Below are 280,612 nucleotides of genomic sequence, written 5' to 3' on the forward strand. Positions count from 1 at the left end.
TCTGTCCTTTTGAAGGCCTTTCCCTGGGGCTCGGACCCCCACATTCGATGAGCTCCAGTTGTGATTCGTGCCTGGAAGCTGCCACCTGACTGAGGCCCTGGGCCTGGGGAGGCCTCAGCATGAAAGGTCAAGCCAACTAATCCTGCCTGTCAGGCTCCAAGCTGCTAAAATTAAAACCGCCAAGTGGCTTTTTCTCTCTGCTGGTGACTCGCAGCTTGCCAGCACGACAGGCTTGGGGAGAAGTGGGGGCAGGAGAAGGGGGTCCATCTTGTGCTTTGTATGCACTTCACAGAGGGTCTCAGGCTGTTTTGTTCTCCTCTGTCTGGGCTAATGGACAGCCCCGTTGTGGCACCAGGAAAACCCAGCTCAGGACTTCCTGGGGCAGTGAGTGAGGTCCTTGTTGAGCAGCTTCTGCTTTGCTGCAGTTCCTGGGAGAGCTGCATGGGGGCCCACACTTCCCACCACCTTCCTGTCCTTTGGGGAGGCTGAGGGACAGCAAGCTCTGCACCCCACAGCACTGGGCCAGGGGGACAAGGTTGGCCTGGGCTCTTTTGCAGCTTAGAGCTAGGGCTAGCCCTGCTGTTTATCCTGAGCTGGCCCTTGGTGTCTGAACCCTGTCCAGCTTGCCTGGGCTGCTTTGCTGTAGGCCTGCAGGGGTTAATGGAACCTCAGAAGCCAGACCTATTCACGGGTCTCCCCAAGCAGGCCCTAAAGGTCCCTTGACTGAAAGGGAGAGGGGAGATCTTTCCTCTTTGTCCTTAGCTGACAGAACGGGGGCAGGGCCTGGGGCCTGGCAACCCTCTTTGACCTTGGCTTCACCTCATTGCTTCCCCCACAAGCTTGGTTTCCCTGGTGGGCTCATTGGGCGGTTAATTAGCTCTTTGAAGCTCTGGAAGAGGCAAAGTGGCGCTATGTGGGTTTTAGAAATAAAATCAATAAATGACTTAACCACAGCCCAGCTATCTCCTCCGTCTCTTTCCCCTGGGGCCAGCTCCATTCCTGTGCTCACTCCCTCTCTGCTCCCTGCCATCAGCTTTTGTTAAGGTTTTGGTGAGTAACAAAGTGGCTGACTGAGGCATCAGTCTCAGGCCTTTCTCCAAGGCAGCACACACCTGCCTTTGCGGTGGAACCAGAGGTGAAGAGGCCTTTCCCAGCCGCCTTGGACCCCTGGGGGAGGGCAGAGCCCTCCACTTGACCCTGTTCCTGTTCTGCTGCAGCAGCAGTGTCTTCCCCACCCCCTCAGAGCTGGGTTGGTGGAAGGAATGTCCATTGGGAAAGGTCACTGTTAGGGCTCTGTTACTGAGACCCCGCCAAGTGCTCTGGAGAAACCCAAGATTGGTCCCAGGAAGGAGACAGGATTTCTGGTTGGAAATCTAGTCGGACATAAACAACCTTTGAGTTAGTTCATGTATCTGTTCAGAAACCATTGGATATAAACAACATAGAGTTAGTTCAGTCTGGGAAAGTGTGCTTTCAGGGTTCTTTAAATCTCTAAAGGGAACTTCCTGGTCCAGTGGCTAAGACTATGTGCCCAGTGAAGGGATCTTGGGTTCGATCCCTGGTCGGGGAAATAAGATCTGACATACTGCAGCTGGAAATCCTGCATGCACCCGCTGCAACTAAAGATCTTGAGTGCAGCAACATAAGACCCGGCACAGGCTAAATAAGTAAAGGAAGTATTAAGGCTTCCCTGGTGGCTCAGTGCTGAAAGAATCTGCCTGCCAATGCAGGAGACACAGGTTTGATCCCTGATCTGGAAAGATCCCACAACTAAGGAGCAACTAAGCCTGTGCGCCACAACTACTGAGCCTGCACTCAAGAGCCTGGGAGCCCTGGCTACTGAAGCCCAAGCCCCCTAGAGCCCATGCTCCACAACAAGAGAAGCCACCTCAATGAGAAGCCTGCACACGGCAGGTAGAGGGTAGCCCCTGCTCGCTGCAACTAGAGAAGCCCGCACAGCAACGAAGACCAGGCACAGCCTAAATAAATAAAATTATATATATATAATATGTATGGATGTGAGAGTTGGACCATAAAGAAAGCTGACTACCAAAGAATTGATGCTTTTGAACTGTTGTGTTGGAGAAGACTCTTGAAATCCCCTCAGACTGCAAGGAGATCAAACCAGTCAATCCTAAAGGAAATCAGTCCTGAATATTCATTGAAAGGACTGATGCTAAAGCTGAAGCTCCAATACTTTGGCCACCTGATGTGAAGTACTGACTCACTGGAAAAGACCCTGATGCTGGGAAAGATGAAGGCAGGAGGAGAAGGAGACGACAGAGGACGAGATGGTTGGATGGCATCACCAACCTGATGGACATGAGTTGAACAAGCTCCAGGAGTTGGTGATGGACAGGGAAGCCTGGCGTGCTGCAGTCCATGGGGTCGCAAAGAGTCGGACATGACTGAGCAACTGAACTGATACTTAAACTTATACACCCAACACCAATGGGGAGTGAAACGGGGGGAAGGACTTGGGGAAGCCAGTAGGTCAGTTTCAGTCTTCAAGTTTCCATCCTGCTGGGCTGGAGGATGCGAAATAAAGAAGGGTCTCCTGGGGTGGCGTTACCCTGGAAAAGACTGGAAAGTTCCAGTGGGTGCCATTGACACAACAAAAGCCAAAAGAGTCCAGGAGAAAGATAGCTGGAGAAACCAGCTCAAAGTATTGCATTTGTTTCCCAACAGAAACAGGTTGTGTCCCAGTTCAGCCAGTTCCTTGAGTGCAGGGGCAGGGTGAGAACCAAGTTGATGAGCAGGGGGAGGGGTGTGGATTGAGTTGACTTGGGGAGCAGAATAAGATAGGAATGTGCTCTGTTGGGAGCAGGTTCTTAGCAGCAGGAAAGTTAGGGGTCAGTGCAAAGGTTTGCGTGGCCAAAGCATGGGGCCACAGTTGGGGCATGAGGTGACAACACGGACAACTGGTGCCAAAATGCCTCTGAGCTCTCTTCGGCACTCCACGAGGAAGGCAGGACAGGTGGCCCGAGATGCTGGCCAAGCTTGCTGCTTGGTGGAGAGAGGCAGGAACCTCCCCTGAGGCACAGCCCAGAAGGAAAGGCTGAGGATGGGAACTGTTACACACTGAGAGCCACCAGGCATTGTTTTGAAATGCAAGGTGTAGAATACTTTTAAAATGCAAAAGAGAAAGTTTTCTATGTTCACACGACCTTGGTGTAGTTGTGTCTTGGTGTCCTCTTCCTGGTCTTTTTTTCTTTGAAGCACACACTAAAGAAGACCAGCCCAGATGCTATCTGGGAGCAGGGGCAGAGCAGGGCTTGGCCTTCGAAAGGCTAGGAGTTTGGCCTCTACACTAAGCTGGTATTTCCAGAGCTGGATCTGTTGTGGCTCAGAAAGCTCTCAGAAACAGCTGGGCCGTCCTTGAGACAGACTCTGTAGCATCCTGCAGCTGGCCAGGCCTCTGATGTGCTTCCTTGGCCCTCAGACCAGAACACCCAGGCTCCTCTTCCCCAGGTCCACCACTCTAAGAGGCCCAGCCTCCTTTGATATAGCACCAGGCCCTGGGCTCCTTTTGCTCAAAGAATAAAGCAGGGGACTTCCCTGGTGGTCCAGTGGCTAAAACTCTGCATTTCCAGTGCAGGGGCCCAGGTTCCACCCCTGGCCAGAGAACTAGATCCCACATGCCGCAACTAAGACTTGGCGCAGCTGAAAAACAGGAACAAAGCAGGATCTATGACCAACCTAGACAGCATATGAAAAAGCAGAGACATTACTTTGCCAACAAAGGTCCATCTAGTCAAGGCTATGATTTTTCTAGTAGTCATGTATGAATGTGAGAGTTGGACTGTAAAGAAAGCTGAGCGCCGAAGAATTGATGCTTTTGAACTGTGGTGTTGGAGAAGACTCTTGCGAGTCCCTTGGACTGCAGGGAGATCAAACCGGTCAATCCTAAAGGAACTTTAGGAACCGCATGGCCCCAGGTGGGAGAAATGAATGGGAGAAGGCCTTTACTCACCTGCGGCATGGGGAGACTTGATACCATTGTGTATGTGTGTGTGTCTGTCTGTCTGTGTGTCTGTGTCTGTGTGTCTTGTGTCTGTGTCTGTGTGTGGGCTGCTTCAGTTCTCCTACCCTTGTGGGCCACAGGACTACAATTCCCAGGGACCCCTGCTCCAGGCTGGTGGCCCCTAGCCAAAGCTGGCCTGTAATCTGACCATCCCTCTTGAAAGGTCACTTCAGAGCTCCTTGAGGGACAGCAACAGGGGGAGCTCAGAGTGGCTGGACTTCGGTGGGGGATGGGGTGGGGGCAGTGGCCCTGCCTCAGGCGACCTCTCCCATACCACCTCTCCTGGAACCGAGAGTCCCGGTCCCCCTTTTCTCAGATGCCCAGTGTCCTCCGCTAGCTTCACCTTTTCTGTCCGGGGCACCCTGATGCTCTGCGCAGGTGGCCTTCAGCCACAACATATGTCCTCCCCACCAAAGGGCAGGGCCACCATAGAAGCTTGACCAGAGAGCATCCCACCCGTGGTGTGCAGCCTATTGTGTGAAAGTCGAGAACCGAAGCCAAGCTGCTCTGCTGGAGGCTGGGCCTCCTGACACCTGTCCTCCTTGACAGCCTCCTTGGCCTCTCCAAGGAGCCCTGATTGAGGGCCCACAGTCGGGCCCCATCCTTCATCCATAACCCGAATTCAGGGCAGCCTCAGCCAAAGTCACAGCCCAGCCACTCCGGTCAAGTCTCAGGCCTCTCAAGCCAGCACTCTGCCTGCTGCATCTTGACTCTGACCCTGCACAAGGCAGGCCCGGGGACAGAAGACAGCAGACCCCAGGGCCAGTGCGCGAGGCCTGGAGGAAGTGGGTCAGTGCAGGGCTGCGAAGGAGCCAGGCCGGCCCTGGCCCTGCCCTGCCCCTCCTCTCCTCCGCTCACCCCAAAATAGCTCCCTGAGGAGCCGGGCCAAGACCCTCCCATCGAGGGAGGGGGTGGGGCAAGCTGCCCGGAGCCAGGCTTTAAAGCACCAGCCGGCTGGGGATCTCCACTCCCTGGTTGGAGGCACGGCTCAGGCCGCCCGTCTGCACAGTCAGTCCGGCCCACCCTCCCGCAGCCATGTCCCGGCCCCTGACAGACCAGGAGAAGAGAAAACAGATCAGCGTGCGTGGCCTGGCCGGTGTGGAGAATGTGACTGAGCTGAAGAAGAACTTCAACCGGCACCTACACTTCACCCTCGTGAAAGACCGCAATGTGGCCACCCCCCGAGACTACTACTTCGCGCTGGCCTACACGGTGCGCGACCACCTCGTGGGCCGCTGGATCCGCACGCAGCAGCACTACTACGAGAAGGACCCCAAGGTGCTGCTGGGGGCACCCCGGGTTGGGGGGAGTGGGCTGGGGGCCCTGCCTGGAGGCTGGGAGATCTGGACCAAGTGACAGGCCCTTCCTGGGGTCAGGACTTCCTGCAGCAAAAGAAAGGGTGCCTCTGGGTTCCTGAGGTTGGACGATCCAGGGCTGCCAGGTGCAATGGATGCTGGGACCCATTCTCCCAGGGGGAGAAACCTGGAGTGGGGGGCAGGTCAGGGGACCTCGGGTCAGGTAGGCTGGTTGCAAAGGCTCAGCACTCAGTCAGAGAATGGAGAGGCTGCCGGGAGTGGGCAGGAAGACCCCGTGGCCTGGGCTGGATCCTAAGCGGAAGGACATCCTACCGAACGCATGTGTGGTGTGCTGGTGTGCCGGGTGGGGCACAGCTGGGGTGGCAAGATCAAGTGTCTGTTGGGGTCACTGGTAAATGTCAGCAACCTGACACTGTTGGACAGGAGTGGGGGAGGGGCTGGGAGGGGACCCAGGAAACCAGGAGACCGGGCACCATCAGCATCCTGGATACTGGAGTCTCTCCACCCCCCTTCTTGGGACTGAGGCTTGAGGGCCAAGGGGAGCTGGGCACTGCAAGGAAGGGAGACGGCCGACTCTAGCCCTGAGTCATTGTGTGACCTTGAGCCAATGACTTCTCTCTCTGGGCTTGGCCTCCCCTTTTCGGGAGCACTTGGTGGTGCTTCCCTGTGTCCTGACTTCCTGATGGGCTCTTGGCAGGACTGTGTGCAAAGGAAGGGGTTCCCAGCTCTCCTAAGCACCTTAGCCCCCTGAGGTGAATATGGCCCCATTTTCCAGATGAAGAAACTGAGGCTCAGAGAAGCAAAGTGATTTGTCCAAAGTCAGAAGAAATGCTGGGACCAGTATCTTACCTGCTGGGTCCCAAAGCCTGAGAAGGCGGGAAAACTGGAGGCAGGGCTGGAACCCGCTGGGGCCTAGGAGTGGGGCAGGAGGTATGAGAGGTGCAGGCCCAGCCAGCCTGGCTAAATGTCAGGAGGGCAGCCTTGACCCTCCCTCCCCTCCCCCTCCCCATCTGTTTCTCTGGACAGAGGATCTACTATCTGTCTCTGGAATTCTACATGGGCCGGACGCTGCAAAACACCATGGTGAACCTGGCGTTGGAGAACGCCTGTGACGAGGCCACCTATCAGGTGTGTAGGGGTGGGCAAGCCTTCAGGATTGGGGGATTGACCTGCTGGCCCTTGGCCCTGACTTCTGTTATACCCTCCCACCTCTAGCTGGGCCTGGACATGGAGGAGCTGGAGGAAATCGAGGAGGACGCAGGGCTGGGCAACGGGGGCCTGGGCCGGCTGGCGGGTAAGTGAGCGGCGTGCCAGGGGACTGGGCAGAAGTGTTCCTTTGTGTTGGGTCTCTGACATCCACCTCTGTGCACACCTCTAGCCTGCTTTCTGGACTCAATGGCAACACTGGGCCTGGCTGCCTACGGCTATGGGATTCGCTACGAGTTTGGGATTTTTAACCAGAAGATCTCTGGGGGTTGGCAGGTGAGTGACCTTGGGCCCTGACCTTGTGGTTATGATGGAGAAGATGGCTAGTTATTCATTTATCTGCACATGGATCCTGAAGCAGCCCCAGCCTGGGTGGAGAGCATCCTTGCCCTTTCGCCCTGGCCCCAAGCCAGCTGTCAGCTCCTGGTATAGGAGGTTCACGGCTGTAGAATGTCTCAGACTCATACACACGCTGAGCCCCCTTGGATCTTCCACCAGACTGGGGGCCCACCTATCCAGAGCCAGTCATTCACACCCTCCCTGTACAGGACACACCAGGGCTGCAGGCTCCTGCTAAACCCACCACCTGCTGTGGTGTGAGCCTGGCTCTGACTCTGCCTTCCTTTCTCCCCTGACCTGCTTGCGGTTCAGATGGAGGAGGCTGACGACTGGCTTCGCTACGGCAACCCCTGGGAGAAGGCCCGCCCAGAGTTCATGCTGCCGGTGCACTTCTATGGCCGAGTGGAACACACCAGTCAGGGGGCCAAGTGGGTGGACACACAGGTGAGGGGGAAGCCAGGGAGCAGGGGGAAGATCTAGTGAGGCAGAGGAGTGGAGGTTCTGGAGGAAACAGGGAGAGGCAAAGAAAGAGCCTGGAAGCTACTGGACTGAGTGCTATTTTATAACGGAGGCCACTGAGCTCAGAGGAGTTAAGTGACTTACTTGAGGTCACACAGCTGGAACCCAGAGAGGCTGGAGACAGGGTCACAGGGGAGCCAGACCACGTGAAGAGCTGGGAGGAGGAGAGACACTGCCCTGCTCTACCACTGCTCCTCGCCTGACCTGCCTCCTCTCCACCCAGAATGATCACAGAGTCTTGGCTCCCCTGCATATCTGAGCTGGGGGCTTGATGGGAAATAAACCAACAGCCCAAAAAGGGGGACAGGAGAGAAAACTAAAGTCTAGGAAGGGCAACTGACATGTTCAAGGTCATAGAGCAGGTCGGTGGGAGCCTACAGCTAAACCAAGTGTCCAAACCCCAGCTCTGCAACCAGTCCTTTTGCTGTGGCTGCAGCTCACCAGCCTTCAGATGGCTGCACTGCAACCTCGAGGCTTTCAGAACCGGGAGTTTGTTCCTCTGGCATCCACGCTGAGGTCTGGCAGGGCTCTGGCTGTCCTCCTAGCTGTATGCTCTTGGGCCAGTCCCTTCCCTCTCTGAGCTGCAGCATTTGCTCCGCTCCAGTCAGGGGCTACTTAATGCTGGGGAGGGAGGTGTGGGTGCAGCCCTCTCTCTGTGATAGCTGGCAGTTATTGGCAGCAATTATTGATGTTTGCGGGCTTCTCCAGTGGCTCAGCGGTAAAGACTGCTTGCAATGCAGGAGGACAGGTTCGATCCCTGGGTTGGGAAGATCCCCTAGAGGAGAGCATGGCAACCCACTCCAGTATTCTTGCCTGGAGAATCCCATGGACAGAGGAGCCTGGCAGGCAACAGTCCATAGGGTTGCAAAAAGTTGGACACAACTGAGAGACTTAGCATTCAGCATGCATGCACATTGATGTTTGCTAATTGTGGGAGGTGAGGCCAGCATTAGTCACTGCTAATTAGCCCTGTGGTTAACCTTTGGATGGACTTGACCTCTATGACCCCCTCAACCAGGCCCCATGATCCCCCAGTCCTTCCAGGAGTCCAGTGTGTCCTCTAGGTTGTGCTAAGGCCAGGTGGCCAGCACACCCCCACCATGGCAGAGTGGCCACCAACAGAGGCCCACCTTGGTCTCTCCGAGCTCATCCCTGCCTCCTCCTGGAATCCTCACAACAGCCCAGCAAGGAGGGCCGGCGGGGGTGTGAGGAGGCACCAGGATGTCCTCTCTTTATGGCTGAGGCCCAGAGAGGTTGGTGGGGTTGCTTGTGGTCAACCAGCATTGGGACTAGAACCCGGGGTTGGGGGTTGGCAGAGCACAGGGACAAAGCATGGAGTTCCGGCTCTCAGGGCCTCTTAGACACAGCAGATGCCCACCTGTTAACAACAGGCTCGGTGTCCCACAGGTGGTGTTGGCCATGCCTTATGACACGCCCGTGCCTGGCTACCGCAACAACGTTGTCAATACCATGCGCCTGTGGTCTGCCAAAGCCCCCAATGACTTCAACCTCAAGGACTGTGAGTTCAGCTGGAGTCAGCAGCCCCCTCCCACTGCGGCCCCCCTCGACCCAAGCCTGACCCCGTTCCCACTTTTGTTCCTTAGTCAATGTCGGTGGCTACATCCAGGCTGTGCTGGACCGCAACCTGGCTGAGAACATCTCGCGGGTCCTATACCCCAACGACAACGTATGTTACCCCCTGGGCTGGGGACAGGAAGCCAGAGTGTATGGGAGAGGACAGGAGGGGGAGTGACACCTGCTGGTGCCCTAGTCACACTCAGGGCATTTTGCTGGCCCCTGAGTGTCCTGTGCTCCCCCCCAGTTCTTTAAGTGTGAGGATGCTTGGATCCGGGGGTGGTGGGGGCGCTTTGGAGGAGCTCTTTCCTGGAGACACCCACAATACTCCTGGTCCTTGTAGCCCTCCCTCCTGACCCAACTGCATTGCTGCTTCTTGGAGGGAGAAAGACTCCTGGGTCCCTGACGTGGAGCAGTTCAGGGCTCAGAAATCTCGGGGCGGGCGGGAGTCTCTCCTGGCCACGCCCACAGCAGTTGTAGACCACGCCCACCACCTTGACTCCGCCCCACCTCGCACTGTCCCCAGTTCTTTGAGGGGAAGGAGCTGCGGCTAAAGCAGGAGTACTTCGTAGTGGCTGCCACGCTCCAGGACATCATCCGCCGCTTCAAGTCCTCCAAGTTTGGCTGCCTCGACCCCGTGCGCACCAACTTCGATGCCTTCCCGGATAAGGTACCAGGCCCCAGGGAGGGTCAGTCTCTACACCTCCTGTGAGTGGTACCTTCCCTCCCACCTCCAGCCTGAGCTTACAACACCCATTTTATAGATGAGGAAGTGGAGGCTGGGGGTGGGTGTGAGGGTTATCTGCTTGAGAATCCTCAGTATAATCCGCTCTCCTCTTCCTTCTGATCCGCAACTACCCCCTTGAGGGCCTGCACCTAGAACCACAAGGGGCCCTGGGCAGGGTGTGCTCTGGGCAAAGGACAGTGGCCATAGCCTTGGGCCCAGATTGACTTCAACCGCCCTCCACCCCCACCTCCAGGTGGCCATCCAGCTCAATGACACCCACCCCTCCTTGGCCATCCCTGAGCTGATGAGGATTCTGGTGGACCAGGAGCGACTGGAGTGGGAAAAGGTGGGTTTTGGGGCCCCTTCCCGACTCCTGCCTCACTCTCTCCATCTCAGGGTTCCCTTCCCACTCTGGGGAGGGGATAGATGTGGGTGGAGCCCCCACTGAATAGACAGTGGTGTGAGGCCCAGAGGTGGGTGTCCTAGAACCTGGCCTGGCAGTGGGAGGGCTGGGGCCTTGGCTGCACAGTGTGTAAGCCCCGGGGGTCCTGCCTCCCCATCCCACCTGTCAGGCATGGGAAGTGACTATGAAGACTTGTGCCTACACCAACCACACGGTGCTGCCCGAGGCCCTGGAGCGCTGGCCTGTGCACCTCATAGAGACCCTACTGCCGCGGCACCTCCAGATCATCTATGAGATCAACCAGCGCTTCCTTAACGTGAGTGGAGAAGGCCTGGGGTGGAGGGTGGGGGTGTGGAGGGCCTGGGGAAGGCTATGGGCGGAGATCTGGGGGTAGGGGCTGGGGACCGGTGTTCTGGGTCCCCGTCCTAGCTCTGGTCTCTCCCGATACAGCGGGTGGCGGCCGCGTTCCCAGGGGATGTAGACAGACTGCGGCGCATGTCACTGGTGGAGGAGGGCGCGGTGAAGCGCATCAACATGGCACACCTGTGCATCGCTGGGTCTCATGCCGTCAATGGCGTGGCTCGCATTCACTCGGATATCCTCAAGAAGACCATGTGAGACCCGGTCTCCAGACCCCGCCCCTCCCGCTGGGCCCCGCCCCTCCCGCTGGGCCCCGCCCACTGCCTGGTACTGGCCACTCAGAGCCTCCCTCTGCTGGCCCCTTCCACAGGTAGCACGGCTCTTACAAGGATCATAGGCTTGCTAGCCAGTCCTGTCCCGTTCTGGGATGTCCCCTCTTACACACAGCACCCCCCTTCACCTCCAGGACGCTTTCATCAAGAAATCAGGGTAGGGGCCCCAGGGAGAAGACTCTCATTCCACAGGGGTGATTGATGATTTTCCGACCCTATCCTGTAGCTTCAAGGACTTCTACGAGCTGGAGCCTTATAAGTTCCAGAATAAGACCAATGGGATCACCCCTCGGCGCTGGTTGGTTATGTGTAACCCTGGGCTGGCAGAGGTCATTGCTGAGGTGAGGAGTCATGTATGGCCAGTAGGGTCAACACAGTCATTGCAGGGCGCAGCCGGGGGTGGTTGTGTATGTGGTTCACTGTGGGCACCCAGCTGAGGGCTGAAATCCATCTGGCACCGCGTTCCCAAGCCTTGCATGTGTCTGGAGGAGAGGAACCATCTTTTTTATGTGAGCTAATGGAGGCCCTGGCTGTGAAGGTCAACCTGAAGAAGCTCACAGCCTAATGGAGGATTATCAGCAGGTCATATCCTAAGTAAGACCAGAAAGGGGCAGAGATTACAGGCCCTCGAAGTCACTGCCTGTCAGAGGAAAAGGCCAGGATGAGGGTCTGTGGGGGTCAGATGGGCATCAGCCATCCGAGCTCAAGGTCAGGAAGGGAGGAAAGACGTGCATACATGCCCTCCCCCCCAGCTGGGAGGCTGCAGAAGAAGGCACTGTCTGCAGTGGATTGTGCTTGTTTGACCTCGAAAAGGACCCCTTTGTGAAGGAGGATGGGGGAGGGCCATGGGCCTAACTGAGTGCCATCTGCCTACAGCGCATTGGAGAGGAGTACATCGCAGACCTGGATCAGCTGCGCAAACTGCTCTCCTACGTGGACGATGAATCCTTTATCCGGGATGTGGCCAAAGTGAAGCAGGTGAGGAGCAGCACTGCAACCTGGGACAGATACCTGTGCTGGGGCCAGAGTGGAGAGTGCTGGAGGGGCTGGACATCTGGGTCAGGAATGGCCCATGGAGCTCGTCTCTCCTGCAACCTCAGGCCATTGGTAGAAATTGCCTGGAATCAGTCCATGGTGGGAAGGCATCATCTGACCTCACTGAAAGAGTGCTGACATTGCTTAGCAATGTCTGCCCTGATGCAGGAGTGGATGAAGGTGGCATCTTTCTATCCTCACCTTCCTGGGAAGGAAATGAGACTGTAGGATTTCCTGAGGCTGAGGCCTGTTGGTGAGCTCTTCCCCCTCTCCTGCCTTCAGGAAAACAAGTTAAAGTTCTCTGCATACCTGGAGAAGGAATACAAAGTCCACATCAACCCCAGCTCGCTCTTTGATATCCAGGTGAAGCGGATTCACGAATATAAACGCCAGCTCCTCAACTGCCTCCATGTCATCACGTTGTACAACCGTGAGTGGCAGGCTTCCCTCTAGCTCCTGTTCCTGCCTCTGTGTACCTCCCAGAATACTGCATACTTCTCCATCAACATCTCCTTTGGACTCACGGAAACTCTTGGGACACAGAATTATCCCCATTTCACAGATGGGCAAACCGAGGCTCAGAGAGGGGGGACATGACAGATATCAGGTCACCTTGCTAAGTCTTGCTAAGTCACTTCAGTTGTGTCTGACTCTGTGTGACCCCATGGACAGCAGCTCACCAGGCTCCGCCGTCCCTAGGATTCTCCAGGCAAGAATACTGGAGTGGGTTGCCATTTCCTTCTCCAGTGCATGAAAGGAAAAAGCGAAAGTGAAGTCGCTCAGTCGTGTCCGACTCTTAGCGACCCCATGGACTGTAGCCTACCAGGCTCCTCCATCCATGGGATTTTCCAGGCAAGAGTACTGGAGTGGGGTGCCATTGCCTTCTCCGATCAGGTCACCAAGCCAGCCCAAGTCAGGCCTACTATCGCCCACCCCAGTCCTGGCTAGCTGGATGCCATCAGGTGCTACAGCCCAGAGGGAAAATCTGGCCCACTCATGGATCCCTCTGTTTCTCCGCAGGTATCAAAAAGGACCCCAATAAGTTTTTTGTGCCTCGGACTGTGATGATTGGAGGGAAGGTGAGAGGCCGAGCCCAGATCATGGCTGTGGTCCTTTGATATCCAGGTTGAGGTCAGCTTGGTTGGGTTGCAGGATGGGGGTAGGAGGCTAGGCTGTGGAGCTGACCCCAAACTGTGCCCCGACAGGCCGCCCCTGGGTACCATATGGCCAAGATGATCATCAAACTCATCACAGCCATTGGGGATGTGGTCAACCATGACCCAGTGGTGGGAGACCGCCTCCGCGTGATCTTCCTGGAGAACTACCGGGTCTCGCTGGCTGAGAAAGGTAGGGTGCCGCCAGTGGGGACCCCAGCGCAGCTCTGATGAGTTCAGTCCCTGGAAGAGATATTAATCTTCTCTTCCTGGGGTACTGGTACTTTAAAGAAGAATCTGGAGAGGACAATACTCAAATCATGAGGATGTTCCCTTAATGGTGGAATGTCACACAGTATGGGATGAAATCATAGGGGAGAGGGGCCTCGGTCGTGCCCTTCAAATCACACAGTGGAGCTGGGGGGTGGGAGGAGTCCAGGTTAGACCCCAGATGTTCAAGAATCAACAAGAGGTGGGGGGGGTCACTGAGAAGGAGACAGTTGGTGAAGACTGGAGGGCTGGAGGGAGGGGACTCTGAATCTGGCCAGGCCTGGGGCCAGACTAACTTCAGAGCCTCTAGCTGACATGGGGACTCTTCCTGGAGATGAGCGTGTCCCCTGCTGCCACCCCGCAGTGATCCCGGCCGCTGACCTCTCCGAGCAGATCTCTACTGCGGGCACTGAAGCCTCGGGCACTGGCAACATGAAGTTCATGCTCAATGGGGCTCTGACCATTGGCACCATGGATGGGGCCAACGTGGAGATGGCAGAAGAGGCGGGAGAGGAGAACTTCTTCATCTTCGGCATGCGGGTGGAGGACGTGGAAAGGCTTGATCAGAAAGGGTATGGGCTGCAGAGTTCACAGTCTGTGGGCAGGAGGCACCAAGGTAGGACTGCTGGAGGGTAGAGCTGGGAGCAAGAGGCATCACTGGAAAGGCTGGTCTGGGATGCGCAAGGTCTTTTTCTTTTTTTTAATTTATTTGGCTGCCTTGGGTCTTAGTTGCAGCACGTGGGATCTTGGTTGCGTCATATCATGTGGGATCTTTTGTTGCAGCGCACGAACTCTCTAGACTCTCTAGTTGTGTTTCGAGGTCTTGGTTGCTCCGAGGCTTGTGGGATCTTAATTTCCCAACCAGGGATCAAACCGATTCCTTGCCATTGCAGGGTGGATTCTTAACCTCTGGACCACCAGGGAAGTCCCTGTACAAGGTCTTAGTTATGGCCGTCACAAGTCTAGAAAACTTTTGAGGTAGCATAACAAATAAGATGAATGAAATGAGAAAAACAAGAAGTAACACAGAGCTGAAGGAAAAGGAAGAGAAAATAATATCCACCCAAAGAGATAATAGCATTTCTGGAATTGGGAGTAAAATGAAATTCTCAGCTCCCTGGCAGCCATGGCAAAAAGGGAAACATGAGTATAGTAGTTACACCTGGGTTTGTGGTCAGAAATGCAGATCTTCAGAGACGACTTCCTGGCATTACATTTTTAACATTTTAGTTTAAAATGTGATTCTTTTCTTAGCATAGAAACAGTCCATGCTTATTAATTGGAAAAATACAAAGCTACAGAGAAGAAAACAACTGTCTTTCATAATCTCATCCCCCAGATTTAAAGCCACAGTTCTCTTTTTCTTCATGTATTTATATATGTGTGTATATATATATGTAGTTTTTTAAAAATTTAATTAACTTTTTTGGCTGCACTATGCTCCATGTGGGATCTTAGTTCCCTGACCAAGGGTAGAACCAGTGTCCCCTGCATTGGGAACATGGAATCAACCACTGGATCACCAGGGAAGTCCCTATGTAGTTTTTAAAAGTTGGAAATAATATATGTACAATACTGAATCCTGTTGTCTTAACATTGGTGAAGCATTTTCTATGTCATTAAATAGTCTTTCAAATATTTTAAATGTTTGTATAGCATTCCATCCTATGGAAATGCCATACTTATTTAACTAATTTCATACAGTTGGACATGAAGGTTGATTTTCCTCATTTATTAGTATAAATGTCCCTTTGATGACCAATCTTTTACACTGATATCCACATCTCTCATTATTTCCTTATGATAATTATTATGCTTGCTATGTTCTAAGTCGCTTCAGTCACATCCGACTCTTTGTGACCCTATAGACTGTAGCCCATCAGGTTCCTGTGTTCATGGAATTCTCTAGGCAAGAATACTGGAGTGAGTTGCCATGCCCTTCTCCAGGGGATCTTCCTCACTCAGGGATCAAACCCTGTCCCCTGTGCCTCCCTCATTACACACAGATTCTTAACTGCTGAGTCACTGGGGAAGCCCAAGATAATTATTAGAAGGGGATATTTCTGAGTCAAAAAGTATGCATTCTTAAAGCTCCTGATACACATTGTCAAATTGTTTCCCAGAAAGTTGGTACCAGTTTACACTCAGCTTACAAGAGCGGGCACTAAATATTGAGAGGAATTTCTCCTGTGGGGCTTGACTAGAAAGTTCAGACTTGGTCCTTTGGACAGGAGGGAAATGTGAAATGTTTTGAGCAAAGTCTAACATGTTCAGAACTAGACTCCAAACAGACACTTTTGGCTGCAGGAAGGAGGCTCGACTGGAGGGAGGAATGTCCAGTTGCGGGACCAGTGTGGGGCTGGCACCAGATGGCAGGGGGAGTCCCCTACAGCAGGCCAGTCCTGGGGATGGGAGTTAGGGACACTGTTGAGGAGGAGGCCATGGTTTCTGGTTGGAAGAGGAGAAGGAAGGAGATGAAACTGGTCTGGAGAGATGTGAACCTGGGTGGCTCGGGGAGTGATTGTGCTACCCCAGGAAGTCATTGGGTAGGAAGTAGTTCCTACCCCAGGGGAGGAAAGTTGGTGCCAGGACAGCGATGAGCTTGGCTGGACAGTCTGAATTTAAGGATGTTCCTCAGGATGTACCTGTTGGCTCCTCCTGGAGCCTGAAAGTGAGGCCAGGGATGGACTCAGGATGGTGGGGAAGAAAAGCCATTTATGGAGGAAACAGACCTGCTGGGAGACAGTGGTGGTGTGTGGGAAGAAGAGTGGAAGGACTTCCGGAGCGAGTGCGGCAGCTGTAGGGAGGACAGTAGCAGGCTGAACCTGAGTTTTCACCCTGGGGCTTGGAACTTTTCAGATATTTGCTGGAGGAGGAGCCAGGAACACCTTTCCAGGGTGCTGACTGTGGCTCTTTCCCACAGGTACAATGCCCAGGAGTATTATGACCGGATTCCTGAGCTTCGGCACATCATTGACCAGCTGAGCAGTGGCTTCTTCTCCCCCAAACAGCCTGACCTATTCAAGGACATTGTCAACATGCTCATGCACCATGACCGGTGAGCTGGCGGGCCAGGGACCCGTGCACGTGGGGCTGCGGGGCTGAATAGGGCTCAGGAGCGGTGGAGAGGCTGGACAGGGCTTCAGGGCAGTTGGGGCCAGATTCGTTTGGAAGCAGCATAACTGTCTGGGTCTCCAGAAATCCAATAGGACAGTATGGGCTTGGCCCTCGACCCCAGGAGACTTCCCGCTTCTCCATTCCCCTCCAGGTTTAAAGTCTTTGCGGATTATGAAGAGTATGTTAAATGCCAGGAGAGAGTCAGTGCCCTGTACAAGGTGAGGGGTCCTGGGCCAGGGGTTGGCAGGGCTTTGGTGGCCCTAGTTGGGATGAGGTGGAAGGTGGGGATCCCACAGGCAGAGCAAACCCAGAGCTTCCTTGTGGCCTGTAGAACCCGAGAGAGTGGACGCGGATGGTGATCCGGAACATAGCTACCTCTGGCAAGTTCTCCAGTGACCGCACCATTGCCCAGTACGCCAGGGAGATCTGGGGCGTGGAGCCGACCCGCCAGCGCATGCCAGCCCCGGATGAGAAGATCTGAGCCTCTAGAACAGACCCAAACCTGCCCCTGAGTCTGTTTGCAGTCGCTTGGGCCAGCTCCAGCTCCTCGTCCAGAGGGTGGGGTACTGGAGTTAGATCTCTAAGCCTCTTTTTGGAACCCCCATTTCCCATCAGCCTCGAGCTCCCAGTGTTCAGCGTGACAAAGGACACTGCTCGCATCCTGTCCTCGGGCTCCCCAGCCCCTCCTGTTTACTGGTCTGACCAACCGCACCCATTCCCCAATAAATTGATTCTCCTGGGGAGCCTCCTTACTCCCCTCTCTGCTGGGAAATATTTTTAGCGCTGGGCGGCACAGCAGCTGCGCAGTCACCGTGCCTTAGCCCAGCCGCGGCAGGTGCATCCCCTCAAAAGAGGGGCGGCCTGTGGGGGTGGGGCCCGGGACTCTCCTGCCGGCTTCCAGGCGTCACCCTGGACGCCTCTCTTCCCAGTGCTGTGTCCATACTAGGTCAGCGGCCCGCGAGGCTGGCCAGGGGCGTGGCGTCCGCCCGGGTGGGGCCCACCCGGGACGCGAGCTGGGCCTTAAGCTGAGGCCTCCGGCAACGCTGAAGGAAGATCCACGCTGTCGGGGGCGGGGCTCGAAAGGGGGAGGAGTCCCCCAGTGGTTGGCGCCTTCTTGACTCCGCCCTTAGCCCCGCCCCACTGCGGCGTTTACGGGTCTCTAAGCAGGTGGCTACGCTAGGTCCAAAGTAAGGGGAGTGTTCGGGCGGGGGACCCTCACGGGCCGTTCTAGACTGCGCCAACGTTGCCCCTCCTCACTTGGGGAAACTAAGGACCCGAAAGGGCCTGTTTCTAGGTCCCATATTACCAAGATTGAGTTGTGGGGGAGGTCCCGCCTCCCCAGCCCGGTAGCAGGGAGGGGCAAGTCCCAGAGATTTGTTTGAGGCCGGTGGTTTCACAGTGAGTGTGTTTGAACCTGAACGGCCGGAAATGGTTACCGGCTCCCCTCGGCCCGGCTTGGGGACCCTAACCGCCTGCGGCTACCCCTCCCATGTGCTTCTCTGGAGCCAGACCTCCGGGCTCCAGTCTTCTAGCTGCAAGAACCCACCGTCGCTTGCAGCTGCCCCTTTTCATCTGGCCCCATGGGGAGCCAGGTTTCCGGAGCCCCAGCCCCTCCTGTGTGAACTGGAGCTCCCCCCAACATCCCCAGACCCCGAGGCCCCTTCTCCGGATAGCCGCGTTTTCATTCTTCCCCACAAACCCCTCTCTCTCAAATGCTCCCACCTTGTCCTAGCCCCTCCCCCAGGTTATCACCACGACCCGCTGCGCCCACGCCCCCATCTCTGCCAGGCCCCCCGCTGCCAGCAGGAAGACGCCCGGCCCCGGGCCGGGTGAGCCCCGTGGGAACGGTTTGTCTCGAAAACAGGAACCCGGGCCGGGGGCTGGGCGGGGCGCCCCTTCCCCACCGCAGTCCGCTTCCTGCCCCTCCCGGCTTCCTCTGCCCAACACCAGGCAGGGCGGGGGGCATGGAGGTGTCTGGGGTGGGGAGAGAGGACCCTTGGTTTAGTTTCCCCCTCCGCGTCCCGCGCGGCCTGACCTCCGCTCTCCCACCTTTGGCGCGGCTCGTGGCGCAGCCCCCCCCCGCCGGCGGCCCTGGGCTCCGGGGCGGCGCGGCAGGGGAGGGGTTAAGCTGCCGCAGGGACCGCCGCGTGCGGGGCGAGAGGGAGCCCCCAATGGGGGAGGCGCAGCCGGCGGTGCGGAGCCCGGCACAGGGGTGGGGAGGAGAGGGGAGGGGGCGGCGGCGGCGCGGGGGCGGGGCGGCGGGGAGCCGGGCCGCGGCGCGGAGAGCGGGCGGGAGCCACAGCGGCAGCGAGGTCGGCGGGCGGGAGCGCACGGAGGTGGCGCCTGCCGGGCCGGGTGCGGGCTCCTTGCCGCGGGGTCCCAAGTGTGAGTGAGCGAGCGCCGGCGGGGCGCAGCGCAGAGGAGGCCCGGCCCCTAGGGGCCCCGAGGGCGGCGCAGACGGGCTGGGGGCGGCGGGTGGGTTGGTCGGTGGGGAATCTGTAGCCCTGGTCGGGGGTGGGAGGGACCTACTGAGAGATCCAAAGCCCCCTGGACAACCGCGGGAGGGGGCGGCGTCCGCGGCGCACCCGGGTCTTCCTAGCCACGTCTCAGCGGGACCTTCCTCGGCGAACCCCCATTTGACAGATGAGAAAACCGAGGCTCCGAGAGGCCGAATAACTCTCAAGGTCACATAGGGAGGAAGCGGCCGAGCCGGGCGGGATGCCTCTGGGTGGCTCCTAGGAAAAGTCTACCAGAGAACTCCATAGAGAAGCCCCCCCGCTCCCCACCCCCTTTCCGGGGGAGTATTGTATGCGCGGGGGACCTTGTGTGAGGCAAGGCTTTGCCAGTGTCCGGGGGTGAGGGCTGTCAGGTCGTTGGGGCCGCAGGGCCGGCCCTGGATCGCAGATGAAGGGGGCGGGGGTTGGAGTGGGCGTGTGTGCGCACCCACCGGGCGTGTGCATGTGTGGGAGAGTGTACATGCGTGTAGGTGCACTGTCTTGCGTGTGCGCACACGTGTGCGGATGTCAGCGCTGCCGTGGCTTCGGAACTCCAGGCTGGTCTGTCTAGTGAGCAGCACGGCCGGAAGCCGGCCCCTTCAACGGGTTTGCTTTCTGGGGTAGAGGACTGGGTAAGTGTGCCCGCGGGTTCCTTCGTTCAGGTGTGCGGGGGTGTGGGGTGCCATTGGGTGAGTGAGAGAGAGGATGGGAGGTAATTGCCTGAGGCCCGGCTCTTTGGGAGCCTCAGGCATTCTTGCACCCCCATGTGGGTCCCTGGCCTGGGGTGTGGAGTGAGTGTGTCTCTGCCTGGGTGCGTAAATCCCCGCCAGTGACTGGAGTTGCTGGTGGAGTCCAACAGGGGCACTCCACCCTCCACGGCGCTAGCGCCCCCTTCTGGGCACCCCACTCTGCCCGAGTGTGGACGGCCTGTGTGTGCCCCCAGTTCGACTGTGCAGTACGGGGGCCCTGCGTCAGAGGCTGGGGGTGAAGAGGGCCTGCGGGACGGCTGAGCCGGGACCCTTGGGGCCTTCACGGAGGAGGTGGCTCGGGAGGGCACGGTTCCCAGGCCCAGGCTTCCCGCTGACGCCTCCGGGCCGCAGGGGGCTCCCCTCCTCCGCCCCTCTTCCCCCAGCCCTCATCCCCGCTCCCAGGAATGTTCTTCTCCACCCCAGCCCGCCTCCCCGAGGGCAGGCCCCTGGGGGCTGCCGCAGCCCCGCCTCCTCTTCCCGGGAGCCCGGGAGGGGGCGACGCGGGCAGGACGCCTGGGTTCCTCCTCCCTTCTCATCCCAGGGAGAAATTCCTCTGAGGTCCCCTCAGGCTCTGGGTTCCCAAAATAACCCTGCGGGGGAAGGGAGGCTGTGGAGGGAGGGAAGCGGGAGGGGGCGCACAACTGAGCTGCGGGGTGCTGCTGCAGGTGCCTCTGGGGAGAGGACGTGAGGAGAAGAGAGGGCCTACAGAGAGGACGACTGGGACGTCGACCATCCCCGGGGAGTCCCTCGGCCCTCCTGCGGCTCCCAGGGTGGGCCGGAAGCTTCTTGGCCAGTTCATTTCCCAACTGGTGGGTTGCACCATCCCGGGCCAGACCGTTTAACCCCGGGGCGTGGCCGCGTGGGGAACGACTCCGCCCCTGCCCAGCAGGGGGCGTGCCCGCCCCGCCCCGTTTCTGCCCTCGGGGCCGCTCCGCTGGCCCGCGCCTCCGCCGACTCTGGCTCTGCCTCGCTCTCTCGGGACAGGGGTCCGGTCCGAGCCCCGTGGGAGGCTCCCGGAGCGCAGCTCGGCCGAGCCTGCCCGCACCGGCGGCCATGGCGGGCACCCTGGACCTGGACAAGGGCTGCACGGTGGAGGAGCTGCTCCGTGGTTGCATCGAAGCCTTTGGTGAGTGGCACGGGAGGACACACCCAGCCTGAGCCGGGACCCCTGCCTCCCTGGGCAGATCTCGGCTCTGGACCCACCCAGCCTGCATCCTGCAGCCTCTTTAGCGTAAATCTCCCCTTCATCGCAGAGTGGAGAGGTCCACATGCTGCAGAAAGAGAAAATGTTTCCCTTCCCTAGCATGCCGGCTTTGGAGGGAGGGATGGCGGGGTCCCCGGACTCTAACACTTAAGGAGAATTATCTGTCTCCCCGGGGGATCCGGAGGAACTCGCTATCTCGGCCTGGGAGCTGTTTCCGGCTGATGTGGTGGGGTGGTGAAGGGGTGCCCCTTCTCTGAGCACTCAGGAAATGACCTCTGGATTCTTGACCCAGGGGAACCCAGGCTCCTTCCGCCCCAGCTGGTTCCCCTCCGGACTCAGGCCCGACTCAGACTGCTCCTATCCCCCGTTCCTCAGATCCTGCCTTTATCCCCCTTCCACCCCACTTTTTCTTTATAATCCGCCTCCTGGTTTTGGAGCCCTGGGAAATCAGGAGGCGGCCGGGAGCCACATCCAGCAGGCTGCAGGGTAGGGACCTGTAGGGACCACAGCCGCGGGACGAAGGGTCAACCCGCTTCTCTTTGGCCCCTCGGAGTTAGATGACTCCGGGAAGGTGCGGGACCCGCAGCTGGTGCGCATGTTCCTTATGATGCACCCCTGGTACATCCCTTCCTCTCAGCTGGCGGCCAAACTGCTCCACATATATCCTTCGCCGGCTTCGCCAAGGGCCCTGCAGTCTGAGTCCGTAAGCGAGCCCCGCTGCCCAGCCTGGGCAGAGGATGGGCCTGGCTGCTAGACGTGGGCCGCCCCCACATCATAGGATTCAGGAGGGGCCCAGGTTCCAGCTGGGCCCAAAGCCCCGCCCCTTCCCTCCCCTTAGAACTAAGGCCCCGCCCCCTCTCCCTAACCTCGGCCTTGCTGTCTCTTCCCCACAGCCTAGGACCGGTCCCTGTTCCCATCCCAGGTCCCGCCTCTTGCTTCTCTTCCAGAACCCAGGTCCTGCTCCCAGCCTGACCCCCATTCTACACAGGTGCCCTCCCAAAGCTCACAGCTCACCTCTGCCTTCGGCCCCTTTCCAGAGCTTGGGCCCTGCCCCACCACAGACACCATCTCCCAGATTTCTTCTAGAACCAGGCCCTGCCCTCCGCCTCCCCGGGGAGCTCGGGTCCCATCCCCTGCCTCCTTTTCTAGAGTAAGCCTCCATCCTTGTTTTCCTTAACTCTCCTTCACCTACCAACAATCCCGGAAGGACAACTCCAGCTCGCTGCAGGTGAAAACATGCCATCTGGTCAGGTGAGTCTTCCTCCTGGGGCTCTGGCCCCTCCTCTGCTCCCTTCCCTTAGGCTTCTGACTGGCCTGAAGGAGTAGAAATAGCATGTTCTGGGAGCTGGTCATGTGGGTTTGAGCCTGGGTTCTGTCCACGGTGGGGGTGCTGCAGCAGGCTTGCCCCTTCCTGGCTCTGCCGTCCCCGTTTCTGATCTGCCCAGTGTGGGTGGGGAAGGAAAGAGCTGGGTGAGGGGGATCACAGTTTGAGGCCCTCTGTCCCTGTTTGGGGGAACGACCATCCTAGGGGAGGTGGGGGAAGGGCTGCCCCTGGGTGACTCTGAACCTCCACCAGGTACTGGATCTCAGCATTCCCAGCAGAGTTTGACTTGAATCCCGAGCTTGCTGAGCAGATCAAGGAGCTGAAGGCTCTACTAGACCAAGAAGGGAATCGCCGGCACAGCAGCCTCATCGACATTGAGAACGTGTGCGTGGGGTGGGGGGTGCTAGCAGGACTGGGGAGGGGCGCTCAGCATCCAGCACCATTTGCGCTTAATAAATGTTCGTTGATCGCGGTGGTGTGAGGGTCGTGTTACTCTTGCTGAAAAACTTCCCGTGGCTCCCCCTGTCTTCTTCAGAATGTCTGGGCTGGGAATTGAGGCCTTTCATAGTCTCAGGACAGCTGGGCATTCCCGCTGCATCTTCCACAGCCCCCCCGCCCCCACCAGGCGCCTCCTCCTGCAGCCGCCAGGGTCCCCTCACCCTTCCACAGCCCCTGCAGCCATTCCCACCATGGCACTTTGTTCATGTCCCCTGGCCGCCTCCTCTATGTTATCAAGACAAATGTGGAGTGTCTGTGGGCTCTTCCAGGGCCGAATTTGTTGTTGCCTCCTCTGTTCTTCAGTGACACTTTGGGCAGATCCCTGGCGCGAAGACCCCCACACTCGTGCCACGCTCTATTGAGTTTGTTCCTGTGTCTGTCTCCCCCAGTAGACTGAGCTCCTCACGGGCAGGAACTGTCTCTTGCTCATCTCTGTAACCCCAGCGCCTGGCACAGTGCGTGGCACAGAGTTAGGTCTTCCATAAATCTGTGTGGAGGGCATGACGACGGGGGGAGATGGCAGGAGTTTTTCGCTAGGACGGGGGACATGGATGTCCTACCTGGTGTCTCTCAGTGAACTTGAGTGGCATGAGTGTAGGGCAACGAGGGGTGGGGCATCTCTGGCAAAGGACTCACTGTCCCTGGCCCGCCCCCCAGCCCCACCTACAAGTGGAAGCGGCAAGTGACCCAGCGGAACCCTGTGGAACAGAAGAAGCGCAAGATGTCCCTGCTGTTTGACCACCTAGAGCCCTCGGAGCTGGCAGCACATCTCACCTACTTGGAATATTGCTCCTTCTGCAAGATCCTGGTGCGGGGGCTTTCAGTCAGGAGTCGGGTGTGGGCTGGGGAGGGGGTGCCAGGAAGGACGGGGTCGGAGGGCGGGATCTGGGGCTAGAGGGTAACTACCAAAGGGCAGCTGGAGGGGGAGGAGCAGCCATCGGTGGTGGTGGGGCACTGGGTGCTGAAGCCCCTGTGCCCCCAGTTCCAGGACTATCACAGTTTTGTGACTCACGGCTGCACAGTGGACAACCCCATCCTGGAGCGATTCATCTCCCTCTTCAACAGTGTCTCGCAGTGGGTGCAGCTGATGATTCTCAGCAAGCCCACAGCTCCGCAGCGGGCGGTGGTCATCACACACTTCGTCCACGTGGCAGAGGTGCCCACCCCTCCCCCGCCCCCAACTCCCCCAATCGCCCCATAGGGCTGAGTCCCTCCTTTCCCCCTAACTCACTGCCAGATCTTCTCCAGAAAAGCTGGGCCAAATTCTGGGCCCACTCAGTGACTCACTGCCTCCTCTCTCCCCATTTATCCCCCAGGAACTCCTGCAGCTGCAGAATTTCAACACGCTGATGGCAGTGGTTGGGGGCCTGAGCCACAGTTCCATCTCCCGCCTCAAGGAGACCCACAGCCACGTGAGCCCGGAGACCATCAAGGTGCCTGAGACCCGGGGGTCAGGGGGACAGCCTTCCCAGGGCTGGCCTCGTGAGAACTCCCAGCCCAGCTGGGGACTGGTCATTCCCTCTTCATCTGATAAATGAGGAAACTGAGGCTGGGGGTTCAACCCTTTCCCAGGCTGCACAATGAAAGGTGGCAGAGAGGAGGCTCATGGGTGTGCCGAACTTCAAAACTCATCCTTTTCTCTTCTCCTACTTATTTTATTTTATTGGCCATGCTGTGCAGCATGTGGGATCTTACTTCCCTGACCCAGGATTGATCCTGTGCCTCCTGAAGTGGAAGCCTGGAGTCTTAATCACTGGACCACTTGGGAAGTTCCTATTTTATTTTAAAAAATACATATCTGGTGCCATATGTATAGACAAGTCTATAAAACACATGTACGGATTCCTCTCCAGGGGGTCTTCCCAACCCGGGGATCAAAGCTGAGCCACAAGGAGAGCCCAAGAATACTGAAGTGGGTAGCCTATCCCTTCTCCAGGGGATTTCCCTGATCCAGGAATCGAGCCGGGGTTTCCTGCATTACAGGCAGATTCTTTACCAACTAAGCTATCAGGGAAGCCCTCACAGTTTAAAAAGATTAGGAAGAAGACAGGTCAGGAAGTAGAACATTGCCAGCCCCTGAAGCTCCCAGCCCTTAGAGGTAACCTCCTTCCTCATCAGAGGTAACCAATGTCATGACCTTCCTAAGGATGATGACCTCCTTTTCTTTTAAAAAATATTTACTTATTTGTTTATTTTGGCAACACAGCACGACCTGTGGGATCTTAGTTCCCCAACTCGTGCTCCCTGCAGTGGAAGGGCAAAGTCATAACCACTGGACCAGCAGGGAATTCCCAACTTTCCTTTTCTTGATGGCTTTACAACTTGTGTATGCATCTCAAAACCATGTGTGTGTTTTGTTGTCTGTTTTTGAACTTATAAATGAAATCGTGTTGTGTATGTTTTTATTTCTTGGTTCTTTCATTCTTACGTTCTGCTTTGCGCAGCAATTGTTCATTCGTTTCCACTGCCGTATATTTTCGTCCACTCGATTTGTGTATCTCCTGTACTGTTGAACATTTGAGGTCTTTCCAGTTTGGGCTGTTAGGAATGACACTGCTAAGTACATTCTCGGAAATCTTTGTCCTGCGCTGCTCCGTCTCTGTGAGCCTCAGTTTCCTGTATTAAATGTTGCTAATCTGTGCCTAGGACTGCTGGAGAGGTGTGTTACTTGGTGGTGGGCGCCCCTTTGGACTCATGACCTATGAATTCTGATTGCCAGGGGCTAAGGGAGTCAGCCTTGGGGGACAGTGAGGGAGGCTTTTGACCTTTCACCCATCTCTGACTCTGACTGCTCAGGCTCTCCCATGTTTCCAGGGCTGGGCAGGGAAAGGAGAGTTGAGTCTGTGATATGCTGTGTATGTGATGTGTGTGTGTATGTGACTCTCTGCCCTTTGCCCCCCAGCTCTGGGAAGGTCTGACAGAACTAGTGACGGCCACTGGCAACTATGGCAACTACCGGCGCCGGCTAGCGGCCTGCGTGGGTTTCCGCTTCCCCATCCTGGGTGTTCACCTCAAGGACCTGGTAGCCCTGCAACTGGCACTGCCGGATTGGCTGGATCCCGCCCGGACCCGACTCAATGGGGCCAAGATGAAGCAGCTCTTCAGTATCCTGGAGGAGCTGGCCATGGTGACCAGCCTTCGGCCCCCAGTGAAAGCCAACCCTGACTTGCTGAGCCTGCTGACGGTGAGGGGCTGGGCCCCTGGTCCCATGGGCTTGGCCTTGGGTTCTCACTTCTGGTCGAGGAGCCGAGACCCAGCCTGGGCCCCCAGGTTGGGATGACCTTGGAGGGGGGTTCCAAGCTCTGGATGGGGTTGTGGACCCCTGAGGCTGGCATGAGGGCTTGAGGCTGGGCCTGAGCCCTGGGTTGAGTTCCTAGCAGTGGGTTACTTTCAAGGTTTGGGGTTAAACTCTGGATTCCGGGTAGAGGGGTGGCTTTTATTTTATTTTGTTTTTACTTTTTGGCTGCCCCACACATCTTGCGGGATCTTAGTTCCCTGCCCAGGGAGTGAACCCGCACTCTCAGCAGAGAAAATGTGGAGTCTTAACCACTGGACCACCAGGGAATTCTGCAGGGGTGGCTCTTAAACAAGGTCCTGAGCTCTGAAGTTCTAGGTTTGGTCTTGGACTTGAGCTCTGGGGTAGGAGTTGGGTTCTAGTCCACATCTGGACTGGGCTCTAATCATTGGGCCGGAGCTTAGGTTTGATGGTTTGGTATGAAGTCTTAACCTGTTTCTAGGCTCTGGGCTGGACTGGGGAATTGAAATCTGAGCTGGAATCTGGTTGCTGGGTTGGGTGCTGTGTTGAGAGAGGGGATTTCGGAGCTCTCAGCTGTGTTGTGACCTGAATTCCTGGCTGAGATCTTAGCAGCGAGTTGTCTTCAAGGTCTGGGGCCAAGCTCTGGGTTCTGGGCTGTGTGCTGGGCTGGTGTGTGGTTGCTGGGGTGTGTTCTAAGCTGGCCTTGGTCCTCAGTCTAGCTTCTGGGCCAGGCTCAGGGCTGGGCTGTGACCCTCAGGTAGACCTGGGGGTCTGGGTTCTGGGCATTGGGCTCCTGAGAGCAGCACAGGCCGGTGGGTGTGATCAGACTGGTGTGTCCCAGGTGTCTTTGAATTAGTCTTTTGTTCTTTCCCCAGGTGTCTTTGGATCAATATCAGACGGAGGATGAGCTCTATCAGCTGTCCCTGCAGCGGGAACCACGCTCCAAGTCCTCGGTGAGGGCGGGAGCCACTGCATACCCACTTAGCCCATCCTCTTCCTCCCTCACCTTGGCCCTCCCAGGCTTAGAGGCTACCTCACCCATCCTGCTTGTTGGGCAGGCTTCCTTGTCCCCAGAGCTTACCCCCTCTCTCCTCCACTGGGCCCTGGGCTCCCTCACCTCTGTCCCTCGCTCAGCCTTGACCATTTCCACAGCCAACCAGCCCCACCACCTGCACGCCACCTCCCCGGCCCCCGGTGCTGGAGGAGTGGACCTCGGCTGCCAAACCCAAGCTGGATCAGGCGATCATGGTGGAGCACATTGAGAAGATGGTGGAGGTGAGACTCCGTGGCCACCAGCTCTGGAGCACGTGGGGCGGGGGTGACAGGTCCGTAGTGGTCAGTCAAGGTTGGTTTGACCAGGGCACTGCCCTGGGAGCCACCACCAGCTCTGGGCTCAAGGGACAGAAGGCACAGGTGCAGCTGATGGGTGGGGTTGGGACGGGGGGATGGAGAAGGGAGGTGGTGGGGGAGAGAGACAGCTGCCCGCCTCTTAGATGCCTGGGCTTCCTAACTGGGACTGGGAGTGTGGGCAGGATGGGGCCAAGGCCCCTTTTACCCTCCCCGCCCCCTACATGACCCTCTGTGTACTTCAGTCTGTGTTCCGGAACTTTGACGTCGATGGGGACGGCCACATCTCACAGGAGGAGTTCCAGATCATCCGTGGGAATTTTCCTTATCTCAGCGCCTTTGGGGACCTCGACCAGAACCAGTGAGAGGCCTGGGGGCAGGGGAAGAGGGAAGGCAGGTTCATTTCCCCTTGGGTTTTAGCTTCCTCCTGAGAAGGATGAGGCCACTGAACCAGACAATCTTGGCAGGGGAAGCCACCCATGTGGGGAGGGGCTCTTATTTTCTGGGAGGCTGCCAGCTGCGGAGGCTCAGGGTTACCTTGCTTATTCAGACCAATGAGCCGGAGGGTGGGGGGCATCTCCACCTGAATCTTGCAAAGACTGTGGCCTCCTGGGGACTCTTGCTACATAAATGCCACTTTATTTGTGGGGCTCACAGCTGAGAAAAAGTGTGGGCAAGCTGAACTCCTGGGTAGCATGTCTTAATGAATAGATAAGAAAGGCCTGTAACTCGCAGCACCCACTTACTTATCACCAATTCACATGCCGACAATTTGGACAAACAGCTGGTTGTCTGAAGTAGGTTATATGTGTCCCCCTGAAACCGTGTTCACACCCCTGTTTTGCTGAGCAGACAAAATTCCAGTCAAAATTTATAGTCGATCCCAAGTTGACTTTTTAATGTTATCCAGCTTTCAAAAAGCTGTGCTTTTTTTCATATTATAAAAATCCATGGTTAAAAAAAAATCCAGGTAGTAAAATAGATTTATAGTGAATGAAGTGTATAAGGTAAGAAGTGAAAATTTCCTTCCTTCTTTCCCACTTGAGAGGTTGTCAGTAGTAACTATGTTAGCAGCATTACCAGTGTGGCAATGCCTGTATCTTTCCAATCTTTTCCATGCATGGTGCAAATTGATAAGAGAATTTGTTTGTGTCTGTTTCACAGGCAAACCCGATTGTGATATAAATCTAGTTCTACCAGTAGCATGCATTATAGTTACTTTGTTTCTCCTCCCAGAGTTGAGAACAATAGTTGAAGACAGTTTTCTCTGAGTTGAAAACTATTCCCTATCACCTCCCTGGGTGGGGTGGATTTTTTTCCAGGCCATGCTTTTTAGGGTGGGTGCAGCCCTTGCAGGGGCTTCCCTGGTGACTCAGAATCTGCCCGCAATGCAAGAGACCTGGGTTCTATCCTGGGTTGGGAAGATCCCCTGGAGAAGGGCATGGCAACCTACTCCAGTATTCTTGCCTGGAGACGCCCCATAGATAGAGGAGCCTGGTGGGCTACAGTCCCTGGGGTCACAAAGAGTCAGACACAACTGAGCAACTAAGCACAGCACAGCCCTTGGAGACGTTCAAGTCCCCAGCTTCATGCAGGCATCTCAGCCTTAACTTCCTACCTCCTGCAGGTCCCAGGCAGGTATCAAAACCCAGCACCTGGCTCCTGGGGCAGCTGTACCATCAGGTCCCAACTCACTGCCTCAGTTTGAAGATCTCTGTTTCTGGAATTTGGGAGTTTCCATTTCTTGCAAACTCACCTGTGCATTTAAAACAATTTTTGATATATTTAAACCAGCATCTAGGTTTTTGTGGCAGTAGGGTTCTCAGGGTTTTTTTGTTTGTTTTTGTTTTTAAATCACTGTCTTGACAGAACCGCACGCTTTGTGTTTTTTATTTTTTTACCTTTGTTTTCCACTTAAACCCTCATCATGGACATCTTTCCAGGCCGATTCAGGCAGAACTACCTCATTCTTTAGAACAGCTGCAGGGTATTACACTGGGTGGCAGGACCATCATCTGCCTCCCCATTCTCCTGCTGATGGACATGTAGACTGTTCCCAGTTTTTCGCTATTAATATCCGCTATGCTGCTGTGAACATTGTACTGATGCGCTCGCCACTATTTCTGTAGGAGAAATTCCTAGAAGTGGGATAATTGGATCAAAAGATATGCACATTCTAAATTAGGAGAGAGACTGCCAAAGTGACCTCAGGCAAGGTTGTGCCAGCTTGCACCCCCATCAGCAGTGAACGAGAGCCCATTTCTCAACTTCCTTGCCAACAGTGGATGCTATAATAAGCTTTATAATTTTGCCAGTCTAACTGGCAAATGGTGTCTTGGTTATATTTGCATTTCTTTAATATTAGTGGGGGTAGGAGATCTTCCTATGTTTATTGGCCACTTCTATTTCTTCTGTTAATTGCCTGTTCATGTTCTTTGTCCATTATTCCACTGGGTTTGTGAGTCTTTCTCATTGATTTCTCTGTTAATGGATATTAACCCTTGGTGTTGAATATGTTTGCAAAATATTTTTTCTCAGTCTGTCATTTATGTTGTCCTTTTCCATATAAAATTTTTAAAAAATGTGTGCTCAATATGTCAGTCTTTTCCTTTATGGCTTCTCGGATTTGTGTTATGTGTAGAAGGGCTATTATCCCCTCCAGATAACAAAATTCTTCTCTTAGACTTGTTCAGATACTTTGAGAATTTTATTTTTTTACATTAGTGTCTTCAATTTAGCGGGAATTCAGTTTTCATGCACAGTATGAGATAGGAGCCTAAGTTTATATTTTTCAGATGGTCAGTTGTCCCAATGTGCCATTGATTTGAAGGACCACCTGGACCACCCAAATACAATGGGCAGGAGTTTCTGATAAGGGCCACCTCTGACGGAAATAGCTCCCAGTGGCCCGGCACCTATTAGCCTTTACAGACACTGTTGTCAATGCTTCGTATGCCCTATCTCATTCAACTCTTACCCAAACCCCTGTGAGATGTAGGAACTATCATCGTCCTCATTTATAGAAGAGGAAATCGAGGCACAGGGAAGAAGTCACACAGAGAAGTAGAGCCCAAAGTAGAACTGAGTTCTGTCTATCTCCAGAGCACAGTGCTTACTCTTTCCCTAAAATAACTGAATAGATGAAGAGGGCTCTGTGGGAAGCCCCAGATTACCCGTCTGGCAGGATTCTGCAGGAGTGAGACAGGTGCAGCTTTTTCCAATCTTACCTGGTCCCCAAACACATCAGAGAGCTCCTGACTCTCAGGAGCTCCCAACTGGTGTTCCATGGAGCTCACTTTGGAAAACAGAAGCTGATAAGGCCAAGGGAAAGTGCAGAGCAATTTTAGTTTACTCACCAGCTCTGTGAAGTGGGTAGGCAGGAATTATGACCCCCATTTTTCCAGGGAGGAAACCCAGGGCAAGTGACTTGCCCAAGACCACACAACTAGTTAGAAGCTGCTGCTACATATGCCGGACTCCGGGTCTGGTGTCCAACATCTCTTTCCCGCACGGAAGGTCAAAAGTCAGGAGTACCGTGATGACCTTTAATTTGGTAGGGCTTTTCCCAGTAGGCTAGGTTAAGCTGGTAGTAGGTGGTCCCAGGGAGGCCCCCCGGAGCTGAGGCCCTCCCCCGACTTCCCCCGGACAGGGACGGCTGCATCAGCAAGGAGGAGATGGTCTCCTACTTTCTGCGCTCCAGCTCTATGCTGGGCGGCCGCATGGGCTTCGTACACAACTTCCACGAGAGCAACTCTTTGCGCCCGGTCGCCTGCCGCCACTGCAAGGCCCTGGTGAGCCCCCGCCCAAGCCACACCGCAACAGAACAGGCCTGGTTCCATTCCCGCCCCGCCCTCCCTTCTGGCCCCGCCCCCCCGCCGGAGCCTTCTCAGCCCAGGCTAGCCTTAATTCCACCTGCCTCTCTTGACGGTCTGAACCAAACCCTGAGGGGCCTAAGCCTCCAGAAAGGGTCAGTTCCAGTCCCTGTCCATAGAAAGGAAGAAGAGTCATGCCCTCTAAACCGCTCCCCCTACCACGCCCCCTCCTCTATTTCAGATCCTGGGCATCTACAAGCAGGGTCTCAAATGCCGAGGTGAGATGGAGTTGCAGGGCTACTGGGCTGTTTTGGGGGAAAGAGTTACTATCTGGATGGAGAGTCTTATTTTGGTGGGGCAATTGTCAAGGAGTAAAGTACCTTAGGGCCAGAGAGGCATGCTGATTGATGTGGAGGGGGTAGCCTTTAGCTTGGTTTTGATTGGGACTTCCCTGGTGGTCCAGGGTTTAAGACTGCTTCCACTGCAGGGGGCCCAGATTCCATTCCTGATCAGGAAAGTAAGATCTCACATGCCTTGCAGCTTGGCCAAAAAACAAACAAACAAAAAACCCCAGGGTTTTTATTTTGGTGAGGCAGCTGCCCAGAAATCAGGAGCTTTGAAGAGGGCACAGGCTGACAAGTAGGATGAAGAAAGTGTTTGGAAAGGAAGCTCTTGTTTTGGTGGGGCAGCTGTTCAGGAGCAAAGGGACCTGGGGAGAAGTGCAGGCCTGCAGAATGGGATGAGGAGTGGTCTGACCAGTGGATCTGGCTGGGCTGCCCATCTGCCTCCCCAGCCTGTGGTGTGAACTGCCACAAGCAGTGCAAGGATCGCCTGTCAGTTGAGTGCCGGCGCCGGGCCCAGAGTATGAGTCTGGAGGGGTCTGCACCCTCTCCCTCACCCACACATACCCACCATCGCGCCTTCAGCTTCTCCCTGCCCCGCCCTGGCAGACGAGGCTCCCGGCCTCCAGGTAAGAGAGGGGTCCCTTTCTGTACTGGCCTGTGGAGGGAGGGAGAGAGGGAGGCAGGCCCATGGTGGCAAAGTATGGAAACTTTTCCAGGATGGAAACCATTCCAGAGTTTGTAATTGTCTTATTTGGTGTGTGTGTGTTGGGGGGGTGTGATAGAGGAGGGCTGGACAGATAAGGGTGCCAGGAGGTGACCAGGGAGACCTCAGTACTTTGAGGCTGATGAGGACAGAGACTCATAAATAAAAACAGAGTAAAAGCAAAAGAGACTTCAAGGTTCCATTTGCATTCTTATTTTGTTAGGGGGGTTGACAATGGCTTGGAGAAGGAATTTTGTAAACCGTTTGTCTGTATTTCCCTTTTTGGCTGTTTTGGAGGCTATTCTGAGAAAAGTCCATTGCCCCCAAATCTCCCAGCAGCTCTCTTGGAGTCATTGGTGGTTATAGGTCAGCTTTCTGAATGACAGTTCCTCAAATGATTATTTTGCTGAGAACACTCTGAACAACCATGTTAAACTGGGATGTAAGGTAGTTGACCACAACCGTTCAAATTGGCATATGTCTTCAAAAATAGAGTCAGGCACAGGGCATAAGTTCTCAAAAATAGAAAAGAGAAAACCATTTGCTTCAAGCCTTCCAGAAGTGCTGGGGTCTAAAATGTGAGACACACACAAAATTGATGTTTAAGCAAACTGCACCGATAAATCTGTGGCTGCGAAAAAGCTGTGGCAAACTGAAAACTTAGAAAAAGAGCCTCAAAAATTGGGGTTGTTTAGTCATTCAGTGAATTGATTTCCAGTGGATGGTTCTGCTTCTGGGATGGGGCAGGGTGCCTTTGATGAGGGGGGAAGGGCTGCTCAGGGCACAGAGGCCCGGGAGTTGGTCCTGCAACCTCACTCCTTGCAGAGATCCGAGAGGAGGAGGTTCAGACGGTGGAGGACGGCGTGTTTGACATCCACTTGTAATTGATGGTAAGCCCCCCTGTAGACTGCCCACTCAGAGCCTCCCCACTCAGAGCTGGGGCATGTGTGGGGGAAGAGGAGGGGTGCTCTGTCCAAATGACCCAGGCTAGGCAGACTCCAACATTTTTGGGGGGCGAGGAGGATCTCCCTTACAACCTCTGCTTTTCTCTTCCCAGCTGTGACTGGATCAAGCACTCATGCCTGCTTTGGAGAAAAGACCTGGACCAGAGCAGGGAGCCTGGGGTGCCGAGGCAGCAGGCTGGGGCTGGGGGGAGGGGCATGAGGGTAGCATGTGGCTGAGGGCAGGGCCAGGACTGGTGTCCCTAAGATTGTACAGACTCTTGTGAATATTTGTATTTTCCAGATGGAATAAAAAGGCCCATGTAATTAACCTGGACCATCAGTGCCTAGAATCCTCGTGGGGGGTAGGGGTCTGTAAATCACAGGGACTAGAACTGTGGAGTCTGAAACCCTGTAGTAAGAGAATCTTGGGAGATCTGGAATCTCATGTGCTGGAATCTCGGAGGGACTAGAATTCTGGAGGATAAAGCCTTAGAACCAGGAAACGTCAGAACAGGGAGTTTGGGGACTATCTAGAATCTCGAGGAGTCCAGAATCTTGGGGCGCTAGGACTTGAAAGTAGAATTGCTGAGCCTGGTGGGCATGTAGAGCCATAGCCTTCAGTTTGAAGCTGAAAGTCCCTTGCTTGACAACTGGCATTGCTTGAATACTTCCAGCAATGGGGAGCTCACTACAGAGAATCATGAGAGGGACAGGGCCGCCCCGAGTGCTGGCTGTGAGGGAAGGGGGCAGGTGGGTCTGCACTCCTTGGGCTTGCACCCTCCTGGCCTGATGCTGCCAGCCAGAAGGACAGTGACTTCAAGAGGAAATGCATATTGATCCTGCTCTCAGCCTCTGGCTGCCTCTCCTAACCCAGCTCTTCCCTCCCGAGTCTGCAGCATGATGGAGGTTTGCGGGGGTTACCATTGCCTGAGGGAGGCTAAGGCTACTTCGAAGGCTGGTCTCGGTGAGAAGGTGCGGCTAGGGGGTCTTCCAAAGGTCCTAAAGCTGGATCAGGCTGCCCCTGGGGTCAGGAGACTCTAGACAGCCATCTGAGAGTGGGGGCTACCTCCCCTGGCCCCCTCCTCCAAGCTGAGGCTTGTCCTACAGCAACTGCAGGGTGTCCTAGGGGTGGAGGCACCTAGCTGCCTCAGGCAATATCTGAGGACCTGCCAATGGCCTCAGCCCCCTCCCTCAAAGTTCCTTGATCCCAAGCCCATTTTGCCTTTGAGACCCCACCCCCCTGGCCTGTTCCTCACCTGGGGTAGCTCCTCCTCCCACCCTGTTACTTCTCTGCTGCAGCTCGGCCACCTGTTGGGTACTCCCCGCCAACCCCGCACTGCCCCTCCTTCCGTCCTCAGCCCCCTCCCGCCCTTCCCCCTCTTGAGGCTGTAATATCCGTTTCACGATTTGGGGGCTGAGTTGCTATAACAACAGACGGCGATTGTGCTGTGAAGAGCAGCTCGCTCCCTGCGCAGCCTCCCGCGCTGCCTCCATCCTGCAGCCTGGTCGGCGCCCCTCCCTGCTGCCCCCCAGCCCCAGCTGGCCTCTTCCCGGTGTGTGTGTATGCATATGGGTGCCCAGGTCACCTCCAGCCGGGATAGTGTGACGTGTGACTGCCTTTTCATGGTTGTCCGTGTGAATTTGGCGGACGAGCTTCCCATTGTGTGAGTGTGTGCATGTGTGTACACGGGCATGCACGCTGTTTGCTGCATTCCCCTCCACCGTGTGTCCTCACTGGACTGCGCGTGGGAGAAGGGCCACATTGGGTGGGTGCCTACTGGGGGGAGGGGTCTGGATGCGGTGGGCCCCAACTACATCCAGCAGTCTGAACCTTGGACCTGGGTGGGGAGAGACATCTTTGTAGCTGGGGGAGGGGCAGGGAGGTATAGCAGCTGCCAGGTGACCTTTCCTGCCCTTGGTGGAGAAAAGTGGCCCAGGGAGCTGAGGGTGGGGGGTCCTCTGTGACCAGAGACAAGTGCTCACTCTTACATCTCCCCCCACCCCTTCACACACCCTTCCATAAAGGTTTGAGAGATAGTCTTTGTGAGTCACTGCACCTGTTTGCCCATCTATGCCCTGGTGTCCCATGTCACAAGTCTCTGTGTGTGTTATGTGTGGGGTGTGTGTGTGTATGTTTGTGTGTGCACATAGGCTGCAGGGAAAGGGTCAATGAGGGGATGGGCAAGGCAGTGGGTTCTGGGGTCAAAGAGGCAATTTCACATCCACTGGCCCTGACTCAGCAGTTCCCATTCTCTGGCTCAGCTAGAGGGCTTGGTGGGGGCCATCCTGAGGGTATGGCCAAGGTCAGAGGAGGCCCCACAAGTCTGGAACCTGGCTCAGGGATTTCTCTTCCCAAGCCCTAGGGTCCCATGGCCTGGGTCCCCCTCTCAGCCGCTCACAGGCTGGGGAGGGAGATCTCTCTTGGGGGTGGGTGGGTCCCCATACATCTACTTAGGAATTGATCACTCTGTGCAAAGTGCCTCAGGGGCCAGGATGACCTCGCGGGCAGGTCCTCTGTGTACACCTGTTCCCCTAGGCATGCACTTGCCTCAGGCCCCTGTGTGCACAAGTTTGTGTATGTTCTTGAGCAAGCATGCGTTTCCTGTGGGTGTTGTACCATGGGGGGGCATTTTTGTAGGTGTCCCTGTATGTCCCTTTGGGAATGCCCATACACACATGGATAGGTGTGCATGGCCATGAGTACGCCTCCGAATGCCCATGCTTGCATTAGTTGTCGAATGTAAGTGTTCTTACGTGTAGCCTCTGGCTAAGGAAGTGCCGCCTACCACTGGCTGTGCAGATCACAGACCCTGCAACAGAAATCAGGGTCATGGAGTGAGCTGGCAGAATGGTCATTCACACACGCACACATGTTCTGCCTCATTCAGAAACCCAGTGTCCAACTTTGTGATACACATGCTGGGTGCCGGGGTCCACCTTGGGCTGGCTAAGTGAATGAGGGTCCCCTTTCTTCCACATTCATACCCATGCAGTGATGCTGACGCCCTCACGGGGAAAACCTTCACTCCAGCACCACATTCACTCTGAAACTTCTGGTTTCAGAGTTCTGGTTGAAGGGAGCTCCTGCCAGCTTCCCTTCAGTGTTCCAGGCTGTGTGCATCCACGGCCCTACCCCTCAACCTGCTACTAGTCCAGAGCTCCAGGCAGGACTAGGAATCAGGCTTCAAACTCTGGGATTCCCATGAGGCAGGGCTGGGAAACCCCAAGCCCCTAGATCTACCCCGCCCCCAACTCTGCCTTTCCCTCCCCCACCGCGCCTCTGTCCCTTTCCCAGGAAAAACCTTCCCTCCTTAGTTCTAGGGGCAGCCAGGGGGCCCTTGGGGAGTGGGAGGCAGAAGCCAGGCATGGGCTGGGAAAGGCACCTTACAGGCGCGGGCGGGGTCCCACTTCCCTAGTCTCCGGGCAACCCGGGCCCGACACTAGGCGTGGCCAGCAGAGGGCGCTGCGGCCCAGGCCCCGCGCAGGTCCTGCTCCCTCGGTGCCCGAAGTCTGGACCCACGGCCTCTCCTTCGGCTCGCCCCAGCCCCGGACGCTGCCACGCGGTCCAGCAGGCCGGGGGTTGCGGGACCCCAGGGTGAGAGGCTAGGGCGACTGGGTTTCCGGAAAAGTAATTGGGGCTGGTTTCGGATGTCTGCTCGGTTTCGGGGCCCAGACGCCAGGGCTAAGGACCTCGAGAAGCGGGAAAGAACTCGGATGCCCTGAGACTGGAACGCCTGGGTCCCTCGCGGGGGAGGGAGGTGGGCCTGTGGAGCAGCGGCGGGCACCGGCGGCCTCTGAGCCTTCGCATTGGCTGCGCCGCTCGTCCGTTAGCGCGGCGTGATCCAATGCACGCGCCCGGGGGGCGGGCACTGGTGGTGATGCTGCCGTCAGTCGGTGTTGCAGGGATGCGGCGGCGGGAGCAGCCGCCCTGACTCGCGGAGCATCCTCCTCTGAGCGGCACCGCGGCGGGGCGGGTGGACCGGCAGGCGGGCGGGGACGTGGCGGGGAGCGAGAGAGGTGCGAGGCGGCCGACGCTGCTGGCCCTGGTTCTGCCAACCGCCGGAGACGGGGCGGCCCCGGGGTTCTGATCCCCACCCTCCTCCTGGCGCCCCCAGAACCAGGTACGGGGTGGGGGTGGGGGCTGCGGCGGAGACGGGCGGGGGGCGGGAGCCGATGGGGGAGGGGAACGATTGGAGGGGCGAGGGAGGCAGGAAGGATGGATTGGGGGGCGGGGGCGCTGCCGCGCTGAGAGGGCTGGCTGGGTGACAGCGAGGCGGCTAAGCGGCTGGGGGGGTTGGGGATAGGAGGCTCCCTGTGGAAGGGGCACTGGCCCAGTCACTGAAGAAGGAATGGGGCGAGAAGGAGGTGCATCCGGACGGCTTGTGAGGGAGGCTCTGAAGGGGGGTATGCTAGCCCCAAGGGCTGGAAGCAGTGCTCGTCCAGGAGGAATAGGGAGCTGTTGTGCTCTGAAGGGTCTGCAGGGGAGAGATCAGCGAGGAACTGGGCTTCCTGGGGAAAAGAGAGGGGGCTGGAGAGGGGAAAGGAGAGAAGTGGAAAGGCAGGGAGCACAGGGCCAGGCCAACAGCTCCATACTGGGGGGCACCATGGAGGACCAGGCTTTCCTGGGGGATGGGAGCCAAGGGGAGAGGAGGTTATTGGGAGTGACCATAGGGGAAGGGGCCAAGGTGCTCCAGGCAGAGATGGATATGTGCTGGTGGAGAGCCGGGGAAGATAGGGGGCCTGAGGGATAGGAGCGGAAGCTTGCGGGGGAAGGTTGGGGGTGATGAGAGAGGGAGACTGGGAAATCAGTAGGAGGGGGCTGTGCTGGGGTGGGAACGTGCTGGGGGTGGCAACAGGGTTATGGGCAGAGAGTGCTGCAGGGAGAGGAAGCTTCAGGGCCCTGGGCTTGCTCCCCACCCCCAAAGAGGAGGGGACCATTCCTCACGTCCCAGCCTCTTCCCCAGTCAAGGAGCCATCTCTCTGCCCTGGGTTCTTTGGGCTGGGATGTGAACCCTTGAAGCCTTGATGGGCCCTTGGAGGCAAAACTGGCTTTGAGGGGCTGTTGTCTTCTCTACTCTCCACCCCCACCTGAGTCCTGGGTGAAGGAATTCGGTGCCTCTTTGAACCAGCAAGGGCTGGGAGGGGACTCTTTCTTGGTGCCTGGAGGTGGAGGGGGAAGCTGTCCAGACCGGGAGTGATGAAATCTGTCTTAGGATGTGGGTCTCAGGTCTCCAGTCCTCTTGACTGCCTGGAGGCTTCCAAACACTTCTGGTTTTATCTGTGCTGGGGGGTGGGGTCATTCATTTCTGCCCCTCCCTCTTGTCCACCTTGTCAGTGTCTAGGTATTCCTTTTGGGGCAGCGTAGACTCCTGGGCCTTGCATTCTCTATCTTCTGCCAGAGAAGTAGAAAGAGAGAAGGAGGAGAGAGGAGGAAAGAGAGGAGGGAGGTCGGCTGATCTGTTCACCATAAGGCCGTCTGTTTTGTGGGGCTTTGGCCACTCAGGTCCCTAACTCCTCCTGCTTCCAGGAATGCTGGAATCCAAGGCTAGGCTGGATCTTTCTAGGGGCCGAGGGAGAAGGGTCTGGCTGTGGAGGTTCCTTCATTCCTGCTAGAGGAGGTGTTTTCAGATCCATCGTGGCCTCAGATCTACAGGGGTGGGCAGGACTGACCAGCAGGCAGAGGCCAGGTGGGCGGTCACAGCGTGGCTGGGGAGTTCTCTCCAGGAGCCCTGGCCTCTGTTGGCTTCTCAACCTGGGCTGAGTCCGCACTCTGGGTTTCTCAGAGGAGGGGGCTGGGTTCTAGAGGGGACGGCGGAGATCTCTTTCCCCTCCAGGCCTCCAGTCTCTATCCAGCTACCCGCTCCTGCCCGCCCTTGCCAGTGACACAGACAACTTGACACTGATACGTATGCTCGGTGACACCCACCCAGACACACACCTACACAGGCACACACACCTGCGTACACAATACACCTCCTAGAAGCACACCGCCTACACTCCCCACCCAGAGAGACAGCCACCTCGCTGCCTGCCTCAGAGACCTCCCCTGGGGTGCCCTGCTCTCCTGTGACACCCTCGGGGCCCCCCCGTGCCCCCAGAGCCTCAGTGCTGCACTGTCAGCTCTCACCTTCAGATGCGCGCAGCCCCTCTCCGTCCAACCAGGCACCACCCAAGATTCGTACAGCCGTCTCAGGTGCACCTGTACTCTTCCAACAGACCTTCACTCCCTGAGACACACCCTCTCCTCACAGAGGAGCCCCTGCATCATTAAGCACCACGTTCTCTTCTGGGTCCTAAGCACTTTGCCCCAGGCTTTCATGCGCGTGACCACAGCCCCTCAGGTCTGACCCGGTGCTCAGCCACACCTGTCTTCCTCAGAACCTTCCCCTTTCTAGGCCCCCCACCCCCAGCACTACTCCTCACGCGTGGGGCCCTAACCCCGCCTGGTGCCAAACTATCCATTCTCAGCCCCCATGGGGACACCGCACCTGACGGTACAAGCCCGCTCCACCTACCCTGCCGCTCCATCTGCTCTGGTGGCCCCTGGCCTGGGCCTGTCCACAGCAGCAGGGCTGCAGCCCTCAGAGACTCATTCAGCAAACAGTCTGGCATGTGCACAGCACCTTGCCCATCCTTGATCCTTCCAGAGCCCTCTCTGCTGCCGCCACAGTGGGGTGGGGTCAGAGAGAGGCCACCTGGGCTTAGCTCTGCCCCTCCATGAGCCTCAGTTTCCTCATCTGTAAAATGGGGGGGTCCCCACCTACCTCGTGGAGTTCTTTCGAGGAGTGGGCCGGATGATCATGATGACAATAATAATAACAATGACTGTATTCACAGGCATTCTTTGTTTTATTGCACTTCACAGATAATTATGTTTTTTGCAAAGTGAAGGTTTGTGGCAACCCTTCATTGTCAGATGATGGTTAGCGTATTTTAGCAATAAAGTATTTTAAAGTGAAGGTACGTACATTGCTTTTTTTAGACACAATGCTGTCACACATGGGACTACAGGATCATAGGCTACCGGACAGTGTGGCTGGGAAACAAAAAATTCATGTGACTTCCTTTATTGCAGTATTCACTTTATTGTGGTGGCCTGGAATTGAGCCCGTGGTATCTCCAAGGTTTTGGAGTGGGTACTCTGTTCCTGCCATGAGCCTGGCTCTGTGTTAAGCACTCTGTGAACTTTGCCTGATGTGTTTGTCCTGCCCCCAGTAAACGGCAGCTATTTCCCTGTTCATCACGACCTTCCATGTGCGCACATACACCTGTCATGGGTACCGTTAGGAACGTTCCCAGGCACCTCCTGCTTATTCACAAGGCCACCCCTGGAAACCATCTGTCCCCTCTGAATTGCTGGGATGTACCCACCCGGGGCATCATCCCTCAGCTGTGCACAGCATGGGGTAGGCACGGGGGTGAGCTCACCTCTTTCACCGCCTACCTCAAACACCCTCGCTCTGGCCCCGAGTGCGTCAAGTCATTCATTTGCACCTCAGTCCCCAGCCCACCCATCTCCTCAGCTCCACACACCTGGCAACTGCCTCATCATGCATGTTGTGAGCTGCCACTCTGGTGCCCAGACCCTTTTAGGCTTCTCTCCATGTACAGGAACACCTGCTCAGGGGAACCCTCGCGCACACCCACCCACTCCCAGCTGTGCTGCTCTGGGACCTCCGCTAGTCTCCAGACGCATTCATCTCTTTCTCACCTTCCTAGGTAGGAAGAAGTGCCCGGCAGTGTGGAGGAGGGTCCAGGGGGCAAAATCCTAGTCCCAGCTCTGCCCTGACAAGCTGTGTGACCTTGTGGAGCCTGCCTTCCATCAGTGCCCTAGCACCCACTACCCACAGGTGGACTCTGCACCCTTGAGCCAGTGGAGACGGGAGCTGGGAGGTGGGGGTAGGGGTAACTCAACTGCTCTCAGGATCTCCACCCTCTCTTCCCCTGCAGAATCCTGTCCCATAGAGACGGCCACTCAGAGGCCCCTTCTCTTCTCTGAGTGTCAGTTTCCCCATTTGCAAAAGGGGGCAGTTATAAGGTCTGCCTTGCTTACTTCTCTCATCCCGCTATGGTGAAAATCAAAGGAAACAAGAAACACATGGAGTTTCGCACACTGTGAAATGCTGAGATGAGGAGTTTTTAAAGTGATTATTAATACAACACATACTTCTCCACGTTAGTCTCTACTAGGCACTGTTTCAAGTGCTTTACATCTATCAATTCACTTTTGAAAACACTATTAATATCTCTGTTTTACACATAAGGAAACTGAGGCCCAGAGAAGCTAAGCAACTTGTCCGAGGTCACACAACTAGAAAGGAGTAGAGCTGGAATGAACCCGGGCTCCTGAGTCAGCACCTCTAATCCCTGTACTTTCTCCGTTTTGCTTTTGCCCCCTGCCAAGACGTGTCTGAACATGGACTTGGCCTGAGGTCTTCTCTTGTCACTTCTAGGTCATCAGGGCTGGAAGGAGGGAGCAGGAAGAGGGGGTGGGACTTATTCTTTGCTTACTGATCCTGCCTGAGGTTTTAGGGAGGAGGGAGGACCCTCCAAAAACACCTTCTGCCACTGAAAGGGCCCTCAGAGCTTGAGCTGTCTGATGCCCCCTCCCCTGAGATTCAGGAGCCCCCTGCTGAACATCTCTGAGCAGTAGTCATCCTTCCTCAGCTCACACACCTCCACAGATGGGGAACTCACCCCTCCCCCTGACCGGAGGCAGCCTGCTCCACTGTTGGCTGCTCTAGATTGCCGGCAAGTTTCTCTTTAGCTTGAGCCAAAAATTCCCTCCCCATAACACACACTCTCCCACCTGTCCACAGGCTGCCTTCTGGGGCCACCAGAATGTGTGTAAACCCAGCTCTTCCTCCCTGATGCCTGGGGGAGGCCCCTGCTGTCACACTCCCAGCTGGCGCGTGAGAGAGCTGGCTTGAGGAGAGTAGAGCCAGAGAGAGGCTGGCGTTCCCATGGCTGGAGGTGTGTGTGTGTGTGCGCGCGTGCATGTGTGTGTGTGTGATGTAGACATCAGAGAGGGGGCCGAGTGGATGCTAGGAGAAGACCTCTAGACAAGGTCTCTGCCGGAGTGGATATGGACAATCTAACCCTGAAATTCACATCCATTCGTTCAGTTTGTGCTGGTGGTGTGGGGCGGAGGACTTTGGTCAGACTGGAAGGCCCAGAACTGGAATAGTGGGTACATGGGAAGCATCTAGAATGGAAGTCCAGTGACCTTGATTTTATTCTTGCTCTTCTCCATGGCCCTAGGGCTGTTGTTGCTCCTCTCTGGGACTTGAGGGATGAACTCTACGAGCTCTGTGGTCTGTGTCTTTCGGCACCCCCCGGACAGACTCAGAGTCTGGGTTGTCTGAAGAGGGCAGGGCCCCAGCGAAGGTCAGGTCAGAGAAGGGTGAGCTCTCTGAGCCTGACACCGCCCTGTGGCCTGTGGCCAGTACAGGGTAGAAGAAAGGCCACAGGTGTTGGAGCCAGCTGACCCCTCACCTGCTCTTGAGCTTGGGGAGATGAATCCATCATTTGAAGCTCAGGGTCCCTGTTTGTAAGCCTGGGGTGACAAACTACCTTCTAGCATGGGAGAATATATAAGACAACGCTGTGGTGGTCCAGCCTGGAACCTGATGCGCAGTGGAAAGCCCCAGAATCACAGCCCAGATGCCACACTGGCATTGGTCTGGTCGTGGGAAGATGAGGAGGAGGCTGCCAGGGCCCAGAAGGAATCTGTGGGACAGGATTCTGTGGAGCTGAGAGTGGGCTGAGGTCCTGAGAGCCGCTGAGTCACCCCACCCCCACTCCGTCTAGCTCCCATCACCACTGACTCAAGGCTGCAGAGTCCACCCGTGGGTAGGGGGTGCTAGGGAGCTGACTGGGGGGCAGAATCCCTGATGGCAGGGGAGAGGTCTGTTTCCTGGAGGAGCAGTGGCCCTGGGCCAGCAGTGGCTGGCGGTGTACGCTACGCTGATGTCACTCGGCAGGCAGGATATCCCAAGGCTGCTCTGGCCAGTGTCTCTGCGCTGGCAGTGGGCACTGGAGACGCATCGATCTTGGGGAGCAGAGCCTGGATACTGCGGGTGCCAGGGGGCTTCCACTGCAAGGCATGAGGGTGGGGGAGGGGCCATGCTCAACTCCAGGGACCCTTTACTTGATGTAGCTGTGCAAGGCCCTGGCCCTGGCCCTGGTCCTGGCTGCATGCCAGGAGTTGAGGAAAGACCGAGCATCCTAGGCTAGCAGGAAGCCCCTGTGTCCGGGGAGGAAGGGTGGGCTGGAGGCAGAAGCTTGGTCCTGGACTGGAGGAGGCTAAAGGGAGGGGACAGGGGTGGTGAAGAGCAGCAGGTTTCCTGGGTACTCTAGGGTGGGGTGGGGTGGGAAGGACTCAGGTGTCCGCTTAGCTCACGCTTCTCTTGGGGTTATCTTTGCCTCGCAAGTCTGAAGCTGCCCCAGTGGTCTCTGGAGAGAGGACACAGGAAGGGCGGGGGCTTCCTCCCTGCCAACCCTGCAGCCCCTGTGCCCCGGCGCTGAGCCAGGCTGGCCTGTGCTGCAGAGCTGCGGGCTGTGGGGAGAATGAGTAATGAGCCTTGAGGGTCCGCAGGCCCGGCCCCTGCCCCGGCCCCTCCCGGGGGCACCGCAGAAGCCCAGGCTCTGCCCCCACAGCCGCTCCTGGGCACCTGCCTGCCCACAGCACCCCCTCCCTTGCCACACTCTTCCTCCACATCTGGGCACACAAAGACTCGCAGAGTCATCTCCTGGACTCTTACCCACTTTGCCACCGCCACGTCCATCCCCCAAACAGGTAACATTCCTCTGATTTTTAGGACCCAGGCGGCCGCCTTCCAGCCTCTGGAGGCCTCCTCCGCCATCCTTCACTTTCTGTCCTCCGCCAACTTCCTGAACTAGGGAGACCCTGCCCCTAGGCCTTGTCAGCAGGGACCCCTCTGCCGCTCTGCAGGGGGTGGGGGATTTGAGTAGACGGAGGCACTGGGTTGGGGGCGGGGCCGGGAAACGAATCCCCTCCCTTTTCCCCGCGGCCGAGGGGTGACTGGACAGCAGCACGAAATTCTATTCCTTCTGCCAGCAGAAATCGATAGCTAATTAATTCCCTCCCCAAAATAGTGCCCGGAAGTGGGGGTGGGGGCTGGGAGAGAGGCCAGGCCAGACTGAGACCCTGTTGCGGGGGGAGGGCGAGAGGATGCCATTCTCTGGCGTCTGGAGCTGCGCCTCTGCTGGGGGGTCTCTGGCTGCTCCTTCTGAAGAAGAGGGGTTTTGGTCTTTCCCTCCCCCAAGGCTGAGTGTCCCTGCCCTGGGCTGGGGTGAGGGTGCGCGCGTGTGTGTGTGTTGGGGGGGGCTGGGTAAGGGCGTCAATCAGGCTGGGAGCAGGTGCTGCATTTAATTTGATTGGCTAATTAGCCCGCGCATGTTAATTATCTCTATTACCCAATGAGGAGAGGCAGTGGCAAAGCTATATATAACCAGCGACAGTGTTTGGAGAGAGAGGGGGTTGCCTGCCTGGACCGCCTCCCTTCTTGCCTGGGAAGGGGCAGCCCTTGGAGGGGGGCTGGGGCAGGACTCTTGAGACCCTCTTGGAGCCTGTAGGGTTGGGGAGGGGGGAGTCAGAAGGAGCCAGATGGAAGGACCTGAGAGCTGGATTTGAGGGTCTCTTGGAGGTGGCTCCTCAAACTCTACTGCCAGCCTCCTGAGGCCTTCTCTGCCCCATCTTCTTTTTGCATACATATCACTCCAACCATCCTGTCCCCCAACTCTCTGCTCACCCTTCACCTGGCTTTTTAGGGGGCCTTAGCTTTCTCTCTCCCTTCATACCCCTAGCTTCCTCCCAGTGGAGGGAGGAAACACATCCATCCAACCTTCTCTCTTTCCAAGGATCCGTCTTCTCTTCTTCTGGCTCACACCTCTCTGAACCACACCTGTGGCTGTCCTGCCCTTTGTCATGCTGGAGTCAGAGGCACATGGATCTAAGTCCCAGTTCCCCACTGACTGGCTGTGCGACCTTGGGCAAGTCCCTAGACTTTAATATGTGGGATTCCCCAGTGGTTAATGGGAATAATGGGACTTTTCAGACTGTTAAGTAAAATGACATTTGTAAAACTGCTCAGCATCCAGGGCACTGATAAATGCTGTTGGAATTTGGAGTTTAATTTTCTGTATCTTCTTGCTCTTTTTTCTTCTCATCAGACCTTCTCTCTCATCCATTATTCTTCTCTTTCATGCGATTTCTCTTATTCCTCTCCCCCCACCCCTTCAGTCTTTCCCTGTCTCTTCCTAAACTCTGGCCTTTCTCTGCTTCTCTCTCAGGCTTCACCCCCACCTCTTTCCCTTCCTCCCTCCCCAAAATAAAATCAATGCAATATTCAGGAGGGTTGTTGGATATAAATAATTACGACTTGGAGTTTAACGAGATGCAAATTCCCCTCCCTGGCGTGGGGTATAAATTGCTCTCTGACAGCCAGTTACAAGGGTAATCATTTCAGAAAGGCAATTTTATGCAAATGAGGCTGCCTGCCTCCTGGTGGCTCCCCTAGCCCTGGATGGGTAGGAGGCTGGAACCCAGGGGTGAAGTGAAGGCCCAAGTATCGGCCTAGGTCCCAGGCTGAAGACTGGGAACTGGAGCTTGAGGGTGACAGACATTTAGGTTCAGGAAGGACCTGGGCTGGTGAGCAAGGGTTGGGGCCCAGAAAGGGGATGGGTGAGTGTGGTTTTGGGGGAATTGTAGACAGAGAATCAGGTGCCTGTGTCCTTGCATGGATGGAGAGGGCTTGGGGCCTAGAAGTCTGGGTCCTGGCTGGCTTCTCTTCCTTGCCTCCTTCCCAGCCAGGTTACCCAGGGATACCATCGACGAATTGGCATTTAATTAATCCCAATGAATTATTTAGCAACTTCATTATCCAGCATCAAGAACTGATGAGAGAGAGCCCATAGCAGGTGGTGGGACCATGCACAGAGGTTGGGTGGCTCAAAGAGGAAGGGGCTGTGGTCAGCAGCTGGAGGAGTCTCTAGGCCTCACCCACAGGAGCTGGCCCTGGTCCTGATGAGAGGCGAGGGTGAGGGCATATGGACCGGGCTCCTCCCGGACTCTAAGGTGTCACCTCCCTACCTGTCTATAGCTTAAACCCTAGATGATGTCCCTAGAGGGTGTTATCTCTGCCCTTTCTCCCCTCCCCCCACCCCAAGTGCTGGGTCCTGAGTATTCCCATCCTAGTGGCGAGACCCTCTCCAGGTCAAGGTGGCTCCTCCAGTTCTAAAGGGAAACAGTTAAGTTCTTGCGAGTGTGAATGGGGAGCCAGACACCAACGACGCCTCCCTTCCTCCGAGCTTCTCAGTAACCCTTTCCTCTCCGTTTCCCCACAGGCCTCCCTCCCCCATCTTCCGTCAGAGCCCGCAACGGGGGAGGGGCGCCTCTGCTGCCGCCCGGGGAAAGCCGGCATCTGGGCCTCTGCGCGCCTCGCCCCGCTGCCGGGCCCATGGGACTGTGAGCCGGCGAGGGAGCCCCGCTCGGCGCGGGGGGCGCCCGGCCCCCTCCCTGCCCCATGCGCCCGCGGCTCTGAAGCCTGAGCGGGGCCGGGGGCCGGGCGGGGCCGGGGCCGCCGGAGGCATGGCGCCCGGGAACCGGTGGCGGCCGTCGTCGCTGCCGCTGCTGCTGCTGCTGACGCTCGCGGCAGGTGCGGGTGGCCTGGAGTTCGGCGGCGGCCCCGGGCAGTGGGCGCGCTATGCGCGCTGGGCCGGTGCGGCGAGCAGCGGCGAGCTCAGCTTCAGCCTGCGCACCAACGCCACGCGCGCGCTGCTGCTCTACTTGGACGACGGCGGCGACTGCGACTTCCTGGAGCTACTGCTGGTGGACGGGCGCCTGCGGTTGCGCTTCACGCTCTCGTGCGCCGAGCCTGCCACACTGCAGCTGGACACGCCGGTGGCCGACGACCGCTGGCACATGGTGCTGCTGACCCGCGACGCGCGCCGCACCGCCCTGGCGGTGGACGGCGAGGCCCGCGCCGCCGAGGTGCGCTCGAAGCGGCGCGAGATGCAGGTGGCCAGCGACCTGTTCGTGGGAGGCATCCCACCCGACGTGCGACTCTCGGCGCTCACGCTCAGCACCGTCAAGTATGAGCCGCCCTTCCGCGGCCTCCTGGCCAACCTGAAGCTGGGCGAGCGGCCCCCCGCCCTGCTGGGCAGCCAGGGCCTGCGCGGCGCCGCCGCCGACCCCCTGTGCGCCCCCGCGCGCAACCCCTGTGCCAACGGCGGCCTCTGCACTGTGCTGGCCCCCGGCGAGGTGGGCTGCGACTGCAGCCACACGGGCTTCGGCGGCAAGTTCTGCAGCGAAGGTGAGCCGGGGGGAGCCGCCGCTGGGCGCCTGGGCGCGGAAGTGAGGGGCGGGAGGGTTGCCCAGGACTGGGGCCTGTGGGGGGCACCTGCGGTCCGCGGGCTCCGGCACAAGAGCGAGTGTGTGTACCAGCACACGAGTTGTGAGGGGCGTGTGAGGACCCCTGTCTCAAGGAGAGGGCTTGCATGGTCAGCCAGGGAGCAGGACAAGCGGCGGGGTGCCCCAGGTGGGCGTGACCGGCCGGCAGGTCCGGTGTGGGCGTGGCCTGTGTGGGCGCGGCCTCGTGAGCCCATCCGGGGCGCCTCTCCCTATCCCCAGGGAGGGTTCCGTGGCGACCTGTAGGACTGTGTAGTGAGAGCCAACTAGCGAGAAGATGAAGGTCAGGCCCTTGAGGGCGTGTGGGTCGGGTGGGTGACCGACTGTGAGGCGCCCGCGAGGGCCGGTGGAAGAGTTCTGTGTGGGCGGGGCCTATGAGCAGCAGTGGGTGGGGCCTTGTGGGCGGGGACGGTGGGGGGCCCCCCCTTGTGGGGGGCGGCCCTGTGAGAGAGTCCTGAGGGCTGTGTGGAGCTTGTAACCTCTTGGAGGTGGGTAGGGCTGTGAGAGTGAGAGTGAGGGGGCCGGGGCCTTCGAGCTCTGTGGGGAGGGCCGCGGCGGGCGGGGCCTAGGAGGTGGGGGCGTGGTCGGCCGGGGTGGGCGGGGCCACAGCCTGAGGGTCCGCGCGCGGGCGGGAAGCCCGGCCTGAGAGGCTCCGACTGGATCCGCGCCTGACGGCCCGGGCGGGAGACCGTGGGGCACCGGGAGGAGAGCCCAAGGGGCGTGCGAGGGTGGGTGGTGATTGTGAGGCTGCGACTGTACGCGCCAGGAGGGCGGGAAGCGAGTGTTTTCAGAGTGAATGAAGCTCGAGGGAGAGGGTGGCTGAGGCCTCTCAGGGTTGGTGACTAGAGTCGCCGGTTTTGATGAGGGGGGAAAAAAATGGCTGGTCGTCTCTCCCGGGTGAGAGACTGCGAGCGGAGGCTGGTTTTGAACATCGGAGCCCTCGGAAGCGTGGGGTTTGAAAGGGAGACTGGGGGGCTGGAGAGGACTGGTGAGGACTCTGGAACTGGGTATGAAATCAGGACTTGAAGGGGAGGTTAAAGGAAGGAGAGGTTCGAGATGCAAGAGGCCTTGATGAGCAAGGTGGGGGGACAAGTTTGAGTGTGGCTGCTCCAGGCCTGGGATGGGGTGAGGTTTTAGGGGAGTAGGCGAGGGAAGGATTTTGAGGCCCCTGTTGTACTTTGGTCTGGCTGGGGAGTGGGGGAGAGGTTCCCCATCAGTTTGGAGCCCGGGCATAGGTACCTCCTTCCTTCCTGGTGTGTGGCAACCGTTTGGAGTGGAGCTGTACAGTCCTTTCCTTCAGTCCCCCGGGAGCTGTTGGCTGCTTAGCAGCTGTGGGTGTGTCTGCCCTCAAGAGGTAGGGTCTTTGAGGAGTGTGTGCGCCCACAGACTAGTGTGGCCCTGGGACTGCTTTGTGGGTAGTGTCCTCCTGGCCAGGACCTGGGGACAGCCACAGGAATAGCCACGTTTGCAGGTGAAGTCCTGTACTTTGCCCAGTATTTTGACTGTGTATCTGCAGTTGTGGTAGAGGAATACATAAGGGAGGTTTTCAGTGGCTCTTGGGAGTTATTTGTACAAGGTGGTGGGATGTATCTTCAGGAACTGTGTGTATTAAGTCAATCTGGCACCTTCTCGCCTTTTCTCCAAGGAATGCAGGTGCTCCCTAAACTGTGAAATTGTGTGTCTGTGTGTGTTTGCTTGCATGCAGAGGTGTGGGAGTCTGGTGGTGTGAATATCATGTGTGAATGGTCTGTTGGCAAATAAAGTCCCGTGCCTGGTAGAGTGAGTAGTATATGAGTGTAAGGGCATGGCTGCATGTGTAGGTATCCATGTCCGTCTATTTTCATGGGAGACCTCAGTAAGACACTGGACTTTATGAGGAATCTTTCATGACCTTTAACTTGATTCTCTGGTCCCTATGATCTCTCCCCTCCAAGCCTTCTTAAGAAAATAGCATGAACCATGCTATTTTTTAAAAAATTATTTTTTAGAGATTATTTTTTTTGGCTGCACCATGCAGCAGCATGTGGGATCTTCATTCCCCAACCAGGGATTGAACCTGAGCCTGCTGCAGCAGAAGCTCAGAGTCTTAGCCACTGCACTGCCAGGGAAGTCCCTGAACCACACCCTTCTGACTTGATGGAAGGGAAATTTGAGCTACAGAGAAGCCACTGGTCCATGATCTCACTGTGGCAGAATTGGCCTGGGTGTATGAAAATTGCAGCCAGAGTCCTTGTATTCATTCCCTAAAAGGATTCATCAGCCAGAGGCTCCCAGTGAGCCATACAAGATGTGTGCTTTGGAATGTGCATTGTGTGGTTGTGTGTCTGAGATATGTTTGGGTAACTGTGTGATGGGGTGGTTGTAGCATGTGTATATATGTTGGATGTGTGTCAGTTAAATGTTTGTGTCAGCTCTGTTGGAGCTGGGAGAGGCAGCTGCATATCTAACCCATTTTGTATGTGTGTGTGTGTGTGTGTGTGTGTGTGTGTGTGTGCATGCGAGATATCCATTGAGGGAGTTGTGCTTTGTCTGAGGTAAAAAGGTAGAGATATTCATCTCGGAATTCCCTGCACCTAGTGTGATATTTGGCACTTAGTGGGTGTTTGATAAACATCTCTTTGATGACTGAATAGATATTAACAAGTATTTGATAGAATAAAGGCTTGGGGAAGGCTGTATGTGTATGTGGAACTATGTATGTGTGTATTTTCAGATATGTGTTGTGGGCCTGGTGGTTATCAACTCTGATAAACTCTGATTACATTTAGCGATGACAGGCACAGTGACAGCTCTACTGCTTTTCCTTCCACCCATGACCTCATTCCCTCCCTTTACATTTGTTCCTTATTTCCTGGGTAGGTTTTGTAATATCCTGTGCTCATTACACTTCTTCTAGTACATCCTCATCCAGCCAAGGAGGAAAGGAATGAGCTGCTCCCCCTTGGGTATTGGGTTTGGGGTTGGAAGATTTTAAGGGGAACAGGTCTGGCTCCTGATCAGGGCCAGAGTCTTCAATCCTCCCTGGAAATTACATTACTTCATTCTTATCTGCTTTGAGTGATCCCCAACTTTTTCCGAGATTGAAGACATTTTTAAAAGTCAGTAATTCACAGTACCCCTTCCAAATAGTGGTTATTTTTATATCTGTTTATTGTGAAAATAGATGACTCAAAGCTACTATGAATTCAGGAAAGATTTTACATGGCTTTGATGTTATATTTGCCATTGCGGTTAATCAAATATACATTAGGAAAAATAGTTTTAGCTTTATATGTAAGGCATACCAATCTGCCTTCAGCTAGTTGGTGAATCCTTTGGACACCTCCCACCCCCTGACCCTCCTGCCTTCCTGGGTCTGAGCCTGCCCATTGACTGAGAACTTCCATGCTAGGAAATCTGCTTCTTTTCTCTGGGGTTCTGGCCACAGGTGATTGAAGACAGGGCTAAGTATGAGTCACTGAGTGTGTGTATTCCTGCTGACTGTTTGCCAAAGTGGGAATCAAGTAGACTGGGATTTTGCATTGATTTTCATGGGAATTCCTCCTCATGTCATTCATGTGTGGGGAGAAAGAGCTGAAAAGTGATCAAGGAAGAAGAATGTGCCAGTATGTGTGGAATACCTCGAGTGGAGTGGGGGCGCAGAGGCATATGATGGCATGGCGTGTCAGGTGTGTGGTGTGTACCTCACTTGGGAGAGAAATGAAACCAGTGGTGATGCATATGTTAACAGGAACATAGATGCATGGGTCTCATGTGTATTTGGTAGTGAAAGTGAAAGTGAAGTCGCTCAGTTGTGTCCAACTCTTTGTGACCCCATGGACTGTAGCCTACAGTCTCCTCCATCCATGAGATTTTCTAGGCAAGAATACTGGAGTGGGTTGCCATTTCCTTCTCCAGGAGATCTTCCCGACCCAGGGATTGAACCCGGGTCTCCTGCATTGTAGGCAGATGCTTTACCGTCTGAGCCACCAGGGAAGTATTTGGTAGGTTTGTTGGCAATTTAATTCAGCAGGTTGTTGTCAAGCCCTCCTTTTGTGACAAACTTTGTGTTAGGGGCTGTAGGTGAGTCAGACGTGGAGAAGACACTGCTCTGGGAGTTGCCTGCTTAACTGAGGAACCAGATGAAAAGCAGGCCAGTGTGTGGTTAAGAGCATAGATTCTGTAGTCGGGCTGTCTGGGCAGTGACCTTGGACTTAAGTTCTCTCTGCCTGGTTTCCTTATCTGTAAAATGGGACAGTAATACTACCTATCTTACAGAATTGTTATGGGAATTAAATAAGCTAATTCATATAAAGTGCTTAGAATAGCGCCTGGCACGTAGAAAGTGCTCGAGAAATAACAGCAAGCAAACAGCATGCTATATGCAGCAAGATGCAGTGAGGCAGTGTAGCTTAGTAACAGTGAAGCTCTGTCTCCTGAGGGTCAGATCTGGGTCTAAATCTGACTTTTCTACTCACTGGGCCTGTGAATCACATGAATACCTAACCTTCAGACTGGTTTTTCCTGACCTGCAAAATGGGAACAAGCATGGTTATCTCACAAGTTTGTTGTGGGAATTAAATGAGTATCTGGTATGTAATTAGTGGTGTAAAGTGAAGTGAAAGACACACAGTTGTGTCCGACTCTTCATGATTCCATGGACTGTAGCCTGCCCAGCCCCTCTGTCCATGGGATTCTCCAGGCAAGAGTACTGGAGTGGGTTGCCATTTCCTTCTCTGGGGGCTCTTCCCAACCCAGGGATTGAACCTGGGTCTCCTGCATTGCAGGCAGATTCTTTACCAGCTGAGCCACCAGGGAAGCCTAGTGGTATAAATGACAGTATTATTATAAGCAGAGTACTCTTGGGATTTTGAAGAAGGAGAGAGTTTACAAGTTGTGTGTGATACATGCTCAGTCTGACTCTTTGCAACCCCATGGGGTATAGCCCACCAGGCTCCTCTGTCCATGGAACTTTCCAGGCAAGAAATACTGGAGTGGGTTTTCATTTCCTTCTCCAGTGAATCTTCCCGGCCCAGAGATAGAACCCACATCTCTTGGGTCTCCTACACTGGCAGTCGGATTCTTTACCATTTGCACCACCTGGGAAGCCAAGTTGGGGGATTAGTAATAAAAGGCATACTATTTAAAACTGGTCTTGAATGTTGATCAGTAAACAGTTTGGGGAGGTCCCGTCAAGCAAAGGAGCTGGTAAGAACAAAGGTGTGGAAGAGGGAAGCTCACATCATGGCCATACAGGGGCACCAAAGAGTGAAGGGAAGACAGTGAGATCTAAAGCAGGAGAAGCAGCTTGAGGCCAGGTCTTGGGGTTGTTTTTTGTTTGTTTGTTTTCCCCCACCTCATAGCTTGCAGGATCTTAGGTCTCTGACCAGGAGTCAAACTCAGGCCCTCCCAGCAATGAAAGCACTGAGTCCTAACCACTGAACCACCAGGAAATTCCCCAGGTCTTAGAGTTTTGACTTAAATCATTCAACTAACGTGTATTGGATGCTGTGTATAGAGTATCGGTAAATGGAGCCACAAAATAATTTTGAGCAGGTGTGTGAATAAGAATGGTGTTTTGGAAGCTGGGAGCGAAGGGTAGAATGCAGTATGGAAGGCAGAACCATGCGGTGGAGGAATCAGTGGGAGAAAGTTCAGGAAAGAGACACTGAGGCCCTGAACCTCAGCTGTCTTGGGGAGCAGTGAGGAAGGGTGGTGGCGGCTGAGGTGGCAGCAGCAGCAATGCGGCTGAGAGCCGTGGCGGAGACTGAAGCGGTAGGACTCTGCTTTTCCCACGTGGAGGGGCAGAGGTGGTGAGGTTTCAGGTTTGCTTGGTTAGAAGAATGATGGTGGGGTGACAGGGGAGGGGAAATTGGGAGAGGGAGCAGGTTTGAGCCATAGATCACAGCCCTGTCTTGCCGTTCCTGGACAGAGGTGTCCAGGCAGTCGGAAATGTGAGACCAGAGTTTTGAGTTGAAGGTGGGGCTGCAGGTGGAGACCTGGGAGCTGCGTGTGTGGAGAGAGTATTGGAAACTTTGGGGTCAGATGAAGTGGCCAAGGAGGAGGTGAAGAGATGTCAGGGGGCTCATCTGGGAGGAGGAGCGAAAGCAGCGGCTGCAGACACTGGGAGAGAGCAGTTAGAACAGAAAGGGAATCGGATCACACAGTCAAGGGAGGAGAGAGCAGGGCCTCACAGCCAGTGGGCTTCTGCTGGGTATGTTGAAGGCATGACCACCCCGTGAGGTTAAGAGCTGGGATCTGAACCTGAGCTGACTCCGGGGGCTCCCACCTTCTCCACGCTGCCTCTGAAAAGAAGAGGCGGTCAGTCAGCTGTGTCATGGATGACCTGCGTTTGGTTTATTGGATGATCTGCGTTTGGTTTATTGGAGGTGCTTCGGGACGGCGTTTCATCCGAAACCAGTAACGACCCCGGATTCCTTGGGCTACAGCCTCTTCTTTCAGCCAGTGTGTGATGAGGGTGTTCCCCATCTTTTCAGCCAGCTGTTCTACCACTGAGCGAGGGCAGTAGAAATCGATCGGTAAATTCTCAGCCTTCCGGAGCCCTCGGGGAGGAACTCATCCTGAAAAGGGGAGCATTATCCCATTAAAATACGAAAGTCACCACCATTTACAACATTTCAGATGGAAATCTTTAAAAAATCTTTTGCACACCTCCCTGCCTGTCTAAGCACATTTGGAAGGTGATTTAGCCTTTTCTGGATGACTCAGGCTGTCGTGATTCCCCTCAGGTATCGCACCGGACTGTCACTCAGTGCTTCCTTTGTTGAGGTATGTCCCTGCCTGAAATGATGCCAGATTGCTGTACTTCTGTGTTCTTATGTTGGCTTTTTCTAGTTTTTCCACCTCCGCCCTTTGGAGGAGTTGTCAGGTAGCACCCCGCCCCCCACCACCACCGTGAACTTGGAAATCGGCATTCCCAGCATGTTAGAATTATGTGTCACTAACAGAGAGCAGATTCTGGGTTGGGTGTGAGAGGCTCCCTTATGAGAAAATAACAGTTTTTAATGTATAACTGTTATCATGTCGGTTGTGGCTGCTCAGCACTGTTTCTTTTCTTCGGTTCTGGTCTTCATCACTGTCCTTGATAATGAATCTGCCGGAATCCTGAATTCATGTTAGTCAAGACAATACCATTTATGCCCTCTGGGGAGGCAGTCAAGACCTGCGTGTATGAAAGTTGAGTAAATGAGGTCACATATGTGGAATCACTCTGTCAGCTCTAGCATGTAATACCTGTGGTCCTGACAGCTTCTGCTGTTGGAGACAGCTCCAGGCAGAAAGCGATGGACAGCTGAGAGAGCTGGGTGGGGAGTGACTGCTGGAAGATCTCAGAGATGAGGTAGATGTTCCCAAGGAGAGCCTCCTAGGGTGGAATGGTTAAGAGCATGGGCTGCTGGGCTTAATCTTGGGTTTGCTAACTGCTGGCTATATGAACCTGGACAAGTTGCTGAATCTCATTGTTTTTCAATGTCCTACTCTGTGAAATGGAGGTCATGTGTTGTGAGGACTAAATAAGTGAATACATGGAAATATGATGTCACTGACTCAATGGACTTGAGTTTGAGCAAACTCCAGGATATGGTGAAGGACAGGGAAGCCTGACATGCTGCAGTCCATGGGGTCACAAAGAGTCAGACACAACTTAGCGACTGAACAACAACAAATGGAAACCCTTAGGTCTTCCCTGGTGGCTCAGATGGTAAAGAATTTGCCTGTAATTCGGGAGACCAGGGTTCAGTCCCTGGCTCTGGAAGATCCCCTGGAGAAGGGAATGGCTACCTACTGTGGTATTCTTGCCTGGAAAATTCCATCAACAGAGGACCCTGGCGGGCTACAGTCCATGGAGTTGCAAAGAGTTGAACATGACTGATCGATTAAAACTTTCACTTTACGATGTGCCAGGCACTATTCTAAGTGATCAATAAATGCTACTATGATTATTAACCCTCGTGGTCAGAGAAGGCTTCAAGGAGGAGGTAGAACTTGGCTAGATCTTGGAGGATGGCTGAGTGAGATTTGTGGAGGTAAAGGAAAGGCTAGGGTTTTACCACCAGGAAAATGGCCTACGTACAGAGTCTAGAGGATGTGAGTTGAGTGTATCAGATCAAGATGGTTGTGCTTTATTATTATTTTTTTAAGCTACCTATTTCTTTGGCTGTGCTGGGTCTTAGTTGCAGCATGCAGGATCTAGTTCCCTGACTAGGGATGGAACCCAGGCATTGGAAGTGCAGCATCTTAGCCGCTGGCTGGGCCACCAGGGAAGTCCCTGGTTGTGTTTTATGGGAAGTAAGATTGGAACTGCAGATTAAAATCAGCTTCTAGAAATCTTGACTTGCAGGCCCAGAATGCAGCCCATCAGAATTTTTAAAGCCAGACTGATTTGGTTCAGATTTTGATTCTGCCCCTCTGCCCAGCAGTGTGGCCTTGGGCAAGTTTCTTCCAGTTTCCAAGCCTTGGTCTCCCTATCTCTCTGAGGGAGTAATAGTATCTATTGATGAAGTATTAACAGTAGGGAAATGGTGCACAGAAAGAATCAGGCTCACTCAAAGTGCTGGGTAAGTGAGGAGTGTTCACTTTTAACTTTTTATTCATTCAACAAACACAGGCCTGCCTTTTTCTGAGCCAGGAACTGTGTGAGCAGCTGGATACACAGAGATGAATGAGACATTGTCCTTGCTCTTGGAGATCTCACAGTCCAGCCAGGAAGCAGACATGGAAACACAATCACAATAGAGATCCGATAAGTGAAATAACAACCCAAGGTACATCTTGAGAACTGGCACAAAACAGGGATAGCTAGGAGATCAGCTCAGAACACAGACCCGCATAGACTGACCTAGTCTGAAAGCAGGAGTCGACTTCTCAGGCAGCCGAGGGAATAGTATGTATAGACACATGGCATGTTAGGGAAATGTGGAGAAATGGGATGTGGCTGGAGCCTGGATTGTTGCAAGGAGGGGAGGTTGGAGGGAGGCATGGTAAAACCTCAAATGGACTTTCTCAAGAAAATTGGACTGGGACTTCCCTGGTGGTCCAGTGGCTAAGACTCTGCCCTCCCATCATGGGTAGCTGGGGTTTGATCGCTGGTCAGGGAGCTAGATCCCGCACGCCACAACTAAGAGCTTGTGTGACGCAACTAAAGATCCTGCACTCTGCCACAAAGATTCTGCACACTGCAACAAAATTCTTGTGTGCTGCAACTGAGACCAAGCACAGCCTCCCAAAAAACAGCCCAAAGAAAAACAAAAAAAGACTGGACTTAGACTTCCCTGGTGGTCCAGAGGTTAAGAATCCGCCTTGTAATGCAGGGGATGCAGATTCAATCCCTGGTCCAGGAAGATCCCACATGCGGTGGAGTGACTAAGACCATCGGCCACAACTACTGAGCCTGAGCGCCTGGAGCCCATGCTCCACAACAAGAGAAACCACTGCAGTGAGAAGCCTGCTCACTGCAACAAAGAGTAGCCCTCCCTGCAATGAAGAGTAGCCCCTGCCATGACTAGGGAAAGCCTGGGCGCAGCAACGAAGACCCGGTGCAGCCAAAAATAAATAAAATTAAAAAAAAAAAAAAAGATTGGACTTGACCTTGTAGGTCCTGGGAAGCCTTGAAGAGTTCTAAGCAGGGTCATGACTTGGTTGGACCACTTTGGTGGTGCTTGGACTGTGAATTACAGGTAAGAAGACTGCCGTAGGGGGAGATCCTTTAAAAGTGTTCTGATAAGAGGGTCTGAGGAGGTGTGGCCTTAGACTGTGCTGATGGTGATCGAGGGATGGAAGAGTTTCAAGGAGTTGAGCTGAGCTTTTAGAGTTTTAGAAGCTGGAATTGATAGGACCTGGTGATTGGTATAGGGAAAAAAAAGATCAAGGCTGCTTTCTGGGTGCCTGATCTGATCAGGGAAGGCTGGCAGGAGGAGAGGGCCGTCGTGGACAGGAGGACACTCAGCCCGTGAGCCACTCGGGTCACACCTCTCTGAAGGCAGGTCAGGAGCAAGGAAGAGGTTTGTACCTGAGCCTCTGAGAAGTTCTGCCCGTGTGTGTGTGTGTGTGTGTGTGTGCATGTGTATTGATCACGATGGTACTTAGTCAGGTGTATCTGGTACATGTACCAAGAGAGCCAGGCTGGGTTTGGACAGGGGGGACCAACCAGCGGGGGACCAACCAGCAGGAGACTAAGGCAGGAACCTGGGTCAGGGGTGAGTGTGGGGGCTCTGATGACCAAGGAGTGCAGTGGGCAAAGGCAGAGGTGATTTTGTGCTCCTGGGCAAGTGTCCTTTCCCGTGCAAAGGAGGGAGGTAACATACCGAGCTTGTGATAGTTACCCGGAAGCTGGTGTGCGATGGCACACAATGTGTGACTGACTCATGGCATCTCTGGAGCCTGGCAGAGTGTGGGGCATATACTCCATAAGAAGTGTTGGTTGAGGCACTTCCCTGGCAGTCCAGTGGTTAAGACCCTGTGCTTCCAGTGCAGGGAACATGGGTTCAATCCCTGGTCTGGAAACTAGGATCTCACATGCCACTCAGTGCAGCCGAAAAATAAAATTAAAAAAAGAGAAGTGTTTGTTGAAAGCAGTGCCTTTGCTGAAGGCAGGGAAACAGGCACTTTGTTGCAGAGGGTGGAAATGTTGAGCGTGGCTTGAGCGGGGCTGGATGTCAGGAATTGAGTGATTGCTGAGTGCACGGCTGGGGGTGCAGGACTGGCCCGCAGGGAAAAAGCCAGGGCTGCAAATACAGGTTTGGGGGTCCCTTAGCCATGAAAGTGAGTTCTGATGGAGGAGGGCGGGAGAAGAGAGAGGAGTGTGGAGGGCGCAGGGCTGAGCCTGGAGGGACCCATGATGGCAGGTGAGGGGCACAGGTGAATCAGCAGAAAGCGAAGTGCAGCCAAGAAGGAGAGGCCAGTGAGTCCCCAGGTGCCTTGCCAGGAAGCCAGGAGACAGGGGACTCGTGCAGGCAGCAAACTCTACTTGGTCGTTGACCTTCCTGAGTGTAGCATGACCCACATTTGTGGCAGGTGGGAATAGGGTTTGCAATCCCCGCCATGTTGGATTATCCAGAAACACTGAGCCTGCTTGTTTGTGCAGGAGCTGGAGAGATAAGTGTGGCTGACCGGCCAGGGCCCCAGCACATGGGGGCCGAAGTGAGCCCAGACACAGGGCTGCTCACAAGAGCCCAAGGGTTTTCCTGGGGGACCCCTCCTAGCCAGCTCCCCTCCCCGCCATAAATGTTATGTGATTCAGTTTATTTAAGCAAGTCATTGTATACATGGCTGTTGGGGGATGCGGCTGCCGGGTAAAAGAAGCTCTGGGTTGTAGAGAAGTGTGTGTGTAACACATGTAGATACATACGGGCTTGTGTGTGTGGGTTTAGAAAATGGGAGATAATAGATCATAGACAAAAAAGGGAGCTGTGTTCCTCACGGGGGGTGGGGTGGGGTGGGTCTCCAGCCCCTGGAGGGAGTGGGGGGGGGTGTACTGTGTGCAGCTCATATTATGTATTAGATCACTGCGCGGGTATTGATTCTGCATGGAGCCTGTGTGTGTACTGTGGGGGCGGGTATAAGATGTGACAAATGACAGTGTGTGCTTCTGGAGTTTACCTAACCCCCTGAGAGTGGATGAGACAATAACACAAAGTGAGGTTGGAGGTAGGAGATGGTGTGTGCACATGGGCGTGAGTGTGTCCTGAATAGCTGTTTGCCTATGCACGTGTGTATCCTGGGGTCCACTTACACGTGTGTGTGTGTGTGTGTGTGTGTGTGAGCCCAGCCTTCTTGAGCTTAGTTGAAGGAATCACCTCTCAGCTCCCTCCCTTCCTTCATTCTCTCTTGCCCTACATGGTGAGCCCCAGGGACAGGTTCAGGCAGGCCCCTAAGCGGTGAGGGCTGACTGCCCAAAGACTGTGGCATGACAGAGGGGTGGGCTCAGTCTGGCCCCCCGAATTTTGACCCCCTTCTACCACTGAAGTAGCCCATCCAGCCTGGGGGCACTTTGCCTCACCTAGCTGTTGAAAAGTCGTTTATCCCAGGATCACAGAACCAGAGCCAGAAGAGGCCTCAGAGGAGCTCTAGTCCACCCATCTCCACCCTGGAGAGGTGCTGGGGACTCAGAGAGGCTGAGTGACTGGGATGGGAGTCACGCAGCACTTTGAGACAGAAGCTGTGTACTAACTCCCCAACCCCAAGGGTGGTGATGGCAAGCACGGTTGGGTCTGAGTGTACAAAGGCCTCAGGTGTGAGTTGTGTGAGAGATTATACATGTCTCTGCATCACTAAGTGCCTATATGTGTCAGTGTGTCAGTGAGGGTGAGCCCTGCGTGAGCGTGTCCCCATCTGTCTCTGAGATGTGGTGGCGTGCAGGGAGAAGCATGCCAGGGGAGGCTGGGCGCCTGACTGCCGCTCCTGGCCTGGCCTGGCCTCTGATTCTCCATGTGACCTTGAACGGTCGCCTCCTTGTCCTGGGCCTCAGTTTCCTGAAATGTGACTTAGGCTCAGGTCCCCTTGGGCTGTGTGACCCTATGTGTGAGGTGCTGACTCAGGGAACAGCTTGGTCTCTGTCTCATTCCCCAGGGCTCTTCCAGGTTGAGTGACTTGTGTCCAGGCCTGGGCAGGCTAGAAGACCTTGAACCCACCTCCCATCACTCCGCTTGGAGCCCTGTCCTTGGTACCCTCGTTAACAGCCCTCTTTTTCTCTCTCTCTTTGCCTCCCCCTTCCTGAACCTCGCTGGCCTATAGAGGAGCACCCCATGGAAGGTGAGTGATGCCTCTCGGTCGCTGGGAGTGGTGGGTCAATTGCTGGGGGTCCTGGCGCTTCCCTCCCCTGCCCATGTGTGGGGGGCCCCAGGGTAGGATGTCTGGTTGTCCTCTTAGCTGCCTCGGCCCCGCCTCTCACCCGTTCCCTCTTTCTGGTTTGCTGGGGAGAAGTGCCTGGCAGCGCCAGTCCTTCCACTGCCTGTCCTTAGCACTTCTGCCCACCGGCCTGTCTTCCTCCCTGGGAGGAGACCAGACTGGGAGTGGAGCTGGAGGGGTGGGGCTGAAGATTCACAAGTGTCCAGAAATGACTGAGAAGATATGTTTTTGCTCAGCCCAGGGGAGGAAACGTAGAAGGGCCATACTGCCAGGGCCTGGGGGTGGTGCTCAGGTAGAATTCGCTCCAGGGTCTGAAGCGTGCAAGCCAGGGGTGGGGGGTCGGGGCCCTGGTCAAGGGGTGTGGTCTGGGTGGCTGTTTCTCCTCTTTGACACGCTTGCAGTCCCCTGTCTCCCGGGCTGGCATGAGTAGGTAGGGTTGTCTGCTTCTTCCTTCAGCCCAGGCCCAGGAAAGGGCACAGAGCGTGCCTCTCTTCAGGGTCTCTGTCCATTCTTTCCCTGTCTTCTGCTTCATTTGCCTTTTCTCTCTCCCTGGTTTTTGTCTCTGCCTCTCTTTTTCTCCAAGGCTCTGTTCCTGGACTTCTTTCTTTGTTTCTGTCCTTCCCCAGGCTCCCTCTGGGTTCCTGTCATTCTCTGAACCTTCTCCTCTCACTGTGCTTTTCCATGTTTCTTTTCCTTCTTCGAGGTGGACCAGATCAGGGAAAAAAGACTGGGTTGGATGGTCCAGGCTTGAAGGCAGGGCCGCAGTGGAGCTCACGTGGCCCCCACAGGAGGGCAGGCAGTGGGCTGAGAGGGAGAGAGGATCCCGGTCACCAAACCTGTCCCATACTTTCTTCCTGGAGCAGTGGGAGTGGGAAGCATGTGGGCCACCCAGGCTGGGAGCTCCCTGGGCCCACGCTGTCCTGGATGCAGGAGTTTGGGGCAGAAAGAAGGCGAGGGGGGCTTGGCTGAGTGTGGGGCTGGAATCCACTTTCCCTCGTGGTGTCCACGTTTGGCTCGTCTCTCTCCCCGATGTCCCTTCTCCTTGAGTGTCCTCAGGTCCCCCGATCCCTGTAGGCAGGCACCCACGTGCGCATGCGTGTGTGTATGTGAACCTGCGTGCACACGTGTTTATGCAGCTCGGTAATGTCTGTGTGCACATCTGTACATGTACACTTGTATATGCGTCTGAGTGTGTGTGGAGCTTTGTGCCCCTCCAGCATCCTGTCTTCTGTGGCCCATGTCTCTGGAGCCTCTGTAGAAGTGTCTGCATCTGTGTCTGCATCTGTCCTGTCTGGGTCTGCCTTTCCATGTGTCAGTGTTTACCTCTGTGTGTGTGTGTGTGTGTGTGTGAGAGAGAGAGTCTGCGTGGACGTAGCCTTCTGAGGGCTGGAGATAAGATTTAGTGCTGATGTGACTTTTACTTGCTCTTGATGTCATGTCTCCTCCGGAACAAAGGGAAAGATAGAAGAGGAAGAGGGGGAAAGGGTGGAGGGGAGAGCCTGGTGGGAGGGGGCAGACAGAGCAGAGGAAGGAGAGGGGGTAAGTAGAGGCGGGAGGAGGAAGGACGCAGCGCAGGGAGGGGCAGAAAGGGGAGAAGCAGGCAGGGAACAGCCAGGCCACGAGAAGAAGCCAGAGGGCTGGTAGGGGAGGAGCAGTGCCTGGAGCTGAAGGGGAGAAAATAGAGAACAGTTCTCCAAACGAGTAGACTAGCGGGACAAGAGAGAAGCTGGGTTGTGGGGACAGTGGGGACTGAGCCCACTCAGCCATCCCTCGGGGACACCATGGTGGCCTGCTGGTCTGGATGAGGCCTTGCATGTGCCTGCATGTCAGTGGTTGGGCAGGGGTGTGTGTCTGTGGCTCTGTGTATGCATTATGTGTGTGTGTGTATGTGTGTGTGTATACACATGCAGGGATGTGATGCCTCTGCGTGTCTCTGATGTGGCTGCTTGTGTGTCTTCCAATCTTTTCCCCCGTAGCCCTCTTTCTTCTTTCGATGCTGGTCCTCCCTGGGGTTCTGGTAGGAGAGTGAGGGGGTGCTACTGAGAGTGGGGCAGTAGGTCTGGCAGGTGCTGGCTTCATGGGGGTGGACTGGGGGGCTCCTCGGTGGCACTATACTCTGGACTCTGCGGGTCCCCCTTCAGATTTCTGAGTCCTCCGTGCCTTCACTCCCTTTTCCGGTCCTTTGACACTGTGGCTCAGGCCTAGCTTTCTCTCAGGAACCCAGCCATCCTGCTCCCCAGGCTCCTGTCAAGTATCTCCTTTTGAGGATCCTGGTAACCCTGCCTCCTTTAGCTCTAGCCTTTTGTAGCAGGGAGAGGAGATCCAGAAGCAGCCAGACAAAGTGGCCTGGGAAAGGACCCCTTAGTAATGCCATCCGTCACTGCCAGCTCTTCTTCAGGGGCAGGTGGAGGAGCTGATGCCACAGGTGGAAGCAGGGATGGGTGTAAGGAGGAGGGTCAGGGCCTCGGGAGAGCAGAGAATTCAGGCCCGGCAGGGAGGCAGGCTTTAGGGAGGGCACCCTTGGGCCAGGCTGGCCTGAGCTGTGGGTAGACGGAGAGATGACGGGGCAGGCAACCGGCCTCCCCTTCCCCAAGATGGCTGGTGCTGTCACGCCTGAGGGAGCTGAGCAGCTGGTTGCCGTGGTGACAGAGGAGAGTGCCGCATGCTAATGAGGCTGGCGGGGAGCCAGGCAGTGCAAGGGTCTGCCAGGCGGAGAAGCCGCTGCCCCCAGCAGTGGTGCGGGCCTGTGGGGGCAGAAGTGGGGTTCACAGGGCACTCGGCTCTTGGGGCTGGAAGACCTGGATGAGGGGTTAGGGCCCCGGGTCTGGGTCCTGCATGTAGGGGGTTTGGAGGAAGATGGTAGTTTTGGGGGAAACAGTTGGTAGGGGCATTCAGAGCAAGGAATGAGACTCGGTCCAAATACTTGGGTTCCCTCCAGTTTTGTGGATGAAACCTGTGTCTCCCCAAGAGCTCTTCTGTCTGGAGGCAGCCCTCAGCAGCGGTGCTCCCCTTCCCCAGCTGGCCTCAGACCCAGAGGTGGGGAAAGACCCATGCCACCTGAGACTAGAAGGGGACAGCAGGAACCATTTGCCCATCTTCCGCAGGGTCCAGGCCCTCGGCCCTCGGCCCTCGGCCGTGCCCTTCTGGCCTTTTTGCTGTCTTTCTTTTTGGAACCCAGGCGTCCTGACCCTCAGCCTTGCCCCAGAGACAGCTGGGGTGCTTTCCCCTATCTTCTGTCCTGGTCCTGCCTTTCTGCCTCCAAGGCCCACATCTCATGATCACAGCCCCTGGGGTGGTTTCCAGGGGTGATGTGGTGCTGCAGGGCTGTTCCTCCCCCACTCTCTTGGCCAGACCCCACGGGTGCAGGGGTGAGAAGGTGAGGGCAGAGGTTGGTGGGGCTGGCTGGCTGCCTGGGGAGCCCCGGGGTCTCAGCTCAGCTGTGGGGCCTGGTGCTGCTAGCCTCTCTGGAGGGGAGTTTCCCTTGATTGGTGCCTTTCAGGGACTGGGGTACTGGTAGAGTGGGCCAGTGTCTCTCCCCTCGAGGCCGAGGGGGCCCTCAAATCAGAGCTGACAAGGCTCTCTCAAGGGACCAAGGCAACTGTGAAAAAAATTCCAACCAATCTTGCTCTCAGTCTTGGATGTAGGGCTGGTGTTTTCCATTTCCAAAATTCAGCTTTCGGGTCACCTCAGAGGGGACCTGGCCGGAGAAAGAGATTCCGTAGAATAGGTTTTTGGTTTTTTCATAAAATAGTTTTGAATGAGGTGTGTTGACCTCTCAGGGAGCTCCCTCCTGGGGTCTTGGCTATCCTCTTTTGTCTCTGCTGTCCAAGAGTGCTGGCCTAGCCTCCCAGGCCTCCCCATGGAAGGTCCCAGACCCCCATTCTTTTATTTATTTAATTTTTTTGGCCACACCCCAGGGCATGTTGGATTTTAGTTCCCTGACTACCCAGGGACCCCTGCAGCAGAAGTGTGGCAAGACCCCCTTGATCCAGCATCCCCGTAGATTCTGCTTCCTCCTACCTGCTGCTGCTCTTTGTCCTCCTGAGCCCAGTGTTCTCGCAGAGCCCAGGTGTGCAAGGTGCCTGCTACCCATTCCGAGGCTGTGGGGGGTGCGGTTTGGGGGATGGAGCCTGGGTAGAGGCTTTTCCACAGCCCCCTTTGGTGGGAGAGGCCGTCCAGGCCCAGGCTCCTCACGTTCCAGTCCTCCTGTCTCTGCCAGGCTCGGGGATGGGGTGGAGGGTGGAGATCCCGCTTGCCAGCTCAATCCCATGCTAACAGGACACTCTCTCTCTCTCCAGGTGGCTTTGATTTTTGTGTCGTGTTTTATTTTCTCCTTCATCCGAATCGTTTTTCTCGTTGACTGTTTTTTTTTCTCTCCGTCTCCCGGAAGAAAAAAAAAAAGAAAAAAAGAAAAAGGAAAAAGCAGCCCTCCCAGCCTCATGCTTCTCCTCCTTTTCCTTTTTTTTTTCCGGCAAGAAGAAAAAAAAAGAAACCAAACTCTCCTCTCCCCGTGCAGTAGCTCCCTGCCCCCTCCTCCCTCTGGTTCTGCCTGTCCCCCTCCCCCTCTCCAGCGCCCCCTTCTCTCTCTCTCCCCCTCTTGTGCCCCTCACCTTCTGTTTCAGCATCGGGGCCCCTCCCTCAGCTCTGGGCTGGGGGCTTTCCCCGATGTCTGTCACAAGTTAAAAGGATTTTTAAATTGTGGCAGCAAAAGCTTTTTTTCTCCCCTCTCTCTGGCTGATTTTGATGACTTGTGTTTTCTTTGTTTCTTTCCCCTTTTCTTTCTTTTTTTCTTCTTTTTTTTCTCCTCTCTTTCTTTCTCTCCTTCCCCTTTCCAAGGTCCGGCTCACCTGACGTTAAACAGCGAAGGTATGGTTTGAAGTTCTGGTTTGGTTTGGATTGGATGGCCCCCAACCTGCGCCTGGATTTTTCTGGCCCTGCCCCCTCCCCACCCCCTTCCCCTTCCTCCACCTGCCCTGCCTCCTTCCTGCCTTCCTACCCCCTTCCTCTGCCATATCTTTATTTTACTGGGTGCTGGGGCGGGGAGTGGGGGGCTGGTCCCGGTGTGTGCTCTCCCCTCCCCTAACTCCCCCGACTCACTCCATCCGCCCTCATCCCACCTTGGTTTCTGACATCAAGAGATGTTTGAACTCCTGCCGTTGTCTCCAGTCACCTTCTTTGCGTTTTCCTGATAGTGTATCTTGCTTTTTTTTTTTTTCTTTCTCATGGTGGTGTTTTATTTCCTTCCACTCATTCTGATCATTCTTTCTCTTCTGTGGACCCAAATACAAAGAGAAAAGCATGGGCTGGAGGAACAGGATTTTAGGCAGCCTCATTCCCCTCACCCTGCTGCTGTGGGATGCCCCCTTTCCACAGCTCCCCCCTGCTGCCCCACTCTGGCCCATACACCCTTGCCCAGTGACTTGAGGTTGTCTCCTGACCCTGTTTGACAGATGAGGACATTTAAGCCCAGAGAGATGAAGTGACTTGCTAGTGATTACACAGCCTTTAATTGGTGGTACCATTGGGACTGCTCAGCTATTTTTAGCCTCCCTTCGACCAAGTCCTTACCGTCTTTAAAAGCCCTGGTGTTCAACAAACCTGGAGACAGAGCCCAGGAGTCCTGACCACGATCCCCCAGCTCTGACCTTCCTGTCACTGACTCCCTCCCAGACCTTCAGGCACTGCTCCCCTGCCCAGGGTGGTCCTCTGTCGGGGCTCACCTTCCTGAGAGATGGGGTGATGGTCTTAGCCTGTAGGCAGGAGAGGCCTACAGGATGCAGGCTGGGCTGTGGGGAGAGACTGAGATCTGGAACGGGATTGATTTAGGCCTGGGGCGGTAGAGACCTGGAATTCGTGCAGGGATGTGAAGTTATGACAAGAAATGTGTGGAAGGAGGAAGTCCTGAGTGGGTAGCCAGGGTCTGGCTGATTGATTCACATCCTTCTTGCCTCTCAGTGCCTGGTTCTGGAGATGCCAGCTATGGCTTACCATTGTCATAGATGAAGGCCTGAAGGATCCCTAAAGCCCCCACCCCCACCCCCCACCCCACCCCCGAAAGGCCACAGTTCAGGCATTATTCTAGCTTTAGTTCTGGGGATTTGGGTTGGAGTCAGGGCCCTGACAGGGACTTTTAAATTCCATCCTTGAGTTCCCCTCAAGAACCGTCTCCTAGGTCTGGTGGTAGCTGTGGTTTCTGGGAGTCACTGGTTGGGGTGGGCGAAGAGCTCAGGGCAGCCTGGGGCCCAGATGTGGGGATGCGTGCCTGCAGGGACTTTGGAGAGGAGGCCTGGGGTTGGTGGACTGGGCAGCGGGGAGTGAGATGTCCTCCCTGAGAAAGGCCTTCCTGCTCCCACGGTGAGCTCGGCCTGGTAGGATCTGCTGGTGTGCACAGCCCTGCTGAGGGCACTATGCAAGGACCAGGAGCAAACAGAGTGTGGCCCCACCTCTGGGAAGCCCCTCAGTCTAACTAGCCAAGAAGTGGGCGAAGGCAACCTTGAGAGCACACACTATAGTAAATGAACAGGTATAGAGGGAGAACCAGGCTTGCCTTGAGGATGGTCAGAGAACAGAAGAGGGGTTTGGTGTGGGGACTGAGGTGGTTTTGGAAGAGGGGGTGCTGTGTCAAGCTATTGTACGAGTAGAAGAGCTGGAACCTGGCCCAGCAGGTCGGGGTCGAGAGTGGCCGTGGACGTTCAGGGCCCCCAGGACCAGAGGGCTGTCCTGTTGGCAGGCTGTCGGGCAGAAGGGGCTCCTCAACCAGCAGTGAGGCCTCTGCTCCTCCATCCCAATCTCCCCAGCCCTGGGCAAGGGGTGGAACCAGTGGCTGTGAGTCTGATGGGGTTTGTGGGGCTGGTGGTTCTTGGTTTGTCAACCAGCTCCTTCCCCAGAGGCCCTGAAGCAAATGAGCATCCAGAGCACACCCCCACCCCCACCGTACCTCCAGGCAGGCGCTCTGCCCTAGAAAGGGCCCTCTATCACCTCAAGGCTGGGGTGGGACTGCCTGGCTAGCCCCCTGTGCCTGACTCCCCAATTCTGCTTCTCCAGTAGGGTCCTTACTGTTCTCCGAGGGGGGGGCCGGGAGAGGAGGAGCCGGCGATGTGCACCAGCCGTCAAAAGGTCAGTGACCCCACGGTCCCCAGAGAGCCCAGCCTTTACCACCCCCGCAGGCCAACTTCACTTCCTGGAGGGCAGCAGAGTCAACAGAGGCCTCACGCCTTCTCCCGGCTCTGAGGTCCACCCGGCACCCGCAGTACCTGCCCTGGTGTGAAGGGCCACCGAGCTCCATCTGTTTCCCAAAGCCCTGTTGTCCTGATGACCTATTTCTAGAACACAGATGTCTTCTTGTGGCAGTTGTTTAGGCCAAAGAACAGATGCCTTGAGAGTACCTGTTTCCCTGGGAGAGTGGCTGGGTGGCAGGTTTGACATCCCATTTAACTGTCAAATTCTGACGGCATGCTGGGTGTCAGCCCAGGGGGATTCTGGTGAAGACATTGGCATTTTTAATAGGTATGTAACACAGGCATCACTTCAGTGAGCCTTCATGCCCCCCTGCCCCCAACTGTGGAAGGGCTTGTGGCCCTTGGTTTACAGATGAGGACACTGACCTCACCAATGCCTCTGAGGCCAGCCTGGGGCCCTTTATCCTGTCTCAGGGTTGTAGGTTTCAAGCTCCCGATTTTTCCTGCACTAAGGCTATCTCTTAAGAGAATCTCTCCCTAAGAAGTTTGCAGGGCAGGGAAGCAACCCCTCAAGGAGCTCCAGTGGGTGCCAAGCCCTAGGGCTATCAAGTCCTGTTCTTTAGGACGTGCTGTTCTGTTGGCCTGGATTTCTGCCATCTCTGACCTCTTCCCCAGCCATTTGGTATCTCTTTCAGCTGACTCTTGAAAAAGCAGCTAGGCCACCAGCACTGGAAGTCTCCCCCAAGCTCCCTTGGAAAACCCCAGACTCTGAGCAGCGCTCCCTTTGTCTGCGCATTCATTATGTCACTCGCCACACGGCATCGTAACTGTCACTTTACATGGTTGCCCCCCCCCCTCAACCGAGCTCCCTGAGGACAGTGATTGGGTATTTTCGTTCATATACCCCTGGTACTTTCCACGGCTCCTGGCACATATGTAGGCGTGTGCTCAGCAGATTTATTTTAAATGGGTGAATGGGCTCTGTTCTCAAGGGGCTCATTGACGTTCTAACAAATAACTACAATACAGTGTTGGTACATGCAAAGTATAGGCAAAGTGTAGACTTTGTGCAGAGAAGTTAATTTATTCATTGATGGAGAGAGAGAGAGGCAGCACATACACACACAGAACGTTACATCCCCAGAAACGTGAGTCATTTATTTGTGGAATGGTTTACAGTTTAGGAAGCCTCACCCCCTCCAGTCTCTAGATGCCCACAGCAACCTGGGAGGTAGGCAGATGATCAGCTCCTTTGTTCTGAGGAGGAAGCTGGGCCTTAGAGATGCTGCCTCTTGGCCAAGGTCACAAAACTGGTGCAAGAGCCAGCATTAGTGCCCAGGTCTTCTTTTTCACATCATACTTCCTCTCAAGGGAGCAGTACAAGATGTTACTAGGCAGTAAGTGCCAAATGAGCAGAACAGACAGCTGTAGTGCTTGAGAGCAGGGAGGGGCTAAGGGGGCTGGAAACCTTCCCAGAGGAGGGCTTTGAGCAGGGCCTGAAAAGGAGGCGACTGCTCTGCCCCTCACGGCCTTTAGAGGTCCAGGACCACAACAACTGGTCTCTAGCCACATCCAGCTTGACTGGGGACACTGGTGGGGCTCCACTTCCCCGACCCTGGGAGACAAACGAGTGTCAGCAGTGACCCCTTCCCTGTGCCGGGACGGTTAGGAGCTGTAATGTTCAAGTGCTACTGGGAGTTGTTGTAGTTCCGGGGCGTCCATACGGCGGGATGGGAGCGAGCGCCCCCTGCTGTTTCAGGTCCAGCTCGTTTCAGATCCGCTTCCTGCTCTTGGGAGTTCAGTGGGCAGGGCTACCCCGACATCCTTACCTGACAGTCCACCTCCCCATCCCCACCAATCCCAAGAGGTCCTTCTGCTTCCTCCCCACTCCAGGACTGTCTCTGTCTGTCCCTCTCACCGTTCTTGGGTTTTCTGGTTCACATTTACTCATCTCTTCTCCGTCGCTCTCCTCCAATTCTTCCAGGTTCCCTCTGGCTGCTCCGAGCCTCTTCCCATCACTGGCCTGCTGGGTCTCTGGCGGTGGCAGGCAGTGGAGGACAGGTTTACTCTGGCTCCTCTCCCAGGAGACCAGAGCGGAGCCTGGAAGAGTCGAGGAATGGCCTCGTTTCTCCACTTTGCCTTGGCAGCTGGGGTCCGGCTCTAGGCCCGCCTCTCTCCTTTTCACCAGGCTCTTTTGTTCTGTTCCAATCACTTTTCCACGTGGTTGCCTTATTCTTTCCTTTCTTTCTGTTTGAATCTCCTTTTAATATTTTCTTTGACTGCAGTGAAGGTGAGAGAGTAGGAGGGGAGGCCGGGCTTTCGGGAGAGACTAGGACGTGGAGCAAACTCAAGGTCAAACACGTTCCCTTTTCTGGTCCTTGAGCCCCCCGGCTCTGCCAGTGCCTGGGCAGCAGGCCTGGTTGCTATGGAAACAGCAAGGCCTTGGCTTCCTTTCCCTAGAGGTCTCTGTCCCCCTTTCCTTGCTGGCCCTCTTCCATCACCCTTACCTGTCCCCTCCCGGTTAGCGCTTGTCTTTATCCAGATTGCTTCCCCATCACCTCTTGCTCCCTCCCAACTCTGTGCTGTCTCCATGGTCCATCTTTCTCCTTCTCTACGTGGCCTGCCTCCACATCGTCATTCTTCCCTACTTTCCCTTCTTGTCTCTCCTTGACTCCTCCTCTTTGTTTTCTGGCCCTGTCTGCTGGAGCCCTCAGGTGGGCAGAGTGGGGCTTCCAGCTGTCCCGATGTGGCCCATGCCCCACCAGCCTCGCTGCCCCACAGCCTCAGGAAACCGGGCCTCGCCAGCTGCAGCGAGTGCTGTGCCAGGCTCTGGGGCAGCAGCTGGTGCCTTGGCATCCAGAGGCAGTGAGGACTGAGTCTGCGGGCAGCCTGCCCGGAGGGAGAGCAGGGCTGTTGTGCAGGGAGGGACATCTGCAGGAGGCACACCCGGAGAGCCCCGGCTTTCACATGCCGTGCTGATAATGGTGCCTGGCATACTTTGGGCAGGTGCCTTCTGAGGGCCGAATGCCCTGCTTCTTCCTGGGCCTGGGGGCCTGTACTGAGAACCTCCACCCTCCATGAAGGCCCTCAACCGGCTGTCTTGTTCATCCCCACCCTCCCTGCAAGATGGGTGGGCCCAGCTGGGAGGAGAAGCAAGTCACTGTCAGAGTCCAGGTCCTCTGTGCTCCCTTGACTCCATGGCCCATTTTATTCCCTCAATGGAAGTGGGCTCTGGCTTGTGAAGGTATAGGGTTGGGACCCCACCTTCTCTCCACTAAGCCATTGTCACTCATTTGTAGAAAGCTAAATGCCTCTAAGGCTCTTCCAGTTGTTTTCACTTCTGTTTAAAGAGTGCCAGTGAAAGGAGCCCTGTGCTGGGTGTATACACACACACATACATACACACACACACACACACACACACACGAGCGCCAGGCCTGCCCGTTTGTCTTGCCTCCAGTCATCTCCTGGCACCCAGGGGCCCTACACCTGCCCTCTACCCTCAGAGGCTCTCAATCTAGGACCTGTCAGCACTGTCCTCTCAGGTTGGACTAGGAAGTTGGCGGGGATGGGGACAGTCAACACGGTGGCCTCCTGTGTAAGCCCCGCCCCTGCTCCCTGGCGCATCTCGTCACCTTCATCGCCCTCCCGTGCGTCTTCCCCCTGCCCTCCACCCCATTCTCTCCATTTGCTCAGTGCTGTGAAGCAGGCCTACTAGCCCCATCCCATTAGGTCAGGCTTGAGACTGTTCCCAGGCAGTGAGAACGGCCATCACCGGAAAAGAGGCAGGAGGGGGAGGTGGGCTGCACTCAGGAGACCCTTGGTGCCCCACCACAGGGGGGCACTCTAGGAAGACTTCAGGTGCAGCCTCTTGTTTCTCTTCCACATCTTTCTGTTAAGGGGAGTGGCTGGGGGAGGGCTGGTGGGGGAGGAGACGGTGAGACTGCCTGCTTCTGTCTGCTTCGCCTGGCCCTGTGGCAGCTTAATTGTCAGCTGTCAGTGTGAGAGCCACTTAGCAGCCTCCTGCTTTGGAGATAGGCGTGGAGGAAGCTGCTTCTGACAGCAAAGATGGCGGGGTCCGGAGAGGAGGGGGCCAGCAGGGGGAGGGGAGAGAGCCTACAGCTTGCAGTTGGGATCAGAGGCTCCGGGTGCCCCGGACCTACGCCCGGTGGCTGGAGGGGAAGAGGGAGGTCTGGAGTGCCCACGCCGCTCAGCCCTCTTCCGTTTCCCCACGGTGGCGTCCAGGCAAGGAAGAGTTTGTGGCGACCTTCAAAGGCAATGAGTTCTTCTGCTACGACCTGTCACACAACCCGATCCAGAGCAGCACGGACGAGATCACGCTGGCCTTCCGCACCCTGCAGCGCAACGGGCTGATGCTGCACACGGGCAAGTCGGCCGACTACGTCAACCTGTCTCTCAAATCTGGGGCTGTCTGGCTTGTCATCAACCTGGGCTCGGGAGCCTTTGAAGCCCTGGTGGAACCCGTCAACGGCAAGTTCAACGACAACACCTGGCACGATGTCCGGGTCACTCGAAACCTGCGCCAGGTAGGGGGAGCAGGAAGAAGGCCAGGGACCAGCAGCGTCTGGGGCAGGGTGGGAGTGGGGAGTGAGGCCACCGGGATGCAGGGCCAGGCATCAGGCTGGGTGGCAGGGTGTGGTTCTGAAGGATGTTTAGGCTTTGGGTGGGCTGGCAGGGGCCAGGAGTGTGGCCGCAGTGGGCAGGCTGCAAGGACCAGGATCCACGTTAGGGAGGAGGCTGTGGAGCTGTCCAGGGCCAGAGCCCAGGGGAAGGGAAGGGCTGGGCTAGGATTGGTGCTGGTGACTTGGTGCTGGGGTTTCAAGGGCTGGGGCCGAAAAATCAGGCGAACTCGCAGCAGGGTGATTCAGGACATGGAGTGAGATAGAACCTGAATGACGGGCCCTGGGGGTGCTCTGGGATGGGGAGACTCTGGCCAGACCCTGGAGGGGCTGGTGTCCAGTTAGGGCAGAAAGTCTAGGACACGTGGGGTGGGGTGTGGCCTGCCCTTAGGCTGGGCCTTTGGGGCTGGGCTCAGAGCAGGGTCGGGGCCGCAGGTGTGAGCAGGGAACCGGCTGGAGAGGTGCTTGGTCCTGCCTCTCCTCTGGTGGAACCCCAATTCTCTTCTGTCCCGTCCTGTTCCTCCAAAGGGGCGCAGGCTCTCCCAGGGGTTCTTGACTGTCTTGCCATGGCTCCCAGGCCCGCCCTTACAGGAGCTCAGGAGACTCTTGGGGCAGCCCTTGCAGTCAGGACAGGGCTCTTCTCCTCAGTGTCCCCAGACGCACCCCCACCCTGGAGGAGTGCTGATGCTTCTGGGCATCGACTCTGTCCTCAGTAGCTCTTGCCTCTCACAAGGCGCAGTGAGCCTGCAGCAGGCGAAGCACTCTCTCTGGCCAGGCTCCTGCTTGACAGCAGCCCCCACAGCTTGTTTCCAGCCCTGAGAAGTTCCTGCCTCAAGCGCAGTCCAAACCAGAGCCTTTTTCTAAAGCAGACGAGGCTGCTGTGCATCCTTAATTGCTCCTGTCTCCACCTCTGGATTCCTTGCCCTGCTCACTTGGTGCCTGGGGCCCGGGTGCCAGGCTTCTGCTGGTCCCTTTCTCTGGGTCCACCGTTTTCTCTCGTGGCTGGTGGCAGGGACGCTTTCCCAGCTCCACTCCAGCTGGCTAAGTGCAACCAGGAACATAGAGCCCCTGAGCCCTGGGAGGCACCGTCTGGGCTGGTTTGGAGCTCTTCTCTCACTCGGTAACTTCTCTGTGTTTCCTGGTTCCGGCTGCACTTCTTGGTGGATGAACTTCTGTTGTCTCTCCTCTTCACCATCATTGGCAACTTCCTTCTCCTCCTCTCCTTCCTCCCACTGAAGGCTCCTGGGGGACGGGGGCCATCAGACCTCACACTGTTCTTACCTGCTCCTCTTCAACCCACTGAGTCATGATCTAATGGGGCATCCCCCTCAACGGTGACTTCCTCTTGCTGTTGGGACACCGTGACTAATCTACCTGCTCTTTCGGAGCCGCTGCTCCCTGTTGTAGTCGGGCTCCCACTCAGGCACCTGTTCTCAGTGCTCTCCAAGCTCTGAAGAGCGGCATCATCCCCTGACCCGGCTGGAGGGCTGTCCTGTGTTGTCACCCTGTTTACTGCAGGGCTGGGCAGAGTTGCCTTCTTGCTGCTGTTCCCTCCCCAGGACCAGTGCTGTCACCTGGTGCTGCCTTTGGAGACACGCTCCAAGCCCAGAGTCCCTATCCATGTGTCCTTTGGCCAAAGCATTGTCCATCTATACAGAATGTGTGCTCAGTCGCTCAGTCATGTCTCACTCTTTTGTGGCCCCATGGACTGTAGTCCACCTGGCTTTTCTGTCCATGGGATTTTCTAGGCAAGAATACTCGAATGGGTTGCCATTTCCTTCTCCAGGAGATCTTCCCAACCCAGGGATTGAACCCCAGTCTCCTGTGTCTCCTGCATTGGCTGGCAGATTCTTTAGCACTGCGCCACCTGAGTAGTCCTATACAGGGTACTGAGGGGAAAAAGACATAGTCCCACCCTCCCAGCCCTTCGGCTCTTGAGGAGACAGGATGAGTCTGCTTAAAGTGATCAGAGCAAATCCACACAAGCGCCAGCTAAGCTGCAGGAATCTTAAATGTTCTAGGAATTCAAGAGACACAGACAAGTGGGAGAGGTCTGTGACCAGGGAAGGTGGGAAAGCCACCTAAAAGTGGTGAGGCCTGGCCTCTGCAGCACCAGGATGGACAGGGATTCACAGTAGCCTCCTCCGGGTGCTCACAGAGTTCTGAGTCTGAGCTGGTGATGGATGCAGACCACTTCCCCTGGCTGACTCTTCCAGATGGCTCAGAGCAGAGTCCAGAGTCAGGTCATATTGACCCAAACACAAGCCTTTGGGGCTCAGGGGGTATCTGCTTCAAGACTTTGATTGAGAGGTCTTTTTAGAAAGACTTTCTGGAGCGATGTATTTGACTCAAGTTCACATCCTTAAGTGTGAGCTGCAGCCCTTTTTGGGTCATTGTGACCATCAGGGGGATGGCTGTGCTCTGGATTCATTGCCAAGTCCATCCTCCCCAGGCCTTTGGAGTGCCTGGTTCTCAACTGAGGGAGGGGGTGCCCCTAGGAGGTTCTGGCAATGTCTGGAAGCATTTTGGGTGTGACAGCCTGGGGAGGGTGCTACTGGCATTTACTGGGTAGAGGCCAAGATACTGCTAAACATCTCCCAATGCACAGGACAGCCCCCCAGCAAAGAACGATCTGGCCCCAAGTGCTGGTGGTGCTGAGGAGAAGAAACGGTGCAGAGACAAGGGCCTCGTGGCATTCTGGGATTGGAAAGATCCTTTTGTGATTTGAGGGGTAACGTAGGGTCAGGAGTGGCCAGGAGCAAGGACAGGGGTAATGTGAGAAATGACATCTGCCCCAGCCTCTGGGAGGGCCCAGGGGTCCACGTAGTTTTCCCCAAGTGATTAGAATGACAGGGGGACCGCCACCTGGGGAGAGCCTGGCCCAGAACTTACATGGACGGGGTCTCCCTTCCTCCTCTTGGTTCATCAGCTTTGGGTATTGGTCTAGAGGCCGGCTGGCTCCTAAGACTGGAAGGAGGCAGAATTTCTCCCCACCTCCCCCAAACCAGATAGTGACCCCTGGAATCATCCAGAACCTCCTAGAACAGTGCAGTCAGGGCCAAAGGAAGCCTGGCTGAGACTACACCCTGCTTTTGTTCTGCTTGCCCTGTGAATCCAGGCTTGAGGTCTCTATGCCCAGTGGTGTCTCCTGGGTAATCTTGGCAAGAATGATTCCATCTGAGGATTCCCTGAGGCCTCTTTTTTTTTGGTTACGCTGGGTCTTTGCCAGCTTCTTTAGCTGTGTAGGGCAAGTTCTAGAGCGCATGGTGCTCGGGCTTAGTTGCAGCATGTAGGATCTAGTTCTCCGACCAAGGATCAAATCTGGGCCCCTTGCGTTGGGAGCGTGGCGTGTTATCCACTGGACTACCAGGAAAGTCCCTGAGGCCTATTTTTAATCTTGGGCACACTCTCCTCCCACACCAGTGTGCCTCCCCCACCACACATGCCAAGGACCAATCCATTTCATCTCTGCCCAGCTAACCAGCACCAGCTCTGGAGACAAGCTGGCCCTTGAAGTATCATGTGGAGCTCCCTCCCACCCAGCTTCTATGAGGCTGCGCCTCGTATGGAGGCCCCCTGGACCCCAAGGAGGGAGTCCTCCAAGGATGGGGTCCGGCAGGCGCTTAGGACTCCCTCCCCCGCCTTACGGCTCAGCCTCCGGGTCTCTCAGCCTGTCACACACTCTGCCTCAGGGCCTAACTGTGCTGCTGGGCACACCCCGTCTACACCGGCTTCCTGAGCTGCCTGCTTCGTTCCCATAGTGCTCCCTGAGGACACCACCATTCACCCTCCTTTCCACGGGTGAAACCCTAGAGCTGGGGTTTGCATTGGACTAACTGGGTTCAAGTCACTGAGTGACTTGAGGCAAGTTATATAACCTGTGTGAGATGAGAGGGGCCTTTGAGGAGTGACTGAGGTGAGCCCCGGGCTTGGCACCACGTGAGCGTCGTGGGCTCGCTGCCGCCTTTACTGTTAGTGGTGGGGTTTTCCAGGCCATCTCACCACCTTTGTAAGGCTTTTGTTGAGCCACCCCCACCGCCATCCCCGCCCCTGCCCCGTCAGTCTCCCTTTTTGCTGTATTCTGGTCCTGTCACCACACTCTATCTGTGTGGTTAATTTGTGCTCATCTCTTTTCTCTATTTCTAGGTGGTGAGCTCCTTGAGTGCTTTTTTTTATGTCTGCGTCAGGTCTTAGTTGAGGCGCATGGACTCTCTAGTTCTGGCGTGTGGTCCCAGTAGTTGCCGCGCGGGCTTAGTTGCTCCTAGGCATGTGGGATCCCAGTTCCCCGACCAGTGATCCAACCTGTGTCCCCTGCACTGCAAGGCAGAGTCTTAACCACTGGACCACCAGGGAAGTTCCCCTTGAGGGCTTAATACCAGAAACTGAGTGTTTGTATTTGTTTTTCTAGTGGTTTTGCTGGTTCCTTTGGGCTCTTCCTTGAAGCCAGTTGGTGAGGTTTTGGACAGATTAGCAGATCTAATTATTTCATATGAGCCCGGAACTACTGTTGTCCTCTGGGAAAAACTCCTTCCTTTATGCTCCCGCCCCCTCCTTGGAGTTTCATCAGGACCTGTCTCTTTCTTACAGCACTGCTTAGATTGCACCCTCACATCTCTCGTTCATCAGCCCCCAAGTTCAAGGGTCTCATTTCTTTTTTGTATCTCACCTAACTTTTCTAACAATCCTGTGAAGTGGGAGATACTTCCATTCACCAATGAGGAAAAAGTAAGTTGAAGAGCTGGCCCAAGGCTATCCTGTGGGAGTGGGAGGGTGAGAGTCTGTTTGATTCCACTCCTCTGCCTCCCGGGAAGGCCTGGCTGTCGTCCTTGGTGTGCAACGCTAAAGGGCCTGTCATTTGCCTTGTGGTCCTGCCATTCTCGGATGTTCCCGTGTCTTGAACCATCTAAATGCTCTGCTGTCTCTTGAAAAAGTGGGCCCATCTTATCCGAGCCCTCTTTTCTTTGTTCCGAGTTTTTCTTGCTCCAGAGAGATTGCCTTCATCCAGATTGTTGTGATTTGTGTGTATAAACCCCTTCTTGGCTTTCTTGAGGGGCTGGAGCTACACTGAGACTTCAAGGTAGAGATGGGGCAAGGTTTTGTCCAAAGGCCCTTGGTCATGGTAAGTTACACTTGCTGTCATCACTGACCTCTCCCTCTGTGATTGATGTCCTCCTCCCTCATCACGCATGGTCCTCCATGTGCTCCTGTCCTCCAGGGGCCCTCCAGCTTGCTTCTGTGGCTGGGGCAAAGCCTTCCTTGCCCAGTTGTTAGTCTGAATCCCCAGCTCTCCAGATCCCAGCATTTGGAAAGATGTGGGCTGCTGCATCATGGGCGCAAGCTGGGTTCTGGTGGAGCCTCCACGCTAGTGTCTGGCCACAGTTGCCCGCTTGGGCATGATCACCGAGTTCTGGATCTGCACTCTGTAGATCTAGAGGGGTCCTGTCTCATCCACTGCAATGTCCCTGTTTATAAGAGGAAGCCTGGATCTCTTGACACATCAGTGGGAGGCCCAGGCTTTGAACGCACAGCTCTTCCCTCTCAGTCTTGTTTCTTAATTCACTCTTATATTTGTTAAAAATGAAGTTGTCCATGAAAGTCGAAAACTGGTTTTTCCTTATTTTAGTTTCTACAGCCAGTTCTAATTTCAAAAGAGTGGTAGTTGGACTTTTACCTGCAATGCCTCTTTTTCCCCTGTCTTGTTTAACTAGTGCAGTGATATCAATGAACTTGCACCTTTTTTGGTGCCATGGCTTTAGCTGTCATGAAGCTAATGTTTCCTTGCCCTGAGTAGTTGGCCTGTTCATTTCCCAACAGTCCTACTGGCCAATAGGACCGGTCTTTGTACCATGTGTTATCCCAGGGTCCAGTCTCTGCACCTGCAATTAGACTCTTGTCTTCTGCTAGGTAAAATGCTTCTGCATCACTAATAATTAATATTGGTCACTCAGCACTTCTAGCTGCTAAATATTGAATTCTGTTATTTTTAATTATACAAGGCACTTATTAATTGTCTTACTGAATTAGTCCTGTGCCCACTTGTTATAACAGCTCTCTAACTAATGGGTCTGTCCCCAGAAGACCTTTCCTTCTCACAGTCACACTCTTGGGCTTGCATCTTAGTATTTGATGGACATCAAACAGTAATGTCCCAACATCTCTGTCACACTAGGTGAAGCTGCCTCAGCCCCACTGACATCTCCTCATCAAAGGGAAATCTTGAAGGTGGTTCTTGCTGCCGTCTTTGACCATGAGGAGAGGAAATGAACATAGAGCTGCATGGGGGTGGGGCTTCTAGAGTCTGGGGTAAAAGAAACGGGCTGCTAGTTTAGAGAGGAGGGAGAGATTTTAGAGGGAGGTGGGTCTTTGTGTTCCTTCTTATGTTGTGGTATGTGGGGGGAGTGGATTTCTGGTGCTGGCTATGGGGAGTAGAGACTTGGGGGTCTGTGGGTGTGGGGAAGGAGGGTGGGCTGCTGGGAAGGCCTGACTGATTGCAGACTTGCACGAGTGATGGTGGAGGGGGGAGAGTACTTCATTCTGGGAGAAACAGCTGCCCAAAGGGGCATAAGAAAATAGGGTGGGATGATTGAAGAACCAAGGGAAATTTGGGGAAGTGTGGGCTCTGAAAAGTCAAATTAGGATTAATTTAGGAGCTCTGGGTGGGAGAGTGGGTGAGGGGAGGAGGGTTTGGGATGAGGTATGATGTGAGAGTGAGCCCTCTGCCAGCCCATGGAGGGCAACGTTTCCTTTTCCCTATTCTAGTGGTGACTTGCCCTTCCTTTCTGAAGGAAGAGAAACAGGAAAAAATATAAAGATCGCTCTTCCCCATACCATGACTCCCTGGGTCTATTTGCTATCTTCCATCCCCAGGAAAAGCAGACACCCATATTCCCTCCTATACTCCTTGGGAACCCCTTCCCTTTTGCTCCAAGTGAAATTGCCTCTCATTTAAGCCAGTCCTGGGATTCTCTGGGGGCCTTGACCATTCTTCTCCCAGTCTGACAGCCAACTGGCCCATCACCAACCAGTTAACCCATTAACTCAACATGGTCACTGGTCAGCCAGTTGGCCAGCACCAGCTTGCTCTTTAGCCAGTTCTCTGGAAAGCCATCTGGTCGACCAGTTAGCCAACAAACCCCTGCGTTCATTACCTGAGTCAATAGCCCATACCTTTCTCATACCCCTATTCCCCTTCCTGCCTTTCCCTCAACTCCCTAACATTTCAGCCCATAGGACTTACTAATACTGCATAATTGGGTCTGCTTCTTAATCCCCTGCCTTCCCTCTCTCACCCTCTGTTGGAAAACCCCGTTGCCAACTCTGTGTGTGTTACTAACACGCTTATAACCCCGGGGGGACCAAGGGATGGGCAGGGACAGGTGGGGCAAGGTATGAGTGGAAAAACCGAACTAACCTTTCTGTCTCATCTGCGGAATGTCACCATCTTTTAAGTCTTTGCTTTCCTGGTCTAGTTCTTTTGTTGTTTCCTTCTCTACTAACCAAGGTCTTTAACTGTTCCCCTTCTCTGCAGCCGGCTCTTCCGGGAGGGGATGGAGGGGAGAGGACTCCAGGGGTGGGGTGGGGGGGGATTGAGAGAAGGGATTTAATTTCTGTGTGTATTTTATTTCTCCCTCCCATTATAATTTAATTTTCTTTAAACAAAACACTTCAGCTGAACTTAGGGTGGGAGGGTCTGAACAGACAACCAAATATATATGGATATATATTTTTCCTCCTTCCTTGAGTTTCACAGTTGGTCATTTTCTTTTTCTTTTCTTTCGTTCTGTTCTTTTGTTGTTGTCTTTGTTTTTTTTTTTTTAACCCCCCCACCCCCTCCCCCATATCTCCGGTGAAGCACGCAGGCATTGGACACGCTATGGTAAACAAACTGCATTATCTGGTAGATATCACTCTAATTGTCTTACCGTTTGGTTTGCCGTGGGTTTTTTTAACTGTTCGATTCTCCCTCTTTTGTTTCCTTTTCCCGTTTGGTTTTGGTTGTTTTGCTCTTCCAATTGTTTTCTGCGTCCTGGAAAATCTCTAGATTTTGCTTCTCTCTTTTTGAGTTTTCCTCTTTCCCTTTTCTTGCCTTTTTTGGTCCAAACGCAAATCCAAAAGACAAATGGAAATCAAGGAATTTGGCCTGTCCCTGCCCTAACCTCCTCCCCTAATTTCTGAATTCAGATTCCTGGCCAGAGAGACCTGGGGCAGACCCCATGTTCATCGGCTCTGGTTAGACCAGCCCCGATGCCAGGCTGCTTATTTCTCTTGCTTTCTTTTGTTCCTTTTCTCCCCTGCCCCACCCCTTGTTTCTTTTCTCTGATTTAGTTTCTTTCTTGGTCTCCTGAAAATCCATGGAAAACACCATCCCATGACGTGCTACGCTCTGCTCACTGTCAGCTCCTGGACAGGCCCCTCGAGCTGGGGGAGGGGGCTGGGGGTGAGGCCTCTGGGCGCATGGGCTCCACAGGTCACAGGTGGAGAGAGGGCCTTGGGGGATGCAAAGCTCCTTCACATCACCATTCACGCCAATTGAGGGGCTGCCCCAGGCTGGTTGCCCGAGAAGGGACAGCATCTCCTGCCTCACTTCCCAGCCTCGAGGGGTCTTGGTTCTGGCTACCCCACATCTTGCATGGCATGAATGATCTTTTCCCCCTACCAGGGACAGCGTCCAGTTTCCCCACCACTCTGGTGCTCTGACTAACACTGTGTCTCACACTGTCTTTCTTCCCCTCCATCTCCTGTCCCCTCTCTGCGCAACCCCCCACCCGCTGCCTGTCCTGCATGGCCTCTGACCGGGGTTGGTTCACTTCCCCATCGAGGGGGTGAGAGGAGGAGGCCCAGCGGGGTGAAGTCGGGGTACTTGTTGCTGAGCTCCTCTGTTTGGGTTGCGCTCAGGCCTGGTGAGTGTCGGTGTGGGTGTCTATGTAAACGCAGCTGGTGTGTGTTGGTGTGTGGGTGCGACTGTGTGTAAATGTTGGTGTGACATTTAGGGGGTGTTGGTGGGAGACCGTATTGTGTGTTAGAGACTCTGCTGGTGATTCTACAAGTGTAAACGCTGGTATGAGCTGGGGGCTGTGTGACTGTGTGTTTTTGAGCTGGTGAGGGCTCTTAGGAGGCGGGTTGTGGGGCTGGGACGGTTGGGAGCAGGGAAGGAGCTGAGGCTGGCCCTTTGCTCCTCGCCTTGCCCATGCGTGTGTGCCTGCAGGCCCTGCTGTGCCCTCCCCTGGGATTCCCTCCTGCCTGCCTGGTCCTGGCTCTGCAGCAGCAGGCAGTTAGTCATCGTCTATTAATAATGCAGAGTGATTGAGCGCCAGGCTGGGGACCCTGCTGATGGACGTGTCTGCTCCCATGGGGCCCACACTGCTTGGGGCAGCTGCCTGGCCTGCCCAGCCTCCCAGGCCCACAGAATTGCCTGACTGGAGAGGAGGCAGCTTGGGAGCTGGGGCTCCCTATCTGAGAGGTTCCCCATCTTCCCCAGGAAGACGAAGCCTGGAGAACACGTCTGGCCTGTCCTGATACTCTGGCAGGTCTGTGCTTCCCTGCACCCACAGACCTGTGGTGGTCCTGCCCTTTGTTCTGTCCCCGAGCTAGTGCCCAGGCCATGGTCGTCCCAGCCCTCCCCAGTCCGAGGCCTCCTTTGGCCATTCTGTCATCCTGGTGTTCAGATGGAGCTGTGTGGTGGTCCCAGGACTGCTCTTCCACAGGCCCTTTTCTTCAGCTGCTGCTTCTAGAAGTTTGCCCTTGCTTACCTCTCAGACCAGGCCACTGAGTACCTGTCAGGAACTGGGCGTTTGAAATTCTTTCTTTATTATTAATGAATTTTTTGGCTGTACTATGTGCAGCATTCAAGATCTACTTAGTTCCCTGACCAGGAATCAAACCTATGCCCCCTGTAGTGAAAGCGTGGAGTCTTAACCACTAGACCGCCAGGGAAGTCCCTGGAACTCTTTCTTTACAGAGCTTCACTGGACAGCCAACCTGTGACTTTGAGGACAGAAGGGAGGCAAAATAAAGGCAACCCCTAGGGTATACCATCTGAGAATTAGGGCCCAGAAGACTTCCCCTTCCTTCCAGTCTCAGTTCAGTTAAAAACTGTGAATTGGGGCTAAAGCTGTTTCTCATCTGCCAAACCGCTGACATTCCTCGCTTGCCTTTCAGGGAGTCAGTGTGAGGATCAAGAAGGGTAGTGGAAGTGAAAGCGTCTGTACTCTGTAAAGGAAATTATAATTTTATTAAGCTTTATAAAATGTTAACTGATTATCTCTGTGTTTCCAGGGCAGGGATATTTTGTGCAGAAGCAATTCCCTTCCCATAGCAAACCCTGGAGAATATAGTATCTCTGGCCCCATTGGAGATCCTATTACCATCCTTTCTTGGGATTCAGTCCTAAAATAACTACGTGAAACCCCAGAATGCCCCAGGAACTAGGCCTGAGGAGGAGGAGGAAAGATGGGATGACTTGGTTAAGTTGGTCAAAAGGCAGACAACCTTGTCTGATTTCAGTCCTGGCAGGGAAAGTCCCTGTGAAATTCTAAGTCTCTGAAGCCCACGCCTCCTAGTGTGAGCGTCCCTGCTTGACAACCAGAGCTGGTGCCTGTCGGTGGCCTGAGTCACCTCATAAACCCTCAGACACTTGTCCCAGGGATCAGCTCTTTCAGCCAGGAGTGGCATCAGAGAACCAGGCACCCAAAGAGACAGCGTTCAACCTGCTCTGATTTCCCAGGCATTCCTCAGCTGGGCTCTGGTTGGTTTTGCATTTGTTTTTACTAACTCCTTTGTATGGACTCTCTTTGTTATTTGAGCATTTCTCCTTGGGGGAGAGAGTGGACCTAGGTCAAAAAGGCCAACCAGTGAAGAGGTTTGGGTTAGATGTGGTCAGGCTGAAGGGAGTGTTCTCTGCACCTGACACTGGAGACTTTGTTTCTTCCAAGTAGCTCTCACTTTTTGAATGTCACTTAAAATTGACAAATGCCTAGATTGCATACAGCAGACAGAGATTATTCCCAGTTAACATATGGGGGAAATTGAGGCCTGAGAGGGCCTGAGGCAATGTGACAAGTAGTGGAACAGTGCTTTCACTTTGTTGATCTCATTTGATCCTCACAGGAAGCCTGGGAGAAGCAGGAGTCAGGGAAGTTGTTAAACCCCTTTTACAGATGAGAGTCAGGGAGGCGAAATGAGGATTGTTCTGGAAGATGGTAAAGACCAAATGAGAACTCAGGATTTCTGACCTGAAGTGTATGTTACAACACCATTGAGTCCAGTCATGGCTTCACCCGCTTCGGCTGTCCTCCCCTCCTCATGCCCTACTCCCACCCTCTGCAGTCCTCAGGGCAGGCCAGGACTGTCATCCTAAGCTAATTGGCCTTACTCATCTTTGGATCATGAGCCTTTTGAGAGTTTGGTAACAGCAGTGGACTCTCACTGGAAAAAAAACCCAAAACACCCACTGAAGTGATTTGCATACAATGCCAAGGGATTTCATGACTCCCCAGAGCCCATCTAACTGCTTACAAGTTAAAAAAAATCTGCCCTTGATCTTATTCTCCCCCTAATAATCCCCCTCCCAGGAAGGTTAGTGACCCTTAATCATAGGAGGGAGCTGGGATAGGCTTGGGGTGATGTCAGAGGGCCATTCCCCTCTTTCCAGTCTTTCCTCTGGGGCCGTGATGGGCATGGAGTGCCTGAGGCAGGACATTTGTGGCCAGGACCTGGTTTCATGCTAGCAGCCTGCCTAAGGTGGGAGACCGGCAGAGCAGAACAGAAGGGAGGTGGGACCAGCAGGCAGTGTTGAGAACCCACCAAGGTCATAGGCTGCCCTTTGTAGCCACCTCTGGCCACCCTCCCCGTCCCTGGGGAATTGAGCAGAGGCTGGGTGTGGGGCTCCTTCCCCTCTTCCTTGACTGGTCATGGCTCTTCCGGGCCAGAGCTCATTCATCTTGTTCTACTCAGCTCCACTCAGGGCCCGGTCTGTCTGTGTTGCATGGATTAATGTGGGTTGCGTGCAGTCTCTGCTGTGTCTTGGGGTGCTAGCCGTGGTCCTGTTGACAAAAAGACTGCTGCTTGGAAATGAGGCTATTGGGATTCCCTCCCACCGCCTTCAGTAAGATGTAGTGTGTGAGCAGGTGTGCCTGGGGTCAGTGATCTGTGGTGAATGGGTGGTGGGAGTGAGTGTCTGGGTCGCCCTCTGGGGAGGAAGGTCTGAGTCTAACATCCCTTCCCTTTCTTTCTCAACCTGTACATGTCTCTGTCCTAATGGCGGCTCCTCTCCCCTCCTCTGTTGGAAGGAAGCTTCTCCTTCTGCACCCCTGCAGCTCTTTTGCCTCCATCTGGGCTCTTCCCTATGCCCCCTGGCCCTGCACGCCTTCCCCCAACCCCGGCTGCCTTTCTCTCGCCTGTCCTGCTGGGCTGGGACCCCCACCTGGACCCTCTAACCCGCATGTGTCCAAGCTTCCATGGCTGTTATGTGTCGCATGTCCCCCCTCTGCCCTCTTCCCTTGCTGGCCCCACCCCTTCCAGAAGCTGTGCGGGGGGGTTGGGGGGCAGGGGCATCGTGAACCCCTGGGGTGGAGGGGGACTGGGGGAATTATCCCCCTGTTTCCTGCTTTTACTAACGAACCTGCCATTTTTGTGTCTGGACTTTGATTTGTCTGAGGAAACAGTCGGGTTTTACTAATCTCACTCATCTACCTCCTTGCCTTCCCCAGAGACCTTCCATCCCCTCCGATCCTCGGCTTCCTTTCTCCCTGATGCCCGTCACCCCCTTTCTCTCTCTTCTTCCCTCACCCCTCTTCCTCCATGCACCTCCTTATGTTACCCTGCCTCCTGCTGCCCTCTCCCCACCCTGTGGGCCAGGGAGGCTCTAAAACACCAGGACAGATACACAAGGGGTTAAGGCAGCCCTTTTCCCGTAGGGGGCACCACGTGGCAGAGATTCCTATAAAGCAAGGTGGGCAAGGTCAGATTTGTACCCACTAGGCAGAGGAGTTGAGGAGGGCCCCCCAAGTCATGTCCTTCTAACTCTAGGGCGAAGGCAGGTGAGTTGGCTGAATGGATGAGCAGAAGAGAGCCCATAGGATGAGGAAGATGCCAGTAGCTCGTGCCTTGGCTTCTGGGGCTGGGGAGGGAGGACAGCTGAGTGGCTTAGGCTGCTGGAGTGAGGAAGAGCCTCTTCCTGGGGAGCTACTGGGGTTGGGAGGGCCCCCCAGTCCCCGCACAGGAACAGGGGCGTCCCATCCCAGCAGTCTCAGAGGACTGTTATTCAGTCTAGGCTCTCTCCCGAGGCACCGGGTTCACACATGGTACACAGGCAGTGAGAACCGTGTGGCCCTGATTGTCAGGCCACTTGATGTTCACCTGAATGATGGCTATGTGTCCCCTGGACTGGACTGGGGTTAGCAGGGTCACAGGGACACATCAGGCCAGGGGCCCAGCCTTCAGGAGCTGACTCTCAGTTGGGTTTCTAGACGTAGACTCAGGAACTACTAGTGGCCCGATTCCTGGTCTCTCAGTGTGGCCCTGGGAGTGGAGGGCAGGCTGGAGGCCTCTTCCCCCTGCCACCTCTCCCTGTCTCACTTCCAGCCCTGCATCCCAGTCCCCTCTGCCTTTCTCCAGCCACCTCCTGCCAGTTCTAATCTTGTCTGCATGTTTTTGTGACTAATACTTTGACCCTTTCCCTTTCCACCCAGATCTCCACTTCCTAGCCTCGGGTGGGATGGAGGGAAGAAGCAATAAACAATAATGACCAGCCCTCACCTCAAAACAAGACTCAAATTCTTCAAAGTGCCCACTTCCACAAAGACACGTCCTTACCTCTGTCCTTGAACCCAGTCCCCCCAGCACAAGGTTTGATGGTTCCCAGGAGGGAGCCCCTTCAGCTGCCCCACCACACACACTGTGAGGCTCCAGCCCAGCATGAGGGGGACTCGAGGGTCCTGTGAGGGACGGTCCCCTTGGCCCTGTTCCGCTCATGTCCCTCAAGTGTTCCTAATACCCACTCCCCATCCCCACAACAGTGGAACCCCGGAAACTGGTCACTGGAAGATGGCTGGTGGCATGTGCGTAAGGACTGGTGTGGGAAGGACATTGTGGGCTGTGATCAGAAGGCCCCAATCTCCAGACTTTGCCTAGAAAGGGGGTGCTGAGGCACATTTGGGAAATGGGAAGCGGGAGGAGCTATAGCCTGCAGAAGCATGGTGTTGGGTTCACTGTGAGCCAGCTTCCTGATGGCCCCCATAGGAGCCTGACTGTCCTAATCCACCGCCTTCTGAGAGTGGGGGCTTGTGGTCCCCCTGCCCTTCACTCTGCACCACAACCTGGCTGGGTGTGGGTGCTCCTCTGGCTAGACTTTTCAGGGCTCGGGTGCTTGGAATATCACCGGGGAGCAGGGACTCATGGAGTTCCCTGCGCTTGTCACTGCCCCCACTCCAAGGTCACTTTTGCCTTCCCCAGGCCACTACTGAGCCCCTTTCACCTCCTTGGAACACCAGGTATGCCCCCATCCCCACCTGTCTTGTTTTGTTTCCTGAGTTTTCAGCCCAGGGACAAAGTAACAGGAGGTTAGGCTGTCTCCCTCTGTTCCCTGGCCTGGCCCTGACTCCATAGAGTAATTGGGGCGATGAATGAATCAGGCAGAGTGATGAATAGGCCAGCAGCTGCCCCCTCCTTGGGGGACAAGAGAGTGACCCCGAAACAGAGGGACCCGGATAGCAAAACAGACCCAGCAAGGGGGTTGGGGCCAGTTAGGAGGCAGTGATGGGAATCAGCCCTCAAGGGCGCTGTGTGTCTCCTGAGAAGTGCCAAGGCTCCCCAGCAGCATCTGGGTTCCTGTTCCTCACACCCTTGCCATCTTCCAACCTCCCCACGGGCTAAGACTGAAAGGACTCCGCCATGCCCTGGAGGGAGAGCTGCAGAAGCCACCAGGACCCCAGGAGAACTGGTGCTCTCTGCCTCTTTTATGAGAGATGCTCTGAAATCACATGTGCGTCCAGAGACCCTTCAAGAGGAGAGAAGCATCGGTGCCATTTGTATCCTGGGGGCCCCCACTCCCATCCATCTGTCCATCCAGGGCCACTTCCAGGAGCCACTTCCTGCTGCTGTGCACCGTGAACTCCTCGCGCACCCTTCAGGCCTCTGTCTGCCGAGCTGGGCCATGGGGCCGGCCTCAGCCCACCCTGAAACCATCAAATCTTGTGCTGCCTCCTTTTCCCCTCTCCCCACCCCCACTGTTCCTCCTCCGAGACAAGCAGACATAAAAATGGAGAGTCCCTCTCCCCACTGCCCCCCGGCCCCTCCCTTGCCCTGCCCGTGGCTCTTCCCAGGGAGTTGATGCCAGTTGTCTCCTTGTCTCTCCCCCTCCCTCCCTGGGCTGGGCAGGTGACCATCTCGGTGGACGGGATCCTGACCACCACAGGCTACACGCAGGAGGACTACACTATGCTGGGCTCTGACGACTTCTTCTACATTGGGGGCAGCCCCAACACGGCCGACCTGCCGGGCTCGCCTGTCAGCAACAACTTCATGGGCTGCCTCAAGGACGTGAGTAGGGCCAGGAGAGGCGGGGGGGACCCCAGAAACCCCAGTGTGACCAGCAAGCTGCCTGGGGCCTCTGTGCCTTCCGCTCTGTGGTGGGAGACCGACTCTTTTCAAAACCTGAGGCCCGTTGACCCTGGCAAGAGGCTTCTCCTCTCTTGTTTCCTTGAGCCCTGAAGGCCCCCTTCTTCTCAGAGGCCCCTCAAGGCAGCTGTGTACAGAAGAGAGAGTGGTGGGCATGAAAACTAAAGACCAGTGTTTCAGGCCCACTCACCAGCTCTGTGACCTTGGCTGGGTCCCTTGACCTGTCTGACTCTTAGTTTTCTCATCTGTAAAATGTGTATTTGGTACTTTCTTCTCAAGGCAGCTGTGAGGGATAGATGAGAATGTCAATGTCAACCAAGTGTTCCTGGCGATTGTCCTGCAGTTATTATGAACTGCAGTTCAGCAGCGCTGAGGGCTGCCATGCTCCTGCTGGGCAGGGAGACAGGACAGAGAAATAAGTGCCGTGAGGGAAGCACTGCCCACAGCCTCTGGGCATGCAGTTCTAGAACAGTGGTCAGGGGCCCAGGCCTGGGTGGCAGGGCCCTGAGCTGTCAGGCAGGAGTGGGCAGGACCTAAACTGCTTGTGTTCTTCATCCTGGGACCCCCCACCGCCCACCGCCCTCTGCAGGTGGTCTATAAGAACAACGACTTCAAGCTGGAACTCTCCCGCCTGGCGAAGGAAGGAGACCCCAAGATGAAGCTGCAGGGGGACCTGTCATTTCGCTGTGAGGATGTGGCTGCCCTGGACCCCGTGACCTTTGAGAGCCCTGAGGCCTTTGTGGCACTGCCCCGCTGGAGCGCCAAGCGCACCGGCTCCATCTCTCTGGACTTCCGCACCACGGAGCCCAACGGGCTGTTGCTCTTCAGCCAGGGCCGGCGGGCCGGGGCGGGGCCTGGCAGCCCCAGCACTGCCCAGCGGGCTGACTACTTTGCCATGGAGCTGTTGGATGGCTACCTCTACCTTCTGCTGGACATGGGCTCAGGGGGCATCAAGCTGCGGGCGTCCAGCCGCAAGGTCAACGACGGCGAGTGGTGCCACGTGGACTTCCAGAGGGATGGGCGCAAAGGTCAGAGGCCTCTGGATCTTCCCCTTTCCCCTGGCCACCCTTCTCTGGGCTTCCCTGATAGCTCAGTTGGTAAAGAATCCGCCTGCAACCCAGGAGACTCCGGTTCGATTCCTGAGTCGGGAAGATCTGCTGGAAAAGGAATAGGCTGCCCACTCCAGTATTATGGCCTGGAGATTTCCATGGACTATATAGTCCATGGGGTCGCAAAGAGTCGGACACAACTGAGTGACTTTCCCTTCACTTCACCGCTCTCCACCCATGCTGACAGTCCAATCTGCTGTTCTCCTCCCCTCCCCTTCCTCCGGCCCTCCCAACCCCTCCCTTGTCCCTGTTGCCGTGGTGCCTTGGTAGAAAGAACGAGGAAGAGTCTCTTCCTGGGGAACTTTGGGGCCTGGAGGGCCCTCCCCCACAACAGGAGCAGGGTTGTCCCATTCCAGCAGTCTCTGACAACTTAGGTTCTGTCCATCAAATGCTCCCAAAGCACTGGGTTTACACACAGGACACAAGTAGTGAGAGCTGTGTGGCCAATGATGGTGATGTGTCCCCTGGATGGTGCTGGGATTAGAAGGGTCACAGGGACACATCAGGCCAGGAGTCTCAGTCAGACCTGCGTGCACACCTCACACTCCCACTTCCTGCATGTGTGATGTTAGGCCAGCACTCAATGCCTTGCAGCTTCAGTTTCCTTTTCTATAAAAGGGAACATTAAACTGGGTTCATCAAGAAGGGAAATCAAGGAAAAATCTATAAAAGCATTCGCTCAGTGCCTAACACAGTGGTTATCCCATTCTCCTTAAACAACAACAACAACAAAAGCCTTCCCGACTTTGCCTCCCTTCTATCTAGATCCTTTCACCTTTCTTTATTAACTCAAATATTTAGTGAGTACCTATGGACGCTAGGTGCTGTCCAGGGTGCTGTAATGAGGCAGCGGTGCGCTAGAACCTTGGCTGTCCTGGATCACATGTTCCAGTGAGGAGGCCCAGTAAACACCACACTCTGCCTGGTGAGGGGTCTTACACAATAAAGCATCAGGGTGGAGGGTGCTGGGGCCAGGCAGGCACTGTTCTTGAATCTTCTGCTCCTTCTAGCCACCCCTCCTCCACTCTTCCTTTTCAGCCTTCCTTTTCCATCCTCTTGTTTTCTTTCTAATTCTCTTCTTTACTCTTCTCCATCTTGTTGGACAGGGGAGAGAGAACTGACACAAATAAGAACTGACACATTATCCAATTTAAGCCCTTATCAACGTCAGCTAAATTTTCATGCTCCCCCGGCTGTCACTGACTGGGCCTTCATCTCGGGGTGGAGCGACCGTCCCCACAAACACACAGGGAGGAAGGGGGCTGCCATGGCTCCTGGAGGCATCAGCCTCTCATGGGCCTGCTGTTGCTTCTCAGAGAAATGTCGCCTTCCCCAGGCTTTGCAGTAAATGAGTTCATCCCCTGGTTTTGTGTCATGATGGTACCAGGGAGCCTTCACAGAACACAGATTGCCTCCCAGGGTTTCCACGCAGGGGATCTGTGACTCTCTAGGTTGGAAATCTGCTCAGGCCTTGTAGAGAACCCCAGGGCCCTCTGCTCTTCTCTGTCTTCAGGCAGTGCTTTCCTTAGGCTTGCTCAATCGCCAGACCCCATACACCAGGCCTGGCTGGCCTGTGAGTCACTTCGGCCATTTCTCATGGCCCAGCAGACTTGGGGCCGTGACTCCAACAAAGCTCTCTTTGACTTTTCCCATGTTTTAAAATTTTCTTGTGGTAATTTATATACAACATAAAATTTACCATTTTAATCATGCTTAAGTGCACAGTTCAGTGGTGTTAAGGGCATTCATTGTTGTGCAGCCAGCACCATCATCAATATAGAGAATGTTTTCATATTTCCAATAGAAAATTTGTCCCCATAAATACTAACTTCCTGTCCCCCAGCCCCTGTAAACCACCATCCTACTTCCTATGAACTGCCTACTCTAAGGACCTCCTATACCTGGATCACGTGATATTTGTCTTTTTATGTCTGGTTTATGGTAGGCTGCAGTCCATGGGGTCGCTAAGAGTAAGACACAACTGAGCGACTTCACTTTCACTTTTCACTTTCATGCATTGGAGAAGGAAATGGCAACCCACTCCAGTGTTCTTGCCTGGAGAATCCCAGGGACGGCAAAGCCTGCTGGGCTGCCATCTATGGGGTCGCACAGAGTCGGACACGACTGAGGTGACTTAGCAGCAGTATGTCATTTAGCATAGTGTCCTCTCATTTCATCCACATTTGTAGTATGTGTTAGCTCCGTGTGTCAGGCTTCATTTTTCATGACTGAATAATATGCCATTGTATGAACAGACCACCTTTTGTTTGTCCATCCATCTGTCCTTGAACACTTGGATTGTTGTTCCCTTTCCATGTTTTAGAATGACCTTGAACACAAGATCTGTATTCACTTTAGTTTCCTTTTTAAAATTTTTTATTGAAGTATAGTTGCTGTACAATGTTGCATTAGTTTCTTCTGTACAGCAATGTGAATCAGCCATATGTATATATATACCCCCTCTTTCTTGGGTTTTCTTCTCATTTAGGTCACCACAGAGCACCGAGTAGAGTTTTCCCTGTGCTGTACAGTATGTTCTAATTAGTTACCTATTTTATACACATAGTGTATATATGTCAGCCCTGGCCTCCCAATTCATCCCTCCCCTTTCCCTCCCTTGGTGTCCACTACTGGGCATATACCCGGAGAAAACCATATTTTCCAAAAGATACATGATCCGCAATGTTCATTGCAGCACTGTTTATTAATACAATAACTAGGGTATGGAAGCACCCTAGACGTCCATCAGCAGCGGAATGGATACAGGAGATGTGGTGCACTGTAGTTGGCTGACTCTCTGTTATATACTCTTCCCCCGCCATGGCCTTCCTTCCACCTTCTGTTCATTTGTGGAGAGCCCACTTGGGTGGTGTCCTTGCCCAAGAGACCCCATAGTGGGTGGGTGGAGCAAGCATTTGGGGATCTTGCTGCAGATAGAATTGTAGGTGATCAGGGCCATGTTTGGGGGGCTGGGAGGGGGAGTGGGGATCTGATGCCTTATCAGGGAGGACAAGCCAGGGACCCCAGTGTTAAAATGGGGCACAAGGGGAGGGCCTCTGGTGCAGGGGAGGGTTTGCACCGAGGAGAACGAGCTCTGGATGAAGAGCCAGGTGTGTCGAGGAGGCCCTGATCCTGTTCCTGCAGACCCATGCTTGGTGCCCCCACCCCCAGTCTCTGTCTATTCAGGCCTCGCGTGGTCAAACCATCCTTACCTCTCTTTAACCCTATCGAGATAGGCAGCCTTTTTATTTTTATTTTTTAAAGAATTCTTCCAAACTGGAGAAAAGAGAGAGGAAGGAGAACGTCAGAATAAAAATTACAAACAGAATAAAGCTTCTAATTTATAGGTTTTGGTTTCTTAAGTTCTCAGGAAAGGCTTTGAAGCTCCTACCTGATCCCAGATCTTTTTTTCTAAGATAACCAGCCCCTTCCTCCAAAGAACTCTTACAGCCCAGAAGCTCCGTGCCTGGTTTCCCTTTCCCGGCTTCCCTCCTGTCTCAGAGGCTTCAGGAACTGATCGGCCTGCCCGTCTGCTCCACCAACCACACAGGGGCTCCAGGTCGAGGGGTGGGGAACACAGGCTCTGGAGTCCTGCCACCTGGGTGGTACTTCGACTCTGGTCCTTAACTGTGGTGGCCTTTGGGCAGCTTCCCTAGTCTCTCTAATCCTCATCTGCCATTTCCAAGTGGGATTGTAAAGGATCAATTCCTTAGGGTTACCATGAGATTTAAGTGATATAATATATGTGAAGTGCTACCATAGGGTCTCAAGAGTCGGACACGACTGAAGCAACTTAGCACGCATGCATACAAGTGCCTGGTATGGTATGCGTGCTAAGTCGCTTCAGTTGTGTCTGACTCTTTGTGACCCCATGGACTGTAGCCCAGCCTCCTCTATCCATGGGGAACCTCCAGGCAAGAATACTGGAGTGGGTTGCCATGCCCTCCTCCAGGAGATCTTCCTGACCTTGGGCTCAAACCCGCGACTCCTGCATTGATAGGAGGGTTCTTTACCACTAGCACCACCTGGGAAGCCCCAGTGCCTGGTATACAGTCATAAAAGCCCAATAAATGTTGGGGGGGGAATCTCTTTGGATTCAAGTCTTTCAGCCTCCTTGCGGGGTCTCTGCCTTTGACTCCTGATCTGAGGGGCTGGCTGGGGGAAGGACATGTCAATGATCCAGCCCTTTGGGGGCATGTCCACTTCTGGTACATCCTCTGAGGACTTGCTCAGGTGGGAAGAAGGCGTCTGGACTGACGCCCACCGCACACTGCAGCTGGGCTCCGGTGGCTCACATGGGTTCCTGAACTTGGGGCCTTCATCAAGCAATGTATGCAGCCCAGGGCTGCCGGGGTGCGAGGGCAGGGCATCCCTTTTTCTCCTGGGTCGTCTCTCGGTCCTTTCTTCTCCATTGAGGCCCACAGTCTCCCTCCATCCCATATGCAGGCTCCATCTCGGTGAATAGCCGCAGCACGCCGTTCTTGGCCACCGGAGAGAGTGAGATCCTGGACCTGGAGAGCGAGCTGTACCTGGGCGGTCTCCCTGAAGGCGGGCGAGTGGACCTGCCCCTGCCCCCGGAGGTGTGGACGGCGGCGCTGCGGGCTGGCTACGTGGGCTGCGTGAGGGACCTCTTCATAGACGGGCGGAGCCGAGACCTCCGGGGCCTGGCCGAGGCGCAGGGGGCTGTGGGCGTGGCCCCCTTCTGCTCCCGGGAGACGCTGAAGCAGTGTGCCTCTGCCCCCTGCCGCAACGGGGGCGCCTGCCGGGAGGGCTGGAACCGCTTTGTCTGTGACTGCATCGGGACCGGCTTCCTGGGGCGGGTCTGTGAGAGAGGTGAGGCTGGTCTGCACGCCTGTGTCCCTGCCCATCCCTGTGCCCCATCGAGGACCATCCCTGGGCCTGCCAGCTCTGTATTGATTCTCTTGGTCTTCTCTCTTCCTTCTATGGCCCCTGACTGTCCCCCCCGCCCTTCTCCTTCCCCCACTGCTGGGGCAGAGGCTACGGTCCTGAGCTACGACGGCTCCATGTACATGAAGATCATGCTGCCGAATGCCATGCACACGGAGGCGGAGGACGTGTCCCTGCGCTTCATGTCCCAGCGGGCTTATGGGCTCATGATGGCCACCACCTCCAGGGAGTCCGCGGACACCCTGCGCCTGGAGCTGGACGGGGGCCAAATGAAGCTCACTGTCAACCTCGGTAACCACTCTGCCCGTGCCCCGGCCCCTTCCCCGACCCTGCCTCTCACCCACATCCCCTCTGTCTGGAGAAGCTTGGTGGTGGCGCCAGTGAGAGATGGGCGGTGGGAGGTGCCAACCCGAGTCTGAGTCCCGCCCCGCCTCCCCACCCCCCGCAAGAACTTCCTCCCAGAGAGGACGCATAGTGTAGGTAGATGGTTCGCGCTCCGCAGAACCTTGGGGAGGGGACCCGACTGAGTCTGGGGTGTGATAGTCACCCTCCCAGAGCACTCCTGGGACTTGGAGGCGTTTGTTCCTCGCACACACGTAAGGAGGTAGTTCATGCCTAGTTCTTGGCTCATCCGCTTGCTCATACCTTGGTTCATTCATTCGCGAAGCGCTTGCAGACGCCTACTGGTGTTCAGCCCGGCTCCCTGCCTCAGCAGATCCAGAGACAGAAGGACCCGGCCCCGACACAGCCGCCCTCGTCTGCTCTGAGTTTAAAGGGCCATGTCTGTGTGTGTGCGTGTGCAAGCGTGTGTGCATGTAGGTGCACAAGGGGACCCATCGGGACATGTCATCTTCCTCGTGTCTGCTTTCACGTGAGTCCCCATAGCTGGCCGGATTTTATAGACTGGGAATGCCATATACTGACCTATCCAGCATCACAAAGCTAGTGATGGTCGGGGAGGAGCCCGGACTCAAACCCAGGCCATTTGTCAAGGTGCAGTGCTTCCTTTTTGTTTCTAACAGAGGTGGGGGGTGGAGGAGTATCAGGACCCTTGTCACCTGATGGCTTGATGCCTCTGCCCCGCCCAGAGCAGGCCTGGCTCCACTTCACCTGGCAGTCGCTGGGGCATCCATGTGGGCAGGACCACGAGGCGTGTCGGACTCTCTGTGGCTTCAGCAGGTTCAAAAGGAAAACAGCAAGGCCACTCATTTGGCTGTCATTTATGGGCCACTTCTTAGTGCCGGTGTGTTCTGAACCTGAGGTGACAGTAGTGACCCCAGGACCCCAAGGCGAGGTCCCAGCATCATGGAGCTCTCAGTCAGGGCAACCGTGGAAGCTAGAGGTCCTAAGCTGCCCAGGCTGGGTCACATTTGTCCCTTTCAGACTAGCCTCTGGGCATATGGAGGTGGAGCACCCAAGGGCCTGTCACGTGGGAAGATTCAGGCCTCTGGGGTGGCTTGCTGTGTCCTGGATCTAGAGGAGAAGTTAAGCTCCTCTGAGCAGATTAGAATCCTCAGCTGGGGAGAACACAAGCTCTGAGCTTAAAATATTCACCTGGAGTCTCATCCTAACATTGGTCTCCAGGGTGTTTGGGGGACAGACTGTAGCCTTTTGGGGACCCGTTCCCTCGCTCACAAATTTACACTGTGTCCTTTCCCCTTTGGGCCATCTGGCCTTTGTGCTCCTAGGACAAAGAGTGAGGCGGGGGCCTTGGAGGTGGGGAACTTTAGGGTTCCCTGAAGCTCTGTTTCTAACCACGATTACAGCCTACAGAGTGGGGTGGTGGGTGGCAGGGGAAAGCAGGATGGGAGACACCCTTTGCCAGCATCCCACAGGCCTGTACAGAGTCCCCTGGCACCCCTGAGAGGGTCATAGGAGGAAGACACCAGCCCAGGACACCGTGAGTGGCCCTGTGCTTCTCAGACTGCCCAGGTCTGTGTACCCAGGGTCTGTGTACCCAGGGTCAGGTACCCTCTGCCCTGGAACATGTGTGTTCCCTGTGTGGTGAACATGCTGCTCTGTACTTGGTGGGGACTCTGCAGGGGACATCTGGGGCTTCTATTTGCAGGGAAGGCAGATGCTGCTTCTTCCACTGTCTTAGTTTCCCTGCGAAGAAGCATGGGTCCCTTGAGATGAGATAGGAGGCAGCAGCCTTGGCCAGGACAGTGCACTCTGGTGGGCCCTGGGGACATTTCACCCTCAGGCCCTCTCTCCTTCTCATGGACATGCTTTTCTGTCTGTGCCACATACATTCTTAGAAGTTAAGGGACAAGGTGGACAGCAGGACAGTCCTCCCACCCACCTCTCACTCCCTGCTGTGCCGACCTCCATCCACAGAGATGCTGTCTCTAGCGGCTCATGATGAGCTGTGACCAAATGCTTGGTACAGTCACATCTGTCCACAAATACCAAGTGATGTGCATACAGGGAGGTGTGTGGCTATTGTGTGAACCACACAGACACACAGGTGGTCCACACCCTGCCATCAAGCCTGAGGCTATGATGGGAAGAATACTGGGCTGGGGACCAGAAGATCTGGGTTCTAGTCCTGGTCTCCTTGACTGCTGGGTAAGTCATATTCTCCTCTCTAAGCCTCTGTTTGTTTGTCTGTAAAATGGGGATAAGAATCCTCACTCTACCTCCTTTCTGTGGTGGTTTTGAGGCTTAAGTAGAAGTGTGGAAGTGACAACATTATATGATGCAAGGCACACACACAGAGACTGACTCAGCCAAGGGAAGAGAAATCATACTGGGATTAGGGACCTAAGCTTAGAACCAGGCCTGGGACTCGCCTCCATATCCCTTGACCCCTTCTGGCCCCACCTCAGTAGCCCCACCCCGATCCTCAGCCTGCTTGCTACCCTGAGGGCCTGGCAGGCTTGATCTGTGGCCTCGTGGTCTCATCTCATCGGAAGGAAAGCCAGGCTCCCGCAGGCAGCTTGTCAGGTGCTCACTGGATTAACGCAGACTCAGTCCCAAAGAGAGTGGTGCTGGTAACCACGTGGTGGGAGGAGGCGCTTAAAGCCAGTCTCAGGTGCCTGGGTGTTTGCTGGGCTGGAGGAGGGCCAAGAGGGCCTGAGGCTGCTGCCCCTGTCCAGGCAGAGAGCCTCAGAAGCCGATCGTGCCTCCTGCCCTGGCTCCACCGTGTCTGCCGACCCTGAGCCAGTTCCTGGAGCTCTGCTGTCTACAGGCCCTGAACAGGGTGGTTGGTCTCTGTTTCCAGAGTCTCTGATTCGTCACCCTGTTCCAGTGTGATCTGGGTTCCTGGGTTCCTTTTACCTTCGGCGTGGCCTCTGAGGCCAGCGCCCAGCATGGCCTGCCTCTTGTCACCCCCCTGGGGTTGCCTTTCCCTGATGTGTGCCTGTCAGCCATCCCAGTTGCCAGTGAGGCTGACACGAAGGGTAAATTGTAACTGAAGAATCTCCAAGCTGGAGGGGCCCTTAGAAGTCACCTCCTTCAGCCCAGCCCCGTGTGTGCATCCTCCGTGCCTCCCCCTACCAACGGGAGGCTCTCCACCTATGTTCAGATGACTTCTGTGTCAAGAGCACCCCACCTCTGAGATGGCCGTTCTCACCACTAAGTCCTTCTTCCCTGGTAGCAACATCCTCTTCTGAAATCCGCACTTGTGAACTTAGTTCTGCTGTCTTCAGCTGTACACAGCAAGTCTGACTCTCGCTCATGTTGTAAGCCAGGCTCAATGCATATTACATTCCAAAGCCCTTTAATCTCTGAGACCATGGGATGGTGCCTTGTTCCCGCAGGGTGGTACCTTGTTTCCATGGGGCTCTTTTAAGAGGCTCTTGAGCTCTTTCTGAGGCTGAGCTGCTGGGCAGATGGCTCTGAACGAGGGCTGTGCCCAGTGCACGCTGCCACTCTGCAGTGTCACCTCAAGATTCCAGCCAATGGGCTCCCAAGGCTCCTTGCAAGGAGCTCCGGCCCCCTCTCCCCCACCTCCAATTCACAGGGTGTGGATGGGGGAGCAGGTGGGATGCAGAAAGCGGAGCCTGGCTTCTTTTCTGGAGTTCCTTTCCATGCAGATGACTTTTTCCCACCTGTCTTATCACACATTCATACCATCACCCTGGTCTCCAGGCCCAGCCAGGGCCTTGGTGGGTCTGTGAACACCGACCACTTCTGTCCATTTGCTGAGCCTGCGCAGGTTTCTAGTTATCAGGGTAGCAGTTAAATCTCCCTGAGCTGTGCTCTGGGAGGCGCGGCCACCAGAGGGCGGTCTCTCCCACTTAACCGCAGTTGCTGGCTTTCCTCTGGGATGGTGCTGGCTGCCTCCTGGGTGCTCATCTTCAAGGGGAGTTTGCTCCCCTCCAATCCCACTGGAGGGGCGTTCCTGGGGGTGGGGTCACTTCAAGGGTGGGCCTGGAGCTAACACCTCTTCTCTGGACAGACGGAACCCCCTTCCTGGAGCCCCCATGCTCGGGAGGGGCAGAATTATGCTCCTCCCTAGGCCTTTTCTCCAAAAGGGGATCAGCCTGCCCTTCCAGCTCACTTTTTTCTTTTTTGGACCCTTCATTGGTGAAGACTCTGCTGGCCCTGAGAGAGCCCCCGTGACCTGAGTCCAGGCCTGGCACCCCGCCCTCACCCGGACATCCTCCCCTCCCCTCTCTGTCCACTTCCCCCTTTTTTCCTCTTTTCTCTCTGTACCCTCTCCACCTCCTTCCTCTCCCTGTGACTTGCCCCAGATCTGCCCCTTGACCTCCTTCTGCCCCTCCCTTGGTGCCAGGCTGTGGCTTCGGGTCCCGGCTGCTCCCCCCACTCTTCTGCTGCGGTTGACGACGCGTGTGGGGCTCAGCCGTACTGCCCGCGGAGCCCATGCCCCCAGAGCCACGGGGGAATCTACCTCCACTGCAGGAACCTTCAGGGGCTTAGGGGGATGCCAGTTGACCCCACCCCACTTTGCCTCCTGGGCCTTGGGGTTGTGGGCAGAGCCTGTTCAGGAGGAGACAGAGGATGGCAGGACACACTGCTGTTAAGAGAGGCCTGGAAAGTGCCCCTCCCTGAGGGGGAGGGCTGGCCCATTGGACACTTGGCTCTTGTTTCCAGGTCAGGGTTGCTTTGTTGAAGCCCCTCAGCTCACAGGGAGGGAAGCTGGGGCTGGGAGAGAAGAGAATTGCCCACAGTCACTTGATGAGATTAGGACCCAGCATTTCTGCCTCCTGCCCCCTGCTGTCTGGGTCTGATGGAGCCGGACAGGCGTCCAAAGACCCCATCACAGGACTCTAGTGCTGTGTCCTCGTGAGGCTGGTGGACTCACGTCTTGTGGGTAATGCATCCCACCAGGGGCATGGCCAGAGGCCCCAGGGCTCCGGGCTGCAGGTCCGTGTAGACAAGTGTGCTTTCTGAGAACCCAGGGTCCTCCGAGCCTGGACTTGGAGGACAACAGTGCTGGGGCTGGGGAGGGGCAGGAGGCTTTGCTGAGGGTGCCTGCTTGTCCCTGAAGACCTCAGAAGTCATACTGGGAGGGGGGCCTCAGTGTCCTCCTGTGTGAACCTCTGGCCCTTCCCTAGGAAAAGGGAATAATACTAGTTCCTGTTCAGGGTGAAAAGAACTCTGGTCCCCAGGGACAGCCTGGTACCCTCCAGGTTAGGAAGGGTAGCAAGAAGGTTCCTGTAGGGGTGGTGCTAGCCCCCTGGGGCTTTGGGAGGTGTATGGCCTCGGGAAGGGGGCCCTGGGGCAGACCCCTCCATTTAGCTCAGAGCCCAAGGGACACGGGAATGGTGTGTGACAGCCTGGGCTCTGAGCGGGGAGTTGTCCCAGAGCAGGGGGAGCAGGGGCTCTGGCCTTCCCCACCTGTCTCCCTCTCAGAGATGGGGAGATGTGGGGTTGGTCAAGCCCTCAGCCCCCCAGTGATCCCCTGTACGACTGGGATTCCCAAGGTGCCCATCTCCCTCAGACGTGAGAGGCCCGGGCTTCTCCATGAAGGGAGATGTCAGCCTTCCTGACATTACCCGGTTGCCCTGCCTCCCAGTTTGGGGGAAGAAGTGGGAGGGGGCCGACTGAGGAAGGGGAGAAGGCACCTGAGCACGCGTGGTCCCCGGAAAGTGGCCCTGGGGGGAACCCCTGCCTGCAGACACCCCTCCCTGTGAAGGATGTAAAAAAAAAAAAAAAAACTTGTTCTGCCTTTTTGTCTCCCCTCCCCCTCTGCCCGCCCCATGGCCCCCCCAGACTGCCTGCGCGTCGGCTGCGCACCCAGTAAGTGGCTTCCCTCTTCTTCTGCAGAACCCTCGGGGGCCTGGGATTCTGGACACTGGGGTTGGGGAAGGGTGCGGGGCAGGGGAGGAGACGGCGTCATCGCCGGCTTGTGTGCGGGGCTTGGGTAGTGAGTGTGGAGCGGGTGGGGCTGGTGTGCTTGTGGAGGGCAGAACGAGCCAAACGAAGCTGAAGCAGGGGGAGTCGGTGGAGGTCTGGGGTCAGCATGTTCACTGAGACTAGGAATAGGAAGGGCCAGAAACTTCAGTCTCCTCAAATCCTCTGGAGGGTAGGGCAAAGGCTTGGGGTGGCACCTACCTCAGGAAGGCAGGAAGGAGCCGAAGAGGGGCTGGGCTATCCCGCTGTATCTCCAGAGGTGGCCACAAGGGGGAGGTCGAGGCACGCGGGAGAGAAGATGAGGGCTGGAGGTGAGTGGGTGGTGAGCCTGGAAGTTCAGCCCTCCACAGCCCCTGTTTGGGGGGCGGGGAGCGGGGGTGAGATTCTGCCCAACGGGGGCGCTCTCGGACGTAACAGTGAGGGAGGCTCTCAGCAGGGGTGAGATGGAGAGCGGGTGGGGACATTTCTGAGCTCCCAGTGTGCCTGGATTTAACCCGTCTCTGAGTGTGTTTCTGCCTGGTGTGCCCTGAGGTCACGTAAGAGAGCCCAGGGACGCGGCAGCCACAGGCAGAAAGAGTGGGTTCAGCTCGGCTCTGTGTGTAGTTGACAGTGTGCGCATGCGTGGTGAGCCCTGCCCTGCTGGCGAGAGCACTGGGGTGGGGGGCCCAGGAGGAACTTTGGGGGGTGCCGCAAATGGCCTGCAGCACTGTTCTAAAACTAAACGTTTTTAGTCTTGGAAGCGGTTCATCCAGGTCTTGAATAGATGGCCGTAATTCCTGAAAAAGACATTCCACTCTCTGGCCACGCTGGCTGTACTGTGTATGTGATTGTATGTCCGGGTGTGTGGAATTAACCAGGCATGTGCAGAAAAGTCACACTGGGTCCCTCTAGATCAGGGATCCCCAACCTCTGTGCCACGGACCGGTGCCTCCTGTCAGATCCATGGTGGCATTAGATTAGAAATAAAGTGCCCAATTAATGTAATGCACTTGAATCATCCCCAAATCATCCTCCACCCCTCCTGGTCTGGGGAGAGATTGTCTTCGACGAAGCCGGTTCCTGGTGCCCAAATGTTGAGGACCACTGCTCTAGATGGGGGAGCTGTGTGCGTGTGGAGTGCTCATGGGCAGCCGTGAGGCTGTGGGTGCATGGTAAGGCTCTTGAAAGTTTGAGGCCTGTGTCTATAGGCTGAGAATTCAGATGCTGGCTACACACTGACACTGAAGGTCCTGCGGAGAGGCGGGCTGAGTATGTGGGCTGTAGGTGTGAGTCTCCAGGTGCAGGGCCTTAGGGCACAACTCCAAAGGCACCGCACCATTCACTCACACCACGTTCTTTTCCAATGCCACCCTGGGAAGTTGCACCAACTGTGACGATACCTAGTGTGTCTGCGTTTATGACTGGGTGTGTGAAGGCTCTGTATGTGCGTGAGTGTGTGGGGGGCTGTACCTGTGTGCGTGGGTGTGTGCAGGGGTGAGGCTGTGTGCCTGGGATGGTACTTGAAGCAGCCACAGGAGGGCAGCAGAAGGTGCCAGGTTGACTCCCCCCTCGGTGCCACAGGTAAAGGCCCCGAGACGCTCTTTGCGGGGCACAAGCTCAATGACAACGAGTGGCACACAGTGAGGGTGGTGCGACGGGGCAAGAGCCTGCAGCTGTCGGTGGACAACGTGACCGTGGAGGGTAGGTGGTCTGCAGCCCTGCTCTTGGTGACCCCTGCCTGGGTGCCATTTCTCCCTCAGGGGAGGCATGTCGGGCTCCTGGACCCCAGGGGCCGTTTCGACTCCCTGAAGGCAGCATTGCCCTGCAAGCCTGTTGGCCCAAAGAGTCCCACAGCTCCCCCAGACCCAGGAGCTGTGTGTGCTGCCAGCGCCGACCTGTGGGGGGTTTGCTGATGTCCTTCCCATGCGGCCCTTGAGTGGAGGGGAGGCTCCTGGGGACCCAAGACCCAGCCCCGGGAATGATCCTACAGTCTGGGCCCCAAAGCCATGTCCCCATCTCTGTCTCCTGTGCTGAGCAGGACAGATGGCAGGGGCCCACACGCGGCTGGAGTTCCACAACATTGAGACGGGCATCATGACGGAGCGGCGCTTCATCTCCGTGGTGCCCTCCAACTTCATCGGGCACCTGAGTGGGCTGGTGTTCAACGGCCAGCCCTACATGGACCAGTGCAAGGACGGGGACATCACCTACTGTGAGCTCAATGCTCGCTTTGGCCTGCGTGCTATCGTGGCCGATCCTGTCACCTTCAAGAGTCGCAGCAGCTACCTGGCGCTCGCCACACTCCAAGCTTATGCCTCCATGCACCTCTTCTTCCAGTTCAAGACCACAGCCCCCGACGGGCTCCTCCTGTTCAACTCAGGCAATGGCAATGACTTCATCGTCATCGAGCTGGTCAAGGGGTGAGGTGCTGGGCTCTGCACCACTGTCAAGGACGTGGTCCCCTCGTCCCCACCATGACCAAAAGGCAGCTCCCTCAGCCGCTGCCTGAGATGTCCAGTCCCCGCAGACCACAGGTCAAGATTCAGGTGCCCCTGCCACTGGCCAAGATGGAGAAGCAGCACCCTCTCTTCCACCCTGGTCACCCCTCAATTACTTCCTTGCCAGGGGTTTCTCAGTCATATCTGTGCTCCATTTACTGTCCTGGCTCAGGCTATCTGGCCCTTCTGCAGGCAGAAGACAGGGCTGGGTCCCTGTGACCTCTCTGGCCTAAGAGGCCCCTACCCTAGAGCAACTCTGTCCCTGCCCAGAGGACCCTACTGCCCCCACAAAGCTCTCCTTCCACCAGCTTCTCTTCGAAGCCTGTCCCAGGAGCCAGGTCCTCTGTGGCCCTCCTCCTGACATCCCCCACGATGGGACCTCACACCCTCTCCGCCCCTTCCTCCTACAGCTTCCAACCCCACTCCCACCCCGCAGCTGTAGCTCCTCCTTACCCTGTCTTCCCAGCCCCCACCCTGACCCAGTGTCTCCTCCCTACTGTGGGGCAGGTACATCCACTACGTGTTTGACCTGGGGAATGGCCCGTCCTTGATGAAGGGGAACTCAGACAAACCAGTCAATGACAACCAGTGGCACAACGTGGTGGTGTCCAGGGACCCGGGCAACGTGCACACGCTCAAGATTGACTCCCGCACTGTCACGCAGCACTCCAATGGCGCCCGAAACCTCGATCTCAAAGGTGGGGCCTGGGGCCTCTGGAGGAGGCCTGGCCCTAGCCCAGATACCCCCTCGACCCCGGCAAGATCACCCCTGGCCTGGGATGCTTTTTCACTTGCGTGATTCTGTCCTGCCCCTGCCCACGGTTTCCCTCACTCTTTCCCATTTTCCATTGTGTCCAGCCTGACATCTTCCTGTCAAAGTTCTGCTCAGCTCCCCTGTGAGGCTGCCCTCTCAACACTGAAAGCCTGCCTGCAGGATGTGTCTCACAGGGAGTTTGGTGGCCTCACCCTAGAGCTAGGAGTAGGCAGCCAGGCCTTCTGAAGACCTCTTGGCCCTCCAGGGTTGAGAAGTCTGCCGTGCTGGGGGCCAGAGAGAGAACAGAGTCCCTGCTGGGCTGGGAGGAGAGCTGTGATGAGGGGAGGAAGGAGTAACAGTCTCTGGGTCCCCACATGCTGCCCTAGTCATATTCCTTGGGCACTGGCAGGACTAGGTCTGGGCACTGGTTTGGACCAAGGCCTCCCTCGTGGGCTCAGCATCATACAGGGGTCCTCCATTCCCCAGGGCTTCTTCAGTAGTTAGTGGGGTCATCACTGCCTGCCCCTAGAATAGAGGTGGGTCAGAGAGGAGAGGAGAAGAGGATGAGTTTAGAGACCTGGGGAATTGGAACAACAGGAGTGAGGATGAGGCCTGTGGCTTCTCCAGAGCCCACTGGGGCGATGTGAGCCACCGTCACATGCCCAAAGCAGCCCCCAGTCCCTCAGGGACCCCTGGTGTCACTGTGACTCAGACTGTCCGAGCGTGGGGAGGGTTCCTAGAGACTCTGGAATCTACCCTCCTCTCGAGGCAGCAATGGAAGCTCCAAGAAGCTATGTGGTTTGCTTGAGGTCACAGAGTGAGTGGGCCATGGAGTTGGAACCAGAAGCTTGGTCAGATCCTGTGCCAGTGCTCAGACACTCAGCTGTGTACAACTCTTGGCGACCCTTTGGATTGTAGCCCTCCAGGCTCCTCTGTCCATGGAGTTTTTCAAACAAGAATACTGGAGTGGATTGCCATTTCCTCCTCCAGGGGATCTTCCCCATCCAGGGATCGAACCTGCATCTTGTGGGTCTCCTGGGCAGACAGATTCTTTACCGCTGAGCCATGGAAGAAGCCCCTAGAATGGATGGCATAGTGCTGCCAATTCTCCATGCTACCAGAAGGGGGGGATGTGTCTCAAGTAATTCGCAGTGGCAGCAAACCCAGGGGTGGTCTGGGCTGGTCTTGGTTTGCACTGAGTTCCTGGCAGGGGCAGCAGAGTTGACCCATCGTGTTTTGCTGGAGCTCCGCCGTGGGCCAGCCAGGACTTCTGGAGAGTTAAGGTCCCTGCAGCCAGGCAGTGATGTGGAGGACCAGTATCCCTGAGGAGGACTTCTTGCTGGTGTCACCCAGAATCCCCAGTCTAAGCCCTAGCTGTTGGAAGGTGCCGGGCTTAGAACCCCCAGCAGAAAACCCAGAGTTGGGAGAGCCTGGCAGAGGCCTGGAGGAGTTCTGGGGATAGGAGATTTCGGAAGGGAGGGAGTGAGGGTGGAAGGGACCGGGCTGCACAGCTATGAAAGGCCCTGATTACAGGCCGGAACTGGCATCAGATGTGTGGGAGAGAGTACGGAGCAGGTTCCTCCAGCTGCTTCCCTCTCCCCTCCCCAGGCATCTGGGCTTCTCTGGGAGGGGAGCAGACAGATGGCGAAGTGGAGAAGGAAGAAGGAAGGGTGGGGGTGGGCATCTGCCCCTCAGAGAGGAAGCTGGAGTCCAGATGAGACTGTGTGGGGCTGCGGGACCCAACACTGGAGGCCAATATCCTGGGAGGGACCTGGGGATCTGGGGACCGGGATCCAAGCTCTGACCCCTCTCCCTTTGCAGGGGAGCTGTACATTGGTGGTCTGAGCAAGAACATGTTCAACAATCTGCCCAAGCTGGTGGCCTCTCGGGATGGCTTTCAGGGCTGCCTGGCCTCGGTGGACCTCAACGGGCGCCTCCCTGACCTCATCGCCGACGCCCTGCACCGCATCGGGCAGGTGGAGAGGGGCTGTGACGGTGAGTGTGGGCATGGGAGTTAGATGTAACCCTGCAGGGTGCAGGGGGACAGCTATAGAGGCAGACCGGGGGGTCTTCCTCTCAGGCCTCGATGGAGCCTGCCACCGCCACACTAGGACAGGGTATGGGGAGAGTCAGAGGTCACTTGCCCTCCCTGCTGCCTCCTGCCCCGACCCCTTATCACAGTTCCAGGCCAAGAGCAGCTGTCTTTGAGCTCCCCTACTCCCACCCCCATGAGTTCTTGGCCCTTCCTGCCTGGCAGAACTGAGGGAGGACTTCTGGCCTGGTCCCAAAGCTTCCATACCTCCTGGGGCGGGAGGGGGCTTGGCTGAGCTGGGGGTGTTCCCTCCTCCTGCCTCTTCCAGGCCCCAGCACCACCTGCACCGAAGAGTCTTGTGCCAACCAGGGCGTCTGCTTGCAGCAGTGGGACGGCTTCACCTGCGACTGCACCATGACCTCCTACGGAGGCCCCGTCTGCAATGACCGTGAGTGCAGGACTGGGAGGGCTGGGGGTGCTGGCGGGGGGGGGGGGCGGAAGGAGGGAGGGTCTCTCAGAGCCATGCTGCTTGCTTCCTTCTCATCCCTTCTTGTCATGAGTGAGACGAAGGGGAGCTACTGGCTGCTGTCGCCTCCTGGAGTCCCCTCTCAGGCCTTTGCAAGACTCCTGATGCCTGCGTGTCTGGGGTGATGGTTGCTAGACAGCATCTCCTCTTCCTTCTGAGCTGGTGGGACACTGCTCCCCTCACCCCTCACCAAAGACATGTCAGCTTCTGTCACTGTCCCAACGCTGGCCATGGTCTCACGTGTCGTAGGCCCTGTCGCACAGGGCCGGTGGGGTGGTTGCTGACCTGTACCCCCTTGACCCTGATGTCCTTGAAGTGTTCAGTGGAAGCCCATTATTTCCTGCCTAGAATAGGCCTACATCCCAGCAGACAGGCTCAGGAGACTCCCGGGAGGCCAGGCCTCTGGACAGCTGGCTTCCCTGGAGGCAAGCCATGGTGTAGTGCCCCGTTTCCCACCCTGCTGCAGGGTGTCCCTTGGATCCACAAGGATACTCCCTCGTGTCCTCGCCTGGTTCTTCTCCTCCCTGCCTGGGCATCTGCTGCCAACTTGCATATTGTTTGAGGTCCCTTCCCAGAGAGGGCGGCTTCAGCAGTGGTTTCCAGTCCCTCGTGGTTGGTGGCCGGCAGCTGGTTAGAGCTAGGCTGAGGGAGGGCAGTGGGGCAGGAATAGGGGAGAGATGACCTCCTGCTTGAACGGGGGTGGGCTGGGCAGCATGTGGCCTCTTTAGGTGTCACCTGTATGGTCTTCCTTGGGGGTAGCTGGGCTGAGAGACCAGGGACATGACGCACCAGCTGCATGAAAAAAGACACACACATGCCACACACACTATAAATGGCTTCTTCATTTTGCAAACATGGACACTGAGGCCTGGAGGAGTCGGTGGATTTCCAGAGTGAATAGCAGATCTGGACTGAGAACAGGGGTCAGTGCCTTTGCCTCCGTGCCACACTGTGGAGCCTTAGTCATCCGAGCAGAGTCCTGAGTTTCTCAAGGGATGTATAACCGACTGGTTTCTGGTTTTGGGCTCTTAGGCGGGTCTTGGTTTTTCCTTCTTCTTTGTAAGAATGCCCCCTCCATCTCCGTGAGTGCTTTCCTGGTGTTCTGAGGCAGGGCCATCCCTGGGTACCTCCACATCCTGCCGGGTCCTACAGGATTCTTCCTGTCCAGCCTGCCACTCACTGTACCTGCCAAAGCCTGCAGACGCCGGCCAGCTCAGGGGTGCTTCAGTCCAGCTGTCGGGGAATAAGGATGGGGCTGGGGCCAGGCCTCTTCCTCTCCAGCTCATTCTCTCTTTGCGCAGGCGATCTGGGGATGGTGGTAACTTTGCTGTTTAATAGTAACTATCCCTACTGACTGTTTCGTGTTTCACGGCTTACAAAGTCCTTTTCACTTGTCCTCAGAGAAGACAGTAAGATGGAGACCAGCCGTCTGATTTAGCTGCTGAGGACACCGAGGCCTCAGTAACAGGCACATCCTTGCCCTTAATCACAGGGCGCTAGGGGCGGGGTGCAGCTGGAACCTAGGTGTTCTTAAGGTTTAGTCCTGGGGTGGTGGTGGTGGAGGTGGAGGCGGTGCCCACGGATGGTGGGCATTCCTTGCCATGGTCGCAGGGGGTCAGGATGGAGAAGAGCGCTGCCTGTCGTCACTACTGCACTCCCACGTGATGGAGCCTTTTGGGAGGGAGCGTAGAGACGGATGTGGGTTTAGGAAGTCAAGCCACTGTTCAGCAGGGGTGGGAAGAGAGCTCGGAACCACTTCCCCGGGTTCCAGGCAGGTGGGAGGCAGGGAGAGTTGGGGCTGGGGAACAGGGGCCTCTTGGGAAGTATGACTGTCCCCAAGCACTGGTCTGTGTGTCTGGTGGCAGAGCCTGAGCAGAGCCTTGGAGGTAAAGACAAGGTGGGTGCAATCTGGGAGCCTCTGAACACTGGCCCTGGGGGTACCTCTGAGATCTCAACCCCTTTTCTCTTGAAGTTGTGCCTCCTCCTTATTCTCCAGTCTTGGCTGTTTGATGCTCGTGCTGTCTCTATGATGGGTCTTCTTGGGGCTCCACTGATGCACAAGGTCAAATAGGAACCTGGCCCAGATGCCTGTCTGCTTCACCCCAAGTGTGATGGCCCTGAAGGCACCCTGAGCATCAAGGGCCCTTGTGCCTGAAGAGACGGGGGGCAGGTGGGGATGGCCCAGGCATCCTCAGAGGGTTGGGCCTGGGGTGTGGAGCTGTCTGATGATGAAGATACTGGGATGAGGACGAGTCCGACCTTCAGGACAGCCTTACCTACGTGTGGCCTCAGTTTCTCCATCTGGGACATGGGGATTCCACCTGGGGGTGAAGGCACCATTGTGAGGCTCAGGAGTCTGCCCTGGGAAGGCAGGAGATCAGAGGGAGAGAAGTCATAGTCAGGGTGAGAGAGAGGAAAGCGGAGAGAAAATAAAAAAGAGAATACGAAAAGAGAGAGGAAGGAAGCTGGACGGAGGCCTGCTTCCTGGCAGGGCCTGAAGCCCCAGGGCTGAGGTCTGGACAGTGCTTCCCCGGGCAGCTCCAGCTCCGCCTCCCAGAGCCTGTCCCCGGGCTCTCCCAGGCAGTGGGTTCTTCCCCATCTCTGCCCCTGTCTGTTTCTCATCTCTCTAGTTGCTCTGCTGGTCTCCACAGCCTCTATTGATCTCCTGCACACCTCTGTCTCTCCCTTCTTTTTTACCCTCTCTCTCCCCACCTCGCTCGCCAGTGTCACCCCCTCCGGCTCTCTCCACTTCCCACTCACTAGTATTGATTGGCCTCTAGGCGGTTTCCCTTCCTTTCCTCTCGCCACCGGCTCCTCCCTCCCTCCCTCCGGGACCATACATTTTCTGCCTGCTCAGAGCTCTGTCAGTCTCTATCCCAGAGCCAGGGCCAAGAGCGGGCACAGGAAGAGCGGGCAGGAAGCCGTGCTCCCCGGCCTGCAAACTCTCCTCCCTCACGGGACCACACACCACCTGGACACTTCTTTCTGGGTGCCTCTGAGGACCCCTTTTTTTCCCTCTGAAAGGCTGGGGACCAAATGGGGCATTAGGATCTAACAAGTTGGGGAAGGTGGCAGCTGTGGCAGAGGAGCTGTCCTGGGTCCTGACTGCATCCAGGAGCTGGGCGCAGCTCTTTCGGGGCGCCTGGTGACAGGTTTTGCTCCAAAACGGAATGCTGAATAATAAGCAGGAGCCAACCCCTTCCCTGCCCCCCCTCCCCTTTCACAGCCCCTTCCTTTTGCCCTTTCTTCGCCACCTCTCCTTGTCTGCCTCCTTCCAGGTCCACTCCCTCCCTCCCTCTCTTCCTCCTTATCTACTCTCTGCCTCCCCCCCACCTCACCCCCCAGCAAAGCCTCATCCAAGCAGAACTCAGGTTGATGTCAATGCAGAGGTGGCATCCAGACGAAGGGATGAAAGCCTCCTTGCTCTTACTTCCCAGAAGTGCCCCAAAGTCTCAGGGGCAGGTCTCAGTGGAGCAGAAGGAGAAATGGCTAGAAGACAGAGATGAGAGTAATAAACGGCACTCTCCTAGAAGGAGAAATGGCTTCCTCAGCAGGACATAAGTGGCTCCTTCTCTGCCTCCCTCCCCACTCAAGAGGGGGAGGTTGACGTTCGGGGGAGGGGCAGAGGAAGTGGACAGGAAGGATTGGAGGTGTCCAGGAGGGTTGCCGCGGGGAGGGAAGCACCCTTCTGTGTGTGCGGTATGTCTTAACTCTTGAGCACCTTTGAGGCTCCGGGTACATTGTTTGTATGCATATGGGTGACCCTGTTCTTGGAGGGTGACCTGGAGGGAGGTGTCCGTGTGTACGCTGGCTGTTCATTCATTGCCTGTGACCAAACATGTATGTGTGTGAGCAGGTGTACACAGTCGGTTGAGTGTGAGTTCGTGTGCCGGGTGTCTGTGAGCACATGTATGCAATGTCTGTGTCTGAGCCTGTGTGCGTGCGCGCGCACTGGTGCCTGTATGGGCACGTGGGTGTCTCCATACCCGAGCCCGTCCACATCCTAGCGTGCACGTGTGTTCCGAGGGGTGCGTACAGAGGTGGCGGTAGCCACATTTCTGCGCCCTGGACCAGCGAGCACTATTGGGGCTCGTCCGGGCGGGGGGTTCGGAGTGGCGGGAGGAGGTGGAAGACAGCGGCCTCTCCGGCCAGCCTCAGTTCTGTTCAATTATTCAGCAGGGCCCCTTTTCCGGAGGGGGGAGGGAGGGGGCGCGCACCCGGGCGTGGGGGAGGGGTGGGGCGCGCGCAGAGGAGAGGCGAGCGCCGAGCCGGCTAGCCAGGTGCCGCGCGGCGGAGCTGCCCAGCGCCGCCCGCAGATCGGGAGCCGCTCGGGTCCCTCCGCCCTGTACCCTCCTCCGCCCGCGCTCCCCCTCCCCTCCCCTCTCCACCCCTCCTTCCCTCCCTCCTCTCTCCCTCCCTTCCAGCCCTCTCAGCCTCTGCAGCAACACTCCGCTGCCTCCATCTCTCCGCCGGAATCTCGCAGGCTCGCGCCTTCCCTCCGCTCAGCCCCGCTCCCCTCCTCTCCTCTCCTCTCCCCTCCTCTCCCCTCGTTCCCCCCTCACCCGGATTTGCTTTCCTTCCCCCTTCTCCCGCCCCCCGCCCCGGCCGCTCCCTCCTTTACCCCCGGCCTCCGTCGGGCGGCAGCGGCAGCCGCGGCGCGGCGGGCCCTAGTCTCCATCGGTCTCCTGCTTCTCTCCTCCAGTCCCCCCTCCCCGGCTCGGTTTTTCCGCAGGATTTCCCCGCTATCTCCTCCCTGCTTGGCCGCCGCGCCTCCCCTATCTCTCCACCCGGCACCATGCCCCCTCCCCCGGGCGCTCCCCCGGGTTTCTGACGGCCCTCTGCGCCGCTCCGACCCCGCCAGGATGCGGGGGGACCCTTAGCTCTCCTCGCGATGGACCCAGGCGTCCTGGACCTTGGCGTTGCCGCTCCGCGGACCCCGGATTCCCCGGCGGGATCCAGTTGATTTCATTGGCTTCGGACCGAGGCTTGGGCTCTGATTTTCCTTCTCTTCACCCCACTACCCCCCTCCCGGGGCTCGGAGCCGGAGGGGGGCTTCGCGGGGCTACTCGGCCCCGCGTCCCCGCCCCCGGCCATGGGGCTGTGAGGGGGCCGCCCCCGGGCCGAAATGCCCCCCGGGGGGAGCGGGCTGGGGGGGTGCCCGCGCCGCCCCCCCGCCCTGGCCGGGCCCCTGCCGCCGCCGCCGCCGCCACCTCTGCTGCCGCTACTGCTGCTGCTGCTGCTGCTGCTGTTGGGGGCGGCCGAGGGGGCCCGGGTCTCCTCCAGCCTCAGCACCACCCACCACGTCCACCACTTCCACAGCAAGCACGGCACCGTGCCCATCGCCATCAACCGCATGCCCTTCCTTACCCGCGGCGGGCACGGTAAGTGGCGCTGCCGATACCAGCCGGCCGGCCGGCCCCCGGGGCCTCCCTTGCGCGCGGCCCTGGCCCCTGCGGGCCGCACCCCAGCCGGTGCGCGCCGAGGCCCGGCCCCTCGGCTCTGCGGGCCCGCGCCCCCTCACCTCCCATCTTGGGCTCCACAAGCACCTCAGCCCCACCCCCTCCTCTCCATCAGCATCCCCTCACCCGTCCGTTTATCACTCTCATCTCTGTCTTCACTTTCATTGCTTGCCTCACCTTCACCTCCGAATCCCTGTCTCCAGGGTGTTATCACCCTTCTGTGTAGGCCCCCTCAGCCACTCTCTATCCGGCCATTCATCCTCTCTGCCCTGCTCTCCCTTCCCCGTTTCTCTTCCTCTTCACCTCCTCCATCCCTGCCCCTTATCATTCCTCCATCTGGCTTCCCTCCACCTCAGCCACTGTCACCTTCCTGGCCCAGCATCTTCTTGCCCATTATCAGTCCCCCACCAACCTCTCACCTCTGTCCCATCTATCACCTCTCCTCAGACGTGTGCCATCACTGCCTCTTTCACCTCCTTGTATCTGGCGATTTCACCTCTGTTCCTCCAGCCACCGTCCCATCTTTCCCCCATTCCTGTCCTTCCACCGCCTCCCAAGCAATCAGCTGGCTCCACTGTCCCATCCTTTCCCAGCCTCATTCCCTTCATCTCTGGTTTTTCCTCTCCATATCTCTTCATTTCTGCCATACCTCCACCTCTGATCCTCAGCATCTCCCACCTCCCACTGTTTGAATTTCTGTTCCCCACCCCAGTCTCCCCATCACCTCTCCAGTCAGTCCTCTACCACTTTACACTATCACCTCTTATCTCAGTGTCTTCCCCCTGCCATAACCTTCCGTGTAAAAATTGACTTCTCCTTCCCTCTCAGACCCCATCACCTTTCGTTTCTGACCTCTAGCATTTCTAGTTTCTGCCTTTTTTCACTTCCCAGCCCAGTCCCTCCATCACTTCATACCTTAGACCCCTGAGATTCACTGCATGCCCCTCTTCCCATCTCTGTACCTGCTGCCTTCCATCTCTGTCTTCCGTATTCTCTGTGCCCCCAACACTTCCCATTACTGCGTCCCCATAACTTCCATCCCAGGCCTCCTGGGTCTCTCCCTCTTCACATTATATCTCCATGTCAGGTCCCATCATTTCCCATCTCGTCTCTCCTTCACATTTCATCTCAAAGCTCCTGTTACCAGCTGTCCCAGAGATCCCATCACCTCCCATTTTAGTCCACTTCCTTCTCTGTTCTCCACATCACCTCTCATCTCTGTACCTTGCCGTCAGTTTCCACAGGGTACCACCATCACCTCCATTTCCATACCTCTCTCACCTCCCATATGGTACAGCTCATCATCTCCCACCTCCGTACCTCCATTGCTTCCCATCCATATACTTCATCACCTTCCATCTTTGGTCCCCATCTCAGCCCTCCAACACTTGCCTTTCTGTACCTCAATGACTTCTCATTCCTATACTCTCATCACCTCCCATGCCTGTCCTTCCATCACTTTCCTGCTCAGTGCCTCTGTTGCCTTCCATCTTGGTACTCTTGACATCTCCATGCCATCACTGTGCTTCACCAGTTCGCCCTCTGTACCTTGTTGTCTCTAATTTCTGTATGTCCTTCACTTCTATTTCTGCCCATCCATCCCCTCTCATTTTTTTAACTCCCTTTTTGTCCCTTCCTCATCTTTCATGACCGTACCTTCACTTCCCATCTGTGCCCTCATGGTCCCCATTTCTGTACTCATCTCTGCCTCCTCATCACTGTTCTTCACCTGTCCTTTCTTGCTTCCCAATCGTTGTTCCCCCATACCACTTTCAAGCTTTCCGCCTCTTTTCTATCCCCCTTCCTCTTTCTTTCTCAGACTATCTTTATCTTTTTCATGCCTCTGCTTTCTCTTCATCCAGTTCCCAGGAGTGGCCTCATCCAACATTCTTTCTCATTCCCTTCTTCTTGCCCAGAAGTGTTCCTGGCTAACCTCTGTCCCAGCTGGGGTCATCTCCACGCCACGCTCTCCAGGCTCTTCTCCTTTAACTCCCCCTTTTCTCACCATGAGCAATCTGGCCCTCCTTGCCTTTCTCCATCCTCCTCATTGTCCCCTCCAGCTCTATTGAGGCTCAGTCCCCAGAGAGACCCAGATGGGACATGGCCTTTCTGATCAACAAGGAGAGGCCTAAAGGGATGAGAGAAGAAAGGCCATCAGGGAAGATCTCTGTGGGATGAAGAGGAGAGGAGGTCAAAGAGGCAGGGGATGGAGAGGGGCTGGCCCAGGGGAGCTGAGCAGATTGGAACTGAAGTGCCAGAGGAAGGCTCAGTGAAGGAGCTGGTGTGAGGGTGCAAAGAGCTGGGGAGGGAAGGGAGAGACAATGGAGGAAAGAACTTGGGGGTGTTGGGGGTGGGATCCTATGGAATGCTGGCATTGGGATGGCCTCAGAGACAGCCACTCCCTTGTGTGGAGGAAACAGCCCTAAGAGGGCCATGGGCTGCCCAGGGCCCCATGGAAGCAGAGGAGCTGGAGGGCACTGCAGGGCAGTGAGGGAAGGTGATGAGGAAACTGGGTGGAGGAGCCCATGAAGGGTCAGGCGAGTGAGAGGAAGGAGGAGGGTCCGAGGGCACAAAGAAGAGGAGGAAGAGGCCAGCGGTCATGGCTGAAGCCCACCTCTGCGCACCTCCGCTGTGAGGGGAGGCCCAAGGGCTGGCTTCTGTTGGGACCCAGGCTTGGCAAGAGGCAGAGCCAGCTTGGGAGACCCATGCAGGCCAGAGGACACCTTTCCTTTCTGGGCTTCCCCAGGGTGAGGAGCTGCTCTTTCTGCACCTGCATCTCCACTTCCCTCCTCGTGGGCTCTTCCTGCCTTTCTCCTTGCTTCCTTCCCTCCTTCCCTTCACGCTTTCCTCCATTTCCCTTCCCATCCCCAACCCCTCCTGTTACATAATACCCCTACCGACCTGCCAGACACTCGGGCACCTGGTGTCAGTCTGGGCTGGGGGGGACCAGAACACCTGGGTCCTAAAAATGGCCCGGGGCGGGGATGACACTTCTGATCCTTGACCCTGATTCTGCTTTCAGAACCCTCGGCAAGCCTCGCCACCCCTGACCTTCACTTCCTGTCCCCTCTGAGGCCAGGAATAGAGGGGTCAATCCCAGTTGTTTCTGAGTCAGGAGCCTCCAGGGGTCCTGTATTCATCACTCCAGCTTATAAAGGGGCCTAGCATTTATTTTGATTCTGGATATGGGTGTGTTCACTTGGATGTCTGACTGAATGTTTTATGGCCAAGAATGAGCTTAAGAATTGAGGAGATATTGTTCTGGAATCAAGAGAGAGCTGAGCCCAGGGCTCTGGATCTGGGGATGTATCCCACCCTGGGGAGGGTAGTGAGGGTCTGTATACAAAGAGCTGGTGTGGGCTGTGGGCACTCAGGACTGCAGCCTTTCTGGATTGTGGAAGATGTTTTATCCTCTCGTGATTCTAGATCTACCAGAAGGTTTCTGTCATGGCTTCTGATGCGGCAGACAGAGGGTCTGCACATGTAGTTTTAACCACGGGGGCAACACTGCCCGGGTGGCTTTTCACATGGGATGATTATTTTGTTTGGGTCTGGATTAGCTAACCATTATTAATGGTTGGTTGGTATTTTTTCCCTCTAGAATGCAGGTGTGTGGGAATTGTACAGAAGATTCTTGATCATTTAGTGTTTTACTGGACCAGTGAATTTCTGGGTCCAGGAGGCATAGAGGGGACCATGTTGGGTGTGGGCAGAAGGTTCCAGGCCTGGGCCTTTGGGTGGTGGCCGCTGAGGCCTGTGCATTCTGTCTCTGGCCAGAGGCAGTCTTGCCTTGGGCTTCAGGGGTGTTCCCCACCCTGCCACCCCACAATGTTATCTACCCACAATGTTATCTGTCATGTAGCTCAGCAGCGTTTGCCTGGGGAGGTCACGAACAGTGGGTCTGGACCACCTGAGGGCAACATAACAGGCCTTGGCCTAGGCCCTCTTCTTCTCCGGAGCCCTTTCTGGAACCCGTCAGCGGTTCTAGCTGTGGTTCGGTGTCCTGGGCTCCATGTGCCTTCCCCCGCGACCCGGGGTGGGGTGTCCGGTGGCCGAGGCCTAGGACTGCTGGCAGGGAGAGAGGCGGGAGGCGGCGCCTCTGGAGCGCGGCGGGGAGGGAAGGGGAGGGACCGGGTGGAGCCCCGCCCCCCGCCCGCGTCCGCCCGACCCCGAGCCTGCTGCTCTGAGGGCGGGAGCCAGGGGGCCGGGGAGAGAGATGACTCCCCGGGGTAATCACTGCCGCCCCAGACCAATAAACCATTCATCCTTCACCTCTTCTGCCCAAGAATTGTCTCTGCATCCTATCCCCCACCGTGTAATAAACGCCCTTAGGCTTTTTACAGTCCCACCCCACGTAATGAACTGGCGGCAGTGGGAGCCGCGGGGTAGTGAATCCCGGGGGAGGCCCGGCCGAGCGGGGGCGCGGGTTGGGGACTGGGGTTGGCGGGCGGCCCGTGAGACATGGGCCTCAGGGGCGGGGAGGCGTGTGCCGGTCCTGTCCTGCGCGGTGCCAGCCGCTGCCCTCGCCGCCTGCCAGTCTTTGTGCGCTTACCGCCATGTTTCCCGGGTGTCTCCTGTCGGAGTCGGCCTCTCCACACTGGGTCTTTGTGTGCAGCTGGCTGCGGCGTGGCCTGTGTGTGGGTGTGGGGTCTATGGGTGCGTCACTGGGGACGCGTCGGCCACCGGGCCCGGGGTTGTGGGCACCCGCCCGACCTCTGATCCTTTCTGCCTCACTGCTCTATGGGGCATGGAGGTTGGGGCAGACTCGCTTCTCACCTCCTCTCCGGGCTCAGGGTGATGTGCTGTCTGGGTTCCCGGAATGGGAAAGTGAGGAGAAAGGTTCTCCTTTTCCCCGAGACCTGGGGGGTTTGGGAGGCTCCAGGTAGATGGAGTTTCCTTTGTTGGTGGAGGGACCAAGAAACCCAGTAAGCACCTCCTGCATCTGACTGGGAGGTCCTGGAACCAGGGGTGAAGAGGCCCATAGTCCAGGAGGCAGGGAGGGGTGTGCGTGCAGAAGGGTCAGCATCTCAGCTCCCCTGGCCCTCTTCACCCCCCAAATTTGGACCTGCAGCTTGTGAGTGAGCAGAGGGGGAAGGGAGGACCCTGGGTATTATGGTTACCATGGAAACAGCCGATTTTCCAGAGTGCTGCAGTGTTGGGAGTGGAGAGAAGGTTGCCGGCTGAGGCCTACCCTGCTCTTCGCCCTCACGCCCTGCCCTGTCCAGGCAGTGACTGCCAGAGGGTGGGGGTGTGGCTCATGCCCCCATCGGATTCTCCGCCCTGATCTTGGGGCCACATCTTGAGATTTCAGATCTCACCAGGGAGGCCCTCAGGGAGGAAGGATATCTGAGCTGGGAGCGGGCAGGGCCCAGCTCCCTCTGTCTGCTGGGGGAGCTTTCCTGCAACTTTGGTGTGGCAGATGTCAGTTAACTGACACCCAGGGGCTTCCTTCCCACTGGCCTTGGCCCCTGGGAGTCATCTTTACCCTCCGGCCCTGCCTGTGGAGATGGAAGGCACTGATGACACGTGCTCAGGGTGACAGCTCCTGCCCCCCACCCCCCACCCCCGCCCCCAGCCCCCTGCTGGCCTCTCTGGGACCAGACCACACACAGCCTTCCCTTGTCTCCTTGGCTCCTCCTGGGCCTGCCGAAGGTGCCTCCCTCCAAGGCACTCAGGGGTCCCCTCTCCTTCTGGAGGCCTAGGAGCTTCCTAGGATAGACACCCCTGATCCCATATTGCCCAAATTGCAACAGGGCTCCTAGTCCCTCAGGTGAGAGACCCCAAGGTGTGTGAGAGGGGCGGCCTTAGTGTTACCCACTGGGCTGCCATCTTGGCAGAGCACGCTTGCTCCGGAAATACCTCAGACCCTCCCTGACCTGGGACTTTCTAGCCCATCCAGGGCTCTCCCACCCCACAGCCACGCTTTTCTCCCGGTCTACTCCAGGCTTTTCCCCTCAGGCCCATCTGCCTCTCTTTTCTCTCTGGATAAGTCCTCCCCTGAACCCCTCTCCCCCGAGAAGTGCTTGGAGAAGAGTTGTTAGTGGCTAATTATTTAATTAAGCATTTTATGAATCTCATCTGCTCCATTTATGTTCTAAAGAATGCAAGATTGTTGTCTTCCCTTCTCTGAAGGCCCCAGAGCACTAGTCCTCTAGGCCTCCCAGACAGAGTTCCCGTCCCAGCAACTGAGTGACCGGCCCCCCACCCCCACCCCGGCCATCAGTCTGCCCCCACCCCCCCACCCCCACGGAGCCCAGGCAGCCGCAGGAGGCAATGTGGCGACTAATGGGGTTTATTTTGGGGCTGAGATCCTTAGGGACCTCACACCCCGCCCCCGGCAGCCGGATGGCAAAGAGGAGACAAGGGGGAGAGAGGGTGGGGTGGGGGAGGGGTGGGAGAGGGTTCCCTTCACCATCTCTGGCTCCCACTCTCCTGCTTTCTCTCACCTACACCCCTCTCTGTCCCTCTCTGTCCATCTGTCTCTCTGCCTCCTTCCTCCTCTGGCTGTCAATCTCTCCCCCCCACCCCACCCCCTTGTCTGTCTCTTCTTTTCTGGGCAGGGCTCCAGGACCCCCTGTTTTGGCACCCAGGCAGCCCCCTAGTTGGGAGTGGAAGCAGGGAGTCCAGGCAAACTGGGACTAGGCTTTGCAGGGGCTTGGGAGGGGGTGGGGGGCAGGTGTTGGAGGGGAGCCAGCCTGCAGGCTATGAGTCAGAGCCGAACACAGCCCCTGCTTCTCCTCCCGCCATTGCCTGGGGCTCCTTTTGCCTTGGTGCCTGCTCAGCTCAGCCTGCAGAAGCACACACCTCACACCTGTCACCTGGGCCGGGCCTGGGAGCAGTCGAGCGGGGCCCTCTGGGTCCTGCCTGCCCCTGATGATCATCTCTGTCCCCTTGCAGTGTCTCCCCAGGCCCTCTCTCTCTGTGTCAGTCTCTCGATTACCTCTGTTTTGCTGTAATTAAAACTGGAATTCTTGATGAGGGAGCTACATCTGTCTGTGCACAGGCACAGGCTCCCAGCCGGGCACCCGCCTGCCAACTGTTCCCTAGGACGGCAGGGCCTGGTGGCCGCTGTGGGTCTCACAGCTGAAACCCTGTACCCTAAACCCGTTATCTCAGGGCTCTGGCCACAGCCTCAAGGACCTGCTAACCTCGCCCTCCTGATGTCTTATCTCCCTCTCCCTTTCCTTCTCTCTGCAGCCGGAACCACGTACATCTTTGGGAAGGGGGGAGCACTCATCACCTACACGTGGCCCCCCAATGACCGGCCGAGCACGAGGATGGACCGCCTGGCCGTGGGCTTCAGCACGCACCAGCGGAGCGCCGTGCTGGTGCGGGTCGACAGCGCCTCGGGCCTCGGGGACTACCTGCAGCTGCACATCGTAAGAAGTGGGGCCACCACCCCTGACCCCCCAGCCTTCCTACCCTAGGTCCACTCAGTCCCTCCTGCCGTGGGACCAGCACCCTAAATCTTTCCCTCCCGTGGAGCCCCCAGAATCTCTGTTCCCTGATCCCTGGGTTTCTTCCCTGTGGTTCTGCTCCTGGGACCCCCCTCTCCTGCCAGTTATTCACTGAGTCTCCCCAGCTCCGAGCTCTGAGACCATCTGTGTCTCTGACCTTCCTGAATGTAGTCAGGGGCCCCCTCCGGGCTTCCAGGCCATTCTCCTGCAGCCTTTGGGGATGCCCTCGCCTCATGACTGCCCTGGGCTGCTGCCCACTCACTCCTCCACCAGCTCGGCCACCTACTCTGTCCCGTACTTTGTCCTGCTCCTCCTTCGGCCTCCCCACCCCGGGACAGCCCACCCTTTCTTCTTCACCTTGCCTTTTGATCCTGTCCGTCTCTGCCCTGCCCTTGGATGTTGTTCCCATGACCTTTGCCCTCGCAGCAGCCACCTTGCCCGACCTCATGGGCAGAGCTACAGCCTTTCTGGCCACAGCCCTGCACATTCCTCCCTGACCTCTTGGCCCAACCCCACATCTCCACCCTGACCTCCCAGCCCTGCTTTTCTGCTTTTCTCTGTGCGGCTCCCCTCCTTGCCCTCTGCTCCCTCCCATTGCCTCCCCCAGGCCGCCTCTCCTCACAGTTTCCATCCTAACTCTAGTCGTGAAGCTGCCCCCTTTCCTCCCCATCTCTGGTCCTGCCGCACACCCTTCCCTACAAGCTCTAGGTGGCTCTGCTCCATTTCTGCTCTAAGCTTCTCCCTGCTTCTCCCCACTGTCTTAACCCCTGGGCCTTTGACCTGTCTCCATTTCCACCTGTGCAGCCCCTTACAGCCACCTCCCTTCCCTGCCCGCACCCCATGCGCTGACCCTGGCTGGGACCCTGAGCTGGGAGGGTTGAACAGGCTGGCTAGGCTCTGTGTGCTGGAGGGATCTGCGTGGGGGACTCTGAGCTTCAAGGGAGCGAGAGGGCAAGGGGAGCGGCTTCTTTGGGCTCTGGCCCTTCCTTATAGGACAGCTTTTTAGGCTCCCCGGGCTGCATACCCTCCCCCGACACGGACAGGAGGAAGTGAAGGAATGAGGCCTGAGGGGAGATGGCCTGTGTGCAGAGTGGGGCTGGAGGAGAAGTGGCAGCTGATGGGCACCGGGCGGGGGAGGCCAGGCAGCTAAGCGGGCAGGAAAGGGGTGCAGAGGGAGGTGTGGCGGAGAAGGCTGGAAGCTCCGTGAGCGGGTGTCTCCGCCCGCGTGAGAGGCAGTGTGATGGTGCGATGACTGAGTGTGACAGTGTGGGGCCGGTGCGTGTTGATCATGTCAGGAGCGTTCGGGGGAACCATGGGGGACAGTCTCGTGGCCTCTGATTGGGCGTGTCGCTCTATATTTGTATTCCTTGGCCGTGTGGTGTTTGCTGCCGGTTCAGTCTCCTGACCCTGCGTGACAGGTATGACTGCTTCTGAGTCCTTCACTGTGGGTGAGGGCGGCCGCTCTCTGATCATGTAGTCATGAGAGACTGTGTGCCGTTTGGAGCAGATGCCTGGGTTTGAGTCCCCACTCCGCTACGTCCTTGCCCTGTCTTTGTGCAGTCACCTCATCTCCTGTGCCTCAGTGTCCTCCTCTGAGTAGTGGCATGGGCAGAAGACAGGGAGCTGCTGAGGGGGGTGAGGGTTTGAGATGATGAACATAAAGCTCTTAGGACATTGCCCAGCCCCTAGGAAGCATTGTGTCTGGTAATAGCCTGATCGCCCGTGAGTGTCCCCCCGGATGAGTTGATCTGCAGGTGGTCTATGTCTGCCTCATTGATGACTTCTGTCTCTGTGCCTGTGGGTTTAGGTGACAGGGAACCCCCAGTGCTGAGGAGAAGGGTCAGAGGGACAGGGAGCGGGGAGGAGTCTCCTTTTCCCCCTCTCAGCAGTGACCCTGGAGAAGGCAATAATGGCACCCCACTCCAGTACTCTTTTGCCTTGAAAATCCCATGGACGGAGGAGCCTGGCAGGCTTCAGTCCATAGGGTCACTGAGTCGGACACGACTGAGTGACTTCACTTTCACTTTTCACTTTCATGCTTTAGAGAAGGAAATGGCAACCCATTCCAGTGTTCTTGCCTGGAGAATTCCAGGGACGGGGGAGCCTGGTGGGCTGCCGTCTATGGGGTTGCGCAGAGTCAGACACGACTGAAGCGACTTAGCAGCAGGAGCAGCAGCAGCAGCAGCAGCAGCAGCAGTCACCCACAGCCTTCGCCGGGTGCTCAGTTACAGAGGCCTGGTGCTGTAGAGGGCGGGGTGGGGCGGAGTGGGGCTGGCCCTGGGATGGGGAGCCTGGCAAGGGTGGGGGGCCCTGGAGGAGGTGTGGGAGCCATGTGCGGGGTGAGCCGGGCACTCGACAGGCTCGAGCCCCCTGGGGCGGCCCCCAAGCCCCTTCCTCCCCTGGTGACACATCAGCTCCCACCACAGCGTCATTAGCAGCTCTCAGAGAGTGGGGAGGCGGCAGCAAAATAAGAGAAAAGCAATTTGACGTTTCTAATAAAGCGTCGCTCCACTTTGCCAAATTAATTTTGACTCCCATAATTATTTGCTGTAGGAGCGGCCTCGTTCTTCCCGCCGCCGCCTAATGAGGTAATTGGGGAATTAGGAATTAATGACTTTAACAGAAGTGACAACTGACTTCACGTCGGGAGCAGCTCTGAGAGCTGCCTCTCCCCCCCGGAGTGCACAGCTCTGGGCTCGGCTGCCTCCTAGGAAACGGGGATGTCCTGCCTTCCAGCTGCCCTGGATGGCTTCTGCCTGCCCGGCTCTCAGACCACTTCTGCTTTTTGACTGCCATCACCACCCAGCTGAGCCTCGTGGGGAGAAACCCTCAGAAGCACCCAAGGGGCTGGCGCTGTTGGATTACTCACAGTAGTACTGAGGTCTGTTCCCCTCACGTGAGGAGCAGACCATCACCCCTTCTCCCTGGATGTCATCAGTCTGTGGGTGGTGGGTGGGTGCAGCTGCTAGTACTCTTTGTTAGGCAAGTCCAGCCTCAGTTTCCCTGCTTTGCTGCATCTTTGAAGAGGCACTGCCTGTGTGTATGGCTCTGTGTGTGTGTGTGGCTTTCCCAGGCTCTAGGAGGGGGAGAAATGGACCCACAGTGGGGAAGGGATAGGGCCCGGGTCTTCAAGTAGACCACAGGTGACACCCTGCTCCCCAGCTCTCCCTGCAAACCCCATGCCTGCCTCTTCAGAGCCACCTCGCCCCTCTTTCAGTGCCGCTGAGCCTCTTGACCTTGTTGGAGGCAGGAGGTGGCCGCTGAATGGCTCCTCATGCCCAGGCTGGACTGGAACCGTCTTTTGGGAAGACTCCAGGAGTGAAGTGTGTTCTGGGAGGATCTGGGTCCCCCTGACTGTGAGGGTATCTGTGCGAGTGTCTGTCCTGTGTGGAGGAGGGTGTGGGAACTCAGGAGGCTGAACTCGGGGTACTGCTAGGAAGCGCAGGGGAATGGAATAGGGGCTCAGGTTTAGGGCCCAGAGGGCCTTGCGCTGGCTTATTTAGATGCCTTTGGTCTTGAAGGAAGGTTGGTCTCAATAGCCTCTCAGACCACCCCCAGCTCCAACACTCCCCCCAGACTGGTGGGGCAAAATGGAAGAGGGCACTGGCTTTGGAGTCAGTCTAACTGGGGTTCAAACCTGGGGTTCCTTTCTTATGAGCCATGGAACTTGGGGATATTGTTTACCCTCCCGGGGTCTCAGTTTCCTCCTCAGTGGAACGTGGATGCTGTACATTCCTGAGGGTTGCCGTGGGGGTGAAGAGAGCACATGTGTACAGTACCCACAGAGGGCGTGGCACCATTGAGGGCTTCAGTGAGGCTCTGGCACCATGGACAGAACTCTTCCTGGACTGGCTCCTGGGCAGCCTGTGCGGGTTTCCCACGAGGCCCTCTCTGAGGCCTGGGGCTGGGAGAGTTGCTCAGACCGACTCTCTGCTCCCCTTCTCCAGACTCAGTCCCTGTCTTTCCTCTTCCCATCTGTTTCCACCTGCCTGCGGCATCCTCTACCCTTACACCCGCATCTCACCTTTCCTTAATAAGCCCAACATGGTTTGTCTCCTGGATCTCTTTCTATACCCAACACCCTCCAAAACACGCAGTCCAGACCCCCTACCTCTGCCCCCTTGACTGTAGAGGGGCTGCCCCCACACTCAGGTCTGACCTACATGGACTGATGCCCTGGTGACAAAGCCCCCAGGGACTTGTCCAGTGCTGAGCATCCAGGGAAGGACAGGCTGGAGCTTAGAAGTGTGTGTGTGTGGGGGGAAGCCAGACCCTCCTGAGGCACCAGGCTGGCTTCTGTGGACTCCCCTGTTGGTCATGCCTTAGGTCATGCCCTCGGTGCTCCCACTGGTCCTGGCTTGCTCTTGATCATCCCTGTCTGGGGCCTGCAGACCCAGTGGCCCTTGCATGGAGTAGGTGCCCCATAAACATTTGTGAACATTTTGACTGAACCTAAAAGCAAGAGGCAAGTGTGGTCAGTTGAAGTGCTCCAGGTCTATGCTCTGCACCCCACAGTGGCTTCTCCAACCTCTCTGAACCTCAGTTGCTCCCTCGCTGGCAAATGGGGGAGGGGGCAAGCCAACCTCCTTGGGTAGGTGAAAGGGTCCAGTAAAGACATGGCTGGGAAAGGTGTTTTGTAAAGCTGTTAAATGCAGCAAAGCTGGACCGGTGGTGGTCACAGGTGGAGTTCTAGCGGGAGTGCATGGTCATTCCCTCCTGACCCCTGATCTCTGCCTCCCTGTCCCCAGGACCAGGGCACCGTCGGGGTGATCTTTAACGTGGGCACGGACGACATTACCATCGACGAGCCCAACGCCATCGTGAGCGACGGCAAATACCACGTGGTGCGCTTCACTAGAAGTGGCGGCAACGCCACCTTGCAGGTGGACAGCTGGCCGGTCAACGAGCGGTACCCGGCAGGTAGGCGGCGGGGCGCAGAGGTTTGGCGGGAGGGGTGGGGCAGGGCGGCCAGGGCTGCCTCTGACAGGATCGCTGCCTGCACCAGGGGCGGGGCTAAGTGGCGAGGCTTCCCGTTGCCGGAAAGGTGTGGCTTGTAGGGGCGGGACCAAGGTGGGGCGGGGCTCAAAGGAAAAACTGGGATTTGAAGGGTAGGGGCGGGACTGTGGGAGAAGGTCAGCTCTCGGGATGGAACAGCTGAGCCAGGAAGGATGCAAGGGCAGGGTCCTTGGGGTCCTTGGGGGTGGGGGAGGAGAGAAGCGAAGGAAGGTAGAGGTAAGGAGAGTCTGATGTAGCTGAGGGAAGGATGAGCTGAGAAAAGAGGGACAGGTGGAAATGGGGCGGCAGATGCAGAAACCAAAGAGAGAAGATTCAGAAGTAACCCAAAACGGATCTTGGCAAGGAAGTAGGGCTGTTCCCAAGGATAGAACCAAGGCAAGAACCAAGGTCTTTACAAAGAGCAAGTCGAAGGTTCATATTAGGTGAACTAGATAAAGAGAAGTAACCATGGAGACCTAGAGAAAAGGAACCCCAGTGTCTCAAAGAGTAAGGGACATGGTGAAAGGGAGAGAGCGACAAGTGACAACAAGAGCGAAAAATAGGTCAAGTGCCTTCAACAAGGCTTCATCAACAGCCTACTGGTCTTAGGTGCTGTGCTAAGCCCCGAGGACAGAGGGCACACACAGCCCCTGCTTGCAGGGAGCTGACAGTCATGGGGGTGGGGGCGGGGCACAGGGATGCAAACAGACCCGATTCAACAGTGTGACAGCTGTGATGACCGAGGACCCACCAAAGTCTGAGGAGCACAGGGGAAGGACAGGAATGAGGACCTGAAAGATACGAGGAGGCAGAGACTCTGTGAGAATCTGAGGGAGGCAGAGAAAGAGCCTCAGAGTGAGAGGAAACGAGGGAGGAGCGATGGAGAGATATGGAAATAGTCACTGAGACAGAAGCAGAAACGGAGGCAGCTCCCGGAGTGGTGCAGGGAGATAAATGCAGCCGCTGTCTCGCAGATGCAGCCAGCAAGAGAAGAGGTGGCCAGAGCCTGGGGAGGGAGACGAAGAGAACCCTGGTGCGGGAGACGACAGGGAGGGGAAGTGGAGGTACTGCAGGAGAACCGCAGACACACCAAGATGAGGAGACACAGGCTGAGTGACACTGCAGAGTCGCGTGCACGGGGGCGACTGAGGAGCAGAGAGAGCACCTGCAGGCTCAGCCCCTCTCCTCGGCCAAAGTGATGCCCAGAGAAGCTGCCCCATGCTGGCTGAGGGGGCGGAAGGACATGAGAGGTTCAAGTGTGCAAGCCCCCACAGGCCCACTTACACTGGCATGAAAAGGCTCATATGGGCTTACGGCTCACCGACATGTGGGCTTGTACCCAGACACTCTCAGGCAGCCCCCGGAGACAGGACCCCAAAGCCCCCTGATAAACACAGAGACTGACACACACGCAGGCCAGCCCCAGGCACACAGACAATGGCAAATATTCACGTGGTTAGACAGACACAGGGGGACGAAAGCCCTACAGAGGGATGTCAGCTTACACCAAGGCCTGGGGATGTGTGGGGCAACTCAGGCACATAAACACTCCCATGCCAAGTGCCACAGACATGCCGGCACTGACAGGTCAGGCTGTGGGCCTCAGACTTCGCTCTTTCTTAGACACACACACCAGGGCAACCTTTGCAGCAGTGAAGACACCAGCCTGCACTGGACTGGGCTGGACTCGGGGAGCATGAAGCTTTAGTCAAGCCAGAGCTCCTCCCCTTGGATCCCAGCAGGGCAGATGCAAGATTAGAAGAGTCATACCTGTCCTCCTCTGCTCAGGATCCCTGGCTGGGGCTGGGGAGACTGTGGGGTGCCTCCTTGATTGCCAAGCAGAGCAACCTGAGGGCCTAGTGCCCTGCGAGGGCAGATCACCTACGAAAGCCGTGTCACCCTGAGCAACACCAGCAGGCCAGAGTAGAGTGTGCATGGCCCAGACTCTCAGGAAGCACAGACACGCAGCCCAGGGACCCCAAGTCGTCCGGACCTGGCTTTTCAGCCTGCATCTGCTACTGACAAGCTGGGTGATCTTGAACAAGTCATCTAGTGCCTCTGCATCTCAGTTTCTACCTCTGAAAGTTGGGGATCACATCTGCATCATAGCCATACTGTGAGAGTTCCGTGAGGTGACCTAAGGAAAGTGCTAGAATGGCATGGCATAGCAGAGGTGCTGTGTAAATGCAACTCTTGTTAGAATTGTTGTGTGTGCCAGTGAGGCAGACATACATTCTTCCATCCCTCTCAGGACACACATACGGACAAATACATGACCACACAGACACAGACACATACATACACAACTATCCGGTGGGAGTAGGTGCCTGGATGCCTCCTACCCTCCTGCCTCTGCTCGAGTGCTCCCTCTCCCTCCCCTCCCCTGCTTGTCTCCCGTCTGGCTGCTGCTCTCCTCCTCCAGCCTCTTCTGGGGCCCCTCCCAGCCCCATCCCCAGTGCTGTGCTGCCTCTAACAGAACACAGGACACTTCTGGTCACTTGCCAGCTGCAGCCTGGTGGGGGCTCCCCCTGGGCAAGGGCTGGACCTTCGTCTTTGCATCTCCAGTACCCAGCACCAGGAATAGAGAAGACACTCAGGAGATGTTTGTTGAGTGACTAAACGAGTGGATGATCCATTTTTGTCTAAAACACAAGTGACCCGACTCTGTGGATTCACAGTCTGTGGAATCTTCAGGAGGGCAGAGTCTCACTGCCTCGTAAGCATCAAAAGGAGGCGCCATCCCTGCTGGAGTGAACACACTGTGGGAGGTTCATGGGAGGTGTACACAGGCAGGCCCAGGCCCAGGTTTCGCTGGGCAGGTAATGCGGTTGTGCAGTGAGGCATGAGAAGGAAAATGCCCCCAGAGTGCATGTTACTGAATATCGTGTCAGTGGTTTCAATGGGTAGAGTGGCCAGGTGCCCAAAGGAAATAACTTCCATTTCCACAGCTACAGTTTGGGGTCACCCACAGTCTTGGGGGAGAGCTCACAGAACACACAGACACACAGACACAGACAGACAAACACACACACACACACACACACACCCTCCTTCCTCCCTGTGAGCAGAGAGAACAGTTGTGTATGGATGGACAGCCAGGACTGAGAGGAGGAAGGCTCACGTTGGGGCTGGGATGGGTCCCCAGGGCTGGAACGGAGCAGGAGTCCGAGGGTCTTGGAGTGAAAATGAGAGAGAGGGGGATGAGAGCAAGGTGCCGCCAGGTGGAAGAGTGGGCGCCTGCAGGGAGCCGGGGGATGGGCCAGGGTGACAGAGGAGCTGAGATGCAAGGGTTGGGCAGGGCAGTTGGGGGACATCCAGCTGCCACACTCGGGCACTGTGACTAGGGTGAGAAGCCTGGAAGTGTCTTCAGTGAGAGCGGTGGGGGCTTGGTGGGGGTCTTTAGTGAGAGCGGTGGGGACTTGGCAGGGGAAGTGCAGGTGGAAACCAGTGGTGGGTTGGGGTGGGGTGTGGGGTGGGAGGTGAGGGGAAGCTGGGAGATGATCACAGAAAGTAAAGGGAACCGAGGGGACTTCGAGAAGTGTTTTAAATCTCACTGTTAAATGTGTGTGCTGGACCACCCCCTAAATGCCGCATAAACCCCCGCTTAACCCATCCCTCCCACTTCTAAACCGCCCTCTAAATGCAGTAACCAGCTGGGTCGCTCAGGCCTTCCACCCCTAACTTAAACCTACTAAATGCCCCTCCCGGCCCCTCTACCCAACTCTGGGATGGGGAAGGAAGCGGGTAGACAGATAAACCTGTTTAACCTCTGACCTTTGAACTTCCAGCTGCTTCTTCTTCCAGTCCCCTTTCCTTTTCTTCCTTGTCCCCTCTTTGTCTTCGGGTGGCTCCTGCCCCCAGAGTGGGGCTGGCTCTGCCTGGGAGCCTAGGGAGGGGGACTGGAGGGCGGACAAGGGACCGGCTCTTCTTCTCCCGCCTTGGGTGGACCTGCCCTCTCTCCGTGGGATGTGGCCGCTTACTCTGAGTCTCCTGAGAAATGCATAATTACTTTTCTAACTCCTTTGGACTTCGCCGCCTGAGAAACCTACTGTCTTTCTAAACTTTTCCAAGGAAACTTTGATAACGAGCGCCTGGCGATTGCTAGACAGAGAATCCCCTACCGGCTTGGTCGAGTAGTTGATGAGTGGCTGCTCGACAAAGGTAATTAACCAGAATTAATTAATTAATTAATTAACTTTAAAAACACTATCTTAAAGGTGCAGAGCTCTCTCTTTCCCCATCCGAGCCTTCCCCATCGCCCACCCCCTAGTGAAAGGACGATTGTCCGGCCAGGGTGTTCCCTTCCTCTCTGGGGTCAAGGGTCCATGGCTTCTAGAGGGGTGGTTGGGGCAGGGGTGGGGCTTTTCCTAGAAGTGGGAGAGCTCGGTCTCTTCCTAAACCTGTGATGGGACTCGGGTCATCAAGGAGATGCTGAACCCCTCCAGGAAGGCAGGTACAGTGCTGGTGGGGAGGGGGCTGCCCTGTTGGCTCAGAGGTTTAGTCGAGGGCCAGCTGAGGACCACAGCACGCTGGGCAGCAGACAGCTTCAGGAAGCAGAGGGGGCAGTCCTAGGATCTCAAGGAGGGATAGGAAGACCTCACAGGGCTCATCTGAGGAGAAAAGGGAGGAGTGGGGGGGCTTCAAATCCTACTGGAAAGATCCTTCAAGAGCGTCTGTGAGGCCACTGTCTCTGGAAGGAGCCCACCTGGGTCCAGAAGGTCTCAGATGCAGTGGAGGTTGAAGGGAGGCTAGGAGGTGGGGGAAAGGTGGCATCCCAGGAGGATTTCTGTGCCCACTGAGCTGATGAGGAAGACAGAACAGCTGGCTAAGAGGCGCTGCTGGGTGTGAGGGAGGAGGGAGAAGGCCACTTGTCACCAAGGGAAGTTGGGGCCAAGGGCAAAGCCATCCCATTCCCTTTGGAGAGGGGGCGAGCTCTGTACCTCTAAGGCTAAACTCTAGGGGGGAAGTAGCACTGTTAAACCTCCACCTAACCAGCTGATAACTGTGCTTTTAAATGTCCACTGGGGCCTGCCCCAACTAAAACCCCCAATGTCACTTCCAGCCCCCCACATGGCCAGCGGGGACTAAACATGCTGATAACCAGATGTGATAAATCCGTAGCAGGACAAAAAGTTAAAGGGACTGTAACAGACATCGCTAAAACCTACAGCCCTCAGCCACACTGGGCTGCTCTCTCCAGCGGGGTGAACTTTAACCCTTTGAGGAGTTCATGGTGGGTGGGGCCCCAGGGGCCTAGTTGGCTCACCTGTGTAGTTCCTCCCCATTACCCACCTCCCTCTCCCGGAATCAGAGAGGCCAAGGGAGCAGCTTGGGCTGAGGCTGGGACAACTTGTGACCCCAAGGGTAGGGGAAGCCGGACAGGGCAGGGAGAAGGGCCTAGGGAGCGGGACTTGTGGTCCAGTTGAAGGAAGAACTCCTGCCGGTGGTTTGGAACCCCAGTCCTGCTTTGCTCCTGCAGGGTTGCACCTTCTCTTTAGGCCTCTGGTTCCTCTTCTAGAAAGTGCAGGACTGGGCCACGTTCTCTAGTATTTCCCAGAGCGTGGCATGGCCTTGGTCAAGGCATCAGTTCCCTCCTCAGGGAGACAAGGACAGTGATCCCTGCTCAGCCTGCCTCACATGGGGTGCTGTGAGAATGAGATGAAATGAGGAGCAGGAAGGTATTGGAGAACCAAAGCTGGGCATTCTTGGAGAGATTACTTTACTGTCAGCACCTAGCATGTGGTAGGTTCTCAATATATATTTATTGAGTGAATCCATTTTCTCAGTTCCAAAATGTATCCTGTGAAGCATAAGTCCCATGAGATGCTTCACGATAAAGAGATTTGTGGTTAAAAGAAAGAAGAAGAAGAAAGAGAGAGAGAGATTTGTGGTAAAATGAGCTTGAGAAATTGGAATCCTGTTTCTTCCTTTTGGAGAGGTGTATGAACATGCATTTTAATAAAGGCTCTGAGAAGTCCTGCAAGAGAGAAACCTCTTGTTTAATTATGAAATGTTTGTTTTCCAAACTCATTTGACCACTATGAACCTTCTCCCCTTTGTTTTTCTCCTAATTCTCACATGTGGGTGTAAACTGGACACAGTGATCCTCAAGGCCTCTCTAGGTCCCATGTCTAGCTGCCACTCACTAGTTCTCAGCTTCTGTGGGCTCCGGCTGCCCCCTCTGGAAGATGATGGCCCTGCTCCAGGGCTGAGGGAGGTACTGGGCAGAGGGAGGGCTGGAGGAGGAGGAGAGGCTGAGCAGAGGGCCTAAGCAAACACACCCGTGGCCGGTCATTGGCCGGAGGCCAGACAGATGGCTGGGGGCCCCAGAGGTCTCGGTGTCCCGGGGAACCCGTGTTCCTAGCAAGAGTGTGGGTTTCACAAGTTGGACTGTCCTCAGCCCAGGTTTCAGGGCAGGGCTAATAGGCACCTAACTCTAAACCAGATCTTTAACGAGGCACTAACCAGAGGCTAACAAGGGCTAAGCCAGGCCTTAAATCCCCAGCGCCAGCAGCTGAAGGTCCAGGGGAGCAGGGGGCAACTTAGTACTTCCTCTGCCCGCCTCCCCCCACAAAATAAGCAACATCAAAACCAAAGTTAAATCTAAACTTAAACATAAATATCTTTTCTAAAAACCAAACCAAAGCAACAAACTCAGAGGGTTAAACTGACCCCCAGATCCACTAAAACCAAACAGAACAGCCAAAGCCCACCCAGGTGGGAATTCTGAGGTGTAACTGCTGAGTGAGGAGCGAGGTTGGAGCTGGAGTGGTTTTTTTGGCTGTCAGTGAGCGAAGCAAGGTCCCTTTAACATTTTCCATCTCTGTGCTTGCACACCCTGGCGGGGAGGAGGGACTCTGCTCTCCAGGGCGTGATCCCCAGGTAGTGGCTGAGCCTTGAGGGGAGAGGGAGGCCTGGCCAGAGGTCCAAGGGCCGGGTGGTGGCTGGGAGGGCACAGTGCGGTCCATGTGGCTGCTCCTAGCCTCACGCATGCTGGCCCTCCTCCCATGCACTGTCCACCCGGGCCTCACCTCCATCCCTGCCCTGACACGCACTGACCACGTGGCCTGGCAGTCGTCTCCTCCGTTTCTGCCTTTTTGTCTCCTCTGTCTGCTGCTTCTGAGGGCTCCGTGGCTTGGGGCTGGACACGGGGTGTGGGAAGTTGGAGGGGAGCAGAGAGGGAAGATGGGGATCCAATTGAAGGGAAAGAAGGGGGCGATGCCCCCATAGCAAGAGAGGAGGGGGGATGGGAAGGCCAGAGGCATGAGCATGGCGGGGAGAGGGGAGCTGGGCCCCCTCTCCTGGTCCATGTGTGCCCTGGGGCCCCTTCCACTCCAGGGTCCCTGCTGGCTGGACCGGGCTAGTGGCTGACGAGGACTTTCCCTTTGGTGTCTGCCCCGTCCTCGTTTCTCCCTCCCCACCCAATCCCTACTTGCTGGTTTCCCCCTCCACCCCTTTCCCTGCCTTGGATACCCCCCCTTCTCCCTCTCCCTTTCTGGTCTCCCCCTACTGCCTGTCCCCTCTCTGTCTGTCACCCCTGCCCCTCCCTACCCCCCCAGGCCGCCAGCTGACCATCTTCAACAGCCAGGCTGCCATCAAGATCGGGGGCCGGGATCAGGGCCGCCCCTTCCAGGGCCAGGTGTCCGGCCTCTACTACAATGGGCTCAAGGTGCTGGCGCTGGCCGCCGAGAGCGACCCCAATGTGCGGACCGAGGGCCACCTGCGCCTGGTGGGGGAGGGGCCGTCCGTGCTGCTCAGCGCGGAGACCACGGCCACCACCCTGCTGGCCGACATGGCCACCACCATCATGGAGACCACCACCACCATGGCCACTACCACCACCCGCCGGGGCCGCTCCCCCACGCTGAGGGACAGCACCACCCAGGTGAGGACCCCTTCAGCGGGTGGACGAGGGATGGGGATTCAGATGGTGGTAGGGCTGATGCCTGCCTTGCAACCCCAGCACCCGGGAAGCTCTGAGGGGATGGTGGTTTAGATGGAGGCGGCAAGGTCTCCTTTTTTGAAGCGCTTGTCACCCTGGGAACCAGGGATGTCGTAGATCCCCACTCTTTCTAGGAGGACCATTTCCAGAGTCGAGGGGAAGTTGGGTACCCTAGCCAGACCAGGGAAGACCACCCCCCACCTATGAGAGAGGCGCTGCTATAGGAGGAGAGCAGAGCTGGGAAGGAAGGCTTCCTGGAGGAGGCATTCCAGGCCTCTGCTTGATGCTTCTACCTGGAGAGACGAGTGAAGCCCCAGAGAGACCAAACTGGGCTGCGGGATGGAATGATCCTTGCTACCTGCCTAGTAGTGAAGGCCATACTCGGTGTTGTGTGGGCATTGAGGGGGAGACAGAGGGAGCCAGGATGACACCGCTCTGGGCAGGGCACAGAGGCGACAGCGCTGGAGGGGTCAGCGGCTCACCTGGAGGTGGCAGCCCTTCTCCAGAGGCTGGTAGAGGCCGAAGCAGCCTCTCTCTGATTGCTGGTGTCCTTGCGGTGGGACTGCCAGCCCTCTCCCATCACAAGCCCTCTCCGTGTGACCTTGAGTAGATGCCACCGTGTAGCAGGCCTCAGTGTCCTCCGTGCCTGTGGGTCAGAGCCAGGCAGGTGCAGACAGTCCCCTGGTGCTTTACCTCCCTCCCCCCGGCCTGCCCCACCTGCTTAGATGCTCTCCTCAGGTCAGGTTTGAGTTTATCTCCTTTTCTACCCAGGGGAGCACCCAAGGGGGCTGTATCTGAGAATGAGGCTCTGCTGGGACAGGAGAGGCCTGACTTTCCTAGTGGCCAAAGCTGATTGAGCATATGTGACTCACCAAGGCAGCCCCGGGTACAGCTGAGTTTTCTAGCTATTGCTGTCGGTCACTGATGGCCTGAGGGTGGGGGCTCACACTTGGCACACTGGACCTTGCTTAGGGACCCTGCTCCCTCTGCCCAAGCCACTCCTGTTCCCCATCGCCCATGGCTGTGGGCCTCTGGGCCTGGTGGGACCTCTGTTGTCCTGGGTGAGGGAGGGGCTGGGTCAGTCACGGGAACAGGTCCTACCTCCCCCATCAGCCTGCAGTTTCTGTAAATGAGGGCTCTCTGAGCTCCCATCCCCTCATCCCTGCTAGTCTGTGTGGTAGGGGCCTGGATCTGGCTGACAGCCTTGTCCAGGCAAGAGAGAGTCAAGCCTGACCCCCCTTCCCTTCTGCCTTTAGAGCCAAGAAAATTGAGGGGACCCAAACGCCAGGCCTTGCTCCAAGGAGCGGGGAGCCCTGGGAAAAAGGCGTGGCTCTAGCTAAGGTTGGGCACTGGCCATGCCCAGTGCCTGATGGCAAGAAGGGCATCCAGTCTCAGTGTGAGGTGATGGGCAGACCATCTAGGCAGGAGAGAGGGGTGGGGCTCTAGGAGTCACAGCTGTATAGTGGAGCCTGCAGGCCAGCAGAGAAGCAGAAGTAATCTTCCAGTCCCCACCTTGCCCTTCGGTGAGGGCTGCAGAGTCCTGAAACAGGGGGTGGGGAAGAAGCGGGATGTGACCGGTTCACCCCTTACCTGGCCCAGACTCCTCCCATCCTTGGCCTTCGACCTGGCCTTCTCCCTCCACCCGAAATCTCTAATTCCCTTCCTGCTTGGAGTCTGGGTTTCCCTCCTTGGGTTTCTTCCCTATCACCCCCTGTGTATCCCTCCTCCCCTTACACTCACTCATCTTGGGGATTCTCTTTCTTTGCAATCAGGAGGAAAGAAAATGCTGACAAAGTCGACTCCTGTTGTCATGGCAACCACAGCCCTAATTATTGTGTGCAGCCCCGTTCCTGGGCTCCAGGAAGGGGGTTGGAAGAGAGATGAGGATGGTGAGGTGGTGAGGCTGGAACCGAGAAACCCCCAGGTCCTGCTCTGCCCATGCCAGCCTCCAGAGGCACCCGTGCCTCACCTCCCTGCTGCCCCTGGACCCCCTTGCTCTGGTCTTGCAGTCACAGGTCCAGCTTGAGTCCCCCCGGCTTCCCAGAAATAAAAGGCACAACACGTGCTGTTTCATTGATTCCCAGGAGCACAGGAGCTGCTGCAGGGCAGGGCTGCTCAGTCTTGCTTTGCATGGGGAGGTGGAGGCCCCTGGGTCACCCAGCAAGCTATGAGAGAGCTGGGGTGTGGACCAGGGTGTGTGTCTCTGCCCAGGGCCCATCCCCCACCCTGGTCCACAACTCAGGAGGTGGCCATGGGGCCTTCTGACCCGCCCTGGAATCCTCCTTTTTCCCTCTACCCTCCTCTCGCCCCCCAGAACACAGATGACCTCCTGGTGGCCTCGGCCGAGTGCCCAAGCGATGATGAGGACCTGGAGGAGTGTGAGCCCAGTACTGGTGAGTGCCTTTCCCCCCTCCCCTGCCCCGGGCCCACTGCGACGCTGAGGGGAGGGGGGCGACTGTCCCTGCCCCCAGCCTAAGCCCGGCCAGAGGCCTGCTGCCAGGCCTTAACTTTTCCTGATAGCTTCCTCTCCCTTCCTGCCATTGCCACCAGGCCCCATGAGTGCCTCCTGGTGAGGCAGTCTTTGGCCTTTTGGTGCCCCAGCCCTCAGAGGTAGTGTAGTGAGGTCCTTAGCTTGAGGTCCTAAGTTGAGGGCCAAGGGATGCCAGGAGGGAAAGAGGGAGAATTTACCCTAGAAAGATGTGTAACAGGTCCCATGAGTCCTTATGGTGTGTTGGGGGATGGAGTATGGGGATGTGGAATGCAGGCCTAGGAACTACAATTCCCATCAGCTCTTGGGTTCAGAACTGCAATTCCCATCAGTCCTTGAGGCCTAGTGTTCTCTTGGTCACTAGAAGAGGAGGTCTCTGCTGGCTCCTGAGCCCTCCTCACTCCCAGTCTCAGGGAGGTGGCCAGACAATCCCGGGGCTCCCTGGCCAAGTGGGGGCAGTTAGGTGGGAGGTGCCCCAGCCAGGCATAAGGTCCCCAGCGAGATTGGGCCTGGGGAGCTGCTCTGGGAGGAGAGCAGAGCTGGGAGGGAAGGCTTCCTGGAGGAGGCATTCCAGGCCTCTGCTTGATGCTTCTAGCTGTAGAGAAGGGTGCAGCCCCACAGAGAGAGACCAGATTGGCAAAGCAGGGGTGGGCCTTGGGTGCCAACTGAGAAGTATTGGGTGTGTAGCGGCACAGTGGGTGCACGTGAGCAGGTGGGTGGCAGCTGGGAGGAGCTGAGGTCCTCGTATGTGAGGCTGGCAGCGGGAATGGAAGGAGACTGAATGTGGCCACATTTCCCTATAAGAGCACGTGGGCCTTGGTGGTGGCCTGGATGAGCCCCCGGGAGCCTCATCTCTTGGTTGGGTTTTGCAGAGACTTCTACCCATTACTTTGCAATGTGTGATGGCTGGGCTGTTGGTACTGGAAGCTGGAGGTTGGGGCAGGTACTTGCAGGGTCGGGGTCAGGGAGGGTGAAGGGGTCAGCTAAAATGGGCAGTATGACCTGGGCAGAGCCTGTGAATCTGGCCTGAGGGTGAGCCTGGGGGATCTGCCAGCCACAGAAGAGCCACTCAAGCTGAGGGTGGGCTGCAGTGGGCATGGAAGGAGACTGAATGTGGCCATTCAATGGAAGGAGTGTGGGCAGAGCCAAAAGACCCTGGAGCCTTGGGGCAGAGACCAAGGGTGAGGGATTTCTGGGGTGCAGGCTGCCAGGCCCAGAGGCTGATGCCTGACCGCCCTGTGCCCCCCAGTAGGCTAGAGTGAGTGGTTTGTTCTGGCAGTCTTGGGCCCTGAGGGACTTGAGGGAGCCTCTGGTTACTGGGCTGGAAAGGCCTTCACACCCACAGCCAGGACAGTGCTTTCTGGACAGATGCCCTCCACTATGGGAAGCTCTTCTTTGGGGGGCTCCCCCGTCTCCCTGGAGATCTTGGCTCAGGGATGCACCCTCACATCCACCGTTGCTTTGGGAGGCTATGGGACTCTGGCACCTTTGACATAGCACCCTCCTCGCACCCTGCTTTTCCCCAGACTAGTCACTGAAGGGGTTTCCTGCAGGTGGACACAGAACTTCCAGCTCAGGCCTGCAGGAGGGGCTGTGCTGCAGGGCCCCATGGGAGCCCCGGGATGGGACTCTGGGGCCAAAGGCTGTGTGGTCATGAGAAAAATGCACTGCTTGGCCCCACTGCACGTGTTTGCACACTTGAGGATGTGAACTGCCGGGGTGAGTGGAGAAGTCTCTGCTTTCCCCGGGCCCTGCAGATGGCTGTCCTACAGCGACAGACAGGGCCACCCCGGGGCCATGCACTGTCCACTGAGGCTCGGGCCTCCCAACCCCACCCAGGATCTCAGGAGCTTGGCTGTGACACTGAGTGTGTGTGCAGGTGGCCGGGTGCTTTTAGGCTGTGTTGGGACCAGGGATTGAGGCAGAGCTGAAGTGGGCAGGTCAGTTGCCCTCCCTCCATCAAAGGGTCAAGTCTGTGAGGGGACCATGGAGAGCAGAGGAGGAATGGAGGCTGGGGGATGGGGAGAGGCTGGTGGGCCAGCCTTTAAGAATAAGAGGGCGGGAAGGCAGAGGGCATGCTGAGCCTCCAGAAAAAACCCATGGAACCCACCTTGAGATGTGCATTGCACATGTTTGTACCCCCACATTCACGCTGCTCTGAAATGCTTAAATTGGGAGGCTAGACAAGGGCCAAGATGACTCCAAGGTCCCTAGACCATGACACCTCCCACCTGGAGGGGGAGGGGCTCAGGCCAGAACCCCTCTTGTGCCCCCAGTGCAGGGAGGCTTTTTCTTCAGCAGACACCAGCCCTCCTCGGTCTCCAAAGTCAGTGTCAGAGATGGAGGCAGTCTGGCTAGAGACAGCAGCTACCTAGGGGCTGGCCCCAGGCTCTTTGCACCTCTCTCACCTGCCAGATCCTCCTCCCTGGGGTCCAGGTGTGAAGCCTCAGGTCATCCCTGACATGTTTTTCACCTATTGACTTGGGCCCTTCCACGGAACCCAGACCCCACTCTCCCTCCCCAGGCTCCCCAGCTTGGAGAACCCATCATCTGACAGTCACTTTAGTGAGGGTGCTGCCCAGCCGAAGAAGGGCGTTGTGTTGATGGATGCAGTGTTCAGATTCTTTCTAGTGGGAGTGTCTTTAGGGAGCCATGTCCTGCATAGAAGGCACTGTGACCCACCACCCCTGCTGTCTTAGCCGGCCTGACCCACACCCTGTGTTATGGGCCTGGCCTGTAGGGATCTCACCCTTTGACACCCACAGAGGGACCAAGCTACATGCACACATGTGTCTGATCAGAGGCACGTCCACATCCTGGCACACACATTTATAGACCTACTGGCAAGCTCATTCATGTCCACTTCCACAGGTCCACATATGTTCAAACCTAAAGGGCACACGCCATTTGTGCCCAGGCCAAAAGAGGCACACATGTGCTTAGATCTAAAGAGACATGCTTGTATTCAGAGCCCCAGAAGTCTGGCACACACAGACAACCCCCCACACATGTGCACAGTTTTACAGAAGTACACACATATGCTCAGAGCCCCACTCCTGCATGTGTGTGCTTAGGGCTCCACACCTAGATGCGGGCTCACAGGTGTCTGCCTGCTCAGACCCACAGCTTTCACACTCACCCAACTGCATGAGGGTGCCATGCAGCATGTCTTTAACCCACCAAGGCAGGCTTGGGTGCTCAGAGCTGCACATCCATGCACTCACAGCCCCACTAAGCATGCATGTGCACATCTATTGAGGGGTAGACCAGATGTTCAGAATCCACGCACGTGCTCAGAAGCACTTGCATATTTTAGATGCTCATGAGACACATTTGCCTGTGTGCTCAGATCCTTAAGGCCCACACGTATGCAAATCTGAGACTCTCAGAATTCCACATCCACACTCAGCTCATAGAGGCACACACACATATACAAATCCACCTGTATCATAGACATGCTCACACATGTGCTCAGGTCACAGAATCCTCCGTGTGAGCTCTGACTTGCAGATGTTCACAGATGAGTGTGTGCATGTTCCTAGCAGGCATACACAACACGTGCACAAACTTTCTGAGGTGCAGGCGCATGTGTGTACACACAGGCATGTGAATTCAGGGAGGTCCATGTCTGCCCAAGGCTCACAGAGGTGCATGAGTGTCACAGCTCCACACACGCACACACTTGGGCTCAGACCTACTGTCACTTCCACATCTGTTCACAATCACTAAGATGCACACATCCTCAAAGGCATGTCCTCGTGTACTGAGTGTGTGCTCATATGAGACCCCTGAATGTGTGTGTGTGTGCACATCCTCAGGCAGGCTGTGTGTGTACAGACCCGGGGTCTACGCACAGACACACGTTTCTTCAGCCCCACAGACCTGTAGCCCTCCCCCACAACCCGAGAGAGCAGCTCCTCAAGGCCCATCTCAGCTCATTCTCACCTGAGGGCCCCTGAGCTCGGACACACACATGTGCTCAGACCCCTCAAGGCATGCATACGCGTACTCAGTCCCACAGTGGTGTACACACACGTGCACACACACACAGAGTCAGGTCAACACTGACCCACGTGGGCGCTCACAGCTGCTCATACACTTACTCATACACTCAGAGATACACACACAGCTACACATAGAAGGACACCTACATATCCGTGGACCACCTGGCCAATCACACATTTTCAGACGTAGTACAATGCCTGCCTCCCTGGTCACCAGGTGAGCACACAGACTACAGGGACCCGCACATACACGTGCACTCGGCTTCACATAAAGCCCCATGCTCAGACCCAGAGAAGCCGCCTCATGCACGTAGCCCACATGTGTGCATCCCTTCCAAGGCTCTGCTCCCGTGCACACGTACACAGGGCCTCAGAGGCATACACACGCTTAATTCCACAGGCACTGACCCATTTGCTCAGACCCACCATCTAGCTCAGAATCAGAGGCACAGATGTGTTCAGATTCTCGCGTGTCTTAAGATAACACCAGCTGTTATAACAAACAAGCTCTCAACACCATGGTTTAACACATAGAAATTGACTTCTCCTTCACGTAAACACTGTTCCTGATGGGTGAGCAGCTCTTTTCCAAGCGCTGATTCAGAGTTGATCTCTGTCCACCTTGAAGATGCACTGCGACTTCCCTAGTTGCAGTGGAAGGGGATGAATGGGGAGGGACATAAGGGGAGGGTTTATGGGCCAGGCCTGGGAGGGAGAGGGGCACGTGGGCCCTGCTGATGCTGCCCTCCAGAGCACCATCCCGTGGCACAGCCTAGCTTCCAGGCAAGCTGGGAGGCATGGCCCTGCCGTGCTCACAGGACGAAGCAAAAACAGATTTGGTGACCAGCTAGCCATTTGTCTGCCACAGTCTGGGCTTTGGGTCACAAACGATCCACTCCACTCTCTCCCACCCACTGAGCACACCCACCCCTCCCAAGGGAGACACACAAAGCCCCTCTTCCCGCACCCTGATTAGAACAGTCTTCTCAGAGGGGAGGATGTCTGCAAGATGGACCCTCTCCGTAGTGTCCAGACTTAGCTCCTGGGTACCCATATGTGGTCTGGATACCCATTAACTAAAAGGATAATTGATCTCATTGCCGACACACCCAGAACACCAGAAACCACCACCACCATCAAACCCTGCATCCAAAGGGAAGGATGGAGGGCGCACAGCAGCTTGTAGTTCCTAGTATTGGGGAGATCCAGCCAGCAGGCAGCTCGAGGCTCTGCCCTCAGTGGTGGGGACGTTTCCTCCTGAAACTGTGCTCTGCTGTCTGGAGCAACTTTCCTCCCCTTTGTCTGGAGCCTTGGTGCTGCCCTCTGGTAGGTCCCTCCCAGTCCTTTATCCTTCATGGCCATCTCTGGGTGGGTGTTGGGAAAGCATCCTCCTTGGAGGCCCCACAGCCTAGACAGCCCACTTCTTGTGCATATTTGGGGGTCCAAAGGTTGTCTTGAGGCTCAAACAGTCAACGGACCCACACTCAGACTTCTCTCCTAGGCATCATTCTCAAGCCTGTTTATTTCCTTATTTCTCTGTCTTCTCTCTTAATTTAGCGGTGACCATCTTGAGGGTGTTGGGAACAATCGGTGGTGAACCACATCCTTAGTCTGATCCTAGAAGCCAGGCTGAACCCTGTTATTCAGGCGGAAGTGTCACTGGGCCACTGTCCCTGAAAGCCGTCTCCAGTCTTCTCTCTTAAGATTTGGGGTTGGGGGGGTAGCTGCTCTTCTGACATTTGCAGGCCCCATATTCTGGGCTCTCTCTGGTCCCTTCATCTCTGTTGCAAACACACCAGTTCTTGTCTAACGTTGTCTCTTTTTTGTAACACATTACTAAATGCAGGAGGTGAAAGCCGGCCCTGCCATCCTGACTTTCTGAGCACTTTCCCTTAGTGCCTCAGCCTCAGCAGGTGCAGGCGGGTCCTAATCCAAGATGCCGGCTATCCTGCGGCTGCGTTACGTGGTCCTGCATCTTTCCAGCCTCCAAATCTATTTCCTTGGATTGTTTCCTGAGGGCCACAGGTTTCTGTTAATATGACACCCACTTGGGGCTGTGTCTGTACTAGTGAAGGTAATGTGTGTTTCGTAACAGATAACCCCCAAATCTGAGTGGGTCCTTCAAGGGAAGTTTCTCACTCAGAGAAGCCCTACCTGGGTGACCAGCAGGAGTGCTCAGGGAACCCAGGGTCCTCCAATCTGTGGCTCCTCCATTTCAACACGAGGTTGGCAAGGTCACTGGAAGGAGGAGAAAGAGTGCAGAGGCTCGCACTCTGGAGCTTTTATGGGCCAGTACTGGCACTGCCCACTGCTCCCTCCTATGGCCACACCTAGTTGCAAGGGATGTTGGGAAGGGTAGTCTCACTGCCCGAGGGAGGGAGGTGGTCACAGAGGCACACCGCATGTGCTCAGACCCACGGTGGCATGCTTGCATCTTCTCAGGGACACATTCATGCATTCACATGGACACACATGAGCTCAGACCACCACTCACAAACCACATACAGAGCACAGACTCACTCACATGGTCGCACATCTGCTGAGACTCACTGCCATGTGGGCTCATGTGCCCATATCCATCAAGGTTCATGTTTGTGTGCACATGCACACACATGCTTAGAGACACGTGCCCAGGTACACAGAAACAGACCCTCAAAGGGGTGGGTGCACGTGCATGCACACAGGATGCGCCTCACCGTCTCGGACCTTGACTCCACCTTGGCCCTTGTTTGCCCTTGCTGAGCAGGGATTTTGGGTGGGGAGGGGCGGCACCCTTCAGGCCACTGCACACAGTTGCACAGATTGTTCTCTGCTGGAACAGGTGAGTAAGGGCTGAAATCTCGCCAGTGCTCTGCTTGCCAAGCCGTGTGTCCTGGACCCTGGAGCGGGGCTGTGTCCACCAGCAAGACAGGATGCCTTTTTTTGCACAAAGATACAATCTGCCAAACCGTGCACCTGCAGGGCTGTGGCCACAATGAAGGGCTGCCATTTTTCTAGTCCACATTAAATGCTGGACTAGTGGGCCTCTTACCATCACAGCCTGGACAGGGCATCCAGGGTTGGCGGGTGAGGCCTCAGGCAGCTGATTGCTTCATCTCTCTCAGCCTCAGTTCTAGATGCTTCTTTGGGGGTGGGAAGATCTTGCTTGGGTGGGAATGGGGTTCCTGGCTAGATTTCCAGTAAAGGGCCTTCTGTGCCCTAAAAGCAGAAAGGGTCCAGCTTGCCAGGCCAGCAGCCCCCAGAGGCAGGGTTTGCTGGGGGAGGAGGGTGCTTGGGAGTGGCTTGTGGTCTCCTTGGCCAGAATGGAATTCCCTTTAGCAAGGGGACTGCCATGCACTGAAATTCAGTTGAGGAGCAGAGGGTATCTATGATAAATGCCCCTGTGAATATTCCTCCAATGCTGCATTTGCCTGAAGTGGAGGAGGGGAGAGAGGCGGTCTAGGGCCCTTATCAGACCCCTGGGGCACCCCCTCCCAGTGTGCACCCTTGGAGTCGAACTGGACCCAGGATTCCAGGTACCATGAGTCTTCCTGAGTCCACACCCAAGATGCCCAGTGGGAAGGGCAACCTGGGGAGCCCCTAGCTGGACTTCTGCAGTGAGGAGTCTCTGAGGGTTCTTCCTCTCCTCCAGGCCCCACTAACTCCTCACTGGGGCAAGCTTGCCTGACCCTTTCTGGACTGATGAATGACCCCAGAAAAACACGGTACCGTATTTTGAGTGTGACTTGACTACCACAGAACCCAGGCTTAAGTGGGTGCTGGAGAAGGAAGGCAGTGTGGGGTTGCAATAGTGTGTTGTCTTGTGGAAAGGGTAGGGGTTGTGGGACCCAGGGGGGGACGTGGTGTCGGGGACGGAGGCTTGTGTTCAGGGCCATGAGAAGGGGGCATCAAGGGGCAGGTGTGGCAGTGTGGGGGATGTGGGTGAAGGCAGGACACCCTCGGGAGATACCCTCAAGGCCTTGGACCCAGGGGAAAGCCCCAGAGGAGCTGAGGATGCAGGACCACAACCCGGAGATGGAGGCAAGAAGTGGCTGAGGTTGAAGGGGAGGGGCAAGAGGTCAATGTGACCAGGCCTGGGAGGGGTTGGAGGCAGGGATGAGGGAAGTGGGGTACTTCACAAGGGGACCCTGGAATCTTGTGTGCCCCAAGGACTTAAAGAACCAGTGAATTACAGCAAATGGTTGTGGGGTGGGGAACTCAGGATGGGCAGGACTTGTCTGTGATCCAAGGCCTGAGGCTCCCGAATACCCTCGTCTAGTGGGGTGGGGGTGAGAAAGAGGGTAGACAGCCAGATCTGCGCCCTGACTGGCCTGATCAGCACCCTCTGGGCTGTAATGTGTCTCCAGCATGGGTCTCTCGGTCCCATGTCGTGGGCCTGACATTCTGCTGGAGCCCCAGCTATAGGTAGCTTGTCAAGGAGAAGCCTGTCTAGGACAAGCCTTGATCTTAAAAAGTCTTCAGGAACAACTGGTGGCCCAGTCTAAGACGGAAGATAGAGGAGACTGTGGGTGAGTGCTGGGCCCATGGAGCAGCTCCTGCCAGGCTGAACTCTCAGAAGTGCCTGCTGCCTGGGGGCGGGGGGTGGCTGGGGAGGAAAGATATTCAGAAGCCAGCTGCTCTGGCCCATGAGAGGGGCTCCCAGCCCTTTTGCTCAGACACCTGGCTTGGCCTGGATCAGAGGAAATGCCTGATGAAATTTCCTCTCCTTCCCTGGTCAAAACACAGTGAGCCCCTGCTCTGTGCCAGGCCCAATGCTGGATACTCAGGAGAGACAGATGGGCCTTGGGCCTTCCTGGCAGTGAGTCCAAACCTGTGCCTCCAGGACAGAGTAGGGACATGGTGTCAGAGGCATCCAGGGCAGAGAGGAACATCTGGAGGTCTGCCTGGAAGAGGAGGTTGGATTCAAGGATGAGTGAGATATCAGCAGGGGGAAGGTGCTCTGAACAGAAGGCAACAGGTCAGGAAGAGGGCAGGTGGTGTGGGCCCACAGTGAGTACCCCAGATGTGTTCAGGGTTCATGCAGGGAAGGGAACCTTGTCATAATCTCACCCAGATGCCACTATTTGAGGGGCTACCAGGCTGCTCCTCAGACCTAACTGCTGAGTTTGCCCCTGACCCAGGGACCAGGTTGCTGGGCTATCCTTGGTGGGTGTAGGGTTCAGGTAGGGATGGGGGACCAACTATGTTCATCCCTAGGCTGGGAGCCAGGCCTTGGCCTCACTCTGGGCCTGGAGCCCCACACCCTAATGTTATAAATGAGGAAACTGAAGCCCAGAAAATGGAAGAAACTTACCCACAGTCACACAGGAATTCATGATAGAACAGGTCTTGGTCTCCCAGGTTAAAATCGCAGCCAAGAGGTGAGCAGCCTAGCAGATTCCTGCAGGCATGGGTAGGGCGAGTCAAGCCTTCTGGGGTTCCTTGTGAGACATGACCCTTCCCTGGCCTCCGAGAGCCACAGAAGGGACTGGATAGTCCATTCATTCAAGTAGCCTGACACTGATGCCTGGAAGACCCTGGAAGTCCTGCCCACTCCAGGCCTCAGCATTCTCCTCCATGACAAGCTGGTATTGGACAGTCCCAGCCCCACAGAACATGCTGCTCTATTTTTGGCTCAGTTTTCCAGTGTGGCTGAATCTGTGGAAGGCCAGGTGCTCAGAGGCCTCACAATCTGGGGTGCAGGTGAGCTCCTGCCCAGGGGGAGGTTAGATCCTGGTGGGTAGAGCAGCCTGAGGAGCTTGGCGAGGCTGTGAGTTCAATAGCAAGATCTTGGCTGAGCTGGCTACTGCGACCAAGGATGGCTCTGCCAGATTGCTGGAGCTTGTGATCCGGAGGATCAACAGAGGTGTTTGAACAGCAGGGCAGAGACCAGAGAACTTTGGGTGGGTGGAGGAGGAGAAGAGGTGCCAAGACATGGTGGTGGCACATGGCCGGCCTGGTTGCATGGGACAGAGGGATCTGCCAATGGAGTCCTGAGAAGCTTCCCATAGACGGGAGATGGGAGGCTTGTAGTGTGATCTGTGTAGATCAAATGCTGGAGAGAGATCAGAGATAAGCACTCAGATGGGGGTCATGGCTTGAGCTAAGCTGGAAGGAGTACTAGAGGAGAAACCTACCACCCTCATCAGACCCAAAGCTGCCTCTCCAAGAGGAGGGAGTGCTTTCACCAGCCCCCTAGACCCAGGGCTCAGCTCCCTTCTGCCCCAGACCAGTGGGTTGCAGTGTTTTGGTTTGAGAGGGGTTGTCCAGGGGGCTGATGGGCGTTGTAGTTGTTGACCCAGGGGCTGATGGGAATTGTGGTCCACACCCCTGTAAGGGCCAATGAGATTTGTAGTTCTCACTCTTTGGGGCTGATGGGAATTGCAGTTTCTGCCCAGGGGACCCCAGCTATCAGACCTAGGCTCCCACCCCCAGAGGCCCTTCCCAGTAGTTCTCCTGGGCCCTATATTAGCAAGTACATCCTTCCCAGATGGCTGTGTATGTATTTTCTTTTCTTTTTTTGCTTTCTTCTTCTTTCCGTTGTTTTATTATTGTTTTAACAATAATAAGAAGGCCAGAGGCAGTCAAGCCCTGGCCAGGTCCTGGCGGCCCATGGGGGTTCTGGGGAGGGGGAGGGGGGAAGTCAGTGGGGGTCAGAGGTGGAGGGTGAAGAAAAAGAAAGCTGGGGATTTAGGTTAGCTCAAGAATCATGTGTTCCTACCCAGTTCCTTCACTCACTCCCTGTCTCTCCTCACCTCCCTAACTCCACATGGCTTCTCACTACCACTCCCAAAGTCCTGTGGGTAGGACCTCCTCCAGTGTGTCTGTGACTCCCTGCCACTCCTCATCCCTTCCCACGTTCAATTTCTCCTCTCCCGGTGGCCAACTTGCAATTAGACTTCAAAGCCCCTTCCCACGACCATCCGCTCCCAAGTCCTCTAACCTCTGAGGCGATTCCTACACCGCTGCCTGTCATGTACCTCCTCCCAAGCCCTCCTTCCCTCGGCTCCCTCCCTCCCCCACACGCTGACACCTAGTTATGGTAACAGTTCCTCAATGCCAGCCTTCACTGTGCACATTTCAGTTTTGTGTTTAATGAGGGGGAGAGGGCACAAGTGAGGGAGGAGAATACTCTGGAGGAAGCAAGTTGTTCAGGGAGAGAAGAGTGAGGGAGGGAGATACCGAACAGATAGACAGGAAACGTTGTACGGAAAAGTTGTTTTTTCTTATTTTTTCCGGGAGAACCCGCTTACACAGCTCTGTTTGTAATTTTTTTCTTCATGCTAAAATCACACGGCCTATTTGTTGATGTAAGTTGCCTGAATTCCGTGGTATGCTATCTTCTTTTTTAAAAACAAAAGCAAAAAAAAAAAAAAAAAGCAAAAAAAGAGAAAAACCTAGAAAAAAACCCTAAAAGATATTGTTGTTAGGTTTGTTTAAATGCTGCTCTTGTATCTGTTTTTAAAGCCTTAAACCAGTAGAGTTTTTTTGTTTTATTTTTTCCATTTCTTTTCTATTTCCTTTCCTTTCTGTTCCTTTTGGTTTCTTAAGACAAACAAAAAACCAAAACCCAGAGAGCCACAGAGCCCGGGCGTGGGGTGCCCAGAGCATCCGAGCCGCTGCCCGCTTAAAGCGCAGGGCTCCGGCCGGCTGGCGGTCGGGCCCAGCCCGCTCTAGTCTCCGCCAAAGCCAATTGGAACCGATTTGGGTGTGTGAGGCTGTTATTTCTCTCTCTGTGCCGGCCGCCTGCGCCCCGGCCCTCGCTGACGCCCTGTCTTTTCTCTTCTCTCTCTTGTTCTAGGAGGAGAGTTAATATTGCCCATAATCACGGAGGACTCCTTAGACCCCCCTCCCGTGGCCACCCGATCCCCCTTCGTGCCCCCACCCCCCACCTTCTACCCCTTCCTCACGGGCGTGGGTGCCACCCAAGACACCTTGCCCCCGCCCGCGGCCCGCCGCCCGCCCGCCGGGGGCCCCTGCCAGGCCGAGCAGGACGACAGCGACTGCGAGGAGCCTATCGAGGCCTCGGGCTTTGCCTCCGGGGAGGTCTTTGACTCCAGCCTCCCCCCCACGGACGACGAGGACTTTTACACCACCTTTCCCCTGGTCACGGACCGCACTACCCTCCTTTCCCCCCGCAAGCCCGCTCCCCGGCCCAACCTCAGGACAGATGGGGCGACGGGCGCCCCTGGGGTGCTGCTCGCCCCCTCCGCCCCGGCCCCCAACTTGCCAGCGGGCAAAATGAACCACCGAGACCCGCTGCAGCCCCTGCTGGAAAACCCACCCCTGGGGCCCGGGGCCCCCACGTCCTTCGAGCCGCGGAGGCCCCCTCCCCTGCGCCCCGGCGTGACCTCCGCTCCTGGCTTCCCCCATCTGCCCACAGCCAACCCCACCGGGCCTGGGGAGCGGGGCCCGCCAGGCGCGGTGGAGGTGATCCGGGAGTCCAGCAGCACCACGGGCATGGTGGTGGGCATCGTGGCGGCCGCGGCGCTCTGCATCCTCATCCTCCTCTATGCCATGTACAAGTACCGCAACCGCGACGAGGGCTCCTACCAGGTGGACCAGAGCCGGAACTACATCAGTAACTCGGCCCAGAGCAACGGAGCGGTGGTGAAAGAGAAGGCCCCGGCCGCCCCCAAGACGCCCAGCAAGGCCAAGAAGAACAAAGACAAGGAGTATTACGTCTGAGCCCCCGGCACCGCGCCCCACTGCCAGCTGCCCCTCCCGGGAGAGCCCGGGAGGAAGGTGCGGCCCTCTCCCTGCCGGGGCCCTAGGGACCCACTCCCTGGCTGCCTCAGACTTCTCTCACGAAGAGGAAACGCAAAAAAAAAAAAAAAAAAGAAAGAAAAAGGAAAGGAAAACCCCGTGCTCGTCCCCTTCCTCCTGCCGGCTGTCCGGCGCGGAGTTATCGTCCGTCCTGGGGCTGTCTGTCCCTCTCAGCTCTGCGCCCGCCGGGCAGGGCACGTGCTCACAGCCCTGGGTTGATTTATTTTTTTAAGGGGGGTAGTTTTATTTTGGTGGGGTTGGGTGGGAAGGAAGGCTGGGGGTTTTGTACAGTGTCCGCTATTCGTCCTGTTCATTTCCCTCCATTTTTCTTCTTGCTCCCTCTGTTCCTCCTGCCTTCCTTCTTTCCCCAAGCCCTTCAGTCCCCACCCCAGGCTTGCTGTGTCTCTCCGTCCCCACCCTCCTTCCTCACTTCTCCTTTGTGTGTGTCTGGTTTCTCCCTTCCTTTCCTCCCTTTGGGTTTCCAGAGTCGGTGGGAGAAGGGCGGGAGGGTGGGCGGAGCGGCCCAGAGAGGGGCGGAGCGGGGCGGGGCCTGGGCGGCCTCAAGAGCTTTGGCTCCGCCCACCAGGGGGAGGGGCCTGCCTGGTGCCCTCCAGGGAAGAGGCTCGGGCCTGGGAAGGCCTGCTCTGTTGTGTGCTGCCGGGCGACGTGCATTGATGGGGAAGCTGCTGGAGGAGCAGGGTGGGGGGCGGGTGGGAGGGGAAAGGCAAATGCAGATATATATTGAAGACAAATAATCTAGATATCGCGAGCAGCAGCCTGTGGCACCCGTTGGGCGCGGGCAGCAGGGAAGAGGGGGAGCCAGGCATAGCCCGCGGACTGCTGGGGTCACTTCTCTGCCCACAGGCTCCCTGCTCCCCCAGTTTTTTTCTCTCTTTGTTAACAAATGTGTCTGAGTCTTGGAAAACACCCCAACCCCGGAAATGTGTGGGAAAAGAAAACAAAAACTTTCCAAATCCAACGGTCCTGTGCAGTTTGTTCGGGTCGGGTGCTGTTGGGACGCTGGTCCCAGCTCTGGGCTGGGATCTGGGCCCAGACTGGAGCCCATGAGAGCTAGTAAATAGCGCCCAAAGGTTTGGGTTGAGCATGACTTTGAGCTCCTTGAGGTGGCTTGTCTTTGTCTCACCTTCATGTCCCAGCAGGTTGGAGACAGAGGCAGGGAACAGCCCCCAGGCCTGTGAGCGATGACTGGTCTCTGGCCCCATTGGCCATGGCCCTCAGCTTCTCTCAATGCCTGTGTGTGTGCTTAGTCGTGTCTGACTCTGCAACCCCATGGACTGTAGCCCACCAGGCTCCTCTGTCCATGGGATTCTCCAGGCAAGAATACTGGAGTGGGTTGCCATTTCCTACTCCAGGGGATCTTCCCAACGCAGCGATCAAACCTGAGTCTCTTGTGTCTCCTACACTGGCAGGCAGGCTCTGGGGGCGGACAAATCCCCAGAGGTGGGAGCATCTTTTGCCCTCTAGTGGCTAGAAAGGGCCTGCATTCTGGTGGTGGCTGCGTGTGCATGGGGGCTGGGGGGGGGGGTGCAGCCTTGACACAGCCCTCAGAGGAGGTAATGTTATTCGTGAGTGGGAAGAGCTTCAGCTGCTAGTCCAAGGTCTCAAGGTGGGTCAGTGTCTGAGTCCAAATTTTCCCCCAGTTCCGCCTAAATCCAGGATCTCTGCCCCTTTTACATCTCTAGAGTTTGGACCTTGCCCCCCACTGGCTGATGGTGGGCAGCCCCTGGGGCTGCAGGTGGGAGAAGGGTCCATATACCTCAGGCCAGCTGTTTGCTTCTTCATGGGGACATGAAATGGGCCCACGGTCCCAGACATGCGCAGATGGGTCTGTATTTGTTCATCCTTTTGGTCGAAAGGAGCAGAGAGACTCTCGAGGTGGAGGTTGTACATGAGGGCCTCGCGCATCCTCAGGAGAGCAGAGTGTGGGTGAGTCTGCATCTCCCAGGGGGCCACGGCGGATTACCAGGCCGTTGGACACAGGACTCAGCCACGTTCCGTCACTCAGGTCTCCTCTGCTTTCTGCTTGGTGGGTCTTGCCCCCCACCCTGCTGCTCCAGGCTCTGCCTTCTCAAACTCTTGGCTCATTGTCACCCTTCATCGCCCTATTGTGCTTCCTGAGCTTCCACCCCTGGCCAGTGCATTCTTGCAACAGTTTCTTAAGACTGGTCCTTGTTTAGGCCTGGACACCTCCCAGGGTCCTTGGGCTCAATGCCCACCAGAACCCCATCCAGGTCCACCTCATCTCCCCCCACATCCCTCTATTCTGGGATGAAGCTTTTGTGGTGGGACCCTTCCCCTCATGGGGTGTGCCCCAGTGGCCCTTGAGAGTCCTCCCTCCACCCCAAGTCCTAACGGGTGGGAGAGCGAGTCCTCCCCCAGCCGCCCCAGGGAGTGGATTTCCATGGACTTGACCTCTCCTCTCTTTCCTGAACCAGTCACCAGGAGGGAGGGTTGGGCCTCACTTTTCTCCTACCGCTCACAGTCTTGGAGGGCAGCCTCACTGAGGTCAGCTGTCACCCTCTGCGTGAGGCCTGACGGAGGGCAGGCTTGTCAGGACATCTTGTCCCTGTGCTGGTGATGGCCTTGTCCCAGGGTCTTCTGCTGCTGCTCTCCTTGTCCAAGAAATGGAGACTTATCTCAGGGTCTCGTGCGCCCATCACCAAAGACAGGAGGCAGGAGTTCCTTGGTGTCAAGAGGGCACATCCTTCCTCCAGAAATTTCTAGAGCAGCCTTGAATATCAGAGTAGGAGGTCAGAAAGAAGGACAGTGCAGGACTTGGAAGATGGACTCCCATCTGACTCACTGCCATGTGGCCATGTGACTGTGTTTTGCTCTCTGTGTGAGGAAGCTAAGAGCCCTGCTGCCCAAGGACTCGGTAGTAAGAGGAAAGAATCCTGGCCTCTGCCACTCACTCAGTGTGCTTGTCTGTAAGAGAGACGAGTCCCCTTGGTCTTAACTCCTTCATCCTGTGCATCTGATGTTGAACTTACTGCCTGGGCCTGACCTGGGCTCCTGGTGTCTGGCTGGGCTGGCAGTGACCCCCAGGAGAGTCTGAACAGTATGGGGATGGGTGAAATTCTGGGTACCCTGCTCCTGGACACTGGTACTTGCAGGGATGTGTCAGGAGATTCTAGGGGGTGGGAGGGGAGAATGAAAGGGGAAGGAGACTGAGGGGGTGGCTGTGGGCTCTTCTTTCCCACACCCGCTTCCCTTGGCTCTACCCCAGCAAGGTGCCTAGCAGCTGCTAGGTCAGGAGCTCCCTGTGATGGGTATCAAGAGGGAGGGTGCATCTCAGTTGAAGGACTGCCACTCGGGTGGCGGTGCCCAGCTGATTGCAGGCCTGTGGTTGCTGCTGAGGAAGGTCCCTTTGCCCTTGGCAGGGCACTCACTCCGCCATGGTGATGACACTTTCTCCCTCATTGCCCCAGAGGGCCAGGGCCCTGGGCCTCCCAGCATCCGGGTCCTGCTAAGTGAGGCTTCCCAAGTGGCGCTAGTGGTGAAGACCTTGCCTGTCAGTGCAGGACATGTAAGAGATGCAGGTTTGATCCCTGGGTCCGGAAGCTCCCCTGGAGGAGGAAATGGCAACCCACTCCAGTATTCTTGCCTGGAGAATCCCATGGACAGAGGAGCCTGGTGGGCTACAGGTCATGGGATCGCAGAGTCAGACACAACTGAAGTGGCTGAGCACGCACACACGAGTTAAGTGAGGAGTGCCATGTGGGAACTAGGTGGGCCCCCCTGGGTCCTGGCAGGCTGAGACCACCTGGGAGGACCAGGAGCAAAGCCATTCTGAATATTGGCAGACAGATGACTCCAAGCACTTGGTGAGCTGAAGGACACCCCTAGGGAGAGAAGGAGTCATCTTCCACCAGCCCTGGGGTCTGCCTTCTGGAAACTTCTGGCCACCCTGGGGCCCTAGGAATGCTAAGCAAGGGGAAGTAAGGCAGTGGGGGCTCAGTTGGGCAGCAGGTGGACAAGACAGAAAGTCCAGGGCAGGTGGCACAGCCTCATCTTTGGGTATCTTTACCAATGCGATCCCCGCCCCATCCCCTTTGTTCTGGAGTCTTCACTGGAGGCAGATAGCTAAAGGTCATGACCTTCTAGAGGCCCAGGCAGAGAAGACCAAGCTGGGGAGTGAGCCCATCTCCTGGGGCCAGGGAGCTGCTTCCTGATCTCCCAATAGCCTTCTGATGTGTGTGCCCACGTGTGCGTGTGTACACATCACTGATGTGTGTGTGTGTGTGTGTGTGTGTGTAGAGGTGTGTGTGTAGAGGTGTGTGGCCCTCTGCTGAGGCAACTGGAAGCAGAGACACAGGCGGACCAGAGACCACCTGAGCACAGGTCGGGGGTGGCTCAGCAGATGGCGTGGCTGCTGGAGACCTGCTGGGCACCCACGTGTGTGAGCTGGGCCAGGAGAGCTCAGGGGTCATCCCTTTCCATCTGAGCCCTTGAGCCTGGTTTTTCTGTAAGTGGTGCCAGTGCGGGGGTTCTGGATAGTTCTCAGATGGTGTCCGTGCCCTCCAAAAGATTCACCGGGCGCCCAGATTGTGAGGCCTGAGCGCAGGCTGGAGGGTAGTGGCCAGAGCTGGCTCCAGAGACCCTCGGACCTAGGCTCGACTGCTGACTCTGTTCCCATTTAGCTCGGTGTCACGGCAGTCAGTTTCTGTGAGCCTTGGTTTTCCCACATGTAAGATGGGGCCACATCTACCTCAAAGGCTTTAGGAAAAGATGCAACAAGATGATGCCTTGAGGCGTCCAGCCCGGCGCCTGGCCCACAACAGAGGCTGGAAAACGCAGCCCCTTGGCTGGCACTCAGGGCAGGAAAGCTGGCCTGGGAAAGGGTGGCCCCAGCGAGGAGTTCCCACTCTCCCTTCCAGGCAGACCCTGGGGGTGCATCACAGAGCCGGAGAGGGGCAGTTGTTCATTCTTTTATTCGCTGTCTCATCTCCCTCGCACCACTGCCCCTCTGCTCTGGGGGAGCTGGGGACATGGGGACACCCCACTCTCTGGGAACTCACAGGCTGGTAGGCTGGGGGACAGGCGTGTGGCCACAGCCATGGGGACAATTTCACTAAAGCCCTGCATTGGCCCCTGGGTCTGGGAGGAGGCTGGGGTTGTTGTCAGGGAGAGAAGGTGGCAGAGGCTATCCAGACAGAAGACGTGGCCGCGCGGCTGGAGTGGGGAGGGCGTGGGAGGGGCTGGAGCCATCTTTCTGATGAAGCTGAGGACCTGAGACTTCACTGTTGCTCTTGCAGAGCCCCTAGGGTGCAGTGAAAAGCTGGGGAGGTTGTGAGAGGGTGGCGGTCAGCCTCCGAGCTCAGGGGCAGTGAGCGGTGAGGAAGCACGTGGTTGACTGCAGGCCCTGCTCCTCTCTGGGGCCTTGAGGGAGGGGCGGATGACGGTGCACCGGGCAGACTCCTGCCAGTCACACCATCCTTTGCCCTTTCTGTATTGGAGACGGCTCCTCAGACAATGAGAGGCCAGGCTCGGCTGGAGGGGCAGCCCCCAGGCCCTCCGGAAAGGAAGGCCTTTGCTCTCCTTCTGCCGAGAAGTCACCCCATCGCAGGCTTCCCAGGAGGCCTAAAACCCTGTGGATTTCAGGACAGGACGTCCCTGGACGCGTGTTGCCTTCCTTATCACTCTGTTCAGGAAAGACACAGAGGGGTTGTGTCTCATGGGTGCAAGTTATTCCTGACCTGGGTCTATCCTGAGGACTCAGGAGATACAGCTGCCCTGCTCTTGGGCACGTGATGGGTGATGGATGGGCAGTGACACCCCTGATAGGCATCTAGGGGCTTTAGTAGTAGTCTGGGGCCCATGAGAATGTCCAGGACGGCTGTCACACCCTCAGCGCTCCACCTCACAAAACTCTGCCCCCTTGACCTCTCTCAAGGTGGGGCTGGGGGTAGGTGGGCCACTCAGGTCTCAAATGGTGGAATGAAGGGCAGGGGACCAAGTCCACACTGTCAGCTGGGAGACCTAGCCCTGGGTCTCTAGTCTCCCAAAGAGGTGCTGTGTGACTCCAGGCCAATCCTGTCCCTCTCTGGGCCTCTGCTTCTCCCTTTGTCTGGCGATGGGGGTGAGTGGCCAGGCCCGCCCTGTTCTGGGGCTTCTGGGAGGGCAGAGGGGATGGCCGGGGCTGCATCCACTCACTGGCTCTGCAGGTCTTGGATGGTGTCGGGCAGCGGCAGGTTCTGGGTCTCGGGCAGCAGCAGCGCAGCCAGGCCGCTCAGCACAGGTACCATCCCGTACACCAGCAGGGGCAGGGAGGCGTCATAGACACCCAGCAGCTGGACCGGAGGCCCCAGGATGGCTCCTGCTCGGATGGCCATCTGGCACAGCCCCCCTGCGGTCATCCTACTGGCATAGATGCACCTGTGAGGGGTCGTACTGCCTGCCTACGGCTTTGACCTCTCACTCCGACCAGGCCCTCTCAGCCCCAAGAGGCACCGTGGGTCAGGCTGGGCTGGGATGCACCTGGGCATCCGAGGTCACAAGGTCACGTGAAAGAGAAATTCGAGGCTCGAACATCCGGTTTGGGGGAGGCCACGCCCACCGCACCCTCCCAGCTGGGAAGTCCCCCCTCTGTGGGCCTCACCTAAGTACAGTGGGGAAGAGCTCAGCGATGTGGATGGTGAAGCAGGTTAAGGCAGCCCCCACTCCCCCGAGCCCCAACACAGCGAAGGCTGAGCGCAGGGCCTCCATCTCTGTGGATAGAGATGGGGTTGGCAGGCTTGTTGGCGGGGGTCCCGGGCTCTCCCCATGACCTTCCAAATGTCTGCTTGTCACCTCCACCTGGGTGTCCCCAGATCCCACACACACACTGTGTCCTAAGTGACCACATTCCCTGTCCCCCAACCCCCCTGCCTGGTCTGCTCCCACCCAGACTCCCAGATCCAGACCCTGGAAGTCCTCCTCCACCCCCTCCATTTCTCTGCCCTCCCCAACACTGCCCCCTCTTCAATCCCAGCAATCCATCAGAGTTATTATTCTCTCTCCACAATTTTTCATGATGCTGTCCAGTGCGGGCCGCCACCATCTCGTCCAGACGGCCCAGCAGCCTCATTCCTAATTGGGCCCTACTCTAGTCCAGTCCCCTCTTGATGGGGGAAAAAGAGGTCTCTTTTCGTGGCTTAAGCTGTCCCAGGTAGGGGCCTCTGGCCGCAGGTAGGGGCCTCTGGCCGCAGCCACGTGCACTCAGGCCCCCCTGCTCACCCTGGGGCACCAGTGTGTTGGCCAGAGCCAACAGAGCCCCGCCAGCACCAGGAAAACAGCCTGTGTTGGCCAACGGCCCAGGCGGCCCAGCAGCAGCAGGGTGCCGACCTTGGCTGGGATTTCTGCAATCCCAGTAAGGGCCTGGAGCAGGAAGATGTTGCTGCCTAGGGCCTGCAGGTCCAGGATCACGCCATAGAAGGTGAAACCAATGGCAAACCTGAGGGTGGGGATGCGCAGGTGAATTCAGGCTGGGGATCGGGCAGCTGGTTTGTTCTCCGACCTGCTTCCACCCTCTCCTGCTGGCTCTGTACCCATTGGTGGGGTGGTCTCTATGGACTACATTTCCCAGGTTCCCTTGCCAATGCCACTTCTCTTGAGCTTTGGCCAATGGGAGGCACTGGTGAGAGACTGGAGGCGGGACTGGAGCAAAGCTGAAGTATTGCTCCCTCCTCCTCTCTGGGTACTTTGTCAGGCAGTGGCTGCGTCCCCTCCACGGCTCCAGCTTCCACTGACCAGCCCCTTTCTCTGTGGTCCTGGTGGGTTCAGTCTTTGCCAGGTGGTCCTGGCTCCTGGGCTCTGATAACCCCTCTCCCTCCTCTCTGGTCCTTCCAAACTAGGGTGCGTGTGTGCATGCTAAGTTTCTTCAGTCGTGTCTGACTCTTGTGACCCTATGGACTGTAGCCCACCAGGCTCCTCTGTCCATGGCATTCGCCAGGCAAGAATACTGGAGTGGGTTGCCATGCCCTCCTCTGGGGGATCTTCCCAACCCAGGGATAGAACCTGGGTCTCTTACGTCTCCTCATTGGCAAGTGGGTTCTTTACCACTAGTGCCACCTGGGAAGCCCCAGGGTAGATGTGCCTTTCTGCCGCTGAATTCTCCAACTGCCTCCTCTGCCTGCTGGGCTCTGCAGTTCTCCCAGCAACTTTGCTATGTATCCTCCTTACTAATCTCTCCTGTTGACCCGTCCCAGCCTGAGTCCTCCTGGCCCCGGGCAGTTTCCTGTGGGAGCCTGACCGAGGGAGTCAGTGCTGCAGGCCTGGTCTTAGAGGCCCTCTCAGCCAGTGGGGCCAATAGAAGAGTCAGCAGAGCCAGTGGTTGCCGGCAGAGCCCTGACTCCAGGCTCCCTGGCTGCTGGTGGCCCGAGGATCGGCCAGAGGCGGAGGTTGGGGCTGGGTGGGGTAGGGGTCTTCAAGCTCACAGTAGAGGGGCATCTACCTGCACAGTGTGAAGACACAGGTCCAGAGGCCCAGTCCGGGGGTGCGGAGCAGAGCGACCAGGCTGCCCGGAGTCTGGCTCACACTCAGCTCTTCCTGCATGGCTGAGCGCAAGACCTGGATGGAGGGTGGGGAGGGTTGTCAGCATGCGGTCACTGGCCTGGCCCTCCTCCCTACGACCCCCATCCTGGGGGCCTGGGGCCCTCCGTCCATCTCCCAGGGACCCTGTTCAGGGACGGGAGAGGGTCTGAGGGTCGAGCCCTGGGGGAAGGCCCAGCCTCGCCTCACCTCGACGGTCAGTGTGTCCGCCACTGCCCTCTTCCCATTGACGGCGGCTACCTTCTGCAGCTCCCGCAGGCCCTGCTCCAGCCTGCCCGTAATGAGGAGCCATCGTGCTGACTCTGCCAGCCACCTGGGGTGGGGTAGAGGGAGGAGAGCAGGAGGAGGTCTCTGTCTGCGCCCCCCAGGGCCTGGCCTGCATGAGCCTCTCTGCCCCTCTGTATCTTTCTGCCAAAGGGGTGGCTTCACTGGCAGCCCCTGGCCCCAGGCTCAGGGTGGCTGAAGTCGGGGGGTGAGGGGCGGGCGGCGAGCAGCAAAGGGCACTGGCTGTGGAGGCCAAGTCCTTTCTGCCTCCTCCCTCCTCCCTCTCTTGGGCTGGGGTTGGGGGTCCCTGTCCTTCCTTCCTGCCTCCCTCCTGACCCCAAGGCCCTTTCCCTGGCCTCACCTGGGAGCCAGGGCTGGGAGGGCCTGTGTGCAGTGAGCACACCCCTGATGGCTCCAGGACCACCGTCCTGCAGGCCCACCAGGGCCCCCCGCTGTCCAGCCCTCCTGAATGTCACAGGGCCTCCTGCCCGCCTTTCACCCCCAGGGCCACACCTTTCTGCCTGATCTGGCCCCTCCCCTGGAACCCCTTCGTGCAAACATCCTCACACCCATGGTGGGGCTTAGGCCCCCTCGGCCTGTACCTGTTAGTCACCAGTGCCCATCGCCTCCAGTGCCCCTTGCAGGTGACCAGCCAACGGCCCTTGCCTCACTTTTGGCCCATTCGCCCATGCCAGGCGACAGTCACCACCTCCTGGGTGCCAGTCAGCCCCACGCCTCCCAGCACCCCCTCGCTGTGACAAGACCCAACCCCTAACACTAACCTGTCTCCCAGCCCCTCAACATCAAGCCCAGACCCCCTGCACCATCCAGGACTCGGACCCCTTTCCGCGCCCACCACCCCGCACTGGGTCCTGCCGCTGGACACAGGTGCCCCAGCCAGAAACACTCCCCCCACAGCAGGCAGGGCCCTGAGGTCCTTGGGGGTTTGCAGAGCCAGAGAGGGGGACTCAAGCGCACATCAGAGGTAGAGTTGACAAGACCCCATGACCCGCAGGACTAGGTGTGTGGGAGCCATGAAGGAGAGGGAGGTGTCAGGGCGACTCTGACTCCAGTACCTGTGGGTGGGGGCTGCTGTCAACGTTGGGGAGGCCCCGGGGAGGAGCGAGTATAAGGAGATGTTACGTTTGTGATGCTGAGACAGGAGTGATGGGAATGTCACCCGGGTGGCTGGAGGCCGCGGAGAGGCAGGCCGGGGAGCAGGTGGGGGCCTGCAGCATTTGGGGAGGGAGCGCCGTGGGGACAGGAGAGGTCCCGGGAGAGGACAGCGGGTCCCTTTTGTGGGCTGCAGGGCCCGAACGACAGGTGGCCGGGCGAGGGCGGCGGGGTCATTGGCGTGGGTTGGCATGTGCAGATGCGTCTCTCGACGAGAAATTGGGTTGGAAGAGAAGCAGAGAAGCTGGTGGGAGCTGAGGGGCCGTGGGGTCCCCTCCTCAGGTGAGCCCCCTAGACTGAGTGGTGTGTGATACTATGATGTATGGGATTTCTGTCCTGCTCATTGCTCTCACCCGGGCACAGCCAGGGCCCCGCCCCTGCTGGTGCTCACTGGCCATTTTTTGGAGTGATGAAGTAGGGAGTCACAAACGCATGTGTGCCCATAGCCCCTGCGTGGGCCTGTCTGCCAGGGCAAGCGGGGCTCGGCCTCGCAGGCCAGCATCAGCACCAGGCCCTGGAGTCTGCCTCACTGACCTCTGCCCTTCACTCTCGTGATAATGGGGGCCAACCCCGAAGGCCGCTGGCCGGGTACAGGTACCTTTGCTCAGAGCTGCTGTGTGAGATGTGATTGCCTCCTGCTCTGAGGAATGACTGTGTTCTCTGAGTGGTGTGTGTGTGTGTGTGTGTGTGTGTGTGTGTGTTGTAGCTTTGCATCCCATCCCCCCAGACCTGGCCTAGTGCTGCCAGGCCTGGTATAAAGGAGGGGCTCAGAACACATGCCTGGAGGCACACATGCCAAGGCAGGCAAGGACCGGAGAGGGGAAGGGCTGAGAGGTGATGGGAAGGAAGGGGCAGGAGACCCCTGGGAGGAGCAGGGGAAGGAGAGGCCCTGGGGTGGGGGTGGGGGTGTGTGGGGAGCTGGGGCCGTGCCAGGCTCCTGTGGCTCCCCTCTGGCTTTCTGCATCCCAGGCCTCTGTGCCCAGGGTGGAGGGTGGGTCTCCTGCAGGGAGGGAGCTGGGCGGCACCCACCAGGAGTACAGAAAGCAGAAGAAGTAGGGAACGGAGACAGCCAGCTGCAGCAGCGTCCAGTTGCGCACGCCGTAGGCCACCACGGCCAGGAAGACCTGGCCAAAGCTGTAGCCCAGGGAGTTCAGAGTCATCACCAAGACTCGGGCTTGTGCTGACGTCCACTCTGCCACTGCAAGGAGACCAAGTGGGTTGGCCTGGGAGCCCGCACAAGCCTCCCCTGCTCAGCCAGGGTCGGGGACCTACGGAACATGATGGTGTTCAGCATGGTGCCCACCACGGCGAAGGCCACCAGGAAGCGGAAGAGGCAGTACACGGAGAAGGTGGGGGCGAAGGCGGTCGCCGTGCCTGCCACGGCCACCTGAAGGTAGTTCCAGGTCAGCACCCGCCGACGCCCAAACCTGCGGTACACACGTGGGGAGGATGGCCGGGTCCATGGGGTGCCACGGTGCTGGCCATGGGGGTCTGGACCGCTGGAGCCCACCCTCTGCTTGCCCACTGAGCGACTCCCAGGTCCAGACCCACATTCTGCATCCTCGGAGGGAGGGCTTGTGAGCACAGGGAGCACCCCCTGAGGCACTGGGCAGGGGGTGAGCTCCCCATCATCAGGGGCAGCCAAGCAGCAGCTGGTCAGCCAAGCAGCAACCTGTGGCTGAGCAGGCTTTAGCAGTGAATGTTTGATGAGAACAATGGCCCTTCACGGCCCCAGAGGGAAGTCTGTGAAGCTGAGGCCCAGAGAGGGACTGAGCTTGCTCAGCGGCACAGCTGGAGGGTCTCAGGAGAAGGACCCACATCAAATGGAGTTTTCTCCCCAGACCCACCATTTCAGGGCCAGTCAGAGCCTGGGGTCTCGGGGTGCAGGGGCAGTGAGGGGACTGAGGACCTCACCTGTCAGAGACTTGGCCGTTCACAGCTGCTCCCACCAGGTTCCCGGCCAGGTAGATGGACTGCGCCATGGGCTTCAAGGCCTGAGCGTCACACACCAGGTCCCACTGGTGGGAGAGGAGGGGGACGGGGATCTGAGCTCAGGAGGCTGGGAGGGGGCGGCGGGGCTAGATGGGAAGGCCCAGGGAGCTGGGGCTGGGTGTCCGGCCCGGTGACCTTGGGGGTCGTCACCCCTTGCCTAAGCCCCTCCTTGGCTCCCTGTTGCTCCAGGTCTGGGGTCAAGCCCTCTCTGGGCTCATCCGCCTCCTCGCCGGGCGCCTCTGCAGCAGCTACCCGTGCTGGCACCTCCTCCCAGCTTTCAAAGGCCACTTCCCCCTGTTCCATAGAGTCCCCTTCCCACTTGCTGGGTGGGCCGCCTTTCCTGTCTCCCGCATCCGCTGGAGGCTGCCTCTGGGAACCCAGTGACTCTTTGCAGAGTGCCCCTGAGGCTCCTGCAAGCTGGTTCCTGCCACCAACCCCGGTAGGGCGATGTGGCCAAGGAGGAACTGGAAGCTGCCTGTGAATGTGGAGGCCAGTGGTGGTGGGACTCCCCCCTGCCGCCCCCCGGGACTGGGCCATTTTGAATCCAGCCCACTGTGATCTGTGATTTTGGCCTCTAGGGTGTCAGGACTTGGGGAGGGTCTGAGGGGAGGCCCCTACCTTGGTCACGATGGTGGAGGTAAAGGTGCTGCGGTCGTAGACCCAGCCGTCCACACACGGCTCCGTGGTCATCTCACTCCAGTTGGTGGCCGTGGCGTTGGGGTCCAGGAGCTGCCACTGTGGGTAGCGGAAGCGGCGACACTGGTGGGGCCCACGGTTGGGGCCTGGTGGGATGGAGACGGCCAGCAGGGCCTGGGGTCTGGGGCCTCGGGGACATTGGCCTGGGCTGTGCTGTTGTCCAGGAGGGACACCCAGCAGCGGTGGCTGGGCACTGCGCCTGAGAAGTTCTCCAGTACGTTCTGAGGGGTGAACCACGTGTTGGGGACCAGCAGGGCCACCACCTGCAGAACCTGGAACTGGCCCTGGCTGCCCACTCAGTCCAGGAGTTCAGAAAAAGCCATGGGGCCTGCTTGCAGGTGCCAGTGGAGGTGCCTACCTCACAGAGTCTTGCCCAGGGCAAAGGGACCGACACGGGGGGCCTGCCTCCTCTGCAGCATCTCCTGCTGCACCGGCTGGGCTGCCCAGGGCATGGCAGTGGTGCCCACCGTGCAGATGTAGCCTGGGGGTCTCTGGGCGCCGTCACTCAGGGTGGCTCTGGCTGGGACCTGAGTCTATGAGGTGTGACCCTGAAGCCACCAGCACCTCCTCAGAGACGCAGCTGCCCCTGGACCTTTGGGAGAAGCTGAGTTGGGGAAGTGGGGAAAGCGGAGGCTGAAGTCACCCAGGCTGGGGTCACTGTGACCAGGTGATGAAGAGGGCTTAGTAATCACTTCCTCAGGTAAAGTTTAACCCAGCTCTGAGGGAGGGACAGATTCAGAGATCCCACAGCTCCCACCCTGCGTGGGCTGGGCGGCCTCGGCTCTGCCCTTCTGTACCCCTGCCGGCTCATGCCTGCCTGTGCCAGGGGCACTGGGGGCTGACCCAGGAGAGGCGCTGCCCGGGGTCCTCTCAACCTGGGGGCTGGCGTGAGGCTGGAGCAACATCTGTGCTCTGTGGGGACTCTGTGTGTGTGTGTGTGTGTGTGTGTGTGTGTAGCCCAAGTCACCAGCAGGCGTCCAAATCCCATGCGTCCCAGCCAGCGTGGCCCAGCCCCCCGCCCACAGCCCCTCCCTTCCACGTGTCTGCTGTCATTAATGACCCCCCCTTTGCTGTCACCCTCTCCTGAGTCTTTCAGTGTCTCCAGGCACCCCATGGGTTCCTCAAGTTCAGTGTCACCCCAAGATCTCTGCCCCCTCCCCAAATCCACTCCTAGATCCCTAGTCTTGTTTCACATCTCCCACACCCCACCTGTCAACCCCTCCAGTGGCCGAGCCCTGCTAACTTCTCCTCCTCCACCTCTGTGTCTCTACAGCTGTCCCCTCCCTGGTCTCCCTGCCCTTGTCCCTTCAGCCCATCCCCCAAGCTACAAAACCCTCCTGTCGAATCCTGCTTAAAAGCCAGGGGGCCCCCCTCAGCAGCGCAGCAGGAGCTGGCCAACCTCCCTCAGCCGAGGTAGGGTGGGGAGCGGTGCACGCTGGGTGGGGGACTCAAGAAAGACTGGACCCGAGCCAGGAGAGACCTCCCTGGTTGCAAGGGGGTTGATTGTCCAGGTTAAAGCCAGAGGCCACATTCCCAGGTGGTGATAGTGATAAAGAACCTACCTGCCAGTGCAGGAGATATAAGAGACGCAGGTTCAATCCCTAGGTCGGGAAGATCCCCTGGAGGAGAGCACAGCAATCCACTCCAGTATTCTTGCCTGGAGAATCCCAGGGACAGAGGAGCCTGGCAGGCTGTGGCCCATAGTGTCACCAAGAGTCAGACACGACTGAAGTGACTTAGCATGATTGCATGCATACATGAGTACACAGATGCATGTGCCTGTGTGTGTACATGAGTGCACGGGTGTGTGTGCACATCTATGTACGAGTGTATTCAAGTGCGTGTGTGACGTCTGGCAGGTAGATGGTGGGCAATGGAGCAGCGACGGTGACCCAGCCTTTTGTTCTCACGTGCTTTGGGTGTGAGGCCACCCCTCCCCTGCTCACGAGTTCTTTTTGTCTTGCCCACTCTTCCCTCTGCTCATTCATGTAGCTTGCAGGTACAACCTTTTCACCTCCCTGGCCTCTGTGCCCCAACGCACCCACTCCCACGAGCACCTTGTATTGGCTCAATGGGCTCCTGCCATTGCTCAGGCAGTGCCTAACCTGAAATGCAGTCTCCTAGCTCACCCTGGGCCATATCCTGCATGTACCATAAGAGCCTCTTCCTCCAGGGAGCTCTCCTTGCTTACTCCTGCCTCCCCCTGGAGCTCCGAGTTGGCAGTGGAGCCCCATCTTCGCACCATCCTGCACTTTCTGTTATTGTCCAGCTGGCCTCACTTCCATCTGGTTCATGTTGGGCAGAAACCCTTCTTTAGAGCATTCTTGGAACCCAGGTTTGGACAGCAAACAAAGGTTCCATGAAGACATGTTTCAGTTGGTTTTAAAAATAACTTCTTTCCCCACCCCCCATAATAAAATTAATGTATGCACCTTCCAAAAAATTCAGAAAATATTGAAAGGTAAGAAGAAAACAAAGATCACTCCTAAAGTCACCAACCATGATCACCACTGGTAACACTTGGGTGTAAATACTTCCACACACTATTTTAGTCAATGTGAGTTTGATCCCTGAGTTGGGAAGATCCCCTGGAGCAGGAAGTGGCAATCCACTCCAGTATTCTTGCCTGGAAAATTCCATGGACAGAGGAGCCTGGCGGGCTACAGTCCATGGGGTCACAAAGAGTCAGACAGGACTGAGCAACTGAGTACAGCGCAGCACAGCACATTCTGCTTCAGGAGCCTGGAATGTAAACTAAGCTTAACATCTTTTGTAAAATCCAAGAGAAAAGCCTCTGCCTTTTACCTAGTGATTCTAGCTTAGCTACACATATTGTGGTTATGATCATGTTTTCCATTTTAGTGCATTTTCTTCTTTACTACATTTTCCCTTTAAATCTGTTTCCTTGTTCCTGTTTTCCATGGACTCCATTGCCTTTTCTTGTTCTGTTTTTCTTCTGTTGGGTTTGGCAGGAGTTCATTTTACTTCCATTAGCTTTCTATTTGAACACACAAACTAGGAGCTACTTTATATCATCTCCTCTCTTCAAACCTCCCACCCCCTCTTCTGTCCTCTCAATAGATGTCTTTTCTCCTTATTTCCTAAGAAAACAGAAGCCATCGGAAGCCAACAACCTGATTCTCTCACCAGCCCACCTGCCTCAGTGCCCCCACAGTCTGCCTTCCCTCCTGCCACCATAAATGCCCTAAGTGCCCCCTTTCACCACGGCCAGTCCCTCCCTGTGAGCCCCCTTGCCCACCTCTCCACCTGTTCCCCTTCCTCCTTGGCACCTATCTTTCCCTCCCTGCTGGACAATTTCCATCAATGTACGAATATGTTCCTTTTTTTCCAAACCTCAGAAAGGCCCCCTCCCTTTCAACCTCTCATCTCTCTTCAATTGCCACCCTCTTTTTCTGTATCTGTCCACGGTACAATTCCACGAAAGGCTTGTCAACATGCAGTTCTTGTTTCTCTCTTCCCGTTCTTTTATGGATTCACTCCCATTGAGTGTTTGCCCTGACACCCCACGATCTCCAACGATGTCCCTGCAGCAAGTTCAATGACATTTTCAGTCTTCATCGTACTTTGAGCATCAACGCTCCTGAGCCTTCTCCTTTCCTACAACCCTTTCTCCCGGGGCCCCAGGGTTCACCTGCATCTGGCTCTCCTTCCCCTGCCCCGCTTCTCTGTCTCTCTGGCTGATTCCTTGTTTTCTCCCCACACTCTTACCCCTGAGGCCACAGGGCTCAGTCCTTGGTCCTCTCCTCTGTCTCTCTCCTCTATCATCGGGACAGTTCACCTCTTCAAAAACCTCTTCTTGGAATGCTAGACTGTAGGGCTTCCCATGTGGCTCAGATGATAACGAATCTGCCAGCAATGCAGGAGACCCGTGTTCAATCCCTGGGTCAGGAAGATCCCCTGGAAAAGAGAATGGCAACCCACTCCAGTATTCTGGCCTGGAGAATTCCATGGAGAGAGGAGCCTGGCAGGCTACAGTCCATGAGGTCGCAAAGAGTAACACGACTGAGCAACTCATACTTTCACATTTTCAAGCATGGGGGCCTGTTGAAATATCCTAGGCCCCAGTTGGAGCCACTTCTCCCTGGGGTGCCATGCCAACAAATGAAAGCTTAGATAACATTTGTGTCCCTGTAAATGCTCTCCTTGACCGGAAACGCAGTGTATACAAGCCAACCCTGGGCTCTGTACTATTGCCTTGCTGCTTCTCATTCCAAACAAGGCTGACTATATGGTCTCAGCCAGTCCGATATTTTCTTCTTTTCTCATCCTATTTTTTATTCTTTATCTTATTAGGCTTCTTGTCTTCCCCCTTCCCTATTTTGCAGTTCTCAAAATGGAGATGATCAATGTTACAAAGGGTTTTTTTTTTCCCAATTTTCATCTTATTCACAGTTTTTAAAAAATTTTATTGGAGTATAGCTCATTTACAACGTTGTGTTAGTTTCAGGTGTACAGCATAGTGATTCAGCTTCATATATATAATATATATATATTTTTTACAGATTATTTTCCCTTACAGAATATTGAGTAGAGTTCCCTGTGCTGTGTAGTAGATCCTTGTTGGCTATCTGTTTTATATGTACTAGTGTGTATGTTAACCCTAAGCTTCTAATTTATCTCTGGTCCCTCCCACATTTCTTCTTAGGTCACCGTAAGTCTGTTTTCGAAATCTATGAGTCTTATCCATTTTGTACATAAGTTTATTTATATGATTTTTAAAAAATTAGATTCCACGTATGAGTGATATCATACGTTATTTGTCTTTCTCTGTCTGACACTTCATTTAGTGTGATAATCTCTAGGTCCATCCATGAAGTGGTAAACTTTGTGTATCACCTCGGTTATCTTCTTTAATTATTTTCTAGCAGACCTAATAAACGTCTCACACGTACCAAGGCCAAAGTTGAGTTCCCTTTCAACATACTTCTCTGTGGCTTTCCCCTCTCAGCTATTAGAGACTCCACTTTTCCTGTTGCTCAGGACAAAACCCTGGAAGTCATCCCTGTCACACCGCGTATGCCATTTGCCAAGATGGCCTGTTGTCTTGACCTTCAAGCCATGCCCGGGCCATGCCCTCTTCTCGCCTCCTCCACTGCTCCCTCTGTGTCCCAAGCCACTGCCCTGTTTCTCTGGATTATGGCAGGGTCCTCCTCGCTGGCCTCCCTGCCTCCGTCTTTGAGGCTCTGCCATCCACTCTCCACAGGCTCATAGAGGGATTCTGTTTTACTTTGTTGATGAAAAAATTAATCAGTAGTCAATCTAAGAAAGAAATGGAAATTTTTATTGGAGGATCAAACTGAGGGTTATAACCTAAGAGACAGTCTCGCAGAGGCTGAGAGTTCTCCTGCATTGCAGGAGGGTTCTTTACTGTCTGAGCCACCAGAAAATCTTCTGTTTTATGATTTTGGTTTTGGCCCCAAGGCTTGTAGGATCTTAGCTCCCTGACCAGAGATCGAACCCGCACTGCATTGGAAACCAAAGTCCTAACTACTGGACAGTCCCAACTTAGCTCTTTTAAAAAATATTTATTTGGCTGCGATGGGTCTTAGTTGCAGCACACAGGATCTTCAGTCTTCATTGCGGCTGTAGGATCTAGTTCCTTGAAAGTGAAGTCGCTCAGTCATGCCTGACTCTTTGCAACCCCATGGACTGTACCTGCCAGGCTCCTCCATCCATGGGATTTTCCAGGCAAGATTACTGGAGTGGGTTGCCATTACCTTCTGCAGGGGATCTTCCCAACCCAGGGATCGAACCCAGGTCTCCTGCTTTGCAGGCAGACTCTTTACCATCTGAGCCACAAGGGGGTTGACGAGGGATGACTAGTTCCTTGACCAGGGATGAACCCGGGCCCTTTGCATTGGGACTATGGCGTCTTAGCCGCTGGGCCAGCAGGGACGTCCCCTTTAGTACTTTTCTAAATGTGAGAATGTGCAAGAATTTGAATTCATAAAAAATTTCTACTGAAAGTAGCTAATTATCAGAATGCTTTTTCTGCAAGTTTTCCAGAGCATACAGTACCTCATCTTGATCTTTGGCCTCAAATATTTTTTAGGACTATTGTATGTCAGAGACTATAGTGGCTAATGACTTGATTCTTATAGAACTGGATGGTAGGCAACATTCTTTATTTTACAATCCCTTCCCTTTTGATCTTAATTCCAATCAAGGCTTAGGAGGTGTTTTGTGACCAAAGAAAGGCAATGCCAAAGAATGCTCAAACTACTGCACAATTGCACTCATCTCACATGCTAATAAAGTAATGCTCAAAATTCTCCAAGCCAGGCTTCAGTAATACATGAACCGTGAACTTCCAGATGTTCAAGCTGGTTTTAGAAAAGGCAGAGGGACCGGAGGTCAAATTGCCAACATCCATTGGATCATCGAAAAAGCAAGAGAGTTCCAGAAAAACATCTATTTCTGCTTTATTGACTATGCCAAAGCCTTTGACTGTGTGGATCACAATAAACTGTGGAAAATTCTGAAAGAGATGGTAATACCAGACCATCTGACCTGTCTCTTGAGAAACCTGTATGCCGGTCAGGAAGCAACAGTTAGAACTGGACATGGAACAACAGACTGGTTCCAAATAGGAAAAGGAGCACGTCAAGGCTGTATATTGTCACCCTGCTTATTTAACTTTTATGCAAAGTACATCATGAGAAACGCTGGGCCGGAAGAAACACAAGCTGGAATCAAGATTGCTGGGAGAAATATCAATAACCTCAGATATGCAGATGACACCACCCTTATGGCAGAAAGTGAAGAAGAACTAAAGAGCCGCTTGATGAAAGTGAAAGAGGAGAGTGAAAAAGTTGGCTTAAAGCTCAACGTTCAGAAAACTAAGATCATGGCATCTGGTCCCATCACTTCATGGGAAATAGATGGGGAAACAGTGGAAACAGTGTCAGACTTTATTTTTTGGGGCTCTAAAATCACTGCAGATGGTGATTGCAGCCATGAAATTAAAAGACGCTTACTCCTTGGAAGGAAGGTTATGGCCAACCTAGATAGCATATTTAAAAGCAGAGACATTACTTTGCCAACAAAAGTCTGTCTAGTCAAGGCTATGGTTTTTCCAGTGGTCATGTACAGATGTGAGAGTTGGACGGTGAAGAAAGCTGAGCGCCGCAGAATTGATGCTTTTGAACTGTGGTGTTGGAGAAGACTCTTGAGAGTCCCTTGGACTGCAAGGAGATCCAATCAATCCATCCTAAAAGAGATCAATCCTGGGTGTTCACTGGAAGGACTGATGTTGAAGCTGAAACTCCAATACTTTGGCCACCTCATACGAAGAGTTGACTCATTGGAAAAGACCCTAATGCTGGGTAGGATTGGGGGTGGGAGGAGAAGGGGACAACAGAGGATGAGATGGTTGGATGGCATCACTGACTCGATGGACATGGGTTTGGGTAGACTCTGGGAGTTGGTGATGGACAGAGAGGCCTGGCGTGCTGCAATTCATGGGGTCTCAAAGAGTCAGACACGACTGAGCGACTGAACTGAACTGAACTGTGACCAATTTGTCCAACCACGCTAGGAATTCTCATTTCAGGGTCAGGCAAGGATTTTGTTGATCGGCCACTCACTGTGCTGTTCCTGGGTTAGGCCCTGTTGGTGCATGCGTGCTCAGTCGTGTCCAGCTCTTTACAACCCCATGGACCAGCCAGGCTCCTCTGTCCATGGGATTCTCCAGGCAAGAATACTAGAGTGGGTTGCCATTCTCTTCTCCAGGGGATCTTCCTGACCCCAGGACTAAAGCCCCACCTCCTGTATCTCCCACTGAGCCACCTGGGAAGCCCTAGGCCCTGTTAACAGTAGCCCAAAGCCTCTGGGCTGCCTGTCTTACTAGTTTCTTATGGTTCAGGGAATGGTTCTGCCTGGTTGCTTTTCCCATGTTTAATTACACGATCATTCATCTTATAAAACTGGATATTTTATATATTGTTTCCAGGCCTCTGCACTGGGTGCTGTGTGTGTTCCGTCGTGTCTGACTCTTTGTGACCCCATGGACTATAGCCCACTAGTCTCCTCTGTCTGTGGGATTTCCCAGGTGCTGCAGCCAGCACAGCAGGTAGGGATCGAAAGTGGTCAACGCACGGTTTGGGAAAAAGAAACTAGAGACAGAATGAAAGTTTTAAAGATGGGACTGGGGGACTCAAGACCTCTTGGATCAAGAGCCCTGTTCCTCAGAGCCACATCACTTTTATTTAGCGTCTTGGCGAGCAGGAAGTATCTGCTGTGCTACGATGAAGTCAGCCTCCTGTGTCCCTGGTCACATCTCCCGTTTCACTGATTACTTTAAACTATCTTTGCTATTTTCTTGTACGAGGGCTCTTACCTGGCTGGAGGTCACAGACCCGCATGTGCCTTGGGAAAGCATCTTAGTGTGAGCACAAGCAGTGTTCTGAACCTGCGCTGACCCCATGTTCCAAGGTCCACACTACGTTTTTCCTTAGCTTAGCAGGGCATGACAGCCCCAACTGATCAACCTGATGTACTTTTATTTGGGTTATACGGTACTGCTATATTTTGCTTTTATTCTTTTCCCATGGTGATTTTCTCATGGCTTAGCCAGAGCAACAGGCGGCTGACTATTAACCCCTGTATATCTCCGTTTTTGTTTTTGTAGCAGAAGATATGTTGATCTTGCAACATCTTTCTTCGTTAGTTCTCGGAGGGCTTTTTGCATGCATCTGAGGACTAAAGAGAAGATTATAGTGAAACAGCAAAACATAGCTAGTGTTCCAATGAGACCACCTCTGATACCTTTGATCCACTCGAGAGGACTCCATGCCAGGAATGTTCAGATTGGTTATATTCCTGGGGGGTTACACAGAAAGTAGTAATGTTCCAGTCACACTTTAATGTATTTGTAATTTAAGATTTTGTACTTCTTCTCCTAAGAGTAGCACTGCATTTTCTAAATCCACCAACCTGTTGTTAATCTCCTCATCTATATGAGATTGGGCTCCCCAAGCGGAACTGGCATTTTTATGCCATTCCTACACAAAAGTGGTGGTTTGTACCATCTGATAGCAAGCTATTTCTGTCACTGGTGCTGTGGTGGTGATGGCAATAATGCCCATTATGGTGGCAATAAGGAGCCCAGTTTTCCACAGTTTATTGTGATCCACAAAGTCAAAGGCCTTGGCATAGTCAATAAAGCAGAAGTAGATGTTTTTCTGGAACTCTCTCGATTTTTTGATGATCCACCGGATGTTGGCAATTTGATCTTTGGTTCCTCTGCCTTTTCTCAACCCAGCTTGAACATCTGGAAGTTCACGTTTCATGTACTGCTGAAGCCTGGCTTGGAGAATTTTGAGCATTACTTTGCTAGTGTGTTAGATGAGTGCAATTGTGCAGTAGTTTGAGCATTCTTTGGCATTGCTTTTCTTAGGGATTGGAATGAAAACTGACCACTGCTGAGTTTTTCACATTTGCTGGCATATTGAATGCAGCACTTTCACAGCATCATCTTTTAGGATTTGAAACAGCTCAACTAGAATTCCATCACCTCCACTAGCTTTGTTCATAGTGATGCTTCCTAAGGCCTACCTGACTTTGCATTCCAGGATGTCTGGTTCTAGGTGAGTGATCACACCACCGTGATTATCTGGGTCATTAAGATCTTTTTTGTATAGTTCTTCTGTGTATTCTTGCCATGTCTTCTTAATCTCTTCTGCTTCTGTTAGGTCCATACCATTTCTGTCCTTTATTGTGCCCATGTTTGCGTGAAATATTCCCTTGGTATCTCTAATTTTCTTGAAGAGATCTCTAGTCTTTCCCATTCTATTGTTTTCCTCTACTTTGCATTGATCACTGAGGAAGGCTTTCTTATCTCTCCTTGCTGTTCTTTGGAATTCTGCATTCAAACGGGTTTATTTTTCCTTTTCTCCTTTGCCTTTCGCTTCTCTTCTATTCACAGCTATTTGTAAGGCCTCCTCAGACAACCATTTTGCCTTTTTGCATTTCTTTTTCTTGGGGATGGTCTCAATCACTGCCTCCTGTACAATATCATGAACCTCCGTCCATTGTTCTTCAGGCACTCTGTCTATCAGATCTAAACCCTTGAATCTATTTGTTACTTCCACTGTAAAATCGTAAGGGATTTGATTTAGATCATAGCTGAATGGTCTAGTGGTTTTACCTACTTTCTTCAATTTAAGTCTTAATTTGGGAATAAAGAGTTCATGATCTGAGCCACAGTCAGCTCCTGGTCTTGTTTTTGCTGACTGTATAGAGCTTCTCCATCTTTGGCTGCAAAGAATAGAATCAATCTGATTTCGGTATTGACCATCTGGTGATGTCCATGTGTGATTTTCAACAAACTGTGGAAAATTCTTAAAGAAATGGGAATACCAGACCACCTGACCTGCCTCCTGAGAAATCTGTATGCAGGTCTAGAAGCAACAGTTAGAACTGGACATGGAACAACAGACTGGTTCCAAATCGGGAAAGGAGTACATCAAGGTTATATATTGTCACCCTGCTTATTTAACTTACATGCAGAGTACATCATGGGAAATGCTGGGCTGGATGAACACAAGCTGGAATCAAGATTGCTGGGAGAAATATCAATAACCTCAGATATGCAGATGACACCACCCTTATGGCAGAAAGTGAAGAAGAACTAAAGAGCCTCTTGATGAAAGTGAAAGAGGAGAGTGAAAAAGTTGGCTGAAAGCTGAACATTCAGAAAACCAAGATCATGGCATCTGGTCCCATCACTTCATGGGAAATAGATGGGGAAACAATGGAAACAGTTGGAGACTTTATTTTTGGGGGCTCTAAAATCACTGCAGATGGTGACTGTAGCCATGAAATTAAAAGACACTTGCTCCTTGGAAAAAAAGTTATGATCAACCTAGATAGCATATTAAAAAGCAGAGACATTACTTTGCCAACAAAGGTCCGTCTAATCAAAGCTATGGTTTTTCCAGTAGTCATGTAAGGATGTGAGAGTTGAACTATAAAGAAAGCTGAGCCCCAAAGAATTGATGCTTTTGAATTGTGGTGTTGGAGAAGACTCTTGAGGGTCCCTTGGACAGCAAGGAGATCCAATCAGTCCATTCTAAAGGAAATCTGTCCTGAATATTCATTGGAAGGACTGATGCTAAAGTTGAAACTCCAATACTTTGGCCACCTCATGCGAAAAACTGACTCATTGGAAAAGACTCTGATGCTGGGACAGACTGAAGGCAGGAGGAGAAGGGGACAACAGAGGATGAGATGGTTGGATGGCATCACCAACTCAATGGAGATGAGTTTGAGCAGACTCTAGGAGTTGGTGATGGACAGGGAGGCCTGGCGTGCTGCAGTCCATGGGGTCACAAAGAGTCAGACATGACTGAGCGACTGAACTGAACAGAAGGAGCCCAATAAAATGTTTGGATAGTTTCAGAATAGTATTTAGTACTGTGAGCAAAGTATGCATGTCAGGGGAGAGTTCCCAAGGCCTATTTTGAGATACTTGCAGCCAAAATCCTAAACATTTATGCAAAATCACATAGGAATGATTAGAGTTAAATAATGAACTGTTCAAGCAGGTATACAGTTTGCAATCCTGGCAGGTCAGGTTCCTTTCTGTCTGATTAATAGTTTTAATGCCAATCATAATCACATATGGCTCCGTAACACAACCTTGAGTGTAGTGTCCAATTTGTTGATGTATTGAATGACAAAGTATAATTCATGGAGTAAGAATAATTTCCATCTCAAATTTGATGTTTTTTCAGGCTTTGGCCAACTTCCATATTTTGTTTGAGCCCTACCTAATTTGAGCTGTGGTTGTGGTGGAGGCATGCCACTGTCATGCCAGATAATGGGATATTCTGAATGTGTAGTAATATTAGTGTAATTGTAGACAGACACATGCCAATGCAACTTCTTATAAGGATTGCAGAATGAGTTATGGTGTGAGCAGTTAGAGACTGCATACCCCTTAGGGGACCAGTTCCAGACAATTCCGTAGGAACCATTAAGTAAGATCATCCCTTCAATCCCACGACAATTATCCCAGTGTATTTGATCTTGTCAGTTGGCCCATATGTGTCTGCTGTCACACAAGGGTCTATCTGGCTTAGTTAGATTATTTTGACCAGTCTCTTGATATCCAAAGCTCAATCCAGAAAGTAAATGCAGTTGAGCCTTAGTGTGATTTCTGTTCAAAGAATTTACAGAAAGCCAAGCCTGCATTGATAGATTAAGACAGCCTTGGTCAGCACTTAGGCAAACAGGCCAAATGTCAAAACCCCAAGTACTATTAAAGGGGGTCCCCTCTTCCTTTTTATGAATGGACAAACGCTTTGTCTTCTGGACCAGGGATCCAGGAGGAGTCATTACCATAAACAGGGATAGATCCTTCACCCTAATTAATAGGCCTTAGCAATGGGGGATTAAGTACATAGGCCCAATAGGTATAATTTTTTGCTTCTGTCAAAGCCAGGGGTATACTCACTGCGATGGTTATCAAGGCAAACATAACCATGATTGGGTTGCCTGGAATCACTGGTTTTTTCTGCTTGGTTTTACTCTACGAGCTGGAATCCACACAGGTTCTAGACCTTCTTTTGGGGAGATACAAGCAAACCCTCTTCCCCATGTAATTAACTTCCCCAGTGACCAAGCGTTTGTTAGTGGATCTTGCCACTGAATCACAGGCTTAGGTGTATTTGTGGATGCAGCCTGAAAATGTTGCTCAGCTGCAGTTTCCATAGTTTGTGCTGAAATATTGAAAAAAATTGAGAGTAAATAAAAAAGCTTTATTCAATATTATTTGTTGTCCTATGGCATCTCCCCTTTTTCGTTTTTGTATCATATGCTTAAGTGATTGATTAGCCCCCTCCACTATGGCCTGTCCTTGTGGATTATAGGGAATGTCAGTAGAATGTTTGCTAGACCAAATTTTAAGAAATTGTTGGAATGCTCTACTGGTATAAGCAGGGCTGTTATCAGTTTTTATAGTTTTTGGCATTTTTATAACAGCAAAAAACAAGCATATAAATGTGTTTGTATGTGTTTTGTAGTCTCACCGGATTGAGTAGTGGTCTATATATACTGAGAGAATGTATCAATAGTCACATGTATATAAGAAAGTTTACCAAAGGAAGATATATGAGTTATATCCATTGTAACTATGGCTTTCATATGGAACTGTATTCCCATCATTATATCAGTGGCTCAGTCACACCCTTGATAATGTAAGGGACAACACTTTTTGAAATAGGCAAAATAGAAAACAATATAGTTAACAGTAATAGTAAAATCATAAGTAAGAACTTAAGTCAAGAACTTTCATTAGGTATAGCCCAGTGACATCTTTAAGTCACTGACTTAGTTTGTTAAATGACTATAGCTTGCTGTTAATTTCCTGGCTGTAGATCCTGGAGCATCTAATCTTTATTTCGACTGGTTGCTGAGATCAGCTTTAGAAACAAACTTAGAGTGTCTTTTTTAATGAAGGACCTTTTTAATTTAACTTAATGAATGTCCTTTTAGCAATGTAACATAACGACAAGGAACTATCTAAGTGAGTCTTAGTAAACACAGACCTTAATGAACAAAACTAGAACTTAATATTTAGTGAAACATATTAGATGTCATAGGCCTGACATCATTTGGGTGGATATTTTTTTTAGAGCTCCCAGTATACTCTGAGAGTTTTGTATATGTCTGGAGACAGTCCTTTTTTACCTTGGTGAGGCTGTTTAGAACACAAATATCTCCAGTTTTAGGGGAGATGAGGCAGAGAGAAAGAAAAATGTGTTAATTTTACCCACAGGCTTAAATCATTAAATTATTTTAAGCCATCAATGACTTGAGGAGATCTTTTTTTATATCTGAAAACAAAGATTAGAAGCCAGTAATATGTCAGACAAAAAGTAGTGAAAATTGTAGTCATATTTAGCAGTCTGTTCAATCTCATGTAACCAATCCCTTTGTTCCACGGTCCTTGTCTGATGACAAAGGACATCGGTGAATGTGATAGTTTCCCAGAAGCTCATGAAGTTTTTGCCAGTGTCTGTATGACCTGTCCAGCAAAGTGGGAGCCCTGATCACTGGAGATTGCAGAAAGTGCATTTTAACCATTTTTTCCATTGTGAGATATTAATCCTGCAGCTAGGAAAGGCTTTATCCCATCAAATAAACGTGAGGTTTGTCAGGCAGCCAGGAAAAGCCAAGCGGCCATCTTGGACTTCCCATAGCCCTGACTGGTTTATAGCCATTGTTTATCCGTTTTAAATTTCCTGGTGAGGGGTTAATTTTGTAGAAGCAGAATGAGCTTTGTCTATGTGTGCCATAGTTTCCATAGATCATTGTGAAATAACACTCGTTTATTTTATCAAACTAACAAAAGATTTTAAAAGCAAGTATGAATCATTAAAGACAAAGAAATTTACATAGTCTGTTATCAAAAACTGTATTCCAAGAAAACTTTTTTTTGGATAGGAAGAGAAAACCAAATTTCAGATTGATACCAGCTTATATTCATTGTGAAACAATAACTATTTACTTAGTCAAAGTAACAATAAGACTTCAAAGGCAGTTTAATGTCTTAAGAAACTTATACCATGCACAACACTCTTTTTTCACTTGTCATTAACCTTTTCTTACATTTTCTGTAGTCATCACTTCATTTATCTATTTAGAGAATAGCCACCTAGAAGTATAGATTTACTTTCTTTTTTTTAATAGACTGTGATTTTATTTTTCATATCTTTTTATTATTATTAAAAACATAAATCTTATTTTCCTTAAACAACCATGAACTGTCTTGAATATTAGCATTTTCTAGGTTGGTGAACATAAAAACCAGTTTTAATTTTTTTAAAACATTTGCTTTTTTTTCTTTTTTAATAGAGAACATCTCAGGATGACACCAAACATATTTATTAATAGTCTAAAATCTCTTTAGTTTCTCTGTAAGAGGAAGTTAGTGTTTAGTAATTAATGTTTCAAAATCTTATTTTATTTAGAAATGACCTAGCTGTTTAATAAACTTTTATCATTTAGTTTAGTACAACTCTAGAAATTTAAGTTACCCCAATCCTCAGAGATTATTTTAAATAGACATTTCTAAAATATAATTATTTTTAATAGAGTTTATCTAAAAGTTTTCATCTCATTTATGTATATTTATATATATAAAGAGTTACTTTCTTTGTTGGCAAATTCAGTTTACCTTAAACCTAGGCACAATAAAAAGTATTACACAGTGTTGATGACTTAAGACATGTCTTAATTAGATTAGCAAACATTAATGTTAGATATTTAATATTGAGTATTTTTCAGTTCACATGAACCTGAATTTAAATAAAGCTCATTTATAAATTAACCTCATATTATCCAAAAACAAAGACACACACTGAGATACAGATAAATTTAGACAGACAGAGATCTCATAGTTTTCCGCTTGAAATTTAAAATGTCTCTTTGCCCCTTCTTTTTTTTTTTTTTCTTGGTTTGAATTCTACCAATTTGTTCAGGGCTGGAGTCCCAGATAGAGTGGGCTGTGTATCCCAAGGACATCCCAAGAGTTAACTTCAGGTTTTTTTCCCAGGCGTGTTTTTGTTTCTCAGGTAGAATTGGAGCTCCAAAAAAGTACTTTAACAAGCCAACTTTTTCTTAATTGTACATGCAAGAAGAACTGGTTTTGCGACTTCAAAAAAGATTTTATTTTAACCGGTTTTCTCTGGAGCCTAAAGAATATCATGGCCATTCAGGGTCAAAAATGTCATCTCTCTTTTTTGTAGTCATAGTTTTATAGCTAAAAATTAAACCAGGGAATGTTCAAATTGGTTCTGATGACAGGGGTAGCCTGACTGATAAGATGTTGTCCCAGCAGAGATTGCCTCTCTGGGGAGGTGAGGTCTTCTTTTAAAGTAAAGAAAGCCTGGTCTTCCATCAGCACTTGATCTTGAGTTCTCCCCCAATTCCCACTGCCTATCAATTGATTTAAAGAGATGGGGATCTGCCTGGCTTGGTCATGAGCCACCATAATCAAATGGGAACCCTCAGCTGGTCTCTGAACTATTCCCAAGGTAAAAGGAGAAAGTGTTAGTCGCTCAGTCGTGTCCAACTCTTTGTGACCCCATGGACTGCAGCCTGCCAGGCTCCTCTGTCCATGGGATTTTCCAGGTAAGAATACTGGAGTGGATTGCTATTTCATTCTCCAAGGGATCTTCCCAACACAGGGATTGAACCCGGGTTTCCTGCATTGCAGGCAGAATCTTTGCTGTCTGAGCCACTAGGGAAGCTTACTCCATAATTCTGAACAGCTTGCTTAAGTTCGTTTAGTATTTTGAAGGGAATCTGTTTGTGTACAGCCTCAATACACCCCATCAGGATTATTAGGATCTGTCCCAGGAGCTATCCGTTCATGTATTGTCACTGGAAATGCCATAGTCATAGCCTCCAAATCACCCTCCTGTCGAGTCTGACAAATACCTTTCTGGAGGGGTGACAGAACTGCTGTCTGTTGTAAGGAAGGAAAAGCTTGAGCCTCTCCAGCAGTTAAGACAGGAGGGGAATGATGACCCTATATGTGAGACAGCAAAAGAGACACAGATGTAAAGAACAGACTTTTGGACTCCGTGGGAGAAGGCAAGGGTGGGATGATTTGAGAGAATAGCATTGAAACATGTATATTACCATATGCGAAATAGATCGCCAGTCCAGGTTCAATGCATGAGACAGGGCTGGTGCACTGGGATGACCCTGAGGGATGGGATGGGGAGGGATGTGGGAGGGGGGTTCAGGCTGGGGGACACATGTACACCCATGGCTGATTCATGTCAATGTATGGCAAAAACTACTACAATATTGTAAAGTAATTAGCCTCCAATTAAAATTAAAAAAATTAACTAAAAAAAAAAAAAGACAGGAGAGGGAAGAAGAGGAGGTAAAGGAAGTTTGTTTTCCTGAAAAAAAGATGCAGAAGGAACTGCAGCTTTAAGAGCCTCCTGCATGTTTTGTTCTACCCCCTTGGGTTCTGCATCAGAGGGTCCTCCCTCTGATGGGGTTTCATTTCACAATCATCTTCACTCCCTTCTGAGCTTTCCGGGGTCTGAAGATTTTATCAGTGTCCAAATTGACCAGAGAGATACAGGCAAGGGCACTCCCTTGCAAAGAGGTTTTTCTAATTTACTACCTACTTTCTCCCATGTTCCTAAATCTAAAGTACCAAGAGAAGGGAACCACAAGCAACGTTTCTCAATGGTTTGTAAAAGCTCCAATAGCCGGCCCTCACTTGCTTTTGTTCCCCCTGATTTCAAAAGCTGCCTTTAAGAGGCATATATACGGCCGGTATCATTCCGAGATTTCTGAATTTCCCCTATTTAACCCCGGTTTCAGTGCCTGAGAGAGTATTACTTACCACAAAGGGGGATTTTCAGAGGCCTCACCCCACTCATCTCCAGGACCGTGTGCTGTTATTTCAGCTTCAGTTTTGCTCTTGGTGATCCTTCACTTTTGAGCCCCACGTTGGGTGCCACTTGCTGCGGCCAGCACACCAGGTAGGGATCGAAAGTGGTCGACGCACAGTTTGGGAAAAAGTAGAGACAGAATGAAAGTTTTAAAGATGGCACTGGGGGACTCAAGACCTCCTGGATCAAGAGCCCTGTTCCTCAGAGCCACATCACTTTTATTTAGCGTCTTGGCGAGCAGGAAGTATCTGCTGTGCTACGATGAAGTCAGCCTCCTGTGTCCCTGGTCACATCTCCCGTTTCATTGATTACTTTAAACTATCTTTGTTATTTTCTTGTACGAGGGCTCTCACCTGGCTGGAGGTCACAGACCCGCACGTGCCTTGGGAAAGCATCTTAGTGTGAGCACAAGCAGTGTTCTGAACCTGCGCTGACCCGGTGTTCCAAGGTCCACACTACGTTTTTCCTTAGCTTAGCAGGGCATGACAGCCCCAACTGATCAACCTGATGTACTTTTATTTGGGTTATGCTGTATTGCTATAGTTTGCTTTTATTCTTTTCCCATGGTGATTTTCTCATGGCTTAGCCAGAGCAACAGGCGACTGACTATTAACCCCTGCACCCAGACAAGAATACTGGAGTCGGTTGCCATTTCCTTCTCCAGGGGATCTTCCTGAGCCAGGGACAGAACCCACGTCTCCTGCATTAGCAGACGAATTCTTTACCATTAGAGCCACATGGGAAGCCCATCAGCACTAATTTTATCAGAGGCTCAGTTACACATTTGGTAATGCAAGAAATCTTATAATATAGGCAGAATATGAGTAATACAGCCAGTAACCTTAACAAGGTTGTAAGTAAGAATTTAAGCCAAGAACTTTCATCAGGTGGACCCCAGTGTACCTCCCCAGGACGTCTGACCAGTCTGTTCTGGGCCATACAAGGTGAGTGGTGGGTCATCGTGACTTCTTACAGAGTTGAAAAGGAACGTTGTCTTCTACGGAGTTACATGGCTGGTGCCAAAGGAGAAAAATGGATCTTTATGGTTGAGCAGTTACGTCTGCTGTTGGGGAGGTCTGGTTAACGCATAACGTGGATGCACGATGCACACCAGAGGGGAAGGAGGAAGCCAAAGGGCAGAGAAAAAGTTTTATGTTGATATTTTTCTTGTCTTGCCTTAAGATGTCAATTTTTATTTTGTCGACTTCCATCAGACTGGGTCACTTCCATGCTTCCTCAGCGCTCACAGAGTGAAAGCCAAGGTCCCATCACTTTCAGCCTCTGCCGCCTCTGTAGGCTCCTCTCCCATCCTTGCTGCTTCCACACCAGCCCCGTCGGCCTCCCCTTGTTGCTCCACAGCTCTGTCTCAGGGCCTTTGCATTTGCTGTTCCTTCTCCTAGGAGCCCTCTTCTCCCAGAGACCCACATGGCTCACTTAGTCCAGGTCTTTGTGAGGAAGTCTCATTCTCTTGGGACTTCCCTGGTGGTACAGTGGGTGACAGTCCACCTGCCAGTGCAGGGGACTCGAATTCAGTCACTGGTCCGGGAAGATTCCACATGCCGCAGAGCAACTAAGCCCTTACACTACAACTACTGAAGCCCAAGCACTCTAGGGCCCCCATGCGGCAACTACTGAGCTCACGTGGTACAACTACTGAAGCCTGTGCTCCATGAGAGAAGCCCCTGCAATGAGAAGCGTATGCACTGCAATGAAGAGTAGCCTCCACTCAACACAACTAGAGAAAGCCTGTGCACTGCAGTGAAGGCCCAGCACAACCAAAAATAAATAAAAAGTATTATTCTCACTGAGGCCCTCCCTGGCCCCTCTATTTAAATGTTAACTGCCTTCACCTTTACACTCCCCAGTTCCTTTTCCTGAAAAGAGAGAAGTTCCTGCTTCTCTTCTTTCCATTGCATTCCCCATCATCCAACACCTTTCTTTGTCTTCCACTCATAGATTTCCTTGTTATCTGTCTTCCCACCACTAGAATGTAAGTTCAGCGGGGACCTGGTCAATTTCACTCACTGCTTATTCAGGTCACCCAGAGTAGTGCCTGGCAAGTGGGAGGTATTCATTAAGTATGGATTGACTGAATGAATAAATCAGAAAATACTTACTGTGCATGCTGTAAACACACTCCAGAATTCATCAGAATCAGCCTCCTCCTGGTGGGGGGTATTCCTCTCCAGCAGCCATCTCACTTTCTCTTTTATTGAATGCATTCGGCTCTTCAGCCCTTCAGCAGAGACTCTGATTTTCCAAATCACCGGAATTTAAATTTCAGAATTTATACTTTTCATTTCAAAATTACTAGTTGGTCCTTCCTACAAAGGCCTGTTCTTGTTTCCTAACTTCCACTTCTTGTTTCATGGGTGGCATCATTTCCTTGCTCTCTTGGAGCATGTGTGCCTTAGTCTTACTATTGTGGAGATTCATTCATTCACTGGGCAGATTTTACCAAGTGCTAATTATGCACCAACCACTGCTTTTGGCAGTGGAGACAAAGCAGGGAACAAACAAGCTAAGTCCTTGCCTTTGTGGTCTGTGGAGGCCATGATGGTAGGGGAGGGGAAGCAAACCAAGAAATAGATGAGTATAATCAAGTGATGAGTAGTGATCATGCCATGGTGAGAAACAAGGTGGCGTAAGGGATGAGACCGAGAGGGCTTCTTTAGACACGGCAGTCAGGGAAGACTTGGGATATATAGGTTCGGTTGGGGTTGGGTGTGGTTGCTGAGAGGGGAGGCAAGGATGACCCTGTGATCTGGTGGATGAATGAGGGGCAATGTACTGAGATGTAAAACACTGAGGTGAGGAAGTTTGTTGTTGTTGAGTTGCTAAGTCATGTCCAGCTCTTTGAGATCCCATGGACGGCAGCACACCAAAATCCTCTGTCCTCCACTATCTCCCAGAGTTTTCTGAAACTCATGTCCATGGAGTTGGTGATGCTATCTAACCATCTCATCCTCTGCCACCCACTTTCCCTTTTGCCTTCAGTCTTTCCCAGCATCAGGGTCTTTCCCAGTGAGTCGGCTCTTTGCATCAGGTGGCCGAAGTCTTAGAGCTTCAACAAGTGTGAGGGGCCGTCAGTCATTTGGTTTTGGGTGTGGTGAGATTGAGCTGTGTATTGGCGGAGGCGTATGGAGTGAGTTGGTCTTTGGGGATCAGTAGGGCTGAAAGGCATTGCAAGTCCAGGACAGGCTGAGCTCGCCTAGGGAGCGACCTTTCACAGCAGGGAGAAGAGGTCTGAGGCTGAGCCCTTGGTCTCCAGTTTTTAGAGGCCAGGAAGACGAGGCTCCCGTGAAAGGGAGTCTAGATCATGACTGTGGGGCTGAGCAGTGGCTGGAGAGAAGGTCAAGGAGAAGAGAGGTTGGGCAATTGGGGTAAAGGGACAAGGAAAGGTCTTGTTGCTGAAAGGCTTGCGGTCTTCTCTCCAGAGGCAAGTCCTGGTGAATATCGGGGGAAAGGACCAATGAGATTGCGTACTTTCCAAAAATGGGCACAGACAAGCTGTTCATCAACACATTCTATTTTGTGGACCTGGGGAGGCACTGTGGACCTTTCTGGCCAGATGGCACAGCAGGTCTTTTGTGATTCTTCCCAGCCCCTCCATGTCCTGCGGCGACAGCAGCTGCCTCTGGTCCCAGGCCAGGCGGGAGAAAGGCTGGTAGGAGTGCTTACTGTCAGTGACTCAGCAGTCTCCGGCGGCGTCCGGGCAGGCGGCTTGAGGAGGCGGCAGCCACAGCCAACCGGGTTTGCTCATGCCTCCGGGGTCCCCTGAACTCGGGACATAGTATGAGGCAGCCCCTGAGCTCCGCTGTGCTCCCCTCCTCCCTCATCTGCTTTGAGACGAGATGACTGGGAGAGCAGTCTGGGTTGGTCCCTCTGAAGGTATCTGCCAGCCTCTGGCTCATCGCCCTTACTCAAAGCCACTGATGACTTCCGAGAGCTTCAGGAACAAGGCCAAGCCAGCCAGAGCCCTCCTGCCCCAGCCCGTCTTCAGGGCCTTCCCTTTGCTACTTCCTTCTATCAGGGGAGTGTAGTCTCCTCGCTTCTGTCTCATCTCAACAAAAATTTGAAGCGACGGACATTAAAGCCCTCCACGTGTCACAGCTCTCAGACAGACTGTGTTTTACATCTTAGATCAGTGTTACAGCTCCGTGTTACAGCTCAATTTTATTTAGAAAATAGCAGGAAAATACACCCTCGAGGTGTGAGGGCATGCTGACCCAAAGACGCAAAGAGGAGAGAGAGCCCCGGCCCTTTGGCTCCTCTTTTTATACGTTTTTTTCCTCCTCCTGGGCCTGCCCTATGTAAACTGGGCTAGCCAGGAGTGCTGTTTGTCCCACCTGAGGTCCTTCCTCCGGTCCTCGGACCTTCCTTTGTTCTATTTTCATGGGCCACTTCCCTTCCTTGTCTTTTAGCCACTGCCATTCTGGACTCCTGTTTCCTATTCTAACTACCTAACACTTCATGTGGCCTGTCTTTCCTCGTGGGCCATTTCTTCTGAGGACCGTTGTCACCATCCCACCAGTCCAAACCCACCCCTCCCACTATGCTTCTGCCTCCTGTCCCTGCCCACCTCCACCACACCTCCGCCCATGAGAGGAGCCTCAAGCTCTTCTCTCAGTTGGGTGATGGGCTGCAGGCGTCCCAAGGGCTGAGCCTGTGTCATCATGTATCCCATGGTGCCCAGAGCCGGACCCAGCATGCAGACCAGGGCCCAGGCAGGACATGGGGGTGCCATGCAGTCTTCATGGTCTCAGTCTGAATTGGAGCTCTCAGGGCTTTTTCCCCCTCATCTGTAAATAGAGCATCATAACCCCTACTTTGCAAGGTGTTTTTTCAGGACAAGAAGTCATGATTCTCACCTTCCCCAGTCACCCAGAGGGTCCAAGTAAGAATAATTCCTTACTTGTTCCCAACACACGTGATGCCTGAGTTCCAACTCCTTCTCCAGAACCACTGAAGAGCTGGTCTCCTAGGTGTTAAGTTTTTCCAAATTGCTCTCCCGGGCAGTTCTGAAAGTCTCAGTGACCACCTTCCTGGAAAAACGCACTGGCCCCCACTCTTCATTGCTACCAAATGTGCCCCAAATGTGGCCACAGGCTCAACTCGGAATTCCCCTAGAACAGCTGAGAGATGCCTCAAGGCTTAATGAAGATGATGAGGGTGATGGTGGTGAGGCTGGTGATGGTGTTGGTTATGGTGAGGGTGATGATGGTGATGAAGATGATACCTAATGGTCATTGATGCTTCCCCTCCCACCAGCTTTATGGAAATGTATCTGACAGATTACATTGTGTAAGTTTAAGGTGTACAGTTTGATTTGATACATCTGTAAATTGCAAAATGATGACCACGGTATATTAGCTACCACCTCCATCCCATCACATAATTACCATTTCTTTTTTGTGTTGAGAAAGTTTAAGACCTACTCTTTTAGCAACATTCACATATATGATACAGTGTTTTTAGCTATATCACTGTGCTGTACCTTAGATCCGCAAACTTGTTAATCTTATAACTGGAAGTCTGTACACATTTAACCAACATCTCCCATTTCTCCTATGCCCCCAGCCCCTGGTAACCACCATTCTACTCTGCTTCTCCAAGTTTGTCTTTTTTGGATTCCACATATAAGTGATATTCTGAGTCTTTTTTAAAAAAATAATTTTATTTATTCATTTTGCCCGTGCTGGGTCCTCGTGCAGAATTTTCTGTAGTTACGCTTAGCGGGGGCTACTCTGCAGTTGTGGTGTGAGAGCTTTTGATCGTGGTGGCTTCTCTTGTTGTGGAGCACGTGCTCTAGGGTGCTTGGGTTTCAGTAGCTGTGGTGCAGGAGCTCTGTAGTTGCAGTTCCCAGGCTCCAAAAAAAGCATAGTCTCAATAGCTGTGGTGCACGGGATTAGCTGCCCTGTGGCATGTGGGGTCTTCCGGGATCAGGGATCGAACCCTTTTCTTCTGCATTGGCAGGCATATTCTTTATCACTAAGCCACCAGGGGAGTCCTCTATTGAGTCTTTATATATGTTAACCAAATCTTGAGTCCACTTCCTGTAATAATTCCTTTAATCCTTTTGACAACCCTTCTAATTAGATACATGCTGCTTATACCTATTTTTGCAGATGTGGAAACTGAAGCTCAGGGAGGTGAGTCTAGGTCATGCAGCTACACTGTGGCAGAATCAGGACTCTAGTCCATGTTGGCCCAGCTCCAGTGTTTACGTTTATCAACCCCTGAAATAGGCTGAAGGCTTTTGGGTAGCAAAGGAGGACTCCAGGGAGCGTCCCTGCCTAAGCACCCTTGCCTCTCTCCCTGGATTCCTGCTCCATCAGGTTTGAAGCTTCTTGCCTCACATCCTCTTATCCTTGAGCCCAAGGACCCCTTCCCCTAGCTCAGAACCTCCGTAGAAGGAGCCCCAAGTCAATCGCTCTCACAGCCCTTCAGCGCCCAGGAAAGAGATCCATTTACTTCCCAATGCTGCCAGCTCACCCTCTCTCCTTCTGGACCAGATTCTAGCTTTCCCTGTGTGTAGCCAAAAGACTCCATAAAAGGTTTCACCAGACAGAAAAGCAGCCTCCCTGCCAAGCTAACTTGTGGAGTCACCTGTTCCCACCTCTGGGGCACTGCATGTGGCACCTGCCTTGTACCCAGTGGGCCCTCATCCACAGAACCCCTGCTTCCTCTCCCTGGCATCCCCCCAGAGCAGTCATGGGCATTGGCTGCATTGAAATGCATTTTATTCTGGCTTCAAGGCTGCTGACCCCTGGGAGCAGGCAAGGCCGGGCCACCTGCGTGTACCCACCGCCTACACTGAGGCTGAGCAGTGGCGAGGGGGGCAGTCCCGGGTGGCGGGCTCAGCACCATCTCGGACAGGTGGCTGAGGTTTGGGGGTAAGCGTATCATGGCTTTAATTGGCCCCCTTGTGCAGGCTGCCAAACCCTGGCCACAGCCTGCTTTGTTTCGGCCTCCCAGGGGCCCCCAGGCCCTGGTTCCTCTAGCCCATTGAACAAATCGGCTCTAAGTAGGTCAAGGAGAGCGCTGGGCAGCCACGGCTCCCGTTCCTTCCCTTTCATGTGCCTGGCGGCTCCTGCAAGCCTGGTCTGCCTGCACCAAAGGGACTGCACTCTCCTTGCTGCGTCAAAAAGATATTTCATGTTAAAATTCAACGGAGAGATGTTAACCAGCCGTCAGAATAAGGCTCGTCAGAAGGCGAGCTGCTCAAACAGGCTGAACTTTGCCCCGCTCTGCGGAGGGTCTCACCCACAGCTGGCAGCGACCACCTGGCACATTTTAACAAGGCTGGATGCAAACGCTGCCCCCTCCCCCAGTGCCTGCACCCTCTCCCTGGAACCTGTGCCATGGGGCCCCTGTTCTGGGGGTCCGGACCCTGTGGCTGGCCCCCCTGATTCTTGGCCTTTAGGATTTCAGCATCTTTACTAAGTCATATGCTGGTTTAGCTGCCTGGTCTTCTGGCAGAGCGCTGTCTCTTTTTGATTTTGTGAGTTGCAGCCTATTGTTAAGAGGAGTAATTTTAGGTGGATGCATGGAAAAGCTAGGGAGGGCGGAGTGTAAAGGGAAAGCATGACGTGGATTTTGGCAGAATCCCTCTCATTTCACCGGAAAACGCAGCAGCAGGATTTGGCCAGCAGTGTGCAAACAGCCCGTGTGATCAGAAGCTTTCCTTTCCACTTCTGTGGTTGAGACATGCATGGCCTGGGTTCACAGAACCCAGTGCCAGCCACAGTTTAACACACCCACAAACTCTTCCCAAATGAGAGGCCCTGTGGCTCGAAGGTTACTCATACAGACTCAGGAGAGGCTGTCTGGATTTGAATCCCTGCACTGCCCCATCTGTGTGGCTTTAGGAAGGACATTAAGCCTCAGTTTCCTCCTCTGCAAAATGGGGACAATACTAGTTCTAATCTCATAAAACTCTAGTGAGGGCTGTGTGTGTGTGTGTGTGTGTGTGCTCAGTCATGTCTGACTGCAACCCCGTGGACTATAGCCCACCAGGCTCTTCTGTCCACAGGATTTCCCACGTAAGAATCCTGGAGTGGGTTGCCATTTCCTTCTTCAGGGGATCTTCTTGACCCAGTTATTGAACCTGCGTCTCCTGCATTGGTAGGCAGATTCTTTACCACTGCATCACCTGGGAAGCCCCTTGCGAGGACTAAATAATTTTATTAATAAAATGATGATTTTATTAATCATCATCATTTTTTTTGACCATAACGACTGTGGGAGACACAGAGGAGCCCCCAGACCTACTTGAGAAAGTCCAGGGTCAGGTCAGGCAAGGATAGATGTTGTCTGAAGGACAAGCACCCGACTGTACACCCCGGAGTGAGGCTGGTGCAAATCCGAGTCAAAGTGCGATTCATCTTTTCACAGATGGTTGATGGTGCTTGGCAGTTTTAATGAAGAACTCTTATTTTTCGAGGAAGAACACCTGTAATACAGATATCAGGGGGACTGGGCCTTTGGGCTGTCTCCCCATCCATGCGATTTGAGCAAAGTGTAGGAGTGTTTTGCGGGGAGGGTACAGAGGGGTGGCTTCCAGGCTTCTGATTACTTCCCATCCTGCTGGAGTCTCAGCTACAGGCTTGTGATTTCCTGTGGTTCTGTCCTGGCTGAATCTGCATCTGGAAACTGAACATAAGCGCCTAGGCTTTATTTACACAAACACACACACATATGCATCATTTGCCTAAGTCCTAGAGGCTTAAGGAGACAAAACAGCCATGAGAATATCCTGCCTGGATGGAACTGGACAGTCTTGCTTGCTGGATGCCTCTGGCCTCTGGGTTCACCAGGCAGCCTCCGTCCTACCCTACCTCCTTCACTCTCTCCTGTCCCAGGATCATTCCGGCCTCTCTTTTGCTGTGGTTTCTCTTGCAAAGACTGGTGGTGTGTTCAGGTCTCACTTTGGCCCAGGTGACCTCGCCAAGGGAGTTTCCTAAGCCAAGACAGTGGTGCCCCTGAGAAGTCAGTTCTCAGCGGTGAGGACTCTACGTGCCCCATCTAACTGTGCTCCACTAGCACCTCCTCGGGGACCTAGGTGGACACGAAGCCTCACCAGGCCCCCTGCCACGCAGCAAGCCTGAAGGGTCGAACATGGCTCCTGTGGGTCCCCTGCTCCCACCCCACCCTCTGTGCCAGGCCCAGGACCCCAGCGCAGCATCACCAGGCCTCGGGTTGAGACTGACACTGTCCCCAGCTTGCATGAGATCAGGGGGAGGGGTGCACTGGGGCCGTGGGGGCTGTGTCCCTCCTCTGTCCCACTCTCTTGGCTTCATTCTTGCTGTAGACCTGACTCCTCCACACAGGGGCTGCCATCTCCCCAGGATGTCAATTCTTGCTGCTCCTGCCCAGAGAGTGTCTGCTTTTCGTTCTCCATTTTCCTTAGAAATGTCAGGGGAGAGAGGGGTGTGGCCAGGTAGCGAGGTCGAACATCTGTGTGTGGAGGAGGGGGTGGGAAAGGGAGTGTCTGTGGCTGGGTGGGAGGCCCCCACTCCAACCTGTGGGGGTGCTCAGGGCTATCCCCACAGACCCCAGGAAGGGTCGAGCTTTTGGCAGGTGGAGACAAATGGATCGGAAATACCACCGGACAGGGGGACGCTCTATTAGGCCCCCTCACTCTCTTCTCTCCCATTCATTCATTCATTCATTCATTTGCTCCTTCTGTCATTCACTCACCCAGCAAACTATTATTGGGAAGATATCTGGAGCCGGGCCCTGGAGCAAGGTTCTGGGGACGTGATGCGAACAAGGCAGAAGCACTCCAGCCTGCCGGAGTGCTTCTCAACAGGCCTCCCAACCACCAATTCCATGGAAACAGATCAAAGCGTGATGAAGGAAATCAAGAGGGCGTGGGGGCAATAAGAAGGAGTGGGAGGGACCCCCAGCTGGTGGTCAGGATGGCCTGGCCTAGGAGGGATGAGCCTTGTGTCCAGGCTGTGACGGAGCTGAGCGTCAAGGCTGGTGAGGCTGGTGGGAGAGTGGCTTGGCTCCTCCAGACACGTTTAGCCCAAATGTTGTGTTTTAAACAATGGAGCCGACATTGAACATTTTGCAGATTTTACATAAAAATTGTGGCCTCTGACTGATTGACACCCCTGGGCTCACAAGCTCCAGTCATTGGGCCTGGGTGGCCACTGCCTCCACCCCCTTGGGGTCTCCTCAGATGTGTGAGTTCACCCTCCCCTTGGGGAAGAGACATCACCTGTCTCAGTAAAATGCCACCAGGGAGTCATTCAGACCCAGTCTCCTGGGCAATTCCTCTTTCAAATTCCACTCCTAACCTCTCAGCAAATCCAAAGGACCCTTCTTACAAATCAACCCCCTGTCAACTTCTCCCTGCGGGGTACCGGGTACCCATGGCACCCATCCAAGCCAGTCACCTCCTGCCCAACATCGGACATCACAGCCCTGAATGGGTCTCCCTACCCCAGTCCCCCGCCTGGTCATCCATTCCACGCTCCCAGCCAGAGCATCTTTCCAAATCAGGTCAGATCCCATCAGCCTTCCACTCAAAACCTTGCATGGCCCCTTACTACCCAGAGTAACTGGAAAGTTTTCAGTCTTTCACCATTAAGTATGATGTGTTAGTCTCTCAGTAGTGTCCGACTCTTTGCAATCCCATGGACTGTAGTGCGCCAGCCTCCTCTGTCCATGGAGTTCTCCAGGTAAGAACACTGGAGTGGGTTGCCATGCCCTTCTCCAGGGAATCTTCCCGACCCAGGGATGGAACCCCAGTCTCATGCATTGCAGGAAAGCTATCTGCTACAGTCCATGGGGTTGCAAAGAGTAGGACACAACTGAGTGACTTTCACTTTTGTCTCAATAGATAATAGAGTATCCATTAGACAAAACTTAACATTCATTCCTGATAAACAACATTCAGCAAACTAGGAATACAAGGGAACGTCCTCAACCTGATAAAGGGCATCTATGAAAAACCTAGAGGTAGCATCATACTTAGGGCTTCCCTGATGGCTCAGTCCAGGGATTGAACCCAGGTCTCCCACGTTGCAGGAGTATTCTTTACCAGTTGAGCTACTGGGGAAGTCCTTTATTGAGATGATCATATGGTTTTTCTTCTATAGTTTGTTAACCTTGATTTTTTAATGTTAAACCAATATATTGCTGGATTCAATTTTTAAAATATTTATTATGAATTTTTATGTCTACGTTTAAAGAGACATTGACTAATGTTTTTATATTCTTATAATGTCTTTTTCTGATTTTGATATCAGGTCAATGTTGGACTCATAGAATTAGTTGGGAAGTTTTATAATTTTCAGTTTTATGGAAGCTTTTGTGTAGAACTGATACTATTTCCTGCTTAAATGTTTGGCAAAGTTAACCAGCAGAGCCATCTAGGCTTGGACTTTTCTCTTTGGGAAGGTTTCAATTTCTTTAATAGTAACAGGACTAATGATGCTATCTATTTTTTCTTGAGTGAGCGCTAGTGGTTTGTATTCTTCAAGACACCTGTTAATTTTATCTGTGGTCAAATTTATTGGTAACATATTCCTCATAATAAGCCTTTATCATTTTAATATCTGTAGGTTTTTTAGTGATGTTTCCTCTTTCATTCTTGATGATAACAAAACACCAGCTTCAGGTTTCAATGATTTTCTTGATCATTTTCTATTTCTCTGATTTCTGCTGTATATTATTCCCTCTTTTTCAGTTACTTTAGGTTTAATTCGTTCTTCTTCTAGTTTCTTAAGCTGAGGTATTTGATTTGAGACTTTCTTCCTTTCTAATGTAAGTACTTGATGATATAAATATTCCTCTAATCACTGCTTTAGCTTCATCCCACAAATTCTGATACATCATTTAAAACTTTTTTTCATCCAGCTCAAAATATTTTCTAACTTCCTTTGAGATTTCTTCTTTGACCCGTGGGTTACTTAGAAGTGGGTTTTTCAGTTTGAATGAGTTTTCTAGATGTCTCTGCCACTGATTTCTAGTTTAATTCCATGATGATCTGGGAACCCACTTTGTGTGATTTGACTCTTATTTTATTTTTTGTTTTATTTTTTTAATTAGTTTATTTTCTATTTTTTAACTTTACAATATTGTATTTGTTTTGCCATACATTGACATGATTTGACTCCTTTAAAATGTATTACATGCAGAGTAAGGCTGGGGATCCACAGGGGCCTGTTGGCAGGGGAAGTACATTCTTTATTACGAGCCACCAGAGGGATTTAAGCAGACAGGGAATTTGATCTGACTCAGGTCTGATGTGCATCAGCTGTGAAAGAGGGGAAATGGGATGCCTGGGATGGGGAACCTGGGGCCTGAGGTTTCTCTGAGTTGTCCCAGAAGAGTGGGCAGTCATCTAAAGGGTCTGGATCTCCAGGGAGAGGTGGGACTTTATAACAGTGCTGTAGATATCAGAGCATGGAGAGGTGCAGCTGAGGACGAGGATCCTGGTGTTTTGAAAAGAGCCCTGGACTGGAGTCAAGCCGGGGTTCAGCTATGTGACTCTGGGCATGTCACTCTGCCTCTCTGGGCTTTAGTTTCCTCACCTCTAAAAGAGGTGATCAGCCTCAATGATCTCACTGTTTTAACAGCCTGAGCTGTTGCTTGTATAGGGAGGGTCTGCGTAAATGAGGACATGGTGACTCCTCAAGACGGACACACAGAAGCGTGGCCCTGCAGCATAAGACCTACAACTAAGGCCTGATAGTCTGTGTTACCTTGACATCTGGTGGAACCTGGAGGGATTTAAGGGCTTAACTCAGGTCCCACTCTGCTCCTGCAGGTAAGGTCCCCCCGCCAGCAACACTTACAGGGGTTGGGGAGAGGCCAGCACAGCTCCTGTTACCCCTCAGCAGTGGACATCTTGCCAATCTGGGGAATGACTCAAACAAGGCAGTCCCACGCTCCTGTGGAACCAGGCGTTCCCCCCAACCCTGCCCCCAGCCTTCAGTAAGTCTCTCTGTCCCTGCGTGCAACCCATGTGACCCTGTGTGGTACGTACCCAGTGTCGACCTCCCAGGGCTGTGAGTGTGTGTGAATAATAAACTGTGTCCCTCCATCTGTCAGTGTTAGGCTGGCCCTTCCCTATAATGATGGGACCAAAGGGCAGGAGGCCTCCCTCACCAGCGGGGTTAACAGGAGGTGATTGAACAGCCGCTTGCTCAGAGTGAAGCCAGCCTCTCTTAGGGTAAGTGGCTGGGCCTGGGAGGCCTGGGCTGGGTTTCAGCCCCCTGTGCCTGCTCTTCTGGTGCCCAGGGCAGGGCATACCTGGACACCTATACCTGCCTCCTCTTCCGGTGCCCGGGGGCAGGGCACACCGGAATGCCTGTTCCTAACAGCTCCAGTAGCAGCTTCTGTCTGTTGGATCCTGGTCTGTGCTAAGATCCACTAACCTTGGGGAGGCAGGTTCCCTGAGCCCCATTTAACTGATGTGGCCATGTGAGTAGCAAAGGAAAAGCTGGAACCCGGGTCAGTCTGGATCCTGCCCTACGATCTACTCTGGAAGCTGGGAGGTGAGGAACCCGCAGCACCAGGTTCTGAGACGTGAGAAGAAGGGGGTGGCTGAGTGAGGGTGTGATGAACCTGGTGGGGAAGGGAGAGGATCCATCGTGTTAACAAAGAGGACCTGGGACGTCCAGGCCGGGCGTGTCCGTCTGCCGGGGGCTCCTGCAGGGCTGAGGTGGCTGGGAAGTCTGGCGGGGCTAGGGGAGCGGAAGTAAGGGGTGATACTGCTTTCAGCCTCAGCAGACAGCCGTGCTGCTCGCTCAGCCATGCCCAACCCTCGAGGCTGCCCAAATCGCTTCTGCTCTCTGATCACAGTTCCCTCCAGAGGGGATCTTTGGCCCACGGGACTCCTGCAGGCTGAATTTCTAGAACCAGCTGCTTTCTGTAACGACCACCTTTTGCTGGCCGCCCCTGGCTGCTGCTGACCTCCTAGAATAACAAAAAGGGAGAGGGGTGGTGTGTGGTGATGGCTCCAGGTCTTCGGCTTGGAGGGCAGAAATGGGGGTCAAGTCTTACAGCAATGTAAGCTCTGCGAGATTAGGGTTTTATTTACAGCTGTTGCCCAAAGCATGGGACAGTGCAGTAGAAACGCAGTAGATACACAACAAAAATGAATCAAGTGAAAGAATAAATTAGGTCTTAGCTTCTCTGCCTCTTGACTGGGTGTCCTTAGGCAAATTGCATAGCCTCTCTGTGTCCCCATTTCCTTGATAGTGAAATTGGATAGAACAGCACCTTGTAGGCTTGTTGCATGGATCAAATCAGGTGCTGTATTAAAACAATAAGGGCTCACTAAGCCCCTGCTGTTATTATTACTACTGTCATGATCTTGGCTCCTGTTCACTGAGGGCTCCCCACGAATCCCATTGCCCCAGACACAGCAGCCACACTTACTGAGCATGAGCTGCAGGCTTTCATATAATTACCCACTTAAACCCAAATACAACTCTTCGAGTACATTGTTTTGGGTTTGTTTTTTTTTTTTAAACACCCATTTTACCAAGGACGAAGTGGAAACCGAGAGGTGATTCTGGCTATGAAAGGAAGTTGAGGAACGTCCCTTCATTCCTATTCTCGGCACCTGATAGTCTGTCTGGGCCTGGGCTTCTTTGCAGGAATCCTTGAGGAGAGTTGAGGTTCTCTTTCTCTCCTGTGTCAGTTTGATAGGAGAGGGATGGTACTTGCCCAAGTAGCCAGGGATTCCGTCTTGGGCAGTCTGGTTGCAGAGCTGGGCTCTGGACCACTACATTTTCCTGCCTAAGGTACAATCACCTTCGACCTGTGAGGCCTCGAATAAATCACTTCCTCTCTCTGAGTCTCTTGTAAACAAGAAGAGCAGTAGTATCTTCCTGACAGGGTTGTTGTCAAGATTAAACAGTTTCAGAAACACACTGCCTTCAGTGTGACATCGGGGAACTGGACAAGCTCGAGCTGCGGAAGTCGCCATGCCCACCCGGCCCTGTTCCTGCCCCTCTGGCTAGAACGTCTCCTGACCCTTGAACTCTCCTGTCCCTGGGCTGGGGTGGACCGGCCGCGCATCTGAGCCCCGCCCAGCTGCATGACTCCCAGGGTAGCTGAGGGTCACTCACTGAGGCGTGCTGACCCCCCTGATGCTGAGGGTCGATCCTGGATGGTGTCAGGGAGTGGAAGTCCCTGGGTCTCTGGGAGGAAGAGGACGATGAGGCCGGGAGCGATGGGGATGACACCGTAGGAGAGCAGGGGCATCAGGGACAGGACCTGGCGGGTCATCCTGATCAGGGGGCCCATCACAGATCCCAGCTGAGCTGCTGAGTGCAGGAAGCCTCCTGCTATTATCCTGTGAGCGGAGGGGAGGGCCGGGACCCTTGTCACAGCTGCTGTTTTGGTGGGGGCCGGGGGGAGGTTTTACTAGAGGAGGGGCAGTTTGGCTGGGCCAGGGAATGTCAGGGGAGGGAACACTGGGCTGAAGGAGTCACCGTCCTCGAGGTCTCATCTAACACCACCTCCTCCATGGAGCCCACCTGGATTTTCCCATCCAGTGGGGGTTTGTGCTTTCTGGAAACATCCGGAGTCCTTCACAGGAACTCTCTAAGGCCCTTGCCATTCTCCCTGGTCTTGGGTAATTTGGAGGCTTGTCTCAGGGGTCCTGCTAGGCTGCTGAGCTCCCAGTTCAGGCTTCCCATAAAGTATCAACAGTATCAATAAATGTGATTTCTATGGGCTTTTCATAAAGTATCAGCAATATCAATAAATGTGATTTCTGTAGGCTTCCCATAAAGTATCAACAATATCAATAAATGTGGTTTCTATAGGCTTTTCATAAAGTATCAACAGTATCAATAAATGTGATTTCTATGGGCTTTTCATAAAGTATCAACAATATCAATAAATGTGATTTCTATAGGCTTTCCATAAAGTATCAACAATATTTAAAAAAAAAAAGAGTGAACAGGTGAGTGAGTAAGCGAGTAAGCACCTTGAGTAAGGCTGGGCCAGGCCTGTGGGGGCTGAGGTCCACCCCTGCTCTTCAACTGAATAAGTCCTTGGCCACCCTGAACCTCAGCTTACCCAACTTCCAATGTGGGTGTTGTCTAACCACCTGGGGCTCCTTGGGGACAGGGAAGGGACAGCGGGAGGCAACCCCCCGGGCTCTTATAAGATTTCACCTGAGCAGTGGGCTGGGTTCCCCCACAAGGCTTCCTTGAGCTGAGAGCAGGTAGGTCCCAGGCAGTGTGCCCCAGGGCCACGCTGCCCTGGGCCAGGGGTGGGGGTGGGGGTGGTGGCCAGGAGATGTGGCTCAAGACCTCACGGTGGGGGGTGGGCAGGGAATGTGGCACAAGATGTCACGGTGCGGAGTGGGCGGGGGGCGGGGTGCAGGGCCAGAACTCAGCCAGGTCTGTGGTGGGTGAGCCTGGGTGCGTGGCACTTGAGGGGGAGCCGCAACAGGGCTCCTGGGGCCCTGAGGGTGCCTCTTCCCTTGAAAAAGAGGGTCAGGCTGGACCCAGGCCCACAGCAGCGCCCCTGGGCCACCCAGCAACCCAGAAGCTTGCCCGCAGTGCTTCAGCCTGCCCGTGGGGACCCTGCTTCTGCGGGGAGCTTCAGCGGGAAGCCGAGTTGAGGTCACGCTCCCTTGGTGGGCCTGGGCCCAGCTCCCCTTCCCGTAAGTCGTCCTTGTAGGAAGAGTCTTAGAAACTGTCAAGAGCGTGTCTCGGAAGCTTTTCTTGGGGTGTGGGTCTCCCTCAGAGTTTGGGCTCACAACTGGGCCTCCATCCTTACACTAACCCCCCCTCCTTCCTGGCTTGGCGGCCACTGGGGGACACCTGTCCCTAGCCCTCCCCGTCACCCACCTTGAACAGTAAATCGAGACCCAAAGAGGGTTTCTGGAGCCTCACAGCACCTGTGGGAAAGGAGCGAGCCGGGCATCCTCCCCACCTCCCCAGAGCTCTGTGAAGCGTGTCTGGCTTCTCTAACACGAGGAAACACCCCTCTCCTCCTCACCTGGGGCCCCGCTCAGCCTCCCAGACCCGTTCCCCCACTGCAGACTTGGCCTCCAGCTTCAAGTCCGGTCCAGGCCTGGCTCCGTCCCTCGCCACTGCGGGATCTCGGGCACCGGGCTTCACCTCTCTGAACCCCAGCGTCACAGAGAAATGGGTGGGGGGTGGGTGGAGCTGTGGCAGTCAGGGTCTTGGGCGGAGCCGGGGTGGATGGGGAGGAGGCCGGCAGCCCCTGGGTCTCTCAGTCCTCCTGCCCCCGCTGCCCTGCCCGCACCTTGCAGGACCAGCACGTTGGCCAAGATGGCGAGGCCAGCCCCGGCCAGGGAGCCGGGCAGGGTCGTGCAGCGGCCAAAGAACCTGAGCAGGAAGGAGGTGATGGCCTGGGCCAGGAGGTCCAGAGCTCTGAAGAGGACCTGGAGGAGGAAGATGTCACTCCCCAGGTTCTGCAGGTCGAGGACTATCCCGTAGTATGAGATGGTGAGGAAGAAGCTGTGGAGGGCGTCCAGAGTCAGGTCCCTGCCCCAGAAGGAGCAGGCACCCCTGGGGGGTGTCTAGAGTCCATGTCCCACGAAGGAGCGGGCACCCCTGGGGGGCGTCCAGAGTCAGGTCCCTGTCCCGTGGAGGAGCAGGCATGCCTGGGCAGGGATCCAGAGTCAGGTCCCTGCCCCGTGGAGGAGGGCTCACCCTGGGAGCATCTGCCTACCTGGGGTCTGTGCCAGAAGGAACCGTCAGCCCAGCCCCTGGGCAGCCTGCAGGATCATCTCCCCGTGGTCAGGCTGTCCCAGGAACAGGTGGGGAGGACAGTAGCCCATCCATTCCAAGTGTGGGCCTTGGTGTCAGCCATGGTGGGCTGGGCGTCGCCTCTCAACCTCCTTGTCCACAAATCAAGCAGCAGGAAGACGTGACCCTCTCTGGGCAGACGGGGCAGTGGGTCAAGCTGGCCTGTCCCTTTGTCAGGCTCTAGTGGGTTTCCCTGGTGGCTCAAACGTTAAAGAATCTGCCTGTAATGCCGGAGACCTGGGTTTCATCCCTGGGTCGGGAAGAACCCCTGGAGAAGGGAATGGCAACCCACTCCGGTATTCTGGCCTGGACAATGCCCATGGACAGAGGAGCCTGGTGGGCTACAGTCCATGGAGTCACAAAGGGTCGGACACGACTGAGCGACTAACACACACACAGTGCCCTCTGGCTCTGTCTCCTGTTTCCAGTCGAGGCCAGGAACCTGCTCTACTGGCCGGGAACTTGGGCAAGTCTCTGCCCCTCACTGGCTGCCACTTTCTTTGTCTCGAAACATGGGGTTAATAACAGAAAGGGGTTTCAGTGGAAGACGCTAGGCTGTCCCCTTCAGGATAGACAATCTTATTTTCACAGCCCTTGGGAGTGCCACGCCCCAGCCGGGCAGAGCATCCCGTGGCTGGTCTACGCCGGCCAGAGGGACGACTCGGAAGGGTTGCCCCAGCTCCCAGGTCCCCAGGCTGCGGCCCAGCTGTGACAGCACCTGTCTCCTGTCCCTGCTGCTTCTTGCCCTCCCTGCCCTCACTCCCCTCCACAGGAGGTGACCCCTGGAGCTCTCTCCATGAACTTCATGCTCCCAGACCTCCATCTCAGAGTTTGCCACCCAGAGGGTGTCCCCTGCCACGGCTCCTGAGTAGTTGAACTTCGTTGTTGTTTAGTTGCCAAGTTATGTCCAACTCTCTGCCAGGCTCCTCTGTCCATGGGATTCTCCAGGCAAGAATCCTGCAATGGGCTGCCTTCTCCAGAGGATCTTCCCGGTCCAGGGATGGAACCCATATCTCCTGCATTGGCAGGTGGATTCTTTACTGCTGAGCCACCCCAGCAGCTGAATTTCTGCCCCTTGGAGATTGAATCTGGCTCCACAAGTGGCCACGCAGGTAAATGATTCTTGACTACTTTTCCAATCCACCCCACCCCCTGCTTCACCTGGGCAGTCCCCAGCCCTCCCCTTCAGCAGCGCTGATTGCTGCCCCCAGGAGGCTTCATTCAGGTGCCACCAGGCTAACAGCTGCAGAAAAAAGCTGCAATTCCTGCAGAAACAAGGTGCTTCCTGAAGTTTGTGAACCTGACTCAGAGAAAAGCTGGGCTGACTTGCGGGCATGAGCACCTAGAGTTTTACCCAGTAATAACTGGGTTAACAATCAAAGCCAAGAAAACCCAGGAGGGTGGCCGCCTCACAGTCTGATTTGAATAACAAAGGGTGCAGGGTAGCCCTTGGGAGAACTGAGGAAGCCTTGATGGTTTTTGAGAGAATGGCCCTGGACACTCACTGGCCCCCGGGCACTCCTTCTAATTTATTATCAGAAAAAGAAAAGCAAAAAATAGAGAGACATTTGATGCATTCTTTGCTCTAAGATGTAGCACATATTTGCCATTATAACCTATATGTGCTAAAATATAGCATAAAATCAATGTTTTCCTAATTTTGAGTTTTATTTCCAGGTCGAGTCCCAATCAAACCTGACCCTCACTTTTTGATCCACTCTTCAGGAAGTCGCTTAAACCGACTTTATCTTAAGGAGTCTTTGCCTGGTCCCAGGTGGAAAAGGCCCTGATGCTGGGGAAGATTGAGGGCAGGAGGAGAAGGGGGCGCCAAAGGATGAGCTGGTTGGATGGCATCATTGACTTAATGGACGTGGGTTTGAGCAAACTCCGAGAGATGGTGAAGGACAGGGAAGCCTGGCGTGCTGCAGTCCATGGGGTCACAAAGAGTCGGACTCGGCTGAGTGCCTGAGCAACACTAACAACAACGAAGGCAGCCCTGGGTGACAGGGCCTCCTTGGGTGGGGGGTCCACGTTCACTGTGGGGTGGGCGGGGCTAGCAGGGGGCTCAGCCACGGTTCAGATGCCCACTCTGTCATCTCGGGCACGTGTCTTTCCTCTCCTGGCCCCTTTTTCCCATCTGTAAAGTGGGATATAAATGAACTAGTCTCACGGGATGGCTCAGAGGGGGCCGTGTGTGGCGGGAACGTGGTCCCTTCCACACCCCAGGAGTCCAGCTGTCAGGGTGAGTCTGGTGCTGATTTTCTAGCTCCTGCTGGTCCCTTGGCTCTGGGGACATCATGGCTCTGCCCCTGCCCTGGGCTTCGGCCTGATCCGGTCCCCTGCCCAGGACCATATCCCAGCCCTGCTGTCTGGCTGACTTTCTGCACAAGCTGGCGTCCTGACCGCATCTGTATGTACTCCATCTCCCCCACCTGTCAGGCTCCTGCCCCCTGGGGGAGCTGGCTGTCTCGGCCAGGAATGTACCCCATGAGGCTGTAGGGGCTGTTTTCCCCCTGAATACCGCGCCCCCCCCAGCCCTGTCACCGGGAGGGGTACACGGGACGGCATGCTTCACCATCAACAGGTTGCGGGTTCTCCAGTGGAGCACGGGCAGGCAGAACAGGTCCAGCACTGGCTGGCGGGACTTCGCAGAGGCCACCTTCTCTGCATGCTGGACCTCAGAACCTCCGGGGGCAACGGGGCAGTGAATGCTGGGGCCATGGCCCTGCCCCACTCCCATGCCGGGAATGGTGGGCAGAGGGATGGGGAGAGCCTGGCCTTGGCCCCTGGAGATGGAGAGCCCTGGGGGTGGGGTGGGGCTGAGGGCAGAAAGGCTTCTCTCTGGCCGGGCCTGAGCTCTCTTCTGCAGACCCAGTTCCCCTCTCGGAGCCAAGGTGGAGTCTTGGGTCCCGTCTCTGGCTGCTAAGCTGAAGGCTGTAGGGAGCCCTTGGTAATTACCCCAGGAGGCCCCACCATCCCTCTTCATTCCTCTTGGCTGGCATCAGGGCACAGCCGCCCCATTCACACTGGCTCCTTACTGCATCCCAAGTGCCCATCCAGTCTCCACTTGCACTCTGGGCCCTGCCTGCCCCCTGCTCAGCTCAGTCCTGGCCAGTTCTAGCTCACCTCCTCCTGGAAGCCTTTTCTGATCCTTCTGCCCTCAGGGAACTCTGAGTCCTCTAGTCTGTCTGCACATCCTCCCACACCTACTTCCTTGAAATAGCTACCTTCAGGCAAGCACATCCCATTTCTCCAAATACGTTGAAGAGCCTTATGAGGTAAGTGAGCAGTATATGTGGGTTAAGGTGGTGATGAGGGTGTGTGATTGTTGTTGGTGATGGTTGTATTGTTGCTAATTGTGGCTGTGTTGTTGATGGTGGCTGTGGTGGAGTTGGGACTAGTGATGAAGGTGATGGTGGCAGCTGTGGTGGTGTGGATATTGATGGTGATGTCAATGATGATGTTGGTGGTGCGGATGATAATAAAGATGAAGTTGACTGTGATGGTACTGCTGGTGGAGGTGATGATGGTGGTGGTGATAGTGATCGTGGGTGTGTGGAGAGTGTAATGGTGTTGATATTAGTTGTGTTATTATTGGTGGTGGTGGTGGGGACAGTGATGGTGGTGGTGATGGTGATGGTGGGGGGATAGTTGTGATGGTGGGAATATCGATGATGGTGAGGATAGTGATCATGGTGGGGACAGTGATGGTAGGTTTGATGGTGATGATTACGGTGATAATGATGATGCCAGATAGAGATCACGAAGGTGATGATAGCAATATTGATGACGGTGTTTTGATGTTATGAGTCTGTTGATGGAGGTGGTGCTGGAGCGGATAGGGGTGATGTTAGTGAATAATTTAGATAAAACATCAGTAGATATCCTTTCCTGGGTCATATCTCACACCCTGGGTCACAAACAACAGCATCTCACGTCTATGGTCAGTGTCTTTTGGGCTTCCTTGTGGCTGTTTATCTTGGCCACCTTTTTGAGTTCCTGAAGCGCCTGATCTGGTTTGCCTACAATAATCAGCCATCAGGCGGATTCTGGCAGCCACCTGTTAAAGAAGCAGGTGCTTGACTGGGTCTTTGCTTTCTTTGCTCAGACTGGTGGCCAGGTCCCCAGGTCAGGTGGGGGGGGGTGGGCAGCAGACCCTCTGGCTACAACAGGAGTGGGGAGAAGGCAGCTGCTTCTTCCTCTGCCCTGCTAATGCCAGGCTGGGAAGTCCCTGATGGTCACAGAATAAGGATGAGTCCCGACGCCTGGCCACCCTCTCCACCAGCCCCCACTCCCTGCCACCCCATCTGGCTTCCCTGCTGCCAGGAGCCTGCCTGCCCAAGCCCCAGATTCAGCCAGTGCACAGGTTGCCTGGACATGGGGTGATTCTAGGGCCGTTTCTGTGACATGCTGAATTAAAAAAAAAAAAAATACAAACCACATGTAAAACATCCCCAGCCAGAAGTGAGTGGTTTTATAAAAGTAGTCAGCTTCTTTCCAGCCTTAGGGGCAGATGGACAGGAAGAAGCACCTCCCTGCTGAAAGGGTCCAGAGTTCTCCTGGCCCAAGGAGCTCAGCTGGGTTCAAGAAGAATTTCTGGAGGCAGTTTGTCATGGTCAGAAGAACCAGGCGGCCTGGGATACAAATCCTGCCTCTGGCACAAAACAACGGTGTGGCCTTGGGCCAGTCACTGAACCTCTGTGGGCCTCAGTCCCTCATCTGAACGTGGCAGTAATAACATCTTCCTTCCTCATTAGAAGAAGTGCTGATGGACCTCCATCACGGTCCAGTGGTTAAGACTCTGCTTTTCCACTGCAGGGGATGCGGGTTCAATCTTCAGTCCAGGAACTAATATCCTCCCCCAGCCAAATAAAAACAAACAAATAAAATGGTTTAAATGACACATTAAAAAAAGAAGTGCTGGTGTTACAAAGAGCACCTGGGATGCACCCAATCAGTGTGACCAGGGTGGCTCAATCAGTGTAACTATGGAATGGTCCTCCTCCTTTTTTCCTGGTCCTGTTGATACAATAAATCTCCACATTGTCAGTGACTTCTGGTCTGTTTTATTTTCCGATGAATCCCCAGGGCCTAAAGCCAAGTCTAGCACAGAGCAGGAGCACAATAAACATTTGAGAATGAGTGAATGCGTCCTTATCCTTCTCTACCTGCCCACAGCAGACCAGCTCGGCTCTGGCCCATGGGCACAAGAGAACTTATGAGGACAGGAATTTGTGTTTATTTCCCTGCATCTCTTCCTCTAGTCCCCACCCGAGCAGGTATTTTCAAACCTCAGGGATTTTCGAAGCATCAAAAATAGTAATGATATCTTTCCGTAACCGATGCCTGACTTGGATGCCCACAAGCTAGGCAAGTGATGTGAAGCAGTGAGGCTGGTGGGTGTAGGGGAGCTGGTGCCAATGTGAGTGAAGGATGGCGCCCTCAGCCTTGGGCCAGTGGGGTGGGCTGGAGGGAACCTCTGACCCCTGGCTGAAATGCCCACCCCAGAACTCTGAGCCCCCACGACATCTCTCCCCAGTGGGGTCTGCTCACATCACTCTCTTCCATGGTCTCAGCATCTTGGGAGCCATGGCCAGCCAGAGAGGTAGGGGTGAGGGCGCCCTCTTGGATCCCCCTCCCGTTTCTCCCCAAGGGAAAAGGCCCCACACTGTACTGACCAGGATATTGGGAAGATGACAAAGAAAGGCACTGACATGGCCAGCTGGAGGGTTCGCCAGTCCCGCAGGGCGAAGGCCAGGCCGCCCACGGCCATCTGGCCGATGCTGTGGGTGGACCCCAGGATCGTCATGGTGATGGCCCTCATGCCGGTTGTGGTCCACTCCGCCACTGAAAGGCAGTGCAGACACGCAGGTGAGGGCCCCTCTTCCCCACCGCACCCCATCCCCCCACCGTGGCTGGGGCCGGTGATCGAGGGACTCACTGAGCGTCGCGGAGGTCAGGAGGATGCCAGACAACCCCAGAGCGCTCAGATAGCGGAGGCCACAAGTAGACGGGGAAGCTGGGGGCAGCGATGGTGCTGATGCTGGCCACGGCCACCAGCAGGCAGTTCCAGCTCAGAACTGGCTTCCGCCCGAACCTGTTTTGGGGAGACAAGCATGGTGGGTACCTGGAGAGGGGCCCTGGGTATTTGGGCACAGAGGCAAGGGCTTGCTGCCGGAAGGCTGAAGGGGCTCCTGCTGGAGCCTCCCCCAGGTGCAGGCAGGCAGCACCTCCTCAGATCTCCGGGGACCACATTCAGAGTGCATTTGTTATAAAAATGGCAGATGTCTTGGTCTCCAGGGGGCGGGGCAGCCTCGTGGTCCAGAATAGACTTTGGCATCGGATGCCTGGGTCTGAGCCCAGCTCCGCCCTTCCCAGGTGACCTTGGGTACCTAGCTCAGTGTCTGTGGCCCACGGTTTCTCTGTCTGTAGAATGCAGGCATTCATGATGAGATGCTGAACAAGGGGGCAGCATCGCAGGCGGCTCAGGGCCCACGGCCTTGGGCGAGCCTGGCGACACAGCGGACCCCACAGGCTCCTGGTGCCGCTGCCGCCCCGAGGTCAGGTCAGCCCGAACCCCTGCGGGCACTGAGCTGAAGCCTGTGTCAGTCAGGGGCCTTCCCTGATGGCTCAGCGGTAAAGAACTCGCCTGCCAAGGCCGGAGACACAGGTTTGATCCCTGCGTCGGGAAGATCCCTTGGAGGAGGAAATGGCAACCCACTCCAGGATTCTTGCCTGGAGAATCTCATGGACAGAGGAGCCTGGCGGGCTACCATCCATGGGGTCACAAGAGTCGGATATGACTGAAGTGACTGAGCATGCACGCCCATGTCGGTCAGACTGGAGAGATGTGGACCAACCTCGGCCTCGCCTGTCTGGGCAGCGCCCAGAAGCAGGGACACGTGCCCCACATCCTGGGGTGAGACCAGGAGCTGGCGCTGACCCCAGGCTCACCAGGCAGCCGCAGACCAGACGGATTGCGATGTGGCTCCCGGTGTGGGCGGCCCCCGGGGAAGGAGCGGCGGCTGCCGGGTGCCTGGCCCTCTGAGAGTGCCAACTGGAGCACCTCCTTCTCTGGTGCTTGGGCTCCCTGCCATGCTCAGGATAACATAAGGCCCACGAAGAGCCGCCACTGTGCCAGCCCGGCCTGGGCTCTGCGGGTGATTAACTCACTCCATCATCACAGCCCCATGGGCAGGTAGCAGGGTCCCCACTGACAGGAGGAAACCAAGGCACAGAGAAACAACACACCCACCTTCTAAGAAGCTGGGGCTCAGGAGCCCCAGAGCCCGAGCTGCCGGGCAGAGCGGGGACGCCATTCGTGCCTTCAGCATATTATGGGCAGTACGCTGTGTGCTGGGCACTGAGGATATGGCCCCAAGGCCCCTGCCTCCTTGGAGCTGCGGTCTCGTGGGGACACACACAGTCAACGAGCTAACAAGAGCCGGGCACTGGCAGAGAGAGCCAGGAGCTGTGAGCGGAGAGCCGCCAGGGCTGTGGGACCTGTGGGCCTGAAGCTGGGAAGGCCTCTGCAAGGAGCGGCCTGGAGCTGAGTGAGGCCTGCACGCTGGGCACAAAGGGGCCGTGGGCGGAAACCTCTAGGCGAGGTGAGGCTGCCCGCTGCGGTGGGTCCTGTGGGCTGGGCAGGAGCAGGGCTGCTCCAGGAGGGGCTGGTGAGGCCACCGGGGAGAAGCCAAGGGCTGAGCTGGGGTGGCGGGGTGGGTGGGGACTGTCCTCGGTGTGGGGGCCCAGGGGACCTCGGGCTGGGCAGTGACAAGATCCACACACAAGCCTTTGCCGAGTCACTCTGAGGGCTGCGGCGGAACGGAAGGCCCAGTGGAGGCAGGAGACCCCAGAGGAGGCTGTGGCCGGCCCAGGTCAGAGAGGGTGGTGGTTTGGGCAAGGGGGCGGCGTGCAAGACAGGGCCCTGGGCTGGGGTCTGTGCTTTGGAGAAGGAGCCCGGTCAGTGTGGAGGCTGAGGGAGGGAGCATGGGGCTGGCTCCTAGGGGCGCTGTTCTCCAGGATGGAGTCTGGTGGGCAGGGCTTGGGCTGGGTGGGGGTGGGGGTTCAGGGATTCAGCGGGGGCCGTGGTAACTGTGAGGTGCATCCAAGTGGAAACTCCAGGTAGGCAGTTGGGTTTACAAGCTGAGGGGGTGCAACATGGGCGTTTTCAGCCCTGGCAAGTGGTGCCCGGTGCAGGACCTGAACACAGACTGAGGAAGGTTCCCAGAGAGGGTCCTGGATGCTCCACCTCAGGAGGGGCCTGGAGGAGAGGGGAGGGGTCACTGAGGGAGGAGTGAGAGGGATGGTTCTCTTTTATTACACTTCACGTTGTTGTTGATTAGTCGCTCAGTCGTATCCAACTCTTTTGCAACCCCATGGACTGTAGCCCCCCAGGCTCTTCTGTCCATGGGATCTTCCAGGCAAGAATCCTGGAGTGGGTTGCCGTTTCCTGCTCCTAGGGATCTTCCTGACCCAGGGACCGAACCTGTGTCTCCTGCCTTGGCAGGCGGATTCTTTACCACTGAGCCACCAGGGAAGCCCTGGTTAAAATAAAGAGGGGTCTGTCTCTCTCCAGAAAGCCACCAGCTCCCCGAGGGGAGGGGCTGTGCAGTGCTTGGCACACAGTACGTGCTCAGTAAAGTTTGGTGCAATAGCCGAAGAGGAGAGTGAATGTTCAGGGTGATTTCTCAGCTCAGCCCAGCATCAAGGTTCAGACGATGGGTTCTCAGCCCCCTGGGAACTTGGGACTCAGACCCCAGGTTGGGGAGACTCTCTCCTAAGGAGCACAAATGTCCACTGCATATTTCCTTACCTCTGTCCTCACAATGCTCATTCTGTTTTGAAGGAGCTGGAGGGGAGGAGAGGAGATACTCACCAGTGGGAGAGGAAGCCGCAGACAATGCACCCCACCATGGCCCCAGCCATGTAGATGGACTGGCCTAGGGGCTTCAGGCCCTGGTGGTCACACACCAAGTCCCACTGAAAGAGAAGGAGGGTGTGTCAGCCTGGCTCAAGGGGTGTAGAATAGTGGGGTCAGCGTGGCAGAGGAAGGTCCAGAAACCCCGGAGGGGATCTGGCCTCCCCCAGTGGGGTCCCCAGAATCCTAGATCCAGGCAACCATGGTGGAAGGGGTGTGTGGGCAGCGGGCCTCAATCCCCCCCGCCATCCCCCTGCTTATGATCAGCAGGGCAGGACACGTGGGACAGGTTCTGGGTCTAACAGCGGGACAGGCCACTCCTAGTGGACAGTGGTGGGCGGTGGCTAAACCACAAGGCTCAAATTCTGAGTCAGCTGATGACTGACCAGCTGGTGACCCCAGGTGTATTCCTGCACCTGGCTGAGCCTGTCTCCTCCAGGAACGGGGCTGTATGGCTGCCTCTCTTACAGGATGGTGAAGAAGAGCACAGAGGCTGAGCATGTGTTACTGTGAATTTTTCCTGCCATCTGCTGGGGGCCAGGCAGCCATTGCCTGAACATCGCCCGCCACCTCCCAGCCCCAAGTCAGCCCTTCCCTTCACCAAGGCCTGCCTGCCTCGCCCATGGCTCCGCCTCTGTTTCCACCTCTGCTGTCTGAACCACTGCAGGAAGAGCGCTCCCCCCCACCCTCAAACACATACACACACTGCAGGGCATTCTCCACCCTGCAAAGTCACCTCTTGAAAATGCAAATCAGATCACAGCGCTTCCTTGTTCCAAAGCCTCCGGTGACTTTTCTTTGCACTTAAGGAAAACCCAGGCTCCTTCCACATGCACCCCGTCCATCTCCTGACCCCTTACCCTCTGGGCCGGGTACTGCTCTCCCAATACCCAGACACGCTCCCACCTCTGTCCTGACCCAGCTCTGCCCCAACCTTCATGTGATTGATTCCTTTGCTTATAATCCAAGCGTCATCTGAGATGTCACCTCTTCCCTGCCTGCTCTCCTTTCCCTACTTGCGGGAGCCGCTTTCTCCCTTGTGCTCACTGATGACACAGGCGCCTTGAGCCTCAAGGCAGGACAGAAAGTGAGGGAGACATTCCGGCACCTGGCTTCCTGGGTTGAATTAGAGTGCACTTTAGCTGTGTGTCCTGGGGAAAGTTACTTAACCTCTGTGGGCTTCTGTTTTGTCACTTATTAAATGGGGTCAATCATAAGACCCACCTCAAGAGATTGCTGTGAAATGATGACGACAGGGAAAGCGTCGGAGCAGTGGCTGCCACTTTAAGGGCACGAGGTGTGGACTCACTCTACTGTTATTCCTCGCTTAAAGGCTGACCGATTCTGAATTCTGCAGAATGTAATCTCCCCGAAGTCTCCTGTAACCCAGGCCCCGGATGGGAATCCTGGCCATCCCAAGCCATCAGTAATTAAGTGTTGAGGGAGTGCATATCATTTAACAGCACTGATGGAGGTGCTCTAATCCTCTCAGTCATTGGGAGGCTGGGAAGTGGGAAGAAGTCGGGGGTTTGGTGGTGGGGGGACCCTCACCTCAGTCACAATGGTGGAGGTGAAGGCACTGCGGTCGTAGACCCAGCCGTTCACGCACGGCTCCGTGTCAGCTTCGCTCCAGTTGGTGGCCATGGCGTTGGGGTCCAGGAGCTGCCACTGTGGGTGGCAGAAGCGGAGACACTAGTGGGGCTCACAGTTGGGGCCTGGCGGAATGGTGATGGCCAGGAGGGCCTGGGGGCTGAGGTTGGCAGGGGCCTCGGAGCCGTTGTCCAGCAGGTGAGCCCAGCAGCGGTGGCCTGGGACGGCGGCTGAAAAGTTCTCCACAACTAACTGGAAGGGCACCCAGAACAGAGAAGAGGAAGAAGGTGAGGATCTGGAGGGCCTGGAAGAGGCCCACGCCCCCGGCCTGCTCCAAGAGCTCAATGAATGCCATGGACAGAGCTGCGGCCCTCTGGGCGAGTCTCCTGGGAATCAGGGAGCTGGTGAGCACCCGGCCTGCTGCCCAGAACCACAGGCAGGTGCAGGATCGCCAGGCCTTCTACCTCCGCTCGCTGCTCAGCGCCACGGGGGCAGGCTAGCTGTCCAGCAACCGGTCCAGTGTGTCCTAAGATGCCCGAGAGACTTTGAAGAAACCCCTCCTCCTCCCCCTATGTCTAGGAATGACTGCTCGGATGCCCCTCTGGTCTGGAGCAAAACTCACTGGGGCATCTGGGGCATCCAACACCTAGAGTGAAAGGTCAAGAAAATTAACAAAAAATGAGTCAGTGCTGTGATGTTACTGAATTACAGCTGCGGAAGAAACCTCAACCAGACTGTGGCTTCATTGCCCGGGGTTAAAGTTCAATCCCAGCGAGGAATTCCAGGGGAGAAAGGTGGGCTCAGCTACTCAGACAGGCTTAGGCGTCTCCCCACAGGCCATGTGACGTCATCCCTCAGTCTAACTTGTTTTTCACTTGCTCTGGTTCTTCATTGCTTTGTGCGGGCTTTCTCTAGCTGCAGCGAGTGGGGGCTACTCTTCACTGTGGTGCGTGGGCTTCAGTACTTGCAGTATACGGGTTCAGTAGTTGTGGCGTGTGGGCTCTCAGGCTAACGGGCTTCGGTTGCTGCGACGCACAGTCTTAGCGGAATCTTCCCAGGCCAGGGATCGAACCTGTGTCCCCGGCACTGGCAGGCAGATTCCTAGCCACTGTACCACCAGGAAAGTCCCTGGCATCCTTCAGTCTGAACTTTCAGAACTCTCTGCATGTGTCCCTTTGAATCAGGAAACTGTTGGCTGAACTTTCACCCATCCTGGACCATTTCAGTTCATTTTGCTAAAGCACAGAGCGCAGATTGAGCAGCACCGCCCCCTCCACCACCAGCTGGGGTCCAACGCCCTGAGGTTTCAGGGAGGCTGGGGGAGGTGGGGGGGGTGGGTGTACAGAGGACCCAGGCCTGGGCTCTTTCTCTCCCTACCATGCGCCTCCTACCAGACCGCCAGGGAGACCAGCTCGCAGACGCACTATTTCGGGAAGTTTCTATTTAGAGGTTCCAGGCTGCCTTTATTAGATTGTAAGCTCCCTCAGGGTGGAAACCATGGCTACCATTTCCTGGCATCCCTGAGAAAGCCCTCATGGGCCTTGGAGCTGAGCAGGTGTGCAGACTGGGGAAGTGAGTAAAGTCAAGCCTCCTGGACCTCTTGTCTGATGCCAGCCTGGGTGTGAGGAGGTGGGGAGGCCCCGCCCCAGCGCCCCACCCTGTGTTGTGCCTCCTAGTAACAGCTGCTCCTGGCACCTAGGGCTAGCTGTGTGCTCAGCTCTATGCTGACCACGCTGCCTGCAGGCTCTCATTCATGCCTCATAGCAGCCCAGGAGAGAAGCAGTGCTGATTCCCCCAGACAAGGAAACTGAGGCTCAGAGAGGGCAGGCAGCTTGCCCAAGATCACACAGCATAGTCAGGATTCGAACCAGACACCGCAACCCATGCTCTCTCTGATGCCCCTGGCCAGCTGCTGGTTGGCCTCTAGCCTGTCATGGATCAAATGCTGGCTAAAGGCTGGAATTCAGAATTTGGGTCAGAATTAGGGCCAGTCACTCCCAGGACGTGAGAAGAATTGGCTGAGTCAGTTCTGGAGAGCAGTCTGAAGCTTGCTGGAAGTGTGGGTGGGTGAGGTGTGGGTGGGCGTCTGGACCTTAAACTTCCCAGAAGCTCCCCAGAGGGCTTGGGGAGCTCAGCCAAGATGGCGCCCAGCCAGCATGCTGGGAGTCAGGGCTCTGGGCCTGGATTTCAAAGTCTGGGCCGCTGCCTCTCCGGCAGGAACTCATTACGAATTTTAAAATAGCAAGTGGAGAGATGTGGGGAGAGAGGCAGCCCAAACTAAAGCTCAGAAGGCCAGGAGAGAGGGGCTGATTGGGAGCGGCCCCCTCTAGAACTACCCCAGACTGAATCTGAATTTTGCATGAAAGAACTATGCTTCATGCTTGGATTTGTGCAAACACCATCCTCACAGGGGAAGGCTGTGACCTTGAGCAGTGACCTCCCCTCTCTAGCCCCCCATTTTCTGAGCCAGGAAAGGAAATGTTGTCCAGTTGGTACTTCCAACCTTAGCAGGGATCAGAAACCACAGGAGTGCTGGTGAAAATGCAGATTCCCAGTGAGCCCAGGGATCTTCATTTAAAAACACGCCCCCAGGGGCTTCCCTGGTGGTCTGCCTGCTGGTGACACAGGTTCCATCCGTGGTCCGGAAGCCGAGAAGCAATGAAGCCTGTGCACGACTGCCACTGAAGCCCATGCCCTAGAGCCCGAGCTCTGCAACAGGAGAAGCCACCGCAGTGGGAAGCCCGGGCACCACAATTGGAGAGCAGCCCCTGCTCGCCGCAACTCGAGAAAGCCCGCTCACAGCAACAAAGACCCTGTGCAGCCAAAAATAATAAATGAATTAATTAAAAAGTATATATAGCCACCCTAGCCTTCTTTCAAAAAAAAAAAAAGCCCCCAGGTGACTCCACTGCACTTGGACCCAGGCTCACTCGGACAGTGGCTGGGCAGAGGTTGGACCCAGGCTCGCTCGGACAGTGGCTGGGCAGAGGTGGCTGCTGAAATCCCAGGGTCTGCGAGAGAATTCTTTTCTCCTTCTACCTTCTCCCTGCATGTGGTTTAAAAAATGTTCTCTTCCTCCCTGCCCTTTGCCTGTCATGGACGCCCCTAGGCTTTGCTTACAACAGAAGGTCAAACCTCCTGGATTTGCCAGAAGGCTCCCGGAATCTCCAACTGACTTTCCACTTCCAGGCCAAGGAATTTTTAATTTGTCTTTTCTGTTTTTCTGGGGCTGCTGGGGGCAGGGCTGGGTGCGGCAGCGGCGCCACCTGGTGGTCACACCCGGGACTGCGGCATGCCCAGCTTCACCCTCATTCTCACCTAGGTTCCCATCCCCCAGGAGTTCCTGAGCCCAGGTGAGACGAGCGTGGCTTTGGATGCAAGCAGCCTCAGACTGTACCCGCCAAGCCCTCCAGAGCGTCTCATTAAATTAATCCATGTAAAGTGAACCCCTGGGTCTCGTAGAACCAGAATTGCCCTTAGGGTTGACTTTTCTAGCCAAGAGCTCCGTCAGTTAAAGTCAAGGCCAAACCTGGCTGCCAAATGACCTTAGACAACTCACTTCCCTTCCCTGAGCTCCAGGTTCTCCGAATTTCTAAGGTGGAGGCCTTGTGCTTCTAGTGAGATTAGATGAGTTTGTGAGTGTCCTGATGGTGGGTATTAGCCATCACCATCATCACCAGCACCACACTTGATCCCTTCTTCTTCCTTTTCTTCTTTTCCAGTTGAAATCACAGCATTCAAATCAAGCTGGGCTCCCTGGATTTGGCCCCTCCCTGCACTCCTGGAAGAACATGGGATAGGGAGGTGAGGATCTTTCCTGGGCTCACATAGGGCAGGGGTAGGGCCTTGTCACAGACAAAAGGGGGAACAGGATGAAAGCCCCTTCTCTGACATTCTGACTCCAACACTCCCACTTCCCCAAGGAACTCACTCAAATGCTTTTGTCTAAGTTTTCAGAAATGCATCAACATTAATAATCAGCTGTCTTTGGGAAGCTGTATGTGAACACGGCAAACGACTCAATGGTCCAGAAGTTCACAAAATGATAAAAGTCCTTCCCCCGCCCCCCCAACCTCACGTGCCCAGGAAGCAGAAAGTCAGCCACCAGCAATGTATATTCTTCCAGAAAGAAAATTTTTAGAGCATCTTCAGATATATGCATCAAGTTTTTAAACTGTTGAATAGATAGTCAAGCTGAAACTTCACAACTCCAACTGGGACTTGAACCCATGGGTCAGGACTCAGACTCAGCCAAGACTCAGACCGGGACTTGAACCCACTGTCTTTTATTGAGATCGAACCCCTGGCATCAGGACTTAATGAAGCTCATCTCAGAAACAACTGGGCAAGAGAAAAAGTGATAGGTAAGATGCTGGATTTATTTAGAGAGATACACACTCCACAGACAGAATGTGATCCATCTCCAAAGGCAAAAGTGGCCCCAGGGCTGGCGTCATCTTGTAAAGTCACAGCAGCTATGGGAGAAACACACTGCACAGACAGTGTTGGCCATCTCAGAAGATGAGAGGCCCCCAAATATGAGGTGCTTAGTTTTTATTGGCTGGGTAATTTCATAGGCTAATGAGTAGGAGAATTGTTCCAACTATTTTGGGGAAGGGACAGAGACTTCCAGGAATCTGGGCCACTGCCCACTTTTGGGCCTTTTGTGGTTAGCCTTGGAACTGTCACGGCACCTGTGGGTATGCCATTCAGCATATGCTAATATATTACAATGAGTGCATGCGTGCTCAGTCATTTCAGTCGTGTCCGACTCTCTGTGACCCTATGGACCATGGCCCTTCAGGCTCCTCTGTCCATGGGATTCTCCAGGCAAGAATACTGGAGTGGGTTGCCATTTCCTTCTCCAGTGATAAAGTATGAAGTGAGTGAAGAGAGTGAAGTGAAGTCACTCAGTCGTGTCCGACTCTTTGTGACCCCATGGACTGTAGCCTACCAGGCTCTTCTGTCCATGGGATTTTCCAGGCAAGAGTACTGGAGTGCATAATAAGGCTCAAAGTCCACTAGAAGTCAAGTCTTCCAGCATCTTGGATCTGTTGGTTCTAACAAGGTTTTGTTCTCATCCGCTATGTCATTCTTTTAAAGGTTGTCCCCTGCCTCCTTCCCTCCCGTTTGACATTCACATAGTTCAAAATAGAAAATGTAAAAAAAGATAAACAATTAAAAGGCTCTCTCTCCCATCTCCCTCCTTCCATAGAGTTCCCACTTGCCACCCCCCACCCTCCAGTAACCATTTTTAGTTTCCCATGAATCCTGTCAGATTTTCTTCCTAAAACATAAGCAAGGGCAACTGTGCATTCTTATTTTGTTCCCTTTTTGCACAAGGTAATTCTGTACTTTGTGTTTATATCCCCACCATGGTATCCCTTATGCATCTGAGAATATCCTGCTTCATTTTCACAGTTGCATATATGCAGAGTACATCATGAGAAACGCTGGGCTGCAAGAAGCACAAACTGGAATCAAGATTGCTGGGAAAAATATCAATAACCTCAGATATGCAGATGACACCACCCTTATGGCAGAAAGTGAAGAGGAACTAAAGAGCCTCTTGATGAAAGTGAAAGAGGAGAGTCAAAAAGTTGGCTTAAAGCTCAACATTCAGAAAACTAAGATCGTGGCATCTGGTCCCATCACTTCATGGGAAATAGATGGGGAAACAGTGGAAACAGTGGCTGACTTTATTTTGGGGGACTCTAAAATCACTGCAGATGGTGATTGCAGCCATGAAATTAAAAGATGCTTACTCCTTGGAAGGGAAGTTATCACCAACCTAGACAGCATATTTAAAAGCAGAGACATTACTTTGCCAACAAAGGTCCGTCTAGTCAAGGCTATGGTTTTTCCAATAGTCACGTATGGATGTGAGAGTTGGACGGTGAAGAAAGCTGAGCGCTGAAGAATTGATGCCTTTGAACTGTGGTGTTGGAGAAGACTCTTCAGAGTCCCTTGGATTGCAAGGAGATCCAACCAATCCATCTTAAAGGAGATCAGTCCTGGATGTCCATTGGAAGGACTGATGCTGAAGCTGAAACTCCAATACTTTGGCCACCGGATGCGAAGAGCTGACTCACTGGAAAAGCCCCTAATGCTCGGAAGGACTAGGGGCAGGAGGAGAAGGGGACGACGGAGGATGAGATGGCTGGATGGTATCACTGACTTGATGGACATGGGTTTGGGTAGACTTTGGGAGCTGGTGATGGACAGGGAGGCCTGGCGTGCTGCAGTCCCTGGGGTCGCAAAGAGTCAGATGCAACTGAGCGACTGAACTGAAATGATGATAAAAGTTAAGACTATTTTTCCCAGTTTCTTTGGACTTTGTCACCATGCTATTATTGATCTTTCTGCATGGGAAGTTTTTTCTGTAATTGAATTTTCAATCTTTTCTTTTTTGACTTTTGGATTTTCATGTCATAACCAGAAAGGCCTCTTCTACTCCATAGTGATGAAGGAATTTTTTTCATGGTTTGCCTTCTTAAACCAAGGATTGTTGAGTTTGTCACAACAACCTATGGAGTTGACAGTATGACTTCTTGTTAAATCAACAAATATGATGAAAAATGTTAATAAATTTCATGAATTATATGAATGAGTTTTCCAAAGAATGCTGAACTGTCCTTTCATTCCAGAAGTGAACCTACTGAGACAAAGGCTATTATTCCTTCAATATGTAACTAGATTCTGCTTGTTAATGTTTCAGAGTTTTCCACGAATCTTCACATGTGAGATTGGACTGTGGTCCCCTCCCTCCCTCCTTCCTTTCCTTCTTTCTTTTCTTCTTTCCTTTCTACAATCTTTGTTAGGTTTTGGTATCAACGTGATATGCCATTAAAAATATTTTGGTCATTTTCTCTCGCCCTTGATGAGAGTGAAGGAGGAAAGTGAAAGAGCCAGCTTAAGACTAAATATTTAAAAAAAAACTAACATCGTGGCATCCACCCTCATTACTGCATGGCAAATAGAAGGGGAAAAGGTGGAAGTAGTGACAGATTTCCTCTTCTTGGGCTCCAAAATCACTGAGGATGGTGACTGCAGCCATGAAATCAGAAGACGGTTCCTTCTTGGCAGGAAAGCGATGACAAACCTAGACAGTGTGTTGAAAACCAGAGACATTAATCTGCCAAAAAATGTCCGAAGAGTCAAGGCTATGGTCTTCCCAGTGGTCATGCACAGTTGTGAGAGATGGACCGTAAAGAAGGCAGAATGCCAAAGAATTGATGCCTTCGAACTGTGGTGCTGGAGAATACTCCTGAAAATCCCTTGGACAGTAAGGAGATCAAACCAGTCAATCTTAAGGGAGATCAACCCTGAATATTCACTAGAAGGACTGATCCTGAAGCTGAAGTTCCAATATTTTGGTCATCTGTTGTGAACCGACAACTCATTGGAAAAGTCCCTGATGCTAGAAAAGATTGAGGGCAGAAGGAGAAGAGAGCATCAGAGGATGAGCTGGCTGAATGGTATCACCGATGCAATGAACACAAACTTGGGCAAACTCTGGGAGATGGTGAGGGACAGGGAGGCCTGGCGTGCTGCAGCCCACGGGGTTGGAAAGAGTCAGACATGTCTGGACGACTGATCAACAAACAATGTCTCGCCCAACCTCAGTTTACACAGTGGAAGGCTCTTACTCCAGCCTCAATGTGTTGGAAGGCCGAGAAACAGGAGGCTCTGGGACCGGGGAGAGAGATGGTAGAAGAGGGTCTGAGCTGTGTCTGCAGGTTCCAGAAGGTAGAATTGAACGAGATACTCCCATATCTGAACTTGACCTCCTCAGGTGACTCCAGGCTGCCAAGGGCTGGTGTTCAGAGGTTGTCTCCTCTCCAGCACACCCTCACCCCTGAGGCCCCCTCCCCACCCCACCCCTGCTTGTGCTTTGACCAGATGCAAGAACTGAGATGTCTGGAAACTGCTGGAATTGTCCCGCAGCCCTGGGCCTTGTCCACTGGCCCTTCTCAAAGCTGGTAGCCTGAGATTGGGTTTTCCCTCTAGCCCTTGCTATTTGCCTTCAGCTTACTTCCTCTGGGTCTGTGGGGAAGGGGACCATAGCCTTCTCTTCTGGTGCCTTCTGATGGCCCTGCTGTGGGCACCCGAAGGTGTTCTCTGGCTGCAGGAGCTGGAGGGGGCCACACGGGGCAAGCTAGAAGCTTCAGATGTATGGCCCCCAGAGCAGCCTCCAGCCCAGAGCTGGTGGGTCCACCCCCAGCTTCCCCGGCCCCAGTGCCACGAAAGTGGCTGGCCTGACACCACCCCCTGTGGGCCTTCTTCTCTTCCCTGTCTCTCTTCTCCTGAGATCACCTCCAGATTAACGGTTTACACTCAGACCTTTATAAGAACCCAACCGAAGGCGGGGGGCCCCAACCCTCTTTGGTGAGACAGCTGGTCAGCAGGAGCCCTGGGACTGTGAGCAGGCGCTGGACTGATGTCTCGGCCACACTCCAGATGACTGCGGAGGTGGGTGACTGATGAGTGAGGGAGACTCAGAGATGGCGGATGATTCTCTCAGGCCTCAAAGGGATGCCGGGATGGTGAGCCCACTCCCAACCCACTCCATCCCTCCAGGGTGTCTGCTGCTGCAGGCTCCCCTCTGTGCCTTCACCAGTAGACCAAGGGGACCCCAGGACAGAGACTTAGAGACAGAAGGGTCCTGAGATGCGTCCTCCCCTCATCCTGCCACAGTGGAAAAGAGCTTCGGAGACATCAGTGCTGGCCTGGGTGGAGGGGTGATGGGTGATGGGTGATGGGTGATGTGTCCAGGTGTGCCCGCTGTGTTCTCTCCACATCGACCTCTGGAGAATGACCGAGCAGTCACTGGTCACCTGGGCTCTTCCTGCCTGGACTGACCCACTTCCAGCTGTTACGAGACCCACTCTTGCATTTGTCTCAGAGGGGCTGGAATTCATTGCATTCCACACTCTAAGGGGCTGAATAGTGGCCCCCAAAGTGATACATCCACGCTCGCCCCTCTAGAACCTGTGGATGTGACCTGATTTGGCAAAAAGCTCTTCTCAGATGCGATGAAGCAAGGAGTCCAGAGGTAAGGACATCTTGGAGTATCCTAAATCCAATGGCAAATGACCCTGTAAGAGACACACAGAGGGAGCACCAGGAGAAGAGGAGTCAGGAGAGGAGTCAGGTGAAGACAGAGCGGAGTGATGCTGCCACAGCCCAGGAGCACCAGGAGCCCCCAGAAACTGGAAGCTGCATGGAAGGATGGTCCCCAGAGCCTATGAAGGGCTGTGGCCCTGCAGACACCTTGACTTTGGCCTTCTGGCCTTCGAAACTGTGAGAGACTAAATGCCTGCTGTTGTTAGCCACCGGGTCTGTGGTGCTTGGCTATTGCAGCCCTTGGAAACTCTTACACACATTTATTTATTCCATTTGGTTCTTAAAATTGTTTTCCAGCAATTTTCCTCCACCTGCCAAGACTCAGATCCCAAAGACTGTGAAAGAATTCATCATTACTTCAGTTCCACAAAGACGTATTAGATGCCCACCAAGTGTCAGGCCCCAAGCTGGGCCCTGGGGACCCAAGGTGAGTCAGCAAGGAGGTACATTCAGTCGCAAGACAGAGGGAAAAAGTCATCAGGACATGGATCACATGATGTCAGCGGGACAAAGTGGAGGATGTTAATTGTTGGGGAGGGTGCTTGGAAAGAACCAAGGGAAGGCACAGGTGTGAGGCGGGGAGGGGGAGGTGGGGCGGGTAATTGAGGAAGGAGAACAGCACGTGCAAAGGTCCTGAGGCTGATGCGGGGGGGATGAGAAGAGAGAGTCTGGGCCCCGGGAGAACATGTGCAGATGGAGGGCAGCAAGACTGGAGTAGGTGGGGGCCCTGAGCACAGAGCCCACCCACTGGCTCTGCCTCCACGGGTGACAAGCCGGTTTGAGCAAGAGAACATGGTTATGTTCACAGTTTTGAGAGATCTTCTTGGCCAGGGTGGGGATGGACTTGGACAAGTTGGGGCTCAAAAGAGGAAAAGCAGCAAAATGCTTTTTGCCAGGTCCCACCTGACTCAGATGGTAAAGAATCTGCCTGCAATGCAGGAGGCCTCAGGTTTGATACCTGGGTCTGGAAGATCCCCTGGAGAAGGGAATGGCAACCCACTCCAGTATTCTTGCCTGGAGAATTCAATGGACAGAGGATCCTGGGGTGGGGCTACAGTCCATGGGGGTCACAAAGAGTAGGACATGACTGAGCGACTAACACTTACTTACCTGTACCAGGCCTGGACTGAGGATGGTGAGTCTGTAGGTTCAATAAATATTAAAGGACTTCCCTGATGCAGTCACCACAGGGTCACTGTGTACTTCCTGGCACCCAATGACAAACTCTGAAACTGGACATGTGGATGCCTATCCGACCTCGTCTGACTCAGGCTCCTACCCTGGAACAGAGTCAGAACCCCTGATGTTCTGAAGAAGGGTCTCACCTGCCCAAGCCTCCAAGCTGATGGGAGCTGTCCCACCTGGGCAGGCTCACTCCCAGCACCTTCCCCCTGGGGTGGCCTGAGTCCCTGGCCAGTGAGATGCTGGGCAGGCGGGCCTGCAGCCTGGCCGGTCCAGCACTGAGACTCACCTCCTACCCCGTTCTGCAGAGACCACAGGACTCTGCTCCTGGAGGGGTGCCCAGGGGCCCCTGGATCATCCAGAGCATGGCAGTGAGGGTATCGAGGGAAGCTATGGCTTCCCTCTTCCCTTACTATCCCAAGCTGGTCCACAGACCAGCAGCATCCTCACCACCCGGGGCCGTGTAGGTATATAGAATCTCAGGCCCCACCCAGGCCCCCCCAAGTCAGAATCAGCGCTCACCAAGATCCCCAGCAAATGTGTGTGCCTGTTCAAGTTCAAGGGGTGCTGGCTTAGACTGTTCTCACCCAGAGCCACTGCTGGTTCAACTCTTCCACTTCCTCCAAGGGGCTTCCAAGGAGCAGCTTTGTTATTTATTCCACTGCCTCCTCATCAAAACATAATCTCTTCAGGAATCTTACCTCATCCTTAACCTCCCCAACACCCAAGCCTGCCTGTGCAGAGGTGTTTGCTGTGTGAAGGAGGGACCCTAGACAGGAAGCTGACGGAGTCCAGCTTCTTACCCAACGCTTCATTTTATAACTAGCATCTCATAGGGAGCACCCACGACTGTGCTTCCTTTTCTTCTCTAGCCCTGATTAATTTTTTTGCAAGGTAAACTTAAAAATTATTTTTATCAGATTGTAAAGGAAAGCATTTTCGGGTTGGAATTAGATTTTTAACCCCTATTTTAAACGGAAAAAAAATTTATTTCTATAGACTACTTAATAGGTAATTTTAGGAAGTGATTAAAAATTATTACATACTGTGGTGCATTTATGAAGTTCGTGTATCTTTTTTTAGAATACAGGGAGTGTAGGAGCATGGACGGCTGGCTGGCAAGGGCGATGGAATGCGTGGCCCACACCAGCACTGGACTGGAATTTCCGCTTTACACAGAGAACCACAAAGACACCCGGGGGTATGTGTTCCCCATTCCCTAACCTGGTCTGCCCTTGGCAGCAGGTAGATCCCAAACTCTCCTCTGCATTGGTTGCAACCCAGCCTCCAAGGGACCTCACTCAGTCATGGCCTCCTACGGAGCTCGCCATTAAAGAACCTGCTGGGTGCCCTGCCCCAGGGGATGGGGGTGGCCCGCGGCCCTGCTTCACACAGGTCTTCTGAGCCCTGTATCTGGTTTCCCGGGTCATGTAGGCGGGCATAGGGTTCAAGATAACCTGCAGAAAAGTTTTATCTCCCTTTCCCCAAATTCAAGCAGATTGAGAGAGCTGGCAAAAGGCAAAGGAGGAAAGGAATAAATGTAAGATATAAAGATCAGGGAGCAATGGACAAGGAAACTCCACCCCGCAAGGGAGGAAAAGGGGGAGCAGAACAGTGCCACGTGGAGGCTGGGGGAGGCGAGGAGCGTTTGGGTAATCAGTAGGAAGATCAGCAGAGTTAGTCATACAAGCGCCCCTCCCTACCTCCCCTTAGCCACAGACTCCAGTGTTTCCCGGGGCCAAAGCCTCAAAGACACATAAAAGGAATTCATAAACTGGGTGCTAGGTCCACAGAACAAGGACAGCGCCCCAGCAATGTAAGGGTCCCACATGAGCGTGGAGCCCTTTACTCAAAAATTCATGTCTACTCACTCCACGTGCCTATGGGCCTTGACCGCTGGCCCCCACCCCACAAGGACCACAGCCAAGGTTCCGACAGTCAGAGATGTCACTCATGGCTAGGCGGCAGGAATTCCCACTGGGCCTGAGGAAGGCTGTTTCAGTAACCAACAATCTTGTCCAGATCATCTTCTTCAAACGTGAATGAACAACCCAGAGACACCAACACTTAACTGAAAGAGAGACGCTGATCAACCAACAGAAGAACCAGCTCAGAAGGTAAGTGAAGCAATGCAGTAAATAGAAGGAGTCTCTAAAGGAACTATAGTTTATATTTTCAGAGAAATTTGAGGACATCTGTTTTCTAAAAACAGACTGCTCTGAAAAGGAAGCATTTTCAGCATTTTGGAAATTGCAAACATGACTGACAAATTCTGAAACCGTCAATGAATTGGTTGAACAGTGAAGCAGATGCAGTGACCTGGGAGATCCTGCTAAGGGAATTTCCCAGAATACAGTGCAAAAGGACAAAGACATGAAAAATAAACTTCAAGAATAGAGATCGGTGTATACATTAAGTTCCCACCATGACTATCTGACTTTTGCAACACATAGGTGACCTTGGCCGTCATTCATTATTTCCATTGAAAATCTTTGTTGAGGACCTGAGCACTGTGCCAATTACAGGTATTCCCCCCTTTTAAAAGTTCGCTTTACGCCAGTTCACTTTTGCAAAGAGCTGCTTTAGCACCTGTTTTCATTAATTGAAAGAAATCCAAAGAGGATTTTCACTCTTATGGAAAAAAAAAAAATAAGAACAGCAATCAGGACTTGTTTTGCTGTGAGCCCTTATGCACCCTGGGGAGTGGCTGGCCCTCCTTGTGGGGTCCTGGGGCCCTGAAGGCAAGTGGGAGTAACTCTAAGGAGGTTTCCCGCCCAGGTTCATTGTAGCCAGCACCACCACCTCCTCTCCAGGGCCAGGGCCTCCCTGTCCACTTTGCTCATGGAAGGACAGCGGGCCGGCTTCCCAGGGTCTTAGGCTTGTCACATCCTGTCTAGGTGATGCTGACAAGGATGGCGGTGGCACCAGTGCCTGGAGGCACAGCCCTGGCACTCTGGATGCTTCACATCTCATTAGAGAGCTCTGCGCATCCACGTCCTGATTTCTTTTCAGCACATCACAGTTTCTCAGCCCCGAGGCCAAGGGCCAGGGCCAATCTGTGGGCCAGGAGGGCCCTGACAGATGGAGGGAGTGGGGGAGGGGCTGTTCTATTCATCTGGAATCCTGGCAAGGAATGGGCTGCCTCTCGGACTCTCAGAGGAAACACAAAGAGAGTCAGGGCATCCGGGCACAGGCAGCCAGAAGAGGCTTGAGGTCAAGTTCTCCCTTGAGGGCCAGTCCTTGGGATGCAGGATCAGAGGTGGTGGGGAAATGCTACCTCCAGACAGGGTCTCCAGAAGTGGGGAGGCTTGAATCTGGATCTCATGAGGCCCCAAGAGAAGGACAAACCCTGGTTGACTTGACAACTCTCTTCCTCTCTTGAAGGGTGCTGCTTTCTGCTTCTGGAATGATGAATACAAAAGGCAAACGAGGCTCCCAAGCAGCTGGGCTTGATCTCAGGGGGCATGCAGCCCAGACACTGAGGCTCTGGGCTAGCCCAGGGACAGGCAGGTTTCATGATGCCCAGATGACCCGAGCTCCCCCACGATGGTCTTGGGTCACTGACTGCAGCTCTCCTGGGGCAGACCATGACCCACAGCCCAGGGGAGAGCTAGACCCCCAGAGCCTGTCCTGAGACCAAGGACAGGATTTCCTCGTCCATGGGGACTCCAGCACCTCTGGGGCTTTCTCTGTGACCTCCAAGGAGCCTCTGCCCCATGATTTTGTCACCAGGACTTGTCCTTCTTTTCCGCCTGGGGTCCCACTTACCGTCCTCCACTTCGTGGATGATACCTGGCAATGGAAGGAGTTTCAAGAAGGAGAAAAGACACTAGACCGGCCATACCGGGAAGGACACAGTAAAGGATGTGCGGGAGGGAGGGAAAGCGCCTCCTGAGACCTTCAGGACTTAGGCCAGGCTGCTCCCCAGGCCAGCGGCCACCTGGTCCACTCCCCTGCAGTGGGAAGTCGGAGCATCCTCCAGCTCACCCCCCAACCTGGAGGGGAGCCTGCCATGACCAGTGCTCAGTAACCAGCACTCCCCTGACTCTGCACCAGAAGGACAATGACCACTCTTAGAGCTTTCAGCTTTCCTCGACTGGGGGACACCAGCCAAGGGAGCAGTGACTGTCGCCTAAAGAGAGGGTGTCCACCCAAATTCTTCAGGTCTTCCTCACTTTCCAGAACACAGGGGCCCCCCTTGATGCCTGGCGCTAGTGCACCTCTCAGTAAAGGATGGTGCAGCCCCAAGAGGCCTGGCAATGGGCCTGCCTTTCTGCAGAGCATCCTCTGCCCAGAAATGCCTTTGAAAACCTGGGGACCGAGCTGTCACGCTGACACCGAGCTGCTGCACATGAGGGCTAGGAAGCCGGGACCCCCTGAGAGTTCACAGCACAGACTCTAGAGCCAACCCTGTGCGTGTGTGCGTGCGTGCTCAGTCGCTTCAGTCGTGTCCACCTCTTTGAGACCCTATGGACTCAGCCCACCAGGCTCCTCTGTCCATGGGATTTCCCAGGCAAAAATACTGGAGTGGATTTCCACGTCCTCCTCCAGGGGATCTTCCCAATCCAGGGATCGAACTCACATCTCCTGTGTCTTCTGCATTGGCAGATGGGTTCTTTACCACTAGTGCCCACTGGGAAGCCCAGAGCCAGCCATATTGGGTTCAAACCCCAGCTCTGACCTTTGCACAGTTAACTAACCTCCCCGCGTCATAATTTTTTCATGTGAAATGAGACAGTAGTACTGATCGCATAAGCTGTGCGGATGAAATGAGATACACTAGTAAAGCACGTAGAATGGTGCATAGCCTCACAGAAAAGCCAGGAAACACTTGATCAGGGTTTCTGAAATCCTTGAGACCCAGGTTCAAGGCCTCAAAAAAGCCCAAGAAAAAGACACAGCAATAAAATGAGTTTCTGACCCAGCAGGCGATCACCATCTTGCTTCAGAGCCCTGTTTTTTTCCACCTTGAGTAATTTACATGTCTTCCTGACTTCGGTCACATCCTCAGTCCCCTTGTATGATTATTTATTCATGCTTTTCTTTCAGTCAACAGACTTCTAAATAATTTATCTTCTGCGGGATGTTTGTCAACTACCATAACTGGAAAACCACTATCACTTGTCATCAATAGAAGGAAACTGTAAAAACACATCCTGTGGAAACAAAACAAACAGTATGATGTTCTGGTTGGACCCCTTTGCCAGCTGAGGGTTCCGAGCTGTCTCTCTGTTTTTAAGAATAAAGCTTCAGCAAGGGTTAAGAAGATTCTCCCGTCAGCCCATCATGTGGGCAGAAAGGGAAGTGACCAGGGAATCAACTTCTTACCCCGGGAAAGACGTATTTATCCATGCTGCTGCTGCTGCTGCTAAGTCGCTTCAGTCGTGTCCGACTCTGTGCGACCCTATAGACGGCAGCCCACCAGGCTCCTCCGTTCCTGGGATTCTCCAGGCAAGAACACTGGAGTGGGTTGCCATTTCCTTCTCCAATGCATGAAAGTGAAAGTGAAAGGGAAGCCGCTCGGTCGTGTCCGACTCTTCGAGACCCCATGGACTGCAGCCTACCAGGCTCCTCCGTCCATGGGATTTTCTAGGCAAGAGTACTGGAGTGGGGTGCCATTGCCTTCTCCGTACCCACGCTGGGACACCGCCTAGAATGACCCCTGCCCCGCGGAGCTTGCGCCCCCACCGTGGAGGGAGCGATCGTCCGCAGCGATTTCCAATCAGCACAGCCAGCGCTCCCGGTGGGCGGCCCAGCCGCTCGGGGCTGGGCTTGTCTATCTTGCGCCCTCTGGGGGCTGCTTCTTGGGGCAGGAGGAGCACGTGCGCTCGGGGTCCGGGTGGAGGGCCTGCCTAGACAGCTGGGCTGCCTCCCGGGACCCGCTGGACACCCCAAGATATGAAGTCATCTAGCGTCCACGGGGGTCCACGGGGGGTGCCCGCCCGCCCCCCTTCACGGTCACCTTGTGACCGCGGCCAGCATGGGGCCGACCTCTGGCGCCCAGACCCCCTCGGGAGTCCTCGCAGCTCCCGGCGGATCAACCGGGCTCTACCCTTGGCATCACAATCCGTTCTTTCCTACCAAGCAGGAACAACAGACGTGAGCCGCTACCAGTTAGCCAGCTGCAAGTGGAAGGAGGGGCTAACGTTCATGGTTAGGGCGAGGGCGCCCCGCCTGCCCTGCGCACTCACCCGGGCGCTCAGGAGCTCGCGCCGGCTCCGCCCGGAGCCGTGCTGGGAGCGGGGCCTGTCGCTCCCCCACAGCCTGCAGGGCCGCGGGGAGCGGGTGCAGAGAGCCTCAGGGAGCCCCAGCTACCACCAAGCCTATGGAAAGGGAGGAGCCGGGCACCAGGCAAGCCCAGGGCACAACAGATCGTGAGAGACTCGTGTACAAACCCACCAAGGGCAGACCACATATAAAAATAGCACCCAGCACCAGCTGCAGCAAACCTGCCAAACTTCAGCTTCTGCTGCATCAACCCCAAAGGAACAGAATTGACTCAGTAACTACTAGTGGCCCTTGTGTTCTCTCCACTCTACCTTAGGAGCTACCAGAGAAAGCCAAACCTTCTCCCCTGATCACATAGGATGCCCCCTTCTAAGGGGGGGGGGGACAAATTAGCCCACCTCCAGCTTCCCCATGCTGACAACCTCCAGTCCTGGCACGCCTGACACCTCCCCTATGAAGGACCTGTGATGGGGAACAGATGGTGTGAGACAGAGGGAAGGGCCCCCAGGCCCCCAGGTCTATGCCCTCCCTGGGTGGTGGCCCTGGGGTCCCTGCATGGTCCTCCTCCCTGGGAGCAGGCAGAGCGCTGGGATGGACTCTATGCTCATCCATTCCTTCCTTTCAATCTTGGGTGGCCTCAGCCTGCAGCAGCTTGAAGCCAGATTTCAGTTGCCTGGTCAGAGGCTGAGGTCGCTGAGCACTGAATCCTAGCCACTAGACCAGTGGTCAGTGACAAGGGCCCTGGCCCTTCACCTTTGCAGAGAAGAATTCCCACAAAGACAGAAAGTAGTGAAACAAGTTTATTAGGAGAAAAAGAGTATGGTACTTGTGGATCGACATAGAGGTGGAGTCAGAGAGAGAGTTGCACCCTCCTGGTAGTTTGCATCATTTCTACGGGGCATCTCTTCAGGGTTTCCTTTGGCCAATTATTTTGATTTGCGTGGAGAATTCCATGGACTCTATAGTCCATGGGGTCGCAAAGAGTTGGACACGACTGAGCGACTTTCACTTTCACTTCACTTGGAAAGAGAGAAAGCTACGTGGAAACTTGTATTGTCACCATGTGACACGCAATTATTTAACCTCTTTTCTAAGCCTCACTTTCAGCACCTGGAAACAGATGCAGAAAGCAGCCCACCCACAGGGCTGTTGTGAGGTTTCCGTGAGATAATCTACGTGAAGCCCAGAGCACAGAGCCTGGTGCTGGAAAATCCCCAACAACTGACAGTGAACTACTGGGTCTGTGTTAACCTGGCATCTGGCAAGCCCAGGGGCTTAATGGCTGGGCAGTGTTTGTTCCCAACAAGGAAACCGAAACTTAACATGAGAGCTTAACATGACCCCTGGGAAAACTTGGAGTAGGGCTCTGTGGCTCCTTTTCCAGCTCGGTTTCCTGCCTACGCAGGGGTCTGACCTGTTGTGGGTGCGTGCATGCATGCTCAGTTACTCACTCGTGTCCAACTCTTTGCAACCCCACGGACTGTATGTAGCCCCACCAGGTTCCTCTGTCTATGGGATTCTCCTGGCAGTAATACTGGAGGGGGTCACCATTTCCTTTTCCAGGGGATCTTCCCGACCCAAAGATTGAACCTGCACCTCCTGCACTGGCAGATGGATTCTTTACCACTGAGCTACCAGGAAGCCCATCTGAACATACAGAGCTTCCTAATTCTTTAAGCCCAAGTGATATCCCTCTGTATGGATATATGCAATTTATTTGCCACAGGTGTGTATATTGGTAGGTAAATTCCAAGAAGATGAGTGGCCAACTTGGAAGTGTGTGTGTTTGTAATCCTGAAGTTGCCACTGTTGTAATAGATGACCTGCCTCCCTTGCCATCACTGGCGCCTGCTCTCACATTGTGGATTTCGGAAAACATGATGGGGGAAAACTGGTATTTCAGGGTTCTTTTGACGTGTGTCCCACTTATGATGAGTGAGCATATTTCACATGTTCAATGGCCATTTATAGTTAATTTCTGTGAATCTCCTCTGCCCAGCCCCTCCCCTCCCTCAATTAGACTATTAGTTGTTTTCTTGTTGATTTGTAAATGCTCTTTATATTTTAGGGAAATTAACCCTTGTCTGTGGTGTGAGTTACAAACACTATCCTTAAGCTGTCCTTCAGAGCAGCACTTCTAACCTCTCTGCTAGAAGCCATATCCTATGCACTCTCTTTTAAAAAATCCTCCCCGCATCTAGCACAGTTCTTTGCCTATGGTAGATAATTAATAAATGCTTGACAGTTAGATTCAGTTCAGTTCAGTCCCTCAGTCGTGTCCGACTCTTTGCGACCCCATGAATCGCAGCACACCAGGCCTCCCTGTCCATCACCAACTCCCAGAGTTTACCCAAACCCATGTCCATCGAGTCGGTGATGCCATCCAGCCATCTCATCCTCTGTTGTCCCCTTTTCCTCCTGCCCCCAATCCTTCCCAGCATTAGGGTCTTTTCCAATGAGTCAACTCTTCGCATGAGGTGGCCAAAGTATTGGAGTTTCAGCTTCAACATCAGTCCTTCCAATGAACACCCAGGACTGATCTCCTTTAGGATGGACTGGTTGGATCTCCTTGCAGTCCAAGGGACTCTCAAGAGTCTTCTCCAACACCACAGTTCAAAAGCATCAATTCTTCGGCGCTCAGCTTTCTTCACCGTCCAACTCTCACATCCATACATGACCACTGGAAAAACCATAGCCTTGACTAGACGGACTTCTGTTGGCAAAGTAATGTCTCTGCTTTTAAATATGCTATCTAGGTTGGCCATAACCTTCCTTCCAAGGAGTAAGCGTCTTTTAATTTCATGGCTGCAATCACCATCTGCAGTGATTTTGGAGCCCCAAAAAATAAAGTCTGACACTGTTTCCACTGTTTCCCCATCTATTTCCCATGAAGTGATGGGACCAGATGCCATGATCTTAGTTTTCTGAACGTTGAGCTTTAAGCCAACTTTTTCACTCTCCTCTTTCACTTTCATCAAGAGGCTCTTTAGTTCCTCTTCACTTTCTGCCATAAGGGTGGTGTCATCTGCATATCTGAGGTTATTGATATTTCTCCCAGCAATCTTGATTCCAGCTTGTGTTTCTTCCAGCCCAGTGTTTCTCATGATGTACTCTGCATATAAGTTAAATAAGCAGGGTGACAATATACAGGCTTGATGTACTCCTTTTCCTATTTGGAACCAGTCTGTTGTTCCATGTCCAGTTCTAACTGTTGCTTCCTGACCTGCATACAGGTTTCTCAAGAGACAGGGCAGATGGTCTGGTATTCCCATCTCTTTCAGAATTTTCCACAGTTTATTGTGATCCACACAGTCAAAGGCTTTGTCATAGTCAATAAAGCAGAAATAGATGTTTTTCTGGAACTCTCTTGCTTTTTCGATGATCCAGTGGATGTTGGCAATTTGACCTCTGGCTCCTCTGCCTTTTCTAAAACCAGCTTGAACATCTGGAAGTTCACGGTTCACGTATTGCTGAAGCCTGGCTTGGAGAATTTTGAGCATTACTTTACTAGTGTGTGAGATGAGTGCAATTGTGGGGTAGTTTGAGCATTCTTTGGCATTGCCTTTCTTTGGGATTGGAATGAAAACTGACCTTTTCCAGTCCTGTGGCCACTGCTGAGTTTTCCAGATTTGCTGGCATATCGAGTGCAGCACTTTCACAGCATCATCTTTCAGGATTTGAAATAGCTCAACTGGAATTCCATCACCTCCACTAGCTTTGTCCGTAGTGATGCTTTCTAAGGCCCACTTGACTTCACATTCCAGGATGTTTGGCTCTAGGTGAGTGACAGTTAGATTAGTGGTGTAAAAATGTTCTTTACTCATCATCTTCATTAAGTAAAAGTTTAAAAGCATTAGTCTCATCATTTCATGTTTTTTGCTTTTTTTTTAGTCACTCAGTCATGTCCAACTCTTTTGCAACCCCATGGACTGTAGCCCGCTAGGCTCCTTTGTCTGTGGGATTTCGCATGCAAGAAAACTGGAGTGGGTTGCCATTTCCTTCTCCAGGGGATCTTCCCAACCCAGGGATCAAACCCACGTCTCCTGCATTGGCAGGTGGGTTCTTTACCACTGAATCACCAGGAAAGCTGCATTTCATGTTATTCAGTTATAGATGTATACTTAAACTTCTAATACATTAAAGCCAATATAAAAGATATTAAAGAAGTGGAAATTTAAAAGAATGAGCTAAAAATAAATACAAACAGGAGTTCTGACATTTCTTTCCTTACCCCAAAAGATTGATTGTCTCGCGCCTCCCTGAGAAGCAGGTCAGCACCCTTTGGAGATCTCTGGATCACACTCGGTTGCCTGTGAACTTTCAGCTTAACTGCGATGTGAATTGGTGTGGCCTCTGGGGTTGGCTGTGAAATGTTTGGCTTGTCTCCCCTGATCTAACAGTAGGCATCCCTGAGATGTCAGGGGAACCAGACCACACCTGCCAGGAGTGCAGGAAGCGAGTGGTGATGGTGAGGTGCTGGAGGTGCCAGTCTGGCACGCAGTAGCCTAGGGTTCCCGGCGGTCTGAGGCGCACCGGTAGTGACAGGCAACAATGGCCACCACTGTGGTTCAGCCCCAGTGTGCAATCCACTCCACCTCGACTAGGAAACCTGCAGGGGAGGCTGCCTTAGGGACCGGTGGATGAAGAAAGGGACCCACAGCCAGGCCCCAGGGTGTGCCGCCTGCAGGCTTACAGAGGGGATCTGAGCTCATTCCCACGCTAGCCACACCCACTGACAATGCTACCACGGTCTGGTTAGGGAACCCTGCCCCAATGACTGGGACAGGTGCCAAGATGTCCTCCACTAAACACTGAGATGTCAGTGGCTCGCTGGGGAAGAGGAGGGACTGAAATCTCCCCAGGCCCCCAACTCCGTCCAAGGGTTCAGCAAGGGCCATGGGGCTCCCGAGCAGAGTGGCAGCATCACAGGGAGCCAAGGTCAAGAACATGCTCGGTGCTGGTGTACCTGTTTCCTCCTGCTGCTGGGACTGTGACCGCCAACGTGGTGGCTTAAAACCACACGCTGCTTCTCTGACAGCCTGGAGTCGAGGTCATAGTCAGTGTCTTCCTGGGCTGAAATCAGGGGGATGGCAGGGACTTGCTCCCTCCAGAGGCTCATGGGAAAATCTTCCTCCTCGCCCTTTCTAGCTTCCAGAGCTCGACGCCTTGCACTTGGGAGCATAGCCTCCTGCTTCAATGCTCTATCACCACCTCTTCTCAGCAAATCTCTCTCTGCCTCTCTCTTACGAGGACATTTGTGATCACATTTAGGGCCCATCCAGATAATTCAGGATAATATTCCTTAATCACAGAAACCTTAATTCCATCACACCTGCAAAGTCTCTTTTGTCATTTGAGGTAATATTTGCAGATTCCAGAGTTTAAGACCTGGATATCTTTGGGGGTGGCAATATTCTGCCCATCAGGGCTTCTCTGGTGGCTCAGACAGTAAAGAATCTGCCTGCAATGCAAGAGACCTGGGTTTGATCCCTGGTTTGGGAAGATCCCCTGGAGAAGGGAATGACAACTCACTCCAATATTCTTGCCTGGAGAATTCCATGGACAGGGGAGCCTGGTGGGCTACAATCCATGGGGTCACACAGAGTCAGACACGCCTGAGCAACTAACACACAGACACACATATTCTGCCCACCACCGAGGGCAATGCCAAGCAGACAGGAGGCTCTGAAGACCAGAGAGTGTCAGGGGGTGTCCAGGCTCATTTCTCACAGAGGCTGTGAGGCATAGGGCCTGGGACATCTAGTGACCCCCAGGTCTCTGCAGATCCTAGAGGTTGCTTTGGGGGAGTGTCTCCGAGTTGGGGATGGAGAGAGGAAGGTGGGAGCCTGGATCCAGAGCTCACATCACCCCCTCATAGGCACCACCTGGCAGACCTACTGCCCCATTGGTCCAGGATGTTGACTGGGCAGGTGGCTGCTGAGTCATCGCCCTTCCAGCCTCCTTCTGGTCCCAACCCATGGATTTTTCTGGCATGTTTGAGGGCAGCTTCTGGGCAGAGAAAAGACTTTCAGAAATACTTTGGTTTTTAAGCCCCAATTCTTCACTGAGCTTTTAAATGCAATTTACAAATCTTATTCTATGAATAGTTCCAGCAATTTTAACAATCATTTTTAAGGCAAACTTTGATTAATGTTTGCAGCATTTACCTACTTAGTTAATTAAGCTCCTTTAAACATTTTAAGCTGCAATCAAAAGTGTATTGTATTCTGTTTTCTAAGTTTTTCAATTATCTGACTAACAAATCTTCCCAAGTCCTTAAGTGATCCTTATCAATCAGGTACATTAAACTTATAATTATGGCAATTTTTAAATATTCAAAAACTGTTTACCACTTCGTAAGATATCAGCTTTACAATCACAGGTCGAAACCAATGACTCAAGAGCACATTTAAAATTAGAATCACAAGTCTGATGTTAACACTCAAATCTGCCCAATTTGCTTAAACTTTCTAAGTTCTAAAAATGCCAAAGATACAAACAGATTTCTGATCTGAACACGAAAAGATAAATGCTATCGTTTTTATTTGCTTCATCATCTAAATTCAATTCTAAATTCCCCTGGTTTAAAAGTGTTCCCCAAACAGATTTGGTGTTTCCTTCTTAGCTGGATGAGGGTTCGCCATTCCCAACTGGTAGGAGGAGTCAATTCTAACATGAACTTTCCATTTTGTGAATAGTCCACAAAGAGTCCATTTCACCGAGAGGGACATTAGGGTTCCTTCCAGTTTGGGTCTCTTGTGAACGAAGCTGCCCTGGGGCCTCATGTAACACCTCAGTGGGATGCACGCTCATTTTGGTTGTGTCTACAGGGTGGACCTGCTGAACAGAGTGTGAGTATCTGCCTAGTTTTCCTAGACATTGTCAAACACTGTCCCAAAGAATGCACCACCAGTCTCCCTCATTCTCGAGAAAGAAAACCCTGAGCAGAAAGGACTGTTTCCCAGCCTGTTTACCATCCATCTGCCTTGGCCTCAGGCCCCCCTCGCAGCTCCCAGACCTCTCAATTCATTGTGTTTCTGAGTTTCTAACTGCCCCTCAAAACTCTGCCACATCCACAAACTGGGGGCAGCTGTGTGTTGGACACTGTGCTGATCCAGAGGGCCCAGCTAAGCCAGGCCAGGTCTTCAACAGGAGCTCCCAGGGATGGGGAGGCAGACAAGAAACCAGCCACCAAGGATGCGATGTGGTCAGTGCCAGAACTGGTGTACATGCCCCCAGGAGCTCCAGGTCCACGCTGGTGACCAGAGAGGGCGGCATAGACTTGGCAATGTCCCCAAGTGTCCAGTGTCCTCTTCCCTTGTGACAGCATCAGCCCTTTGGGGACCACCTCTCCCCTGTTTGTGTGGACCAGACTGAATCCATTTCTGTGGCATCCGCAGGATCCTGGCCAGTCCCCAAGTATTCCCAGGAGGTGACAGTCAAGCTGGGTTCCGAAGGATGAATGAAAAGGGAAAGTGAAAGTCGCTCAGTTGTGTCCGGCTCTTTGTGACCCCAAGGACCATACAGTCCATGGAATTCTCCAGGCCAGAATGCTGGAGTGGGTAGCCTTTCCCTTCTCCAGGGGATCTTCCCAAACCAGGGATCGAACCCAGGTCTCCCGCCTTGCAGGCAGATTCTGTACCAACTGAGCCACCAGGGAAGGATGAATAGGAGTTGGCAGATGAAGGATAAGAGGAAAGACCTCAGGCAGAAGGAACCACACTGATGAAGGTGAAGAGGCAAGAATCAGCCTGGAACAACGGGAGAAAGGTAATTCTCTCCACAGCCTGGGAGATGAATCGAGAATCAGGACCAGGTCCTGAAGGGTGGGATGCAAGGCTGGAGATGTGGGACTTCATCCTAAAAGGTAACCCAGAGCTGTCAACAGGATTTTCAGCTGAGTGACTCACTCAGATTTCCACCTTGGAAAGCTTACTCTGGCTGCAATGCTTGGGCCAGATGGAGGTGGGAGACCAGCCAAGAGGCAGTTGGGATGGAGAGGGGCCAGATGGAGCAGAGTGAGGGGAAAGGCCTGACGACAGGAAACAGGCTTGTAATAGGGGCGGGGCAGGTGCGGTCTATAGTGGCCCTGCTCAGCCATTGGTCAGCACTCCCCTTCCCGTTCTTCTATATAAAAGAAGCCCGAATTTGGACTAGGACAAGATGGTTCTTTGAGACACTAGTCTGCCATCTTCTTGGTCTGCTAGCTTTCTGATTAAAGTCATTATTCCTTGACTTAATAACTCATCTCCCATTATTGGCCTGTTGTGGGGCAAACAGGGCAGGCTTGGGCTTGGAACACAGGCTGCGGACCCTCCAGACTCAGATCACAACAGAGCTGAGCTGACAGCTCTGCCTCGAGTCTAGTGAGCCTTTCTGGAAAGTTCCCAGCTCTGCCCTGCCCCCAGAACCTTTCCTGGCCCACCCCTCACTTCCCACAAGGAGAATCAGCTGCTGCCCTTCCCCTGAGACAACAAGGAGTGATACTTGCTCCTAATCCCCTGGATCTGTAAATGATACCTTATGGGCAAGAGATTTTGCAGACATGACTAAATTAAGGATCATGAGATGGGGAGATTATCCTGGATTATTCCTGGTGGGCCTGATGTAATCAATTGACATGAAGACAGAAGCAGACAGGGATTTGAAGATGCTACACTGCTGGCATAGAACACAGAGGTGCAGTCTCTAGAAGCTGGAAGAGGCAAGGAATACTCTCTCCAGGAGCCTCCAGGAGGAACCAGCCCTATTGACACCTTGATTTGAGCCCATTGAGACCCATTTCAGATTGGGTTTTCTACTTGCAACCATATAGACTCATACTGATTCTGTACCTGAAGCAGGTACAGTGAACACTGAACTGAAGCAGTTCAGTGAACAAAACAGCCTACCAGAAATAACAGAGTGCACCATATTCACTCTGAATATGAGTGAAAGAGCAGGAGTGTCCTTAGCAACAGTTCCAGGACAAGTGGCTACAGTATGGGAAGGAAAGTTGGATCCATGCCTTACATACACATGAAAATAAATTGGACATGAATTAAAGGAGAGAAAAAAATAAACCCCAGAAATCTAGAGGAGACTAAACACTTATAAATGGAAAGCAACCAATAAAGATAAAGCACAGATCAAGTAGACTGTGTTTGGTGGTTGAAGGGCACAGTGGGCATGCCCCCCATCACAGTGGTTTTTCATCCCATATTAATATGACCCCAACCCCTGCAAGAATGAACATTCAAAAAAAAAATAAAAAAAAAAAGAATGAACATTCACACACTTAATACCAGACCATCAAAATATGTGAAGCAAAAACTGATAGAATTGAAGGCAGAAGTACACAATTCTACAATAATAATTGGAGACATCAATATCCCACTCTCAATAATGGATAGAACAACCAGATGGAAGATAAGTAAAGAAACAGAAGATTTAACACAATGAACCAACTAGACTTAAAGGACATATACAGAACACTCCACCCAACGACAATGGCATAAGAGTTCTTCTCAAGTGCACAAGGGATATTTTCCAGACTAGACTGTATGTAAAGGAATTCTGAATCCAATTTCAATTTAAGGGGGGTCAGTAGGTTTCCTCCACATCACCAAGCAATTCTCCAGAAACCTGCTGGGTGTATTGCCACTCAACTCAATCCTGTCTACCTGGAGTAGCGTGAGATCCCACAGATAAAGGGCACATTCAGTCCCATGAGACACTTTCTCTTCCCCCATTTCAGATGCAAGTCACAAACCCAGGTTGTCACCTGTGCTCCTGACCAACTAGCTATAGATTGGAGGTTCCAGTGACCCCCTGCTTGGACTTCCAGGTTGTGACTTCATGGATTCAGCCTTTCCAGGGCCTGATTATTGTTGTTTGGTCACTAAGTCATGTCCAACTCTTTGCAACCCCACGGACTGCAACATGCCAGGCTTCCCTGTCTTTTACTATCTACGAGAGTTTGCTCAAACTCATGTCCATTGAGTTCATGATGCCATCTAACCATCTCATCTTCTGTTGCCCCCTTCTCCTCTTGCCTTCAATACTTCCCAGCATCAGGGTCTTTTCCAATGAGCTGACTCTTCATATCAGGTGGCCAAAGTATTGGAACTTCAGCTTCAGTGTCAGTCCTTCCAGTGAATATTCAGGGTTGATTTCCTTTAGGACTGACTGGTTTGATTTCCTTGCTGTCCAAGGGACTCTCAAGAGTCTTCTCCAGCACCATAGTTTGAAAGCATCAACACTTAGCCTTCAGCACTTTGCCTTCTTTATGGTCTAACTCTCACATCTGTACATGACCTGAAGGGGTGGGGAAAAGCAAACAGGTAAGTACAGATGACAGAGATAAAGTAAAACTGAAGTCTGAAACCTGGAGCAATACAGTGTTTTATTTATTTGTCTTTTTAAAGAAAAAAAAAGTCTTTAAAGTAGTCCAGAGAGTGCTGACAGCAGTGCTGACTCAAAGTCTGTGTCACAGGTCATATAAAGATCAGGGATTGGAGAAGGAAATGGCAACCCACTCCAGTATTCTTGCCTGGAAAAGTCCATGGACAGAGGAGCCTGGTGGGCTGCAGTCCATGGGGTTACATGACTGAGCACACATGCATGAGGGTGGAGGGAGATGGGTTGGTAGCAATAAACTGGTAGAACTAAAAAAAAAAAAATATCAGGGATTAGGAGGCAAATACCAGAGAGATTCCCTGAAGAAGCGATACATAAAAAGAAGGAATATTTTAAAAAACAGAATGACCAACTTGAGGTCGGGAGGGGAACAGCTGAAGATGTCCAGTTAGTTGAATCAAGCCATTTCTACATTGTCACATAAAAAAATTTCCATGCGTAGAGATTCCTTCGAGCTTATAAATTTCTCTTGGAAAATGTAAAGGATCTTTAAGGGTCAATTCTTTGAACTGCTCCTATTTAAATTCTTCTCAGTAGCAGAGACCCACTGGGAGAGGACTTGACTGGGGTCAGGGAAATGGGATCTTTGACCAGGGACAGTTCATACAGTTGGAAGTTAAGGACTGAGACAGGGGACTATGGTTCTCAGGATGCAGGATGGGAAATGGGGAGCAAAGACCCAGAAGGTGGGAGGAAAGAATTTGGAAGAATTGGTGGGAGAATGGCCCAAACCCAGGCCACCCACTTTGCAGTGTCCATCCCTGCGGTGAACCCGTTCAGGTGGCAGTGTATACACTTAGAAACACACAAAACATCATGACCCATATTGTCCCCTTGGTTTCTCTTTCTTTCTCCAGCTACCAACATAGCCAGGGTGACTTTTAATCTTAATCATCACAAACTGAGAAAATGTCCCTGAGGCTCCCAGAGCACACATAATTTGAGTGTCCACTAGTTTAATCACAGAACAATCTTTTAGGTCATTCCTGCTCCAGTGATCGAACCACCACCTAAGTAACTCAGCAGTAGGCTGAGCCCCATATGCCCCCAGAGCAAGCAGGTTGACGTCATCCACAAAGACAACCTGAGAACAGAAAGAAAAGAGGTATCAGAAAATATTAACATCTGCCCATAGTGTCCTGTTGGGCAAACAAGGTTCAGGCAAAGGATTAAATTACTTTCTTGTTGAGTAACTAGGTGGGAAGTGATGGTTTCTTTTCCAATCAAGAACACTGTCCCTTTGCATCCATGCTTTTAAGGAGTAGGGAGACATTCTCATTACTAACTTTCATAGGTTAATAGTTTAGGACTCCTTAATCCTCTCACACAATTTATTTCTCAATATATCTTGTCTTTTCTTCCTTGTACAACGTCAATACATTAAAACAGATGAGAAAGGTGTGATTTCAAAATGAGCACAACTTTTGAGTGGTGAGGGTGAAGGTGAGAAAGGTTCTTTGCAGAGGAACACAGATGAGTCAGTGGATAACTGAGCTGTTAAAAAGCCTAGATGAGCAAGCAGCCAACTCTGCCGAAGGTAAATAATTCCCCAGATGAATATCCTACTTTTAATTCAAAGGGAAACTGCTTGTTTTGAATGCCAAGTTGTCCAATGCTCATACAAATATGACCACAATTTTAGGAAAACTTGTAAATCCAAGTTTGTGATTAAAAAAACTGTTCACAAAGCACTCAAGCTCAAAAATAGTTGTCTCGTTGTTGTTGTTGTTCTGACCACAGCTGTACATGTGAACAGGACCCTTGTGGTGCTGTGTAGATAGTAACAGAGGACAATCACCAGTCTCTTGCCCAAAGACGGACCCAAAACACCCTTTCTTCTTTTGTCCCATTTTGACTTTGAGGTACTGTAGTTGGTGCTGTGAAGTTAATTAACAGAGGCTTGTAGGTTTCCTTGTTAAGTTAATCACAAAAAATTATAGCAATATATTACAGAAATAATAAAATGAGCCATACTTGGAATTGTGCTTTGATATTTCAAAGATGAACACTAAACATCATTATTGACAGACTCAAATTTAACCTTTAAGTATCATAAAAATGTGAAAAGAGATGGAATCCTTGGAAATGACCATCGCCATGTCAGCAGAGTGTCTTTATTTGTCCAGGGCATGTATGCAGCTTCTCTGATAACCACGATGCAGAGTACAGATTCCTTCTTAACATGAAGTCATGGAACTCAGAGGTTAAGAAACTTGCCTAAGGTCTCAGAAATGAGGCAAGATTTTGACTGCCATTTATTTCTTTTCAAATCAATGTCCTTGTTAATATACCTTATTGTCTTTTCACTTATATATCAAGTTATCTGAAAAAATAATCAATCAATAAAAGAATGACAAGTAGGCTGAAAGCATACTTATCATCAGCTACAGCAGAAGCCAGAAGACAGTGTAATAATGTTTTCCAAGTGCCATTAATGTGAAATAAAGATTTTTATGAACAGATAGGAATTGAGAGCTTACCAGCAATAGATGCCAACCAAAGGAGGTTCTATAGGAAGTACTTCAGGAAGAAGGAAAATAATCCTATATGAAAAAGTCTGAGATGGAAGAAGAAATGGTGAGCAAATCAATGAGTAAACACGCAGTGTGGGTAAGCCTACACCAATATTGACTCCTTTCGAGAGATCAGAAAACAAAGCGAAGGCACTTTTATGTCGCCACTATAGTTTGCTGCCCCACTGTAACATGGAAGAGGATGGACTGAAGTGTGCAAAAGCCACTGAAGCAAACAGGTCAGTTATGAAGCTATTATCTCAGCTCCAAATCAGCCTTCTCTATTTGGCTTTGTGATGTGCTGACGCTTCTGCTCTGTCAGCAGGGTCCATGTTAGGTTCTGCCCAGAGGGGGCACTAGAGAGACATCGCAAAGCTAGAAGAAGAAGTGACGTGAAGCGAAGTTGCTCAGTCGTGCCCGACTCTCGGCGATCCCATTGACTGTAGCCTACAAGGCTCCTCTGTCCATGGAATTTTCCAAGCAAGAGTACTGGAGTGGGTTGCATTTCCTTCTCCAGGGGATCTTCCCGACCCAGGGATCGAATCCAGGTCTCCCGCATTGCGGGCAGATGCTTTACCATCTGAGCCACCAGGGAGGAAGAGAGGACTAAATACTTCCCGTTTGCTTCCTGTTCAGGTGAACTTTATCCCAGTAAAACTTCAGCTCAGCAGCAGCAATTCCCACCTACAGCAGCAGTGGGATCCAGTCTGCAGTTGTGAAAATTAATAAACGGAAACTTCATTTGAAACAGAGTCAGGTGGTCAGAAGGGGTAGCTCTCTTACCCTGCCATTTGACCTCAGTTGCAGACCCAGCAGGAAGAAGGTTGCTACTTTCCACCCATCAGGAGAAAGGAAGAATTTCTCTCAGCCGGGCAACAGCCCAACCAATGAGAGACTGTCACACTCAGCCAATGACAAGTCACTACACTCTGAGCTCCCAGTTTCCTCCAATGGACTCTTTGTTTATAATAGCCCCGCCCAGCTCCCTCTTCTCTATAAAAGAACATTCCTCTCATTTGTTCTTAGACTTCCCTATCATTCATAGTAGGTTGTATATTGTGAGTTGCAATGCTTTGCTGTTCCCCCCAAAACTCATTCTGCTGGTAAAAGTAACTGGCTGTTTTGTTTTAGGACAACACAGTTTTTTCTAGCACTTGCAAATCAACCTCATCACACTCTCACTTTACCCCTCAGAGACACCAGTGTAGCCAACAACTCTCCTCAGAGGTGTGGGTCCCAGGTCTAGAGGAGGGGCCCTCCTCTGAGCTTCCGAAGGAGGGGGCTTCTTCTGAGTTTAATAATCCCAGTCTCTACTCTGTGTTCCTTCAGCCCTGGGAGGGTTAGCTGCTTCCTGTGGTTGCTAATCACCCAATACCTTAATAAGTTCACTCTTTACCTTGTCTGTTACCTAGTAACAACTGGATGTCTAGTTAAGAATTCTTTATATTAAGTTCTCCCTGTTCAAATAACTAGAGTGGTTTCTGTCTCCTGACTGCTCTAACTGATACAGTTTTAGAAATCAAAAGTTTCTATTATATAATGTTGGAAATATATAAAAACAAAACACTTATTAAGGAAAAAGCACTTGAATAAACTATGGGAGAATTATTTTATAATATTGGAAGGGGGAAGAATTCCCAGCTATAACACAAATTTAAAAGCCATGAAACATACCAAAAAAAAGTGAATAAATTTGACTATGTAAATTAAAATATTTCTGGGTGGGAAAAAATAACTTAGAAAATTTAAAAAGAAAGTCAAACTAGAGAAAATATGTATAATTCACATTACAGCCAAATCCTAATATATAAAGAACTCCTACAAATAAACAAAAAGACTTACAACCAAAAAAAAAAAAAAATGACAGAGGAGATAACTAAACTTCATTAGAAAAAGAAATACAATAACTTTTCAAAGTTAAACATTTTATCTAGGAATAATTTTAGATGTACAGAAGAGTTGCAAATGTAGTCCAATACTGCATTTAGCTTGCTGCTTAAATAGTTCCAGATTTGGCCACTGGGAGCTTTTTCAGTTGGCTCCTGCGGCTCTTTGACAGTCTCCTATTATTGTAGGTTGTTTGGATTTTTGTTTGTCGGTTAAGCACTTCTTTAATTCTGGCACTACAAGATGCTCCAGGCTTGTCTTGCATTTCCCTGTCCCAGGGAATCAGCCCTTTATCCAGGGAATCAGCCCTGTATCCAAGGAGTGCTAATTTCTTTTAATGGAGAATAGCATTTAGAAACCAAGACCCATGTGAATAACTTGAGAACATATAAAAGTTGCTCTACTTTACTCAAAATAAGATAAACTCAAGTTAAAGCGAAAATATACCATTATTCACTCATAGATCAACAGAACAAAAATTTGGTAGCATACTGTTGGCAAAGCTAAGAGGTAAATAGAACCTCATGCTATGCTTCTGGGTGTATAAATTGGAACAGCCTCAAAGAAAAGCATTTGGCAATAGCTATCAAAATTTAAGTGCACATACACTTGACCTAGCAACTCCACTTCTAGTGATATACTTGCCCAGTGTGAAATAATCTCTGTGAAAAGAGGTGTTTTTTTTTAAGGCAACAGTTTATCAATTTGAAAAGCCACAGACAACATACATGTACATCAACAGAGAACTAAACTGGGTTTAGAAAATGGTGTATGTTTAAATGATGGAATACTACACAGCTGTGAAAACAAATGAACAAGCTCTTACATACTGATGTGGAACAATCCTTAATATATATTGTTAAGGACAAACTAAAGCACATTTCAGAACTAAAGGCATAGGATTTATCTAAGAAGGGGGAAAGGAATATATGTTTATATGCTCATCTACACACACTTTGCGGAGAAGGCAATGGCACCCCACTCCAGTACTCTTGCCTGGAAAATCCCATGGACAGAGGAGCCTGGTAGGCTACAGTCCATGGGGTTGCTAAGAGTCGGACATGGCTGAGCGACTTCACTTTCACTTTTCCCTTTCATTCACTGGAGAAGGAAATGGCAACCCACTCCAGTATTCTTGCCTGGAGAATCCCAGGGACGGCGGAGCCTGGTGGGCTGCCGTCTGTGGGGTCGCACAGAGTCGGACACGACTGAAGTGACTTAGCAGTAGCACACACACTTTGAGCTATACCTGAGACATAAACTCAGTTAATGACTAATATTAGTCACTTATGGGTGTCTGGCTGAGGGGAATGGGGAAAAGGGGGTAGTTTTTCTTATAGACCTTTTAAGCCTTTTGGATTTTGAAACTTTGACTGCACTGCCTATCTCCCAACCAAAACAGAAAAGAAAACAAAACTGTTTTGACCCTATACCTCTACATCATTCTTGAGTCAATTGAGAAATCATAATGGAAATTTAAAAATAAATAGAACTGAAGAGTAGAAAACATGTGTGAGATGCAACTAAAGCCTAACTTGTAGGGAACTTCAGAATCATAAATGCATTTATTAGCAAAGAACAAAGGCAGAAAATAGATGAGCATTTCAAATGAGGTCACCAAAGAGAGAGGGGTCTTGGAAGTTTGTGGAATCTGTCTGTTCACCACTGTTAAATAGACAAACTTCTTAAAAAGAATTTTCTCACTGTTTTCAAGTCTTCCTATATTTCCATTTTAGTAGTTAACTTCTTTTTTTTTGCCATGCCACAGGGCTATGAAATCTTAGTTCCCAGACCAGCGATGGAACCTGTGTCCAGCAGGAGCCCTAACCAATGGGTGGCCAGGAAAGCCCCATAAATAAACTTGATTCCATCTCAAAGTAGTTTTTAAAGAGCTCAAAGGGTATTCAAGGTTGGCCAGAAGGACCACTCACTCTTGACTGGAGACATAGGGCGGGAGAGGCAGGTGGGAATTCCCTGGTGGTCCAGCAGTTAGGACTTGATTCTTTCACTGCCAGGGGGGTTCAATCCTGCAAGCCTAAGAGGGCCAGGGGGAGTTTGGAGACAATCGGTTTTCACGTCCCCACCTTCTTCTACCTCCATTGTGGGACCTCCGTACGTGCCTATCCCCCCATACTCCACCCACCTCAACCCCTGCCCGCAGCCCTGCGTACGCATCCCTGTGGAATGATGCTCGCCGAAGGGTCTGCGATACTCGATATTCAGGAACATAGTTAACCAGGCCATAGACATTGCCCACTTCGAGGAAACTGCACTCCAAGGACAGTGAGCTCAAGCTGGGACAGAGACTTTTCTGGCAAATGGAGAGGCCGCCCTAGAGGTCGCTTTCCTTGAGGAAAAGGGAGTAGGGACCGGCCAGAGGGACTGACCAGTTAACAGGTGGAGGGCACCGCAGGGGAGCGCCCAGAATCACAGCCACTTGTCCACCGCTCAGCCCAGCTCCCTGCCCAGCCGGGGCACTTCTGGGTCTTAGAGGGGAAGCCTGAACAGCTGTTCCTGAAATCTCCTGGGCTCAGAGGGCTCGGTGGCAGCGTCTAACCCCTTCTGCAGACCAGGGTGGGGGCGCCTTCTCCCCGACCTGCCTCCTGGAACACTGAGAGGACAGAAGCCAGGAGGTCGGGGCAAGGGAAGGGACCGCTGTGTGCTGTATACTGGGACCGTTATGCTGGAATGCGAACCGGTGCTGGTGCTCAGCAGAAGCCAGCTGATAGTTGCCTGGGAGTAAGCCCAGTGAGCTGCCCGGGAATATCGGGGGAATTCACATTGCGGGAATGCTGCAGCTGGCTGCCACCCCCAAGGGTGGCGCCACAGCCCATCACAGGTTTTACCAGACCCATGACATCAGCCACCCCCAGGCACCCCTGGTGCCCACAGCTTCGGAGGCCTGGGGTGGTGCTGGACCTTCTAGCAGATGTTTCAAGCCCCTACAGCCCAGAGAACAGCTTTGGAGCCCTTCAAACCACACAACCAGCAATTTCAATCTCATGAAAACACAGGGTAACTGAGACCTGCTCAAAGAAGAGAATAAAACACTTTGTGATTTACAGTATGGACAAGATTGCACATAAAAGATTACTTTCGTCCTGGATTTAAAATTTACACTGGTTCTAAAAAGTACACATTTGCAAGTATTTTCAATTTAGAATATTGCAAAAACAATTTCCCAAGGACTTAAAAGATTCTGATTTTGAATTACAGAAGGAAAAGTGGAAGAAGCTGCTATGGGAAAATTGGAATAAATGTCAACAGAATGGCAAATACAGCAGAGCCATGATTTTATGGGCAAAACAGATTTCTTAAAGCAATATCAAAGGCCTGAGTTGAGTAGTTACTTTGAATATCCTAATTTCAAAGGAATTTGCCTCCTCTCTGCCAAAACACTTTGCCTTGTCAGAACACATGAGCACAAAGACACTTCACAACAAGCATATTATTAAGCAAATAGTCTTTTGTTTGATGCCTATAAATCTGCCACACTGACTGCCAGCAAATTGACTTAGCCTTTCTCGCCTGGGATGAGCAGGACACCAACCTCAGGTTGGAGCCAGCCTCGCTCCCAGGGGCAGGTAGGGGCTGGCATGCATATTCCCAGAGGGGACAGCCAGGGCATCACGCTGGTCCTGAGGATGCCCCCGCGGGCAGGAACAATTTGCTGTCAGCTGGACAGAGGAGCCTGGTGGGCTATTTTCCATAGGGTCACAAAGAGTCGGACACGACTTAAGCAACTTAGCACGCATGCATGCAGGCTTCCTCTGCTCCCTTTATATACAAGGGGCTTCCTGCAGCAGAAATAAGGGGTTCTCTCCAAAAACATCCTGGCTGAGAGATGCCTCCATGACTGAAAGAAGCTTTGGGAAACCACTCTCCCACTAACACCAAGACCAGCCAAAGAGGATGCTTGTTTCTGAGAGGGCAGCCGTGGCCAAGGGAGCATCTGGTTTGGGGGTGAATTTGAGGGCTAGGAGTTGGCTTCTCTGTCTCAACAGGAACCCTCGTGTTTGCTGCTCAGGGTGCAAACTGGTACCTCAGTTTGGAGAACAGTTTGGCCAGACCTGATAAAAGAAAGATGCACATACCTGTGTCCTAAGTTCCCCACCTGGGTCTGTCCTTTGAGATGGACACACACACACACACACACACACACACACACACACACACACACACACACACACACACACACACACACACACACACACACACACACGGATGTTCACGTTTGGAATGCCCATCAGTAGGAGATTAATATGGAAGTTAATGTAAATTTAAACAATGGGATAGTGAGCAACCAGGTAAAATGAGCAAATTAGAGCAGCATCCTTCAACATGGGGGAATCTCAGACAGATCATGCTGAGTGGGAAAAGCACATTGCTGCATATATCGTATAATGCTGTTTCTACAAAATTCAAACAACATACAAGACAATACCATATACTCCTTCCTGTGGAGAAATTGCACCCCTGCTGGGATGGATAATACTAATGGAGGAGAAAGAACCACCCCGGAGGAGAGAGATGGCAGGTAGGGACACACGTCATGTCAGTGTACAGTGTCTTCGGTCAAGTGGCTGTCTGGGGATGTTCATTATCTTATTCTTGCTACTTCTTTCTGCATACTTGAAATATTTAATTAAAAGAGCAACAACAGCCAGAAGACAGAAACAACTCAATGTCCCCAAATGTCCACCAATGGATGGATGGATGGATAAATAAAATGTGATTTTGTGAAAACATGCCTTGGATTTGTTTTAATCAGGTATGGTAAGACACTCAGACTCAGAAATGATTGTCATAAAGGAAGAGATTTATACTCACAGATCCGTAGAAATAGGAGGCGTGAAACTCCATAAAGGCCATATGGGGAAGCACCAGGGTCAGTTGGAAGGCAGAAGAGAAAAGAAAAGGAAGAGCATGGCCCTGAGCCTTCACTGGGGTTTCTGTGGGAGGAACTGGAAGGGGGGGAGTCCCTTGAGTCAGCTTAAAGTTGGATAGTTTGAATAATTTCAGCAGGATCTGGGCTGTAAAGGTGGTCCTGAGTTATCCAGCACCAGGCCTTGGGGTGATTTAGGGCAGGGAGAATATCGACTTGGTGTGAGAGTTTGATGAAGGAGGTGGTTGGGGGTGTGGATCCTGGCTTGGTGGTTTGTGCATCGAAGGTGCACTCACAGGGTGTAGTTCTCTATTTCCAGGAATCAATGAGCCCTGGAAGAGGCAGACTTTCCAGGATCAAGACCCCAGATGCCAGAGTACCAGGAACATGGAATACATGAAAAGATAGTCAATACAGTGTTATAAACATGCAATGGACTATCATTTGGCCTTAAAAAGGAAGGAAATGCTGACAGGCTACAACACTGATGAGCATTAAAGGCATTATCCCAAGTGATAAGCCAGTCACAAAAGGACAGAGACTAAACAATTCCGTTCATATGAGGTCCCTAGAGTCAAATTCACAGAAGCAGGAAGTAGAATGGTGGTTATCAGGGGCTGAGAAGGGGAAAATGGGGAGCTATTGTTTAGTGGGTACTGAGTTTCTGTTGGGGAAAATGAGAAAACTTCTGGAGGTGGATGGCTGTGATGACTGCACAGCTATATGAATATATGTAATGCCCCTGAATGGTTAAAAAGGTAACTTTAATGTTATGTATGTTTTACCCAATTTAAAAAACTCACAGTGTCGAAAGACTTCTTTTACATACATAAATGTACGTGATCCTTTTGGTTGACATTTTTACACGTAGGTGGGATATTTTCTGAGATTATAGAAATTTTCAGACTATATTTGCTCGATTAAACAAAACCAAAATGTCAGCATGGTGAGTTACAAGACTTATTCTTAAAGGTCAGGGTGGCCCATTTGATCTAGGGTCCTGGCTGAGATTTTATCTCTTTTCCTTCATAAAGACATTTTCTAGACACCAGATAAGGACGTGTTGTCACATTTTGAGCTCTGGGGACACGCACACGGAAAAGCTAGAGTTCATTGCCCCACCCTGGCCTGCACACGTCAGTCAGGGCTGGGCTCTGTTCCAGGGGAGAGTGAAGTGGATCAGGCCTGGCCGCTGCCCTCAGAGGACAGAGGACACAGGTTAGATCTGCCAAAAAGTATCGCAGAAGGACGGGATGCGCTGAGGGCTCGTGGAGCCTGTACACAGACCACAGAGGGAATACAGAGGAGAAATACGGTACTTCCAGGCAGGAGGGCTGGGGAGACGGGCGAGGGGGAGGCACTTGGAAGGGCTCCTGAGATATAGATGCTGGCGCCAGCACTCAGCAGTGGGGACAGGGAGGCCCGCTAACTGGGTCACACAGCAGCATCTGGGCAGAAAGGCATGCAGCCTGCTCAGGGCAGAGACTATCTTAGCAGGAGATGAAGATGGACAATGGTAGGCTGCAGACAGGAGGACCCCATTCCTGGTTAAGGCCCCTGCACTTCATTTGGGAGCTTTGGGGACCAATGCATAAGGCAGGCACAGATCAGTCAGAGTGGGTCTGTAGGAGCTCGTTTCCCCATCAGGCACAGAGGAAAAGGGGAGAGGGGTTAATGGCAAACAAAACCCACTGAAGAATCACACACACACACAGGTGTAAACTGACAACCACAGCCGCTGTTCCCACAGAGTGTGAAGTTCGCAGGGTGGCGTATGCAGGGGAACTTGATGTGGCCATGGAGGTCAGCTTCCCCAGAGGAAGCTGTGCCCAAGCCAAGGGTTTAAGTGAGCAGCAGAGGCAAGATGCTCCCAGCAGACGAGCAGCATATGCCAAGGCCCTGAGGCAGGATGGAGCGTGGGGCATTCTGGGAGAAGGCATGCAGCCAGATTAGAACAAGGGGAAGAGCGGAGAGGTCAGTGGGGTCCTTAAGTACAAGATGCACCGTCATTGATCTGACCAGTCACCTCTGGATGGCCCATGGCTTCAGATGCCAACCATGCCCTGATGGCTCCCAGGTGTGTACCTCCAACCCAGACGCCAAACTCACACCAACTTTGACGGTTGACGTTGGCACTGGGCTGCCTAACAGGGCTCTCAAACTTAACTGGTCCTATCCTGGATCCTCCCCGGGTCTTCCTCCATCTCAGTAATGCCAGCAGCATCCGCTTGGATGCGGGTGACCTTGGTGCCATCTTCCAGTCCTCCTTTTCCTCTCCCCTCTTGCAGTGAACGCTGCCCCTGCTCACCGGATGCCTTCTGACTCTCTTGCCTCATTATGTGCCCCTGCCCCAGCCACTGCGAGCTTCCTTCCTAGGCAGGGTCTGCCATTTTCTCCAGCTCCTAGAGCCACTTTAACTGAATATCCCCGTGATTGCACCTTTGTTGGCTTCATCTTCCTTATTCTGCTTCCCTCGCCTCCTAACTTCTCCTGATAATGCTTCCTCAATCATGGGCCCCATGGCCCCATGGCCCAATCTGCATCTATGCGAACCCCATCTAAACACCCCTCATTCGATCTATTACCTAATCCTGCTGTCCACCTCTGACACTTCTCCCCATCTCCCTGGCTACCCCCTAATGCAGGGAACTATCAGCTCTCAGCTAAACAAGTACAGTAGCCTCCTAGCTGCTCTCCCTGAGATCCCTCTTGTCCCCTTACCTTCTCCACCCAAATCATATCACCACCTGAGGAAACCCATCACTCTCCTCTTGGAGCAGCCAGGAGTGTCTACGCAGGCTCCAGCACACACATACACACACACCAGCCAGGGCAGAGATAAATTGCCCTGGCACTGACATTTACTAGCTGTGTGATCACATGCAAGTTGCTTAGCCTCTCTGTGCCTAGGGTTACTCGTTTGTAAAATGGGTTTATTAAAACTTTCTTCAAGAGTCGTTGAAAGAAGGTAAGGTACTTGGCGCAATGCCTAGCCCAGAGTAAATCTTCAATAAGCACTAGCCAGTCTTCATTCATTCAATTCAACCAGCCAAAATCCATCAAGTGCCTGCTATGTGACAGGCACTGTTGTAGATGCTGAGGATGCATCCAGAAAAAAAACAGTAAAGGTCGCTGCCTTCCTGGAGCTTACAGTCTAGCAGGGGAGACAGGCAGTAACAATAGATATAATAAAGAAATGACCTAGTATGCGGAGGGTGAGAGGCACTACAGAAGAAAGACAAAGCAGAGTGGTGCAAGGGGGATTAGGGTGATCAGAATGCAATTTTAAGTAGGATGGTCAAGGCTGACATCAGCAAAAAGGTGGTACGTGAGCAAAGACTTAGAGGTGAAGAAGTAAGGCACACAGATGTCTGGGAAATGCATTCGAAGCAGAAGAAAGAGTAGTGCAGAGGTCTTGGGATGACAGATGAGGCTGATGAAGACCAAGGATACACGGATGAGATGATGAAGTCATGGGCAGTGGTAAGAGATACGATTACAGAGTCTATAATCCATGCCATAAACAGAATAAAACGGAAAGACATGCATAATTAACTTTTTTCCTTTTTGTATATTTTCCAGTTTCTTTAATGGGCATTTAAAACCTGTTTTTAAAGTCATACATTACAAAAGTTTTAAAAGCTTGGAAAAGGGACTCTAATTACAATAAAGAAAGCTCTAGAGTTGTAGGGAAGGAGCAAAATGGACATTGTCCTTGGACAGCTTCCCTTTAGTTCTCTGGAGAACCTACAACCTGGGACCATTTGGGGTATTGGGGTGACATGGGTGCAGCCTCCTAGGCTCCTGGAGATGCTACTTCCCTTCCCCCACCCCAGGCACGCTCTGGGCGCCATTTTGGATCCTCAGTCTGCGGGAGCAGGCGTCAAGGACCACGTGACCCGAATCAACCAATCAGAGGGCTGGGTCCTGGGCACCATCTTGTGAGTCAACCCTAGATTGCTGTGAGGGGAGGCTGGGGAGAAACCAGGACAGAGGGGCAGATACCACCGGCAAGGGGAGGTGGTCAGAGTTGGTGGGACTGGGTGTTTCTTTGAATGAGGTCTCCATATCTAGATCTAACTGAAACATTGGAAAGTTCTTCCTATCTTCTGTGGTGCATCTCCACAGTGATTTGTCACCAGAAAGAAGACCATAAGGGGATTTCCCTCCAAGAATGCTGTATTCTGCTGAAATTGCAAAATACCCTTGATAATTAATCAACCTGTACTTTCTAACATCTCTGTTCTGAGCTTCTCCTGCCTAGATCGCCAGCCTATTCCTATCATCGTCCCACGCTTTCCTCTTTGGGCAAAGACTTTTAGTGCTTTTCGGCTCCCAGCCAGTACATCACTGTCGGTGTTGGCAGGAGACCTGCAGCCTCAGGGACAAGGGCGGCTCGGGCCCCTCAGTGCCCTTGGCCCTGCCCTGAGAAGTAACCTCGAGGAGAGAGCAGATCTTCCTGCAGCCACCTCCCTCAACCTTCCCTCCTCAGCTCAAAGTGGCCCCTGATTCCTTCTGTTTTATTTTCTCAGGAACCTGTTCTTTCCCATGGAGGCAGGAAAGACAGGGCTGGGCCTGAGGCAAAAGATAGATGGGCTCCAGGCTAGACATTTACAACCAAATTCTTGTTAATCCCAGGTGGCCCAGTGGTAAAGAATCCTCGATTCATGCAGATGTGGGCTCATTCCCTGGATGGGAAAGATCCCCTGGAGGAGGAGGAAATGGCAACCCACTCTAGTCCATGCCTGTGGTGTCCCAAAGAACCAGACACGATTGAGGACACACGTACCCTGCTCTCTCTTATTAATACTTTGAGATAGAAATACCTCCTGTCTTTTTGTCAAATTCCTTTTTTCTTTTTTTCCAAGGCAGACAAGAGCTAGGGCCCCAACTCCAGCCACTGGCCCTTGTAGTCTAGTGGTTAGGATTCAGCACTGTCCCCACCACCACCAGAGTTCAATCCCCTGTCTCAGCACTAAGATCTTGCTTCAAGCTGCCGCTCACTGCTGTCTGCCCAAAATAAGGCATTAGGCAGAAGGCAAAGCCTCCTGCTTGTTTTGCCCTTAATGAGGCCATGACACATGGAGGAATGGCGTCTGAAACAGATACCTTGTAGCATCTGAACAAGAAATTCTTGACCATGAAAACCATGGAGGATGCGCAGTAGAAATGCACAGGTTGCTGAGGACCCTGTATGCCCTTCTTTGTGTGGTGCTCAACTAGTAAGGGGAAACTTAAGGAAAAAACAGCTCTTAGGGTATACATACTGTGGCTACAGGAGACAAATGCATAAGACTGGGGAACTGATGCAGCCTGGTACAATCCAGGCCATACCTTCCCCTCAATGAATATTCCACCTCTAATCAAAAAGGCCCCAACCCATTCAAAGGGCTAAAAATAAGATTTAAAAAAAGCCTGCGGGGGCACCCCTCACTCGTGAGGATGCCCACGCACTTCTCTGAGTGTGTCCTTTCTCTCTTGCCACAATAAACTGCTTCTTTGTTCTCTTTGCTTCTCAGCCTCCATGTGTTTTTTTTTTATCCCCCTTTGTGTTCCTCACCCAGATTCTTTTTGGATGAGCTGAACAAGAACTTGTACCTTTTTTTTTTTTTCTGAGTCTTTATTGAATTTGTCACAATATTGCTTCTTTTTTATGTTCTGGATTTTTGGCCCTGAGGCCAAGACGTGGATCTTAGCCCCACACCTCCTGGACTGGAAGGCGAAGTCTTAACCACTGGACTGCCGGGGAAGCCCCCAACTTGGACTTTTGATAAAGCTTTTCCAGTATCACCATAATAGTTGATGTGCATATGCTTGTTTTCTTGTTTATTGTCTGTCTCCCCATGCCCCGACACACACACACCCAGGCTGCCCACTTCATGGGGCAGGACTCTGACTGCCCCACCGCACACTCTGAACCATGGAAGGCACAGCTCTGGATGTGTTTTATGAACAAATGGCCACAGGCATCTTCTCTCACTGAGAAAGGTGAGGGAGTGCCTTTTCCTCCTTTAATCAGGCCCTTCCCAGGCTTTCTCTGTTCTACATCCTTCCCTAGTGATCTGAGGAGAACTCTGGCCTTACACGTGTAATACGGAAGAATCTTTGCATTCTATTACAAGTTAATAACCAAAAGGATATTGCCTATAAGCTTAAATTATACATAATGGCCCATCTCTAAGATCTCTGCCTCCCAGGTAACCAGTTTAGGCTAAAATAGCTTTGTGAAGCTCACAGAAAATGTCCTGACCAGGCCCGCCTGTAAGTGGCTGTTGGAAGGAAGAAATTAACACAACCCCTCCAGAGTCTGGCTGAAACCAGGACTTTACCCCTCCCTCCTTTAAAAAAAACAAAACAAAACAAAACACGTATTTATTTATTTGGCTGTGACGGGTGTTAGTTGCAGCCTGTGGGATCTTTGATCATCGTTGTAGCATGCAAGATCTTTAGTGTGGCATGTGAACTCTTAGTTGAGGCTTGTGGGATCTAGTTCCCTGACCAGGGATTGAACCTGGGCCCCGTACATTGAAAGTATGGAGTCTTAGACACTGGACTACCAGGGAAGTCCCATCCCCTCTCCTTTTAGGATAAAAGAAGCCTGAATTCTAACTCAGAGAAGATGGTTCTTTGAGACAGCAGTCCACCATCTTCTCAGTCTGCTGGCTTTCCAAATAAAATCACTCTTCTTGGCCCCAGCAACCTGTCTCTCCATTTATTGGCCTGTCGAGTGGTGAGCAGTACAAGCTTAGACTTGGTGACACAGAGGCTGGGATTCCCCAGTTGCCAGAGCTGCCAAAGCCAGGGGTTCTGTCTGCAGAGAAGCCTGATGAGCACTGTTCTTAGCAAGGCTGTGACCCACTTTGCTCCACAATCCAAGCCACAGCTTTATAAAAGCCCCACAGTGGTGGCAAGGCCCGCGGGCACTCAGAAGAGCTGGTACCACCCACACTGTCAGCCCAAGAGCTGGTACCCAGCATGATGTCATGCTCTAAACCCAGTTCTCAACCTGCAGAACTGGAAACACAGGTGGTGGGGAGCTCATGGAGGCATTTGTATGCATCACAGTGACTGGGTGGAGGCCTGCGATGGGCAAGAATCACCCCCTCAATCCTGCAAGACTTTCAAAGGTCCCTGGACTGGATTTTCAAACATTTTAAATCATTATAAATGTTTTGTGGTTTTTCAATGTTACAGACTTACAATTCCAAAATTAATTTTTATTATAAGACTCTCTTTATAATTATTCAGCACCTAAAACCTAACATCATTTTATGTGGAATTTTTTTTAACACTTGATTTTTCAGTACTGCAACTATCATGTAAAATGCTGGAAAACTGTGCTGCATTGTGTTCTGATTTTTACTGAGATTTGGTCACCAGTTTGGGAGCTCATGTCAGAAGCAGCAGTAACAGTGTTTCTGATAATTAAAGTCACTGAAACAGCACACCTGTGTCTGTCAGCACACGTCACCTCTCAGGGGCGTGGGGCAACACAGTGGTAGATAGGTTACCAAGAAGAGATTGATCAAATAAGTAAAATATGGAGAATAACAGCAGTCCAGTTTCTCACTGTCAGAGAAGGATTTACAAATATTGAAAGGGAAAAAACTGGCAGGAACCCTGTGTGTTAGAGACGTGAACTCGTGGTTTTCAGCACTTATGGACAGATATGAAGTGGCATAGATATAACTGTGTGTATACACACTTATCTACCTTAGTTTTATCCACCAACAAGGTCTGGCAGCAATAGTAGTCAGCCTGCCCAGCACCCAGAGCTTGGTTTCTCCTCTAACAGGAACCAGGGCTTCTTGGGAATATGGCCAATTTCAAGATAGAGGCAGGAAAAGCACAGGATGAGCCTATAACATCTTTTGTGTCAGAAAATAAGGATGTGCTCAGAAATTGATGGGGATAAATCCAAAGGACAGGGGAGCCCGCTCTGAGGGGCTCCCACTGGCTCTGACACAACTGAACACTGAAATAAATAATGAAAGTAACAGGTTGGAACCTATGGAATGAACCAGAAAAGGATACAGCTAAAAATGAATGAAAAAATAAATGAGAAGAAGGAAAAACAATGCCAACTAATGGACTTGCCTGGTGGCGCAGTGGATAAAAATCCGCCTGCCACTGCAGAGGACACGGGTTCAATCCCTGGTCCAGGAAGATTCTGCATGCCATGGAGCAACTAAGCCCCATGCGCCACAACTACTGAGCCCGGGCTCTAGTGCCTGTGAGCAGCAACTACTGAAGCCCATGTGCCTAGAGCCCGCACACTGCAATGAAGAGTAGCCCCTGCTTGCCACAACTAGGGAAAGCCCTCATGCAGCAATGAAGATCCACCACCACCGAAAATACGTAAATAGAAATAAAGTAATATTTTAAATTAATATTAAATATTAATATTAATATTAATTAATAAATTACTAAATTAATAAATTACTAAATTACTAAATTAATATTCAGTAATATCTCTAAAAAGTAAAATGCCAACTAATAAATGCAGAAGGAATGATGGGGTTAGAAAAATGATCATTTGACAGCCTCCAGGGTTATTAATGATTTAGCCTAGAAGTATCAATAGATGCTAAAACCCAATGGGTAAAAGAGTCTGGGAGTTCTTCCTCACAAAATATTTATAATTACAAAAAGGAGAACCCCCACAGTGGAGACACCTGGCAGATACCACCTCAGTCAAGTGATCAAAGTCACAATGTCACATCACCAGTCATGGGACAAATTAAAGTTGTGTTCTCTCTGCTCACACGCAAAGAGGAAAACATAACACGAAGTCTGTGATGCTGCAGCCAAAAATACATAACCTGAATCTCATCAAAAGGAAACACACAAAGCCAACTGGAGGGACATCCTACAAAGTAGCTGACCTCTACCCTGCAAGTGTCAAGGTCATGGACCTCAAGGAAAGACTGAGAAACCATCACAGACTGCAGGAGAATGTTCTTGTTTGTAGGGAACACACTAAACTATCTGAGATGATGGGGCATCAGCTTGGCAATGTATTCTTGAATGGTTGCCGGGGGAGCTATTTGTACTATTCTGTACTATTCTTACAATTTTCTATAAGGACGAAATCACTTCAAAATTAAAATTATCTTTAGCATTAACAAATATGAAGGGATGATGAGGGACTTCCCAGGTGGTCCAGTGGTTAAGAATCCACCTTCCAACGCAGGGACATGGGTTCGATACTCGGTCAGGGAACTGAGATTCCAGATGCTATGGGGCAAATAAGCCCACGTGCCACTACCAGAGAGATGGCAAGCAGTAAGTAAAAGAAGAGCCCTACCTCCCTTCCCACCGCCAAAAAGCCCACGCACGGCAACAGAGATCCTGTGTGCCACAGCTAAGACCTGATGCAGCCAAATAAATAAATCGTATTTTTAAAAAGAAAGAATTATGAGCAAAGAAATTGGTAATTATGTGGGCAAATCCATGTACTGACTATGAAACAATAATAACAATGTCTAATTTTAGGGGTTACAAAAGAAAAAAAGGTTAAAAGACAAAAGAGAAGGCAAGCCCTCAAGCCACTACTGTGCTGCAAAAAGACTCAGTGCAGCCAAAATTAAAATGTTTTTTAATTAAAAAAAAATAAAAGCACTAACTAGAAAAAAAAGGCCACTATGTAATGATAAAAGTTACCATTTATGAACAAAATGAAATTGTTGTAAACCTGAGTCCAGAAAACAACATAGCAGCTAAATATAAACAAAAACTATTAGAAATGGTAGAACTTGAGAGATATATATGTATGCATACATATACATACCCATGTAGTAATCAATATATATACATATACTTATATACACATATATGCAAGTGTAGCAGAAAATTTCAATAAATATGATAAATACAATAAAACTCTTCATTTAAGAAAAGTATGAGCTTCGATGGTGACTCAGACAGTAAATAACCTGCCTGCAATGCAGGAGACCCTGGTTTGATCCCTGGGTCAGGAAGACTCCCTGGGGAGGGGAAGGGCTACCTACGCCAGCATGCTTGCCTGAAGAATCCCATGGACAGAGGAGCCTGGCAGGCTACAGTCCATGGGGTCACAAAGAGTCCGACACGACTGAGTGACTAACACTTTAAGAGAAACGTAGGACTTCCCTGGTGGTTTAGTGGTTAAGAATCAGCCTGCCAGTGCAAAGGACATAGGTTCAATCCCTGGTCCAGGAAGGTCCCACATGCCAAGGAGCAACTGAGCCCCTGAGCCACAACTACTGAAGTCCTAGAGCCTGTGCCCCACAACAAAAGAAGCCACCACAATGAAAAGCACATGTACACAATGAGGAGTAGCTCCCACTCGCCACAATTAGAGAAAGCCCACACAGCCAAAAACAAACACTTAAATCTTTCTGTTTTTTAAAGGGAGAAAGATAAATCTAGAAGTTTGTATCACCTGAGTAGTGTGACAGGACATGTCCATGAGAAAAGTTGAGAATATTTTAAAAGCAGAGGTTTAAGACCACATCTCCTAAATATGAGCCAAAATGATTAGGAAAAGTTAATACAGAGATGACTCAAAAAATTCATGACTTTGAAATTGAGACATGTTCCTAGCTTACACTTAGCTCAAAGAAGAAATAAAACACCAATCACATACTACCTTGAAAACAAAGAAAAAGAGGACATTTCATCTCAAAATCTCTATGAATCCTCAAAAAAAAGACACCCAGAAGGAAGTTTATTACTTTAAATGCTTATACGATTAAAGTAGGATGATGAGTGAAAGAATTAATATCTTATATGCATCATGATAAATTAGGAAAGAAAAAAAAATACTGAAAAGAAACCAAGGGAGAAGAGAAATTCCCTGGCAGTCCAGTGGGCTTTCACCACCAGGGGCCTGGGTTTGATCCCTGATCAGGGAACTAAGATCTTGCAAGCCATGCAGCATGGCCAAAAGAAAGAAAGAAGCCAAGAGAGGAAATTAACAAGGGTGAAATGCTGTTGCTGGAGGGAGGAGTAGACAGGCACTTGAGGACGGTCTGTATATTTACCTCCATCCTTGGGGTACAGAGAAGACACTGAACAAGGCGATGTGATCCTAAGGTAGTTCCTTAAAAATGGTAGTGGCTGCAGGGTGGAGGGTGGCTAGGGACACACAAGAATGCAGGGTGGCCCAAGCAAGTCAAATCACACGGATGGTGGTGGCGAGGGCATGCCAGAGGGCACTGACTGATGGTCCCTCTCCAGGAAGACTCCCAGAGGATTGGATTCAGCAGGACTCAGATTCCTGCTGAATCCTGGACTTGGTGACCTGAGTCACTCAGAATCCTGAAAGTGTATTTTTCAACAAGATCCCTTGCATGATTCCCTCAGAGACACAAATTACTAAATTTACACAGGTTACTATACAGCTGTGTAAATAGATGGTTGTAGAACACAGAACGGACTAGAGGAATCAGGAGCTGAGGTCTGGGATTTTATGAGTGTGTAAGGTGTGTGCGTGATCGTGCATGTGGGCAGGTGTCTGTGTGTGTGTGTGTGCGTGTGTAGCTTCCAGGAGATGATCAAAGAATGGAACACCCATCAAGTGTCTTGGTCATTAAGCAGAAATATAACCATCATTTTTGAAAACACACTGCTCTCTGGACGTATGTATCAGATGTCGCAGTGTCCAATACTGGTCAGTGTGAGGGTGAAGTAAGACCCCAGCATCAACGCGCCAAGTTGAGGTACCAGGAAAGGAGGAGGGCAGAGGAGGCTTCTCCTTGATCCTAATGCCTGTAGGGCCGCAGGCTCGCTCTGAGTCACTGCGAAGAGGGATTTGGTCCCTCCAGTTTGGGAGATACCCTGGGGCGCGTCCCAGAAACCCCGAGTAAGTGCGGCCAACCTCAGGAGACACCGGGAGGCTGTCGGACCATCTCACGGAGGCTGAGCCAGGAAACAGCTCGTCCATTCTTCCACCTTGATATCCAGTGCTTCCTTCCAGGGCAGTTTATTAACGGAAGTCTCCTAAACGGCTGAAGGTGAACTGAAGGCCTAAAACCTGCAAAGCCCGTCAGCCCTGAGACCCTGCTCTGGCGGGTGGCCACGAGTATCCATGGCAACCATGGTGGACCACCGAGGAGAGTGCAGACCTCCGTGGAAACAAATCCAGCGGGAACGTGGATCCGGCTTGCGTGGGGCGCCCCCAAGTGGTGAATCGTGGCAGAGGCGTCGCGCGTCCGGGAGACAGAGACTCTGGGTTTCTAGGAAAAGGGCCAAAGCCGGGCTTTTCCTGAGCTCGCGGCCACGGAAGAAGGGAGTTTGCCACACTGCCGCCCCCACCACCATCACCCCCCGCCCCACCTTGGCATCTGGCAGTGAGTCATTCTCTGTCTTTGTTCATTTATCCTCTACTGTCTGGACCCGGGGGACCCAGAGGTGACACGACTCAAGTCCCTGCCCTGGAGGAAAGCGTGTGACAGCCGAGTGAGTGCGTCTAGTCCGCTGGGGTGAAACCATTCCAGTTGTCATTTTACACTGTTACCATAAAACGAAACAGAGTTTCTGGAGTAGCGTGAACAATGCCTAAGAATTTTCCAGGTAAAACAAGAGACTGTCAAGCAATTTTACACTTGGGAGGGCTGTTTCCATCTCCTTCTCTGTGTTCCCAGGGGTGTGCGTTACTCCTCTGTGTTGAGGATGCATCTGTGGGAACATTTGAAAAGAGTGACGCAGACTTTAGAATCCGAAAGACCTGGGATCAAACCTCAGCTCAGCCTATAACCAGCCAGCTGTGTGTCCCTGGGTGGGCTGCTCAATCTCTCTGATCCTGTGGCCTCATCTACAAAGTGGAGCTTATATCTATTTTCCACAAGACAAAGAAACACATTCCTAAACTTCTTAGGAATTTCAGATTACAGTTGACTTGTCTTTCAAGGCAGTTACCATCTATAAAGGGCTTCCTATTTTGGCCACCTGATGCGAAGAGCTGACTCATTTGAAAAGGCCCTGATTGAAGGCAGGAGGAGAAGGGGACGACAGAGGATGAGATGGTTAGACGGCATCACCGACTTGATGGAGGTGAGTTTGGGTGGACTCCGAGAGTTGCTGATGGACAGGGAGGCCGCATGCTGCGGTCCACGGGGTCGGACACGACTGAGCGACTGAAATGAACTGAACTGCGGTGGCACTAGGGGTAAAGAACCCACCTGCCAACGCAGGCTACATAGGAGACACGGTTCGACCCCTGGGTTGGGAACATCCCCTGGAGGAGGGCATGGCAATCCAGCCTGGAGAATCCCATGACAGAGGAGCCTGGTGGGCTGTAGTCCATAGGATCACAAAGGGTCAGACATGACTGACGTGACACGCACGCACACACATTTGTTCTATAAAATCAGCACAAGCACTGAATTATCAAAACCCAACCATTGGGCTTCCCTGGTGGTCCAGTGGTTAAGAATCCACCTGCCAATGCAGGAGACAGCGGTTCAACCCCTGGTCCAGGAAGATCGCACATGCCGCAAGACAGCTAAGTCTGTGAGTCACAACTGCTGAAGCTAGAGCCGGTGCTTGGCAGCAAGAGAAGCTCCGCTTGCCACAACTAGAGAAAGCCTGCACGTGGCAACAAAGGCCCAGCACAGCCAAAAATAAATAATTAAAAATTTTTTAAAGATTCGAATTAAAAAAAAAAAAACAACCATTGTCCATAGGGGACATACAAGGGTAGGATCTCCTGCCAGCCTCTGGTCCCCACATTTTGTCAACCCACCACTAACATAACCTTGTTTTATGCATGTTTTTGTTTGAAAACACCTTATTTAATATACATTGTTGGCTCACTATTGAACTCACAGCCCAACAGCATATGCTTGAAGCTTCCCTAACACAAATATTTTCTCCCCAGGTCACATCCCAGTCTTCTCTTGCATGGAAACAGCAGACAGCATTTCAGCGCTACCGCGGGAGTCATTTTAAGCAATAACATCATTGAGAAAAAGCACAAAGGTGCAAAAAACTCGGCAGTAAGTAGACTTTGAAAAGGATAGCTGTCTACAGTGTGAGGAATGAAGCCGGAAGGCAGAAGTTGCCCTGTTCTGCCTCAGCTGGGAACTCGAACTTCAGGCAGCTCAGAAGTTCACATTGCTTTTTTCATGACCTCGAAAGCACAGCAAATACTGATTTGGGGCTACAGAAAAAAATCTATTGTTTTACAATTTATGTTTTTAACTGTTTATTTTGTATTGGAGTATAGCCAATTAATAGGGCTTCCCTACTGGCTCAGGGGTAAAGAATCTGCCTGCCAATGCAAGAGATGCAGGTTCTATCCCTGGATCGGGAAGATACCCTGGTGAAGGAAATGACTACCCACTCCAGTATTCTTGCCTGGGAATTCCCATGGACATAGGAGCCTAGCGGGCTACAGTCCATGGGGTCACAAAGAACTGGACATGACTGAGCAACTGAGAGTCCCTTGGACTGCAAGGAGATCCAACCAGTCCACCCTAAAGGAGATCAGTCCTGAATTTTCATTGGAAGGACTGATGTTGAAGCTGAAACTCCAATACTTTGGCCACCTGATGCGAAGAGCTGACTCACTGGAAAAGACCCTGATGCTGGGAAAGATTGAAGGCAGGAGGAGAAGGGGACAACAGAGGATGAGATGGTTGGATGGCATCACCGACTCGATGGACATGAGTTTGAGTAAACTCCGGGAGTTGGTGATGGACAGAGAGGCCTGGCGTGCTGCGATTCATGGGGTCGCAAAGAGTCGGACACGACTGAGCGACTGAACTGAACTGACTGAGCAACTGAGCGCGCACACACACACACACAACCAATTAACAATGTTTTGATAGTTTCAGATGAACAACGAAAGGACTAAGCCATACATACACATATATCTGTTCTCCCCAAAACCCCTCTCCCATCCAGGCTGCCACATAGCATTGAGCAGAGTTCCATGTGCTATACAGTAGGTCCTTGTTGGTTATCCATTTTAAATATGCTGCTGCTGCTCAGTCGCTTTAGTCGTGTCTGGTGGACTGGGGCCCACTAGGGATGTCCATGGGATTCTCCAGGCAAGAGTACTGGAGCGAGTTTCCATGCTCTCATCCAGGGGATCTTCCCAATCCAGGGATTGAACTCGCATCTCTTATGTCTCCTGAATTGGCAGGCAGATTCCTTACCACTAGCACCACCTGGGAAGCCCCACTTTAAATAGAGCAGGCTACAAATCAATCTTTGCAAGTAGGCGGATTTTCAAATACTGAATCCGTGAATAATTAGGCTCAGCTATGTCTGCACTTGCTGGGGGTGGGGGTCTTCAAGTTCCATCAGCTGTCACCTTTTTGGAACACTGAGCATTTTGTAGCTTTGCTATGGGGTGTGTGTAGGGGGTGGTGTTTCCTGGGCTGGGACCCTCAGTACAGGCTTCTCACGGAGCTCACTCAGGAGCAGGCCTGCCGCAGGCTCACATCAACCTTGGCAAAGCCATGATGGAACACCAAGGGCTTGATTTTCCTTTTGTCTTCATGGGGCTTAGAGCAGGCTGCCCCCAGACATGCTACAATGGCTTATTGATTATTTTGAATTGAAGTTACTTGAGAAATAGCCAGTGGGGAAAAATGATATAAAAAACCACTCTGACCCTCCCCAACTCCTTTCCCCCTGAAACCAAGAAATAAATCTCCCATGTGAAGGTACCCTCCCTATGCCAGGATAGAAAGCCTCCTTATCACCAGAGTTAGGGAAGCCAAGCTAAGAAAGCTATATAGACACACATTGTTACTTCATTATCCTGCTACCCCAAGCACAAGTTCTTTTGTTGTGTTAAATCTTTACAAGTAACTGTTTGTATAAAAATGATATATAGGGACTTCCTTGGTGGCCCAGTGGCTAAGACTCTGTGCTCCTAATGCAAGGGCCCAGGTTCGATCCCTGGTCAGGGGACTAGATCCCACATGCCGAAACTGGAAGATTGCACAAGCCACAATAAAGATCAAAGATCCTTTGTGCTGCAACTAAGACCCAGCACAGCCAAATACATAAATTAGATAATGTTTTAAATAAATAATAAATAAATAAAATGATTTTAAATAAATAAAGTGATATGTAAACAGTCTGCATTGGTCACTTCAGGGGTCCCATTTCTATGAGACCTTCTTAAGTAAGAATTGTTTTTTCTTTTTCCTCCTGTGCTCTGTCTTGAGTCAATTTAATTATCAAACCAGCCCGAGAGAACTCAGGAGGGGTAGTGGGGAAATCTCCCCTCACCCCGCAACCCGCCACACACAGCCTGAGGATCACTTAGGTGATCTTCACTCCTAGGTCTTCACTCTTCGATTTTTCCCTCTAATGAGAAAAGCAATAAAAAGAGATCAAAGTCCACCACTGGGGCCTGTGCTAACCCGTGTTCTAGAGAGACACCAGGGAGCTTGGTCCCAATCATGTGAGGGGCATGGTTTCCTGACCCAGAGCAGAGAATATACCAGCTAAACCCCATCCCCCATGCTCCCAAGCCCCCCTTGCCCAGAGCTGCTTCTAAACAGCCCCCGACACCAACCTCAGCGAATTCCTCAAAGCAGGATCAGCTACGTAATTTGTGGGATCCAGGCAAAACAAAAATGCAGGGCCCCAGTTCCAAATTATTAAGAAGTTCAAAGAGCATTAGACCAAGTCCGGGCCCCTTCAAGTGTAGGGGTCCCACCTCAAAGTCCCAGTCCCCCAGGCCCTTCTCCTGCCCAACTCCTACCACCCTGGTGGTCCTTGCTGCCCTGTCCAGGACCCCAGTCCATTCCCCAGGGGCGGGGGAAGGGGCAGGACCCAGGTCTCCAGCGGGAGATAAGTCCTTGGTCTGGTAACCGCTCCTTCCCCACCTCCCCTTCCCACTCCTGGGTAGGACAGGCTTGTTAACTATGTCAGAATCTAAACCTGAATGAGGTGTGGCTATGGGGGGAGTGGGGGTGTTGGGGAGTAGTTACCAGACCATAAAGAAGGCTGAGCCCCGAAGAACTGATGCCTTTGAACAATGTGTGGTGTTGGAGAAGATTCTTGAGAGTCCCTTGGACAGCAAGGAGATCAAATCAGTCAGTCCTAATGGAAATCAACCCTGCGTACTCATTGGAAAGACTGATGCTGAAGCTGAAACTCCAGTACTCTGGCCACCTGATGCAAAGAACTGACTCATTGGAAAAGACCCTGATGCTGGGAAAGATTAAGGGCAGAGAAGAAGGGGACAACAGAGGATGAGATGGTTGGATGGCATCACCGACTCAATGGACATGAGTTTGAGCAAACTCTGGTAGATAGTGAAGGACAGGGAAGCCTGGAGCACTGCAGTCCATGGGTCCCAAAGAGTCAGATATGACTTACTGATTTAACAACGACAGCCAGGAAACTAACGGTCTTCCCAGTGGCTCAGTAGTATAGAATCCGCCTGCCAATGCAGAAGACGCAAGAGACGTGGGTTCCATCCCTGGGTTGAGAAGATCCACTGAAGAAGGAAACAGCAACCCGTTCCAGTATTCTTACCTGGAAAATTTCATGGACAGAGGAGCCTAGCGGGCTACAGTCCCTGGGGTGGCAAAGAGTCAGACATGACCGAGCACACACACACGCAGGAGACTGATACACCCACTAAAGAAACTGGAGTAAGGCAGTGATGGGCAAACATAAAGATGCTTTCTGATGCCACTGGCTGACTCAATCAGCAAAAAAGTCAACTACAGCCTCATGTTCCATCTTTGAAGTCTCCAAGGCCTTGCTGGGCCCACTCCACATAGGAGAACTCCAAGTTCTCAGCAGTCTGAAGCAGGCCTGCCGAGTGCAAAGCCCAGCCCCACAGTGTTCCTTTGCGGCCCAACCCAGGACCTCCCAGGCTCTCCTGATCAGCCGGTATTGAGGGATGCTCTCCACATTTGGATTCAGTTCATCGATTGGTATAATCTAAGATGCCAAGGCTTAAACAAGAGCCCTTGATTCTAATTAAAATCTCGCCAGCCGCAGAGCTGCTGTGACTCCCAGGAAATGCCCACCTCACACTATGCTCTTTCTTATCTCAGTGGTCAGTGTGTCGCTGGCTTCTTTTCTCATTCATTTGTGCTGGTTTTCTGTGCAATTTTAACTCCAGATCTAGTTGGCCCGAGGCAATCAGCCCACTGGGAGACCCTTCCAAATACCCATTTGGGCTCAGATTTCCCTGAGAAACATTTAAGGCAGCTCACTGACACTAGCAACGGCTGGATGACTAACGCCCACAATAAGGAAGCATTGCCGGCAGCCTAGCTCATTAGGGTCCACAGTGTCAGTCTTGTGCACAGATTCCAAGTCAGACGTCTTTCAATGAAATGATTAGAGCCCAGAGCAAATGAAAATGGGTTTGAATTCCACAGTTCCCTGGTGGCTCAGATGGTAAAGAATCTGCCTGCAATGCAGGAGATCTGAGTTTGATCCCTGGTTTGGGAAGATCCCCTGGAGAAGGAAATGGCTAACCCTCCCCAGTACTGTTGCCTGAAGAATCCCATGGACAGAGGAGCCTGGTGGGCTACAGTCCATGGGGTAGCAAAGAGTCGGACATGACTGAGCGACTAACACTTTCACCTTTTTCTGTTTCAATCTGTACTGACTCTCCTTTACAGATATCAGTGGTGCAGATTCTGTGTCTATTTCTTTCTTGCTTCATTTTGTTTTTATTATGAATGTTCATAATGCCTCTCGTTTGTGGCCCAGACAACAGGGACATCCCCGTTTTGTAAATACGGCTCATTCAGCTACTGCTTAGGAAGTCAAACTTTCCAAAACCTCCAGGCTCTCATCTAAAACTCAAGGCTTTGTCCCCTGTGTTGCTTCCTCCTAAAGCTAATGAATGAAAATTTGCAGTCAGAGGACCTCGAGAGTCCACTTATTGGAATCACTCTGGAAAACTGGTCAGAATCTATGAACTGGAAGATTCCTTGCATCAAGGCTGGTAAAATGATCTGAGGAGAATTCCTCCTCCCTCCCGAAGGAGCGGGGACTCTGAGGGAGAGAATCCCCTGGTGACGACTGTCACTTCTCCCAAGCCGATGTAACAGACGCACAGCCTGTGTTTGTGACTCGCCAGCACCTGGAGGGTTCCCGGTGTGGACGGCATGGATCACTGCGCTTACACTCAGCCCCCAGCCCCTGCCGGAGGCCTGGCTCTCTGGAGAGAGGGACAGTTCACTCGCTTCTGTGGGCTGAATTGTGACCCACCCCTGAATTTTTATGTCCAAGCCCTAACCCCCAGTACCTTGGAATGTGACTGTATCTGAAGACGAGGCCTTTAAAGAGCTGATTAAGGTAAAATGAGGCCCCTAGGGTGGGCCCTTGTCCAATGTACCGAATGTCCTTATAAGAAGAAAATTTGGACCCCAGGGATGCCCACTCACAGAAGACCATGTGAGGACACAGCTAGAAGATGGTCATGTACAAGCCAAGAGAGAGGACTCAGGAGAAACTCGTCTTGCTGGCAGCTTGATCTTGCACTGCTAGCCTCCAGAGCTGTGAGGAAGTAAACGTCTGTTGTTGAAGCCATCTAGTCTGTGCTACTTTGTTATGAAAGCCCGAGCCAACTAATACACTTGCTGCCTGGGTCATTTGACCTTAGGTTTCTGATCTTCCGTAGGGATGGGTTCCTGCCCTCTCCACCTCACATGGTCAGTGTTGAGGCCATGGACACAAAAACCCTTTGTAAGTCACAAAGCACTGAACACCCAGAAGACTGGAAGGTATGTGCCTGTGAACGCCATTTCCAAGGCTGGGGCCAGGAAAAGCTGGGGTCAGACACTCCCAAAGCATCTGCCTCTGGCTTGAAATGAACTTGCAAAGCCAGTGTGGGTCTTTCAGAGACTGATTGGTTCAAAAACCCTGAAAATACACATTGCCTTAGGCTCAAGAATTCCACCTCTAGCAGAGAAGCAAACAAATGAACTGACATAATGGAAAAAAGATGTTCATCCCAGAATTGTTTATGGTAGGGAAAGAAATTCCAGCAGAAAATGAGGGGAACAAATCATATGACAGGATAATTTGCATCTGTTAAAAACCACACAGTAAAAAAAAAAAGCACTAGGAGAAAAATTATCAGTTTTTAAAGATGGTGATAATAGATTGCAATCTGACAACAGAACCATATGTAAAAACTAACTACTTTTGTAAGACCCTACCTGTATCTACCTGAATATATATATACATAAAGAAAAAATAGAAAATACATCAAAATGCTAGCAAAGGACAGGTGAATATGATTTAGGGATGTGCTTTTCTTAAACTTTTGTGTGTGTGTGGCTGCACCACATGGCATGCAGGATCTTAGCTCCCCAACCAGGGATTGAACCCATGCCCCCTGCAGTAGAAGCGTGGAGCTCTAACCACTGGACCGCCAGGGAATTCCCCTTAAGCTTTTCTATGTTCTTCATTTTTTTTGCATTGAACAAGCATTATTTTTGTTTCTTAAAAAATGTAGCAACTAATATTTTAAAATAAATATATAAGTATCACCTAGAGTCCAGAAAGTAAGTCTCAAGATTATATGGATGATTTACATATGTAATAACAAGAGTGGTTTTGATGAAAATTAAGAAGATTCCTTGTAGACCTGGGGCAGGTGTGGGGCAAAGGATCCTCTTGCAAACTGCTGGTGGGGGTTGTAAAGTGATTTAATCTTTTTGGAAAGTAATTCAGCAGGATATGTTAAAACTTTAAAATGCATTCCCTTCTGTGCAAGAGAAATCTATCCCCTGGAAATCAAGGCAGCACCATGCAGGGATATGTGGACGGGAGTATGGGCAGTGAAAATACCTGGGACGTGCTGAAAGTGAATGGAAGGGAGTAGAACCTCATCATTGGTTTTTGTGCAACAATGAAAGAGCAAGCAATATATACAGAAGGATGAATTTCTGTGATGCATGAAGTGAGGCAAGCAAAATGCAGAGAAGTACATATGATGTGGTTCCAACATCAAGATGTTAATCACTGATTCTGTCGAAAACCTCTCTACAGTCTATCCACAGTGACTTTGTGCGTGATTATGAATATGGAAGGAAAGTTTTACTATTGAGTACCTGGGATAGGAGAAGAAGGTAGTATGAGGGGAAAACTATGGAAAAATTAAAACAAAGAGGGGTCAACAATAAAAAGCAACATATTTAATACGATCCACCATATGCAAAATATGAGAGTGATGCACAGAAAAATGTATGAAAGGATACACTACAAAACATCAATGGTGATAACATCAAGGTGATAGGATTTCACATGATTTTTTACTTTGTTCTTTATATTTTTCTGTAATGTTTGATATTTTTACAATAAGCATATATTTTTAGGAAAATCATGACAATACAATAAAAGTCATATATCTGGGTGAAAAAAGCAACCCCTCCATTCCCACCTCTCTCCCAACAAATCTCATTTTGAACTAAGTTTTCGAGTGATACTATGGGGGTATATATATATATGGCATCACTGGCTCGATGGACATGGGTTTGAGAAAACTCTGGGAGTTGGTGATGGACAGGGAAGCCTGGCATGCTGCAGTCCATGGGGTCACAAAGAGTCAGAATGACTGAGCAACTGAACTGATGGGGGTATATCAGAATTTGGAAGGCTTCAACCTCTCTCCATTTCTTCTTGGTCCGCTTAGCTCAGGAAAAAACCAATTTATTCCTCAACTTAGCTATTTTTAAATTAATCTATTAAATAAAACCTTTACATTTTCTCAAAAAATGAATATTATTTTCATATGGCTTACATGAATATGTGATCCAGGGAAATCTTTAGACCTTGATTAAAATATATATATATATTCCTTGGTGATGCTACGCTCTCTAATCTGAACAAGACCCAGCACCTTTGGTGACACATGCTTGAAGTTGAAACAACCTGGTTCTGAGAGTCGACACTTAGAATAAGACAGAAGAAGGGTGTTGAGTGCCCTGTGCCCAACCATTTGCTATTGACCATCAGTTTGACCACCTGCACTGACCTAGGGATCACAAAGGAGGCAAAGTAAGGGCCAGAAGTGGCCAGCAGGAGCATGGACCAGTCTGGGGAGCCATAGGCCAGGTCCCCAGCAGCCTCTGGCCCACATTCAGGCTTGACCCAAAAATGGTTGCCATCTTGGTGTGAGCTTGGCTTGTTGTCCACCACTGAAAGGAAAAATCCAAACATGGGATGTAGTGTCATTTCAAAGGAACCAGGGAGGGTGAAAGATGGGTCCCAGGAAAGGACTTACGGAGAATTAGAGTGGTGATAGGTGCTCTGTTAGTTTATTAGGGTTGTCACAACAAATGCCATCAACTGGGGAGCTTAAAATAACAGAATTATATCATCTCATAGTTCTGGGGGCTGAAAGTCCAAAATCAAGGTGTTGGCAGGGTTGGATCTTCCGAGGGTTGTAAGGAAGAATCTGTTTCATGCCTCTCCCCTAGTTTCTGGTGGTTTGCTAGCCTTCTTTGCTATGTCTTCACTCACAGATGCATCCTTCCCATCTCTGCCTTCATCCCCACGTGACGCTCTCCCTTTATGTCTGTCTCTGTGTCCAAATTTCCCCTTTTTGTAAGGACACAGTCCTATTCAACTAGGACCTGTCCTAATGACTTCATCTTAACTTGACTACCTCTGCAAAGACCTTATTTCCAAATAAGACCACATTCCCTGGTGGCTCAGCTGGTAAAAAATCTGCTTGCAATGCAGGAGACCTGGGTTTGATCGCTGGGTTGGGAAGATCCCCTGGAGAAGGGAATGGCTACCCACTCCAGTATCCTGGCCTGGAGAATTCCATGGACTGTATAGTCCATGGGGTCGCAAAGAGTTGGACACGACTGAGCAACTTTCACTTTCCTAGGGGTTAGGACCCAATACAGCTTTTGGAGGTAGGACACAGTTCATCCATAACAGATGTTATTCCAGGCAGTTTCCGATGGGAAGCACAAGATACAGAGACATGAAGGCAAGCGCAAAGGCACGGTGCCCAAGAGCACAAAACAGGTACATAAGCATAGCACCAGATTCCGCTCATTCCTGCAGCCATGACACCAAATTGCCCGAAATCCACTCACACATGAGACTCACTTCTACCTTCCATCATGACCAGTCTGGTTCAAGGGCCACCTCTCCTGATGTGCATGGGTGCTCAGTCACTAAGTCATGTCCAGATCTTTGAGATCCCGTAGCCCTCCAGGCTCCTCTGTTCATGGTATTTTCCAGGCAAGAATACTGGAGTGGATTGCCATTTCCTCCTCCAGGTGATCTTCCTGACCCAGGTATCAAACCCTCATCTCCTGCATCTCCTGCATTGGCAGGTGGATTCTTTACCACCATACCACCTGGGAAGCCCTACCCCTCTTGACACTGACAGTAAATTCCCTGATATAAGGTACTTGCAGATACTCAGGAAACTGAGGGCATGGATTAAGACCTAAAGATGGAGAATTTGTCCCAACTCTGTGCATGCTTGTTCCCTGTAGATGCAAAGGGAGCTCTGTACTGCTATTGATATCAGTCAATTTTGTTAGCATCTTTTATGTACTCAGCACCATATGGACAAAGTGACCTGTGCAATACTGCTGAGGAAAAAACCTATCAGTGGTTCTCATGCTGGGATGGGATACCCTCTACTCCCACTGGAGGTGTTTGAAAACCTATGGTGGCATTTTGCCCACCAGTTGACTGAGAAAGGAAAACCCTGAGCCTGGTTTATGGGCTGATAGAGCAGTGAAGCCCCCATCAGAGAAGCCCTGAAGAACAGTGGAGAAGGGACGTCTTCCCACTGGGCAAAAGGATATTTTGGAGGAGAATACGATCATCCACTGTGCCTGGAAGGAGAGACGGCCAGAAGCATAGATCTACACTGACTCCTGGACGGAAGCTCATGATTTTCTTGGACAGTCAGTCAGAAATTTTTATCTTCCTGACACCAAATTGTGGGATTTTTTTTTCTTACGCTAACTGCAGTGGACTGAGTATGTCTCTCCATATTCATATGCTGAAACCCTAATCCTAATGTGATGGTATTACTACTTGGAGGTGGGGCCTTTAGGAGGTCATTAAGGCATGAGGAGGAGCTCTCAAGAGTGGAGTCTTGCCCTGGTAAGAAGAGACCATCTGAGGGTACGATGGTTCCAGACTGCAACCGGAAGAGGGCTCTCACCAGAACCCAGCCCAGGCCAGCGCCTTGATCTCAAGCCTTCAGACTCCTGACAGACAAGAGATCGAGTTCTATTGTTTATAAGCCACCCAGTCTGTGGTCCTTTGTTACCTCAGCGCAAACTAAGACATCAACCAATTCTCTGATGCCAACCAGGTGTCCAGGCATTCAATTCAATCCTGACACCGTCTACCTGGAGTTAGCATCAGATCCCACAGGACTGTCCCCTCAGACTGCAGTTGCAGGTTCACCCCCATTTCTGATGGCGTACTTAAGTCACTTCAGTCATGTCCGACTCATTAATGGAGTGGGTTGCCATTTCCTTCTCCAGGGGATCTTCCTGACCCAGGGATCGAACTCGTCTCTTATGTCTCCTCCATTTCTTATGGATTGGTTATAAATTGAAGGTTCCCACAAGTTCCTTCTTAGATTTGACAATGTGCTAGAACAACCCACAGAACTCAGAAAGTCACTTTATTTACCATTACTGCTGCTGCTGCTAAGTTGCTTCAGTCGTGTCTGACTCTGTGCAACCCCATAGACGGCAGCCCACCAGGCTCCCCCATCCCTGGGATCCTCCAGGCAAGAACACTGGAGTGGGTTGCCATTTTCTTCTCCAATGCATGAAAGGGAAAAGTGAAAGTGAAGTCACTCAGTTGTGTCCGATTCTTAGCGACCCCATGGACTGTAGCCTACTAGGCTCCTCTGTCCATGGGATTTTCCAGGCAAGAGTACTGGAGTGGGGTGCCATTGCCTTCTCTGTTACCATTACTACTTTATGATAAAGGACATAAAATCAGGGAGAGCCAAATGGAAGCAATGGTGTGTGTGTGTGTGCATGCAAGCTTCCATGCCCTCTCCAAGGCAGTCACCCTCCTGGCACATTGTGTTCATCAACCTGGAAGCTCCCCAAACCCTGTCACTTAGAGGATTTTAATGGAGGCATCACCATATGGGCATGATCAATTATTAAGTCAATATCCTGCCTCTCTCAGGGCTTCCCAAGTAGCTCAGTGGTAAAGAATCTGCCTGCCAATACAAGAGATGCAAGAGACACAAGAGGTGAGGGTTCGATCCCTGGGTCAGGAAGGTCCCCTAGAGGAGGAAATGGCAACCCGCTCCGGTATTCTTGCCTGGAGAATTCCATGGACAGAGGAGCCTGGGGGGCTGCAGTCCATGGGGTCGCAAAGAGTCATCCACAACTGAGCATGCACACATGCCCCTGCCCCTCTCCTCCCAGAGGTCGTGGAGGGTGGGAGGTGAAAGTTCCCACTTAAAATTTTGTATTCATTTATTTTATCTAGCTATGCCAGGTCTTAGTTGCAGCACGCAGGATTTTACACCTTTGTGGTGGGCTTGTGGAATCTTGTGGTGGGCTGCGACGGTCTGCACAGAAGCGTGGCTGAGAGGAGCTAGCCCAGGTCCAAGGAGCGGTGGCTGCAAACAAGACCAGGAGGGCCGAGAGGAGTTACTCCACATTCAAGGTCAGGAGGGGCCAACGTGAGTAGATACCCCTTGTCCAAGGTAAGGAGCAACGGCTGCACTTTGGTGGAGCAGCCGTGAAGAGATACCCCACGTCCAAGGTAAGAGAAACCCAAGTAAGATGGTAGGTGTTGCAAGAGGGCAGACACACTGAAACTATAACCACAGAAAACTAGCTAATCTGATCACACGGACCACAACCTTGTCTATCTCAATGAAACTAAGCCACGCCGTGTGGGGCCACCCAAGATGGGTGGGTCATGGTGGAGAGGTCTGACAGAATGTGGTCCACTGGAGAAGGGCATGGCAAACCACTTCAGTATTCTTGCCTTGAGGACCCCATGAACAGTATGAAAAGGCGAAAAGATAGGACACTGAAAGATGAACTCCCTAGGTCGGTAGGTGCCCAATATGCTACTGGAGATCAGTGGAGAAATAACTCCAGAAAGAATGATGGGATGGAGCCAAAGCAAAAACTATACCCAGCTGTGGATGTGACTGGTGATAGAAGCAAAGTCCGATGCCGTGAAGAGCAATATTGCATAGGAACCTGGAATGTTAGGTTCATGAATCAAGGCAAATTGGAAGTGGTCAAACAGGAGATGGCAAGAGTGAATGTCGACATTCTAGGAATCAGCAAACTAAGATGGACTGGAATGGGTGAATTTAACTCAGATGACCATTATATCTACTACTGTGGGCAGGAATCCCTTAGAAGAAATGGAGTAGCCATCATGGTCAACAAAAGAGTCTGAACTGCAGTACTTGGATGCAATCTCAAAAACAATAGAATGATTTCTGTCCGTTTCCAAGGCAAACCATTCAATATCACGGTAATCCAAGTCTATGCCCCGACCAGTAACGCTGAAGAAGCTGAACTTGAATGGTTCTATGAAGACCTACAAGACCTTTTAGAACTAACACCCAAAAAAGATATCCTTTTCATTATAGGGGACTGGAATAAAAAAGTAGGAAGTCAGGAAACACTTGGTGTAACAGGCAAATTTAGCCTTGGAGTACAGAATGAAGCAGGGCAAGGCTAATAGAGTTTTGCCAAGAGAACGCACTGGTCATAGCAAACACCCTCTTCCAACAACACAAGAGAAGACTCTACACATGGACATCACCAGATGGTCAACACCGAAATCAGATTGATTATATTCTTTGCAGCCAAAGATGGAGAAGCTCTATACAGTCAGCAAAAACAAGACCGGGAGCAGACTGTGGCTCAGATCATGAACTCTTTATTGCCAAATTCAGAATTAAATTGAAGAAAGTAGGGAAAACCACTAAACCATTCAGGTATGACCTAAATCAAATCCCTTATGATTATACAGTGGAAGTGACAAATAGATTTAAGGGACTAGACCTGATAGACAGAGTGCCTGATGAACTATGCACAGAGGTTCGTGACATTGTACAGGAGACAGGGATCAAGACCATCCCCATGGAAAAGAAATGCAAAAAACCAAAATGGCTGTCTGAGGAGGCCTTACAAATAGCTGGGAAAAGAAGAGAAGTGAAAAATAAAGGAGAAAAGGAAAGATATTCCCATCTGAATGCAGAGTTCCAAAGAATAGCAAGGAGAGATAAGAAAGCCTTCCTCAGCAATCAGTGCAAAGAAATAGAGGAAAACAACAGATTGGGAAAGACTAGAGATCTCTTCAAGAAAATTAGAGATACCAAAGGAACATTTCATGCAAAGATAGGCTCGATAAAGGACAGAAATGGTATGGACCTAACAGAAGCAGAAGAGATTAAGAAGAGGTGGCAAGAATACACAGAAGAACTGTACAAAAAAGATCTTCACGACCCAGATAATCACGATGGTGTGATCACTCACCTAGAGCCAGACATCCTGGAATGTGAAGTCAAGTGGGCCTTAGAAAGCATCACTACGAACAAAGCTAGTGGAGGTGATGGAATTCCAGTTGAGCTATTTCAAATCCTGAAAGATGATGCTGTAAAAGTGCTGCACTCGATATGCCAGCAAATCTGGAAAACTCAGCAGTGGCCACAGGACTGGAAAAGGTCAGTTTTCATTCCAATCCCAAAGAAAGGCAATGCCAAAGAATGCTCAAACCACCCCACAATTGCACTCATCTCACCTGCTAGTAAAGTAATGCTCAAAATTCTCCAAGCCAGGCTTCAGCAATATGTGAACCGTGAACTTCCAGATGTTCAAACTGGTTTTAGAAAAGGCAGAGGAGCCAGAGGTCAAATTGCCAACATCCGCTGGATCATCAAAAAAGCAAGAGAGCTCCAGAAAAACATCTATTTCTGCTTTATTGACGATGCCAAAGCCTTTGACTGTGTGGATCACAATAAACTGTGGAAAATTCTGAAAGAGATGGGAATACCAGACCATCTGACCTGTCTCTTGAGAAACCTGTATGCAGGTCAGGAAGCAACAGTTAGAACTGGACATGGAACAACAGACTGGTTCCAAATAGGAAAAGGAGTACATCAAGCCTGTATATTGTCACCCTGCTTATTTAACTTTTATGCAGAGTAAATCATGAGAAACGCTGGGCTGGAAGAAACACAAGCTGGAATCAAGATTGCTGGGAGAAACATCAATAACCTCAGATAAGCAGATGACACCACCCTTATGGCAGAAAGTGAAGAACTAAAGAGCCTCTTGATGAAAGTGAAAGAGGAGAGTGAAAAAGTTGGCTTAAAGCTCAATGTTCAGAAAACTTAGATCATGGCATCTGGTCCCATCACTTCATAGGAAATAGATGAGGAAACAGTGGAAACAGTGTCAGACTTTATTTTTGGGGGCTCCAAAATCACTGCTGATGGTGATTTCAGCCATGAAATTGAAAGACACTTACTCCTTGGAAGGAGGGTTATGACCAACCTAGATAGCATATTTAAAAGCAGAGACATTACTTTGCCAACAAAGGTCCATCTAGTCAAGGCTATGGTTTTTCCAGTGGTCATGTATGGATGTGAGAGTTGGACGGTGAAGAAAGCTGAGCGCCGAAGAATTGATGGTTTTGAACTGTGGTGTTGGAGAAGACTCCTGAGAGTCCCTTGGACTGCAAGGAGATCCAACCAGTCCATCCTAAAGATCAGTCCTGGGTGTTCACTGGAAGGACTGATGTTGAAGCTGAAACTCCAATACTTTGGCCACCTCATGCGAAGAGTCAACTCATTGGAAAAGACCCTGATGCTGGGAGGATTGGGAGCAGGAGGAGAAGGGGATGACAGAGGATGAGATGGTTGGATGGCATTACTGACTCGATGGACATGGGTTTGGGTGAACTCTGGGAGTTGGTGATGGACAGGGAGTCCCGGCGTGCTGTGATTCATGGGGTCGCAAAAAGTCGGACACGACTGAGCGACTGAACTGAACTGAACTGTGGAATCTTTGGTTGCAGCTTGTGTGATTTTTAATTGCAGCGTGTGAACTTTTAGTTGTGGCATATGGGATGATCTAGTTCTTTGGCTAGGGATGGAACCTGGGCCCCCTGCTTTGCGGGCCTGAATTCTTAGCCACTGGACCACCAGGGAAGTCCGGAAAGTTCCATCTTCCTAATTGGGGTTTGGTCCACCTGGTGTCCAGCCTCCATGCTGAAGTGACCTAGGGGTCCAGCAAGAGTTGCCTGTTTAGAACAAAGGATGCTCTTATCACCTAGGAAACTCCAAGGGATTCAGGGGCTCTGTGTTAGGAACTGGGCCTCCATGGTGGCTCACTCTGTAAAGAATCCACCTGCAATGTGGGAGACCTGGGTTCGATCCCTGGGTTGGGAAGATCTCCTGGAGGAGGGAATGGCAACCCACCCCAGTATTCCTGCCTGGAGATTCCCCATGGACAGAGGAGCCTGACAGGCTCAAGTCCACGATCCCTGGGTTGGGAAGATCTCCTGGAGGAGGGAATGGCAACCCACCCCAGTATTCCTGCCTGGAGATTCCCCATGGACAGAGGAGCCTGACAGGCTCAAGTCCATGGGGTTGCAAAGAGTCGAACATGATTGAGCGAATAAGCACAGCACAGTGTCAGGAACTAGGAATAAAGAACAAACATATATTTCTCATTATGCCACAGCCGAGGAGGCAGGGAAAGAACAAGAGTGGATCACTGGTATCAAGGACATCTGGGAAAGGGGCGCATGGGTGGATCTCTGGGAGTGGACACAGAGGATGCTGTGACCCATGCAGAAGGTCACTAAAGGGCAGTCATCGCAGTGCAGGCTCTCAGGAATCAGGTAGGAAAGTTGGCAGCCAAGTAAGTTGTTTCTCACATGGGTAAATTTTATAGCACACTCCAAGAGTTGCTGAGCAGGGAACTTATCTGTGTGATATGCTTACTGAGTCTTCCAAACAACTCCAGCTGGTTTAGCCAGCTGGTTTAATTTATAGTAAAATTCCAATTAGCTGATAACAGGATTTATTATTCAGTGAAAATTTTGGTGTAATTATCCACTTGGAAAGAAATAAGGTTGGATGTCCACTTCACACCATACACACAAAAATTCCTAATCAATTCAACATTCATGCACATACACACACCCACATATATATAAGTTACATGAAACATAAGAAGGTGTACTTATAAGTTTGGGGTGGGTAGGGGCTCTTTCTAAACACAGCACATAAACCCAGAAGTCAAAAAAGAAAAGGCTCACATATTTGATTACATTATAATTTTAATTTCAATGCAGCAAAAGACATCATAACTATAGCAAAAAGATAAGTGGCCGATAGGAGAAAACCTTTGTAGCACATTCATCAGTCAAGAAACATTTAGTGAGTATCTACTATGTCCCAGACACAATGCTAGCTACTCATAAAATTACTCAGAAAATATTCACAACTTGCATTTTTATTCCAATTTTTAATGTATGTATGACTGAGCAAAGCATTTATATCCAAAATATGTGAACTGATATACCTAAAATAAATCAACATTGAAAATAAACAATAAAATAAAAATGAATAAAATAGAACAGCAAAAGTTGAAAATGAAGGCATATACACAAAATATATATCTGACATATGCTAGAATTAGTTTTGGCCATACATGAAAAGTCAAAACAGCAGTGACTTAAAACACAGTAAAAGCACATTTCTCTCTCACATAACAAGGTGCAGATGAAGGCCATCCAGAAATAGTACAAGAGTCCCACTGTCAACAGGGACCCAGCATTAAACCTTCTTTCTGTTCCACTATTCCAGTAGTTGGTGCAACCCTCAAGGAAATTTCATATTCCAAGATGGCTGCCAGAGTTCCAGCCATCCCATCAGCAATCCAGGTAGCTGAAAGGGGAAAGGGAGACAGAACAAAAGGGTGTCATCCCTGCCAGATTGATTGCCTTCAAGCAGCCTTTCTGTTCTGCCAACATCTCAAGGCCGCACCCTACTGCAAGAAAGGCTATTTAGTAAAGTCTTTAGCCAGGTGCATTTTCACTAAAAACACAATTTGGGTCTGCTACTAAAAAAGAATGGGATAATTAATTCTGGATGGCAACTAGAAACCTCTGCCACACTAGATAAATACTAACCAAGGAAAGCTGGCCTGGCAATAAGAAAATAAGAATTTATGGCAGAAAGCATTATTAGGCATACATAAATAAATATACAACATAATGACAACGTGTACTATCATCCAAATCATGAATATGCATGCACCTAACAATATAACTTCAACATTCACAAAGCAAAAACTAACTCATTTATAATAAGAAATTAAAAAGTCACAGGCATGAGGAAGACTTTGATACTCATCTATCAAAAACTAATAGATTAGCCAGATAAAAAATGTGATACTTCATAAAGTCTGAACAACATAATACACAGGCTTGATCTACTTTATATGTTTAGGACCAATAGATAGTATTTATTCTTTTTAAGCACACACTGAACATATGTAAAAATTGACCATTTACAAGGTCACAGAGGAAGTCGTAAGAAATGTCAAAGAATCTGTATCTTATAGAAAACAATCTTTTAATACAAGGCAGTTAAACTGGAGAGCCTCTATTTAAAAATCTTTTTAAAATCTCACTCATTTCAAAATAATAAATTAGCCTTAAATAACTATAGACTATAAAGGAACCTAGAAATAAATGACAAAATATTGAGAACTACATGTCGACAGAAGTAATGCTTTTCAAAGCTTGTGGGATGCAGTTAAAGTGCAGCGATGCTTAGTTTTAAGTTTATACTTTTAACTGTATTATATTTTTAAGAAACAATGAAGATTGAAAACAATTATTAAAAGCACTCAACTCAAGAAGCTAGAAAAATATTAAAGGAAAAAAAACAAAGAAATTAGCTGGAATGACATTAAAATAGTATAAAAGAAAACCTAATGAAATAGGTGCTTTTAAATATTGGAGACAATTAGTGTCAGGGGAGACTGTTTATTCCTTGCTTCTTCCCTACTTCTGAAGGAGGAATATGGCAGCCCTCTCTCTTCTCAGTTCACCTCGTACTTCCTGGAGGACCGGAGTGAGTCTCCTAACTGGACATAGACACCAAGAACGTGTGAATCTGCCTCTTCCCTCTTCTCTCTCACTCTCTGTCTCCCTCTGTGTCTTTATCTTTCTCTCTCTCTATCTCCCCACTCCAGTCGAGATTGTGTTCACAGAGTGTCCCTGGTGGCTCAGTGGTAAATGCAGGGAACATGGGTTTGATCCCTGGGGGTTTGATCCCTAGTACGGGAAGATCCCACAACCCGAGGAGCAACTAAGCCGGTGCACCACAACTATCGAGCCTGCGCTCTAGAGCCTGGGCACCTCAACTACTGAGCCCATGTACCCTAGAGCTCAGGCTCCGCAACAAGAGAAGCCACTGCAATGAGAAGCCCTTGCACCACTACCGGAAAGTAGCTCCTGGTCGCTGCAACTAGAGAAAAGCCCACATAGCAACGAAGATCCAGCACAGCCAAAAACAAATAAAATTAAAAAAAAAAAAAAGTGTTCACTACTCTTCTTGACCACAGAGTAAGTTGAGCATAAAAACCCATTGAGTCTGCCTCACTCTAGGGTTCAGTCCTAGTAATACCTTTGCCCCTACATGTAAGTTTCATTCCATATCAAACTCATCAATAATAAAGATGATATTAATAATTTGGTGCTTTCCTTTTGTGCCTGATTTCTCAAGTGATCATAAATTCCATAAGAAGGACAGATATTATTTATTGTATCAACAAACATCAAGGGCTTCCCTGGTGGCTCAACTGGTAAACTATCCGCCTGCAATGCAGGAGACCCAGGTTCGATCCCTGGGTTGGGAAGATCCCCTGTAGAAGGGAACGGCTACCCACTCCAGTATTCTGGCCTGGAGAATTCCATGGACTACAATCCATGGGGTCGCAAAGAGTTGGGCACGACTGAGCGACTTTCACTTTCATCTACTAAGAACTCATAGCAAATTATCTTACTTAATGTGAAAATATTAAAAGCATTACCATCAAAATTCAGGAATAAAATAAGAATGCCACCAATCGCTCCTCTTTCAACATTGTACTGAGGATGCTAGCAAATTCAATGAGACAAGAAAAAGAAATAAACAGTATAATAATAGGAAACAAAAAGCCAAAACATTATAGATTATATGTAGATTTCATCTGATTGTCTATATAGAGACTCCATAGCTTCTACAAAGTTTGAGAAGTAATTAAGTTCCAGCGGGATTGCCAGATACAAGATCATTATAAGGGATCAATAATATCTTTGTCCATGGAACTCTCCAGGCAACAGTACTGGAGTGGGTATCCATTTCCTTCTTGAGGGGATCTTCCCAGCCCAGGGATCGAACCCATGTCTCCACATTGCAGGCAGATTTTTTTTTTTTTACCATCTGAGCCACCAGAGAAGCCCAGTAATATCCTAGGCCCAACAATAACCGATTAGAAAATGTAATATAAGAAGGCATCAGTCACAATAGCAAAAGCCAATAGGAATTGCGACTAAAGAGAGACCTTTATGGGGAAAATTATAAAATATTACTGCAGAACACAAGAAACGTGAGCAAATGAAGATAAGTGACATGTTCATGGATAGAAAGACAACATCATCAGCATAACATTTCTTCCTAAATTAATCTATAAAGTGAATGTAATTCCAATCAAATTCTGAATAGGCCTTTTCAGGGAACTTGACAACTAATCCTAACATGCAAATGGAATAGTAAGAGATCACGATCAGCCAAACCAATTTTGAAGAAGAAGTAGAGGTAAGGGGAAGGATTTCCCCTACCAGGTATCAGGATTTGTAAAGCTATGATAACGAAAACAATGGGATAAGAACCCAGGGATATACAGATACACCCAAAAAGTGAACCCAGAAATTTGATATAATAAAAGCAACACGAAAATGGAGGGACTATTTAATAACTTGTACTGGCCGTCCACTTGAAATGAAACAAACATAGGTGCCAGCCCTACACTGCCATGGCCACAGAGGTGTCCTGCCCTTTCACACTCTTGATGCAGACATAGGAAGGTGTCCACCCGCGAACATCTCTGAGACCCAGGGTCTTCCACACAGTCTGCAGGAACAGCAAGCTGGAAGGGCAGGCTGAGTTAGTGCCCCAGGAACGATGCTCTGGTGGTGATGGGCAGAGTTAAAGGATAAATACCACCCTTCCTCACCACTCAAGCAGGACAGTTGTGAGGCAGGTTCTACACCATCTCCCCAAGGTCCCAGGAGGTGTTTGTTCATCAACGTGCCCTTCCTTGGCTTTCTCCCTTCCCCTTCCCATTGCTTGCACTCAAATCTTTCAGGTTGGCTCCTAGAGAAACCAAACTTAATATAACACTGAACCAAAAAAGTAAACCAGGTACATAGGGGGCCCAAATATGAAAAGATGAAAAGCAAAGTTTTAAAAAATTCCTAAGGAGAATATATAGGGGAACCTGTTTTACGACTTCTTCATGGGTGAAGAACTTCTTAAGCAAGTTGCAAAAAGCATATTAAAAAGGAAAAGATTGATAAATGTGACATTAGAATGTAGTATTTCTGTTCAACAAATGACACCATAAACAAAGTGAAAAAGCAAACTACTGATTAGGAAAAGATATTTGAATCACACTAAAGGACTGTGACTGGAATACATAGGAATATTCTAGAAAGGATAAAGATAAGACAAAATTGGAACGATGAACCAAGGATAGAAATAGGAAGTCTACAAAATAAAAAACAGAAGTGATCAAGAGGCATTAAAATATGTTCTACCTCAATAATGCATAAGGAAATGCAAATTAAAACAATGAGAGAATCATATTTTATCCACCAGATTGGCAAAATCTTAGAAGATGGAAACTTCTAGTTGGGGGAAGGACAGGCTTGGGAAAACAATTTGGTGATCCCTACAAACATTTGAAATGCTTATCCCCTGTGACCCAGCCTTCCCACTTTGAGAAATGTATCTTACAGAAATTAATAGCATGAGTATATTAAAAATATTTAAAGGGCATGTTTTTCTGCATTGTTAGTAAATAGAATTGTTAGTAAAAATTTTAAAGGAAACCTAAATGTCTCTCAGTACAGAATTTTTAAGTAAATGAAACTATACCACTCCATCATTAGAAGCACATATGGAATACTATTTGGCCTTAAAAAGAAGGGAAATTCTGACACTTGATACACCGTGGATGAACCTGAGAGACATTATGCTGAGTCAAAGAGCCAATCACAAGAAGACAGGCGCTGTGTGACTCCATTTATATGAGGTCCCTGGAGTGGTCAAGTTCACAGGCACAGACAGCAGAATGAGGGGTTGTGGGGTCAGGGGGAGGGGGTGGATGGGGATTTCATGTTTAATGGGGACAGAGTTTCAGTTTGGGACAATGAAGAGGTTCTGGGGGTAGATGATGGTGACAGTTACACAACAGTATGAATGTACTTAGTGCCACTGAACTGTACACTTAAAAATGGTTAAAATGGGAAATTTTATGCCGTGTATATTTTATCACCATTTTTAAGGTAAGAGGCAGATAACATATATTGACCTAGAGAGAACTGCTCATTTGCTCAGTAAATACTGGGGCCGACTTCCAGTGGAAGAGATAGACGATAAATAAGCAAACAACAACAACAAAAAGTAAACAAGCATAGACATAAAATAATTTGAAGTTGTAAGTTTGACAGAAAAGCTCCAGACAATGAAGCAGGGGTGTGTGATGGTGAGGGGGCCCCCATGAGATGGAGAGCGGGGGGAGGGGAGGCTCAGGGAGAAGGGAGCACCCCTCTCTCGGCTTCCAACACTCCCAGTCCCACCCCCCACCCCCGGCCCCCAGAGCCGAGGGGTGACTCCTCTCTAGACATCACGCTTGCCCATGAGAGAGGGAAAGCTTTGCAAATAAACCAGGTGGTTAAAAAGAGATGAATCATTGAGCTGGGCTGAGTGTTCATAGGGAAGAAAGTAAACGCTATGTTAATGAAGTGATGGCTTTCAGAGACACAGGATTTCAGGAAGGAAATCAATACCCCACGTAGCTGGTGCGGAGGAAGAGCAGGACCTGGGCTGCAGCTCTGCACCTTAGATAATATGTCATCCCCCACTGCTACGAGAAACCTCCTGCCAACAGTAAACCTGATGGTGGAAACATGCATACGTGCTCAGTCATATCCGCCTCTTTGCGACCCCACGGACTGTAGCCCACCAGGCTCCTCTGCCCATGGGATTTTCCAGGCAAGAATACTGGAGCTGGTTGCCATTCCCTTCTCCAGGGGATCTTCCCGACCCAAGGAGCGAACTCGCCTCTCCAGCGTCTCCTGTATGGGCAGGCAGATTCTTTACCACTGAGGGCCTAGAACAGTCTTGGAGAAGCAATTACCACACCCAAGACCAGGTAATAGTTCACCGAAGCTGAAGCTCCAATGCTCTGGCCACATGATGTGAATGAAGAGCTGACTCATTAGAAAAGACCCTGATGCTGGGAAAGATTGAAGGCAGAAGGAGAAGGGGATGGCAGAGGACAAGATGGTTGGATGGCATCACTGACTCGATGGACATGAGTTTGAGCAACCATCTGGGAGATGGTGAAGGACAGGGAAGCCTGGCACGCTGCAGTCCGTGGGATTGCAAAGAGTCAGACACGACTGAGTGACTGAACAACAACACGTCATTTAAGGCTGAGGCTCAGCCCTCTGGAAGCTCGCAGGCGGTGGGGGTGGGGGTTGTATGTGTGTGTGCATATGGGTGTCTGTCTGTGTGTGGCGTGGGAGAGGCGGTTCTTACTTTCCATACGCCATTTTTTAATTAAGGTGAAATTATCATCCTAGCACTAACCAGGCCTGACCCTGCTTAGCTTCAGAGATCAGATGAGATAGGGCACGTTCAGGGTGGTATGGCAGTAAGTAGACTAGGGTGAAATTCTGATAACACGAAACTAATAGTTCTAAAGCATGCCTTTTCGTGGCTTTTAGTAACTCACAATGCCACACAATCACCACCTCTATCCAACTCCAAAGTCTTTCTGTTACTCAGAAGAAAGCCCCGTTCCCATTAAGATTGGATTGGAGGACAGGTGGTTTAGTAGGGCGCATGCTATAGCGAAAGCTGGAAGGTGATGGAGGGAGGGAAAAATGGCAGAGCAGGGGTCTCGGTTGCAACTGAACATGACCTGCTCTGGCCCCAGAGGGAAGGCCCTGCGGAAGACACAGCGATTAGGCCAGTGTTCCCACCCCCTCAAACTCCATCTCTTGGGAACTGGGGACCCCCGCCAGGCCTGAACACAGCAGCTGCCCCCCTTGGCTCACACCAGCATACCAAGCTGACTCATATGCCAACCCACCTCCCCTCCCCTCCTCTCAGCTAGTCCCTGGGAGGCCCCCACCAGATGGGAGCTAGCACAGGAAACTGGGCCACCTGTTCATGCACTCTGAGACCTTAGTGAGCCCAATCCACTTCCGTCTTAGAGGCCTGGCTTTGTCATCTGGTGGGTGATTCATCAGCCTGTGATGACAAGTTGAGGCCACCTGGTCTCAACGGTCTCAACAGTGACCAGTTGGTCACTGGATGTCCCCTGGTCAGGTGCTCAGTTCCTACAGGCCCAATGGCACGCTAGGAGCCCTTCTCTGCTGGAGGCAGCCCAGCCTTGCTCCAGCTCCTGGGGAGCCTCCCACAGAGTGACTTTCCTACCACAGACACCCCTAGTCCCGTGGGGTCTGGGGGGGGTCCCCTGTCCCACACACGGATGCACACTTCACTGCAGCTCCAAACCAACAGCCTTCTGTGTCACCTAAACAATGTGCCAAAGCAGTGCTGAGCATGTACGTGTACCCAACAATGATGAGCATGTTCGTGTACCCAACAGCTGAGCATGCTGTCCCCAGACCCACGGAGCCCCACCAGCAGGCCTGCTTCCTTCCTACCAGTGGGAGGTACCGGGTGCAATAAGCTGACTCTTGCCTGGGAGGAGATGACCTGGCACGCAGGCCACTTCCTCAATAGGCAGGGTCCTGAGTCTTGGTTTACCTCCCTCCAGCCTCCAGGGCACACACTTTCTCCCAAGGCCTGCTGCACACCTACCACTTCTCACTCCTTGGGTCTGATGAACACGCTGCTGCTTCTGCTGGACTGGACCACGGTGACTGTCCAGATGGGTCAATGCCTTTGAAATAGACCACAGTGGCTGTCCAGACAGGCCAGTCCCTTGGGATTATATTGTGTAGACAGCAGGAGAATGAATACAGCCCTGGGGAAAAGCCAAGATGCGTGTGTTGGCCGAATCAATAGCTGCATCGCATAACCCAGGATGATATTAACCAGCTCTGGCAAAGACACAGTCCTTCACAGAAGCTACACTGGGGACCACAACTTGGCTGAGTCTCTGGTCGTCCACGGTCGTCTGCCATGACACATCTGGTTTCTGCAGGGGCCAGTGGTGAATTCAAGAGGGGTGTGATAAAGACCCCTACTCCTGCATCCTTTAAGTCTCTGAAGATGGCTTTAATCTCTGTCATTCTTCCAGAAAAGCAATGTTGATTTGGATTTCCTATCTTAGCCGGGATGGGGCGGGGAAAGGAGGATCAAGAAGGCTGTATCAGGGGCTGCCACGTGGTCTTTCCTAACACAGCTGCTTAGGCTCTGCAGCTCAAGGGACTGACATGAAGGTTCTGCCAACTGCCAAGCACTGTATTTCATTCACAAGTTCAGGGAGACTGGGAAAATGACCACCCAGGGCGTCTCTGGATATGATAGGCTCATTGTGAGATGAACCTAGGCCAGGCCTCTATTTATCACCTGGTCCCTATGGATTCTTCCCCTACTAGAACAGTCAGGCCCTTGAATCTGTGGGGGGTCAATGTCAATTTGGCCCCTATATCCAACAGCCCTCCAACATTCTCAGTGACCCATTGTGGCAGCCTGGGACATGTGCCACTCAGGTCTCCCTTCAAGAGAGAAGCCACGGGACTTTCCTGGTGGTCTAGTAGCTAAGACTCCGCACTCCCAACACAGGGG

At 53.0% G+C, this 280,612-nt stretch overlaps 6 protein-coding genes and 1 long non-coding RNA gene across 50 annotated transcripts; 3 read left to right on the top strand and 4 right to left on the bottom strand.

Moving 5' to 3' along the window:
• The first annotated feature begins 4,990 nt into the window (after window positions 1–4,990).
• Window positions 4,991–16,981, top strand: PYGM (glycogen phosphorylase, muscle associated). 3 transcript variants are annotated; one of them, XM_081532597.1, is made up of 20 exons: window positions 4,991–5,302; window positions 6,367–6,468; window positions 6,556–6,634; window positions 6,719–6,822; window positions 7,198–7,329; window positions 8,812–8,923; window positions 9,009–9,091; window positions 9,506–9,649; window positions 9,960–10,052; window positions 10,279–10,425; window positions 10,560–10,723; window positions 11,028–11,142; window positions 11,678–11,779; window positions 12,119–12,266; window positions 12,857–12,915; window positions 13,042–13,183; window positions 13,625–13,832; window positions 16,184–16,318; window positions 16,529–16,595; window positions 16,709–16,981. In XM_081532597.1, exons 1-20 carry the CDS (start codon window positions 5,060–5,062, stop codon window positions 16,856–16,858), a joined length of 2,529 nt encoding a protein of 842 aa, XP_081388723.1. In that variant the 5' UTR covers window positions 4,991–5,059; the 3' UTR covers window positions 16,859–16,981. The 3 variants fall into 3 exon arrangements, with proteins under 3 accessions (XP_081388723.1, XP_081388724.1, XP_081388725.1); XM_081532598.1 differs by lacking the exon at window positions 6,367–6,468; XM_081532599.1 differs by lacking the exons at window positions 6,367–6,468; window positions 6,556–6,634 and having other exon boundaries at window positions 6,802–6,822.
• Window positions 16,982–18,655: 1,674 nt separating this feature from the next.
• RASGRP2 (RAS guanyl releasing protein 2) lies at window positions 18,656–33,387 on the top strand. 10 transcript variants are annotated; one of them, XM_081532602.1, is made up of 19 exons: window positions 18,656–19,061; window positions 19,364–19,504; window positions 20,287–20,430; window positions 20,606–20,747; window positions 21,383–21,485; window positions 22,014–22,076; window positions 22,402–22,533; window positions 23,305–23,455; window positions 23,630–23,803; window positions 23,964–24,080; window positions 25,550–25,831; window positions 26,779–26,856; window positions 27,056–27,178; window positions 27,496–27,611; window positions 30,900–31,041; window positions 31,304–31,340; window positions 31,856–32,032; window positions 32,935–32,999; window positions 33,167–33,387. In XM_081532602.1, exons 4-18 carry the CDS (start codon window positions 20,675–20,677, stop codon window positions 32,991–32,993), a joined length of 1,827 nt encoding a protein of 608 aa, XP_081388728.1. In that variant the 5' UTR covers window positions 18,656–19,061; window positions 19,364–19,504; window positions 20,287–20,430; window positions 20,606–20,674; the 3' UTR covers window positions 32,994–32,999; window positions 33,167–33,387. The 10 variants fall into 10 exon arrangements, with proteins under 10 accessions (XP_081388728.1, XP_081388732.1, XP_081388726.1 ...); XM_081532606.1 differs by having other exon boundaries at window positions 18,656–18,762; window positions 21,379–21,485; XM_081532600.1 differs by having other exon boundaries at window positions 18,656–18,762.
• A 3,519-nt stretch (window positions 33,388–36,906) lies between these two features.
• Window positions 36,907–147,072, top strand: NRXN2 (neurexin 2). 24 transcript variants are annotated; one of them, XM_081532611.1, is made up of 23 exons: window positions 36,907–37,174; window positions 46,422–47,389; window positions 60,214–60,231; window positions 65,164–65,193; window positions 67,375–67,443; window positions 71,751–72,052; window positions 79,998–80,021; window positions 87,521–87,682; window positions 88,350–88,788; window positions 93,316–93,702; window positions 93,865–94,068; window positions 99,958–99,984; window positions 101,659–101,778; window positions 102,116–102,497; window positions 103,083–103,273; window positions 105,151–105,324; window positions 105,690–105,809; window positions 118,544–118,725; window positions 123,552–123,723; window positions 127,870–127,959; window positions 131,358–131,683; window positions 134,055–134,133; window positions 146,013–147,072. In XM_081532611.1, the coding sequence occupies exons 2-23, from the start codon at window positions 46,666–46,668 to the stop codon at window positions 146,897–146,899; spliced, it is 5,109 nt and encodes a 1,702-aa protein (XP_081388737.1). In that variant the 5' UTR covers window positions 36,907–37,174; window positions 46,422–46,665; the 3' UTR covers window positions 146,900–147,072. The 24 variants fall into 24 exon arrangements, with proteins under 24 accessions (XP_081388737.1, XP_081388738.1, XP_081388740.1 ...); XM_081532621.1 differs by lacking the exons at window positions 36,907–37,174; window positions 46,422–47,389; window positions 79,998–80,021; window positions 99,958–99,984 and adding an exon at window positions 47,930–47,972 and having other exon boundaries at window positions 67,372–67,443; window positions 146,595–147,072; XM_081532612.1 differs by lacking the exons at window positions 36,907–37,174; window positions 60,214–60,231; window positions 65,164–65,193; window positions 67,375–67,443; window positions 99,958–99,984 and adding an exon at window positions 139,541–139,545 and having other exon boundaries at window positions 45,948–47,389; window positions 79,998–80,042; window positions 102,113–102,497; window positions 134,055–134,137; window positions 146,595–147,072.
• Window positions 106,931–116,422, bottom strand: LOC145523023 (uncharacterized). Of its 10 annotated transcripts, none has more exons than XR_014066305.1 (6): window positions 116,123–116,422; window positions 115,899–115,977; window positions 113,280–113,474; window positions 109,255–109,376; window positions 108,164–108,248; window positions 106,931–107,558 (listed from the first exon to the last, which is right to left on the bottom strand). XR_014066305.1 is itself a non-coding variant. In XM_081532638.1 (4 exons), exons 1-4 carry the CDS (start codon window positions 116,326–116,328, stop codon window positions 107,503–107,505), a joined length of 426 nt encoding a protein of 141 aa, XP_081388764.1. In that variant the 5' UTR covers window positions 116,329–116,422; the 3' UTR covers window positions 106,931–107,502. The 10 variants fall into 10 exon arrangements, 1 of the variants encoding a protein (XP_081388764.1); XR_014066302.1 differs by lacking the exon at window positions 113,280–113,474 and adding an exon at window positions 115,190–115,256 and having other exon boundaries at window positions 109,226–109,376; XR_014066304.1 differs by lacking the exons at window positions 113,280–113,474; window positions 115,899–115,977 and adding an exon at window positions 115,190–115,414 and having other exon boundaries at window positions 109,226–109,376.
• Window positions 147,073–148,395: 1,323 nt separating the features above from the next.
• SLC22A12 (solute carrier family 22 member 12) lies at window positions 148,396–159,975 on the bottom strand. The gene is given in 13 exon segments (XM_081531131.1): window positions 148,396–148,414; window positions 148,755–148,904; window positions 153,152–153,355; window positions 153,597–153,705; window positions 154,214–154,241; window positions 154,244–154,430; window positions 155,430–155,545; window positions 155,717–155,840; window positions 157,994–158,162; window positions 158,237–158,391; window positions 158,879–158,982; window positions 159,575–159,765; window positions 159,768–159,975. Coding segments are annotated over 13 exon segments (1,764 nt in total).
• A 32,208-nt stretch (window positions 159,976–192,183) lies between these two features.
• SLC22A11 (solute carrier family 22 member 11) lies at window positions 192,184–205,720 on the bottom strand. Its single transcript, XM_081531132.1, is given in 11 exon segments — window positions 192,184–192,418; window positions 194,080–194,173; window positions 194,350–194,564; window positions 197,426–197,540; window positions 198,785–198,915; window positions 200,534–200,702; window positions 200,797–200,860; window positions 200,862–200,952; window positions 203,734–203,837; window positions 205,327–205,629; window positions 205,631–205,720. Coding segments are annotated over 11 exon segments (1,611 nt in total).
• A 25,588-nt stretch (window positions 205,721–231,308) lies between these two features.
• LOC145524308 (uncharacterized) lies at window positions 231,309–235,678 on the bottom strand. Its single transcript, XR_014067393.1, has 3 exons — window positions 235,596–235,678; window positions 234,780–234,856; window positions 231,309–232,197 (listed from the first exon to the last, which is right to left on the bottom strand). It is a non-coding gene; the product is annotated as an uncharacterized LOC145524308 (long non-coding RNA).
• Window positions 235,679–280,612: the final 44,934 nt, after the last annotated feature.

This window comes from Giraffa tippelskirchi, chromosome 10, assembly GCF_054371585.1.
Source record: "Giraffa tippelskirchi isolate mGirTip1 chromosome 10, T2T-mGirTip1v1.2.pri, whole genome shotgun sequence".
NCBI lineage: Eukaryota > Metazoa > Chordata > Mammalia > Artiodactyla > Giraffidae > Giraffa > Giraffa tippelskirchi.

Coding starts and splice junctions, on each gene's coding strand:
- PYGM (XM_081532597.1), top strand. CDS start 5,060: ATGTCCCGGCCCCTGACAGACCAGGAGAAGAGAAAACAGATCAGCGTG. Junction 10,053..10,278: donor AGCGACTGGAGTGGGAAAAG/GTGGGTTTTGGG, acceptor CCCACCTGTCAG/GCATGGGAAGTGACTATGAA. Junction 12,267..12,856: donor TGTCATCACGTTGTACAACC/GTGAGTGGCAGG, acceptor GTTTCTCCGCAG/GTATCAAAAAGGACCCCAAT.
- RASGRP2 (XM_081532602.1), top strand. CDS start 20,675: ATGGCGGGCACCCTGGACCTGGACAAGGGCTGCACGGTGGAGGAGCTG. Junction 31,341..31,855: donor GCAGGGTCTCAAATGCCGAG/GTGAGATGGAGT, acceptor CTGCCTCCCCAG/CCTGTGGTGTGAACTGCCAC. Junction 32,033..32,934: donor ACGAGGCTCCCGGCCTCCAG/GTAAGAGAGGGG, acceptor CACTCCTTGCAG/AGATCCGAGAGGAGGAGGTT.
- NRXN2 (XM_081532611.1), top strand. CDS start 46,666: ATGGCGCCCGGGAACCGGTGGCGGCCGTCGTCGCTGCCGCTGCTGCTG. Junction 87,683..88,349: donor TCATGGGCTGCCTCAAGGAC/GTGAGTAGGGCC, acceptor CGCCCTCTGCAG/GTGGTCTATAAGAACAACGA. Junction 127,960..131,357: donor TGAGTGGCTGCTCGACAAAG/GTAATTAACCAG, acceptor CTACCCCCCCAG/GCCGCCAGCTGACCATCTTC.
- LOC145523023 (XM_081532638.1), bottom strand. CDS start 116,328: ATGGGCCTCTTCACCCCTGGTTCCAGGACCTCCCAGTCAGATGCAGGA. Junction 108,249..115,898: donor GACACCCGGGAAACATGGCG/GTAAGCGCACAA, acceptor CTGCCTTCCCAG/GGCAGACTCCTGAGCCTCAC. Junction 107,559..108,163: donor GAAACTGAGGCCACACGTAG/GTAAGGCTGTCC, acceptor CCCTCCCAAAAG/GCTCCATCACGTGGGAGTGC.